At 38.2% G+C, this 288358-nt stretch overlaps 2 protein-coding genes across 3 annotated transcripts in view; both read right to left on the reverse strand.

The window, feature by feature from the left end:
- Positions 1-36613: 36613 nt before the first annotated feature.
- On the reverse strand, positions 36614-209874 carry MFSD4A (major facilitator superfamily domain containing 4A). Of its 2 annotated transcripts, none has more exons than XM_053706614.1 (10): positions 209092-209874; positions 98496-98694; positions 88986-89225; positions 88744-88903; positions 87402-87517; positions 85494-85667; positions 61061-61208; positions 59610-59680; positions 57042-57162; positions 36614-37049 (listed from the first exon to the last, which is right to left on the reverse strand). In XM_053706614.1, exons 1-10 carry the CDS (start codon positions 209319-209321, stop codon positions 36997-36999), a joined length of 1512 nt encoding a protein of 503 aa, XP_053562589.1. In that variant the 5' UTR covers positions 209322-209874; the 3' UTR covers positions 36614-36996. The 2 variants fall into 2 exon arrangements, with proteins under 2 accessions (XP_053562589.1, XP_053562590.1); XM_053706615.1 differs by lacking the exon at positions 209092-209874 and adding an exon at positions 162916-163000.
- A 55912-nt stretch (positions 209875-265786) lies between these two features.
- CDK18 (cyclin dependent kinase 18) overlaps positions 265787-288358 on the reverse strand; it is a 455832-nt gene continuing 433260 nt past the window's right edge. Inside the window, exons 14-16 of the mRNA XM_053706616.1 lie at positions 279578-279668; positions 275980-276057; positions 265787-266524 (exon numbers count right to left, since the gene is read on the reverse strand). Of these exons, the coding sequence (XP_053562591.1) occupies positions 266490-266524; positions 275980-276057; positions 279578-279668 (204 nt within the window). The 3' untranslated portion in view covers positions 265787-266489. The remainder of the gene's footprint in view (positions 266525-275979; positions 276058-279577; positions 279669-288358) is intronic.

Consider the following 288358-nt stretch of genomic DNA (forward strand, 5'->3'; position numbering starts at 1 on the left):
GCCCTTCTGCCATTAAGCTCTGACCCTTCTGTCGCATCTCATAAAAAGGAGTGTTATGGGACCCATTATGTACGGCCGTCTATGCCGCTTAGCCATATAGTCGAGTCCCTGATGCGTTATAGCCGCTATGAGAAATTCCCCTTACCAATTCCGGAGATCTCAAATTGCTTTGTCGGCCAAGCTTATTTATGAGGGTGTCGATGTACTGTCGTCATGTCCTAGTGAGGCTTGCAGCGTTTATGTTCTATTGTATTGCCGCGTCTGCTAATGCAAACCTCCTCGTGGGCTGCTAAGATGGCGCCTCCTCTCAGCCGTCTCGGAGTGATCTCCTCATAAAAGCCTCATTCCTCCTATTTTACCTATCTCTAGGAGCGTTTTCTTTGCATCCCCTTTATGCAGGTTGCATACCGAGGCCAGTTCTAGTTGCTATAGTGGCATTTTACAGGTTTTGAAACCTCTTCATTTAATACCCTGCACAGAGCGGCACAATTATGCGGCCATCTCCGTCTTCCTGGTCATAGTATTTAATCCTTCTTTATAATTATAAAGGGCTGTAATTCAAAAGACATTATGAAATAATAAAAAAGTTCACTAAACATGTTTATAAATAAAATATATTACAATAAAATATTACATTTAAAGAGGTGATACAATTGGGTTGTAGGGTTGTTATATAACATCAATCTGACATGTGTATGGAGGTTCGACTCTAAGTTGAACAGTCTTTAACTTTCCACACTACTGCATGGGGCAGAAAGATATTTTTGGGCCATTTTAGCCAGAGCTGGAAATCTGTTTATTAACTGCCCAGTACTTCAGGGGTTTGTCTGAATGAGGTACAGTGATCTCTCCTACAATAATACAAATAACAGCAATTTGTATTGTTAGAACAGTAGTAAACAATTTTTAGTTTGGTCTCCATTCCAGTTTAAAATGAAATGTTAACATGCAGTTTGAAAAAACGCCACAAGATAGCATATGGGTAGGAAGTAAAGGTATCGGTTTAAGTATCGGTGCATTTGCACGAGTACAAGTACTCATGCAAATACTTGTATCGGTATCGGTGCATCCCTAGTTTCTAGGATATGTGATATCCAAAACTGGTTTCAATATGGATCCTACCAAACTCAACGCCATACTAGAGTGGCCTAGACCTGACTACCTTAAAGCTCTCCAGCGTTTCCTTGGTTTTGCCAGTTACTACAGGAAGTTCATCAAGGGTTTTGCCACAATATCAGCACCCCTTACTTCTCTAACAAAAAAGGGGCAAAACGTCAAAGAGTGGTCTCCAGATGCTATTCAGGCTTTTAACTCCCTAAAGAATGCTTTTGCTTCTGCACCTATTCTTCGTCAACCCTAATCCGGAACATCAATTCATCCTGGAAGTGGATGCTTCCTCTGTGGCTGCAGGAGCAGTCCTTTCTCAACGTATTCCAGAGTCTGGTAAGATTCATCCCATCGGTTTTTTCTCCAAGAAGTTCACCTCCTCAGAATTAAACTATGATGTAGGCAACAAGAAATTGCTGGTCATCAAAATGGCCTTAGATGAATGGAGATATTGGTTAGAGGGCACTATTCATCCCTTCTTAATCCTCACTGATCATAAGAATTTACTTTATCTCCAGACAGCCAGACGTTTGAATTCCAGGCAAGCTCGATGGTCCTTGTATTTCTCTCGGTTCCATTATGTCTTATCCTATATTCCAGGCACAAAGAATGTCAAAGCAGATGCTTTGTCATGGCAATTCCAATCCTATAATGTTCCTGAATCTGGCACTATTCTCCATCCTCATGAGATCATAGCCCTTCTATCGGCCTCTACTTTACAAGAATTACAAGATGCTCAAAAAGAACTTTCCTTCGCCTGCAAACCTCCTGCTGGTCTGTTTTATGTTCCCGGACAGCTCAGCTCTAAGTTGTTATCATGGGCTCATGACAGTCCTCTTTCTGGACACCCGGGTATCAGTAACACTATTTGGAACCTAAAGCAACATATCTGGTGGCCTTCTTTAACTAGGATGCCAATGAATACGCCTCTGCCTGTACCATATGTGCTTCCAACAAGATACCTCGGCAATTACCTTCTGGTTTTCTCCAACCTCTTTCCGTCCCTCATCTACCTTGGACTCATTTATCCATGGATTTCGTTACTGGTCTCCCTCCTTCTGCTGGAAACAATACCATTTGGGTTATAATCGACAGATTCACCAAATCAGCCCATTTTGTGCCATTGTCTGGCTTACCCTCTGCTAAAACCCTTTCCAAATTGTTTATCCAACATGTAGTGAGACTTCATGGTTTTCCTCTTGATATCGTCTCGGACAGGGGAGTTCAATTTGTCTCTCGTTTTTGGAAATCTCTTTGTAAGCAACTTGGTACTTCCATCTCCTTGTCCACATCTCATCATCCTCAGTCAAATGGACAAGCTGAAAGAGTCAATCAGTGCTTGGAAACATATCTCAGGCATTATGTGGATCATCTCCACTCTAACTGGACCCACTACTTGCCTCTAGCTGAGTTGGCTCACAATGCCTGATACAATTCTTCTCTTAAAACTTCTCCCTTTAAAGCAGCTTATGTATTTCAACCCAGAACTTTTCCACTTCATACCTCTCCTTCGGAAATTCCTGCTGTTGATCTCTCAGTCCGCAGACTTTATCGCCATTGGCGAAAGATCTGCCTTCTCCTCGTCACAGCTTCTAATCAATATAAATACTATGCAGATCGTAAACGTAAGAAGGCCCCCAAGTACCATCCTGGAGACAAGGTTTGGGTTTCTACATGTCATCTTCATCTCAAGGAACCCTCTATTAAACTGGGACCACGTTATGTCGGTCCTTTCCGGATCCTGAGTCAGGTTTGCACTACTGCTTATCGTATAGCTCTTCCTAAGACCCTTAAGGCTCATCCAGTTTTTCATGTCTCTCTTCTGAAACCCGCCACCTTTAACAGATACTCCAGACCTAGGACCACTCCTTCTCCTCTTCTGGTTCAAGGACATCCGGAGTTTGAGGTCAGTCACATTATCGATTCCAGATGTTGTGGCAAAATCCTGTACTATCTCATCCACTGGAAAGGCTACCCTGTCACAGAGCGGTCTTGGGAACCAGCTCGTCAAGTTCATGCTCCTACTTTGGTCAAGGCTTTTCATAGGGCTCATCCCTCCAAACCTGGTCCTATCCCCCGGAGGGGTCGTTGAGGAGGGGGTGCTGTCATGATCTGATCCGATCATCGCCGTGTCGCCGTGGCTCCCGGATCTCTCTCTGTTACTGAGCGTCACGTTGCTTAGCAATTTCTCGACCTTGGAACTTGAATCTGGTGCTGAAGGATTTACAGGCTCCTCCATTTGAGCCTTTGCATGAGGTGGATATTAAGGGTCCGATTTATCAAGGGCCGAAAGGCCCCTGATGCCCCTGTTTCCGCGCGAGCCTTCAGGGTCACCAGAAACAGCAGTTATGAAGTAGCGGTCTTAAGACCGCTGCTCCATAACTGGTCTGCTGCCTTTGAGGCCTGTGCGGATCATGTCGGACAGATTGATGATAAATCGGCCACTAAGTTTCTTTCCTGGAAGGTTTTTATTTCCTTTAGCTATCTCCTCTACAAGAAGAGTTTCTGAACTTTCTGCTCTTTCTTGTGATTCTCCTTATTTGATTTTTCCTCAGAATAATGTGTTAAGAACTCAGCTTGATTTTCTTCCTAAGGTTGTGTCTTCGGATAATTTAAAGGGACAGTCTACTTCAATATTTTTATTGTTTAAAAAGATAGATAAAACCTTTACTATCCATTCCCTAGCTTTGCATCTAAAACTCAAAATCTGTTTTTAAGCCCCTGCAGGCCGCCTTTATCTCAATTACTTTTATAAGCTTTTCACATCAAGATAGGGCTAGTTAATGTGTACCATATAGATAACACTGTGCTCACTCCCGTGGAGTTACAAATGAATCTGCACTGTTTGGCTAAAATGCATGTTGTAAACAGCCCTGAGATAAGGGGCATTCTGTAGAGGATTAGATACAAGGTAATCACAGAGGTAAAAAAATGACAGTGTTGGTTATGCAAAACTGAGGAATGGGTAATAAGGGGATCTTTTAAAACAATCACAATTTTGGAGCAGACTGTCTCTTTAAGCATGGAATTTGTTGACCCTTCTCTGAGTCCTAATCCTAAGAATTCTTCAGAGAGACTTCTTTACAATCTGGATGTGGTTAGAGCCTTGAAGTTTTATGTTGATGTTCCTAAAGATTTCAGATAAACTTTAAGTTTGTTTGTTCACTTTTTTGGTTCTAAGCAAAGTCAGAAAGCTTCTGCTGTAAATTTGGCTTTGTGGTTAAATCTTTTTATTCGTGAAGGTTATTAGATGTTTTTGCTTTTTCTGAGGCAGCTTCTGGTAGAAGGCCTTTGTTTCTGTGTAATTTCGCCTGTTGGCTGTTTTTAAGTGCATGATAAAATGAAAAAAATATTTCTTCTTTCTTTTAAAGGGCCATAATACCCAAATGTTTAAACACTTGAAAGTGATGCAATATAGCTGTAAAAAGCTGACTAGAAAATATCACCTGAACATCTCTATGTAAAAAAGAAAGATATTTTACCTCAAAAGTTTCTCAGTAGCCACATCCCATTGTAAAGGACTTCTACGCAACAAATCAGTATGTCTGTCCCGGGACAGCGGAAGGAGCGAGCTTTCGTGCACACTCATCTTATTTCCCTATTCAGTGTAAGGAAGTTTACTATGAAATTTCATGAGAGTTAAGTGAAATCTCATGAGATCAAAGTAAAAGAGTTCATGACCTCAGCACTGTTGATGCTGATTGGTTGCTGTTCATTTCTTCATTTTTTTTAATTTTTTTACCTGCAGGTGAGCAGCAGCTCAGTATAACTTTTTACACAGAACTTACTCTGCTGAGCTGAGGAGATTGTGAGGTAAAATATCTTCCTTTTTTACATAGAGATGCTCAGGTGATATTTTCCTGTCAGCTTTTTACAGTTATACTGCATCAGTTTCAAGTGATTTAGCATATGAGTATTATGTCCCTTTAAGGGTTGTGGATTTAGTTTCCTTATAAAAAAAGATGTTTCTTATCCCACCCTATCTTTTTATTACTTGTGGACTCTTCACAGCTTTGGTATTGGTTCACAGGAGTTGTGTGCTCTTACCACCTTTATGAAAGAAAACAAAATTTATGCTTACCTGATAATTATTATTATTTTTTTGTCATAGGAAAACATGGGACCCCATCCTGTTTTTGGTCGTGTTTTTTTTATGTTTTTCCTGGCTCCTATATTTTTTGCTTTCTATTTCTTTTCCTATCTTTTTTGCCTACCATAGAGGTGTGAGGGTTTATATAGAGCTCTCGGGGTTTAAGAATCTTTGCCTCAAAAAAATCCTTAAAGAGACAGTAAAGTCAAAATTAAACTGATGATTCTAATAGAGCAGGCACATTTTAACCAACTTTCCAACATATTTCTATGATCAAATTTGCTTTGTTTTCCTGCTATCCTCTGCTAATGAGTAAAACTAGGTAGGTTCAGGAGTAGCACTGCTTTACAGTGATCTTGCTGAACACATCAAGGACCTAATAACAAAATGCATATATGAGCAGCTACTAATCATTAATCACTAGCTAGCTCCCAACAGTGCTGGTGTTTAGCCTACCTAGGTATGCTGTTCAATCAAAGGACTCCAAGAAAACAAAGCAAATTAATAAGTAAAATTGCATGCCCATGAATCAAACAATTGTATCTGTTGTTGTTTAAAATTGCAGGCTCTATCTAAATCATAAGAACACATTTGGGTTTCATGTCCCTTTAACAACCTGTTTGCTGCAGTGGTTTTTCCATAGCCAAACACCACCCACCTCTTGCCTTATTTGGAGGAGCCCATTAGGATTTGTTAATATAGTAGACACAACTAACTACTGCCATTTTGTTAGCAAACTCTCCATTGTTTTGCAGTTTTTATCATATCTGCTGAAGCCAATCAGGCATCATTTTATGACAGGGTTAGGCTGGTGAAGTACTCAGTGTGCACTTCAAATTCTCAGTACTGCAAAAGCTACCATATTTAGACTTAAATTACAGGAAACAAATATATTCAAGTTTTTTATTACACATAATTAAACATCTTATATTAAAAAAATGTTTGCTGTTTTTTTTAAGAGGTTAACTATATTGATTAGCTGTTAGCCCTATACTAAAAAAAGAGGGCTAAGAAAATTAGTAAAAAAGTTAAACCAGTTAAAAATGTATGAACTGCTGGTTACTAAAATTCCCTGAAATGCTAAATTAAAGCCAAAATTTAAATCCCCATGGATGCATTTTAGTTTTGGATAGAAGCATTTTTGTAATATACACATATGTGTATTTAAGTATGCACCGTGCACCAGCATTTTAAACACAGCACTTGCTTATAGAGCCAAAGGTACTTGTATCATCTGGTAATGACTCAATTTGTTAATTGCTGACATGATACATGCTGCACTTGTGCTCTGAGCAACTGCAGTATTTAAAATGCTGGTGCACTGGGAATATCTATACCTCACATGCACGTGCAGAGAAAAATGCTAACACTCAAACAGTGATAACTTTTACTAGAATCATTTCTGCCAGTACATGTATATTGCAAATATGTTTCTATTCAAATATGTCATTTATCTATGTGCATTTACATTTTGACTGGAATGTCCCTTTATAACAGTGGAGCAGTTGTGATATGTTTATCCAGTATGATGTGGAAAATGAAGTTATATTTCAGCAGTCTACAGTATAGCAAACAGATCATTATAGCAATGTTGAGGTGAACAGGCTTTCAGGATTAGGATGTTAAAGTTGATGTATTTTTTTTTAACTTTACTTTTTTTTTTCAAAGTTAAGAGGTCATCCTCAGTATTTAATCCAATGTCAATTGTTTCTCAACTGTAAGAATAAAGGTCAACACAATATGGAAAGTACAATAATCTATTTAAAGTATGAAGGTATTGTAAAAGCTCTCTGTCAGTGTCACTAGTGCAGCACTAAGTGTGACAAAAAGCAAATGCCATATTGAATAGCAAGAATTAACTCATTATGAGAAATGAAAAAAAAAAAGATATATGGTGAAATAACGTGATCAAACACTGCAAAGCAATATGGAAAAGTAAGACAAAAAAGATGGAGGCATTCAGTATGCATATGTGCAATATGTAGTATCATTTATTGTTGCAAAAGAGTAGAAGAACTCAAGTACTCTCAGACTAGTGTCCCACCGCGTGTATATGAGTCTCGTGGAGAAACAAAGAGGTACTGGTAATAGCGTCCTAATAGTTATCCTGTAATCCTTACGCGTTTCAAAGGCTATTTGCTCCTTTTTCGTCAGAGGAATTCTTTGTTGCTCAAGGCCGGATTGGCCTACCAGGATACCAGGAAATTTCCCAGTGGGCTGCAGCAGCTGGGGCTGGATAGCTACAATTTAAAGGGGTGTTTAATATAGGTGCCTTTATAACAACAATCTTGTAAAAAAATGTAATGCAAACTAAAATAATATAATTCTGAAAATAAATATTGGGTGAAGGAGTATCCCAGTAATCCCCTTTGAGAAAAATGAGACACATGCATTCTACTGACTCAACATTAAATAGGGCTGGTCTCCAAATTTTCCAGAGCTGCTTTTTATTTCTAGTCTGACCCTGTTGTTGCTCCATGAGACTTGACAAATACCTCTTAACTTATTGAGGTTTTTATATGTGAGCAGGATGTTTATTAAGCTTTTTGTGTGTTAAAAAAAACAGTGTTACACTATTGGTATTTCTCTGCTTTTATTCATGACCGCCATTCACATTGAATGAGAATACTACCATACTCGAGGAAACAGTGAAGTGAAGATTCCCAGGTGCCTTGGACGGGCTCTCTCTACATTGTGTAGAACTTACCTCATAGGATTGAGGTATTTATTACATTGTAAGTAGAAACTCCAGAAGGGTGTTGTTTATTTCTGTATTTGCATTTTTATGTTTATGCCTTTGGTTCTTAAAAGAACACCAGATCCATTTGTAACTAGAACACTATATCAATAGACGTTTGGACTCACTTTTTACTTGGAAATTGTGGAACTGCAATGAAATACTGTATATGTAAACGTTTTATATGTATACAATCACTAATATGTGTTGATTGATTGAATTTCTAATGAATGTGACATCCTATATCTTGTTTTACATAAATATTTATAAAAAAAACAAGTGTGTATATATATATGTGTGTGTGTGTGTGTGTGTGTGTGTGTGTGTGTGTATATGTGCATACATGTGTATTTATGTGTTTATATGTATAAGTATGTACATGCATACATATATACACATATAAACACATATATACATATGTATACACATAAATATACACTTTTGAAACCTTTGCAGTCAAATACCTTTAAATATGCAATATAATTTTTAACCATTTTTTATATGTTTCCTTTATTATTGCAACTCCATCCTCTTTGGTCTTCCTAGCTGCCGTCTTTCTCCTTTACAATCCATAATCAATGCCTTTCCCAGGCTGATCTTCCTTACACGTTGCTCTTCATCTGCTGCACCTCTCTGCCAATCACTTCACTGGCTTCCTCTAACCTCCAGAATAAAACACAAAATCCTGACTTTCAAGGCCCTCAATAACACTGCTTCCCCCTTCCCTATATCTCAGACCATGTCTCCAGATACTCTCCCTCCCTTCCCCATCACTCTGTTCACGATCTCCTTCTTTCCTCCTCTCTCGTTAACTCTTCACATTCCTATCTACATGACTTCTCCAGACTGGCCACAATCTTGTGGAACTCTCTGCTTTGCTCCACAATACTCTCTAGTTTTTAAAATTTAAATCGCTCATTAAAGACTCTTCTGTTCAGGGATGCGTACAATATACACTAACATTTTCTTACCTCTCCTCCTTTTTTCATCCCCTGAAACCCCTTAGCATGTAAGCCTACGAGCCCAACAGTGCTACTCTTGGTAGGGCCTGCTACCTATTTGTCTCCTGTAAATGCTACCTTGGATATCATACCTATGTTTATAGCATTGCAGAACCTGTTGGCGCTCTACAAATAATAATAATTTGATAATAATAATATGTTTTATTGTGTTTTGAATAGTAATACTTTACATTCCAATGTTCTTCACATAGAAGACATTTTTCTTTTTCTTTTAAATATTTATATCTATTTATATCTGTATATACAATATATATCTATATCTGTATATATCCATATAGATATATAGTTTATATATATATATATATATATATATATATATATATATATATATATATATATATATATATATATATATATTAAAATAATCATATATATATATATATATATATATAAATATATAACATAAGAAATTTAAACATAAGAAAAACATTTTCTTCTATGTGAAGAACATAAGAATGTAAACTATTTCTGACTTAAAGGGACATTAAGCCCAAACATTTTCTTTCATGATTCAGGTAGAGAATACAATGTTTAACAACGCTCCCATTTACTTCTATTATCTAATTTGCTTCAGTCTTTAGATATCCTTTGTTGAAGAAATAGCAATGCACATGGGTCAGCCAATCACACAAGGGATCTATGTGCAACCACCAATCAGCAGCTACTGAGCGTATCTAGATATGCTTTTCAGGAAAGAATAGCAATAGATTGAAGCAAATTAGATAAATAGAAGTAAATTAGAAAGTTGTTTAAAATTGCATCCTCTGTCTGAATCATGAAATTTTTTTTTTGGTTTAAGGTCCCTTTAATTCAGGTTTAGTGCTGCTGGTCCAGTGCTGTGTCAGGTGAGCGATAACTGTTAATTATTTTTGTAGCGCACTACATAGAAAAAAAGAAGTTAGCATGGTGGTGATATCCAAAGTTCTGAAGTTAGCACGCCTGATCTTTTGCTCTTGCGCTAACGTTTTACTTTGAACTTGCAATATGCGCGCTAACCCGGCCACATTAAAACTTGAGTGCAGTTCGAGTGCGAGCGAAAAAAATATTTTGTGTGCCATTTATAATCTGGCCCATTGTCTCTTATTTTACATTTGTTTTATTAAACTAAAGGCCTTTACATCATTCTCAAATATACAGTCTAAAACTATTAGAGGAGCACCAGTTGGGTATATTTCAGTTTTTACCAAATAGAAAAAGAACAGCACAACAGATATAAGGGTGCAAATCTATCAGAGACTCTACACAAAGTCCCAAACACAAGAATCAAAGTCCATAAAGACAGCAGCACTCACCACTTCAAAGTTCATAGATTTAGTGAGACACCAAGGTGCACAAGATAGACAACGTTTCAGACCTCTTCTAGCCAACATACTTCATTACAAATACAAATATTATTTTTGGTGTCCACAGAATCTTGCAAAACAATTGTCCACAAAGGTTTACTTACCAACGTTGGAATATTTTTTGTTCTAAACCTTGAAATCATTCTTTGCCTTGTTGAGAAGAAGCCGCTATTAGTCAGATGCTACAGTGCACAGAAACAAATTCTCAACAAGCCAGGACCTATTTTGTAAAATAAAATAACCCTTCAGCCTATTTATGATTCATATCTTCAATAAAGGTTATTTTATATAATAACATAGCTGGTGCAGTGGTGCTAGTAAAAAATATGTTTTGAACTATTAAACAGGTAAAGTGCTGAATCCTATGAATTATATGTTGACATTGTGCTACAGCATACAGATTAAATATGTCTAGGTATAACTTGCCCATTCTCCTATACTTCATATTGAACTGCTTTCAACTTTCTTTCATTGTTTCAGTCCTTAAATTAAAGGGACAGTCTAGGCCAAAATAAACTTTCATGATTCAGATAGAGCATGTAATTTTAAACAATTTTCCAATTTACTTTTATCACCAATTTTGCTTTGTTCTCTTAGTATTCTTAGTTGAAAGCTTAACCTAGGAGGTTCATATGCTAATTTCTTAGACCTTGAAGGCCACCTCTTTTCACAATGCAAACAGTTTTTCACCACTAGAAGGTGTTAGTTCATGTATTTCATATAGATAACACTGTGCTCATGCACGTGAAGTTATCTGGGAGCAGGCACTGATTGGCTAAACTGCAAGTCTGTCAAAAGAACTGAAATAAAGAGGCAGTTTGCAGAGGCTTAGATACAAGATAATCACAGAGGTTAAAAGTATATTAATATAACTGTGTTGGTTATGCAAAACTGGGGAATGGGTAACAAAGGGATTATCTATCTTTTAAAACAATAAAAATTCTGGTGTATACTGTCCCTTTAATCTAACAACTCTCTTTATCATCTATAATGACTACATTCAACGTAACATTGCTAACATGCTAGATTCAAAAGTCTGGCAGCTTGAGAAGGAAATATGAGGCTAAATTCATCAATTTGCGGATGGACAAGATTAACATTTTGTGAACCTGTCCAGATTTAATTCGCAAATTGTGGGGTGCATTTGTTCTACATTTGTTCCACATATTTAGCATTGCACGAGTGTATGTTTGTTAATCACCACGGTCTAATGAGTACAGGGTGATTTTCATCCGTTAACTGGAAGTTGGAGGAAAGGGTTTAGGAAGTAGTGGTTTAAAGTGCTGCTTCATAAATATCAGTTGCAGGCTCAAATGAGCGAGCCTACAACCAATAGGGGCATTTGCCTCATGATAAACTGCATGCATTATAGCAACCAATAGGGGCATTTGCCTTGTGATAAATAAACTACATACACTACAGCAACGAATAGGGGCAATTGCCTTGTGATAAATAAACTACATGCACTACAGCAACCAATAGGGGCAATTGCCTTGTGATAAATAAACTACATGCACTACAACAAACAATAGGGGCAATTGCCTTGTGATAAATAAACTACATGCACTACAGCAACCAATAGGGGCATTTGCCTTGTGATAAATAAATTACATGCACTATAGCAACCAATAGGGGCAATTGCCTTGTGATAAATAAACCCTATGCACTCTATACACTATGCTTGATTTATCAAATGTCGAGCGGACATGATTTGCTATAGCGAATCATGTCCGCTGGATAAAGTTAAATGCAGACAAGACAGCATACACTGTCCGCATTTATCATTGCACAAGCATTTCACCAAATGCCTGCTAGCAGGGGCTGTCACTCATCCCAGTCGTATTGGGATAGTTTCAATCCGCCACCTATTAGAGGTTAAGGAGCAGCGGTCTTACAACTTCTGCTTCTTAACTTTAGTTTCAGGCAAGCCATAATTTAACATATTATTCAGCCACTTGTCAGAGACAATACCAAAGGTGTTTAACCCCTTAATGACCGGACCATTTTTCAATTTTCTTACCCTTAATGACAATGGCTATTTTTACATTTCTGCAGTATTTGCGTTTAGCTGAAATTTTCCTCTTACTCATTTACTGTACCCACACATATTATATACCGTTTTTCTCGCCATTAAATGGACTTTCTAAAGATACTATTATTTTCATCATATCTTATAATTTACTATAAAAAATATATAAAATATGAGGAAAAAATTGAAAAAAACACACTTTTTCTAACTTAGACCCCCAAAATCTGTTACACATCTACAACCACCAAATAACACCCATGCTAAATAGTTTCTAAATTTTGTCCCGAGTTTAGAAATACCCAATGTTTACATGTTCTTTGCTTTTTTTGCAAGTTATAGAGCAAAAAATACAAGTAGCACTTTGCTATTTCCAAACCACTTTTTTTCAAAATGAGCGCTAGTTACATTGCAACCCTGATATCTTTCAGGAATCTCTAAATATCCCTAGACATGTATATATTTTTTTTTAGAAGACATCCCAAAGTATTGATCTAGGCCAATTTTGGTATATTTCATGCCACCATTTCACCGCCAAATACGATCCAATAAAAAAAACTGTTACATTTTTCAAAATTTTAGGTTTCTCACTGAAATTATTTACAAACAGCTTGTGCAATTATGGCACACATGGTTGTAAATGCTTCTCTGGGACCCCCTTTGTTCAGAAATAGCAGACATATATGGCTTTGGCGTTGCTTTTTGGTAATAATAAGGCCGTTAAATGCTGCTGCGCACCACACTTGTAATATGCCTAGCAGTTAAGGGGTTAATTAGGTAGCTTGTAGGGTTAATTTTTAGCTTTAGTGTAGAGATCAGCCTCCCATCTGACACATCCCACCCCCTGATCCCCCCCTGACCCCCCTCAAACAGCTCTCTTCCCTCCCCCACCTCACAATTGTCACCGCCATCTTAAGTACTGGCAGAAAGTCTGCCAGTACTGAAATAAAAATAATTTTTTATTTTTTTTCATATAGTCTGCAGTGATGGATCCCCCCTTACCCCACAACCTCCCTGATCCCCCCTATACATCTCTCTAACCCTCTCCCTCTTCCTATTTGCCGCCATCTTGGGTACTGGCAGCTGTCTGCCAGTACCCAATTTGCCCCCAAAAATAGTTTTTATTAACTTTTTTATATAAAACCTTTGTTTTCTGTAGTGTAGCTGGCCCCCCTAAATAATCTACTTCCCTTCCCCTCCCAGATCCCTTACTAAACAATAGAGCTCCCCCTGCATCTGCCTCTGTATTTTTTATTTTTATTTTACTTGCGGTCATTTTGCGTGCACGCGTATGCGCGTGCACCCGCCGCCTCCACCCCCGCCCCCCCCGGCTGCAAACGGAACCGCGCAACCGTCGACAATGCATTGTTACATTGTGATTGCACCGGTAAGGAAGTTGGAGCATACCCTCCTCCTACAAGCTGCTCCCACCCACCAACGAAAGTGTGAACAACAATCGCTGATGCAGAGAGGGCCACAGAGTGGCCCTTTCTGCATCGGTGGGTAAAATAGGGGATTGCAGTGAAGCCTCAATATTGAGGCATCACTACAATCCCTTGTAAGCAGCTGGAAGCGATCATGATCGCTTCCAGCACTTCTAACAACAGAGGACGTACCAGGTACGTCAATTGTCATTAAGGGGAGTTTTTCCAATGACGTACCTGGTACGTCCTCTGTCATTAAGGGGTTAAACAAATAGTACTCAGACTATAGACCCTCCATAATGCTTTAGGTCTGAACACAAAGACAGCAACACTAACACCATAATGAAGATCAAACAGTGCAATCAGCGTACAAATGATGTGCTATTGAATTTAACATTTGTTTTATTTTTACTTTTTCTTTCTGTTTTGTTTTGCTGATTTATCACTATACCAATTAAAAGAAGGCAAAATAAATGTATTGTTCCCTTTCTACAGTACAATTAAAAGCAGATAACGGTACATTTTTGCCATTCTTTCACACTTACTAAAAGAAATAAAAAAAATAAATCTTCACTGAAAAAGCTGCTCTAACTTAGGTCACCTACCCAAGTTTCTCCATGCTTTATGGTAGATTCAGATTAGAGTGCCAAATGATCTAAATTGGCAGGCTAACCCTTTTTACAACTATTAAAGGGACAGTCTAGTCAATATTAAACTTTCATTATTCAGATAGGGCATGTAATTTTAAACAACTTTCCAACTTACTTTTATTATCAAATTAGTTTATATGGTAATTCCTAAGCCATGGAAGTCTGCCCCTTATCTCAGTGCATTTTGACAGCTTTTCACAAATAGACAGTGCTAGTTTATGTGTGTCATATAGATAACACTGTGGTCACTCCCATGGAGTTATTTATGAGTGAGCAATGATTGGCTAAAATGCAAATCTTTCCAAAGATATAAGATAAGGGGGCAGTCTGCAGAGGCTTAGATACAAGGTAATCACAGAGGTAAAAAGTATATTAATATAACAGTGTTGGTTATGCAAAGCTGGGGAATGGTTAGTAAAGGGATTATCTATATTTTTAAACAAAAATTTTTTTCATGTAGACTGTCCCTTTAATCTCTAAAGTTTATTGTAATCAGATTAGTTTCTCTTTGTCCTCACTCTATCACTCCCAGACCTTTGGTCAAACCAAAAAATAAACCATACTTAAAAGTAGTTTCTTAATTGTTACAGTACCTATCTCCATGATAACTGTTACCAGATAGCGTAAATTACTGCTGTAATACGCATATTTACTTGTCTTTCTTTGTCAGTTATGGATTTCATCCATCTATCTATTTTTTTAAACAATAAACATTCTGGCGTAGACTGTCCCTTTAAAAGGACTACTACTAGGTGCTGCTGCAATAGGATTACTACTGAACAAGTTGTTTTTCCTTTTGACCTTCAGCTCTCTTTAAAAGAATTCTCGTAATTTAATCCCTCACAAGTGCTGGTTAGTGAAGTTCTGTATTTTCACACTGGGCGCTGCCATCCTGGAGCTTGCACCCAGGGCAACCTCACTGATCTGTGAATGCACATAGCTTCTGTCACAGGGTGCAATAATATGAGTGCTTCAAGATGGTGGTGCCCAGTATTAATTAAAATAATAAATATGGCTTTGAAGAACACAAGAGCAAAAACAATAGCATGGTAAGTAGTAACCATTCTGTTTAGATTTACTCAGCAGTTTAACCCCTTAACAACCACGACATACCCTGTACGTTGCTGGTCATTAAGGTTTTTTTTTGGCTATAATAGTACAGGTCCCACCGCCAGTGACAGGACTGCGTTATTAAACCCTCCCTCCCTCCAGCTGGCCACTGGAAATAGTGCTATTAAAAATGAAAGCCCTATAGAACGACCAGCGACTTACAGGGTCTTAAGGGGTTTATGTCCCTAAAATTATGTTTTCCTGTAAACCATAGTAGTGGCACATACCTTTGCCACACTTACTTAACTAATACTCTATAATTACGCTAAGCCTAAACCTTGTTTCTTATCTTTAATGTTTATTATTAATAATAATAATAATAATAATAATTATTATTATTATTATTATTAACATGCATTATTTTGTAATGTGGAAAAAAGTTCAGCAGAGCTATGCAAGGGGTACAATAAAGACTAGCTGGGGAGTAGCTTATGGTAAGTGCTACTTGTAGGCCATGGTTGGGTTCCATTTTGAAGAATTGGTTTTAGATGAGCAATAAACTTGTGGTTTGGTGGTATACTTCTTTGAAGAGGTAGGTCTTGCAGGAGGAATTTAACTTTATTGCTGGTAGGGGTATCTGACAGAATGGGGACAGATAAATAGAATGTGTGCAGCCTTATAGAAGTCCTAAAGACGGGAGTGGAGTGGAGTGGGATGTGATGATCAATGCCTCGGAGGCCTAGTTCAAAAACAGAGCCTTTTTAGGTTAATTTTAGGTTAATTTATGTACATGATTGTATGTTTTGAATTGTTTTATTTACTTCTTATTTTTCTTTATTTAGATGTGTTTATTTCATTTGCTGTTACTTTGTGTTAACATCTATTAGCCTTTTTTTCTAGTTGAGAGATGGAATCTCTGAGGTGGCACATGTCTCTTGGTAAGGATATGGGGATGAGCAAACCTCTTGTGTCTCTCCCATGTAATAAAAACGTACAGTATGTTAATGTATGTTTTGTGTCTCGTTGCATAGGATTCTAAAGACAATTAAAAGGCACTACACTTATAGCAGATCAGAAGCTTACAATACACTTTTCTTTTAGCTTCTACACTTTTAAGTACATTCTTATAATGTCAGGGATTTAAATACTAAGCTCCAGTTAACCCTTTTAAATTATAAGTTTCTAAATGACTACATAAGCTTCCTATTGAAAACTCAATTTAACAAAGCTCTCATACCTATATACCAGGAATCGCTATACTGATTGCATTTAATGCTACATCTCAGACTAAACCTTTCACGATTTCTATCCTTTATTCACAACTTACTACACTGGGTTGAAGTGAGAGTGAAATATAAAAGTTGTAGATATTTAAAGGGACAGGGGATTGTGTGCTTTTCCAATAAATGGAGTTAGCTGTACAACACTCTTTTAAATATAGTTTGATAAGACATAATCTCCTTTAAGTGAGGACAGCTCACAATGCCTTTATTAGGGGGATAATTATTAAAGGGACTGTTCACCCAAACATTTTCTTCCCTTTGATTTGTTCCCAATGATCCATTTTACCTGCTGGAGTGTATTAAAGTAGCTCCTTTACTTTTATTTCTGCATTTGAAATATCTGATTTAGCCTGTGGTATCCCCACCTACACTGAAAGTCTCTTGTCTTAAGTGCAGTCTAGCAGAAGAAAAGAGATAACTAATAAAATGATAATTTTCCATTGTTCTCTCCATTGTATTGGGCTTTTGTTTACAATCAGACACAAGATAAGGAAGCAAGTGTGTGTACACAAAGTGATTACATTTTACCTGCAAACTCAACCCATTTCAATAGGATGTGGTTTCAAAGCACAAAACCATCTAAATCATATACAAAAATAAACCGGAAATGCAATTTCTTATACATTCTATACTCTGCAGCTGGTATAACAAGTAATTGGAAATACATTAAGGGAAAAACAAGTTTACAGTATACTGTCCCTTTAAATTACACTTTAAATATATTAAAGGGATAGTAAACACCACAAATGTTATTGTAAAATAATTTGATAATCCACCTATCAGCACGCTTAACAACCAAGACAAAATGAACCAAGCCATCAAAGATATCCACAAACTAATGTTTAAACAAGACAAATTATGGTGGAATCACCACTTTTTTGAAAAATATATCAAACTCAAGTTAATTCCTAGAGGACTTACAATTATTCCCAGCTTTTGAATTTCACAACCCAGATCACAATACAGAATGGGAAGAGGCCCTCTCTGAGTGCTCAGCAAAATTAATGAAAATTTTAATTAAGCACAAGAAAGCAGAGTATGAAATATTGGAAACTAAAGTCAAGGAACTAAATTTACAACTGAAGGAATTTGAATCCCTCAAAGAATTCAGACAAACTGATAAACAATACCAAAAATAGTTGGATAAATATGAGAGTAAAATCAAACAAACTAAACAAGGGAAGCTCAGTAGGGACAAAACAGATTATGCCAATAAAAGGGTATACAAATGGAAAAAAAGATCCAAACCTAATACTAACAAACCATCTAGGGTTAATATTGTTCAAAGTGACATTTCAGACACTGAAAGGGAAGAATCAGAAGCACAAGAATCTGACAATGAACCGCAAACATCTAATTCTGACAGTCATATGAGAATTACAAGGGGCAAAAGAAAAGATTTTTTAGGAGTTAATGCCTCTTCAAACTCAGACACACCAAAAGAGGCAGGGGGAAAGCCAAAAAGGCAAAACAAAAGTCAGTCACACAACAAAACAAACAAAAAAGGCTGGAAACCCTACCAGAGAGCACCAAATCCCTTCTCTCAAATGAAAATGACTCACTAAGAATAATTAGTCACTCACAAAAATTACTAACTGAAGAGCACAAACAAGTACTATCCAAAGGCATGTCATTTTGCCCTACCCCGGCCCTAGAAAAATTTGAGACAATTAAAGATGTGCAACTGTTTGTCAGAAAAATCTCACTCAAGAGATTCTACAATAATAAACCTAAAGCCACAGAAAGCTCATCACTTCAGAACTTTTCTGTTGATGAAAGAAATACTCTAGAAATTCTAGATTTATTACAAGAAAATGAACCAATAATGGAATTACCCTCTGAACCATGGAGAGAGATGAAATGGAGAGACAAAGTTAAAAATAAGTCTACATTTGTGCCTAAAATCAATAAATGCTCTCAATTACAAGTATTCAACGAAATAGTATGTGACAGAATACTACAATTACCAAATAAAATTACACAAAAAAATCTCACGCTAAAAGAACAAAGAGCATTAAAAGATATGCAAACGTGGCAAGATGTCATCATAAGAAATTCAGACAAAGGGGGCAGCATAGTGATATGATCACTTAACATGTATCATAAAGAAACAGATAAACAACTTAGAGATTGTTTCTGCTATCACAAATTAGGATACAATCCATTACAAGTATTTTTACAAAAATATATGAATGTCATTCAAGCGGCCAAAAATAATAACATCTTACAGCTCAGGAATATCAGTTCTTAAAAGTGATAAATCCAACTGTAGCCACTTTTTATTTAATTCCTAAAATCCATAAAAATAAAACTCACCCTCCTGGACGTCCAATTCTATGTGGCATAAATAGCCTTACTGAAAAGGCAAGCCAGTATGTAGATTACAGACTTAGAAACAATCTCTCCCAAATTTCTTCATATGTGCAAGACACAACAGATGTCTTAATTCAACTAGAGAACATACATCTCACTCCTAATACATGGCTAGTAACAGCAGATGTAGAATCACTTTACACTTGTATAAAACATGATCTGGGAATACAAGCAGTTCAGTGGTTCCTAACTACGGGCTCGGAGGAAGATCATACATGATGATTTTATGATCTTCCTCCGAGTGCCGGTCTCACGCTGTGGCGCCAACTTTATACTCAACCACAACTTCTTCACATTTAACAACTGATTCTACCTGCAAATAAGAGGTACCGCTATGGGTACAGCATGTGCTCTCACCTATGCCAATTTATTCTTGGGATGGTTGGAGCATAAACATGTATTCTCTGATGCCAATTCACATTTTCTAAAGCATATCCCCCTTTGGATATGCTATATTGATGATGTGCTTTTCCTGTAAGAGGGTACCAAATTTGAACTTGATCTCTTCTTGAACAATCTAAACTCAAATGATTTGAATATAAAACTGACTTATGAATGAACCTAAATACATTAAATTTTTTGGATCTTCAAATCAGCAAGACTAACAAAGGCACACTCTTTATGGATGTCCATAGAAAACAGACAGCCACTAATAGTGTTCTTCATAGCACCAACACTATTAAAGCCCTACCTACAGACGAGTTCCTGAGGATGAGAAGAGACTGCTCATCTGATCTCAACTACACACAGAGAGCAAAGGAACTAACAGAAAGACTGATAGCGAGAGGCTACAGCAAAAGGGCAATAAAATAGGCTGAACACCGAGCAAGATCCACAACTAGACAGGAACTATTAAAGAAAAAACATAAATCCAATCAAGAAGAGATAAGGTTTATTACAACCTATAATCCAGCAAGCACACAAATTATAAAAATCCTACAGGACAGTTGGCACATTCTCAAATCAGACCCAATATTATCACAAATTTTTGGAGACAAAGTGCAGTCAGGATACAGAAGAACACACAATTTAAAATATCTGATAAGCGCAAATCACCTAGAGGGTCCTAAAACAGTTAGGGCATTCTCACATGGCTCATTTAAATGTGGAACCTGCAGCACTTGCAATTTCATGCTTAAACGACATGAAATACATGATCGGTTTGACAAATGCCACTGTCACGCCACGCCGCTCTACCCTTTGCTAGCGCTGCAGCGTCTCATTCCTTGATCGTTGCCTAGGGCTGTGTCGGGTCTGGATGCGTGCAGTGCTGATGTCATCGCCGCACGCTCCTCTCCCTCTCTGATGCCGGTCTCACGCTGTGGCGCCAATCCTGCGCCTAGTTAAATGTGTCTAGTGCGATCTATCACTGCCCAAGTATAGGTGTTACTTTGTGTGCTCCTGGGTGTGATAGATCGTACTATATTTGCTAGATTGATTATTGCTGCTGAAACTCTGCCTGTCTGACTACTCTGCCTCTTAACCCCTATAATTGCTGGATTGATTATTGCTGCTGCAACTCTGCCTGTCTGACTACTCTGACTCTTAACGCCTAACTCCTGGATTGATATACTGTTGCTGAACCCTGCCTGTCTGACTACTCTGCCTCTTATCTTAACCCCTAACTCCTGGATTGATATACTGTTGCTGAACCCTGCCTGTCTGACTACTCTGCTTATTAACCCCTGTTATTCTGTATTGCCTCTTTGTTACCGAACCCTGCCTGCCTGACCATTCTAGTGGTGTGCCCTTGGACTGCTTTTCTGTTGCCAACTCCTGCCTGTCTGACCATTCTAGTGGTGTGTCCTTGGACTGCATTTCTGTTGCCAAATCCTGCGTGCCTGACCATTCTACTGGTTTGCCCTTGGGCTGCTCTGTCATTGTCGCTGGGGACTGCCCTGCCTGTGGTGAGTGCCGCCTTCCTCATCTTACTAACTTTCTCTGCTCTGGGATATTCCCTATCTTTCCGGCTCGACGCCGAGATAACAAGACTACTGGCCGAGTCTGATAGAGGAATATCCCACGAGCGTTACAGCCACAAAATAAACGCACACATTAACTGCCAAACAGAGGGTGTTGTCCATGCACTACAGTGCAAATGTGAAAAAAACGTATGTTGGTATAACAACTAGAAAACCAAGAACCAGATTGCAGGAGCATTTGAGGAACATTAAAAATGAATCAAAAGATCTACAAGCAGGAAAACAACTTCCATCTGTAGCTCGCCATTTCTATAACAAGCATAATTCCAAACAATGCGACTTAAAATGTTATGGCATTCAGAAAGTAAAGTTGGGAATAAGAGGTGGTGATTTAGTAAAAGCTTTGCTCAAAGCTGAAAGTAGATGGATTTTCCTACTAAATACAGTACATCCTTTTGGTTTAAATGAACAAAACAACTTTGCTCCTTTCCTTTAAGTCAATTAGGCCTAGATTTGGAGTTCGGCGGTAGCCGTCAAAACCAGCGTTAGAGGCTCCTAACGCTGGTTTTGGCCGCCTGCTGGTATTTGGAGTCAGTGATTAAAGGGTCTAACGCTCACTTTTCAGCCGCGACTTTTCCATACCGCAGATCCCCCTACGCCATTTGCGTATCCTATCTTTTCAATGGGATCTTCCTAACGCTGGTATTTAGAGTCGTTTCTGAAGTGAGCGTTATAGCTCTAACGACAAAATTCCAGCCGCCTGAAAATAGCAGGAGTTAAGAGCTTTCTGGCTAACGCCGGTTCATAAAGCTCTTAACTACTGTACCCTAAAGTACACTAACACCCATAAACTACCTATGTACCCCTAAACCGAGCTCCCCCCACATCGCCGCCACTCGATTAAAATTTTTAACCCCTAATCTGCCGACCGCCACCTACGTTATACTTATTACCCCTAATCTGCTGCCCCTAACCCCGCCGACCCCTGTATTACATTTATTAACCCCTAACCTGCCCCCCACAACGTCGCCGCCAGCTACTTAAAATAATTAACCCCTAATCTTCCGACCGCAAAGCGCTGCCACCTACGTTATCCCTATGTACCCCTAATCTGCTACCCCTAACACCCCTAAATACTTACCTGTAAAATAAATCCTAATATAGCTATAATATAATGATCGGAACAGCCAATAGAATGCGAGCTCAATCTGATTGGCTGATTGGATCAGCCAATCGGATTGAACTTGATTCTGATTGGCTGATTCCATCAGCCAATCAGAAAATTCCTACCTTAATTCCGATTGGCTGATAGAATCCTATCAGCCAATCGGAATTCGAGGGACGCCATCTTGGATGACGTCCCTTAAAGGAACCGTCATTAGTCGGGAGACAACGGAAGAAGAGGATGGATCCGCGTCGCCTGCTTCAAGATGGACCCGCTCCGCACCGGATGGAAGAAGATCGAAGATGCCGCTTGGAGAAGATGTTTGCCGGTCCGGATGTCCTCTTCTTGCCGGATAGGAGGAAGACTTTGGAGCCTCTTCTGGACCTCTTCAGCACCGGATGATGGATCGCCAACCCCCGCTTGGGTTGGATGAAGATGTTGGAGCCAGGACGGATCAGTGAACCTGGTATGGTGAAGACAAGGTAGGAAGATCTTCAGGGGCTTAGTGTTAGGTTTATTTAAGGGGGGTTTGGGTTAGATTAGGGGTATGTGGGTGGTGGGTTGTAATGTTGGGGGGGGGGTATTGTATTTATTCTTTTACAGGCAAAAGAGCTGAAATTCTTGGGGCATGCCCCGCAAAGGGCCCTGTTCAGGGCTGGTAAGGTAAAAGAGCTTGTAACTTTTTTAATTTAGAATAGGGTAGGGAATTTTTTATTTTGGGGGGCTTTGTTATTTTATTAGGGGGCTTAGAGTAGGTGTAATTAGTTTAAAATTGTTGTAATATTTTTCTTATGTTTGTAAATATTTTTTTATTTTTTGTAACTTAGTTCTTTTTTATTTTTTGTACTTTAGCTAGTTTATTTAATTGTATTTATTTGTAGCAATTGTGTTTAATTAATTTATTGATAGTGTAGTGTTAGGTTAATTGTAGGTAATTGTAGGTAGTTTATTTAATTATTTTATTGATAGGGTAGTGTTAGGTTTAATTATATCTTAGGTTAGGATTTATTTTACAGGTAAATTTGTTATTATTTTAACTAGGTAACTATTAAATAGTTCTTAACTATTTAATAGCTATTGTACCTAGTTAAAATAATTACAAAGTTGCCTGTAAAATAAATATTAATCCTAAAATAGCTACAATGTAATTATAATTTATATTGTAGCTATATTAGGATTTATTTTACAGGTAAGTATTTAGCTTTAAATAGGAATCATTTATTTAATAAAAGTTAATTAATTTCGTTAGATGTAAATTATATTTAAGTTAGGGGGGTGTTAGTGTTAGGGTTAGACTTAGCGTTAGGGGTTAATACATTTATTAGAATAGCGGTGAGCTCCGCTCGGAAGATTAGGGGTTAATAATTGAAGGTAGGTGTCGGCGATGTTAGGGAGGGCAGATTAGGGGTTAATACTATTTATGATAGGGTTAGTGAGGCGGATTAGGGGTTAATAACTTTATTATAGTAGCGCTCAGGTCCGCTCGGCAGATTAGGGGTTAATAAGTGTAGGCAGGTGTCGGCGACGTTGAGGGGGGCAGATTAGGGGTTAATAAATATAATATAGGGGTCGGCGATGTTAGGGCAGCAGATTAGGGGTACATAGGGATAACGTAGGTTGCGGCGGTTTACGGAGCGGCAGATTAGGGGTTAAAAAAAATATGCAGGGGTCAGCGATAGCGGGGGCGGCAGATTAGGGGTTAATAAGTGTAAGGCTAGGGGTGTTTAGACTCGGGGTACATGTTAGAGTGTTAGGTGCAGACGTAGGAAGTGTTTCCCCATAGGAAACAATGGGGCTGCGTTAGGAGCTGAACGCTGCTTTTTTGCAGGTGTTAGGTTTTTTTTCAGCTCAAACGGCCCCATTGTTTCCTATGGGGGAATCGTGCACGAGCACGTTTTTGAGGCTGGCCGCGTCCGTAAGCACCGCTGGTATCGAGAGTTGCATTTGCGGTAAAAATGCTCTACGCTCCTTTTTTGGAGCCTAACGCAGCATTTGTTTGAACTCTCGATACCAGAGTTAATTTTATGGTGCGGCCAGAAAAAAGCCCGCGGAGCGTTAACAGCCCTTTTACCGCCAAACTCCAAATCTAGGCCTTAGACTCTTAAGTCATTTTACCACAAGTTTAAACATCATGAATATTTACTAACAATCCTTTGCGTCAAAGGATACTCTTAAGTCATTTGACAAGTATTAGTAGTACATAGGAAACATATTATGAATACTAAACAGCATGCTAAGTATGAATTAAATCCAATGTGCATTTCTTTAATAAAATTATACGCTTGCTTATTGATATTTAAGTTACATCAACTAATACAATCATAAATCTTCCATCCGATCCTGGGTATAAAAGTAATCAACTTGAATCACTTGAATAAAAATTGATAAAATATTGAAAAAAATAAAAAACATAATCACTTCACAAAGTATTATTAAACTTTAGTAATAGAATAAGCACCATTAGTAGACTGACAGCACCTTCTCAGTTACAGGATGTCATTGAAATCTAGTCTTGTATCTAATACCTTAACTAAACGTACTTCCTACTTAGTACATTCGGTCACTAATAATAGTTTACAGTTGACCATATAATATTACTGTCAATCACATTGTCTTTCACATATCACAAATTCATCACAATTTAACATTTTACCAGTTTCTTTATTTATTTGGTAAAAAATTCTGTTAACTTAGTACCACGTTAATAGTTTACTAACACCTGAATTCTACATCAGTCACTTAAACATTTAAAATTTGCACATTGTTTCACGTTCTCTTTTAATATTCCACTGATTATGCCTTGGATCGGAATAAAGCTCCAGCAAGTAAAGATTGGTATAAATATCACAAGTCAATACTTAAGATCGTCATTGGACGTAACCGATATTGAATATTATTTCAAATACATCAAGAAACAATACCTGTCATAATTCCTTATCCATGCTATTAATTGCAATTTGAGTACCATTTGACTCAATCTTGTTATAACATGTTAGGATCGTTACAATTTTTCTATCCGAAATTACCTTACATTAACATTCATGCATCACATATGATCATAACAGTGTAAACAACAGAATGGCAGAGATTCTGATGATGATGTTATGAAAGAGGGTGTGTAACAACACACTCGCTTTGAAAAGCCGACATGTCAGTGGCGCGCTCACCCTTTGAAAAAGCCATTCAGGTGAAACATGTTAGGGACGCTAGGATACTGGTGAGGAGTCCTAGGAGCTCCTGTGTTTTAGTTTGCTTTAGGCTACCGAACTACAATGCAGTATATTTACTAGTTAAGTTACCTTAGTGAGTGACCTTCAATAATTAGCATAACAGGTACCTAGAACCATTACTGCATTGCTTTGTATTATTATTTATTATATGTATTATTATTATTATTTTTAATTGGCTTTAATACTCGCCGCAATAAACAGCAGCTACGATTGATGCTGCACTACTTTAGATTAAGTATTATTGAAATATAATTTGATGAGAATCTGTATTGGTTGAGTATGTGACGCCTGTTGTTAAGTAAGCCACTTTAACAATCTCACAATTTACCATATTCTCCCAAACTATGCTCACATCTTTGCTATGAACCACCGGAGAGTTTAACTCACAGTGATCAATATACACAGAAGGCCTCACTAGCCGACTTTCAGTGAGGTTTATACGCACATATACTGTAGAGGGGTTTATGTGTAGCTGAGCTATTATATATATAAGCTTATGCTTAGTACATACTTTATGCGCCTATCATACTATGTCACTCACTGTGCTTACCAATCTTGCTATTACGACTGCAGGTACCTAAGAGTGGTTTTTAAAGTTCACCTTCCTATTTTAACTGTGTGTGTTTCTAATAAAAGTTAATTTTTAATTGCATTCTAATCCCCCCACACAAATATTGTTGTCAATTTTCCCTTTCTCATAAAAGCTTTGCAGCTGCAAATTGTGTACTGTTTCTTTATTCAGTTCAATGACTGTTACATTTCCATTAACCCCATGAGTGCTATATAATGTAGTCTTTCTAAAGAGTTGGTCCCTCCACCTCTCTTTATATCTCTATAAAGCAAACATGTTATTGTTTAAAAAGATAGATAATCCCTTTATTTACCATTCCCCAGTTTTGCATAACCAACACTGTTATAGAAATATACTTTTTACCTCTGTAATAATCTTGTATGTAAGCTTCTGCTGACTGACAGACTTGCATTTCAGGCAATTAGTGCTGACTCCTAAATAACTTTACGTGTATGAGCACTGTGTTATCTATATGAAACACATGAACTATCACCCTCTAGCTGTGAAAAACTGTCAAATGCAGAGGCGGCCTTCAAGGGCTTAGCATATGAGCCTAACTAGATTTAGCTTACAACTAAGAATAACAAAAGAACAAAGCAAATTTGATGATAAAAGTAAATTAGAAAGTTGTTTAAAATGACAAGCCCTGTCTGAATCATGAAAGTTTTATTTGGACTTTACTATCCTTTTAAAATGGGAAATTACAAACTTAGTTCAAGCTCAAAAATACAAGCATTTTGGAGTTTTAACATCGCTGGTGTTATAAAAAGTAAAGCTGTATTTCAAAGCATAATAGCAAGCAATAATAATTAAAGGAACAGTCTACACCATAGTCATCTTAAGGCTGCATCTAGGCCCTCTGCTGAATAGCATTGACAGTCTGTTAATCCAATTAGTGAGTCTTTTGTAACTAGTGAACGGCTAGATTACGAGTTTTGCGGTATGAGTGAAAAAGCAGCGTTAAGGCTCTTTTTCACTACCGCTGGTATTACGAGTCTTGCACACTTTTTTGGCCATAACGCAACGTAACTACCACAGCTTTCCAAAAGTCCTTTTTCAATGGGACTTTCATGGCGCCGGTATTACGAGTTTGCCTGGGAGGCCAAAAAGTGAGCGGTACAGCCTATACCGTCAAGATCCATACCGTAAACTGAAAGTCAGTAGTTATGGGTTTTATGCTACAACGCTGTAACATAAAACTCATAACTAAAGTGCTAAAAAGTTACACTAACACCCATAAGCTACCTATTAACCCCTAAACCGAGGCCCTCCCGCTTTGCAAACACTAAAATAAAATTATTAACCCCTAATCTGCCGCTCCGGACATAGCCAAAACTATAATAAACATATTAAGCCCTAAACCACCGCACTCCCACATCGTAAACACTAGATAAATATTATTAACCCCTAATCTGCTGTCCCTAACATCGCCGCCACTATACTAAAGTTATTAACCCCTAAACATAACCCTAAGTTTAACCCTAACACCCACTAACTTTAATATAATTAAAATAAATCTTAAGTAAAAATTACTATCATTAACTAATAATTCCTATTTAAAACTAAATACTTACCTGTAAAATAAAACCTAAGTTAGCTACAATATAACTAATAGTTACATTGTATCTAGCTTAGGTTTTATTTTTATTTCACAGGCAAGTTTGTATTTATTTTAACTAGGTAGACTAGTTAGTAAATACTTATGAAGGTTCCTTTAAGGGACGTCATCCAAGCCAATTGGAATTAAAGGGAAAAAAATCGTATTGGCTGATGCAATCAGCCAATAGGATTGAGCTTCAATCCTATTGGCTGATTGCATCAGCCAATAGGATTTTTTACCCTTTAATTTCCAATTGGCTGATAGAATTCTATCAGCCAATCGGAATTCAAGGGACGCCATCTTGGATGATGTCCCTTAAAGGAACCTTCATTCTGGAAGAGATGTCGATTGAAGAGGATGCTCCGCACCGGATGTCTTGAAGATGGAGCCGCTCCATGCCGGATGGATGAAGATAGAAGATGCCGTCTGGATGAAGACTTCTGCCGCTTGGATGAAGACTTCGGCCTGCTTGGATGAAGACTTCTGCCGGCTACGATGAGGACTTCTGCCGCTTCGTTAAGGATGAATGTCAGGTCTTCAAAAACTGTAAATGGATCTTCGGGGATTAGCGTTAGTTTTTTTTAAGGGTTTATTGGGTGGGTTTTAATTTTAGCTTAGGGTTTGGGCGGAAATAGAGCTAAATGCCCTTTTAAGGGCAATGCCCATCCAAATGCCCTTTTCAGGGCAATGGAGAGCTTAGGTTTTTTTAGTTAGGATTTTATTTAGGGGTTTGGTTGTATGGGTGGTGGGTTTTACTGTTGGGGGGTTGTTTGTATTTTTTTTTTACAGGTAAAAGAGCTAATTTCATTGGGGCAATACCCAGCAAAAGGCCCTTTTAAGGGCTATTGGCAGTTTAGTTTAGGCTAGGGTTTTTTTTATTTTGGGGGGCTTTTTTATTTTGATAGGGCTATTAGATTAGGTGTAATTTGTTTAAATATTTGATAATTTCTTTTTTATTTTGTGTAATTTAGTGTTTGTTTTTTTGTAATTTAGTTACTTGTATTTAATTAATGTAATTCATTTTATTGTAGTGTAAGGTTAGGTGTAACTCAGGTTAGGTTTTATTTTACAGGTAAATTTGTATTTATTTTAACTAGATAGTTAGTAAATAGTTAATAAATATTTACTAACTAGTCTACCTAGTTAAAATATATACAAACTTGCCTGTGAAATAAAAATAAAACCTAAGCTAGCTACAATGTAACTATTAGTTATATTGTAGCTAGTTTAGGTTTTATTTTACAGGTAATTTAGTTTTAAATAGGAATTATTTAGTTAATGATAATAATTTTTATTTAGATTTATTTTAATTATATTAAAGTTAGTGGGTGTTAGGGTTAGGGTTAAATTTAGGGTTAGGTTTAGGGGTTTATAACTTTAGTATAGTGGCGGCGATGTTGGGACGGCAGATTAGGGGTTATTAAATTTATGTAGAAGGCGGCGACATTGGGGGCGGCAGATTAGGGGTTAATAAGTATAATGTAGGTGGCGGCGATGTTAGGGGCGGCAGATTAGGTGTTAATAAGTGTAATGTAGGTGGCGGCAGGGGCAGCAGATTAGGGGTTAATAAGTGTAGGTGGGTGGCGGCGACATTGGGGGTGGCAGATTAGGGGTTAATAAGTGTAGGTAGGTGGTGGCGGTGTCGGGGATGGCAGATTAGGGGTTAATAAGTGTAATGTAGGTGTCGGCGATGTCAGGGGCAGCAGATTAGGGGTGTTTAGACTCAGGGTTTATGCTAGGGTGTTAGGTGTAAACATAAATTTTCTTTCCCCGTAGGAATCAATGGGGCTGCGTTGCGAAGCTTTACGCTCCTTTATTGCAGGTGTTAGGCTTTTTTATTAGCCGGCTCTCCCCATTGATGTCTATGGGGAAGTCATGCATGAGCATGTAAAACCAGCTCTCAGCAGCGCTGGTATTGGAGTACGGTATGGAGTTCAATTTTGCTCAACGCTCACTTATTGCCTGCTAACGCCGTGTTTATGAAAACCTGTAATAGCAGCGCTGTAGGGAGGTGAGCGGGGGAAATAACTTGCAAGTTAGCACAGAGCAGCTCTTACTGCAAAACTCGTAATCTAGCCGGAAGTCTTTAATGCAGCCTAGTTTGTGATGTCATTAGTGGGGCGGAGCTTGGCAGCCATTTCAAATTTACCAGAAACAATATTCATTATAAAATAACTTTTTTACTGTTGCATGATATAGAAAGGGTGCAGGAGGATATTTGCAGCTTAATCTAAGGTAAGACTTTAAGATAACTAAGGTGTAGACTGTCCCTTTAATAATATGTTTTCAAAAGCGTTAAAGGGGTATTTCAGATTGCACACTAAAGGAATCCTTTAACACCTTGTAATACAAAAGTTGGGGCACTACTACTACTTTGCACTTGCCATTTAATGTAAAGTGTGTTCCATATATGTAATATGGGTGTTATTATGCTTTGGCAGAACATTTTAACTAATAACTTGTAATTCCAGATAGAGTGTTATTGGCTGCACAGGGCCAAACGTAAAATAATACAGCACAAGTTATCAACTGTTCTTGATTTGTAATCGCACCCTTAGAATCTACAAGCTCATTTATACCAATTAACAACTCAATAACAGGAAAAGAGAGATTGATTGGATATAAATGCTGACTAAACAATCAGATGGCTCACTATGGACTAATCTCTGGACTTGTAAGATTTTCTAAGAAATCTCACCAGTACCATAAAGCAATGTTGCACTATATTTGATTTTTCTTTCTATATTTAATGTTATGCAACTGTTTTCTTTCATGTAATTGGCTAGTGAGCTAATGACATATGGGATATACAATCCTACCAGGAGGGGCATAGTTTACCAATCCTCAAAATGCCTATAAATACACCCCTCACCACACCCACAATTCAGTTTTACAAACGTTGCCTCTTATGGAGGTGGTGAAGTAAGTTTGTGCTAAGATTTCTACGTTGATATGCGCTTCTCAGCATTTTGAAGCCCGGTTCCTCTCAGAGTACAGTGAATGTCAGAGGGTTGTGAAGGGAGTATCACCTATTGAATGCAATGGTTTTCCTCACAGAAGATCTATTTCATAGGTTCTCTGTTATCAGTCGTAGAGATTCATCTCCTACCTCCCTTTTCAGATCGACAATATACTCTCATATTCCATTACCTCTACTGATAACTGTTTTAGTACTGGTTTGGCTATCTGCTATATGTGGATGGGTGTCTTTTGGTAAGTATGTTTTTATTACTTAAGACACTTTCAGCTATGGTTTGGCACTTTATGCATTAATATAAAGTTCTAAATATATGTATTGTACTTATATTTGCCATGAGTCAGGTTTATGTATATTTCCTTTTGCAGACTGTCAGTTTCATATTTGGGGAAAAACATATTTGTGAAAAAAATTTCTTACCTGGGGTTTAGTCTTTTTTCAAATTGACTGCTTTTTTCTTTCGATTTCGCAGGCAAAATTAGGCCTGCAAGGGCACAAAATGCCAAAGTTTATTGCGTCATTCTTGGCGCGAAGGTACGTCCAATGACGCAAATTCGTCATTTCCTGCGTCTTAGTTGACGCACAGTTCCTTGCACAAGGTTGCGTAGTTAATGACGCGAGTATGTAATTTCTGGATGTTGTTAGCGCCAAAACATTTTCAGTTACATTGTGTGTCATACTTGGCGCCAAATAATTTCATTATTTAAGACCCCATTCCTATATGCCTCTTGCCTTTTTTCTATGTCAGAGGGCTATGCTGTTTGCATATTTTTCCCATTCCTGAAACTGCTATGTAAGGAAATTGATAATTTTGCTTTATATGTTGTTTTTTCTCTTACATTTTGCAAGATGTCTCAATCTGATCCTGTCTCAGAAATCACTGTTGGAACCCTGCTGTCTGATAACAGTTCTACCAAAGCTAAGTGCATTTGTTGTAAACTTGTGGAGATTATAGCTCCAGCTGTGGTTTGTAATAGTTGTCATGATAAACTTTTACATACAGATGATGTGTCCATCAGTAATAGTACATTGCCTGTTGCTGTTCCTTCAACATCTAATGTACAAGATATACCTGTGAATCTAAAATATTTTATTGCTGATTCTATTCAGAAGGCTTTGTCTGCCATCCCGCCTTCTAATAAATGTAAAAGGTCTTTTAAAACGTCTCATAAAGTTGATGAAATTTCAAATGACCGACAACATACTGAATTATCCTTCTCTGATGAGGATCTATCTGTTTCAGAAGATCCTTCCTCAGATATTGACACTAACAAATCTACTTATTTATTTAAAATGGAGTGTTGATTACATTGGATATTGAGGAAACTAGTGCTCTTGATACTAAAACTAGTAAACGTTTAAATTCTGTTTATAAACCTCCTGTGGTTACTCCAGAGGTTTTTCCAGTTCCTGATGCTATTTCTGATATGATTTCTATGGAATGGAATAGGCCTGGTACTTCTTTTATTCCTTCTTCAAGGTTTAAAAAAATTGTATCCTTTGCCAGCAGTTACATTGGAGTTTTGGGAAAAGATCCCCAAAGTTGATGGGGCTATCTCTACTCTTGCTAAACGTACTACTATTCCTATGGAAGATAGTACTTCTTTTAAAGATCCATTAGATAGGAAACTTGAATCTTATCTAAGGAAAGCCTATTTACATTTTGGTCATCTTCTCAGGCCTGCAATTTCTTTGGCTGATGTTGCAGCTGCATCAACTTTTTGGTTGGAAAATTTAGCGCAACAAGAATTGGATTGTGATTTGTCTAGCATTGTTCGCTTGATTCAACATGCTAATCATTTTAATTGTGATGCCATTTTTTATATCATCAAAATTGATGTTAAATCTATGTCTTTAGCTATTTTAGCTAGAAGAGCTTTGTGGCTTAAATCTTGGAATGCTGACATGACTTCTAAATCTAGATTGCTATCTCTTTCTTTCCAAGGTAATAAGTTATTTGGTTCTCAGTTGGATTCGATTATTTTAACTGTCACTGGGAGAAGGGAGATTTTTGCCTCAGGATAAAAGACCTAAGGGTAAATCTAAAGCTTCTAACCGTTTTCGTTCATTTCGACAAATTAAGGAACAGAAACCTAATCCTTCCCCCAAGGAATCTGTTTCCAGTTGGAAACCTTCAAATTGGAATAAATCCAAGCCATTTAAGAAACCAAAGCCAGCCCCCAAGTTCACATGAAGGTGCAGCCCTAATTCCAGCTCAGCTGGTAGGGGGCAGATTAAGATTTTTCAAGGATTTTTGGACAAATTCTGTCCAAAATCAATGGATTCTGAGTATTGTCTCTCAGGGGTACCAAATAGGATTCAGAGTAAGACCTCCTGTGAGAAGATATTTTCTCTCACGCATCCCAGCAAATCCAGTAAAAGCACAGGCTTTCCTGAAGTGTGTTTCAGACCTGGAGTTTTCAGGGGTAATCATGCCGTATCCGTTTCAGGAACAGGGTCTGGGTTTTTATTCAAATCTATTCATTGTCCCAAAGAAAGAAAATTCATTCAGACCAGTTCTGGATCTGAAAATTTTGAATCGTTATGTAAGTGTACCAACTTTCAAAATGGTGACTATAAGGACTATTATGCCTTTTGTTCAGCTCGGGCATTATATGTCCACAATAGACTTACAGTATGCATATCTTCATATTCCGATTCATCCAGATCTTTATCAGTTTCTGAGATTCTCTTTTCTAGACAAGCATTACCAATTTGTCGCTCTTCCATTTTTCCTAGCGACAGCTCCAAGAATCTTTTCAAAGGTGCTCGGTGCCCTACTCTCTGTAATCAAAGAGCGGGGTATTGCAGTGTTTCCTTATTTGGACAATATCTTGGTACTTGCTCAGTCTTTACATTCTGCAGAATCTCACACGAATCAACTAGTGTTGTGTCTTCAAAGACATGGTTGGAGGATCAATTTACCAAAAAGTTTTTTGATTCCTCAGACAAGGGTCACCTTTTTAGGTTTCCAGATAGATTCAGTGTCCATGACTATGTCTCTAACAGACAAGAGACATTTAAAATTGGTTTCAGCCTGTCGGAACCTTCAGTCTCAGTCATTCCCTTCAGTAGCTATGTGCATGGAAGTTTTAGGTCTCATGACTGCAGCATCGCACGCAATCCCCTTTTGCTCGTTTTCATATGAGATCTCTCCAGCTTTGTATGCTGAACCACAGGTTCAGGGATTATACACAATTAATATCCTTAAATCCCAATGTTCGACTATCTCTGACTTGGTGGTTAAATCACCATTGTTTAGTTCTAGGGGCCTCTTTTGTTCGTCCAACCTGGACTGTGATCACAACAGATGCGAGTCTTTCAGGTTGGGGAGCTGTTTGGCGATCTCTGACAGCACAAGGGTTTGGAAATCTCATGAGGTGAGATTGCCAATCAACATTTTGGAACTCTGTGCGATTTTCAGGGGTTTTTCAGATTTGGCCTCTGTTGAAGAGAGAACCGTTCATTTGTTTTCAGACAGACAATATCACAACTGTGGCATATGTCAATCATCAGGCTGGGGCTCACAGTCCCCAAGCTATGAAGGAAGTATCCTGGATACTTGCTTGGGCGGAATCCAGCTCCTGTCTAATTTCTGCGGTTCATATCCCAGGTATAGACAATTGGGAAGTGGATTATCTCAGCCGTCAGACTTTACATCCGGGGGAGTGGTCCCTCCATCCAGATGTGTTTTCTCAGGTTGTTCAGATGTGGGGTCTTCCAGAAATAGATCTGATGGCTTCTCATCTAAACAAGAAACTTCCCAGGTACCTGTCCAGGTCCAGGGATCCTCAGGCGGAAGCAGTGGATGCGTTGACACTTCCTTGGTGTTATCAACCTGCTTATATTTTCCCGTCTCTAGTTCTTCATCCAAGAGTGATCTCCAAAATCATCATGGAGCAATCGTTTGTGTTGATGGTGGCTCCAGCATGGCCTCACAGGTTTTGGTATGCGGATCTTGTTCGGATGTCCAGTTGCCAACCTTGCCACTTCCATTTAGGCCGGACCTTCTGTCTCAAGGTCCGTTTTTCCATCAGGATCTCAAATCATTAAATTTGAAGGTATGGAAATTGAATGCCTAGTGCTTAGTCATAGAGGTTTCTCTGACTCAGTGATTAATACTATGTTACAGGCTCGTAAATCTGTTTCTAGAAAGATTTATTATCGAGTTTGGAAGACTTATATTTCATGGTGTTCTTCTTATAAATTCTCCTGGCATTCTTTTAGAATTCCTAGAATTTTACAGTTTCTTCAGGATGGTTTGGATAAGGGTTTGTCTGCAAGTTCCTTTAAGGGACAAATCTCTGCTCTTTCTGTTTTATTTCACAGAACGATTGCTAAGCTTCCTGATATTCACTGTTTTGTACAGGCTTTGTAATCTCTCCTCCTTGGAGTCTTAATTTGGTTTTGAAGGCTTTACAGGCTCCTCCATTTGAGCCTATGCATTCTTTGGTCATTAAACTACTTTCTTGGAAAGTGTTGTTCCTTTTGGCCATCTCTTCTGCTAGAAGAGTTTCTGAATTATCTGCTCTTTCTTGTGAATCTCCTTTTCTGATTTTTCATCAGGATAAGGCGGTTTTGCGGACCTCATTTAAATTCTTACCTGAGGTTGTGAATTCTAACAACATTAATAGAGAAATTGTTGTTCCTTCCTTGTGTCCTAATCCTAAGAATCCTTTGGAGAGATCCTTACATTCTTTGGATGTGGTAAGAGCTTTGAAATATTATGTTGAAGCGACTAAAGATTCCAGGAAGACTTCTAGTCTATTTGTTATCTTTTCTGGTTCTAGGAAAGGTCAGAAGACTTCTGCCGTTTCATTGGCATCGTGGTTAAAGCTTTTGATTCATCAAGCTTATTTGGAGTCGGGTCAAGCCCCACCTCAGAGAATTACAGCTCATTCTACTAGATCAGTCTCCACTTTGTGGGCTTTTAAGAATGAAGCTTCAGTTGATCAGATTTTCAAAGCAGCAACTTGGTCTTCTTTGCATACATTTACTAAATTCTACCGTTTTGATGTATTTGCTTCTTTGGAAGCAGTTTTTGGTAGAAAAGTTCTTCAGGCAGCTGTTTCAGTTTGATTCTTCTGCTTATGTTTTAAGTTTTTCTTTTCATTTATGAGGATAAACTTATATTTTGGGTTGTGGATTCATTTTTTTCAGCGGAAAATGGCTGTTTTTATTTTATCCCTCCCTCTCTAGTGACTCTTGCGTGGAGTTCCACATCTTGGGTATTGCTATCCCATACTTCACTAGCTCATGGACTCTTGCCAATTACATGAAAGAAAATATAATTTATGTAAGAACTTACCTGATAAATTAATTTCTTTCATATTGGCAAGAGTCCATGAGGCTCACTTTTTTATGGTGGTTATGATTTTTTTGCATAAAGCACAATTATTTCCAAATTCCTTTGTTGATGCTTTTTACTTCTTTCTTTATCACCCCACTACTTGGCTATTCGTTAAACTGAATTGTGGGTGTGGTGAGGGGTGTATTTATAGGCATTTTGAGGTTTGGGAAACTTTGCCCCTCCTGGTAGGATTGTATATCCCATACGTCACCAGCTCATGAACTCTTGCCAATATGAAAGAAATTAATTTATCAGGTAAGTTCTTACATTAATTATGTTTTTGTCTTCTTTCTCAGCTAAAAGTGATTTGATTCCCTAATATACTTGCATACCTGTCTATATATATATATATGTGTGTGTGTAAAATATTTGTTAGCGTTCTATCACAATCACTCATTATCAATAGCTATTTATTGCTTTGGCTAGAAAGATTCATTGAGAAATGTTTGGGTAAGAGGTTGCAGCAATGCAATTCTCTGCTTTTTTACGTTCTTTGATTATCTTTATTATCTTTTGGTAATCCTTTAAAAAAGGTTGTGATGTACAGGAAAGAAAAACTTTAGAAAGTTTGTTATGTAGGATATATACCTACTTTAAATGTAGACTGGACACCAATGTTCCTCAAACTTAACAATTTTGCAGCTTATTTTGTTTTTAATTAAAAAAAAAAAAAAACAGACAAAATGGTAGATCTTTATTTAATCTGACCTTTATTTTTGTGTAAGCATTTTTTTTACAGCTTAGAAAGTGCATTAGTGGTGGTGCTCTTTATCTACCCAGAATCCTATGCAGTCAAGTGGAACCACAGACAGGTTTGCTTTGTAATTTCCATTTTGGTATCCAAACATTGGAATGGGTTATTTGCTTTCTGTAGTAATTCCAGGAAAGCTAGTGGGTATTAATAACTGAACATTATACGACACTTACATATGCACATGACACTTTGCATTCTATATTCTCTACTTGATTTTGTTTTCATTCCTGCAGCTAAGGGCAACCCAGGTCTTAGATTAAGATGAGTGGTCCAAAAGTTCAGTCCATATTAGAATTCTTTATTTCACAAGCAATGACCTCCTTTACCTCTGATATGGAATATCTGTACCGAGCTCTGGAGTTTTACCTGAAGAATCTGCAGATAAAAGGAGTCATGATCAGAAAATAACACAAAGTTACTTAGTCACTACACATAATTATTTTGGAATGGATATGTTTACTTATATGTAGGTGTTGTTTACATACATTCAGTATCATATAATAACTCATGGGCAAATTCAGAAATACTTGGGCTAGTAATATTGCTAACATAGCCAAAGCGCATATGATTCAAATATCTGTTAAATTTCATCCATGTGAAATCCAAGGTTAACAGACTCTGATCATTTTTAATCAGTTTAAGAGGATGGAAACCTACCAGAACTTTTACTTATAATATCAATGAGCAAGAGTTACAATAAATAGATTCTGCCATCATGAGAAAATATTAAGATACTGAAAGTATTAGGTTCACTTGTTGACCATATAAACTTAACAATAAGACCTTGTGCTACCCCTGTGAGTCCTACATAAGTGTGGTCATTTTAAGGGCTATGGGGCTGGCCCTTTAAATGGTTTTGAATATTAGGCCCTCACTGAGATTGACTCATCTGTGCTAAGGTATGGAAATCTGAATCTGAGAAGCTACAGACATTTGAGGAGTGGAGTCGAGATACACTGATATAAAGTGTGTCACAGGGAAAGGGCTAAAAGGACTAATTAATTAAAAATAGTTAGCATAAAAAATTGTTTAAACATTTCTGGCAAGTATTTTAAAATAATTTTTAAAAATAAGCAAAATAATTACATTGCTAAGCTGCTTGGAGCAGCCAACCCCACCCCCTCTTATACACAGGCATTGCATTTAAACTGAGTTCACAGCTTCTAGGCATGCTCCAGCAGATAATTCCTATGCATTTTTGCATTCTACCAAAACAACAATAGATATAGATACAGCCATAGAAGGAAATGTGTGGGGGAAGTTAGAGCATTACAATTCAGAAATCAAAAAGAAAGGGTTAATAGCGAGGCACTGCAGTATACATTCGCAGGTAAAGTAATTAAAGTACATATTATTATATTTTGTCTCTATCCCAACTTGTTTTATGTCCCTTTAAGTGTTCTATAGCCAAGTACTTAGAAGCCAGCCCATTTTAAGGTTCAGCACCCAGGATAGCGCTTGCTTATTGGTGGCTACATTCAGCCAACCAATAAGCAAGCGTAACTCAGGTTGGCCGACTCCTAAGCTTTACATTCCTGTTTTTACAATAAAGATAGCAAGAGAACAAAGAAAAATTGATAATAGGAGTAAATTAGAAAGTTGCTTAACATTGCATGCTCTATCTGAATAATGAAAGAAAAAAAATTGGGTTTAGTATCCCTTTAAGTAAAGATTTTAAATCACCTAAAATTCACCTGCAATTCCTTTCTTTGTGAATAGAGCCCTATCTATAACTTCAAAATAATTTAGAACTGACATCCTTTTTTTAATTTAAAATTTGCTGTATGGAAACTTGTATGTGTTTATTTGTAAGGAATCCTTGCTATCCACTCACCAATGTATTAGAACAAAACTTGTTAATATTAAAAACAGATTTTTTACTTTCCAATAAATATTCCCATTCAAGATTCTTGATACTTATATAATTATAAAAGTAACAGACATATCCTTGGAGATATAATGAAGTTGTACATATTTGTCATTTCCAGTTAACCCCATCATGGCAACTCCATAATAGTGAATTAGTAGTGGACCTACTCAACACAGGGCCTTGGTGAAAATCTTTTTTTGAGCAGCCCAAATTTAACTCAATAGTATCACAAGAAATAATATACATGCTGCTCTGTATAATCATTTTGATTATAAATAGATAGGTGGACCTGCAATTTGTGCTAATAAATGGCTCTCTGCATTAGGAGTATACATATTCTGCACATCCCTATGTATAGACTGACTGCTATGGGCCCCCAGCACTTGGGTCCTTGTGCTACTGCCCCTGCTGCACCAATGGTAGTTCTGCCCCTGAGTACTCTATTACACTTCCAAACTTTACAGACATATACATATACATATACCAATTATTTTTTCTTAAAGGGCACACATATACTGTATGTATATATATATATATATATATATATATATATATATATATATATATGTATTTCATTAAAGAATATATATTTTAATAAATGAACATATATATAATTTTATATACTGTTTATATTTATTTATTTATTTTCTCAACTGGAATAAATGAAATCATCACTTCAGTTAGCCCTAACCATGACATGGTCTCACTTCAAAAAACTAAATTCAAGAAGAGAAGAAGGTTGTTGGAGATAAAAAGCAGTCATCTAGATTACGAGTTTTGAGCGCTATAGTTAAAGTAAAGAATGCCACAAAAGTGGCGTTATTTAACCCCCTATAGCGCTGCTATTAAAAGTTTAAAAAAACCCGGCTTGCTCGGGCCATATGGAGATTTTGAGCTCCATACCGCACCCAAATACAAGCAGTGTTTTGATGTGCTTGTGCACACTGTCCCCATAGACATCAATGGGGAGTGCCAGCAAAAAAAAAAAACTAACACCTGCGATCGTTGAAACAAAAGCTCCGTAACGCAGCCGCATTGATGTCTATGGGGAAAAAAAGTTATGTTTAAACCTAACACGTTAACATGAACCCTGAGTCTAAACACCCCTAATCTGCCTCCCCCAACATCGCCGACACCTACATAATGTTATTAATCGCTAATCTGCCGCTCCCAATATCGCTGCCACCTGAATAAAACGATTAACCCCTAATCTGCCGCTCCAGATGTCGCCCCCACTATACTACAGTTATTAACCACTATTCCGCCGCACCCCAACATCGCCACAACTATATTAAAGTTATTAACCCATATTCCACCGCTCCCCAACATCGCCGCAACTAAATAAAATTGTTAACCCCTAAACCTCTGGCCTCCCACATCACTACCACTAAATAAACCTATTAAGCCCTAAACTGCCAGCCCCCCACATCGCAACAACCTAAATTAAACTATATTAACCCCTAAACCCTAACGTAACCCTAACCCTAACACCCCCTAACTTTAACATAATTAAAATATAGCTAAATTAAAATTACAATTATTAACTAAATAAACCTATAAACCCCTAAACCACCAGCCCCCCACATCGCAAACAACCTAAATTAAACTATTAACCCCTACCCCTAACCCTACCCCTAAACATAACTCTAACACCCCCTAACTTTAACATAATTAAAATAGATCTAAATTAAATTTACAATTATTAACTAAATAACTAATAGTTATATTGTAGCTAGCTTAGGTTTTATTTTTATTTCACAGGTAAGTTTGTATTTATTTTAGCTAGGTAGACTAGTTAGTAAATAGCTATTAACTATTTACTAACTACCTAGCTAAAATACATACAAACTTACCTGTGAAATAAAACCTAACCTGCCTTACACTAAACCTAACATTACAAAAAATAAAACAAAACTACCATTACAAAAAAAAACAACAAAATTATCCAAAAAAATAAAAATGATTCCTATTCTAACACCCTAAAATAAAAAGGGCCTTTTGTAGGGCATTGCCCTGAGTTAAACAGCTCTTTTGCTCCAAAAAAAATACAATCACCCCCTAACACTATACAAACCCACATACCCAAAACTACCAAGGGTCCTTAAAAGGGCCTTTTGGGGGTGCCCTTAAAAGGGCCTTTTGTAGGGAATTGCCCTGAGATAAACAGCTCTTTTGCTCCAAAAAAATAAAAAAATTAAAACTAAATATACCTGTGAAATAAAACCTAACCTGCCTTACACTAAACCTAACATTACAAAAAAATAAACTAAACTAAATACATACTTACCTGTGAAATAAAATCTAAGCTAGCTACAATGTAACTAATAGTTATATTGTAGCCAGCTTAGGTTTTATTTTTATTTCACAGGTAAGTTTGTATTTATTTTAACTAGGTAGACTAGTTAGTAAATAGTTATTAACTATTTAATAACTACCTAGCTAAAATAAATACAATCTTACCTGTCAAATAAAACCTAACCTGCCTTACCATTACAAAAAATAAAAAACACTAAAATCACAAAAAATAAAAAAAACTGCCATTACAAAAAAAAATTATCGAAAAAAATAAAGACTATTCTTATTTTAATACTCTTTAAAAAAAACACCACAAAATAAAAAAGACTAATCTAGAATAAACTACAAAGGGCCCTTAAAAGGGCCTTTTGTAGGGCATTGCCCTGAGATAAACAGCTCTTTTGCTCCAAAAAAAATACAAACCCCCCCTAACACTATACTAACCCCCACCCCCCAAACTACCAAGGGCCCTTAAAAGGGCATTTTGTAGGGCATTGCCCTAAAGATATCAGCTCTTTTAGCGAAAAAAAAAAATACAAATACACACTAACATTACAAACACCCACCCCCCCAAACTCACAAAATAAAAAAATAAACTATCTATAAAAAGGGCATTTAGCTCTTTTACAAGCCCAAACCCTAATCTAAAAAAAAAAACACCCAAAAAAACCCTAAAAAACTTAACACTAACCCCCGACGATCCACTTACAGTTTTTTAAGTCCCCCTTGAATGATTTTAACCCTGGAGAAGTTTTAATCCAGACGGCCTCTTCAATTTTCAGTTTTTTTTAGAAATAGGTTTTTTATTTTGGGGGGTTGGTTGGGTGGTGGGTTTTACTGTTGGGGGGGGGGTCTTTGTGTTTTTTTTACTAGTAAAAGCTGATAAAGGCCCTTTTACGGGCCATTGGTAGTTTATTGTAGGCTAGGGTTTTTTTATTTTGGGTGGGCTTTTTTATTTTGATAGGGCTATTAGATTAGGTGTAATTCTTTTTTATTTTTGATAATTTCATTTGTTATTTTCCGTAATTTAGTGTTTGTTATTTTTTGTAACTTAGTATTTTTTTATTTTTTGTAATTACTTTGTAATTTTTATAGTAGTGTTAGGATGTTTTTAATGTGTAGTTTAGTTGTATTTAATTGGTAGTTAGTTTAATTTTAGTTTAATAATTATATTAGTTTAATTGTTAGTTTAAACTTAGTTTTTTTAATTTAAGATAGGGAAATTGTAATATTAATATAAAGTTAGGGGGCGTTAGGTTTAGGGGTTACTAGTTTAAATTAGTTTATTATGATGTGGGGGGCTTTCGGTTTAGGGGTTAATAGTTTAATTTAATATATTTAGTTGATGGGGGCTTTTGGTTTATGGGTTAATAGGTTTATTATAGTGGCAGTGGTGTAGGGCTTAATAACTTTAGTATAGTGGGGGCGATGTGGGCGGACAGCAGATTAGGGGTTAATAATATTTAAATAGTGTTTGTGATGCGGGAGGGTGGCGGTTTAGGGGTTAATAAGTTTATTATAGTGGTGACGATGTCGGGGAGCGGCGGAATAGGGGTTAATAATTTTTTTAAGTGGCGGCGATGTCAGGAGCGGCAGATTAGGGGTTAATAAATTTATTATAGTGTTTGCGATGCGGGAGGGCCTCGGTTTTGGGGTTAATAGGTAGTTTATGGGTGTACTTTTTAACACTTTAGTTATGAGTTTTATGCTACAGCTTTTGTAGTGTAAAACTCATAACTACTGACTTTAGATGGCGGTACAGATCTTGTAATTTTAGGCTGTAACGCTCGCTTTTTAGTAGGGATGGGCGAATGTTTTGCAACATTCGAAAAATGAAACGAATTTTAACACGTTCGTTCGAATCGAATTTCAAATGTTTACATAACATTCTAACATTCAATTTTCGAATGTTCGGTGTCGAATTTTATGATTTGTAATAGTATTTCTAATGCTTTCTTTAAATGTAATATTAGAATTATGCAATATTCTATATAGAAACATTCAAAATGATATATTTGTATCTATTATGTATCAATTTACTAGATTCCCTACCACATGAACTATTGAACTTCTGAATAGTATTTGTTAAATAGAATGTTACATTCGAAATTTCGAATGTGGACATTCGATATAATTATAAACATTCGAATTTGAAAGTGACATTCGAAAACTGTAAATAGCATTCGATTATAGAATTTTCAAGAATATTCGTTCTTAACATTCGGATTTAAAATTTGAATTTCGGTAATAACATTCGTTCTAACATTTGAATTCGGAAATTTACACATTCCCCATCCCTACTTTTTAGCCTCACCGCAAAACTGGTAATACCAGCGCTATGGGATTCCCATTGAAAAACGTCATTTTTAGGAGTGCGGGACTGATGTTGCGTTACAGGCTAAAAGGCTTGCGGTACAGCTATGCCGACAAGACTTGTAATGGCGGCGGTGCCATATTTCCAGCGTTAAAAGACAAACGCACAAACTTGTAATCTAGGTGAGTGTGATTAAAATCCAATGAGATGATTTGCCAGTGTTTTGGAGGCGTCAGCTAGTTGCAGGTTTTTCATATACATCTTATAATCATTATATTGATGTGCAACAGCAGATCAGGACTGAGCAGAATAAAGAAATCCATAACTGACAAAGACAAGTAAGTAGGTGAATCATAGCAGTAATTTACGATATCTGGTAACAGTTATCCTGGAGATAGGTACTGTAACAATCAAAGGGACAGTCTACACCTTAGTCACCTTAAAGTCTCACTTTAGATTAAGCTGCAAACAGCCTCCTGCACCCTTTCTATATCATGCAGCAGTAATAGTAAAAAAGTTATTTTAAAATGACTATTGTTTCTGGTCACTTTGAAATGGCTGCTGAGCTCCACCCACTGATGACATCACAATATGGGCTGCATTAAAGGTTTACAAGTTACAAAAGACTCACTAATTGGATTCAACAGACTGTAAATGCTATTTAGCAGAGAGCGCAGATGCAGCCCAGATCGTGACGTCATCAGTGGGCAAAGCTTGGAAGCCCTTTCAAAGTGACCAGAAACAATAGTCATTTTAAATTACTTTTTTACTGTTACTGCTGCATGATATGGAAATGGTGCAGGAGGTTATTTGCAGCTTAATCTAAAGTAAGACTTTAAGATGACTAAGGTATAGACTGTCCCTTTAAGATACTACTTTTTAAGTATGGTTCTTTTTTTGGTTTGACCAATAGTCTGGGAGTGATAGAATGAGAACAAAGAGAGACTAATATTCTGATTACAACAAATTTTAGAGATTAAAGGGGCAGTCTACATGATTTTTTTTATTGTTTAAAAAGATAGATAATCCTGTCCCTGCATACTGCTAAATTATCTCAGTACTTTTGACAGACATGCATTTTAGCCAATCAGTGCTGACTTATAAATAACTCCACGGGAGTAAGCACAATGTTATCTATATGATACACATGAATTAGCAGTGTCTAGCTATGAAAAACTGTCAAAATGCACTGAGATAAGCCTTTAACAGTTTAGAAATCAGTTTATGAACCTACATAGGTTTAGCTTTCAGCAAAGAATACCAAGGGGACAAAGCCTCTTCTAGCCTGCTCTCCTTCATGCTTGTCTCTCCCATGCCACAGCCACTGCCCTCCCCCCCGCCTACCAGCACATCACAGGTAACTCCCTTTGTTAACTTTCTTCCTACAGTCACTGCCCTGCTCCCCGCCTCCCAGCCCTCCCACCTCCCAGCACCTATTTAATGGAAGTTGCTGCTGCCTTACTCTGAGACTGCAGCCTCTTCTAGCCTGCTCTCCTTCATGCTTGTCTCTCCCATGCCACAGCCACTGCCCTCCCCCCGCCTACCAGCACATCACAGGTAACTCCCTTTGTTAACTTTCTTCCTACAGCCACTGCCCTGCCCCCCGCCTCCCAGCCCTCACACCTCCCAGCACCTATTTAATGGAAGTTGCTGCGCGACCGTGCAGCGGTCAAGCCCGTCTGCGCCCGTCCGCGCCTGGACCGCGTCCAGCACCACTAACCCTGGCTCCCATAACCACTGCCACTACGACGCCAGCACCCTCCTCCATCTCAACACCGGTAGATCATCTGCCTGCCACCACGCATCCCGACAAACACCATAGGACCCTTCACCTGCCGCAACTGCACCTTCTCCTCCCTCCGAACCACTAACCTGCCAGTCACCTCTCACGCCTTCTCCTCCCTCCGAACCACTAACCTGCCAGTCACCTCACGCAAAAACAACCGCAACCACCTCAACTGCATCCTCCTCAACACCCGCTCCGTCCGCAAGCACGCCGTCGAAATCTGGAACCTGCTCAACTCCATCTCCCCGGACGTTGCCTTCCTTACTGAAACCTGGCTGAACCCCACATCAATGCCGGACATCGCCATCGCCATCCCCGATGGATACAAGATCTCCCACAAGGACCGCAGCAACCGACCGGGAGGAGGCATCGCCATCGTCCACAAACACTCCCTCCAGGTCACAACCAGCTCTGACTACCACTCACCAGGCTTGGAACACCTACACTTCAAGATCCAGGTCAGTCCCAACACTACCCTCCGGGGCACCCTCATCTACAGACCTCCCGGACCTCGTCCTGCCTTCTGTGACTCCATCACCGACCTCATCGCACCCCACGCCCTCCCCTCAACAGACTACATCCTCCTCGGTGACCTCAACTTCCACCTAGACAACCCCAATGACCACAACACTGCCAACCTCTTAGAAAACCTTGGAACCATCGGTCTAAAGCAACTCGTCAACTCCCCAACCCACTCAGCCGGACACACACTCGACCCTATCTTCTCTGCAGGCAACCATATCTCAGTTAACCACATCACCGAACTCCATCGGACCGACCACCATTGCATACATTTTTCTTTCAACAAACCCACCGCACACCTCCAGCAGCACCACCCACCCCGCAGAAACTGGAACAACATCACCAAAGACCAACTGCACTCCACCCTGAACAAGTGCCCCCCAGCTACCTCCACAGATGCCAACTCCTCTGCCCGCAACCTCCACCACTGGCTCACCGACTGCACCAACACCCTCGCCCCTCTCAAGAAATCGTCCAACCGCCAACCCACCAACAAGGCTAGTTGGTTCACCCCTGCCCTCCAGGACTCCAAACGCCACTGCAGGCGATTGGAAAGGACCTGGAGATCCAGCAAGAACCCCACAAATAAAACAGCCTACAAAGAAGCCATCACTACCCACCACCACCTCATCAAAACCACCAAGAAGACAGCCATCCAAGATAGAATCAATGCCAATGTCCACAACAGCAAGGAGCTGTTCACAGTCATCAAGGAATTCTCAAATCCCAACAGCAACACCAATGACATCCCGCCCTCCCAGGACCTCTGCGATAACCTCGCAATGTACTTCCACCGCAAGATTGTCGACATCTATGACAGCTTCGCGCCCCAGAACTCACCCACCACCACCTACCCACCTACTCCCACCGTTACCTCACCCAAATACACCACTGCCTACCCCCCACTGACCATCTGGAGCCCCCTCACCACAGAGGACACCATCAGGATCATGAAATCGATCCACTCCGGAGCACCCTCGGACCCATGCCCGCATCACATTTTCAACAAAGCGGGTGACACCATCGCCCCCGAGCTCTGCAGCACCATCAACTGCTCCATCGAAACCAGCACTTTCCGGATGACTGGAAATTAAAACCCCTACTGAAAAAACCCACGGCTGACCCCAAAAATCCGAAGAACTACCGCCCAATCTCTCTGCTCCCCTTTGCGGCCAAAGTCATCGAGAAGTCCATCAACGCGCAACTCGTTGACTACATCGAAGCCAACCACACCCTGGACCCCTCCCAATCCAGTTTCAGGAGCAACCACAGCACCGAGACCGCCCTCGTCGCTGCCACAGACGACATCTTCGCCCTACTCAACCGAGGAGATCCCGCCGCCCTCATTCTCCTAGACCCCTCAGCAGCATTCGACACTGTCTCCCACCTCACCCTCCGCAACCGACTACACGATGCCGGCATACGCGACAAAGTCCTGGAATGGATCACCTCCTTCCTCACCGGCAGAACCCAGAAAGTTAGACTCCCACCCTTCACCTCCAAGCCCACAGAAATCAGCTGCGGTGTACCCCAAGGCTCTTCTCTGAGCCCCACCCTATTCAACATCTACATGGCCCCTCTCTCCGCCATCGCCCGACGACACAACCTCAACATTGTCTCCTACGCCGATGACACCCAGCTAATCATCTCACTCACCAGTGACCCCACCACCGCCAAGAGAAACGTCCACGAAGGGCTGACAGCAGTCGCCACCTGGATGAACTACAACTGCCTAAAGCTGAACGCAGACAAGACCGAAGTCCTCCACCACATCCGCCTGGAATAACTCCTGGTGGCCCACAGCACTCGGACACCCTCCAACCCCCACCGACCATGCAAGAAATCTAGGCGTCATCCTGGACTCATCTCTCTCCATGGACCGGCAAATCAATGCCGTCTCTTCTGCATGCTTCCACACACTTCACCTGCTGCGAAAGATCTTCAAATGGATCCCAACCGAGACCAGGAAGACTGTCACTCATGCCCTCGTCAGCAGCCGACTGGACTATGGTAACACACTCTACGCCGGCACCACCATCAAGCTCCAAAAGAGACTACAGCGCATCCAGAACTCCTCGGCCAGACTAATCCTTGACATCCCTCGTCAATGCCACATCACCAAATACCTGCGGGACCTGCACTGACTCCCCATCAACAAAAGAATAACCTTCAAACTTCTCACCCACACATTCAAGGCCCTCCACAACATCGGTCCCGAATACTTGAACCACTGTGTTACCTTCTACACCCCTGCCAGACAACTTCGATCGGCCGACCAAGCCCTCGCTGTCATCCCCCGCATCAGGAAAACCACAGCGGGAGGCAGATCCTTCTCTCACCTGGCTGCCAAGACTTGGAACACCCTCCCGCTGCACCTTAGACAAGCTACCGCCCTAACTAAGTTCAGAAAGGACCTCAAGACCTGGCTCTTCGACTGAACTGCAACCCTCAGCACCTTGAGACCCTTACGGGTGAATAGCCGTGCTTTACAAGAACCCAATAGATAGATAGATAGAAAGCAAATTTTATAATAAAAGTAAATTGGAAAGTTGTTTAAAATTGCATGCCCTATCATAATCATGAAACTTTAAAAGGACAGTCAAATCTAAAATAAACTTTAATGTTTCAAATAGGGCATGTAATTTTAAACAACTTTCCAATTTACTTTTATCACCAATTTTGCTTTGTTCTCTTGGTATTCTTAGTTGAAAGCTAAACCTAGGAGGTTCATATGCGAATTTCTTAGACCTTGAAGGCCGCCTCTAATCTAAATGCATTTTGATAGTTTTTCACCACTAGAGGGCATTAGTTCACGTGTTTCATATAGATTACATTGAGCTCATGCACGTGAATTTACCATGGAGACAGCTCTGATTGGCTAAACTGCAAGTCTGTAAAAAGAACTGAAATAAGGGGGCAGTCTGCTGAGGCTTAGATACAAGGTAATTACAGAGGTAAAATGTGTATAATTATAACTGTGTTGGTTATACAAAACTGGGGAATTGGTATTTAAGGGATTATCTATCTTTTAAAACAACAAAAATTCTGGTGTTGACTGTCCCTTTAATTTTGATTAGGCTGTCCATTTAACTGTGTGCCTCTGTCATAGATGATATTCAAAACTGTGCCAAAGAGTAACTTCTTTAGTTAATAAGCAACTGACAGATATTGAAGATGTATAATGTTTGACATTTTGAATAAAGCAACAAAAAACAACAAATATAGTAGTATATCTGCTCTGGCCAAGAAATTGTGGATGAGAAAAGTTACTACATCAGTTTTATTATTTTATGTATTATAGAAATTAACCTGGAAAAAAAATAAAAAAATAAACAGGCTTGTCTGAGACTAAAACAGTTTTTAAAATAATGTCCCCCAATTGCCCCCAAAGTTTTGTGAAATAAAAAAAGTAGGGGGGCAGAGCTAGCATCGGAACTGAGTGGTCGCACAACACTACAGCTCTGTACATAATACCAGCCTATTTGAATAATAGACCGCTCAGGAACACATATTGCTAATCAAGTGGGGCTTAACTATTGGAGAGCCGATCCAGCAAGCTAGGTCTCTAGCAGATAATTCAGTTTCTGGCATATCTCTCATGTTAATGGAGAGTTCACTGTAGAAGCCACTGGGAAGCGACCATCTTTACGTGTATATCCACGTGGAGTAGGACAACTCTTACAATCCAAGATCTACTCTTCCTATAATACTAAGAAACTGATCCTTACTAGCCACCATGGAAGAGATCTACCATGTTATCAATGTATTGTTTTTGGACCTAAAGAGAGAGCTCCTTATTCTAGTTACGGACCGTTTATCTCCTCAAGTCTCCTCCAGCAAAGACGGAGAGAGTCTGATGGCAGCACCATCATTTATTATTAAAGATCGAAAGGAAAAGAGGCAGAAGGCCGTGAAACACCCGGACATCCAATTGCCAAGAGACAGGAATCCAGCCCGATTTGAGCCTCGGCAAATTCAAAACACGGTAAGCCGTATTTTTACCTGCAAGACTGCACTGAAAATCACAGATAGGAAGAGCGCTCCTGGAATCTTAAGTGATTACCTTACAAGCTAAGGGGATAGTAGAATCCACGGCAATGCCGACCAAGCGGGTCTTAGGGGCGCAAAACTGGGAAATAATGGCTATGGTTTTTGAGCCCTGGACACGGTCTACACTGGCATGTATGAACGGTATTCGATTTGGCAGTTGCTGGGACACTCTTGAAACACCTAGATCTGCCTTGGACGATGAGGACCTACATATGGTCTGTAGTATTGGCCGGGAGGAGCAATTAACAATTTTCAGCATGTATCCTAAAGACGGAATAGGCTAAACATTAACTGAGTTTGACTTAGAACCACTAGATAGGCTGGCAGACTAACCTACATCATCTTGGGACATGACCTATCTATATAGTCTACGCCATAGGTGCATAGTCTCTTACATTCCTGATGAGACTTTGTTATATTTACACAGTTAACTTCTGTTTGCTAGTTTTACAGTTAATGGGACTTATAAATATATTCATATGTCTGTTAGTGCTGTTCAATATTTACTAATGTATACATACCATATGCTATGCTAAACTTATAGTTTAAAGGTGGAGCTATACTTGTTGATGTTCAGCATATTACCCTGTTTCTATCAATATACCAGGCTATGTTTGTTTCATATCTAGCAGTTTATTGTGTAAATTGACCTAAGTCAGGGCCCCGGTTTTAGTTCAAGGATTAATGGGCCTTTACATTGCGGTCTATGGGAACTGCATGTTCCCAGTGTAAATATATATGTATATGCTTATATACACAAATATGTATGTGTTAAAATGTGTATATACACAAAATAACACACAAATATATATGTATATCAGCATATACATATATATTTATATTTCTTTCATGTAATTAGCAAGAGTCCATGAGCTAGTGACGTATGGGATATACATTCCTACCAGGAGGGGCAAAGTTTCCCAAACCTCAAAATGCCTATAAATACACCCCTCACCACACCCACAAATCAGTTTTACAAACTTTGCCTCCTGTGGAGGTGGTGAAGTAAGTTTGTGCTAGATTCTACGTTGATATGCGCTCCGCAGCAGGTTGGAGCCCGGTTTTCCTCTCAGCGTGCAGTGAATGTCAGAGGGATGTGAAGAGAGTATTGCCTATTTGAATTCAATGATCTCCTTCTACGGGGTCTATTTCATAGGTTCTCTGTTATCGGTCGTAGAGATTCATCTCTTACCTCCCTTTTCAGATCGACGATATACTCTTATATATACCATTACCTCTACTGATTCTCGTTTCAGTACTGGTTTGGCTTTCTACTACATGTAGATGAGTGTCCTGGGGTAAGTAAGTCTTATTTTCTGTGACACTCTAAGCTATGGTTGGGCACTTTTATATAAAGTTCTAAATATATGTGTTTAAACATTTATTTGCCTTGATTCAGGATGTTCAACGTTCCTTATTTTCAGACAGTCAGTTTCATATTTGGGATTATGCATATGGATAATTCAATTTTTTCTTACCTTAAAATTTGACTTTTTTTCCTGTGGGCTGTTAGGCTCGCGGGGGCTGAAAATGCTTCATTTTATTGCGTCATTCTTGGCGCGGACTTTCTTGGCGCAAAAAATTTCTTGTCATTTCCGGCGTCATACGTGTCGCAGGAAGTTGCGTCATTTTTTTGACGTTTTTGCCCCAAAAAATGTCGGCGTTACCGGATGTGGCGCCATTTTTGGCGCCAAAAGCATTTAGGCGCCAAATAATGTGGGCGGCTTTTTTGGCGCTAAAAAAAATTTGAGCGTCATTGTTGTCTCCACAATATTTAAGTCTCATTATTTATTGCTTCTGGTTGCTAGAAGCTTGTTCATTGGCATTTTTTTCCCATTCCTGAAACTGTCATTTAAGGAATTTGATCAATTTTGCTTTATATGTTGTTTTTTCTATTACATATTGCAAGATGTCTCAAATGGACTCTGAATCAGAAGCCACTTTTGGAAAAACGCTTAACTGAGTTTCAGTTCTACCAAAGCTAAGTTCATTTATTTTAAATGTTATAAATGTTTATCTTTAGCTATGGTTTGTAATAAGATATTATGTTATACTTTTACATGCGGAATCCATTAGTATTTATGCTTTATATATTTTCTTTTCTTACAAGAAATATTTAGAAGACTTATAAGAAATATTTTTCTGATTCTATGTTAAAGGCTTTGTCTGACTTCGTGCCTTCTAATAAAATTTTTAGGTCTTTTTCACTTCTTTTTTAATTATTGAAGTTTCAAATGACCAACAACATACTGATTTATCCTTCTCTGATGATGTTTTTTTCAGAAATTTTCTTCATCAGATATTGACACTAACAAATCTACTTTTTTATTATTTTTCAATTATTAAAGTACATTTGTTCTTTGTTGAAAAGGTGTTGATTATTTTGGATATTAAGGTAACTAGTTCTTTAAGACTAGCTGACATTATTTCTGCCTATTTATTTCTTTAGAGGTTTTCTTTCCAATTCCCTATACTAGGGAATGGAATAGGCTGAGAATTTTCTTTTATTCCTTCTTCAAAAAGGTTTTATACTATATTCTTTGCCAGCAGTTAAACTCAATTTGGAGGGTTCTCCAATTTATTGGGGCTATCTCTAATTCTACTAATTATGCTATTGTTTCTATAGCAAAATAGTATTTATTTTCCTTTAGATAGCTGTATCTTATTTATGGAAAATTATTTAGTTTCAGGCTTGGTCCTGTGATTTATTTGGATATTGCAATTGCTTCATTTTCTCTGTTTACTTTAAGATCAAGTATCAGATTATGATTTATTTTAGCATTGTTAAAGGGAAAACATTTACTAGACTAGGTGCTGTTGCATTTGTCTTGTTGTTTTGCATTTATTGATTATGCAAGTCCACTGTATTGGCTGGTCCTTTAAACTGAACTATCATGCTAATAATTTCATTTGTGTCTTCATTTTATTGAATATTTTCGCAGATGAGGGTTAATCTATGTCTTTAGCTTTGTTAGCTAGAAGAATTTTGTGATTTTTAAAAAAAAAATCCATATTTCCTTTGTTCTAAGATAATCAATTATTTGTTTTATAATTGGATTTAATTCTTAACTGTTACTCTGGGCTTCAAGGTTGAGTTCTAAGACTAAAAACTTTAAGCTTATACTAGTTTGGTTGTTCTTATTAAGGAACGAATTCCTGAGTTCTTTCCCAAGTAACATGTCTATAATTGGAGTTCGAAATCAGCTCCCTAATTTTGCGATGTACGTGCCGAATTCCAGCTTGGCTGGTAAGGGGCAGGTTAAGGCTTCTTTGAAATTTATTTTGTCCAAATTTCTTTGATTTTATTCCAGCAAGGCTAACACTTTCTTTAACTGTGTTTCTGTCCTATATATTTTGGGTACTGTTGAAGCATTGCTGGGCACCCATGGGGTTCAAGCGCTGCTCAGACCTGGAATCTTCTGGGGTATTTCTTCCAGTTTCTTTTGAGGAACCGGGTTTTGGAGTTTTATTCAAACTATTTTGCCTTTTTATGGTCTTTTGATAGCATTATTTGTGGTGCAGGGATTATACAAAGATATCTCAATTAATATCTTTAAAACCGATTGTTCGACACTCTCTGACGTGGTGGACAGATCACCATTGTTTAGTTCAGGGGGCTTCTTTTTGTTCCTCCAACCTAGACTGTGATCTCAACAGATGCAAATCTGACAGGTTGGGGAGCTGTATGGGGGTTTCTGACAGCACAAGGGGTTTGGGAATCTCAGGAGGTGAGATTACCAATCAACATTTTTGGAACTCCGTGCAATTTTCAGAACTCTTCAGTCATGGCCTCTTCTAAAGAGAGAATCGTTCATTTGTTTTCAGACAGACAATGTCACAACTGTGGCATACATCAATCATCAAGGAGGGACTCACAGTCCTCTGGCTATGAAAGAAGTATCTTGGATACTGGTATGGGCGGAATCCAGCTCCTGTCTAGTTTCTGCGGTTCATATCCCAGGTATAGACAATTGGGAAGCGGATTATCTCAGTCGCCAAACGTTACATCCAGGCGAATGGTCTCTTCACCCAGAGGTATTTCTTCAGATTGTTCAAATATGGGGACTTCCAGAAATAGATCTGATGGCTTCTCATCTAAACAAGAAACTTCCCAGGTATCTGTCCAGATCCAGGGATCCTCAAGCGGAAGCAGTGGATGCATTGTCACTTCCTTGGAAGTATCATCCTGCCTATATCTTTCCGCCTCTAGTTCTTCTTCCAAGAGTAATCTCCAAGATTCTGAAGGAATGCTCGTTTGTTCTGCTGGTGGCTCCAGCATGGCCTCACAGGTTTTGGTATGCGGATCTTGTCCGGATGGCCTCTTGCCAACCGTGGACTCTTCCGTTAAGACCAGACCTTCTGTCGCAAGGTCCTTTTTTCCTTCAGGATCTCAAATTCTTAAATTTAAAGGTATGGAGATTGAACGCTTGATTCTTAGTCAAAGAGGTTTCTCTGACTCGGTGATTAATACTATGTTACAGGCTCGTAAATCTGTATCTAGGAAGATATATTATAGAGTCTGGAAGACTTACATTTCTTGGTGTCTTTCTCATCATTTTTCCTGGCATTCTTTTAGAATTCCGAGAATTTTACAGTTTCTTCAGGATGGTTTGGATAAAGGTTTGTCTGCAAGTTCCTTGAAAGGACAAATCTCTGCTCTTTTTGTTCTTTTTTACAGAAAGATTGCTAATCTTCCTGATATTCATTGTTTTGTACAAGCTTTGGTTCATATAAAACCTGTCATTAAGTCAATTTCTCCTCCTTGGAGTTTGAATTTGGTTCTGGGGGCTCTTCAAGCTCCTCCGTTTGAACCTATGCATTCATTGGACATTAAATTACTTTCTTGGAAAGTTTTGTTTCTTTTGGCCATCTCTTCTGCTAGAAGAGTTTCTAAAATATCTGCTCTTTCTTGTGAGTCTCCTTTTCTGATTTTTCATCAGGATAAGGCGGTGTTGCGAACTTCTTTTAAATTTTTTACCTAAGGTTGTGAATTCTAACAACATTAGTAGAGAAATTGTGGTTCCTTCATTATGTCCTAATCCTAAGAATTCTAAGGAGAGATCATTGCATTCTTTGGATGTAGTTAGAGCTTTGAAATATTATGTTGAAGCTACTAAGAGTTTCCGAATGACATCTAGTCTATTTGTTATCTTTTCTGGTTCTAGGAAAGGTCAGAAGGCCTCTGCCATTTCTTTGGCATCTTGGTTGAAATCTTTAATTCATCATGCTTATGTCGAGTCGGGTAAAACTCTGCCTCAAAGGATTACAGCTCATTCTACTAGGTCAGTTTCTACTTCCTGGGCGTTTAGGAATGAAGCTTCGGTTGATCAGATTTGCAAAGCAGCAACTTGGTCTTCTTTGCATACTTTTACTAAATTCTACCATTTTGATGTGTTTTCTTCTTCTGAAGCAGTTTTTGGTAGAAAAGTACTTCAGTCAGCTGTTTCAGTTTGATTCTTCTGCTTATAATTTCAGGGTTTTTTTCATCATAAGATTTAAACTTTATTTTGGGTGTGGATTATTTTTCAGCGGAATTGGCTGTCTTTATTTTATCCCTCCCTCTCTAGTGACTCTTGCGTGGAAGATCCACATCTTGGATAGTCATTATCCCATACGTCACTAGCTCATGGACTCTTGCTAATTACATGAAAGAAAACATAATTTATGTAAGAACTTACCTGATAAATTCATTTCTTTCATATTAGCAAGAGTCCATGAGGCCCACCCTTTTTGTGGTGGTTATGATTTTTTTGTATAAAGCACAATTATTCCAATTCCTTATTTTTTATGCTTTCGCACTTTTTTCTTATCACCCCACTTCTTGGCTATACGTTAAACTGATTTGTGGGTGTGGTGAGGGGTGTATTTATAGTCATTTTGAGGTTTGGGAAACTTTGCCCCTCCTGGTAGGAATGTATATCCCATACGTCACTAGCTCATGGACTCTTGCTAATATGAAAGAAATGAATTTATCAGGTAAGTTCTTACATAAATTATGTTTTTCTGCCCATCGCTCCACGACTTACCCCCTTCGCTGTGCTAGTTCTCATGCCATGTCTAACGACATGAGAATGAAGCTCCCAATGGAGCCTATAGAAGCGCGCTCTAGTCAGTTCAATGCTTCCGTGCAATGAGAACGCGAGGTCACGCTGATATTGCACATTTGCATGCAGTGGTATTACAAAGTGGAGTGCAAATATCTCTTTAGCGAAAGCAATATTTTGCGCTCCACTTTTAATCTGGCCCAAAATATATAAATTGCAGTGATTTGTGTAGATGTCAAAAATGGGTACTGTTCCTTCAACTTGCTGATTTCCCCTTTCAATGACTGGTTATATACTACACTTATGGTGGTAACCATAAAGCCATACTGACTATAAATAAATACATTGGTTTATCTCTTTATCTTTAAAGGGACACTGAACCCACATTTCTTCTTTTGTAATTCAGATAGAGCATGCAATTTTAAGCAACTTTCTAATTTACTCCTATTATCAATTTTTCTTCGTTCTCTTGCTATCATTATTTGAAAAAGAAGGCATCTAAGCTTTTTTTTGGTTTGAGCACTCTGGACAGCACTTTTTTATTGATGGATGAATTTATCCACCAATCAGCAAGGACAACCCAGGTTGTTCACCAAAAATGGGCCGGCATCTAAACTTACATTCTTGCATTTCAAATAAAGATACCAAGAGAATGAAGAAAATTTGAAAATAGGAGTAAATTAGAAAGTTGCTTAAAATTTCATGCTCAATCTGAATCACAAAAGAAAAATGTTGGGTACAGTGTCCCTTTAAGAAAGTATTATGATAATATTTGTGATAAAATATAATGTTAAATAACATAATTGCATTATTTTTAAAAAGATTGTGTCTTTGAAATACAGGAGTCAACAAACAACTTCTATACAAATGGACTCTAGTCCCAGGTTAGAATACACTTTAGGTCTCTTGCATTTTTGAAAAAAAGAGTAACATAGGATTTTTCATATAGCACATTTGCTCAGTACTTATCTTTCTCCCTTCATGCACCAGCCAAAGGCACATTGTTTACAGGTATGGAAGTTAAGTCACTGTGACATGTTCTGGGCATTCAAGAGGTCATGTAACTACTGTCAGAGTGTTACACAGTGCAAATTTAACTACTTGTTTGCCCATGTGTGATACAGGTAAGCTATGGTTGTCATTTGTTTATGTATGGTCTGACCTATCAAGGAATTAAACTACAGGTATGAGTGTGTAACAAAGCGTTAAAACACTGGCTGTTTATGACAACCACAGGTTTAAATTACTGCTGGCTATGAGGTGAAATAACTGCTACCAGTTTATCACAAAAAAGTATTATAACGCATTGATTTTGCTTGTGTTTTGTTGGCAACAAAGGGGTTAAATTATTTTTTGGAGCTTGCCATTGCCACTAGATTTTGAACAGATATCTTGAGCCCTGTTCTAATGTGTAGCAATTCTCTTTGTTTCCTGTTATCTGCAATAGATGTCAATGGATAACAATGTATGAATAATTATCTCTTACCTTCTAAGACTCCGGGATGCAAACTGTCAAACACCAGAAGCACAATAAACATTATGAGAGCCAGGGAAGAGAGACTGACACCGCACACCAGGAAGCTGTAACTACCTTGCGTTTGCATCACCTGAATCAGGAAATAATGTTACAAAAAGAGGGGGTGAGGAGTGAACTTGCTTCCCCAAGTCTGATATGCTCCCAATATCAGATGTGTGAAAGTGTGCAAGGTGGGGGTGGGGAGCGCTCAAAAAGAGCTGTGAGTTGGACTGTGATTCTTAACTATTCCTTAAAATCCTTCAAATCTTCTCACAAAAATCCTAAATTAAAGTGTTAATAAATTAATCACTATGCTATGTGGCGGTAGACGTTAGACGTTTCTACAAAAGAGTGTACTCCGTGTTAAAACTTATTTCCCCTAATCGGCAATTTTGTAACAATATATATTGTTTGAAACTTAGTTTAAAGTGCAGTGCGTGTATATATGTGCATTAGTAATATTCCCATCCGCAACAGATACTACTGGTATTTATCCTATTCCTTAACACTTCTATCCGTAATGTGTAAGCACAATGTTGTGAATACAATATTGTAAATATACTTATAAGTGAATGAAAAAATATACAGTGGTTTAGAAAAAAAACATTTACTTAAAACATGTTAAAATACAAATACAAATACTGTTGCTGAAGACAATTCATATGGTGTTCCGTATCTTTGTAATTAAAGCATATATTAGAGCATATCCATATCCTATGAAAAAGTGTAATTGTTTAAAAATAATGTTTTTCAGTGAGTTCAGATATTGTGATTCTTTAGTAATATATCTGATAGGGTATTCTTAAGTTGTGGCCACAACTAGTCCATAGATTAAAAAAGTCCCAAAGGTAAAAACAAATTGGCTCGACTCCCCCTAACCGGACCTCCGATATCCCTTACCTCCGTGATATTTATCGTGGTGCCGTGGGTTCTGGGAAGAGTGCTTCTGTGTACAAGCCGAGTTGTTGTTTCTCCCGTCGGCGTACCGCCGTTTGGGTCGCTTCCGCAACTACTTCCTACCCAGGTGTGTTTGATGTCCGTCTGACGTGGTGCACGGAGGACCTATCGGGTAGCCGGATCGTGGGGGGAGTGTTCCTGTGATCCTTCTGCTGGAGCTAATAGTATCCACACTCGATGTCGTTTTCTACGCGTTTCAGCGCTGTACCTTGCGCCTTTATCAAGACTGTACCACTGTATATTTTTTCATTCACTTATAAGTATATTTACAATATTGTATTCACAACATTGTGCTTACACATTACGGATAGAAGTGTTAAGGAATAGGATAAATACCAGTAGTATCTGTTGCGGATGGGAATATTACTAATGCACATATATACACGCACTGCACTTTAAACTAAGTTTCAAACAATATATATTGTTACAAAATTGCCGATTAGGGGAAATAAGTTTTAACACGGAGTACACTCTTTTGTAGAAACGTCTACCGCCACATAGCATAGTGATTAATTTATTAACACTTTAATTTAGGATTTTTGTGAGAAGATTTGAAGGATTTTAAGGAATAGTTAAGAATCACAGTCCAACTCACAGCTCTTTTTGAGCGCTCCCCACCCCCACCTTGCACAGGAAATAATGTTAAACATATAAGTGGAATAGGAGACAACAGCGTCTGGGCAAGAAAGGGACAGTGGTCCCTATGTCATTTCCATGCTAAGTGTGTAGCATGGCTTTTTGTAGGGTTTACAAAATTCAAACCCATTCCGTTCTATTTTAAAACAGCATGCTAACTAACCCATTTATCCCAAGTTTTTCATACATTTGTAGCACTGCCAGTCCAGAGCTGAACATAGCTGCTGAGCCAATCAGTGGTACCTTATGTGTGTATCCACCAATCACCAGCTTTGTACAGCAAAGGATCTGCAATGCATTGCTAATACAGAGCTGACATTAAAGGAACATGAAAGTCAAAATTTCAACTTGATTCAGATAGAGCATGTAATTTAAAAAAATAATAATTCCATTATCAAATTGTGCAGTGTTTTTATGCAAACACTTTCTGAGGCGCAGCTCCTACTGAACAAATTCACAGTATATATGTATATTAGTCTATGATTGGCTCATGGCTGTCACATGATAGCAGGGACATATAATTCAAGGAAACAAATCTGCTGTTATTAGAAATTCTGTTTGTTTCATTGCATTATCTTTTTATTATGCATGTTTTAAATATGCAAATCTACTGTGTTTAAATACATTGTGCAAGATTATAAGCAACACTCAAATATACAAGAGGTATGGAGTGTTAACATCTCCGGAGCGCAATCCATGCTGCTTGCATTTTTGTTCAGGTATTATAAGTTTATGATCATTATATATTATGCATGCGGTAGTGTACAGTAACGCAAGCTACAATATTCATGTTGGGTAGCGCATTTGTATTCTTTCTCTCAGATAACAGATTTTTATGAGGGCCTGCACTAAAATTCATAACGGATAATGCTCGAGCACTTAACCAATTGTAGATTTATGCCTCTTTCAACTTTTTTTTTTTATTAAGAATAACGGCATACTCACCGTTCCCACTAGAATCTGCAGGACCATCTCCCCCAATGCTGCTCCAGTTACAAGAATAGTTGTGGCACAGCCTAAGGGTATAAATATCACTATCTTAATAGAAATGCGGATATAGATGCAGCATAATAATTACTTAAAAATAAAGATTTAGGAGTAGATTTAACAACAGTCGAGCGGACATAATTTGCTGTAGTGCATGCTGTCGGCATTTAACATTGCACAAGCATTTCTGGTGAAATGCTTGTGCAATGCCGCCCCCTGCTCACTAATGGCCAATCGGCCACTAGCAGGGGCCGTCAATCATCTGGATCGGATCGGGATGATTTCAGTCTGCCACCTAAAAGGTGGTGGACAAGTTAAGGAAGCTTCTTAAAGGGACAATGAACCCAAATTTTTTATTTTGGAATTCAGATAGAGCATGCAATTTTAAGCAACTTTCTAATTTACTCCTATTATCAAATTGTCTTCATTCTCTTGGTATCTTTATTTGAAATGCAAGAATGTAAGTTTAGATGCCGGCCCATTTTTGGTGAACAACCTGGGTTGTTCTTGCTGATTAGTGGATAAATTCATCCACCAATAAACAAGTGCTTTCCATGGTTCTGAACCAAAAAAATAGCTTAGATGCCTTCTTTTTCAAATAAAAAAAGCAAGAGAACGAAGAAAAATTGATAATAGGAGTAAATTAGAAAGTTGCTTAAAATTGCATGCTCTATCTGTATCATGAAAGAAAAAATTTGGGTCCAGTGTCCCTTTAACTTCCGTTTAAGGCGGACCTGAAATGATGGGGCTCCGAAGTAGCATCCGCCGCTTAATAAATGGAGCCCTTAGACTATTACATTTTGCAAATTTGGGACATCTGTTAAACACATTTCGAATTGCTTTTTAAGAGTTTAAAGGACCATTAAATACAGTAGAATCGCATAATCAATGAATACATAATAAAAAGACAATGCAACAGCAGTTATTTGATGTTCAAATGAATACTAGATTTTTTTGCAAATTTCAGAGTTAATTCCATTTTCTCTAACCCTAAATTGGTCTAGTGGCGTGCTACATTTTTTTTTTATCTAGTGCGCTAACTACTCTCAAAATAAAAAAATAATAGCGCTCTTATTACAAGACCAAAGCACGCTAAATTTGTGACTTCAAATATCGCAACTATGCTAATAGCCTCGTAGACTTTTATGGGGCGCACTGAAAAAAACAAACTATTTGTTACCACTCTTGCGCTAACCGAACACTGTGCTAGACCAACTGAGCTAAAGCCGAATGTGCATTAGAAATGCTTGATGCTCTGTACATATAATAAACTCATCTGATGTTTATTAAGCTCTGTACATATGAAATTGAGATACAGTTTTTATTCAGTGCACAGAACATTTGGAAAAGAAAAGTGTATTACAAATTTAAAAAAATAAATAATTGAAATAAGAGGATACAGTTCTCACCCTTATAGCTCAGGATATGTTCTGTATACGCCAACATGCTGGGGAAGACGCTACTGAGAAATAGCCCAAGTAGAGACGTTCCAATAAACAGGCTAACAGTGCTGAACTGTGTCATCAGCAAGAACAGGAATGTTGCTGTCACTCCAGTCTGATGAGGAAATAAGTATCATGTTACAAATGTGCATTAATCATAAAACAGTTGTACCTGTTGTACCCATGGATAGCGCTGCAGAATCTGTTGGCGCTTTATAAATAGAGAATAATAATAATAAAATAATCAGTTATTGCTAGACTCTATGGGGCCTATTTATGATGGTGCGAGCGGACATGATACGATATAGCAGATCATGTCCGCTGCACATCGATAAATGCCTACAGCATACGCTCTCGGTATTTATCATAGCACCAGCAGTACTTGTGAACTGTTGGTGCAATACCGCCCCCCTGCAGATTCGCGGCCAATCGTCAACTAGCAGGGGGTGTCAATCAACCCGATCGTATTCGGGTTGATTTCTGTCGATTTCTGTCCGCCCCCTCTGAGCAGGTCGGACAGGTTATGGAGCAGCAGACTACTGCTTCATAACTTCTGTTTCCGACGAGCCTGAAGGCATCAATCTCCATACAGAGCTTGATAAATATGTCCCTATCTATCTATCTATCTTTTATCATAAAGTCTGATTAAAATGTAATTCTAACCTCCCTGGAATAATAATAATTAGTTCAAGGGAAATTAAACACATTGACGCTGGAATGCAAAATGTTTAAAGGGACATGAAACCCACATTGTTTCTTTCATGATTCAGATAGAGAATACCATTTTAAACAACTTACTAATTTACTTCTATTATCTAATTTGCTTTATTCTCTTGGTATTCTTTCCTGAAAAGCATATCTAGATAGGCTCAGTAGCTTCTGATTGGTGGCTGCACATAAATGCCTCATGTGATTGGCTCACCCATGTGCATTACTATTTCTTTAACAAAGGATATCTAAAGAATTAAACAAATTAGATAATAGACGTAAATTGGAACGTTGTTTAAAATTGTATTCTCTACCTAAATCATGAAAGAAAATCTTTGGGTTTAATGTTCTTTCATAATTAAAATAGAGCGTGACATTTTAAATAACTCTCTAATTTATTTCTATATTTAATTTGTTACTGAAAAGTATACCCAGGTAGGCTCCGAAGCTGATGATAGAGGGCTGCACATATATGCCTCTATCAGCAAGCTCCCAGTAGTGAATTACCGTTCATTCAACAAATTATACCAAGTGAAATGAAGTAAACTGGAAAGTTGCTTAAAATTGTATAATCTATCTGAATCCTGAAAGAAAAAAAAAATGGGTTCCATGTTTCCTTAGTTACGTTTAATAATGAATTGTACAACAGCTTTTCTATAATGTAAGTCTAAAACTTGTGGTAGTTCTAAGAAATCAAAGTGAACATAGCAGTCTTGACAAGTTTAAGCCTGCCACATATCTGTTCCTAATTGGCTTCATTAGAGATGATTAGATAACTGCAAAATAAATTATGTTTTGGTAACAAAGGAGGGCGAATCTAATAATTCCAAAAAAAAATAAATATCAGAAAAATGGGAATAGTTTTTGTTTTTTTTTAACAATTTTTCCAATTCAAACACAGTCGAGACTGATAACTATAAGATTTGATATTCATTTTTTAAACATCGCTATTCGGAACTACCAATAATATACATATGTTGATCACTGAAATCCAAAATTGGGGTTTAATGAAATCTGTGTGTGTGAGTCGCGTGGTATTTCTAATGTGTTAAGCGTTAAACTCTCTTTTAAGGGCATGATGGGTATACTGCGTATGCTTGATCATTGATGTTTTAAAAAAAGTAATTTTTAAAAAACAATCAGCAAGATTACAAGTTGTGCATTAAACCAGTAAATAACGCAAAAATATTAGCGGTATCGTACTCTCCATAGCGCTGCCAATACAAGTTACTGAAAAACCTTCTTTTGTTGTGCTGTTTGGTGTGTTTTTATTTTGGGGTGGCTTTTTTGTTTTTATAGGGCTATTAGATTAGGTTTAATTTTTATTATTTTGGATAATTTTGTTTATTATTTCTTAGATTATATTGATTTTTTCATATTGTTAGTGTTGTTGTTTTTTTTGGGAATGTCAGATTTTTTATTTTTTTTCATAGTGTTAGTTTTTTTTAATCTTGTAATTTAGTTTTTTTTATTTTTCGTTTTATTTTCTTAAAATAGTTAGGTGTATTTATAGTTTAATCTTAGTATTTTTTTTATTTCACAGGTAGTTAGGTTTAGGGGTAATAGTTTAATTTAGTGATTTGCGATGTGGGGGTGATGGGGGTTATTAAGTGTATTATAGTCTTTGCGATGAGGGGGATTGGCGGTTTAGGGGTTAATACTTTATTATACTTTAATACTTTATTTTAGTGTTGGCGATGTGGGAGGCTGGTGGTTTAGGGGTTAATAGGTTTATTATTGTCTTTGCGATGTGGGGGATTGGCGGTTTAGGGGTTAATACTTTATTATACTTTAATACTTTATTTTAGTGTTGGCGATGTGGGAGGCTGGCGGTTTAGGGGTTAATATGTTTATTATTGTCTTTGCGATGTGGGGGGTCGGCAGTTTAGGGGTTAATACTTTATTATACTTTAATACTTTATTTTAGTGTTGGCGATGTGGGAGGCTGGCGGTTTAGGGGTTAATATGTTTATTATTGTCTTTGCGATGTGGGGGGTCGGCAGTTTAGGGGTTAATACTTTATTTTATTGTTGGCGATGTGGGGAGCCTGCGGTTTAGGTGTTAATAGGTGTAATATAGTATTTGCGATATGGGGGCCGGCGGTTTAAGGGTTAATAGGTTTATTTAGTGTTGGCAATGTGGGGGATTGGCGGTTTAGCGGTTAATAGTTTTATTTAGTGTTGGAGATGTGGGGGTTGGTGGTTTAGGGGTCAATAGGTTTATTTAGTGTTGGCGATGTGGGTGGGCGGTGGGTTAGGGTTTAATAGGTGCAATATAATATTTGCGGTGCTGGGGCATGGCGGTTTAGGGGTTAATAGGTAGTTTATGGGTGTTAGTGTACTTTGTAACATTTTAGCTATGAGTTTTGTGAAACATTTTTGTTTTGCAAAATCCATAACTACTGGTCTCAGATAGCGGAATGAATTGCGGTGGTATAGACTATAACGCAAGCATTTTAGCTGGACCGCACAACCTGTAATACGGGCGCTATGAAAATCAAAAGCCATTTTTTTGGTGTGGAATGGAGAGTTGCATAAAGGCTAAAACACTTGCGGTATAGCTGTACCTCAGCGACTTGTAATACGGGAGACCTGCATATTCCGTGCACAAAGGTACATTTTTCAGCGATATAGCCGTAATGCACCATACCGCAAAACTTGTAATCTAGGTCCAAGTAATTTATTTTAAAAAACTTGTTTTCCTTTATTGCTAGATTTCCATCTAAAATCAAGAAGAAAACTGCGGGAAATACATTTCTATAAAAAGAAAGTGGCCACAACTTATCTCATATTCTGTAACAGTATTTTAACAGTTCTCACATTGTAAATTGTGAAACCGCTAAGTAAAGAGCTGGAAAATATTGTAAAAAATTCCAAACCTCGCTGTACAGAATGAGGTTTGTCTTTACCAAAGATCTATTACCGTAAGACGATGGCGGCACAAGGTTCTTTTTCAAAACACAATGTTTTGGACATCAGTTTACTGTAAACCCCATGCCGAAAGAAATCACGTTTAAGAAGATGAAATGACTGTAATTTACCTTCATGAAATGCGTGTATGTACTTTCAACTTGTAATATAATCAGACATTGCTGCTCAACGCCACCCATAGAAAATATGGGGAGCGTAAATTGGCGCAAACAAATTTGCGGTAATTTAAACAATGTGCCACTTGTAATTAGGATTTGAGCGTAAAGAACACAGCGATATCATGATCACGTTTACACTTCTTGCAATAATGATAGCGCTCCACTTGTAATCTTGCCCTAAATACATTTTAGTATTGAGGTTAATCCCCACCTCTCTCTAGGAAGGAATGCCGCCATGTTGACATATGTCATTCACTATATTCCAGTGCCAAGGAGTTTGCCCATGTGCAGCAACCCTCCTTCAGATACCTGCAGTGTAACCTAAGTTCCATAATTGCAGCACCCATGATTAGAGCTAGGTGCATGAAATATATTTAGGGCTAGATTGCAAGTAGAGCGCTTATGTATCGCACGCCCACAAATTAGCAAATTTGCTCGTTTGCGGGCACGCAATAAATAAACAACCATTGCAAGTGGCTGGTTATTACTACCACAAGATTGCTGTAGCTATTAATGCTCAGAAAATTAATCAGAGATCAGATCTCTGGTTAAGTTTCTCAAACTGCCCCAAATGCCCTCAAAATAGAGGATATTATAGTTTTTTTATTAAAAAAATATCTTTTTTTTTCTTAAATAATTTTTTTTTAGCCGTTTTTTGGGGCTAAAGTTGGCGGGTGTGGGGTGCCTTTACATAGTTTTACATAGCGGTCTATGAAAACGGTGTTTTTCCAGTAAATATATATGTATATGCTTATATACATATATATTTATGTGTTAATATGTGTATATACACATATTAACACATAAATATACATGTATATAATCATATACACATATATTTACAAATTGCTGCTATCGCTGTGCTACTTATCCCCTGCACTGCACGAGTTCTCATGCCGTGTCTCACCATTTGAGCCTGCGAGCGCAAGCTCATGTTCGCATGTTATGAACTTGTAATACCAACGGACATTAGCGTGCGCTGGTATTACTCAGTGGAGCGCAAATATTGCTTTCAAGAAAGCAATATTTAGCGCTCCACTTGTTATCTGCCCTTAGTGTTTTATGTCCCTTTAACTTCAAAAGGATAACAATCTTTCGGCTAGATTATGAGTTTTGCGTTATGAGCGGCTCGCTGCTAACTTGCAAGTTATTTCCACCGCTCACCTCCCTATAGCGCTGCTATTACAGGTTTTCAAAAACCCAGTGTTAGCAGGCAATATTGCAGTGTTGAGCTCCATTGAGCTCCATACCGCACCCAAATACCAGCGCTGCTTAGAGCTGGTTTTACGTGCTTGTGCACGATTTCCCCATAGACATCAATGGGGAGAGCCAGCTAAAAAAAGCCTAACACCTGCAATAAAGGAGCGTGAAGCTCCGTAGCGCAGCCCCATTGATTCCTATGGGGAAAGAAAATTTATGTTTACACCTAACACCCTAACATAAACCCCGAGTCAAAACACCCCTAATCTGCTGCCCCTAACATTGCTGACACCTACATTATACTTATTAACCCCTAATCTGCTATCCCCGACATCGCCGCCACCTACCTACACTTATTAACCCCTAATATGCCACCCCTAACATCGCCACCACCTACATTACACTTATTAACCCCTAATCTGCCGCCCCCAACGTCACCGCCACTATACTAAAGTTATTAACCCCTAAACCTAACCCTAAGTCTAACCCTAACACCAACTAACTTTAATATAATTAAAATAAATCTAAATAAAAATTACTATCATTAACTAAATAATTCCTATTTAAACCTAAATACTTACCTGTAAAATAAACTCTAACGGCTAGATTTAGAGTTCTGCGGCCAAAGGGGTGCGTTAGATACGCGTGCTTTTTTCCCCCCGCACCTTTTAAATACAGCTGGTATTTAGAGTTCACAGAATGGCTGCGTTAGGCTCCAAAAAAGGAGCGTAGAGCATATTTACCGCCACTGCAACTCTAAATACCAGCGTTGCTTACGGACGCGGCCAGCTTAAAAAACGTGCTCGTGCACGATTTCCCCATAGAAAACAATGGGGCAGTTTGAGCTGAAAAAAAACACCTGCAAAAAAGCAGCGTTCAGCTCCTAACGCAGCCCCATTGTTTCCTATGGGGAAACACTTCCTAAGTCTGCACCTAACACTTTAACATGTACCCCGAGTCTAAACACCCCTAACCTTACACTTATTAACCCCTAATCTGCTGCCCCCGCTATCGCTGACCCCTGCATATTATTATTAACCCCTAATCTTCCGCTCCGTACACCGTCGCTACCTACATTATCCCTATGTACCCCTAATCTGCTGCCCATAACACCGCCGACCCCTATATTATATTTATTAACCCCCAATCCTCCGCCCCAAACGTCGCCTCCACCTATCTACAATTATTAACCCCTAATCTGCCGACCGGAGCTCACCGCTACTATAATAAAGTTATTAACCCCTAATCCGCCTCACTCCCGCCTCAATAACCCTATAATAAATAGTATTAACCCCTAATCTGCCCTCCCTAATATCGCCAACACCTACCTGCAATTATTAACCCCTAATCTGCCGACCGGATCTCACCGCTACTATAATAAATGTATTAACCCCTAAAACTAAGTCTAACCCTAACCCTAACACCCCCCTAAATTAAATATAATTTAAATCTAACAAAATAAATTAACTATTATTAAATAAATTATTCCTATTTAAAGCTAAATACTTACCTGTAAAATAAACCCTAATATAGCTACAATATAAATTATAATTATATTGTAGCTATTTTAGGATTAATATTTATTTTACAGGCAACTTTGTAATTATATTAACCAGGTACAATAGCTATTAAATAGTTAATAACTATTTAATAGCTATCTAGTTAAAATAATTACAAAATTACCTGTAAAATAAATCCTAACCTAAGTTACAATTAAACCTTACACTACACTATCAATAAATAAATTAAATAAACTACCTACAATTATCTACAATTAAACCTAACACTACACTATCAATAAATTAATTAAACACAATACCTACAATTATCTACAATTAAACCTAACACTACACTATCAATAAATTAATTAAATACAATACCTACAATTAAATACAATGAAATAAACTAACTAAAGTACAAAAAAAAGAACTAAGTTACAAAAAATATTTACAAACATTAGAAAAATATTACAATTTTAAACTAATTACACCTACTCTAATCCCCCTAATAAAATAACAAAGACCCCCAAAATAAAAAAAATGCCCTACCCTATTCTAAATTAAAAAAGTTCAAAGCTCTTTTACCTTACCAGCCCTGAAAAGGGCCCTTTGCGGGGCATGCCCCAAAGAATTCAGCTCTTTTGCCTGTAAAAAAAAACATACAATACCCCCCCAACATTACAACCCACCACCCACATACCCCTAATCTAACCCAAACCCCCCTTAAATAAACCTAACACTAAGCCCCTGAAGATCTTCCTACCTTATCTTCACCACGCCGGGTTCACCGATCGATCCAGAAGAGCTACTCCGATGTCTTGATCCAAGCCCAAGCGGGGGGCTGAAGATGTCCATGATCCGGCTGAAGTCTTCATCCAAGCGGGAGCTGAAGAGGTCCATGATCCGGCTGAAGTCTTCTATCAACGGCATCTTCAATCTTCTTTCTTCCGGATCCATGTTCATCCCGCCGACGCGGAACATCCATCTTCACCGACGACTTCCCAACGAATGACGGTTCCTTTAAGGGACGTCATCCAAGATGGGGTCCCTCGAATTCCGATTGGCTGATAGGATTCTATCAGCCAATCGGAATTAAGGTAGGAAAATTCTGATTGGCTGATGGAATCAGCCAATCAGATTCAAGTTCAATCCGATTGGCTGATCCAATCATCCAATCAGATTGAGCTTGCATTCTATTGGCTGATCGGAACAGCCAATAGAATGCGAGCTCAATCTGATTGGCTGATCGGATCAGCCAATCGGATTGAACTTGATTCTGATTGGCTGATTCCATCAGCCAATCATAATTTTCCTACCTTAATTCCGATTGGCTGATAGAATCCTATCAGCCAATCGGAATTCGAGGGACGCCATCTTGGATGACGTCCCTTAAAGGAACCGTCATTCATCGGGAAGTCGTCGGTGAAGATGGATGTTCCACGTCGGCGGGATGAACATGGATCCGGAAGAAAGAAGATTGAAGATGCCATTGATAGAAGACTTCAGCCGGATCATGGACCTCTTCAGCTCCCGCTTGGATAAAGACTTCAGCCGGATCATGGACATCTTCAGCCCCCCGCTTGGGCTTGGATCAAGACATCGGAGTAGCTCTTCTGGATCGATCGGTGAACCCGGCGTGGTGAAGATAAGGTAGGAAGATCTTCAGGGGCTTAGTGTTAGGTTTATTTAAGGGGGGTTTGGGTTAGATTAGGGGTATGTGGGTGGTGGGTTGTAATGTTGGGGGGGTATTGTATGTTTTTTTTTACAGGCAAAAGAGCTGAATTCTTTGGGACATGCCCCGCAAAGGGCCCTTTTCAGGGCTGGTAAGGTAAAAGAGCTTTGAACTTTTTTAATTTAGAATAGGGTAGGGCATTTTTTTTATTTTGGGGGTCTTTGTTATTTTATTAGGGGGCTTAGAGTAGGTGTAATTAGTTTAAAATTGTTGTAATATTTTTCTAATATTTGTAAATATTTTTTTATTTTTTGTAACTTAGTTCTTTTTTATTTTTTGTACTTTAGTTTATTTCATTGTATTTATTTGTAGGTATTGTATTTAATTAATTTATTGATAGTGTAGTGTTAGGTTTAATTGTAGATAATTGTAGGTATTGTATTTAATTAATTTATTGATAGTGTAGTGTTAGGTTTAATTGTAACTTAGGTTAGGATTTATTTTACAGGTAATTTTGTAATTATTTTAACTAGGTAACTATTAAATAGTTATTAACTATTTAATAGCTATTGTACCTGGTTAATATAATTACAATGTTGCCTGTAAAATAAATATTAATCCTAAAATAGCTACAATATAATTATAATTTATATTGCAGCTATATTAGGGTTTATTTTACAGGTAAGTATTTAGCTTTAAATAGGAATAATTTATTTAATAATAGTTAATTTATTTCGTTAGATTTAAATTATATTTAAGTTAGGGGGGTGTTAGGGTTAGAGTTAGACTTAGCTTTAGGGGTTAATACATTTATTATAGTAGCGGTGAGATCCGGTCGGCAGATTAGGGGTTAATTATTGTAGGTAGGTGGAGGCGACGTTGTGGGGGGCAGATTAGGGGTTAATAAATATAATATAGGGGTCGGCGATGTTAGGGGCAGCAGATTAGGGGTACATAGGTATAATGTAGCTGGCGGCGGTGTACGGAGCGGCAGATTAGGGGTTAATAATAATATGCAGGTGTCAGCGATAGCAGGGGCGGCAGATTAGGGGTTAATAAATATAACATAGTGGTCGGCGATGTTAAGGGCAGCAGATTAGGGGTACGAGCGGCAGATTAGGGGTTAAAAAATTTTAATAGAGTGGCGGCGATGTGGGGGGACCTCGGTTTAGGGGTACATAGGTAGTTTATGGGTGTTAGTGTACTTTAGAGCACAGTAGTTAAGAGCTTTATAAACCGGCGTTAGCCCAGAAAGCTCTTAACTACTGACTTTTTTCTGCGGCTGGAGTTTTGTCGTTAGATTTCTAACGCTCACTTCAGCCACGACTCTAAATACCGGCGTTAGAAAGATCCCATTGAAAAGATAGGATACGCAAATGGCGTAGGGGGATCTGCGGTATGGAAAAGTCGCGGCTGCAAAGTGAGCGTTAGACCCTTTCCTGACTGACTCCAAATACCAGAGGGCGGTAAAAACCAGCGTTAGGAGCCTCTAACGCTGGTTTTGACGGCTACCGCCCAACTCTAAATCTAGGCCTAAGCTAGCTATAATATAACTAATAGTTACAATGTAGCTAGCTTAGGTTTTATTTTTACTTCACAGGCAAGTTTGTATTTATTTTAACTAGGTAGATTAGTTAGTAAATAGTTATTGACTATTAACTAACTACCTAGTTAAAATAAATACAAAGTTACCTGTAAAATAAAACCTAACCTGTCTTACACTAACACCTAACATTACACTACAATTAAATAAATTATATTAATTAAATACAATCAACTAAATTACAAAAACAAACAAACACTAAATTACACAAAAAAAAAAGAAATGATCAAATATTTAAACTAATTACACCTAATCTAATAGCTCTATCAAAATAAAAAAGCCCCCCCCCCCAATAAAAAAGCCCTAGCCTAAACTAAACTGCCAATAGCCCTTAAAAGGGCCTTTTGCTGGGCATTGCCCCAAAGAAATCAGCTCTTTTCCCTGTAAAAAAAAAATACAAACAACCCCCCAACAGTTAAAGGGACAGTCTAGGCCAAAAAAAACTTTCATGATTCAGATAGGGCATGTCATTTTAAACAATTTTCCAATTTACTTTTATCACCAATTTTGCTTTGTTCTCTTGGTATTCTTAGTTGAAAGCTTAACGTAGGAGGTTCATATGCTAATTTCTTAGACCTTGAAGGCCACCTCTTTTCAGAATGCATTTTAACAGTTTTTCACCACTAGAGGGTGTTAGTTCATGTGTTTCATATAGATAACACTGCTCGTGGACGTCAAGTTATCTGGGAGCAGGCACTGATTGGCTAAACTGCAAGTCTGTCAAAAGAACTGAAATAAATGGGCAGTTTGCAGAGTCTTAGATACAAGATAATCATAGAGGTTAAAAGTATATTATTATAACTGTGTTGGTTATGCAAAACTGGGGAATGGGTAATAAAGGGATTATCTATCTTTTAAAACAATAAAAATTCTGGGGTAGACTGTCCCTTTAAACCCACCACCCACACAACCAAACCCCCCAAATAAAATCCTATAAGCCAAATACGATTTTTTTCAACTTTAATTCCGATTGGCTGATAGAATTCTATCAGCCAATCGGAATTCAAGGGATGCCATCTTAGATGACGTCCCTTAAAGGAACCTTCATTCTTCTGTAGACGTCAAAAGAAGAGGGTGCTCCGTGCCGGATGTCTTGAAGATGGAGCCTCTCCGCGTCGGAAGGATGAAGATAGAAGATGCCGTCTGGATGAAGACTTCTGCCCGCCTGGAGGACTACTTCTTGCCTCTTGGATGAAGACTTCTCCCGGCTTCGTTGAAGACTTCTGCCCGCTTGGAGGAAGACTTCTCCCGGCTTCGTTGAGGATGGATGTCCGGTCTTCAAAAACTGTAAGTGGATTTTCCGGGGTTATTGTTAGGTTTTTTTTAAGGGTTTATTGGGTGGGTTTTATTTTTACCTTAGGGTTTGTGCTGAAAAAGAGCTAAATGCCCTTTTAAGGGCAATGCCCATCCAAATGCCCTTTTCAGGGCAATGGGGAGCTTAGGTTTTTTTAGATAGGTTTTTATTTGGGGGGTTTGGTTGTGTGAGTGGTGATTTTTACTGTTGGGGGGTTGTTTGTATTTTTGTTACAGGGAAAAGAGCTGATTTATTTGGGGCAATGCCCCGCAAAAGGCCCTTTTAAGGGCTATTGGCAGTTTAGTTTAGGCTAGGGTTTTTTTATTTTATTTTGATAGGGCTATTAGATTAGGTGTAATTAGTTTAAATATTTGATCATTTCTTTTTTATTTTGTGTGATTTAGTGTTTGTTTTTTTTGTAATTTAGTTAATTGTATTTAATTAAAGTAATTTATTTAATTGTAGTGTAAGGTTAGGTGTTAGTGTAAGGCAGGTTAGGTTTTATTTTACAGGTAAATTTTTATTTATTTTAACTATGTAGCTAGTAAATACTATTTAGTAACTAGTCTACCTAGTTAAAATAAATACAAACTTACCTGTGAAATAAAAATAAAACATAAGCTAGATACAATGTAACTATTATTTATATTGTAGCTAGCTTAGGTTTTATTTTACAGGTAAGTATTTATTTAGGTAGTAATTGTAATTTTTATTTGGAATAACTTAAATTATGTTAAAGTTAGTGGGTGTTATGGTTAGACTTAGGTTTAGGGGTTAATAACTTTAGTATAGTGGCGGAGATTTTGGGGGCAGCAGATTAGGGGTTAATAACAGTAATGTAGGTTGCGACAATGTTAGGGACAGCAGATTAGGGGTTAATAATATTTAACTAGTATTTGCGATGCGGGAGGGCGGCGGTTTAGGGTTAATATGTTTTTTATAGTGGTGGCGATGTCTGGAGCAGCAGATTAGGGGTTAATAATTTTATTTTAGTGTTTGCAATGTGGGAGGGCCTCGGTTTAGGGGTTAATAGGTAGTTTATGGGTGTTAGTGTACTTTGTTACACTTTAGTTATGAGTTTTATGCTACAGCTTTGAAGCGTAAAACTCATAACTACTGACTTTCAGTTTACGGTACGGATCTTGTAGTTATGGGCTGTACCACTCATTTTTTGGCCAGACAGGCAAAACTCATAATACCGGCGCTATGGAAGTCCCATTGAAAATTGACTTTTTGAAAGCTGCGGTAGCTACGTTGCGTTACGGCCAAAAAAGTGTGTGGTACAGATATACCTGCAAGACTCGTAATACCAGCGGTAGTGAGAAAGCAGCTTTATGAGGCTTTTTCACTCATAACGCAAAACTAGCCGTTAATTTGCCCTGCTGGGACTGGAACCCACTATCCTGAGATTTTACAGTTGACTAAATAATCATCTTAGCCAACTCACCAGCTATTCATGTGTGATAACGTAGTGCTATGCTGAATATTAAATGTCTCTCAAATTAATTATATAGACCACTAGTCGCAAATCTACAGCACAGGTGCCCACGGTGACACTCACAACACATTTGCTGGCATTTCACCTCTGGGCTACCACCATATTGCATGATTTTTTTGCTTAACAAGTTATTTTATTTATTAATCCATGCTAAATAACACTAATTAAAGGGATATTGAACATTACAAATGCTGGCTATAGTGTTCTTATCAAGGCAAAGATTAGCCTGAGAATGTAGATGCATTTTTTTTTTTTTTTAAAACGATTTTTATTGAAGTCATAAACAAATACAACATATAGGGTATGCCCCATAACATTTACAGATAAGTGTATACACAGTATAATTAGAAAGGTATTGCAGAAAAAAAACATGTAGAAAAAACATTATTTATCCATATATCTCAAGCGTTATTATAAAATTTGGGCTATCCATAGGGAGACTTCAGTTTTATAATAGAATATCATAAATGTAGTATAAACAAAAATAGTCCTCTCTGTGCCCTATGAAAAGTAAATTAGGGTATCTATTTAGATAAGATTAGGGCCAGGGAGGAGTTAGTTCTATAGTTTTATGGGGAGAGGGAATGCAGCAGGCAAGAGCCGCTCAAAATAGAGTAGGGGGGGGGGGTGGAGGGCGGAGCCAGTTAGCATGTCGAGTTTGTAAATGCAATTGGATCTCAGAGCTTTCAAGTACACTACTAGTGGAGTTATCCTCTATTTACGCCATGAGTAACTTTAAACTAAGGTATGTAAAAGTAAGGGTAGCCTCCTATAAAGGATACGAACAGGGGGAGATATATATATATATATATATATATGGAGAGCAGAGGACTGCTACATGAGCCCCTCTCCTGGGGAGATGCCAGCTATAGGCGATGTGGGTAAAAGGAGTAGGGGTATGACCCGCAGGTAATAAATGCCGGCGGGAAAGGGAGGAGAGGGGTCAGATGGAGGTGATATATGAGTGGGTATAACTGTAAAATAATACCACTAAAGGGGGATTTTCCTGCATGTACTAAGAAGGCAATGTCCTGAAAAAGCTATGTATCCCTCACATACTAGCTTATAAGAAGCTAGCATAAACATAAAATATATAATAGTACTTAGGGTAGATTGTAGTATGTTTTGCCCATATAGAGCTATGGGGCTGTTAGACCCATACTAAATATAAAATGTAGATAGAGGCGCATAGGACATAGACATTAACAGTAAACAGGAGTATGAACTATACAAGAAGGTAAGGAAATTGTCTGAGCCCATATTACCAATACGAGCTAAGAACAAACCTAGGTATGACATGATAGTATATATCTCATATATGCAGTAGTGAAAGCTGACACTATACAACATAACATTTGAGGCCTAATCTGTGCTGGCCAAGCTGTGCGGACTTAGACCGTATATGTGGTATATTCATGAACACTCGTGAGGGAGCAGTAAAATTATATAGTCCATGTGAGATCATACAACTGGTGTGATAAGATAGGGCAGCAATGATCAATGCCTGAAAGGTCCACATAATCTTACAGCCAATTTGCTTAGGAGTTTGCGGGCACTTATGTTAAGACGGCATGGAGATAGGCAAGAGATAATTGTTATAATATGCCGTAGGAGAAAAATTAGAATGTTCAATATCATCTATACCATGTAAAGTATAATTATTACAACATTAAGAAAAAAAGAAAAAAAAACAAGGAGCATTTTCAGCCATATTGCAACAGGACAGTAAGGAAACTATGGAGACATATTTAGAGATATCAAATAAGTGGTATGTATCATAGTCAATGAGAGCATAAGAATTATTGCTAAAAAACAAACAAACAGTTGCAACACACCAACACTTGATGTCATAAAAGCTTTTTTGGGAAATAGGAAGGTCTCTTGCATAGCGTGTGAGCTCAACATTGATCTGGGGAAGTAGGGTATAGGGGAAAAGGTGCCCTTAATCAAAATAAGCGCCCTAGATCACACACTGGGGTTTGTATTTTCGCAATAATAGTATAGTGTAGTAGTCCTACTCACAAAATTAAGAGGCACATAAGATTAGATATAGTATAACAGGTACTTCTATATCCTGGGTAGAATATGTGCCTAAGAGAATGTAAATCCATTGAAACAAAGATGCATATTCTTAAAACTAACTATTAACTATATGGCATGTACAAGCTATGGTAGCTCCTTTATGTGACCTCTATGCAGGAAGATTAAAAGTGAGGCTACAATATATTAGAAGGAAACACTGGCATGTTGAACTCAAACACATAAAGATACTCTTCTGACACCGTCTCAGCCTATAAAGAATGTAGTTTCCTAAAAAAACTCAGCAAGTTCTCCCCTATCTAAAGAAATACTGTCACCAATAGTCAAACCTGAAGTGTGCGCAGTATCTTAGTACAAAACAATATGTTAGTGATTCATTATCTATCACACATAACCAATACTGAACTCATATGAACATATGGAAATAAATAACTTGCAAATACTAACAGGGCAATAACAGTTCACAGACAGTGAGGACAATAACATTGCCAACGGGTAGTCATATGTGACTAACTAGGTCCATGAATGAGTAATAGTCCCTGCAAAAAAGGTATCCACTGTTCTCTCCATATTCACCCAATACCGCTCCTTAGGAGCGGAGCCATACCAGATGCATCATCTGAAGAGGGAAGAATCCACTTATGTATAGCACTTCTCGAACCTGAAACTTGTTCTTGCCAACAAATCAAGGGTTCCGTCCTGTTAGATGACCTTTGAGTCGTGGAGGTCTGCCTTGTCGGTCTTTCAATGCTGTTCCGTTAGCCACTTTGTCCTTTCTGAGAGCCTCTGCTTGCATCTCTAGATGTGATATCTATCTGTGCCATAATCGACTGAGCTTCGCATAGTGGCAGCAGACTGATAGTTAAATCAGATGAAGTTTGGGCTGCATATACTCCAAGCTGGGTTACATTCATGCAGAGCCACACAGATGGTGGATCCGCCATGTGGCATCCTTTCTGCAGGCGCATATCTCGCTCCGGATGATCAGCAGCAACCTCCGGAGAACTCGCTAGTAAAGAGTAGGGATATTTTTTCTGACCGCACGGTTCCGGTAAGTAGACTGAGCTGCAGCTGTTCTCCCTTAGTGGGATAGCCCAACATGTTGAGATGCTCTGTCGTGTGAGTTGGGCCGCTTCCTCGGGCCCCTCTGTGGGACTAGGCACTTCTCGCTTGGCAATATCTCTAATACACAACATCAAGCTATCAAATCCAGCCTGCATAGCCTCCTCGAATCCTTTCAGCAGCTCCAACACTGTAAGATAGGAGATCTCCATTTTGCAGATGCACGTGGCGTTACTGACTATAAGTAAAGTGGCAGTAAGGTGGATTTTTCGACCTCCTCAATGTTCCATGATATAGTTTAGGTTCTTGCAGGCATCTATAGCGATGAATAGCCAATATTTATCAGATAGCCCCCTATATTAGGGTTTAGAACTGGGAGCTCCCCGTGTACACGTCTTGCTGTGTTGGCAGTTGGCTCCGCCCCCCACATTTTTTTTTTTAAAGTTCTTAGCAGCTAACTTGTGGATAAAAAAAAATCTAATGCTGAGAAAGGGAGCACTGAAAGTCACTGGCCTTACCCTAAGGCAATGATCTAGTCCAGTGTTTTTTAACTGAGATACTCTTGCACTTTTGAAATGCATGTGATAAATTGCATTTTCTACATAGACATACTCCATTAAAGGGATGTGATATAAAATGTTTAATTATATGCATTGAACATCTGATATACGCCATACCATGTACAGTCACTATAAACGTCATTGGCAGGACCGCTAACAGGCAAAATGCTGGAAAAGATATCAACAAAACCCCTTGCAAGCCTAATGAGCATCTAGGAATTTAACCCATTGTTGCAAACTTTACAGGCATATAGTGCTCAAGACACGTGCTTGCTTCTGAGCCTACTTCAGTATGCTCTCATGTAAAGTGTTAATAAACTAAACCAAGGGACAGAGGTAAGAAAGAAAGTAAATTGGATTTTTTTTTTTATTGCACTAAATCTAAATCATAAGAAAGTTTAATTTTGAGTTTCATGTAATTTTAACACAGTAGTTTATTTGCACAGAGGGAATAAACCTATTACCCTGGCTGTCATAAACACTTAGTACAGTAAAAGATCCCAGTCTGCTGAGTGTTTCTTGCTATTCCTGTCAAGCAAGTCATTTTTATATTTACTTATCAGCTTACTAAGGAATGAATTCTATGGTATATAGCTATATACGTTTGCACTGACACAACCCTTTAAAGGGACATATGTAAATTTCCATAAAAAGTTTAATTACTCGTAATAGCCATAGCAAAGGAGATAAGGTAAATAATACTCGAACATTTTCAAAGGTTGTTTCCGTGGACTACAAAACAATTCAAATGTTGCTAAAAAAAACTGTGCAAAAGCCAAAGGTGCGTTAAGAAATACATTTGTTCTTCACTTAGAAATTATTATTTTTTATTTTAAAATATAATATATACACATGTTTATACATATATAGACATCTATATACTATTTGGAGCTCTTTCCACTTAAATACCTGAAAACATGAAAAATAATTTTTATTACATTTTAATATTTTATTATTTGTTTTAATGTGTATTTACTGTAAATTGTTTACATTACAATGTTTGTCAAGTAGTAGAAAATGTTCTCAGTCTTTTTAAATATATATTCCTACATATATCTGTATATATCTATATCTGTATATATTCATATAGATACAGTTTATAAGTATATATATATATATATATATATATATAGATACACATTGGTATCTCTTGTCCAGAGATTAAGGAATTTAGGGTAGTCCCTAGGGCCTCATACCGAAAGGGCCACACTATTGGTAGAAAGTTGGTACATGCCATTTCTGACAAGCCTAAGAGTGATACCCAGAGACAGTTTTTTGGAACCCCCTAAGGAGGGCACATTCCCATGCTTAGAGTGTGCCCAATGTAACAACATTATCAAGGGGGGAGTAATTTCCCACCCACATACAGGGAGGAGGGACCAGATCAAAGGGTACTATACGTGTGATTCGGCTTATGTTGTCTATGCGCTTAAGTGCCCATGTGGGCTACTATATGTTGGCGAGACAACACAAAAGATAAGAGACCGCATTTGTCAACACAAGTCGACCATTCATAATAATAAGATGTTACATCTTCCAGTCCCAGCACATTTTGCTGAGATGGGCCATCAGGCAAATCAGTTGAGGTATTTGGTAATAGATAGTGCCCCTAAAAAACTCAGAGGAGGCGATAGGCATAGGGACTTACTAAATCGGGAAGCCAAATGGATTTGGCTTCTCAATACTTTACACCCCAAGCGGTTAAACAGAGAGTTTGATCTTTTGCCCTTGATATGATAAATGTGTATTATATAATAACTACAATATTTATTGATCTGCTGTAGATTATTGTCAGTGTTACTTTGTTTTCCAGCACTAATATATTGTGGTCAGCGACTTGCTGCATTTGTTTTTAATAGGTTGTCCAATTCTTGCCAAGGGGTTAAATTATGTGTTGTTTTCTTTTTCCACAGGATATGTGATGCTGTCAATACCTGTTAAACACACCCCTGTTCTGTAATTGGTTACCTGTTTTATGTTTGACCCTATAAATGGGGTATGTGTGTCAGTTAAAAATTAGCTTGAGAAAGGGGCAGGATCCCCGAAACGTTGCTCTAATAAAAGGTTCAGCATTTGAAACAGTGTGCTAACTTCATTTCATTGAATACACACACACACACATATATATATATATATATATATATATATATAAAATGAAAAATTAAAAGAACATTTAGTCATAACTACCTTCGGCTTTAGCACTATAGGTCTAACACGGTGTTGTTATAGTACGTGATCAATAAGTGTTAGTTTTTTTAACATTGGGTTTTGCTCACTCACAAAATTTTACTTTCAGCTTGTAATACATGCTTAAACCCGCCCACGTTAAAAGTTTACTACCAGCGGTGTTTGTAAATGAGGGAAAGCGCTAAATAGAGAGCTAAATTGTAATCTGTCCCTGTATATTAAATTACCTTTTGACTTCTATATCAGCTCTATATACCTAAAAAGATATTAGCAACCTATTTCAACAAAATTGTATTGTGATGTCTGATCATGGCAGCATCTTTCTCCAAGAATGAAGCAAACATCCAATTCATAGCTCTAGATTCATAGATGCATGTGAGGTTGCTGATGGACAGCTTTGTAAAGGAGAGATTAGGTTCAAAATTATTTTAGCTTTGCTTCCTTGTCTTTCTTAGCGTATAGTTAGAGGGTGTTCCTTTCATTAACATCTATGACTTAAGGGACAAAAAAAACAACACATTTCTTTCATGATTCAGATAGAGTGTAAAATAAAATGAAAAATCCAATTTAGTTCTATTATCAAATTTACTTTCTTCTGTTATCTTTTGTTGAAAAGCAAGTAGGAAGGTGTAGGAGTGTGCACATTACCAGAGCGATATATGACATCAGTTTTATAACAATGTTATAGATTTGCAAGAGCACTAGATGGCAGCAGTGTTATACCTCCACATTTCAAAATTCAAAAGAGGGACACCCCCCCCCCCTGCGCAGCAACATTTTTAAATGTAGTGGGCAGGAGTGGGGGCGGGGCTTAAAAAAATCATAAGACCAAAGTAATATAAATAAAATTCTAAATAAAGTCATATCTTTTAATACTCTTAGGAAGCAAATTAAACGCAAGCTCAAACCACTGGTATAGCTATGTGAGCTCTGTATTTAAGTAACCTTTGCAGAGACAGTGCTAAATATTTTTATCTTAATTGGACATTTAATAATAGATGCTTTAATGCTGCTCTCTGCTTTCCTCATTAAAGGGACAGTAAAGTAAAAAAAATATTTCATGATTTAAATAGGGCATGTCATTTTAAACAACTTTCCAATTTACTTTTATTACCAATTTTGCTTTGTTCTCTTGGTATTCTTAGTTGAAAGCTAAATCTAAGAGGTTCATGTGCTAATTTCTTAGACCTTGAAGACTGCCTCTAATTTGAAAGCATTTTGACAGTTTTTCACCACTAGAGGGCGTTAGTTCATGTGTTTCATATAGATAACATTGAGTTCAGGCACGTGAAGCTCCTAGGAGTCAGCACTGATTGGCTAAAAATGCAAGTCTGTCAAAAGAACTGAAATAAGGGGGGCAGTTTGCAGAGGCATAGATACAAGGTAATAACAGAGGTAAAAAGTATATTATTATAACTGTGTTGGTTATGCAAAATTGGGGAATGGGTAATAAAGGGATTATCTACCTTTTTAAACAACAAAAATTCTGGTGTTTACTGTCCCTTTAATATTCTAGATTCTGGCCTTTAAAGTTAGTAAAAATGCACAGTAACACACTACATAGCATACACATACATGAAGATACACACACACTACATACCATACACTTACACATGCAGATACACACACACTACATAGCATACACTTACACATGCAGATACACACACACTACATAGTATACACTTATACATGCAGATACACACACTTCATAGCTTGCATTTATACATGCAGACACACACACTACATATTAGACTATTATTGAGCGACACAACAACAGTGTTTACTCTAATTTTTCCTGAGTTAAACTACGACTCCATCGTCCGTAACTACACTACAGTTACAAAATAGCAACGGTTATAATCTTAATGGAGTAAGATTGAACCTTAAGGCCTATTACATCCAGTAGTAGCTATCCCTGGGAAGTTGCAGCTCATACTCACATAAAATTATTTGCGTATCTAAATACACTTAAAACTGATCAGTACTCAATCTGTGAGTACACATAATCCCTTGTTGATTATATCTATATTATACGGCCTCCTACGAGGAGACCAATATATAGAGATCCTTGCTTTGGTCTCATTAGCCTATTATACTGATTTGTACTATTTAATCTAGCACCTATTTTGGTTAGTGTTTTTAATCTTTATTGTTTTCCGCAAATTTTAGCACTGTGTAATTAATAAACGTTAAGTTTTAATTTAGTTAGGTTTAGTATATTTGGAGACTAGTGATGTCACTCTTTCTATTGTACCACATTGAGCCTTGTGATAGATCTAACCACATCAAATTAAGCTCCTGAGTGCTACAAGTGTACTCTTTTTTGGTGGTTATCTCTTTAACCACATCTAGTCTTTAAAACACACACTACATAGCATACACTTATACATGCAGATAAACACACACTACATAGCATACACTTATACATGCAGATACACACACACTACATATCATACACTTATACATGCAGATACACACACTACATATCATACACTTATACATGCAGATACACACACTTCATAGCTTACATTTATACATGCAGATACACACACTACATATCATACACTTATACATGCAGATACACACACACTACATATCATACACTTATACATGCAGATACACACACTTCATAGCTTACATTTATACATGCAGATAAACACTACATATCATACACTTATACATGCAGAAACACACACTATATAGCATACACTTATACATGCAGATAAACACTACATATCTTGCACTTATACATGCAGATACACACACACACTACATAGCATACACTTATACATGCAGATATACACACACACTACATAGCATACACTTATACATGCAGATACACACACACACACACTACATATCATACACTTACACATGCAGATACACACACACTACATAGCATACACTTATACATGCAGATACACACACACACACTACATAGCATACACTTATACATGCAGATAAACACACACTACATAGCATACACTTATACATGCAGATACACACACACTACATATCATACACTTATACATGCAGATACACACACTACATATCATACACTTATACATGCAGATACACACACTTCATAGCTTACATTTATACATGCAGATACACACACTACATATCATACACTTATACATGCAGATACACACACACTACATATCATACACTTATACATGCAGATACACACACTTCATAGCTTACATTTATACATGCAGATAAACACTACATATCATACACTTATACATGCAGAAACACACACTATATAGCATACACTTATACATGCAGATAAACACTACATATCTTACACTTATACATGCAGATACACACACACACTACATAGCATACACTTATACATGCAGATATACACACACACTACATAGCATACACTTATACATGCAGATACACACACACACACACTACATATCATACACTTACACATGCAGATACACACACACACACTACATAGCATACACTTATACATGCAGATACACTAATAGATACAGATAGACACACACACTACATCATATATGGGTATCTGTAACTCATTGTATGGGGACGGGGTCCTGGGGTTGGCAAGAACATTAGCTGGCAGTCTGAGGCTGCCACTGTCCGTTACCCTGGTATTAGCACTGCTCATCATATAAAACTGAAGGCATGCTAGTATTATCACCAGGGGTTAGACATCATCACTACCAGAGGTTAGAGGTCATCATTACCTGAGGTCAGAGGGTATGCAGCCTTCCTACTCCTGCTTAACCCACACACCATTATTTTTCCACAAGGAATCTAACAGGTATATAACCCTGGGAGAGAAAAGCCAGCTGCTTCTGGGTATGTGCTCAATAGAATTAAAAAAAAAATGTTTAATGCATGGGGCGTTGCGGGACAGATGGCTAGCAACCCCAGACAGCGGAACAGAACCATAAAATTGGGACTGTCCCATGAAAATCGGGACAGTTGGGGGGTATGCAGTGTTTCCTGTCATGTAAATTTGATAATAGAAGTAAAGTGGAAACATTTTTTTTTAATTGTATCCTCTGTCTGAATCACAAATGAAAAAAAATGTAGGTTGCATGTCCCTTTAAGTGCCCAAAGCATGACATTTTGCATTTGACACAAGAAATATAAATGTCTGTAAGGGCAAAATATTTGCCTGTCTGTTTCATCTTGCTGAATAGAAGAAAGGCCAAAACTTTGTAGAGAGAACAAGGGGCTGACCATGGGCGTTCAGGGCTAGGGATCAGGTTTTTTTATCTAAACCTACGCCCAGCATGTGAAATGAATAAAGACTGTATTGCTCCTGTTAAATACCTCGTTTAGCGGTCGCTGTAACAAAGCTGATGAGGTTGATGTGGCTTTATTGGTTACGGAGCTGAACTTTCAACTCACGGTTGTTATGGTGATTGGGTACAAATATCTTTAAATTGATCAATTTTCAAGTTGCGATGTTGAGGTGCAAATTTTTCCACAAAATATTATTATCACAAACAGCCCATTAGAGCATGTGATTTTAAGTCTATCGACCCTGTACCCCTATGTGTTTAACCTCTTCAAAGGGGTTAAACACAGAGTAGAAGTACTGCTTTGGAACTGCAGAGCACTGCTGGTCCCAAGCAAAAACTGCTGCTTATCCAATCAGCAGCACTAGTTACAAAGAAAGGTTGTGCAACTAGTGCTTCTAATTAGCTCTCCAAGCCGTACTTCTACTATGTGTTTGGGTGTGCAGGGTCTCTAGTCTTAAAATGAGATCTTCTAACGAACTAGAGCATATCATTTTTCAGCTGTAATGGTCCTTTAAATCTGAACCACAGCGTAAAATTATAAACATGCGAACTACTCGGTTTTCGTTCCGCTGTAAGGTAAATATCTTTGCATGGAAGAAGAATTGTGCATTGAGAACAGAAAAATGGAAATGTAAACAATATATATGCTTCCAGTTTTGTGTCTTGCATAACCTGACACACCTATTTTCTTTTTAGGTATTGCAGAACAATTATTGCACGATAGAGATCACTGATCTCTAAACAATAACTTTCCATGGTAATCAGTCTTAGGAAACACGCACGCTATCATCCACAAAGAAAAATAAAGATACTTTTTTCCCAAGTCTATTGTCCAGACACGTATCTTAGGGAAATATTTGCTAATAATATTGTCATTTCTTGTTTAAAATTGTTCAGTCACCGGATTTTATAAAAACTTGTTTTAATTACTTCTGTATTTAATCTTCTTAGCAGATACACAAAATGCATAAAATGCATCAGACTAAAGATGGCGAACAAATATTTTTGTAGATACATATATTTAATACTGTGTATGGTTGTGTATCTGTTGTAACCACTTGTGTTTCTAATAAGCCACTACAGTATATTTGCTTGTTTTTCAGATTTTTATATATTCAAGCACTGAATACACACAAATAGTGTATGTGTGTGTATATATACACACACTTCTCTGTGTTGGATGTGTCTTGTGCTTGTATTTCAGAGTCCAAAAAGACTAAACATATTGGTTTAGTGTGTGTTTAAAAATATCACTACAGTTTAACAGTCCGAGTAAAGGTTACTAGTAATGGGGGGAATAGGAAAAATAATAATTACTTGTTCATCTGCTTTTTTTGTTAACTAGCCAATGCCATTCATTATAACTTGTGGAATTGTCCAACCTATATTCAGAGCAGTGCTATCACGATTTCCTTTTTTCCTACCCCATGTTATTGCAATCTTCTTTAATCCCAGTCCTCAGGATGGACCCACACCCAGATTTTCAGGATTACCGTAGGTAACTGGTTGTCCAACTACTTCAGCTGTGCTCTAGTTCAGATAGCCTTAAAATATGATATTTTATTGGCTCCTAAGGACTGGATTTGAAGAACCCTATTTTTACTGTATACATTTTTTTTTATTATTATTATTTTATTTTTTACAAATATTTTGTGCACTTGGTTAGCTTAATTAATAGTCCCTCTTACATTTGCCTTACTTACCAGGTTGATGAAAATCATGGTCCGGGGAGCTACTTTATAGGATACTGGAATGGAGATTAGGCGCCCCAGAGTGATGAAGCCCCAGAAGAGGCTAGGTAGGTATCCTGCTGTCTTATGGGCCAGATACAGCGGCTGATCCACAGCATAGCTGTAAACAAAACCAGAAAATTCCCCCTGCAATACAAACATCCATGTATCAACATTTCTGTTATTTCAATACAGTCTGCTGCAACTACTCTATAAACAACTTCTACACAGTGATTGCTGGAAAAAAAACGGACAGCTATAACTCTTATTGCATCTCTATACACAGCTATCTACCACTGCTTCTTTATACACAGATGTCTTCCACTGCTCCTCTCTACACTGTTGTCACTAATAATCCATAGACAACTTCCACTACACCATTATTCACAGCTATCTGTTACTTGTCCTCTATGTGCTGCTACTTGTCACTGCTCCTCCATAAGAAACTATGTATCGCTGTTCCTCTGTTACTGCCCTTCTAATCACAGTTATGTTTCTTTGTCCCGCCCCCGCAGAGCTCATATGTCATGACTGCTCCATATAAACTCAAGCAGCAAATATCAAAAACAGCATAAATAGACGCTGACTCCTAAAACAAACATCTCAAACCACCATCTCTCATTTGGTTACATTGTACGAGGGACCTGGCGCATCCTTCAAAATGATTTTATAATTTTATAGGGTTATAGGGATTTTATATAAGGATATAAAACATGCCCTGGCGACAATTGACCACAACACAAATGACTAACTGCTGTAAGCAGACAACATCTAAATTTCTCACAATTAATTTTCCAAAAAGTGAAGTTCCCCTGATGAAACATGGTACAAATAGTTTTGGAATAAGTATTTTTGTAAAAGTCAGAATGTATATAAAAAATGATTCATATATAAACAAACTTCCTTTGTGTAGTATATGTGTACAGTATATAGTATTATGTAGTATTTCTATTTGCAGTTAAAGGGACACTGTACCCAAAATTTTTCTTTTGTGATTCAGATTGAGCATGAAATTTTAAACAATTTTCTAATTTACTCCTATTATCAAATTTTCTTCATTCTCTTGGTATCTTTATTTGAAATGCAAGAATGTAAGTTTAGATGCCGGCCCATTTGTGGTGAACAACCTGGGTTGTCCTTGCTGATTAGTGGATAAATTCATCCACCAATAAAAAAGTGCTGTCCAGAGTACTGAAACCAAAAAAAAGCTTAGATGCCTTCTTTTTCAAATAATGATAGCAAGAGAACGAAGAAAAATTGATAATAGGAGTAAATTAAGAAAGTTGCTTAAAATTGCATGCTCTTTCTGAATTACAAAAGAAAAAAATTGGGTTCAGTGTCCCTTTAATGTAAGACAAAACATTTTTGCACAAAGTTCTACACACTTTTTTGTTTTCAGTTAAAAGTTCCTGTGATCATACATAATATTGCAATTTAAACATTTAAATATATATATATATCATACTGTACAAATGTTGTGCAAAGGAACATTGTATATATTTTTTCATAATTCTGCTAACATATACTAAAATAAAAATATCCTTTAAAAATGAAATTGTTAAAAGTTGGTATCTACGGAGCTTGATAAATGGGCCTCAATATCTGTTTAAGCAAAACTTAAAACATTTGCATCACAAAATCAAATATTTTCATGCACGTCATGTGCTCTCACAGTAAAACCCAGATATCTGTTATGCTGTAATCTTATCTGTTGCTTTTACAGTTGAAACATACACAAACCTATCTCCTATCGGTCTGATAGCCATATCTCTCCATCACATATCAGAGCTGTGCCTCTTGTATATCTCTTTCCTCTCTCTTTTCTTCTTTCATTTCATTTCCATTATGTCATATTTTAAATGCAAAGCTAATAATACTGACCGCTAGCCCATCAGTCATGAAGAGGATTACAGCAGCGCAGGTGTGTATCGCAAAAAAGGTAAAGGTAGCGTCACGCAAATTCTTACTCTGGCAGCAAAGCAGGGAAACACCATGGCCTAAAATTAAGATAAAGAAAAGAAACATAGAAGAAAAACATAAAATGAAAAGCATTTGTAAAAATAGGTAAACTAGTATTTACTCATACTGGAGATTATCTGTACTTTATACACAGAAAATGGCTCCAGAAAAAATAATATTGTGCATAGATTCACAATAAACCTAAAGGAAATATTCAATACTAAATAAATTATGTATCTATATATATATATATATATATATATATACTGTATATATATATATAACATTAACACCTGAGGCATCTGCATAAAGAGGCCAAAAAGTAATGTTTAACCAAGATGCTGTATATTACCTAAACCAGCTATCTGATTTGCAGCATTTGTGGATTACAGAATTTTCTCTTTCGCCTCGTTTGAGACCTTTCCAGTTACACACCTTGTCATATACCATATCTCTTTTAAACCCTTTTTTTATATATTTATTTAAAAAATAAACTTATATTTTACATGGCATATGTGGATACTGTATATTTGAGTGTAATACTTTATTTAATAGGTTTTACATGTGTTTTGTTATATTTTTATTCTAGCCCTAACCCTTTAATTCAGGCCCCAAGTCATGCTAATTTTGTAAAGGTGTTTTCTATTGCGCTGACTTAATAAGCAATATAGATGTTGCACCCTGTGCTATCAATAGCGCTCCACTTGTAATCTAGGCCTATATGGGGAGTTCAATTTTGAAATAAATGTCCACTTATTCATTTCTTAGTAAACCCTTCCAAGACTGCAAGCTACTAGTTTACAGACTTAGGATGTTTGATTCAGGGTACATTTAAGAACTGAGTATACTGAGGGGGAGAATTGCCTGTTTGAAAACACTGTGTATTCAGGACGTCATCTGTGTCTTTGTAGAGTGAGAACATTGTGTACTCAGGGTGTGAATCTGTTTTGTCAGGGTGTGAATTGTGTAAATTTCAGAGATCTTTATAAATTCAGTTTTGACAAATGTACAAGATCAGAGTAAGACATGTTTTTATCCAGGAAGGTATTTTTTGTATACACTGTGGCTATTGGTCACTATTGCATTAATAAGGCATAGAACTGGGATAAGTGCTGGATGCATTCAGAGTGAGTGACATATTCTGTGTAAGTACTATTGTTTCTCCGTGGGCTGGATACTCATTGTACACAGTGAGTACCAAATGTTACCTAATATAGAATTGAACTAGTAATGGTTGTTTAGGTTTGGTCCTACTCCTTCTTACCTTGCACATCCAATGTATCTGTGTCCTGGGTATCACCTGTCTCTTTCTGAGTCTCCATGGCTAACTCATCTGAAGACAGCAAAGACTTTCTCCGAGTGGTACATTTGGGCACCATTCCTTTCTTATACATTAGAAGAAATACAGCAAAGGGCACAGGGAGCTACAAAAAGACAAGATAAATGTCCATTGTGTGTACCCTCTCCACTCTCTACTTAACTATTAAACAAGGACACCATACTTACATTGATTGCAGCCATGATCCAAAACGCGTAGGATACTTGAGTCACAGATGGCCCATGGAGAGGAAGTACATAATGAGAATGGTTCATTGGGAGATGGGGGACCAAAGAGTTTCTGATGTGCTCCAAGTTTTGGCTACCATTTTGAGTAAGGTTGGACTGAATACAGTTACTCTCAGAGAGAAACGGGTCTGCAATCAAGGGGCTCAGGAGGGCACCAAACCCAACAAAAAAATGTAGCACCTATAGAAAAATAAAGATACTTATATATAGGATTTCCACCCCTGTGCTAAACTGTTTTGGAGTTTTTAGGAGCTGCTCACACTGTAGGTCATTTTTCATCTATATAACTCTACAACAAAATGTAAGATTTTTTTATTTTTTATTAAAATGTTAATACATAAGATTGCAAACAATTGTGTGTGTGTGTTTTTCTAAACTCTATAGTCAAAAGAAAGAAGGGATTATCCTCATAGAAATTATGGCTTTAGGGTATAAGTATATAAATATGATGTGCACTTAGGGGCTCCCATGAGCCTCTTCTCAAATAAATTCACATTTGTTCATGCCAAGCGATCATTTTTACTACAGTGATCACCTGGTGATTAAAACCTTTATAGGGGCTTTATTTTAAAGAGGGGCTTCTGGGCTTTAAAACAAGGGGTCTTTGGTCTTTTTGATGGCCTATTATGGGTGCGTATAGGAATAATTATATTTTGTTAACATTTTAATAAACAAGGTTAAATTAAAATGTGTGCTTTTTTTCTAAACTCTATAGTGAACATAAGGGTTAATCCTCATATAAATTAGGGCTTTTTGGTATATGTATATAACTTTTATTTGTACGTAGGGGCTCCCATGAGCCTCTGTTCTAATAAATGCAAGATTTTTTCATGCCAGGTTATCGCTATTACCAAACGTGGCAACATCACTTAGATCCTTGGAATCCCCAACTGAGGCCTAACCCAGCACCAACTGTATGCTCATCCATGTTTTCCTGGACACTTATGAGTTACACATGCTGCAGGGTGTGCAGGGAGGAACATGAATACTGCTCTCCAGGATCACTATTCGTGTGCAGTTGAGATGCACAAGTCATGTTCCCCTCTGCACACCCTGCAGCATGTGTAACTCATAAGTGTCCAGGAAAACATCACTGAGGTGGCAACCTTAATCCCAACTGTTGTGAAAAAAACTTATCTTTTAATCTTCACAGCAGCTCCAGCTTCCTCCACCCGTTGCAAAGCCTCTTCCTGGGTCTAAAATGAGGAATTCCACTTCCTCCAATCACGGCGTTGAATCAGACACTGATTCCCCCAGGGGGGAAGCTGTGATTGGAGGATGACGTATCCATCATTTCTGACATCAGAAATGACTTGCGACGACCGGAGGAAGCTGGAACTGCTGTGAAGATTAAAAGGTAAGTTTTTTTTCACAATAAGGGTGAAATGTAAATTTTGATGAATTAAAGTGCCCCTGTTTTTAATCAAATTTTTAAAAACCGTGCACTTAAGCATCAAAATTTACATTCACTTTAAGGGTATTAAAGAAAACAGTTTTGTATAAAAATTATGATTGTCTCATCCTCCCTAGGAAGTCCAAAAAGTATAGGTTTTCTTATCAGCTATATGATTTACCTTAGCAGCCCTAATGGACCAAAATTAAGGGGGATAAGATAAAGATAATAGTTTTAAAAGTAGTTTTGCAAATTATCAATAAACTGGCAGGTTTAAATGTTTTTAAAATATTTACATGTGTTTGGCAAAGTATGTAGTACTTAAAATTGTATTACACCCTGTAAGACTGTGACTTTATCAGCTGATGAATAATTGTTCCTAACTGGCCTAAGCAGACATATAAGATTAGGAAAACAGACTTTTAAACCTAGGATAACTTAAAAAGACGTAAAACAGTAAATAAATTATAGATACAATAAAGTATTCAAAGTAAAGATTAGCCAGCAGATGTATTTTTAATCTAAGACAACAGCTTTACCTAGAGCAGGAACTCGCTACATGTAGTTGAATGGAGTGAGTGGCATATTGAGTATTATAAATTGCTCAATTTTCAGAGCTAAATTACATGAGAGGGAAAAACAATAATGAAAATGTATTGCAAAGTAGTTTTATTATGCATGAGTAAACATTGCATATAAAAATCTTAAGGTGTCTTTTGTCCCTTTAATAGACACTCAGTGGAATTGAGAAAACAAACAATTTTCCAAGTAAAATTATAGGAAAAGGGGACAAAAAACACAAAAATAAGTTACAACATGGTGGCACCATTACTTTATAAAAATGAAAACAATATTTAATAATACAATATTTAGGCAACTAATATAATTTTAAAAACACATCTGTATATTGTTCTGAAGCTAATTTTTGTTTTAAATACATCATTATCTAACATGTATTTATTATTTAATGTCCCTTTAAGTGCTGATATTTAAAAAAATGTATATATATATATATATATATATATGTATATATATATATATATATATATATATATATATATATAAAATTAAAGGGACACTGAACCCAATTTTTGTCTTTTGTGATTCAGATAGAGCATGACATTTTAGGCAACTTTCTAATTTACTCCTATTATCAAATTTTCTTCATTCGCTTGGTATCTTTATTTGAAATGCAAGAATATAAGTTTAGATGCCGGCCCATTTTTGGTGAACAACCTGGGTTGTTCTTGCTGATTGGTGGAAAAATTCATCCACCAATAAAAAAGTGCTGTCCAGAGGACTGAACCAAAAAAAAAACAGCTTAGATGCCTTCTTTTTCAAACATAGATAACAAGAGAACGAAGAAAAATTGATAATAGGTGTAAATTACAAAGTTGCGTAAAATTGCATGCTCTATCTGAATCACGAAAGAAAAAATGTGGGTTCAGTGTCCCTTTAAGGACCATGTAGGTACGAAACGTCGCTTTTATGGTTCTGTATCTAAATAAAATAATTTTTCACCTTTAAAAACTTCTGTGGTGCTGTCACATTACATATATGGACTATATATATATATATATATACAGTATATACACACACACACACACACACACATATATATATATATTACTGTGAAAAGTTTGTCTGTGAAAAGTGTGAAAAATGCTATAAAACTAGCAATGCTTTTCTAAATACAAATGTTAATAGTTTAATTTTATTAATTAACAAAATGCAAGTTGAGTGAACTGAAGTAAAATCTAAATCAACATTTGGTGTCACCACCCTTTGCCTTTAAAACAGCATCAAGTCTTCTAGGTACACTCGCACACAATATTTTAAGGAACTTGGCTGGTAGGTTGTTCCAAACATCTTGGAGAACTAATCCCAGTTCTTCTGTGGATTTAAGCAGCCTCAGTTGCTTCGGTATCTTCATGTAGTCCCAGACAGACTCAATGATGTTGAGATCAGGGGTCATATTTAAAGCAGCAGATGCTGCAATCTACCCCTGAAGTTTCAGGTCCACCTGAAACTTAAGTTAAGAAGCAACAGTCTTCAGACCACTGCTCCTTAACACATCCGCTACCTCTGGGGTGGCGGACAGCAATCATCCCGATCGGAATATGCTCAGGAGGATTGACACCCCTGAATGTGCAGGGGGCGGCAGTGCACAAGCATTTCACCAGAAATGCTTGTGCAATTTCATATTCTGTCAGCATTTAGCGATGTTGGGAGGACATAATCCGCTACAGCGGATCATGTCCATCCAACATTTGATAAATCTACCCCCAGGGCTCTGTAGTAGCCATTCCATCACTTCCAGGGCTCCTTGTTCTTTACCTGAAGATAGTTCTAAATGACTTTCGCTGTATGTTTGAGGTTGTTTGAGGTTGTTGTCATGCTGCAGAAAACATTTGGGGCCAATCAGATGCCTCCATGATGGTATTGCATGATGAATACGAATCTACCTATACTTCTCAGCATTGAGGAGACCCTTAAATGAAACATTTTCTTTTTTGGTCCAGACACAGCAAACAATATTTAAAAAGATTCCCATTTACTTCTATTATCATGTTTGCTTTGTTCCCATTGTAATTCTTTGTTGAAGAGATACCTAGGTAGGTGTCTGGAGCAATGCATGACAAGAAATAGTGCTGCCATCTATTTATTGCAATACTGCTGCCATTTAGTGCTCTAGACACATGCATGCTCCAGAGCTTTCTTTCCTGCTTTTCAACAAAAAATACCAAGAGTACAAAGAAAATTTGATAATAGATAATTAGAAAATTGTTTGCAATTGTAAGCTCTATCTGAATCATAAAATATTTTATTGTGGATTTTATGTCTCTTTAATTCTGACCAACTCTCCAACTCAGTTTGCAGAAATGAAGCCCTAAACTTGTAAGGTACCTCCACCATGCTTCGCTGTTTAATGTTGCCTGCAGACACTCATTCTTGTACTGTTCTCCAGCCCATCAGCAAACAAACTGCCTTCTGCTACAGACACATTTTGACTCACCAGCCTAGATCACCTGTTGCCATTTTTCTACACACTTGTGTATTTGTGCTTAACTGAGTCGCCATAAGGACCACTTCTGACTTCTCTGGACAATAGATGGGTGTACCAGGGTCCCAATAGTTTTTGCCAATTTTGAGCTGATTGCACTCATGGACATCTGATTGAAAAGGGAAGAAACAATGGTGTGTTGTTCATCTGCTGCACTAAGTTTCCTTGGCTGACCACTGCATCTACGTTCCTCATTGTTGCCCGTTTCTTTGTGCTTCTTCAGAAGAGCATGTACAGCACATCTGGAAATCCCTGTTTGTCTTGATATTTCCACCTGGGAGAGACCTTGCTGATGCAGTACAACAACTACCTTGTGCCTTGTTGCTATGCTCAGTCTTGCCATGGTGTATGACTTTGACATTAAACTGTCTTCAGCAATCTCACTGTTAGGATCTGTGATAGATTACCTGCTACCCCGACTGGGTAGCTCCACCAAGGATTCTCCCAGTACCTGGAACCAGTCGCTATGTAGCGGAGAAAGTGATTTTAGCAGAAGCCCACCCAAATAACTAGACAAACTAGCATTCAGGTTAAAACACAAAGTTTTCTTTATTAGGAAACACACAACATTTATAAACAAACTGATCTTGATAATAGTCTTATCAGTCCCTCAAATCTCCCGCCATTCCTGCTTCTCCAGACATGCTGGCGCCACCATAGTGTCCATTGTTCCCCAGTGTCCAGCGGTACGGGGATGGTGCATTCGGGGTGATTTTGGAGGAGCAGCAGCACTTCCAGGGTGTCGTTGGAAAGCCCTTGGTCCCCAGCCGATACAGACCAAAAACTGCCCTGATACATGGTTGGGGGCTGGAGCTATGGACGTCCAACCATACACCGGAAGGCCGCTGGAGACTATGTGATTAAGGGGAGTCCGAAACCCCCGGTTCCCATGGGATCTCCCACCTCTGGTCCTCTTCAAGAGGTATTAATTCCCAGAAGGACCTATCAAGATGCTGCCCACTGCCTGTATGCAGTGGATCCTGCCAACTATGCTGAATGGGCAGATGAAGAATTTGGCGTTCTGCATGAAGTCAGCCTTGTGACCAAAGACACTACAGAGTTTTCACTATATATAATTTTAATATTATGTATTGTTTTTAATATGTATATATTTGATCAGTGGGAGAGTATAGGCATAATTACCATTTGGTTTAACATCAACCATATACTAAATTCTGATTGGTTGTGAATGCCAACTACTCGCTGACAAATAGTCTTGTCTGCTAAGTATTAATCAGCTCTGATGAAACGCCGTTTAGGCGTGAAACGCATCAGCTGTGGATGCTGAGTACTGTGTGTGCTGTGCCTGTGTTCAACTTTTTAACCATGAGGATTCAATAAAAGTGACTTTTTACTTTTCAAAGTTTGGCCGTTATACTCCGTTTTGTCTACCGCATATGCTGTCTCTTGAGGAGTTGTAATTTGTCTATGAGGGCATGAGGGAGAGCCCTGACAGCTAAGGTGGAAGCCGCAAACCTTTTGGATGATACCGGTAAGGAGGTGGAAGACGCACGCAGAAATGTCTACACTCTATAGGTCTGCATATAGTGTTACGGAAGGTTACTCACGAAGCTGGTGATTCCTGAGAGGCGGTGAGTGTTCCTGACTGTGTGGAGACATAAGCGGTAAGTCGTCACCTCTGCAACATATTGTGCAATGTTTATTGGATACATACAAAAATACAAAGTGACTGAGGGTTTTGACTTATGTTACAAGGAGCATCCGAATGGTTAAATATGCTCATGTTGTTGAGTATAAGCTCATGATTTCACCCCAGCATGTAAACTTACCTGCAGCACTGAGATCATTGTCTGTTTGTCAAACCTTTTTCTGGCCAGGGTTTACAGCAGATATTAGAGACTACTGTAAGTCTTGTGATGTGTGCCAGAAAGCAGGGAAGACTAAAGCCCCCCTGCACCCCCTCCCCATTATTGATGAACCCTTTAGCAGGGTTGCCGTAGACATAATGGATCTGTTAGCTCGACCCAGCCCCTCAGGGAAAAGGTACTTACTTACGATACTGGGAGGCAATCCCTTTGGCTAATATCCAGGTGGAGACAGTAGCTGATGCAATGCCCTGGATATTAACCAGGGTAGGCTTCCTCCGGGAAGTAATCTCATACCAGGGAACACAGTTCACTGCGGAAATCACTCGGCAGTTATGGAGATTGTGCGGAATCAAACCCCTGCACAGTGCCCCATACCATACCCAGATGAATGGGCTATGTGAGCGGTTCAACAGGACCCCAAAGCAGCTGCTTAGGACATTCTCAGCCGCTCACAAGGACTGGGAAAGATTCCTGCCACACCTCCTCTTTGCATACCAAGAGGTGACCTAGGAATTCACAGGCTTCTCCCCTTTGAGTTAGTGTATGACCGGAAGATAAGGGGACCGCTTGACTTAGTGAGAGCCCACTGGGAAGGGACTACAGGAGGGGAAGAACACTGTGGAGTACGTTCTCCAACTCAATGACTGACTGAGGAATCTCGCCGACTGGGTGCGAGAGAACCTTCAGGTTGCCCAACGTAAACAGAAACGATGGTACGACCAAAATGCTTGTACCCGGACCCTAGCAGTAGGGCAGAGCTTAGGGACACAGGACCGCTGGAGTGACCTGGGTTAAAGAGGGCCGGGGATCCGAGCTGCTGAATAGAGCTCGGAAACCCTGGTTCCCAATGGAGCTCACCTCCGGCAACTGGCCCACCTCTTGCCCTTCCCAAGGTGTACCAATCCCCAAGAGAGCGGAGCTCTGGGACAAGGGGCCTCTGAAGCAGCTGGAGGTAAAGTTTCCCGGAGGGTGCTGGATGTGGTGGCCGGCCGGTAGTTCCAGGAGCCCGGCCGGCTGGAGAGGGATAGGTCGGTCAGAGACCAGCTCTTTCAAGATCAGGTTCAATATACATTTCTCACAAAAGGGAAGGGTTTGGAGATTGTGGTTGCTCTGAGGAGCCCAAAACTGCAAAGAAATGAGAGGGGGGTGAGGTAGTAGGGGGTAGGGGTTTAACCCTTGCAGCCCGGTATCCGTGACAGGATCCTTCAGATATTTAGCTATCAAACCAATCCTGGCCGGTAGTCTTGTTATCCCGGCTTCAAGTGGAGTGATAATGAAAAATCTTAGGAATAGTAGCGTTAGGACCCAGGAAGGGATATGCTGAGCACCAGGAGGAAAGCCAGAAGCGATTAACCAGGAAATGACCGGAAAGGTCAAGGCAGAGTCGACAGGCCAGAGGTCAAACCAAACGGTTACAGGAAACAGAATAAGAGTCCAAAAGCTTAGTCAGGGAAATGCAAGGTCAAAATCAATCAGGCAACAAACAGAGTGAAATCAGCAGGCAGAAGAATGGAAGAGTGAAACCAGAGTGTGGTGTCAAGTATGACGCAAGACGTACAGCGTCATAACTGACACGACTAGGTAACCTGGAGTCATAGTAAACGGGGGTCATAGAAACCCGGCGTCAAGGAAACCTGGCATCATAACACTCACCGTGTTAGTAGAGTTTTGCTGTTCCTCAGCCAGTTTTATTCCTCCTACACAGCTGTTTCTGTTTCAGTTAATGATTGTGTTTCAACCTACATATTAAATTGATGACCATTATTACCTGTTAGGGATAATTGTTTAATCATGTTCCTGACTATATACCTACACAATCCCTGAGTTTGTGCAACTGTACCCAGAAGAATTGATGCTCTTTTGAAGGGACAAGTGGTCACGCCAAATATTGATTTGATTTAGATTTTTCTTTTGTTTACTTTACATTTTGTTATTTATTTAATTTTTAATATTTAAAGGGACCTTAAACTCATAGACACAACTACTATAGTATGATTACTACTAACTGTGCTATTGTTTTTTTCTGCAACTCTCTTCAAAGCCCTTCTCTTTTTTAACCCCTTACACTTGGTAAAGCTCTGCATCTTTATACTGGGCATTTTGGAGCTTAGATATTCTCACACCCAACAAGTATTGCAGATTCACAGATCAGGGATGTTTATGGTTTTTTGACAGTATGCACTTTGGATTAATATGCATGAAACAGAGTAGGGCTTTATATATTTTGGATTTTTTTTACACAGTTTAAAAATTACATAAGATATATAAAAAGTTTCAGCAAAATGTAAGCTCTTATTTTGTATTATGCAGCACGCCAGCACAAACAGTATAGATCAGTTGATAAAGTCCCTGACCTGTGATTGTGCATCACTTACTAATATGGGGATGTCTATTATGAAGATGCAGAGCTTCACCAACCGTCACCTGTAAGGGGTAAAAATAAGAAAACGTCTTTGAAGAGAGCTACAGGCACAGGATGAAATACAACACATGGTGAGTCGTAATCATTCACCAGAAGCTGTATCCAGCAGTTTTAAGTCCCTTTAAAGTTCTCAATCATTCTGCAATCTGATATAGGAACTTTGTCCTGCAGTCCCTTTTTGGATTATTAATGACCCAGTTCCACATAATGAGCCTACAAACTAGTGTGTGACATTTTGAATAAATTGCTGCACCATATTATGGACACACTAGTGTGTTATAGTTACTGTATATACAAGGGAGTATTTATAAGCACTGCCAGTATACTCTATAACTTGTGTACTTGTAACCCACAATCAAACCAGTATCCATCTAAAGATAATGAGTAAAAATGAAACCGAGTGGAACCCAAAGTCTCTCCTGCCCTGATGCATTTTCATAGCACGCAGAGACCTCCTCCCACTTTTTAGCGGAATTTAATTAAACATTTGTATGATGCTGTATGCACTGAATTTATCATTAGTCAAATCAGGATACTGCCTAGGGGCTCCCTGCTGGCGAAGTGATCAGATTTTGTATTATACCCGTATGTTCTGTACAACTGGCTACCCAGTGCAGTCGATCAATAACTGAGCTTGTAAATGTTGCTTTTTTTAAGTAAAATTTTAGATACTGGTGCTAATCCCCTCTCTATACTTTGGTGCTTTTCTCCAACTCTTTCTCTAGCCAAGGAAATTTCTCACCTGTAGAAAGACAGCTGAATCCTGCTGATAAATCTTTACTAGCTGCATGTTGGATATGGTGTCTATGCAGCCCATTGCCAGTCCAGCTATTGCCATCACTATTGCCAGGATCCCAACTTGGCTGCAAAATGGGATGATGACGAACACCATGGAGATAACCAGAGAAGAAAGCAAAAGGGCTAACAGAGACTGTTTGATCCTGCAGAGAGTGAGAGAGTTACAAATAAAGCTCACAACTGACAACACAAAATAACTTATAAATTACAAAATAAACCGTAGTGATGATAGTGTATTAAGCACAGTGACAGCAATGTATAAATGCATACTTTAAGGGACAGCAGACTGAAAATTAATCTTTAGTGATTTAGATAAAGCATGCAGTTTTAAACAACTTTCCAATTTAGTTCTATTATCAAATGTGCTTTGTTCTATTGGTATCTTTTGTTGAAAATTAACCCCAGGTATGCTGATAGGAGCTTAGGAGTGTGCACGTTTCTTTATGGCAGTAGGGTTTCAAACTATGTATAACATTGTTATAAACACTCCCCTGGCTCTTAAGCTTACATTCCTGCTTTTCAAATAAAGATACCAAAAGAACAAAGAAGAATTGATAATAGGAGTAAATTAGAAAGTTGCTTAAAATTGCATGCTCTATATTGCATGCGCTATCTGAATCAAGGTCAGCACTGCAAACATATACACCTAGATTACGAGTTTTGAGCGCTATAGGGAAATTAACGAACGCAACAAAGGTGGCGTTATTTAATTCCCTATAGCGCTGCCATTACAAGTTTTGAAAAACACGGCTTGCACGTGCAATATGGAGATTTTAAGCTCCATACCGCACCCAAAACAAGAGCTGTGTTTGACGTGCTCGTGCATGCTTTACCATAGACATCAATGGGGAGAGCTGGCAAAAAAAAGTCTAACACCTGCGATCGCGGAAACAAAAGCTCTGTAACGCAGCCCCATTGATGTCTATGGTGAAAATAAAAATACCATTTAAAGCTAACACCCTAACATAAACCACGAGTCTAAACAACACTAATCTGCTGCCCCTGACATCGCCAACACCTGCCTACTGTTATTAACCCCTAATCCCGATATCGCCGCCACCTAAATAAAATTGTTAACCCCTAATCTGCCGCTCCCGATATCACTGCCACTATATTAAAGTTATTAACCTCTATTCCGCCGCACTCCAACATCGTCGCAACTATATTAAAGTTATTAATCCCTATTCCGCCACTCCCGATATCGCTGCCACCTAAATAAAGCTATTAACCCCTAAACCTCTGGCCTCCCACATCACTACCACTAAATAAACCTATTAACCCCTAAACCGCCAGCCCCCCACATCGCAACAACCTAAATTAAACTATATAAACACCTAACCCTAACACCCCCTAATTTTAAAATAATTAAAATTTACAATTATTAACTAAATAATACCTAGTTAAAACTAAATACTTACCTGTGAAATAAAACCTAAGCTAGCTACAATATAGCTAATAGTTATATTGTAGCTAGCTTAGGTTTTATTTTTATTTCACAGGTAAATTTGTATTTATTTTAACTAGGTAGACTAGTTAGTAAATAGTTAACTATTTACTAACTACCTAGTTAAAATAAATACAAAATTAGCTGTGAAATAAAACCTAAGCTACCTTACACTAAAACCTACCATTACAAAAAAATAAAAAAACCTACCATTACAAAATATAAAAAAACTACCATTACAAAAAATAAAAAACCTACCATTACAAAAAAAAACAAAATTATCCAAAAAAATAAAGATTATTCCTATTCTAATACCCTTAAAAAAACAAACAAACAAAAAAACACCCCAAAATAAAAAAGCCTAATCTAGAATAAACTACCAGGGGCCCTTAAATGCGGACTGCACAATCCCTGGCATGACCAAGATACTATGTTGCATACATGTCCTGGCCTCTGGAAGCTTTCAATTCAGAGGGGTAAATGCATGGGTTGTCCCAGGGTACCTTCTCTGTGGTTTTTGAAAGGTTTCTGAACGCCATGGTACGAGTTTATAAGGGCCTTTTTTAGGGCATTGCCCTGAGTTAAACAGCTCTTTTGCTAAAAAAAACAAACACCCCCTAACACTATACAAACTCCCACCCCCCAAACTACTAAGGGCCCTTAAAAGGGCCTCTCGGGGGCCCTTAAAAGGGCCTTTTGTAGGGCATTGCCCTAAGTTAAACAGCTCTTTTGCTACAAAAAACACCTCCTAAAAAAATACATTACACAAAAATAACAAATTATCAAAAATAAAAAAAATATTCATACTCTAATACCTATAAAAAAAAAAACACTCCAAAATAAAAAACCTAATCTAGAATAAACTACCAATGGCCCTTAAAAGGGCCTTTTGTAGGGCATTGCCCTAAAGATTGCAGCTCTTTTAGTGACATTTTTTTACAAAGACCCACTAACATTACAACCCCCCCCCCCAACACACAAAAAAAACTACAGTATCTAAAAAACCTAAGATATACAAATTGTCAGGGCAATGGGTAGCTTAGGTTTATTTAGATGTAGTTTTTTTTTTGGGGGGGGGTTGGTTGGGTGGTGGGTTTTACTGTTGGGGGGGTCTTTGTATTTTATTTTACAGGTAAAACAGCTGATATATTTGGGGCAATGCCCCACAAAAGGCCCTTTTAAGGGCCATTGGTAGTTTATTGTAGGCTAGGTTTTTTTTATTTAGGGGGGGCTTTTTTATTTTGATAGGGCTATTAGATTAGGTGTAATTCTTTTTTATTTTGGATCATTTTGTTTGCTATTTTCCGTAATTTGGTGTTTGTTATTTTTTGTAATTTAGTATTTTATTTTTTTTGTAATTAGATAGTTTGTAATTTTTAGAGTAGTATTAAGATTTTTTTTATGTGTAGTTTAGTTTATTTTAATTGGTAGTTAGTTTAATATTAGTTTAATAATTATATTAGTTTAATTGTTAGTTTCAACTTAGTTTCTTTAATTTGACAGGTAAGTTTTAATTTAATTTAAGATAGGGAAATTATAATTTTAATATAAAGTTAGGGGGGCATTAGGTTTAGGGGTTACTAGTTTAAATTAGTTTATTGCGATATGTAGTGCTTTCGACTTAGGGGCTAATAGTTTTATTTAGTATATTTCGTTGTGGGGTGGCTTTCGGTTTAGGGGTTAATAGGTTTATTATAGTGGCTTGCGGTTTAGGGCTTATTAACTTTAGTATAGCGGGGGTGATGTGGGCAGATGGCAGATTAGGGGTTAATAATATTTAAATAGTATTTTGGGAGAAGTTTTGAACCTTTATTCTTTGAAGCTTAAAGGATTATCTGCCTAAGTGTTTTGTCTCTTAACTTTGATTTTTTACTTGAAGTAATTCAATTTAAGATTTATACCTGAACACTTAAGGAGCAGTGCGTAAGCATATGAAAAACTTTATTTACAAAGATGAACTGTACCTGCTGTATAAGCTTATACAGCAGGTACAGTTCATCTTTGTAAATAATATTTAAATAGTGTTTGCGATGCAGGAGGGCGGCGGTTTAGGGGTTAATAACTAGAAATAGGGGCTAATAAAATTTTTTAGTGGCGGCGATGTCGGGAGCGGCAGATTATGGGTTAATAAATGTATTATAGTGTTTGCGATGCGGGAGGGCCTCGGTTTAGTGGTCAATAGGTAGTTTATGGGTGTTTAGTGTACTTTTTAACACTTTAGTTATGAGTTTTATGTTACAGCTTTGTAGCGTAACACTCATAGCTACTAACTTTAGATGACGTTAAAGATCTTATCGTTTTAGGCTGTAACGCCGGCTTTTTAGCCAGAACGCAAAACTTGTAATACCAGCGCTATGGGAATCCCATTTAAAAAATGTCATTTTTAAGAGTGCGGTGCTGACGTTGCGTTACAGGCTAAAAGGTTTGCGGTACACCTATACCAACAATACTAATGGCTGCGTTAGGGAAAATTATGCGTTATGGGCCACAACGCTGCTATTTGACACATAACGCCAAACTCGTAATCTAGCTGATAGACAGACAAAAAGACAGATAAACATTTGCAACACATAATGGACCTGTGTTTGTTATCTCATGTGCCACTTGTTGGCAACAATAGGTAAATAATTAAATAAAAGCAAACAAGGAACTAATTACTAGTATGTTTACGCATTTATGGAAGTATCAGTGGAACACAGGCTTCTTCTATGGCAGAGATTCACAAAAGATGGCATAATATTTATATGATATTTATATTATAAATCTACATCCTAAAATTAGAAACATATTGAACGCAGGTAGCTTTGTAATATTCTTGTCCTATTGAGTACAACTTGTCCCAACTTTGTAATTACTCAGAAAAAAACAGGATCTAGAAACCCTGAGATCAACATTATACATTTCTTTGGAGCCCCTTGCGACCATCCTTCGCCAAAATTTAAACAAAATCCAAATCGAAGGACAGAAATTTGTGTTATAACTATACGCAGATGACCTATTACTATTTCTAACTTTTAGCTGATATCAATCTCTTCGGGGCAATCTCAGAACTATTATCGTTACATAAACCAGGACATAGTAACATTAATCACCCATTTAGAGAGACTACACAGATTAATTATTTGGGCATAGTACTGAGTACAAACCCGCAGGACAGGTATGAGATAAATTTTCCTACATTTTTTACGGATTGTAAAAAAAAAGCTAAATTACTTGTTTAATTTACCTATCTCCCTTTCTGCTTGAGTCATGCTAATAAAAAATATATTATTACCTAAACTACTATATTATTACAAAATATCCCTGTGTTGTTATATAAAGCGGATATCCAAATGTTTAATAATCTCTATTCTAGGTTTATTTGGAAAGGAGCCAAAACACGGATAGCGTTATTTTGTTTCATGTTTCAATTGTGTTTATAGCCCGAAATTTTATAATTAGAACCTGGAGAACTCACTCGCCATCTAACTTCCCAGAATTAAAAAAAGCCCTGCTCACTCAAAGCACGATAGAGCAATTTAATTTACAAAATCCAAGGGATGCTCAAATGGCAGCGTATTTTAAAAAATGGATAGGGGCTATCAATACTCTCCCAGAGATGGCACAAATCCAACTAGTTAAACCACTGATAAACTCAACTTATGTCCAACAAAATATATATGCTGGCCACCTTCTCAATCTGTGGTTGGGACAATAGACTATATTGCTCACCTCCCTTTAGACATTCTGTGCTCTGTGAACCTTGCTGGAGAGCTGAGTTTCCCCTTCCCTTGTGCTCTATCCCCTCCCCCCCCCTCTTTTTTTTCCCCCTGTTCTGTGTTATTCGATGTAATTCATCATATGATTGTGTCAATATTTACCAATACTGTTTTTTAGTTGACATAGTACATCGGTATTGTATATAGGAATGACTTAATATGACTTGAATCCTATATATACTATGAATTCTAACATTGTCATCCATTTTGATTTCTTATGATAATAACTTTGCAATCTTTTGCACCGGAATGTATAATAAAATTTATATTTAAAAAAAACAAAAACTATAAAATAAATTATGTGTTTTCTGACAAACACAACAATCATTCTTTACATGAAGCTGGAATTCCTTTCTTTGAAATAAGGGGTCTTATGATATATTTCTCTGCGTAAGTGGTGATATGGACTTCTTTAGTGTCAACGACCCAACAAAACATCATAAAAGCTTTGAGGTATTTCCTGTTGCTAGGACAGTCGCCTGGCAGCTGGTGAGGGGCACAAAGATTTCAAATGATGGGTCTCATCTCATATTATATTACTGAGGGCAAGAAAGAGGCTACTTCACCGCCATGATTTTGTGTAATGCGATTATAATTCAAGCTGATTGCAGTTGCCCAGGTGCCTCAATACCACTAACTTAGTCTAATGAAGGGGTCGGATCCCCGAAATGTCATGGGTTTGTTTTGTGCAAAATAAAGCACTTGGAAAATCCAGAGAGTGTCAGCTGTTTACAGGTCTGCTAGATTGCGCCCAGGAGGGACTATATATATATATATATATATATATATATATATATATATATATATATATATATTTTTTTTTTTATATATATATATACAGGAAGAAAACCCTTTATCGAAACTGCTTGTTGGATTTTGGATTATTTGCATCTGTAAATGTGTTAACCACAATATCATGTCATTTAGGCAATATTTACATGTTATAATACAGCTTATACATGCAACCTAGATATAGTTTTATATCATTGTTAATACTTTTGTAAACATATTACCCTCAGATAGATAATACAGTACTGTAATCAGAATATTTGTTGTTTTAATATTTAATATTTATTGTTTTTATCATTTGCATTTTAGAACACAAAAAACAAACCAAAGACGCAGGAAGAGACGATTTTGACTTATAGGTGGGGAGAAAAGACACACCCACATACATACACATATTTGACCCCTTCTCTGTCCCCCTTCTTGTCATATACCAAATCACTTTAATTCTGCCACAAAACCTGTTCCTCATTAATAAACCTTTGTTTCATAAATAGTAAGTCTAAATGTAACTTAAAACATTTAATCCCATAGCATTTTCATGTATTTTATTATACAAAGTAACAAACAATAATGGTTTACTTCAGGACTCAAATAGCGCTAAATTTTACCACTGTATATTGGATTACTCTCAAATATAATCTCTTGTAATACAAGCACACTAATAAAGCTCCCTGTGTTATCCTTTCAAAGTATAGGGCATGAGATGTTGTTTGTCTGTTGCTTGGAAGTAGCATGTCAGATATAGCAAATGCATATAACAATACCTGATGTACAAAATGGGTATTGTATTTAATACCATGGATATGCATTGTACAATGATCACCTTCTTTTCAGTAAAGTTTAGAAATAAAAAAAAGTATAGGGCACCCTTTATCCCTTTAACGGGCAGAAGCTGGAGAGGCTAGCTTTGTAGAAACTGAACTGTCACACATGTGAGCAGTAAACAATATAATTACACAATACAATTGCAAAGAGGTGTAATAAATAATGTTTAATTGACTTTTTGTTCTAGATAATAATAAGTTAAACTGCTGTCATTTTTTAGCTCATGGTACATAACCATATGCACATCCCCACTCAACAACTGTACTTGTAACAAAACTGAATATGCAGGAGAAGCAGCAAAGTATAAATACCATTGCCTTCTGCCTCCACTCCTCCATTAGAACTTGATTGGTCCACTGCACAGTGATCTGTTCCTATACAAGCCACATAGAAATCTGCAAAGTTAGCCAGACCACCAGGAGCTCAGCTAATCGTGATCACGGCAGTAAATGCATTCAGGGGTAATATATTATATATTATCTGAAATACACTTGGAGCTACAACTCTACTAATGCCCCTGAATTGATTCCTTGTGACATATATGTGATAAGCATATATTTCCAGTCACCAAAACATACAATGGGGAGGGACTACTGATTCTTCCTCAGTCTTCAATATTCCAGTAGATCAGTGTTTCTCAACCACAGTCTTCAATTACCCCTAACAGGTCAGATTTGCATGATATCTTAGCTAGAGATTAAAAACTCATGTAAAACTAGATCTAGGTTGCATCTAAAATAATTAGATGATGGATGAGAGCAGGTTAGTAACCATAGTAACTGATCAGCTGATTTCAGCCGTGCTCTAGTTCAGATAAAATCTGGCCTGTTAATATGGTCTAGTCCCATCCCTAGGTAAATTGTCCAATAAAAATATAGTGAGTCTAGATAGCAAAGTATGTTATTAGCAACTAATCCTTAACAAACAATGAGATTTTTTTTTTTTTAAAGTGTTGTTTGTGTCTTCACTACACTAATAAGATATTTATAAACTTCTTCAGAGAGTTAAATCTGGACAAAATTCCATTCTAAACACAAATATAAAATGACACAACTGCCAGTTTTTAAAGGGATCTTAAAGGGACAGTCCGGTCAAAATTGAAATGCACATTGATAAATTACATCTTTGAATAGAATCATATTTGCAATATACATATATTGGCAAAACTGCTTCTAGTAAAACTTATCACTGTTTTAGTGCTAGCATTTTTCTCTGCACATGCACATGAAGCATAGCTAGATATTCTCAGTGCACCAGCATTTTACATATGAAAGCTGCTCAGAGCACCAGTGGGACCTGTATCATGTCAGCAATTAACAAATATTGTCATTACCAGATGGTACAAGCACCTTAGGCTCTCTGAGCAAGTGCTGTGTTTAAAATGCTGGTGCATGGGGCATACTTAAATACAGCTACAGCTTTTATTGGAAGCATTTTTTGCAAATACATGTATACTATAAAAATGCTTCTATTCAAAACTTAAATGCATACATGTGGATTCTAATTTTGGCTAGAATGACACTTTAAACACAAATAAATCCCATAATGCATATGAGATAGCAGTAAATATCAGTACACATGTAAAAAATACTTGTTGCCTGACAAACATAAAAGGTTAAAGGGACAGTCTTGTCCAAAATAATCTTTCATGATTTAGATAGGGCATGTAATTTTTTTTTTATTCTTAATTTTTATTAGTTTTTTCGAAAACATCAGGGTACAAACAAAACCAACCGTAAACCACAATCTGGTGTACATACGATATATAATTCAATACAAATTAAATATTCCACGCTAATACCATCTACTGGATATGCTGGGCGAGTCTAATCTAGGGCAACTAGATTAGTTTGCACATAATACATTTTTGTTAAATATTCCAGTGTGTTAGGTGCTTGGAAAGTTCCCGGCACCTTTACTTTCCAGTAATCCAGTATAAGGATCAGACCACCACAAAAAAAAAAAAAAAAAAAAAAAAAAAAGGAAGAAGAAGAAGAGCTATTAGTTACCTTTTTCTCTCCCTCCCTCCCTCTCTCCCCCTCCACACCAGGCCCATGCTACCAAATACCCAAGAGAACTATTTCCGAGTTTTGAAATGGGCTTATCATAATCTCTATTTCGTTTGGCGAGAAACTTTTAATAAATTTGGACCATTTATTAAAGAATGCGAGAATCTCGCCCTCTGCATTTAAATCTGTAGCCAGTTGTTCTATTCTATATTGCTTTTTGAGATAGTTTTTTACTTCATTTACTGTGGGTATAAATCTTGATTTCCATTTTTTGAAAATCAAATTTCTTGCTGCAAGAAGTACAAGATTTAATAACTTGGCATCTCTAAAGTCCTCCTTGTTGTTAGTCAAAAAAATAATGTTTACCGAGGAGAGTTTAAGAGGTTTGATTTTTATCACTTTCACTAGCCAAAACTCTAGTTTATACCAGAATTGTTCTATTTTTGGGCAGGACCATATCATATGCAGTAAATCAGCCGCCAATAGACTACATTTTGGACATTTCTTAAAATCAGCATTGTTCCACCTAAATGCTTTGTCTGGTGTATAGTAAATCTGATATATGAGTTTTGTATGGGACTCTCTCCATGTTTCAGATATCGTAGAGTTATGTAATAGCGAAAAGGATTTCGCAATATGTGTGTCCTTATCTATACTCATAGATAGATAGTCCGACCATTTTTGAGCTAATTTTTCAACGTTACTAATACCCTTCTGTGAGTTCAGAAGGGCATACCATGGGGAGATGGAGACACGGCCCGCCTTAATCAGGGCCGGCCATGACTCCAACTTTCCCCATGACCACTTCCACTCAAACTGAGCAAGCAGCTGACATGTGTAGTGCCTGGCTTGAAGATAGGCAAAGAAATCTTTGTTGTTGAGATTAAATTCTTCTTTCAGTTCTTGAAAAGATTTAATAATTCCTGACTCTGTATGGTGAAGCTGTGCAACCTGACTAAGTCCTTGCTCTTGCCACTTTTTCAGGTGCAGGTCCTGGGACCCCTCTTGAAATTCTATGTTTCCTATAAAGGTTTGATACCTAGGGATACTGGTATTTATTCCCAACAGTGTGCCTATTTTCTTCCAAGCCTGAATTATTACATGAATAGTTTTGAAATTCCTCACTGATTTAGGTATTAAATGGGGTGGTGTATGTAAGAGAGATACTGTCTTTAAAGGAAATATTAGGCTATTTTCTAATGCGTTATCCGTAAAATAATCCGCTTCTGCCACCCAGTCTGCCGCAGTGCGACCCAGAAAAACCAGGTTATAAAAATAGAGGTTTGGAAGAGCTAACCCCGCAAATTGCTTTGCCAGATATAATCTTTGCAGAGCAACTCTAGGTTTCCTTGACTGCCATATGAATTTCCTAAGTGCAGCATTAAATTTCTTGCTATCTTGCGTTTTTATAAGGATCGGGAGGTTCTGCAGAATGTATAATACTTTTGGCAAAATTATCATTTTGTATAGGGCAACACGCCCCGAAAGAGATAGAGGTAAATTCTGCCAATCTCTCATAAGTGAAATTGCACGTGTAAAGATTGGGGTAAGATTTAGGGAATACCATTCCCGAGGATCTGCAGAGATGTTAATCCCCAAATATCGAAATGATTTCAGAACCGTCTTAAATGGATGATTTAAAAATGACGTACCAGTCTTCCTTAACCACAGCAGTTCAGTTTTTTGTTTGTTAATTTTATAACCTGCGAATTGGCCAAATTGTTCAATTATATTAAGAATTCTTGGGATATTCCTGGGAGTATTAGAGACATAGACAAGCAGATCATCCGCATAGAGAGATACTTTCAGTTCCTGATTATTAATCTTAATGCCTTCAATGTAGTTTCTAATCTTTATAGCCAAAGGTTCAATTGCCAAATCGAATAACAAAGGAGAGAGCGGGCAGCCCTGTCTTGTACCCTGTTCTAAGCATGCCCGTGTATAAGTAATTTGGATGTTGCCTGCCTACATAGATTATTTACCAGATTTAGAAATTTATCTTGGAATCCAAATTGTTTTAGTGACGTTAAAATATGGTCATGGCTGACTCGATCAAACGCCTTCTCGGCGTCGATCGCTATAATCGCCGCGTCGGATATACTTTCTGCTAACTTTGTTTCACTGTTCTTAAAGTAGTCAATGGATAAGAGGAGTTGTCTAATTTTGGATGAGGAACTTCTTTTTACGAGAAACCCCACCTGGTCTTTATGGATTATTTCCCCCAAGCCTCTTTGCATTCTCTTTGCCATGATTGAAGCGAATATTTTGTAATCCGTGTTCAAAAGTGCGATGGGTCTGTAGGACTCTCTGCATTGTGGATCTTTATCAGCTTTAGGTATTAAAATGGTATGAGATGCCAAGAAGCTGGGGGGTATTAGGTTATTCTGTTGGAAAAGATAATTAAAAAGAATCGTCAACTGCGGAGTGATTGCTTTACTTAAAGTTTTATAGAATTCATTTGGCAACGAATCAGGACCCGGCGCTTTGTCTTTTTTCAGACTTTGAATTACTTGACTTACTTCCAGCTCTGTTATTGGAGCATTCAGCCCCAGATTAAATTCAGCGGACACTTTCGTAGGAGAAATGTCTTTCCAAAAGCTCTCTTTTATAACCATGTTAACTGGGTTCGCCGCATAAATTGCCTTATAATATAGGAAAAAAGATTCAGAAATTTCTTCCGCTGAGGTAAGTAATGTATCATTAATTCGTATGGTATCCACTGTTTTAGAAGATCTTGAATTTTTTACCAGTTTAGCCAATAGTTTGCCTGATTTGTTGCCAAATTTGTAAAAGTTAGATTGATATCTAAGGTCTGCTTGAGTTGCGTTGAGAAGTAAGAGGGTATCTCTTTCTTCTTTGGCTTTAATATAGTTTCTCCAGTTCTCATTGGACGATATATTTATATATCTGTTATAAGCATTGATTACTGTATTAATAACTTGTCTTTCCCTCAGCCTGGTTTTCCTTTTAATATTTGCCATATAGGCGATTATGTCCCCCCTCAATACCGCTTTCGCTGTTTCCCACAGTATCAGAGGACTCACCACTGAGTCTTTGTTGTTTCGGATATATTCCTCCCATCTTTCTCTTAACCATTCTCTATATTTTGCATTCTTATCCAGATACTTAGGATAAAAAAACACCTGTCTTTTTATGCCGAGCTTTGAGGCTGAAATGTTTAATGTAATAGGAGCATGATCGGATAATAGAATTTCGGGTATATGTGCTCTGGCCCCCATGTGGTAGAGGCTATCATTGATTAACATCAGATCAATTCTTGATAAAGATTTGGTTGTTTTAGAACAGCATGTATATTTTCTAGAGTCAGGATTTTGAACCCTCCAAATATCTCTAACTGCTAGGTTTCGCGTAATAGATTTGAATATTTTATTTTCCAATTTGTCTTTTTTGTTTATCTTTTGTTTTACACCATGTCTCAATCTATCTATTGGGGCTTGTGGGGTCATATTGAAGTCCCCTGCTATAACTAAGTGACCTTCCGCTATTTGCAGAATTTTAGCCTGGAGAGAGTCCCAGAACCCATACTCAATTATGTTTGGTGCATACAAGTTGCATATAGTAAAAATTGAGTTGACAATTTTTAATTTTAAAATTATAAACCTGCTGTCTGGGTCTATCAGGGTGTCTAGTTTTTCATAAGTTAATTTCTTACCTATCAGGATTGCCACCCCCTTACTCCTGTTAGCTGAAGGGGCAAAAATGCATTCCACCACCCAGGAAGATTTCAATTTTAACGACTCCTCTGCGTTCAAGTGTGTTTCCTGGAGTAGCGCTATTAGGGACTTGGTTTTCTGCAAGTGTGTCAAGATTGTTTTTCGTTTGATGGGAGATGTAATCCCTCCAATATTCCATGACGTGATTTTAATATCTTTATTCCTCAGATTATTCATGTATATTTATCAAGGTGGGGTGAATATACACAGGTAACCCTTATACTTACTAGCGCCCGAGCCGGAGGGGAGGGAGGGGGGTAGAGAAAGCCAGGGGACAGAGAAGAGAAGGGGAAAAAAAGGGAAAAAAAAAAAAAAAAAAAAGAATAAATAAATAAAAGTTAAACCCTTTATCATCCTTAGTATATTTGACACAATCCTTTTTTTTGCAATAAATTTAACAAGTAGCCCCATGTTCCACTATCTTTTTCTCAGCGTCAACTGCTGAGTCAAAAAAAAACGTTTGACCATCGTGTATAAGTCTAAGTTTGGCTGGATATATAACCGTAGCTTGCCAGCCCATCTTCAACATCCTACCACAGACCAGGGAGAGCTCCTTCCTCTTTGTGGAGGTTTCTATAGCGAAATCTTGAAATAACAAAATTTTGTTCCCATTGTAGAAGATGGGTTGATGTTTTCGGTAAGATTGAAGAAACAATACTTTATCCTGATAATTCAGGAATTTTGCGATAATTGGTCTGGGTCTGGTGAGATTGGTTGAAGAATCAGGAGCCCTCCCCAGCCTGTGCACTCTTTCAATAGCGATGCTCGTTTGTGCTGGGGGAATTTTTAACAGTTGTGGTAAGGTGTGTGTCATCACCTGCATGAGCTCATCCTGCCTAACTGATTCTGGGAGACCAATAATTCTGAGGTTGTTCCTCCTTGATCTATTTTCTAAATCTTCTACCTTAGCTTTTAATTTCAGGATCTCAGATTGGTGATCTTCAAGCTTAGAAAAATAACCATTTGACATATCCTCTAGATCTGAGATTCTCTGTTCTGCCTCTTGGATTCTTTTTGAAAATTGTCTGACCTCTACGGTCAGTAGGGAGATATCTTGTCTGATTTCATTTTTCAATAAGTCAAATTTCGGAGTGATAGCTTCTAATATACTTGCAACAAGATTTGTTTAGTTTAGAGTCGTTAGATTTTGGGGGTTCAAAGGTGTAGGTTCTAAAGGTGTCTCTGCCGGCGTCCCCGGTAAGATTTTATTCTTACGGTCCTTGTTCCTGGCGGCCATACCCGGAGTATTTTTCCCCGTGAGTGAAGGTGAGGTGATATATTTATCCATACACAACCAAGGAGGTGTACTAAAAAAAATTACGTGCAATAAGCGCCGAGTAGGTTAAGTGATTTAGGGAGCATGCCCTACTGTGAGGAGAGTGTTTTGGTGAGGGGAAGAGAAAAAAAAAAAAAAAAAAAAAGATAAAAAAAGGGGGGGGGGAAAGTGTTAGAGAGTGAAGTGCCGAGGGCACGTGCCAATCAGAAGGGGTGCCAGAAAAAGTGATAAATAGGAGAAGGAAGCCAAAAACCAACTGGCCTCTTCAAAAATACAGTGCAAGTGAAATAGGGTGGGATAGTGTCCACTAATAACCTTAATTTTTAAGACCGGGAGAACCAGTGAACAAATTACAATCTGGTGCCACAAGACAAGGACCGGAATTGCCACCACTAATAACCTAAATCTAAGCTAAATGATTTCCTATGTTGCACTTACTGTTAAGCTAACAGAAGCAATTGAGTTCAAAAAAGACTAATCATTAGTAATCAGCAGGAAAATTACTGTAAGAAGCAGTATAGATAGGGTTGATCTTGGATGCCTTGAACTTATTCTGAGTCACTTCAGTACTTTTACTAAGCACTAACCCTCAGCCTTAGAATAGGATAATTCAGTTTTGTGCCAGCTAATGCTGGATTAATAACTGCTTGATGCTATTTCGTCTCACACAGCTCAGTTAGGACAAAATGACCCACCGATAATAATGCTTAATACATTCAGGAAATAGCTTTAGAAAATTGAAGTTGACTTAATTTTAACTTGCCTCTAAGAATAATGAATTATTTCTGTACCTGTGCAGGATCATTTGCTTTTGGTTCTATATCTACCTTTCCACAGTTGTACAATTCAGAAAAAAAAAAAAAAAAAAAGAAAAAGAGAAAAAAAGAGGAAGGAAAAAGGAGTTCAGGAGAAAAAGACCAACAAATTCTTTCCTCCTTTTTCCTACATCATTCAGGCAGAAACAAGCAATTTAAACTTTACAGATGCCCAACAATATTGTTACCAACTTAAAAAGAAAAAAGAAAAAAAACAATGTTACTTCTTGATACCAGCAATTATTAAACGGTGGTGAAAACAAGATCAATTCCCATGTGTCTCACTGGAAGCAATTTCTACCCAGACAACTGAGCTGAGTCTTAAATCTCAGCTCTTGTATAAGCTACAACTGCTGTATGCAGCAAAACAATAACCGGCTTCAAAGCCAACTTCCGTTCAGATTGCCAGCTCGCTCCTAAGCCCCCAATCCCGCTGGCGATAGTTAGTCTCTTTAGTGTCCAGAGGGCAGGGAGGAGAAAGAAGAAAGGGGAAAACAAAAGTCAGAATAGGTGTTCATGGGTTAAATGAAATCCGCTATTTAACAAAAATTTGTTGAAAAGCTGCTAAAACAAAGTTAAATCAGTTGTGCCTCAGCAGGATAAAGCAGATTCAAAAAGTTCAGCAGTTCAAACTTTAGTTTTTTATTTTAATTGTCTCTTTCCCCAGATCTTCCCCTTTCAGGGGTTAATCAGCCAGGTGTTAAGCCAAAGTTCCTGTACCCAATATTGAGTTCCAGCCCTTAGATTTAGCTAAAGGCTTATCCCCAGCTTCCCTTCTCGGCAGTAAGCGTGTGAAAACACAGGGGCCGCCAACCCACACTCACCCGTCTTCACCATGCAGCTCTGTGACTATGGCTGGACCTGTTAAGCAACCGGTTTGCTTCCTGTTATTTCCCTTTTCTCTTCTGCTTGATGCTACAAACCGTTTCCAGGCTAGGATTGATCAGCTCGGTTTTTGAGGGTAATGCCGGTCTATTTCCCCCTAGTTATCGGCTTATCCTGCAGCAGCTACCTCGCAACATCGGTGGGGTAGATCCGTCGCTGCTTGTAGGGGTAAGATCCCTTTTGAAGGTGCCTCTCGCGGGAGCCAGGGTTAACCAGGACTTGCGTTGTTCAATCCCCACTCGCAGCATCGGTGGGTGGGGAGAACAGCTGATCTTGCAGAGCCTCGTTTCAGGTGCCGGCACCGCTCCAGCCGGATGCTTTCAGTTCTTCCGAGCCTCGTTAACCTTTCCAGTTCGGTGGCAAGACTGGGTGAGTTGCGGGTGGCCGCCACTGTGATGGGGCTGTAAATATGCACAAAGTCTCTGGGCTGCTTACCCCACTCCGGTGGCAGCCTTAAGAGTGGGAAGCCCGCCTTCTGATTTTCCTGTTTCCTCCACCAGGAATGGAGCTTACATAGATAGACTGCCAAGCAAAGTAAGCTCTTGGTGGGTCAGATCTTTTTTAGCGCAGTTGGAAGCTTGCGCTGCTGGGGTAGCACAGTTGGAGTATTCTTTTTTTTTCTTGTGCTGTAGCAAGGCTTTTCCCAGGTCTAGGGGAAAGCCAGGCGCGCAAAGAGAAAAGCCGCCTAGGATCAAGCTACAGGGTGTGGTAGCCTGGAGCACACTCTCTTACTCCAAACTCCTCCTCTTCCCCCAAGTCATCTCAGGGCATGTAATTTTGAACAACTTTCCAATTTACTTTTATCACCAATTTTGCTTTGTTCTTTTGATATTCTTAGTTGAAAGCTAAACCTAGGAGGTTCATATGCTAATTTCTTAGACATTGAAGGCCGCCTCTTATCTGAATGCATTTTGACAGTTTTCACCACTAGAGGGTGTTAGTTCATGTGTGCCATATAGATAACACTGTGCTCACGCACGTGGAGTTACCTAGGAGTCAGTACTGATTGGCTAAAATGCAAGTCTGTCAAAAGAACTGAAATAAGGGGGCAGTTTGCAGAGGCTTAGATGCAAGGTAATCACAGAGGTAAAAAGCGAATTAAAGGGACATTAAACCCCAAAAAATTATTTCATGATTCAGACAGAGAATACAATTCTAAACAACATTCTAATGTACTTCTATTATCTAATTTGCTTCATTCTTTAGATATCCTTAGTTAAAGAAATAGCAATGCACACGGGTGAGCCAATCACATGAGGCATCTATGTGCAGCCACCAATCAGAAGCTACTGAGCCTATCTAGATATGCTTCTCAGGAAAGAATATCAAGAGAATGAAGCAAATTAAATAATAAAAGTAAATTAGAAAGTTGTTTAAAATGGTATTCTCTATCTGAATCATGAAAGAAGAAAAAAATGGCTTTATTGTCCCTTTAATATAACTGTGTTGGATATGCAAAACCAGAGAATGGATAATAAAGAGATTATCTATCTTTTAAAACAATACAAATTCTGGTGTAGACTGTCCCTTTAATTACACTTCAAAATGTTCTATTATGCATATAAGAAGAGAATTATCAAATATTTGCTGCTTGTTATTTGCAATTGTAATTGGAAGAGCCAATCTGGACTTGTTATTGAAGTAGACAAGGCTTGCATAGTGTTAGCAAATTTGCATTGTTTTGCCCTATCTTATCACCTCTGCTGAGACCAATGATAAGGTTTGTATAAAAGCACAACTCCCAAACCTCATTTTTGGTTCAGCACCTGGGTAGCGCTTGCTGATTGGTGGCTAAATGTAGCCACCAATCAGCAAGCACCACCCAGGGTGCTGAACCAAAAATAGGCTGGCTCCTAAGCTTAGATTCCTGTTTTTTAAATGAAGATAGCAACAGAACAAAGACAAATTGATAAATGTAGTAAATTAGAAAGTTGCTTAAAGTTACATGCTCTATCTGAATCATGAAAGAAAAAAAATTTGGGTTTAGTATCCCTTTAAGAACCCAAACAACATCCAAGTTGATTATGAAACGCTCCTTTAAATTCTTAGGAGCTGGACACAAGGAGAACATACAGTCTCCTGAATGACATTATCTGTGGAAACCACCTTTGGAAGTAATAGTTGGTTCTGAAAACAGCCTAAGTTTTGCTTTTCTTGAAGAGTTGTAAAAACTAGTGCCAAGGGCAACAACTAGCCCTCGGGCCACTAGTTGGCCATACCTGCTCTAAGGTAATAGTAACCGGCCTGACTGTGAGGGTGAGGGAGGTGTCTGGAACCCAGTATGCAGGAATAGAAAACCAAAACAAAGAAAGTCTTTTATTGAACAAACTTTACTGAAGAAAAATAATGCAGAAACAGGTCAATCAAATTGAGGTCAATATTGAACCAGAATAAAGAACAAATAAAGTCTTTACAATGAAAACTTTAAGCACAAGTCTCTCAGCAAGCACAGAACCCAGCAGGCACTGTTGGTGAGATATTTTGTAAAATGTCCAGGAACAAGAGAGTATACATAGGTATCACAGCAGAGGCCTTTTGATTTGAGCAGTAAAGATAAGCATACCCAAGTATCCCAGCAGAGTTCTTTGGTCTCAGCAGTAGGATAAGCATACACAAGTATCACAGCAGAGGTCTTTGGTCTCAGTGGTGGGCTAAGCATACACAAGTATCACAGCAGAGGTCTTTGGTCTCAACAGTAGGATAAACATACACAAGTAGAGACCTTCAGATAAGGAGCAGGAACAAGATAATAAGGACCTTGTACAGAGTGGTGTACTGAGCAGTCTATATAGGGACTCCCACACCTGTGCCTTCCAGGTGGGAGTCCTAACAATCAAAGGCTGGCCCTTTAAATCTAGGCAGCGTGCAGCTATTGATCAGACTGGTCTTGAGTCTCTGCACGTAGGACGCAGAGATGGACACCTGGGGGCCCCGCATTCACTGCGGCAAGCGGCCAGGGTAAAGACCCTGACACTGGCTAACATGGAGATTGCCTCATCCACCTTAGGGACTTCCAGACCTCCAGGTTAGAGGCTGGCAAAGGAAACATAGTCTTGAACTTTGCAGAAGTAAAATAGGGCATCTGACATGTTCTATTCGTTAGACACCAATTCAGACAATGATTCAGGTATAGGGAAGGTAGTAGTATTTAGAGAAATGCTTAAACAATCTATCCAGCACCTTAGTAGTAGCTTTAGGAAGGTCACTGGGTTCATCTACCTCCTCACCCACTGTCTCAGATAATGACTCCTCAGCAGAGGAACAGTCAGAGTCCAACATTTCCATCTAATATTTGGGGGAACTAGACCACTCAATATACATATGTGACCCAGGGGAGAATAGCTCAAGACAATAGGTAACCTCAACAGTAGGCACATGTCTCTGCTTGTCTGGGAAGACAAAGCAGTCATTAGTTCACACATAGCAGCATGGATGTATTCTTTGAATTTAGGGGAGAGCTCAGTAAAGCCTCCTGATAGTTCAGGCTTGGGTTAGGAACCCCGAGGCCACCCTGTGCAACATGTGTAGATGCCCCCTGTCCCTAGATTTGTAATATGCTCAGCACATAAATCATACAGTCAAGATAAGAAACAAACAGGCACAGTTTTGCATATTAAGCATACATAAGCAGGATTGACTTGATTAGTAGATCTGCTCTCATCCCTGATGATGGTCTAGAGACCTGAGTTACACTGGATTGCTCCATAATATTGCAGATAAAAGGGGAGAAAGCAATTATGGCACTATATGCACAAATGAGTATGATTAAACTCAGACTGTAGCACTTACTGTTTTTAATTAGGTTCTCAGATTATAAACAGCACACCCAAATATAGAATTAAGCACAAAACTGCTAGTAAATGCTCTGAAATGCAAGAGATGTTCTTACCACCTTAACACAGCCCCAGTGGGATGTAGAAGGTCAATTTTTTGCTCACCTGTAGTACCTCGCTCTACCTTGCATCATGGCAGCCACAGCCTGCACTTAGTAATGGCCCATCCGAGAAAGTGAAAACACACTTCCAAGGATCTATAAAGAAGCAGCTCACTGCTGACCAGGTGATTGGCAGATGTCTGCATTTCACATGGAGTCATGACAACACACTGGGAGAAGTTTTCTTACTGCACAGCTGATTTAATTTGTCGACCCTTCTATCCAGCAGGCACTTTTGAGGGGGAACATTTGGACAAAGATCAGTTATAGAACGCCTATCAATTCACAGGCAAACACAGTACTTCTTTCTAGACATGTTCATAGGAAAAAAAATAGTTTTGTCTGAAATGTTCTTTTTGTTAAATTTAAATTATTCGTTTTAGTTAGTTTATGTTCATGGTTGCATTTGTTTCAAAGGAAATTGGTTTGAAATGTTTGTTTTCAACTAAAATATTCATATTGAGCTACAGTGCAGATTCAAATGACAAATGGACCCCTATAGCTAAACCCAAAATATCACACAGATCTCTCAACGTGTGATTTAAGTGACAAAAAAGAAATGGATATGGGACAAGTGCTCCAACAAGAGGAGCTGTCTGTATATGTGTCACAAATATATATATATATATAACAAGGATTAACTACTAGTGTTAAAAATACAGTTTTAATCATATACCAATGGACTAATTGCCCTGGCATAACAAAGTCAGTGAGTCTCCAAAAAAGTCTTAGTATAGTATCAGGGTAACCTTGTCCCAAAAAGACATGTGCAGGGATAATACCCTCTTAATAACAGATGGCTAGATTACGAGTTTTGCGTTATGAGCGGTGCTGTGCAAACCTGCAAGTTATTGTCACCGCTCACTTATATACAGCGCTGGTATTACAGGTTTACAAAAACCCGGCGTTATCAGGCAATATTGCAGCGTAAAGCAAAATTGAGCTCCATACCGCACTCCAATACCAGCTCTGCGGTGAGCTGGTTTTACGTGCTCGTGCACGATTTCCCCATAGACATCAATGGGGAGAGACGGCTGAAAAAAAAGTCTTACACCTGCTCCGTAAAGCTCCGTAACGCAGCCCCATTGATTCCTATGGGGAAACTAAAGTTATGTTTACACCTAACACCCTAACATAAACCCCGAGTCTAAACACCCCTAATCTGCTGCCCCCGACATCGCCGACACCTACATTACACTTATTAACCCCTAATCTGCCGCCCCCGACATCCCCGACACCTACATTACAATTATTAACCCCTAATCTTCCACCCCCAATGTCGCCGCCACCTACCTACACTTATTAACCCCTAATCTGCCGCCCCAATGTCACCGTCACCTACCTACACTTATTAACCCCTAATCTGCCACCCCCAATGTCGCCGCCACTATACTAAAGTTATTAACCCCTAACCCTAACACCCCCTAACTTTAATGTAATTAAAATAAATCTAAATAAAACCTACTATTAATAACTAAATAATTCCTATTTAAAACTAAATACTTACCTATAAAATAAACCCTAAGCTAGCTACAATATAACTAATAGTTACATTGTAGCTATCTTAGGTTTTATTTTTATTTCACAGGCAAGTTTGTATTTATTTTAACTAGGTAGAATAGTTACTAAATAATTATTAACTATTTACTAACTACCTAGCTAAAATAAATACAAATTTACCTGTAAAATAAAACCTTACCTGAGTTACACCTAACCTTACACTACAATTAAATAAATTACATAAAATAAATACAATTAACTAAATTACAAAAACAAACAAACACTAAATTACACAAAATAAAAAAGAAATTATCAGATATTAAAACTAATTATACCTAATCTAATAGCCCTATCAAAATAAAAAAGCCCCCCCAAAATAAAAAAAACCCTAGCCTAAACTAAACTGCCAATGGCCCATAAAAGGGCCTTTTGCGGGCATTGCCCCAAAGAAATCAGCTCTTTTACCTGTAAAAAAAAATACAAACAACCCCCCAACAGTAAAACCCACCACCCATACAACCAACCCCCCAAATAAAATACTAACTAAAAAAACCTAAGCTCCCCGTTGCCCTGAAAAGGGCATTTGGATGGGCATTGCCCTTAAAAGGGCATTTAGCTCTTTTTCTGCCCAAACCCTAAGCTAAAAATAAAACCCACCCAATAAACCCTTAAAAAAACTAACACTAACCCCCGAAGATCCACTTACAGTTTTTGAAGACCTGACATCCTTTCTCAACGAAGCGGCAGAAGTCCTCATCAAAGCTGGCAGAAGTCTTCATCCAAGCGGCCGAAGTCTTTATCCAAGCCGGCAGAAGTCTTCATCCAGACAGCATCTTCTATCTTCATCCATCCGGCGCGGAGCGGCTCCATCTTCAAGACATCCGGCGCGAAGCATCCTCTTCAATCGATGTCTTCTTGCAGAATGAAGGTTCCTTTAAATGATGTCATCCAAGATGGCGTTCCTTGAATTCCGATTGGCTGATAGAATTTTATCAGCCAATCGGAATTAAAGGTGAAAAAATCCTATTGGCTGATGCAATCAGCCAATAGGATTGAGCTTCAATCCTATTGGCTGATCCAATCAGCCAATAGGATTGAGCTTGCATTCTATTGGCTGATTGGAACAGCCAATAGAATGCAAGCTCAATCCTATTGGCTTGGATGAAGACTTCGGCCACTTGGATGAAGACTTCTGCCAGCTTCGTTGAGGACTTCTTGCCGAAGTGGATCTTTGGGGGTTAGTGTTAGTTTTTTAGGGTTTATTGGGTGGGTTTTATTTTTAGATTAGGGTTTGGGCGGAAAAAGAGCTAAATGCCCTTTTAAGGGCAATGCCCATACAAATGCCCTTTTCAGGGCAGTGGGGAGCTTAGGTTTTTTTAGTTAGGTTTTTACTTGGGGGTTTGGTTGTGTGGGTGGGGGGTTTTACTGTTGGGGGTTATTTGTATTTTTTTTTTACAAGTAAAAGAGCTGATTTCTTTGGGGCAATGCCCTGCAAAAGGCCCTTTTAAGGGCTATTGGTAGTTTAGTTTAGGCTAGGGTTTTTTTTTATTTTGGGGGGGCTTTTTTATTTTGATAGGGCAATTAGATTAGGTGTATTTAGTTTAAATATCTGATAATTTATTTTTTATTTTGTGTAATTTAGTGTTTTTTGTTGTAATTTAGTTAATTGTATTTAATTAATGTAATTTATTTAATTGTAGTGTAAGGTTAGGTTTTAGTGTAAAACAGGTTAGGTTTTATTTTACAGGTAAATTTGTATTTATTTTAGCTAGGTAGTTAGTAAATAGTTAATAACTATTTACTAACTATTCTACCTAGTTAAAATAAATACAAACTTGCCTGTGAAATAAAAATAAAACTTAAGATAGCTACAATGTAACTATTTATTATTTAGTTAATGATAGGAATTTTTAATTAGATTTATTTTAATTATATTAAAGTTAGTGGGTGTTAGGGTTAGACTTAGGGTTAGGTTTAGGGGTTAATAACTTTAGTATAGTGGCGGCGATGTTGGGGACGGCAGATTAGGAGTTAATAACTGTAATGTAGGTTGCAGAGACATTGGGGGCGGCAGATTAGGGGTTAATAAGTGTAGGTAGGTGGTGGCGATGTTGGGGACAGCAGATTAGGGGTTAATAACTGTAATGTAGGTGGCGGTGACATTGGGGGCGGCAGATTAGGGGTTAATAAGTGTAGGTAGGTGGCGGCGACATTGGGGGCGGCAGATTAGGGGTTAATAACTGTAATGTAGGTGGTGGAGATGTTAGGGACAGCAGATTAGGGGTTAATAATATTTAACTAGTGTTTGCGATGCGGGACTGCGGCGGTTTAGGGGTTAATATGTTTATTATAGTGGCAGCGATGTCCGGAGCGGCAGATTAGGGGTTAATAATTTCATTTTAGTGTTTGTGATGCGGGAGGTCCTTGGTTTAGGGGTTAATAGGTAGTTTATGGGTGTTAGTGTACTTTTAGCACTTTAGTTATGAGTTTTATGTTACGGCGTTGTAGCATAAAACCCATAACTACTGACTTTCAGTTTACGGTATGGATCTTGATGGTATAGGATGTACCACTCACTTTTTGGCCTCCCAGGCAGACTCGTAATACCGGCGTAAAGGAAGTCCCATTGAAAAAGGACTTTTTGAAAGCTGTGGTACTTACGTTACGTTACGGCCAAAAAAGTGTGCGGTACACCTAAACCTGCAAAACTCGTAATACCAGCGGTAGTGAAAAAGAGCCTTAACACTGCTTTTTCACTCATACGGCAAAACTCGTAATCTAGCCAAGAATCCCTAATCAGTGTGGGATTATAGAAACAGACTATATCATCAAAAGGAAACACTGGATGAATTGGTGTTGTTACAGAGTAACACTGTCCCAGACAGCCGTAATGAAGGAGATACCTTATGATAGATTTAGAGCGTCTCAGGCTGTGATTAGGCTTCCATTCGTCATTCGGTCTTTGAAGCCAGATAGAAACAATCCTCCTGTTTTTTGTTCCAAATGTTCTGGCTAACTTTTTGTCAACGATCCTCGTGATACAAAGTTGGGACTTCTGGATTTTAGCATATATCATGCAGCAAAGTAGAGCCGGGAATTTGTAAATGCCACAACGGTATTAGTGTAAAGGTTGCTCGTTTTAGAGACACAAAATGACTTGTTAACACCTGTTCTGTTTACTTTTACCTCTCAGCATGTGGTTAGTACAGGTAATATGAACAAAACCTCTTCCGGATTTTCGCATAAAGCCGGTAATATGTAAACACCACAATGGTATTTAGGTAAAGCTCGCTTGTTTTAGAGACACAAAGTGACCTATTAAAACACGTTCTGCTTACTTTTACCTCTCCACATGTAGTTCAGTACCAGTGGAGGCTCTTCCATATGCGCACAGCCACACGCGAACCCCCAGCCAAAAGAAGAGAAGAAAAAAATGTTTTGGCTGAATAAATATAATTTTTCCAATAGCCCCTTATTGCAAATTTATATTTATACAGCCAAAAATGTTCAGGTCCAGTTATGTTGCAAAAAAAAAAATTTTTGTTGCCTTTTTTACTTCTATCACACACCGCACGTGCAATAGATAGAAGTATAGGGCTTCAAGCCCTTTGCACTTATTTCAAAGTGCCTGCAGCACCTCCCACAACCCAGCTTTATACCTTCTTAATCGCACATCTTTTGATGTGCGAGTGAGAGCATGTGATGACGACGTGCAGGAGGAGGAGCGTAGTTGGTGCAAATCTGAGTTGGAGCTAGAGAGCTGAGAGGGAGCCGCCGGGAGCAGACTGTGCTTCCCTTGAAGTTGTAAGAGGCCGGCCACTCTGATTTCAAGCTGGGGCCCGCCTCACTGTTAGTTACTTACACCCGCTCAGACAAAAACTTGTGCACTGGATCAAGGTAGGGGCAGCATTTCTGTATTAGACTAATAGAATTCTAAATCAGATGGGGTTGCATAATGAATATTGTGCAACAGTGCTGTAACAGAAGATTTGTTCATTCAATCGTTGTAAATAAAGTGCCAAGTGTATGTTTACAATAACATAAGGAACAATAACATATAAGAATTGTAACCAGCATTGCATACTAATAAATGCATAATGATACTCCGTAGTGTGGGAAGTGGGATCTTTATTGTCGTTTTCCCCCTACTTGCGAACTTAATTTCTACCACCACTAAACCAAATACACTACAATTCGGACAAACCATCACGCACAGGAGGGGTACTTACACTTGTGGACTATACCATTTTACTGTGGGGGTAGTGTAACAAAGTCACTGAAACAGAAATTTATTTTTTATTGTATTGTCTCAGTGATATTTACACATGTGTAAACCCTATCTAACACACAAGCCCATAGTCAATAAATTTATTTATTAGTGGAATTAGGTAGTATTTAGCCCCAGTTAATGTAATGTGAACCCCCATTTGATTAACCCACGAGCCGCCACTGGTTAGTACAGGTGATATGAACAAAACTTAAGTTACCAGCCCTTATCAACATGTTCACCTGTGATAATAGGTATAAATAGCTTACATTGGGCTAGTACTTGTGTGATTGACAATTAATTTCACCAATGGTGATTTACAAGGTTAGCTCCCTAATTACTATCTGGGCTTCAAAAAATACTTCAAAACAGTGAATTAAGATTGAACTCCATATTCAGACCATTGGGGTGGAGGATTTTTAAATTGAATATTAATTCAGCTCCTCTCCTTAATAATTGACTGTCGATATTTCCCCCTCTTTTATCTTTTTGTACTTTTTTGTATACCCCAGTATCTGAAGCTGTTTAAATACCCTGGATGTATTTCTTTAAAATGTTTATACAGGACAGTGTTGTTTTTTTCATGTTCAATATTCCACGGGTGCTCTCTTAATCTATCTCATAAACAACGACTGGTTTGACCAATATAGATCAAATTACATAAGCATATTATGTTTGTATCTGCGCATCTTAGAATGTCCTTAATCTTATGACTCCTTTTTCCATCTGTGGAAAAAAAACACTTTTTTTTTTTTGCTGTATTTGCAGTCATGGCACGGGAAAAAAAACTTTAAAGGGACACTCAAGTCAAAATTAAGCTTTCATAATTCAGATAGAGCAGGCAATTTTAAACAACTTTCGAATTTACTTCCATTAACAAAATGTGCACAGACTTTTTATATTTAAACTTTCTGAGCCCCCAGCTCCTACTGAGCATGTGCAAGAATTCACAGAACAAGCGTGTATGCATTTGTGATTAGCTGATGTCTGTCACATGGTACGTGTATGCATTTGTGACTGGCTGATGGCTGTCATGTGGTACAGGGGGAGTGGAAACAGACATAACTTTTAAAATTGTCAGAAAAAAATCTACTGCTCATTTGAAGTTCAGACTAAGTGCTATTGCATTGTCTTGTTGTCTTGCATTTGTTGATTATGCAAATCTACTGTGTTGACTGGTCCTTTAATCTGTTCTCCCAACAGGTCCCTTTCTGTGGGACCATTACTTCTATTCTTCACTAGGGGCTACATCTTTTTTTTTTTTTTTCTAAAAATTATATCATTGTCTATTTTTACCTTATCTCCTAATAATGGATGTTTCCTAATAAATTGCCAATGCTTTTTCAGAATTTTCTTTATTTTGTGATGCTGGGAACTGTACCCTGTGATAAATGGGACTTCAATAGAATCACATTCATGTCCATCCTTAAATTTAAAATTATTTTTCTTTTCTTTCTTTTTTTTGTCGGTCTAGTAACATTTTTCTATCTATGTGCTTAACTGATTCTTTGGTTTCTAGGACTTTATCCATGTCATAACCTTTTTCGCTAAATTGTTCGATAAGGATATTTGATTGTGGATTATATGATTCTAGATATGTACAATTTTTTCTTATTCTCAAGAACTGGCTTTTCGGAATATTGGATTTCCAGCAATCCAGATGGCAGCTCTTATAATAGATATAATTGTTGGAATTATTTTTTTTTTTCTAAATGTTCTGGTCTTAATCTGTTTTTCTACTATTTCTACCTCAATATCCAAGAAGTCGATTAAAGTACTGCTGAGCTCATGTAAAAAACTTAAACCCAAATTATTGGAATTCAAATCATCTAGAAAAAATTCAAGTAATTCTTTGTCTTCTTTCCAAGAAGTAATTCCCATTTTGTTATTTGTTATTGGTGATTGTCTACAAGGGTTTTGTGATATCTGTCTATTGGAGGACATATTCATATTCCAATGATGGATCATGCTCTTATTTTTATTTTGCTTTCTATTTTTATTGCTTCTGTTTATATGTTGGTCCTCACTAGTTCTCATCTTACTTTTACTAAATACAGACAGTTTCTTTTTATTCTTCTTTATTATTGAATCTGTGTTAGTGTGATTTATTTTGGATTCTTAAACATTTTAGAATCTCAGTTTTTTTAGTTTTTCGATTGTATCATAGTCTTCAATATCCCTATTAAATGCCTTAACTTTCCCTTCTATCATCCATCCTCCCTTTGAGTTCAGTGATGTTTTTCATCTTATTTTGTTTATTTTTATACTCTATATCATTTTTAAAATGTACTAGTGTTTCTTTGAACTTATCTATCTTTCCCCTCAGTTGGGATAATGTGAGATTCCGTGCCTTTATAATAACATTTAGTAAATTAATAGAGGCTGTTTCTAAAATATCATACCATTCATTAGTTAATTCTTCATTTAATTAAAATGTACAATCTTTTCTTAGTCTAAGTCCTCTTGGGACAATTTTGGCATCAATATCAACTCAACAAATATGAAACATTATTAAATATCAACCAATTTGTACATAAACATACACTAAAAAGATATTTAAAAAAAAAAATCCCATAAATAGAGTAGAGAATCAATCCAATGTGTACATGCACTCAGGACTAAAGTCTACCTTTTACCCAACACAAGAAAAAAGTGAATACATTAAACTAATCAAAAAAATGGTTAAAGAGGAGCTAGAAAAACTTGATGAATATAAAACCTTTCACCAAAACCTAAGATCTAATGAAAGACTAGTTTTAAAACAATTACAATGCAATAGAGACATCACGATAAAACCTGCTGATAAGGGTGGTGGCATTGTGATCATGGACACTGACTTCTATTTAGAGGAGTCTAAGAGGCTACTAAATTATAAAACTACTTATGTCAATTTAAAGAATATTCCCATTAAAGATCAAGGAGAAATGTGTAATAAATTACTACAAAATGCCAAATGTATAGGCATTTTAAATGACTCAGAGCTTAATTTTCTAAAAATGGAACATCCTAAGACCCCCACTTTCTATTTTCTACCCAAAATCAATAAAAATCTCACGGCCGCTCCTGTACGTCCAATTATTTCAGGGATTGAATCGCTGACATTTAATCTCTCTCAGTATGTAGACCATTTTCTTCAAACATACGTGATCCAGCTTCCGGCATATCTAAAGGACTCCACTCACTTTATTAATACATTAAGTGAAATAACATGGGAAGAGAATCACATTATGGTGACCTGCGATGTCAACTTCCTGTACACTAATAACATTCACAATCTAGGATTGAAGGCAATATCTCATATTCTTGATAAAGATCAAACCCTTAGGAAAGAACAAAAAGAGTTCCTATTAGATAGTATTGAGTTTATACTTAATAACAATAGTTTTCTCTTTGACAATGAGATTTTTCTCCAGATTAAGGGCACAGCCATGAGCACAAGGTTTGCTCCCAGTTATGCTAATCTATTCATGGGCTATTTTGAGGAGATGTTCTTTGAGAATGGCTCATGGGGAGCGAACCTTGTGCTCTATAAATGTTACATAGATGACGTGTTCCTCATCTGGAAAGGTGACAAAGAATTACTTGAACTTTTTCTAGATGATTTCATTCCAATAATTTGGGTTTAAGTTTTTTACATGAGCTCAGCAGTACTTTAATCAACTTCTTGGATATTGAGGTAGAAATAGTAGAAAAACAAATTAAGACCAGAACATTTAAAAAAAAAATGATTCCAACAATTATATCTTTTATAAGAGCTGCCATCTGGATCGCTGGAAATCCAATATTCCGAAAAGCCAGTTCTTGAGAATAAGAAAAAATTGTACAGATCTAGAATCATATAATGCACAATCAAATATCCTTATTGAAAGTTTTAAAGAAAAAGGTTATGACATTGATAAAGTCCTAGAAACCAAATAATCAGTTAAGCACATAGATAGAAAAATGTTACTAGATGGACAAAAAAAGAAAGAAAAGAAAAACTATTTTAAATTTAAGGACGGACATGAATATGATTCTATTGAAGTCCTATTTATCGCAGGGTACAGTTCCCAGCATCACAAAATAGAGAAAATTCTGAAAAAAGCATTGGCACATTATTAGGAAAGGTAAAAAATAGACCTGATATAATTTTTAGAAAAAGCAAAAAAATTAAAAAATTATCTAGCCCCTAGTGAATATAAGAATAGGAGTAATGGTCCCACAGAAAGGAACCTGTTGGGAGAACAGATTAAAGTTTTTTTTTTCTGTGCCATGACTGCAAATCATGCAAATACAGCAAAAAAACAATGAGTTTTTTTCCACAGATGGAAAAAGGAGTCATATGATTAAGGACATTCTAAGATGCACAGATAAAAACATAATATACATGATTAAATGCTCATGTAATTTGATCATCTATATTGGTCAAACCAGTCGTTGTTTATGAGATAGAATAAGAGAGCACCTGTGGAATATTGAACATAAAAAAACCAACACTATCCTGTATAAACATTTTAAAGAAATACATTCAGGGGATTTTAATAGCTTCAGATAGTGGGGTATACAAAAAATACAAAAAGATAAAAGAGGGGGAAATATGGAAAGTAAATTATTAAGGAGAGGAGCTGAATTTATATTCAATTTAAAAACCCTCCACCCCCATGGTGTGAATATGGAGTTTGATCTTAATTCGCTGTTTTTAAGTATTTTTGAAGCCCAGATTATATTTAAACCACATGATGCAAACGTGCACTTAAAGGGACAGTATACACCAATTTTCATTTAACTGCATGTAATAGACAATACTATAAAGAATAATATGCACAGACACTGATCTAAAAATCCAGTATAAAACCGCTTAAAAACTTACTTAGATGCTCCCAGATTAGCACTGTTAAAAATGTTAGCTGGAAAACCCACTAAAAGTAGTTCTATAGCAAAAAAAAAGCAGACACTCCCCCCTCCCCCTTCCTCTGCATATGAAAAGACTCTTTAAACAAACAGGAGCAAGCTGAAGTAGGAATACATCAGTATTCTCCTAAAACTTTGGGGCTTGGTTAGGAGTCTGAAAATCAGCACAATATTATTTAAAAATAAGCAAAACTATAAAAATATAAAAAAAAAAAAATATGGGCTATATAAATGGATCATCTACAAAACATTTATGCAAAGAAAAATCTAGTGTATATTGTCCTTTTAACTATTTTCATCTCAATAAATGAATATAAACACTATCGTTTGCTTTTTGTATACATTATTTAATTATAATCACCTTATGTCTTCATTTTTATTTCTTAATAACTGTCAAATAGGCAGACTTTTTATATTTTCAATCTATTTAAAGGTTAGAAATTATGTCCAAACTTAAGTATATCTGACAAATGTATATAAAATTATTAACCTATACGGCTTTGTTTTTCTAAAAAATACTATCAGGTATGTTTGATGTATGTCTCGCATATCTTATGTTTATTTAAGACACATGTGTTTAGAAAACTAGGCTTACTTCCCCGGTGGGTAAAGTTTAATTTTTTCGGAGCGCAAGTACATGCAGCGTGCAACACTGTGTAAATGGTAATTGGTGAGCTAACCTTGTGAATCACCATTGGTGAAATTAATTGTCAATCACACAAGTACTAGCCCAATGTAAGCTATTTATAGAGACCTATTATAACAGGTGAACATCTTGATAAAGGCTGGTAACGGATGTTTTGTTCATATCACCTGTACTAACTACATGTAGGGATGGAAAAGTAAGCAGAACGTGTGTTAATAGGTCATATTGTGTCTCTAAAAGAGCGACCTTTACATAAATCCTATTGTGGCTTTACATATTACCGGCTCTACTTTGCTATATGGTTTATGCAAAAATCCGGAAGAGGTTTTGTTCATATTACCTGTACTAACCACATGCTGAGAGGGAAAAGTAAACAGAACAGGTGTTAACAGGTCATTTTGTGTCTCTAAAACGAGCGACCTTTACACTAATACCGTTGTGGCGTTTACAAATTACCGGCTCTACTTTGCTGCAATATGCTAAAATCCAGAAGGCCCAACTTTGTATCACGAGGATCATTGACAAAAGTTAGCCAGAACGTTTGGAGCAAAAAACAGGAGGATTGTTTCTATCTGGCTTCAAAGACCGCATGACGAATGGAAGCCTAATCACAGCCTGAGATGCTCTTAATCTATCATAAGGTATCTCCTTCATTACGGTTGTCTGGGACAGTGTTACTCTGTAACAACACCAATTCATACGGTGTTTCCTTTTGATGATATAGTCTGTTTCTATAACCCCACACTGATTAGGGATTCTGTTAATCAGAGGGTATTATCCCTGCACATGTCTTTTTGGGACAAGGTTACCCTGATACTATACTAGGACTTTTTTGGAGACTCACTGACTTTGTTATTCCAGGGCAATTAGCCCATTGGTATATGATCACATTGTTTTAGATATCTGCCTTTATTATGTGCATTTTTAGGTGCCGCACACATATGTAGGTTAGGATTTTATCTTTGTGTTTATAAAAACTGTATTTTTAACACTCACTAGTAGTTAATCCTTGTTATATATATTTGTGATACATATACAGACAGCTCCTCTTGTTGGAGCACTTTTCCCATATCCATTTCTTTATCCGAAGCTGTAATCAGCTATATTAGCTTTCATTTTGCCATTCTATGTAATTGTTAAAGGGACAGAAAACCCCCAAAAATGTAATTCATGATTCGTATTGAACATACAATTTTAAAAAAGTTTCACATTTATTTTTTTATCACATGTGCTTCATTCTCGTATTATCCTTTACTGAAGGAACAGCATTGCACTACTGGCAGCAAGCTGAACACCACTTTTTCTAAAGGGTTCCCTTTTCTATTTTTTATTTTTTATTTCTATTTTTGAATCCAATCTGATATTAACTTTTAAAACTTTTCTTTTTGATATTTTTATTGAGTGTTATTATCGAAACCAAATGCAACAATTTAGGTATGTATCTCTAGATTGATAGCCCTTGGAAGGAATGACTAAATGGTTAATCTATGTAATAGGTATACTTATTTCGATTGGCTAAGGTTACGGTTTTTCCTTGATTTAACAGCTGTTTGTAACACTCAATCCTGTGCTCTGATGAACTGCCCGTGAGGCAGGAAACGCGTCAGCCGAAGTCTGTCAGTTTGCTGTGCCTATGTTATCGTTTTAATGCAAGTATGAATAAACGTATTTACTTTTAACTTGGAATCTCTCCCTGCCTATCCTTACAACGGAACTGTGACTTTATGCTTGATTTTCTGAACACCTCTATGGCCAGATTACAAGTGGCGCATTAACAGTTACGTGCAAGCGAAAAGGGGTTTATCGTGGGTGTTTGCGTGTCTGGTTTTTAGCTCATATTACTTATATTACTTATAAGTTGAAAGTAAACGCAATCATTTGAGCGCAATCTCGATTTACGCTTGAATTATTACCGCGTCCTCAGAGCTCTGGTTAACTGTTTCATGAAAGAAAAAAGTGTAACAAAACACATAAAAAATACATTACAAAGTACAGTTACACTCATTATAACACCATCTAAAAAAAAAAATATTTAAAAAAATATTGCACACAAAAATGATAAAGGCTCAAAGATATGAGGTCTCAAGTGTTAGAAGAAAAAAAAAGCAGGCAAAGGGTTTTAACATTGAGATACATACATACTGTATACATGTTGTATATGTATGTATCTCAATGTTAAAGCCCTTTGTCTGCTTTTTTTTTTCCTTCTAACGCCTGAGACCTCATATCTTTGAGCCTTTATAATTTTTGAGTGCAAAAAAAAATGAGTTAAATACATAGTTATTTGCAAGAAATGGTGCAGTAAATATTAAAATGCTAATTAGAAAATGTTCTATATACGCTTTCATGTGTCTTTAACTGCTAAGAGACAACTCAATTTCCCAGTCTCGCTTGAATCTTAAAGGTTATTGTATTAATAATGTTATCAATATATGAACTTTTGATATATCCCTAATTTGTCTTCCAATATAGCGTACCTTTAATTAATCCTCTATATAGTTAAACTCACATTAGAAAATTGGTTTAGACCAGAGACCCCTACAAAGACTAAGTGGATAGAACGAATGTCAGAGTTTTTAAACCTAGAGGAATATGGATACCTCAGACGCAATAAATTAACATTCTTCTTAAACGCCAAATTCATTTGGGAGAACTCACTCCATTCAGCATCCACCACAAATACCATCAACACAGACATAACAATGTCATAGCAACACCAACACCTTTACCAGGAGTGAGGAGGACTCCAGTCTCGGTACAAGAGAACATCGTCCCTCCCTATACAATTCCAACCTTCTTCACCCATCTGATAAATATTATTGATCTGTTTTCTGTATGATTTTTTTTCCATTCTCTTTCAGCAGCACATTAACTAAAAGGTTACTTTACTGTCCTTAGATTGGATAACTCTCCTTAGAATATTTTTTAGAAAGGAAATAATTTACAGATGAAGAGCTTCGGTAAACAACTCTTGCACTTTTGCAAGTGGAATCATCAGAAAAGGACCATGGACAGACTAGAAGTCTAATTATTGGCATAAGTATTGAGCAATAAGTTTGTTAAAAGTTTAATTGTTTTCTATTATTATTAAAACCCAATTAGTTAATTGTAATGACCTTCTCATACTGATATTTTTCTTTTTGCCTGATGTATAATGCAAAATGAGAAAAAGAAAAGAAAAGAAAATAAAAGAAAATTGGTTTAGCATGCAATCCCAGTGAAGGGGAGGCAGAAGGCTAGAAACAAGGCAACAGAGGGTAGCACTGAGGCCTAACTGTAAATAATATAACTACATTTATCATGTCAGGGTTATGTGGTATTTAGCACAGCAGCAGGATATTTAAATAAAAGGGAAAGGCTTTGACCTTCCTTTTCTGTCTGCTGTTGGTCACAAGGTCACCTAATACTTATCTGTTAGAAACATTGGTAATAGCCACGTGAGCTTAATAGGAGCCATAAAATTAACAAGATAGTGTAACATAATTAATTGCCAATCTGGTTTCTCCTGGAACATGGTAATTAACTATGTTAGTGCCTCAGAGCTAAACATTCCAATATATCCACTGCTGTATTCCATAACACTGCTCCAATTGGTCTCTGTTCCATCTAAAAGAGAATATTTAAAAATGCAACAAACCAACTTGTTTCAGTTGGATTTGTCTCAGCCAGTAAGAGATACATAGATATCAGTTGTACACACGTACAGTCTTCCTTTTAGTTTCACGTTAAAATCAAACAGCTTTCACTTATTTTTTGTGCAAAACATTAGTGCTGGTACAATAATGTTGTCACTATTAATAAAAATGAAATCAGGCAATCATCAATACAATCATGCAATTTCAAGACTGGGATCAGATCATGGCATGCCCCCTAGGCCAATCCTTGCCTACGTCAAACGGGAAAGCTGAAGGACGCTGTATATGGTAGGACATTCCATGCCGTCCTAATGGCATTAAAGCACACGGCTGTTAGTACGGCATGGAGTGTCCTAATGGCATGAAGGGGTTAATATGTTTAATGGGACAATGTACTCTCTAACACCACCACCACTGAGAGGTTAATTTCTGTTGCTGCATCTTCTTTACATAGCTTTGTTATGGCTAATACTGCAGTATTTAAATTTTTAGTATGTGACAGTTTCAACAAGCCAAAGTAGGTATTTCAAATGACAAAGTAAAGGTAACATTGATCATTGGGAACACAAAGGGGAGAATATTTCACAGTATATTCCAAACTTTTCACTGGTCATAATTTGTCCCCCCACCCCCCCCCCCCCCAGGACATGACCTTGTTGTCCTTCCCACAATGCACACAATGTGCCTTTAACATGTTTTCTTCACGTATCTTTCACCTTTCTCTACCTTTCACTTTACCATTATATTGTTATCTGATATGTAAGTGAAAAACAACTTTATATCAGTAGTATGAGGGTAGGAGATGCCAAGTCAAACATTCTCTTTACACGAATGAAGGTCACCGCTAAATTCAAAATTCCGTGGACCAAGTTCCTCTTTTCTACATCAGTTTGACAGGGTTGACAAAGATAAATAAATAGACAACTACGTTATGGTTCTCCATATTTTGTTAAATATGCTAATTAAAGCTCTTCAGGATTTGAATCCCTTAATGGGACATTAAACTTAAAATTAAATTCTTATAATATCTTTAATTATGTATAGTAAAAAAAATTGCATTGTAGTTTCATTAATTAATTTGACCACTCATCCTCTTTTTTTCCACCAACTTCTCCCCGAGAAACTGAAGTGCATCCTGTAGCACCATCACTATACAACATAAGGGATTAAAGGCCTATTGGGTCATTACCAGCAGAAGAGATAACACCCATTACTCACCAAAACCCCTAAAATAGTACACAGACAACTTATTTGGAAGAATAACATGACCATCAAGAGACACCTTTATCAAATATAACAAATCAAATATGTAAAACCGACAGGACTAAAATGGGATGGCGGCAATTAAGATGCTAAGCTACCCAGGACTACCAGAGGTCAGCAGCCCAACCAAAGATTGGAGATGAAATGATACTAAGGGGTTTCTGAGATCATCTGGTCTACCTACACAGGTCGAGGGGTGCCTCATCGGCCCCTCCCATCAGCCTGGCCATCACTCCCACCGTTCTCCCTCTCTGTGCCCCCAAGGCCACAACCTTCTGCAGCGTGGATGCAACAGACACTCCACCCATAAGGCTCTGAGACCACCAGGCCCCGCAAACCGGCTAGTCACGGAAGAAGGTCAATAAATTAAAGAACTCCATGGTCTTACATAGACTGGATTGAGTCAGCCATCAGCACCCATGGAATTAATTATCTTCTGCCGACATCCAGAACCACAGAGGGAGGGTGGGCAAACTTGTCAGCTTCAGCTTCCAGGTGAAGAAGAGGAACAGAAACCTATATAAAGATAAGGCCTTCCCCTAAGGCTGCAACATTGTTTCCCCTACTCTTCTTCTATCTCACTCCACTACAGCCTTAATCCCTAAATGCTCCACACCCATTGCAGGGCCTTCCACTTACTTTCTATACAGTTATTGCTTGATCAGTGCAAAAGCTCTTTTGTACTTCCCTAATTGGCCTAATGAGATGAAATAAGAGGCTTTTCAAAGGGTATGTCTCTGGTCCGCAAAACAATGCAAACTTTGCAATCAAAATGACAATTTTAAAGGACCTGTAAATACTGTAGAATTGCTTTAATCAACAAATGCACAATAAAAATACAATGCAATATGCAAATGAGTAGCATATTTTTCTGACAAATTCACGATTCTTAATTCATGGTCACTATAGCATGTGACAGCCACCAGCCAATCACAAAATACAGAAAGAGCTGTGTATATAAAAAGATTTTGCACATTTTGATAATAGAAGTAAATTGGATTTAAAAAAAAAAAAAAGTAAACTTGCATGCTGTACCTGAATTTTGAAAGTTTAATTTTGATTTTAGTGTCCCTATAAATGTTTCACATAATTTATTTTGCATGCAGATCTTTTGGAATATTTATCTTAATTACTGATAAATATCTTTGGCGAAATTAAAAAACAAACAAAATTGATAATTTATGCTTCTGTGTGTTACATGGCTTAGTGTAAAATAAATAGAAAGTTTAATTAAATTAAGAAGAGAATGAGTGTAGTCCACTTTAAATTTTGGTGCAGCACTTGTTAGTATAAAATGCATAACCATTTAAAGTAGTTAAACATTAGCAATAGAATTAAACCTAGATAATTGGAATTTTTTAGTGAGTCTTACACAGAGGGGGAACCTTGACAAAGTTCACTTTACTTGTTAATAAATAAAATAAACATAAACACTATTTTTAATAAACTAAACATAAATATACCCATATGACAGGCTATCAAAAAGACCTAGATACCCTCAAGACCCCTTGTTTTAAAGTCCCTAAGCCTCTCTTGAAAATAAAGCCCCTAAATAAATGTTAATACCCAGATGATCACTGTGGTAATAATAATAATAATCATTGGAGCCCCTGATTTGCAGATGAAAGTTACATAACTATACTGAAGGCCTTCATTTATAGGAGGATAATCCCTTCTATATATTATAGAATTTAGGGGGGAAACTACACACATTATAGTTAATAATCTTATTTATTAAAATTTTAAATTTAAAAAATGCAATTTTTTCACACTTTTTGATGCAAGCTTCTTACACATTATATATATAAAATAATGGTATAGTTTGAATCTGCTAATCTTGATCTTCTAAAAAAATATATATTATTTGTGTGTTTTCTCACTGAAAAATGGCCTACAGTAGGGCCTAAATGTGGGCAGCAACTAAAAACTGCAAAACAGCTCAGCACAGGGGTGGAAATAACTAGCAGTTAAAAGGTTAAAGGTTCACTGAACCCAAATTTTTTCTTTTGTGATTCAGATAGAACATGCAATTTTAAGCAACTTTCTAATTTACTCCTATTATCAATTTTTCTCCGTTCTCTTGCTATCTTTATTTGAAAAAGAAGACATCAAAGCTAATGAGCCAGTCAATTTTTGGTTCAGACCTCTGGACATCACTTGTTTATTGGTGGGTGCATTTATCCACCAATCTGCAAGAACAACCCAGGTTGTTCACCAAAAATGGTCCGGCATTTAAACTTACATTCTTGCTTTTCAAATAAAGATACCAAGAGAATGAAGGAAATTTGATAATAGGAGTAAATTAGAAAGTTGCTTAAAATTGCATGCTCTATCTGAATCAATGCTCTATCTGAATCACAAAAGAAAAAAATTGGGTTCAGTGTCCCTTTAAAGCAACATCAAGTCAAAATGATACTTTCATGGTTCAGATAGAGCATACGACTCTAAGAGACTTTTCATTTTATTTTAGTTAGCAAATTTACTTTGTTGTCTTGCTAGCCTTTTTTGAAAAGCATATCTAGGTAGATTAAAAAGCAGCAATGCACTGCTAGGAGTTAGCTACTGCTTGGCAACTTAACATACATACCATTTGTCATTGGCTCACCAGATGTTCAGCTAGGTCCAGTAGTGCATTGCTACTCTGAACATAAAACGTTATGTGTTTAACCCCTTTGCATTTGATAAAATGTATTTTTCTGTTCTGAATAAACCAACATTTTATTGTCAGGTGTGTTTATCCCCACCAACAGAGGTGTGGGAATCGTCCTTATCCTTCAGTAAACGGACGTATACAACTCTGATGAGGGGCAGTTACAAAACAGTTTGAATCTTGCCATTTTTGAGCAGCAATGTTGCGGCATACAGAGCCTTAGCGTGGACACAATTTTTTTTTTATAAATGGTGCGTACGATTTACAGCCACAAAGGGGCTCCATTTGTAAGAAATAGAAGCAAGAAGTGGAAACTGTTAAGAAGAAGAGGATGAGCACAGAGTCCAAAGACGTTTCTTAAAAACATTTGGATGACATGTGACCTGTAGGTGTAAATTTCAAGGCCACCCTTGTACTTAAAGGGACAGTTTACTCAAAAATATTCTCCCCTTTAATTTGTTCCCAATGATCCACTTTACCTGCTGGAGTGTATTAAATTGTTTACAAGTAGCTCCTTTAGCCTTATATTGGCATTTGAAATAGTTGATTTAGCATGTGGTATCCCCACCTATTCTGAAAGTTTGTGGCCGCGCGTACCAGCTATAGATAAGCTTTGTAAACACAGCCAGCAGAAGAAATTACACTCCCAGTGTGATAAAGCAGAGATAAGGAAATAAAAGGTTGATTTTCCATTGTTCTCTCAAAGTATTGGTGATTGTTTTAAGGACAGATATAAGATAAAGAAGCAGGTATATGTACACAATGTGATACAGTAATGAGATCTGATTATACCTACAAGCTCAACCCATTTTATTAGGCTGTGGCTTCAAAACACAAAATCAGAGCTTTAATATACAGAAATAAACCTTAAAAAGCTAATTTTCATACATTTTTTACTCTGCAGTTGGTAAAAAAAGCAATTGTAAACACATTAAGGGAAAAACTATTTTACAGTATACTGTCCCTTTAACAGTTTCTGCTTCTATTTTATTACACCTCCTCGTCTTCTCATAATAAATATTTACCATCTCCTGTTGCAGTAGTAAGCATCAGAGTTTTGTCTGCATCTGGTAGCTGGGACTTGTGACCCTAAATCCTGCACATGGTTTAGTAAATTTTCCTCACATTTTAGTAAACCATGTGCACAATTAATAAAAAAAATGTTGTGTGGCCACTCTGGGACTCATTAGCAGTGAGTTTTTTTTCAACGAGATCTTAGTTTCACAAATGAGTCTTTTTGAAATCTAGGGCAGTGTCTCTTAAAGGTGTATAAATTACACATTGAAAAATATAATACCTAACCTTTAAATATATTATTATTAATATATTAATATTGTGTATTTTCAGGTGCTATAAAAATGAAATAAATGTGTCTGTTTAGTTATGCACAGGATACTGGTGACACTATGACAAGACACTTAAGCAAAACAATATTAAACATAAAAAGAGAATGCTGGGAAAAAATCAGTGGTAGACAACACCTCCCAACTGTCCCAGATACTGCAGGATTGCCACTGGTCGAGAGATCTGCCACGACGGTTTCTCAAACAGCCTCCTGTTAAGACAAATATCCTGGTTTCCAAAGACTTCCCACACTCTGCCCATGTCACTCCCACACATTCTGTCCACAACACATACAGGCCTGTGACCAGTATTCAAACACTACACCTTATCTGAGGGTCAGCAGTGGCTTGTATGACACAAATGATGTCTTTGCAGACACAATACACACCACCACCAGCTCTCTGTGCTTGAATACTGCTGCACAGGCCCTTGCAGCATATGTGCGTATGCCTCAAAAACAGTAATAACCGTTACTAGAAGCCTTTTTTGCTAATGGAAGTAGATTGCAAAAATGCTTCTAACTAATTTTAAAATACACTCATGCACATTTCAATTTTTGGCCTTTATATCTTTTTAATTGATTGAGCAGGTAGCTTTCGTATATGTTTGGTTACTGCTTACTAATGTAATTGAAAATGTTGTTGGGTTAATATGTGTTTTGCTGATGTGAGAAATCAATGTTACATTCTCAGACCCTTTTGTGTTACTAATTGGAAACACAATTGAAAATGGCTTTAATAATATGTTGTTAAATTGATGGTAAATTCTAGTGTTTGTGAAACGCTATGATTTACCAGTGGTACAAATAAAGGGGACCTTCAGTCATGAAGTATAAAAAAGTATGTTTGACTGAAGCATTTGCCGCACTAAGGGCCTCAGGCAGCCCACGGCAGAACGCTATTTTGCTGAGATGTGACGTTTCCACCTCTTAGCCAATAGCGTGCTAGCTATCCGGCTTGGCACCAGCTGGCCCGCACAGCTATTGGCTAAGAGGTGGAAACGTTACCTCACATCAAAATAGCGTTCTGTCGTGGGCTGCCTGAGAAGCTCAGTGCGGCAAATGCTTAAAACACATTAAGAAACTTTAAGCATGAAGTATGTTATACTTCATGAATGAAAGTCCCCTTTATTTGTGCCACTGGTAGATCCTAGTGTTTCACAAATGCTAGGATTTACCATCACTTTAATTAATGTAAATTTGGATTGTGATCAGACAAACAGAACTGGCACATAGGGACATCTTTTCCCAAAAATAAAAAAGTGCATCCAAAAACAATGAAAACAGGTAATTGCATCAGCATAGAAAAGTGCTCATCGGCAGCCATTAAAGAGACAGTTTACTCAACATTTTTCTCTCCTTTAATTTGTTCCCAATGATCCACTTTACCTTCTGGAGGGTATTAAATTGTTTACAAGTATTTCCATTACACTTATATTGGCATTTGAAATACTTGATTTAGCCTGAGGTATCCCCACCCATCTTGAAAGTTGTTGGCCTCAAGACCAAGCTGTGTTAACACAGCCTGTAGAAGAAATTACACTCCCAGTGGATTATAGAAGAGATAAGGTAATAAAATGTTAATTTTTCATTGTTCTCTCCAAGTATTGGTGATTGGTTTATGGACAGATATAAGATAAAGAAGCCTTTATATGTACACAATGTGATACATTAATGAGATCTGATTATACCTACAAGTTCAACCCATTTTATTAGGTTGTGGCTTCAAAACACAAAATCAGCGAATTCATATACACAAATAAGCCTTATAAAGCAAATCACATACATTTTAGCTGGTAAAAAAAAAAGTAATTGGAAACACATTAAGGGAAAAACAATTTTATAGTATACTGTCCCTTTAACTTGCAGATAACTGTCAACTGATAAATTGTGAGCAACCCCATAGTCAGCTGGGGTAAATAAGAACGTCATTATTGCTTTAAAATGTCATTTTAACTGTCATCAGATATTAATGGATCATTTTTATTGGTGTATATTAAGTTATCTAGTTCTAATAATCTACACATTGTGGTACAAGATGTGAAAAAAAAACACACACAAAGAAAAGGGTATAAAATAACAAAAATATACAAAAGAAAGACCTGTCCAAAGCAAATTTTGTGGTGTGTCCGGCAAAAAACTGGACTTGTTAAAGCAGTCAACCCACACTGGGAAAATTAAGAATAGAACATTTGAAAGGAAATGGCATTTAGTTTCCCTGTGCTCATGTCATGGCAAACATCCCTTTGGCAAAGCGTGACACATACAAATCATTGTGTGCTGCCCGGTGTACTTGGGATCTGCATTGTTACAAGACAGGGAGCAGCTGAGATTAACCTTCTGCGGGCACATAATATCCAAGTCACTTTGTATTATTGTTATAAGTGTTTTGGGACTTACACTATGATGCTTATAGAGCAAATACCATCAGGCACAAAATGAATTGTTTGTTTATGGGGAAGCTGAATCCACACAGGAAGAACTTTTCCAGAATGCGACCTCTAATTTCTCCTCTAATTTGTGAACCATCCAAATCACTGTCAACATTTAAGTTAAGCATCATTCATTTGAGTCAGACTGTTTTAAGGCAGAATTGTGAGATACAGTAAAGTAAAGGGAGGTTATGTCAAAATAGCTTTTAAAATAACAAATTTAAAGGGCCATTATAGAAAAATTTTTTACATGCTCTAATCCATTTTTTTTTTAAAGTTTTATTTATTGATTGAAAAGAGGAATAGGTTATACAAGTTAGTCTATCAAATAATACAATGAAAGGCGTACATACTTCATGATTAGTGTTATATACAGCTACTTATAACAAAAAGACAATACAGAGTGCTTTTATCGAGTTCGACAACCTTATCCAATAATGCTTCTTGGAATTGTGGATACAATTAAGAAACCTATGCCTCGAAACATTTTCTCCTTTTTGAACAAACAAAAACCCAGAACAGATATAGAATACAGAAAAGAAAAAACTGGGAGAAAGAAAGGAAAAGGGCGGGCTGGGAAAAGAAAGAAAAAAGGGAAGAAGCGAGAAAAAGAAAGAAAAAAAAAAAAGGGGAGAATTAAATTGAATTCACCCACCCCCCCTCCCCAAGAGGTCGGGACCATCAAAAAATTAAGTAATTACACCACTACTGATTTCCCCTCTCAATACAGCATTCTGAATCCATTCAGAGTGCTTGAAGGGAGCAATGAGACTTCTTTGATCTTCCAGTGTATTGGAGAGAATATATTCTCCCCATTTCCTGAAAAATTTGGCAATTTCTTTTTCAGAGGATATCTGCGTCTCATATTGTTCATATATTAATTTGGAGTCTAACATATTCAGAAAGGAGGTGAACATAGGGCTTCTATTGGATTTCCAGGAGGAGAAAATAATGTTTCTAGCGGTTAAGATTACAAAATTAACAAATTTTATGTTTCCCACCCTTTCATCGTATTGCCTTAAAAATATGCTTTCCTCCATCTTCAAAGAGATTTTATGCTTTAGAATTTTTGAGAGCCAAAATGAGACTTTTGCCCAAAACTGTTTTACTTTGGGACATGCCCAGATGCAATGGATCAAATTGGCATTTAGATAGTGACAGCGTGTACATTCATATCTTTGCGTATTATTCCACTTCCCTAGCTTCTCTGGGGTGATAGAAGTCCTATTAATTAATCTAAGGTGAGATTCGTGCCAAGATAACAGAGGCGTCGCTGACCAAGCCCTATCAATACTTTCTTGAATTGTCTTAAGCTCCAATTGCGGGATGTCTAATGACCATTTCTCATGGAGCCGTTCCATGCCATATACACCATCTTTAAACAGTAACAGACTGTACCAGTGAGATATGGAAGCTCTGCCAAGCTGACGGCGTGACAGAGCTTTAGTTAAAATTTCCCAGTTTTTGTAGAAATCTGCAAGTACTGTATTATTGAGAAAATGCCTAATTTGAAAATAACCAAACAAATCGCGGTTAGGGAGATTATATTTTTCTTTTAGGGAGCCGAATGAATGAATAACTTGTCTATCTTCATCAATACATTGTGCAAAGTAGGCGAGGCCCCCTACCTTCCACCTCTTGAAAATTTCGGTATCAGAACCTGCGGGGAACAGTGGGTTATTCTGAATAGGTAGATATCTAGAACACTGGAAATTGGCACCCACCACCGTGCATAATTTTTGCCAGGCTATGATAGGGTTTCTAAGAGTGTGCATTGCTTTAAGTAAAGGAGGCCAATCTTTTTGCCTCAAGTGTATTAGGGCTTTTAAGCTGTGCGGTTTAAGAAGACCGACTTCAACATCCTGAGGCGCTAGCTGACTCATATCTAATAACCAATCTGGTACTATCTTCATCAAGCAGGCCAAATTATAATTATAGATTGAGGGAAGGGCAAAGCCTGCGTTTTCCTTGGGTTGGGATAGTCTTTTTAGCGACATTTTGTGCTTTGTTTTTCCCCATAGAAATCTCCTAAATGCCAAATTTAACCTATTTATATCTCCTTTGCGTAAGAACAGTGGGATATTCTGCATTATATACAGAAGTTTGGGGAGTGCGATCATTTTTATGAGATTTATTTTGGCAGCTAGTGTTAATGTAAATGATGTCCATCTAGAGATATCCTCTAGAATTTTCTTAATTACGCCATCGATATTAGCTCGATACCACTCTTCCGGGCAGTTTGTGACATTAATCCCTAGATATTTAACCATTTTAACCTCCTTAAAGGGCAGTGCCCCCAGAGAATCTCTGGTCTTGTTTAACCACATAACCTCTGATTTACTATCATTTATTGTATAACCTGAAAATGAGCCATATCGTTTCAATAGACTCAGTAATGTAGAAACATTCTCCTTAGTGTTGGAAAGGAATACAAGCAAATCATCTCCATAAAGGGAGATTTGAATGTCTGTCTCCCCAAGTCTAATCCCCTTAATGGTATTGCGTAGTACTATAGCCAGTGGTTCAATGCAGAGATTGAAAAGTAGTGGAGAGAGTGGGCACCCTTGTCGAGTGCCCCGCGCCAATTGAAACCATTCTGTGGTCCTGCCATTCACAATTAGAGCAGATCTTGGATTCTGATATAGAGCTTGTATAAAGGGCAGGAAGGCACCTCTTATGCCAAACTGTTCCACTGTGGTAAATAAGTGATCCCACCCAATGGAATCAAAAGCCTTTTCGGCGTTGAGAGCAATGATAACCTTATCCTCCCTATCAGCCTCATTTGATTTCTTCCTAATGTTATGATATTCTGTTGTTAATAGTAGTTTCCTTAGATTTGAAAAGAGAGATCTGCCCTTTAAGAAGCCCGTTTGGTCTGGGTGGATGAGTTTGTCCATAATTTTTTGTAATCTAGCTGCCAAGATACTTGTTAATAATTTATAATCGGCATTGAGCAGGGATATAGGGCGATATGAATCTAGTTTTTCTGCATCCTTGCCCTTCTTTAAAATTAACACTATTAGGGAGGCACTGAAATTAGACGAGATGGGATGTCCTTGCAGGTAATATGCATTAAATAGATCACATAGAGGTTCCGTTATTTGCTGTATGAGTATTTTATAGAACTCTGCCGGAAAAGTGTCCGGACCTGAGGCCTTATTCAACTTACTACCTTTTATTGCCTGAGTGACTTCATCTTTATTAATTGGTTCGCACAATGATTTGCCTGCTTCCTCATCCAATGTCGGAAGCCTACATATATCCCAGAAAGCTTTTTTATTATCCACATTGATATCCTTAGGTGAAAAGATTTGGGTACAATATTCTAAAAAGTTTTTGCTTATGTCCTTAGACTGTGTTAAGCGACTACCATTAACTGATATTGCAGATATGAAGTTAGAGCCCCGATTTTGTTTGACTAAGTTAGCTAAATTTTTACCAATCTTTCCTCCAAACTTATATAACCTTGCATTGGACCTGGCCACCGTATAGGCAGCTTTTTGTTGGAGGAATATATCTCTTTCTTTTTTTGCTTTAGCATAATTCTGCCAGTTAGATGGCGAAGCTGTATGTAGATATGTGTTATATGCATTTGATAACTGATTTGTTAACTGTCCCTCCCGGAGCTGAGTTTTTTTCCATAGCTTATGTAAATATGCCTTTATTTCACTGCGTAGTACCGCCTTCGAGGCTTCCCAGTATGTCTCAAGACTTTTAACTGAATTCTTATTCAAGCTTTCATACTTTTTCCAGGCCTCTATTAACCAATTCGGAAATTTAAGATTTGAATATAAGTGTTTTGGGAAAGGGTATGTGGGGCTATTTTTACTAGCAGAACCTATTGACAAAGATAGAGATATTGGAGCATGGTCTGAAATAATGATTGAATTTATATCTGCCTCAGCAACGCCAACAAGCCTTTCATTTATTAATATATAATCTATCCGTGATAGTGATTTATATGTGTTGGATTTACATGTATAAGCTTTTGACTCTGGATTCTGAATCCTCCACACATCCTTTAGGTTTAACGTGTTTCTAAGTTTTCGAAAACGAGTGATATTGCATTTCTCTCGACCTAGATCTCTCACTTTAATCGGCCATCTGTCTAATGGGAGTTGAGCGACTAGGTTGAAATCTCCTGCCACTATCAGATTGCTTTCTATATATGGTGTCAGTTTAGTTTTTATTTTTTCCCAAAAATCTGGGCTTTGATTGTTAGGTCCGTATATATTGCACAGTATATACACTTGATCCTTTATCTTTATCTGCATTATAATGAACCGTCCCTCTGCATCTATTTCTATCTGGGCAATCTTATAGTTTAGATTTTTATGTAGCAAAATAGCCACCCCACACTTTCTGGTAGTTCCAACTGAAGCGATAACTTCACCCACCCAATCTATTTTCAGTTTATTTACTTCTTTTTGGGTTACATACGTTTCCTGTAGAAATGCAATATTGCATTTAAGTTTTTTAAGATTTTTTATAACCATTTTTCTTTTGATAGGGTTTGTTATGCCTCTGATATTCCAGGATACTAGATTGATGTTTACCATCTCTGTCATTCTATTGATTTAAAAACTTTAAGTCTCTTTTAACTTTATGCTCCATAATATAATAGCTGTCCCATAAACCTATTGCGACTTCACTGTTGGAAGATGGGGGAGGCAGGGGAAAAACATACCAGGGAGGCAAGAGGGGAGAGGCGACAGGCGAGGAGAGAGAAAGAAAAAAAAGAGAAAAAAAAAAAAAAAAAAAGAACAGAAAAAAGGGGAAGAGGGGGGGGAAGGAAGAGAAAAGTCCCCCCCCCCCAACACTTAAACTTAAAAACATCATCAATTATATACATCATCACTGTTATAGGAATTGATTCTTTCATCTTCTTAAAGAACTAACACAAATTCTTAAGCATTCTCCTCTAAAAACATATTAACTTCTTGATATGTATTTAGCATAACCCAGGTGTTATTTTTACGGACCTTTATCCTGGCTGGATATAATAAAAATGCTTCAAAACCTTTTTTAATAATACGTGTACATAGAGGGGCCATGACCTTCCGCCTATTTGTTGTTTCAACTGAATAGTCCTGAAACATTAATAGTTTAGCACCTTCTAACAAAACTTCCTTCTTTTTGCGATAGGCATTCAACAGATCTACTTTATCTTGGTAATTTAACAGTTTCATTATCACTTGTCTGGGTATCTGCACACCATCAGCTTTAGTTCTTAACTGCCCTATTCTGTGCACTCTCTCAATCACTATCTGACGTGTGGGATCTGGAAAATCTAGCAGTAGGGGTAATTTCTCAACGATAAATTTTTTTAAGTCAATGTATTCTGATGTTTCTGGGACCCCAACCAATCTCAGGTTATTCCTTCTGGCTCTATCCTCGAGGTCATCTACCTTGTCCTGCAATTTTTCTAGTGATGTTTTATGCTGGCTTGTGTCTTGTTCAACTATATTCAATCTATCCTCGATATCTGAAATGCGCAATTCAGCAGCTTCTATTCTACTATTGAATTCATGTATTTCATTTGTGAGTGTAAGTACGTCTTGGCGCAGTTGGTCAAATTGTGGGGACAATGCTACGCATATAGCTTTTATTAATGCCTGTGAGTCTGTGTCCATTTTAAGACCGCTGCCCTCTTCCAATATACTATCCTGCAAAACACTGGCTTTGCTTTTTTTGTCTTTTTTAGGAGCCATTACTGGCGATTTAGTTTTCACTGTGTGTACAAATTTCTCCATATGTGTACCATGAAGGTGTAACTACTTTAACTACAGAAAATATAAAAACGTGACTATGTTCTAAACTGTGCAACATACCATAATATACCCCTCAGATCTTTGTGTCCTAGGGTAGGCAATATTCGCCTGGGCTCTAAGTGTCCTAAGTTAGCCGAAATAAATTTTGACTTTGTGCAATTCAAAAACCATACAAAATACAATAGAACAGAAAAAAAAAGAAAGAGAAAAAATAGAAAAGTTATATATGAGTGAGTTTCACTCTGCCTTATGTGCAATTAGTGCATGTGCCAGCAAAAAGAAATCTGAGACAATTTTATGTATATTAGATGAGCAGCCCTTATCATCAATCACCACACCAGCTTTCCATACAACAATGAACTGTTTAAGCATATCATCAACTAGGTAGACAGATCTGCCTTATATTTACTATGACCATATATATCAACGTTCTAGTCCTTGTAAGCAAGAGTCCATCATCTATGAAGACCAGTGAGGTATAAGGTCTGTGAGGGACTTGCTGATTTTCAAATACAAACTCACTAGGTCTACAAAGACTCAGAATTTATAATATAACGTTGTGCCGCAGATATACAGGCCAGAACACAGTTCCCTTGATTTTACTTTGTCCTTCAACAAACGACCAGAGATTTTTTAATGCTGAGGGCCAGATAATGAGTTTTTTTTTCACCCTCCCAACAGACCAGGACACTTCTCTTAGCTTCAACTACCCCAGATCTATGCGGGGTGGGTTACCATTTTGCCCAGGGCTACTTCACTGGGGATAGGGTGAGGGACTTAGACCAAAGATATATCACCAGAGGGGAGGCATTGCGTGCAGCATACTCTTTTCCATATATCCCCCTTTAAATGTGTCTCTCTTCACCCCCGCCTATACCTCCAGACTGACGGCTGGCCCTGCACCTCCTCAGCGTGTTACCAATATGAGCAAAAATAATTGACACATAGCCGGCAAAGACAGGTAGCTTCACTGGCAGCTTCTAAGAGGGACTTACTCTGTAAATTAATGGCATACCTAGCAGCTTATTAGCCTCCGTCAGTCTATAGCACTTTGCTACTTTGCTACTTATGCCCCGTTGAACTCTCTTCACCCTCCCAGGTCTGCCAGACTTAAAATACCTATGACTATAAGTGCATATGCCGGAGAGCTATGCCAGACTGTTTGGTCAAGAGAAGACCCCACTTATACTCCTTAAATGCGATGCGTATATTAACTGATGTGTCTGTGGCCAATAGACATTGTTAGGCCTATGTTAGGTTTTACCGGACCAAGCTATGATGTTGCCTAGCTTGTGCGACCTCCCTTCCGAATTGCTCCGGCTGTATCTCGGACTGGATACTCCTGCCAAGAGATCTTGAGGCCGTGGACCAGGGTAGGTGTGCGTGTTTCAGCCAGTCCCAGGCTGCTTCCTCCTTGCCTCCGAGTTTGCTGTTTATGCTGGCCGTAAGGAGCCCGAGGCGTAGTGGCGGACGGCTGTTAGAATTGCTGCTTGGGGCTTTTACCGCTCTCCTCTCCGCTTGTAGCTGGCGTGCTCAATCGCACACTACCGCCTCTGCTCTGCCATGCGCACCTACGTCACAGCGTGATCAGACGCCGTTGCCGGAAAACCCCACAATTCTTTTATTGGTGTATATTAAGTTATCTAGTTCTAATAATCTACACATTGTGGTACAAGATGTGAAAAAAAACACACACAAAGAAAAGGGTATAAAATAACAAAAATATACAAAAGAAAGACCTGTCCAAAGCAAATTTTGTGGTGTGTCTGGCAAAAAACTGGACTTGTTAAAGCAGTCAACCCACACTGGGAAAATTAAGAATAGAACATTTGAAAGGAAATGGCATTTAGTTTCCCTGTGCTCATTTCATGACAAACATCCCTTTGGCAAAGCGTGACACATACAAATCATTGTGTGCTGCCCGGTGTACTTGGGATCTGCATTGTTACAAGACAGGGAGCAGCTGAGATTAACCTTCTGCGGACACATAATATCCAAGTCACTTTGTATTATTGTTATAAGTGTTTTGGGACTTACACTATGATGCTTATAGAGCAAATACCATCAGGCACAAAATGAATTGTTTGTTTATGGGGAAGCTGAATCCACACAGGAAGAACTTTTCCAGAATGCGACCTCTAATTTCTCCTCTAATTTGTGAACCATCCAAATCACTGTCAACATTTAAGTTAAGCATCATTCATTTGAGTCAGACTGTTTTAAGGCAGAATTGTGAGATACAGTAAAGTAAAGGCAGGTTATGTCAAAATAGCTTTTAAAATAACAAATTTAAAGGGCCATTATAGAATTTTTTTTTACATGCTCTAATCCATTAGCGCATGTAACGTTTCGACTATTGACCCAGCTCTGCTCTGTATATAACTCTCGCAAAGGAGTTACACATAATAGAAGTCCGCTTGAGACCCGCGGTGCACTGCTGGTCCTGAGCAGAACCTGTCGCCGATCAAATCAGCAGCACTAGTTACACATCTGAGCCATACGACTAGCGGGTCAGTGGCAGGTTCTGCTCAGAAGCAGCCAGTCACTGCAGGTCCCGAGCAAACCTTCTACTGTGTGTTTAACCCCTTGCAGGAAGAGCAGGGTCAATAGTCAGAAAATGACCCTTTAAAGGGACAGTCTACTTGAAATGTTTTATTGTTTGAAAAAGATAGATAACACTTTTACTACCCATTCCCTAGCTTTGCACAACCAACATTGTTATATTAATATACTTTATAATATCTAAACCTCTAAACTTTTGCCTGTTTCTAAGTCCCTACAGGTTGCCTCTTATCTAAGTGGATTTTATTAGCTTTTCACAGTTAGACAGTGCTAGTTCATGTGTGCCATATATAACCAGCACTAATTGGGTAAAATACAAGTTTGGATAAAACTAAAAGCTAAGGGGACAGTCTGCAGAGGCTTAGATACAAGGTAATCACAGAGGTAAAAACTATATTAATATAGCAGTAGTTGGTTATGCAAAACTGGGCAATGGGTAATAGAGAGATTATCTATTTTTTAAACAATAAAGCATTTCAAGTAGCCTTTACCTTTATAGCTCTAAATATATAATAATTTTCATTTAATCTTTGCAGAGCTTACCACTTTCCCACCTTTTGCAGGATTGTTACAGTTTTGGAGCTCAGCTCACTACCTCTTTTCCACCACGTTCAGCTAATTTGTGAAATCAGAACATAGTAACCACAAATAGAAATTCCTAGACTCCTGCCTAAACTATACCAGATAACACCCATGGGGACCACCCCAACACCAAACTCCTTGGGTTTACCAGACAAACCTCAGACTAATTTGACTCATCCCATGGACCACCCTGACTAAGCCCCTACCTTCCAGTCATGATTTTTTTCAGTTAGAATGTCAGTAGGTAATAGTATGCCCTTACTTTTCATATCTACAAATTAGCTTTGGTCCCAAAATAGTTACTTAAACATTTAGGGGTAATGCTCTGTGCTAATTTCACTGTTTTATGTTTTCTATGTTTATTCAAATGTGAAAGGCATTTTATTAGCTTTTCACAGCAATACAGTGCTAGTTAATATGTGTCATATAGATAACACTGTGCTCACTCCTGTGGATTTACAAATGAGACAGCACTGATTGGCTGAAATGCAAGTCTGTAAATAGCACTGAGATAAGGGGGGGGGGTTGCAGAGGCATAAATACAAGGTAATCACTGAGGTAAAAAGCGTATTAATATAACTGTGTTGGTTATGCAAAACTGGGGAATGGGTAATAAACGGGCAATCTATCTGTTTAAACAAAACAAAAAATGATGGAGTAGACTGTCCCTTTAAAGTGTTTCTAATTACTTGTTGCAGAGTATAAAATATATGACAAATTACTTCTTTATGATTACTTTTGTATATGAAATATCTGGCATTAAAATGGATTGAGCTTGCAGGGAAATCAGATCTCCTTATTTTACCACTTTCTGTACATACACATGCTTCTTTATATTATCTTTGTCTGTATACCAAAACCCAATACTTAAGTAATAAAATGTTAATTTTCAATTGTTCTATCTCTCTTACCCCATCTGGGACTGTAATGTATTCTGCTGGCTATGTTTACACAGCTTTTTTATAGCCAATACTTAAAGGGACAGTCAAGTCCAAAAAAAACTTTCATGTTTCAAATATGGCATGTAATTTTAAACAACTTTCCAATTTACTTTTATCAACAATTTTGCTTTGTTCTCTTGGTATTCTAGTTGAAAGCAAACCTAGGGAGGCTCATATGATAATTTCTAAGCCCTTGAAGGCCGCCTCTATTTTATTTACTTTTCACAGCAGGGGTGAGCAAGCTCATGTAGGCCATATAGATAGCATTGTGATCACGCCCGTGGCTAGTGGCAGACACTGCACTAATTGGCTAAAATGCAACTATATGCAAAATAACTAAAAGTCATGTGATTAGGGGCGGTCAGAAGATGCTTAGATACAAGTTAGTCACAGAAGTAAAAAGTGTATTAATATAACAGTGTTGGTTTTGCAAAAAACTGGTGAATGGGTAATAAAGGGATTATCTATCTTTTTAAACAACAAAAATTCTGGTGTTAACTGTCCCTTTAAGCATAGAAACTTTCAGTATAGGTAAGGATACCCCAGACAAAATCAAATTTCAAATCTGATATAAAGTTAAAGGACCTATTTGTAAACAATTTACTACACTCCAGCAGGTAAAATTAATTATTGGGAACAAATTAAAGAGTAGAAAAATGTAGGGTACACTGTCCCTTTAACCGCTCACCAATTTCCTTAGTTTCAGTTACTTATGCAACTGATTCACTAAATCTAACACCTCTCTTTATTCTTTAGTGATGAAATGCTGAGAGTAACCTAGGATCTGGTGAACCTGGAGAGATCAGAGGTGCTTGAACAAGCTTTTAGTGAACTTTCCCTCTAATGCAGTACTGGAATGCACATAGTATATAAGGTAATACCATACAGCAGTGTGTGTCACTCAAAGCAGAGTGCTGCATAATACTGTAGAGCAAACAGGGTGTTGCTAATCATACCACAGCAGTCCAGGGATTAACCTTTATTTGCTGTATTGTTTGCAGTCAGGGAGGCTCCAGGATGTCATTAAAGTATTAAGCAAAGTGTCTTCCCATATACGTCTTCATAAAGGGCAATATAATCATTACTGGCATTCTCTCCATTAACCCCTTCCCTCAGTCGCAAAAATGAAAGCAGTAGTCCATGAGTGGAAACTCACAGGGCCAGATTACAAATGGAGCGCTAAATATTGCTTTGATGTAGGGTGACCATATTGCCGCTTTAAAAAGGGACACATATGAAAAATACATATGTCAGGGCTGTTTTCAGGGCTGTTTAAATAAATGTTTTGTATAAGAACCCTAACTTATGTATTTTTCATATGTGTCCCTTTTTAAAGCGGCAATATCGTCACCCTACTTTGTACTCCACTGTGTAATACCAGAGCATGATAATGTGCACTGGTATTACAAGTTTTCAGCAATGTAAACACGAAATTGCGAGAGCTCGCTTCCATAAGCTCCTATGGGAGCCTCGTTCTGATGATGTCAGAGACGGTATCAGAACTTCAGCGCCAGTGAAGGGGGTAAGTAGCGCAGCAATGGCAGCAAATATAAACATATATGTATATGCTGATATACATATATATTTACTGGGAGCACTCAGTTCCCATAGACCTCAATGTAAAGGTACTTTTCAGTGAGTTTTTTTTTTTCTAACACCCCACTCCCGCCAACTTTACCCGCAAAATACTGCCTAGTGCAGTAAATTTATTAACAAGGATACTGCCATCTTTATTTTTTAATAAACTACACTAGACAGTATTTTGGAGCAGATTTATAAAATTAACCAGAGATCTGTTCTCTGGTTAATTTTATAAGCGCTAATTGCTACTGCGAGCTTGTGGTAGCAATAACCACCCACTTGTAATGGCTGGTTAATTATCGCATGCCTGCAAACAGGCAAATTTGTCCGTTTTCGGGAGCACGATAATTTAGCGCTCCACTTGTAATCTAGCCTACAGAGTGTAAAGTGGTCGAAGAACAGAACAAATAACACGAAAAAGCTTCTTCTGTAGTGATATTTATGCTGAATCACTCAGCTTCTCCTGATGTACTGGTAATTTCCATCATAAAATATTCAGCCAAACCTACTAAACTGAGGTTTGACACAAAAGTAAACCTTAACATAATTGAAATGAATGATGTTGAGAATATAAAAAATTGTAAACTAACATCTGATTAAACAATTTACTTTACAAGGAGCTCTACTAATAGTGATGCAGACACAAAAGAAAAAACACATTGTAAGCTTCTAAAGGAGAACAATGAAGCGTTTTTGTATTGGAGGAACTGAGTTGTCAGACACTTTATGTATTTATTGCTCTTTTGTCTGTGCTACAGGATATGTTAAAGGGACATGCAATACATTTTTTTCTTTCATGATTCAGACAGAGCATACCATTTTCAACAACTTTCTCATTTACTTCTGTGATCAATTTTGCTTCATTTTCCTGATATCCTTTATTGAAGGAGCAGCAATGCACTACTGGGAGCTAGTAAACCAATGACAGGAGGCATATATGTACAGCTACCAATCAGCAGCTAGCTCTCAACTTCTGAGCCTACCTATGATTTTCACAAAGGATACCAAGAAAATGAAGCAAATTAAATATTAAAAGTAAATTGGAAAGTTGTTCAAAATTACATTCTCTATTTGAATAATGGGAAACAATTGGTTTCATATCCCTTTAAAGGGACCATACCCTAAACATTTAAAAGGCTATTAAACACCTCTTGCTTTTGTGTAAAAAATGTGCTTGTGCCACACTCACTGGAAAAGCCAAAAAGCACAATCTGTAACCTGCAAATGTTGCAAATCAAATAGCTGCTTTAGGTAGTTTGCAGTATTTGAAAAACCTGTTTACAGAATGTGCTCAAGGGAGTGTTGAGTTTCTATTATAAAATCTGCTTGTTTCCCTTTTGCTGAAGAAGCCTCATTACACTACTGAGAGCTAGCTGAGCACATCTAGTGAGCCAATCATAAAAGATTAATGTGTGCAGGCATTAATCACCATCGAAGATCCCACATTTATGGTGGTTAAACATGTTCCACAATTAGAGCACATACCATTTGCACTACAACTAAACTAAATACCTTATGATCCCTAACAGACGGCCAGATTACGAGTTTTGCGTTATGAGTGGCTCGGTAATAACTTGCTGCTATTACAGGTTTTCCAAAAACCTGCGTTTGCGGGCAATATAGCAGCGTTGAGCTCCATACCGCACACAAATACCAGCACTGCTTTGAGCTGGTTTTATGTGCTCGTGCACGATTTCCCCATAGACATCAATGGGGAGAGCCGGCTAAAAAAAAGCCTAACACCTGCAATAACGGAGCGTAAATAAAGCTCTGTAACAAAGCCCCATTGATTCCTATGGGGAAAGAAAATTTCCTAACACCCTAACATAAACCGCGAGTCTAAACACCCATAATCTGGCGCCCTCGACATCGCCGACACCTACATTACACTTATTAACCCCTAATCTGCCAACCCCAATGTCGCCGACACCTACCTACACTTATTAATCCCTAATCTGCCGCCCCCAACGCTGCCACCACTATACTAAAGTTATTAACCCCTAAACCTCTGGCCTCCCACATCACTAAGACTAAATAAATATATTAACCCCTAAACCTAACCCTAAGTCTAACCCCTAAGTCTAACACCCCTAACCTAACCCTAAGTCTAACCCTAAGTCTAACACCCCTACCTTTAATATAATTAAAATAAATCTAAATAAAAATTACTATTATTACCTAAATAATACCTTTTTAAGACTAAATACTTACCTGTAAAATAAACCCTAACGGCTAGATTTAGAGTTTTGTCGGTAACGACCCGAAAAGCTAACGCCGGCTTTTTTCTGGCCGCACCATAAAAATAACTCTGGTATTGAGAGTCCACATAAAGGCTGCGTTAGGCTCCAAAAAAGGAGCGTAGAGCATATTTAACGCAGCTTCAACTCTCGATACCAGAGTTGCTTACGGACGCGGCCAGCCTCAAAAACGTTCTCGTGCACGATTCCCCCATAGGAAACAATGGTGCTGTTTGAGCTGAAAAAAAAACACCTGCAAAAAAGCCGCGTTCAGCTCCTAACGCAGCCCCATTGTTTGCTATGCGGAAACACTTCCTACGTCTGCACCTAACACTCTAACATGTACCCCGAGTCTAAACACCCCTAACCTTACACTTATTAACCCCTAATCTGCCGCCCCCGCTATCGCTGACCCCTGCATATTATTATTAACCCCTAATCTGCCGCTCCGTAAACCGCCGCTACTTACATTATCCCTATGTACCCCTAATCTGCTGCCCTAACATCGCCGACCCCCCACAACGTCGCAGCCAGCTACCTACAATAATTAACCCCTAATCTGCCGACCGCAAAGCGCCGCCACCTACGTTATACTTATGTACCCCTAATCTGCTGCCCCTAACACCGCCGACCCCTATATTATATTTATTAACCCCTAATCTGCCCCCCACAACGTCGCCTCCACCTGCCTACACTTATTACCCGTAATCTGCCGACCGGACCTGAGCGCTACTATAATAAAGTTATTAACCCCTAATCCGCCTCACTAACCCTATAATCAATAGTATTAACCCCTAATCTGCCCTCCCTAACATCGCCGACACCTAACTTCAATTATTAACCCCTAATCTGCCGACTGGAGCTCACCACTATTCTAATAAATGTATTAACCCCTAAAGCTAAGTCTAACCCTAACACTAACACCCCCCTAAATTAAATATAATTTTAATCTAACGAAATTAATTAACTCTTATTAAATAAATTATTCCTATTTAAAGCTAAATACTTACCTGTAAAATAAATCCTAATATAGCTACAATATAAATTATAATTATATTATAGCTATTTTAGGATTAATATTTATTTTACAGGTAACTTTGTATTTATTTTAACCAGGTACAATAGCTATTAAATAGTTAAGAACTATTTAATAGCTAAAATAGTTAAAATAATTACAAAATTACCTGTAAAATAAATCCTAACCTAAGTTACAATTAAACCTAACACTACACTATCAATAAATTAATTAAATAAAATACCTATAATTATCTACAATTAAACCTAACACTACACTATCAATAAATAAATTAAATACAATACCTACAAATAACTACAATGAAATAAACTATCTAAAGTACAAAAAATAAAAAAGAACTAAGTTACAAAAAATAAAAAAATATTTACAAACATAAGAAAAATATTACAACAATTTTAAACTAATTACACCTACTCTAAGCCCCCTAATAAAATAACAAAGCCCCCAAAATAAAAAAAAATGCTCTACCCTATTCTAAATTACTAAAGTTCAAAGCTCTTTTACCTTACCAGCCCTGAACAGGGCCCTTTGCGGGGCATGCCCCAAGAAGTTCAGCTCTTTTGCCTGTAAAAAAAAACATACAATACCCCCCCCCAACATTACAACCCACCACCCACATACCCCTAATCTAACCCAAACCCCCCTTAAATAAACCTAACACTAAGCCCCTGAAGATCTTCCTACCTTATCTTCACCATACCAGGTTCACCGATCGATCCAGAAGAGCTCCTCCGATGTCCTGATCCAAGCCCAAGCGGGGGGCTGAAGAGGTCCATGATCCGGCTGAAGTCTTCATCCAAGCGGGGCAGAAGAGGTCTTCCATCCGATTGAAGTCTTTATCCAAGCGGGATCTTCTATGGTCATCCATCCGGAGCGGAGCGGCAGGATCCTGAAGACCTCCGACGCGGAACATCCATCCTGGCCGACGGCTGAACGACGAATGACGGTTCCTTTAAATGACGTCATCCAAGATGGCGTCCCTCGAATTCCGATTGGCTGATAGGATTCTATCAGCCAATTGGAATTAAGGTAAGAATATTCTGATTGGCTGATTCCATCAGCCAATCAGAATCAAGTTCAATCCGATTGGCTGATCCAATCAGCCAATTGGATTGAACTTGATTCTGATTGGCTGATTCCATCAGCCAATCAGAATATTCCTACCTTAATTCCGATTGGCTGATAGAATCCTATCAGCCAATCGGAATTCGAGGGACGCCATCTTGGATGACGTCATTTAAAGGAACCGTCATTCGTCGTTCAGTCGTCGGCCAGGATGGATGTAGTGTTAGGTTTAATTGTAACTTAGGTTAGGATTTATTTTACAGGTAATTTTGTAATTATTTTAACTATTTTAGCTATTAAATAGTTCTTAACTATTTAATAGCTATTGTACCTGGTTAAAATAAATACAAAGTTACCTGTAAAATAAATATTAATCCTAAAATAGCTATAATATAATTATAATTTATATTGTAGCTATATTAGGATTTATTTTACAGGTAAGTATTTAGCTTTAAATAGGAATAATTTATTTAATAAGAGTTAATTAATTTCGTTAGATTAAAATTATATTTAACTTAGGGGGGTGTTAGTGTTAGGGTTAGACTTAGCTTTAGGGGTTAATACATTTATTAGAATAGCGGTGAGCTCCAGTCGGCAGATTAGGGGTTAATAATTGAAGTTAGGTGTCGGCGATGTTAGGGAGGGCAGATTAGGGGTTAATACTATTTATTATAGGGTTAGTGAGGCGGATTAGGGGTTAATAACTTTATAATAATAGCGGTGCGGTCCGCTCGGCAGATTAGGGGTTAATAAGTGTAGGCAGGTGGAGGCGACGTTGAGGGGGGCAGATTAGGGGTTAATAAATATAATATAGGGGTCGGCGGTGTTAGGGGCAGCAGATTAGGGGTACATAAGTATAACGTAGGTGGCGGTCGGCAGATTAGGGGTTAAAAAAATTTAATCGAGTGGCGGCGATGTGGGGGGACGTCGGTTTAGGGGTACATAGGTAGTTTATGGGTGTTAGTGTACTTTAGAGTACAGTAGTTAAGAGCTTTATGAACCGGCGTTAGCCCAGAAAGCTCTTAACTACTGACTTTTTTCCTGCGGCTTGAGTTTTGTCGTTAGATGTCTAACGCTCACTTCAGACACGACTCTAAATACCGGAGTTAGAAAAATCCCATTGAAAAGATAGGATACGCAATTTACGTAAGGGGATCTGCGGTTTGGAAAAGTCGCGGCTGAAAAGTGAGCGTTAGACCCTTTTTTTAATGACTCCAAATACCGGAGGTAGCCTAAAACCAGCGTTAGGAGCCTCTAACGCTGGTTTTCACGACTACCGCCCAACTCTAAATCTAGGCCTAAGCTAGCTACAATATAACTAATAGTTACATTGTAGCTATCTTAGGTTTTATTTTTATTACACAGCTAAGTTTGTATTTATTTTAACTAGGTAGACTAGTTAGTAAATAGTTATTAACTATTTATTAACTACCTAGTTAAAATAAATACAAAGTTACCTGTAAAATAAAACCTAACCTAAGTTACACTAAAACCTAACATTACACTAAAATTAAATAAATTACATTAAATACAATTTACTAAATTACATAAACAAACAAACACTAAATGACACAAAATAAAAAAGAAATGATCAAATATTTAAACTAATTACACCTAATCTAATAGCCCTATCAAAATCAAAAAGCCCCCCCCCAAAAAAAAAACCCTAGCCTACACTAAACTGTCAATAGCCCTTAAAATGGCCTTTTGCGGGGCATTGCCCCAAAGAAATCAGCTCTTTTACCTGTAAAAAAAAATACAAACAACCCCCCAACAGTAAAACCCACCACCCACACAACCAAACCCCCCAAATAAAATCCTATCTAAAAAAAACCTAAGCTCCCCATTGCCCTGCAAAGGGCATTTGGGTGGGCATTGCCCTTAAAAGGTTATTTAGCTCTTTTTCGTTGCCAAAATCCCTAAGCTAAAAATAAAATCCACCCAATAAACCCTTAATAAAACACTAACCCCCGAAGATCCACTTACAGTTTTTGAAGACCGGACATCCATCCTCATCCAGCCTGGAGAAGTCTTCATCCATGCGGCAAGAAGTCCTCAATGAAGCCGGGAGAAGTCTTCATCCAAGCGGCAAGAAGTAATCCTCCAGGCGGCAAGAAGTCATCCTCCAGGCGGGCAGAAGTCTTCATCCAGACGGCATCTTCTATCTTCATTCTTCCGACACGGAGGGGCTCCATCTTCAAGACATCTGGGGCGGAGCATCCTCTTCTTTCAATGGCTCTTGAAGAATGAAGTTTTCTTTAAATGACGTCATCCAAGATGGCGTCTTTTGAATTCCGATTAGCTGATAGAATTCTATCAGCCAATTGGAATTAAAGGGTAAAAAAATCATATTTGCTGATGCAATCAGCCAATAGTATTGAGCTTCAATCCTATTTGCTGATGCAATCAGCCAATAGGATTGAGCTTCAATCCTATTGGCTGATCCAATCAGCCAATAGGATTGAGCTCGAATTCTATTGGCTGTTTGGAACAGCCAATAGAATGCAAGCTCAATCCTATTGGCTGATTGCATCCGCCAATAGGATTTTTTACCCTTTAATTCCGATTGGCTGATAGAATTCTATCAGCCAATCGGAATTCAAGGGACGCCATCTTTGATGACGTCATTTAAAGGAAACGTCATTCTTCAAGAGCCATTGAAAGAAGAGGATGCTCCGCACCGGATGTCTTGAAGATGGAGCTGCTCCGCGTTGGAAGGATGAAGACTTCTGCCGCCTGGAGGATGACTTCTTGCCGCTTGGATGAAGACTTCTCCCGGGTGGATGAGGATGGATGTCCGGTATTCAAAAACTGTAAGTGGATCTTCGGGGGTTAGTGTTAGGTTTTATTAAGGGTTTATTGGGTGGGTTTTATTTTTAGCTTAGGGGTTTGGGCAACAAAAAAGAGTTTTTTAGATAGGGTTTTTTAGATAGGGTTTTATTTGGGGGGTTTGTTTGTGTGGGTGGTGGGTTTTACTGTTGGGGGGTTGTTTGTATTTTTTTTTTACAGGCAAAAGAGCTGATTTCTTTGAGGCAATGCCCCGCAAAAGGCCCTTTTAAGGGCTATTGGCAGTTTAATGTAGGCTAGGGTTTTTTTATTTTGGGGGGCTTTTTATTTTGATAGGGCTATTAGATTAGGTGTAATTAGTTTAAATATTTGATAATTTCTTTTTTATTTTGTGTAATTTAGTGTTTATTTTTTTTGTAATTTAGTTAATTGTATTAACTGTATGCAGATTAAGGGTTAATAATATTTAACTAGTGTTTGCGATGCGGGAGTGCGGCGGTTTAGGGGTTAATATGTTTATTATAGTGGCAGTGATGTCCGGAGCAGCAGATTAGGGGTTAATATTTTTATTATAGTGTTTGTGATGCGGGAGGGCCTCGGTTTAGGGGTTAATAGGTAGTTTATGGGTGTTAGTGTACTTTGTAACACTTTAGTTATGAGTTTTATGCTACAGCTTTGTAGCGCAAAACCCATAACTACTGACTTTAGATTGCGTTACGAATCATGTCGGTATAGGCTGTACCGCTCACTTTTTGGCCTCCCAGGCAAAACTCATAATACCGGCGCTATGGAAGTCCCATTGAAAATTTTTTTGAAAGGTGTGGTAGTTACGTTGCGTTACAGCCAAAAAGGTGTGCGGTATAGCTATACCTACAAGACTCGTAATAGCAGCGGTAGTGAAAAAGCAGTGTTATGAGGCTTTTTCACTCATAACACAAAACTCGTAATCTAGCCGAGAGTAATTATTTCTTACTATGATAATATATTACAAATTTTTATATATACAGGGCACACTTAATGCTCCACTGTTGGTATCTTAAAGGGCCATGATACCCAAATGCAACATAGCTGTAAAAAGCTGACTAGAAAATATCACCTGAACATCTCTATGTAAAAAAGAAATATATTTTACCTCAAAAGTTTCTCAGTAGCCACATCCCATTGTAAAGGACTTCTAAGCAGCAAATCAGTATGTTTGTCCCGGGACAGCTAAGGGATTGAGCCTTGTGCACTCTCATCTTATTCCCCATTGGTCGCGAGTCTGCAGGGGGCGGCGTTGCACCAGCAGCTCTTGTGAGCTGCTGGTGCAATGCTGAACACGGAGAGCGTATTGCTCTCCGCATTCAGCAAGGTCTGCAAGACCTTTGATACATAGGCCCCATTATTTCAATGTCTCCTTTGATTCCGTCTGTGTTTCCTATAAATTATTGGTTGACTAAGATCCGCACACAATTATTTTTGAGCACAGCAAAATGTTCTTTCATTTGATAGCAGGAAATTCTGTATGTGCGCAGTGGGTCATAGGAACAGATTGTCTACCCACCATGACAAAAAAAGGTGGTCTCAAAATTGCAGCTCCCATTTTGAAAAATACACACGTACATGTTAAAATATCTTACTGTGGCTGCTACAAAGTAATTACAAATATGATTTTAAAGACCCTTCAATAACATTAAATAAGAATCATGCTTAATTATACCCCTTTCAAGTGAAATACCCAAATACCTATTTACTCCCTGGCTATCTTCTGTCTTGATTATTATGAACCTCTTCTGGACAACATTTATTGAACCTTATTATTCCCATAAAAATCCAAACAAGGTCAAGTGTGCATTTTAATTTATTAGTTTTAGTGCAAATCTGTCTTCTCTTATAAAGATAGGAACTGTTTAAGGAGTATTTTTTGTTATTTTTAAAAAAAACATATGCTTTCCAGTTACTAATAAAAGTGGAAGTGAAAAAAAAGTGAAAGTGCAGAATCCAGACTTAACACTTGTATATTTTACACAGTCGTAGAATTAGATAAAAGAAGTAAATAGGAAAGCTGTTTAAAATGATATACTCTATCTGAATCATGTAAGTAAAATGTTGCGTTTCATGTCCCTTTAACTTTTGCCTCTTTTCTTTCTGTTCTTTTCACTATTCTTTATCCTCTCTCTTCACTATCCTTTCCTTAATCTCCAATCGCCCTCACCTCTTGCTCCCTACTTTCTTTACCCCCTCTCTATACCCTCCATTTTCTCTATTTCTACCTTTTTGCTCTACTCTTTGGGGCCGAATGATCAAGCTCCGAATGAAGCTTGATGGCCCTGTTTACGCGCAAACCTTCAGGCTCACCGGAAACAGCAGTTATGAAGCAGCGGTCTTAAGACCGCTGCTCCATAACTGGTCCGCCGCCTCTGAGGCTGCGGTCTGCAATCTGCCTGATCCTATGCGAGCGGTCTGTTTGACACCCCCTGCATGAATCTGCAGGGAGCGGCATTGCGCAAGCAGTTCTGGTGAACTGCTTGTGCAGTGTTAAATGCCGACAGCGTATCATGTCGAACAGACATTGATAAATTGGCCCCTTAGTCTCCTCATTTACTTAACTCTCTTCTATTTTTTTTTTCCTTTTTCCTTTTTTTTCTCTTTAATTGCTCTATTTTCTCTCTCTCCAATGTTCCCTTCTATATCATTCTCTTTTTATTCTCTGTTTTATATTCTCTGTTTATTTTCTCGATTCATTCCTTTCTCTTATGTTCACTCTTTGGGGTCGAATCATCAATGTGCTGTCGGCATTTATCATTGCACAAGCATTTCACTAGGTGGCAGACGAGTTAAAGGGACAGTCAAGTCTAAAAAAAAACAACTTTCCAATTTACGTTTATCGCCAATTTTGCTTTGTTCTCTTCATATTCTTAGTTGAAAGCTAATTCTAGGAGGTTCATATGCTAATTTCTTAGACCTAGAAGACTGCCTCTAATCTGAATGCATTTTGACTACTAGAGGGCATTAGTTCATGTGTTTCATATAGATAACATTGAGCTCATGCACGTGAAGTTACCCTGGAATGAGCACTGATTGGCTAAAATACAAGTCTGTCAAAAGAACTGAAATAAGGGGGCAGTTTGCAGAGGCTTAGATACAGGGTAATCACAGAGGTAAAAAGTGTATTTCTATAACAGTGTTGGTTTTGCAAAACTGGGGAATAGGTAATAAAGGGATTATCTTTCTTTTTATATTAAATATTTTTTTTATTGATTTTACATCATTTTTACAGAAAAAAAGGAACAATAACATGGAATTATATTGCAAAATAGCTTCGGGCAACATCATTGTCCTGGATTATCTAACAACAACGATACATTGTATAAACCAAAATGGTCCTTAATAACTTTTTGCATCTGTCTATTGACCAATCATGGCTTCATACTATAGCAACAATGATACATTTCTTATCCTATTGAGTTGAAGATACTAATAGAAGGTAGTGAAAAAGAGAAAGAGAGAAAAGTTAAATTAGGAAAGGGAAGGGTGCAGGGGGAAAGAAGGGCCAGATTGCTTTGGGCGTAAACCATCCAATCCGCCCCGACTAAGTGAGCAGACACCGTTATCTTTCTTTTTAAACAACAAAAATTCTGGTGTTGACTGTCCCTTTAAGGAGCAGCGGTCTTAAGACCGCTGCTTCTTAACTCCTGTTTCCAGTGAGCCTGATAAATCGGCCCTTACCTCTCCACTCTCTCCTTTCTCTTTTCTCCCTCCAGGGTTGGAATTTCAGGGTTTCATTTGAGGTCTATTTTGGGTATGTAGCTGACTTGGGTGTTTTAGGGCCAGGGGCCAAACTTTATGTAGTCATAATAGCTATTATCTTCTGTGTCAGGGGTCCTTCTGATCTGAGCTCTGATATAAAGAAAAGAAAAAAAAAACACTCATGATATGTCAACATCATAGTATTATTCTGGCATAGTTCTACGGGCCTATTTATGATTGTGCGAGCGGACATGATCTGATATTGTGGATCATGTCCGCTGCACATCGATAAATGCCGACAGCATACGCGGTCTGCATTTATCATTGCACCAGCAGTTCTGGTGAACTGCTGGTGCAATGCCGCCCCCTGCAGATTTGCGGCCAATCGGCCGCTAGCAGGGGTTGTCAATCAACCCAATCGTATTCGATCGGGTTGATTTCTTTCCGCTGCCTCAGAGCAGGCGGGCAAGTTATGGAGCAGCGGTCTTTAGGCCGCTGCTTCATAACTTCTGCTTCCGGGGAGCCTGATAAATATGCCCCCTAAAGTCTTCCCCTTCAGAGCAGTATTTTCTTACTCTGAGAAATTGACCCTGAGCTATAGCTTATTTAAAGGGTTTTAATTGACCACTTCATAAATGCCTTACAGTTCTGTTTTCTTTTGCTTCAATATCCAAGTACAGAACAACTGATTTCATTTGTAAGCTCATTTGTCTATCTAACTATTAGTTATTGTAATGACATCAGTGTAGAAAAAAGCATCAGAAGGGGTAAATGAGGATTTAAAAAATAAAATAAAAGTAGGTAGAAGTAGTAGAAGATGAAGTCCTCTCCCTATACCCCCTACAACCTTGATATTTAGAGTTTTGGCCAAATTGTTGCACGCACAAATTGTATGGTATAGTGGAGACACTAATACTGATAATAGACTTGTAATTTAATGTATTATTTTGGGAGCAACTTTGGGAATTGGGAATTTATTCAAATTGAATATTTGCCAAAACCCATAGGAAGGGATTGGTGAACTTTAATGCACATGGGGGCAGATTAAAGCGAAATTCAGAGCAATTCATATTCATATTTATTTGGTTATGGTTTGCATTTTGCTTTGTGTTAATGGGCATCATATTTGAGCTTTTCTAAGGCCTCACTAACTCAAGAGCCGCCTCTGTGTATGTGTGTATATACTGTATATATATATATATGTGTGTGTGTGTGTGTGTATATACTGTATATATATATATGTGTGTGTGTATGTGTGTGTATATACTGTATATATATATATGTGTGTGTGTATGTGTGTATATACTGTATATATACAGGGAGTGCAGAATTATTAGGCAAATGAGTATTTTGACCACATCATCCTCTTTATGCATGTTGTCTTACTCCAAGCTGTATAGGCTCGAAAGCCTACTAGCAATTAAGCATATTAGGTGATGTGCATCTCTGTAATGAGAAGGGGTGTGGTCTAATGACATCAACACCCTATATCAGGTGTGCATAATTATTAAGCAACTTCCTTTCCTTTGCAAAATGGGTCAAAAGAAGGACTTGACAGGCTCAGAAAAGTCAAAAATAGTGAGATATCTTGCAGAGGGATGCAGCACTCTTAAAATTGCAAAGCTTCTGAAGCGTGATCATCGAACAATCAAGCGTTTCATTCAAAATAGTCAACAGGGTCGCAAGAAGCGTGTGGAAAAACCAAGGCGCAAAATAACTGCCCATGAACTGAGAAAAGTCAAGCGTGCAGCTGCCAAGATGCCACTTGCCACCAGTTTGGCCATATTTCAGAGCTGCAACATCACTGGAGTGCCCAAAAGCACACGGTGTGCAATACTCAGAGACATGGCCAAGGTAAGAAAGGCTGAAAGACGACCACCACTGAACAAGACACACAAGCTGAAACGTCAAGACTGGGCCAAGAAATATCTCAAGACTGATTTTTCTAAGGTTTTATGGACTGATGAAATGTGAGTGAGTCTTGATGGGCCAGATGGATGGGCCCGTGGCTGGATTGGTAAAGGGCAGAGAGCTCCAGTCCGACTCAGACGCCAGCAAGGTGGAGGTGGAGTACTGGTTTGGGCTGGTATCATCAAAGATGAGCTTGTGGGGCCTTTTCGGGTTGAGGATGGAGTCATGCATGATTTTCATGCAGGACAATACTCCATCACATGCGTCCAAGTACTCCACAGCGTGGCTGGCAAGAAAGGGTATAAAAGAAGAAAATCTAATGACATGGCCTCCTTGTTCACCTGATCTGAACCCCATTGAGAACCTGTGGTCCATCATCAAATGTGAGATTTACAAGGAGGGAAAACAGTACACCTCTCTGAACAGTGTTTGGGAGGCTGTGGTTGCTGCTGCACGCAATGTTGATGGTGAACAGATCAAAACACTGACAGAATCCATGGATGGCAGGCTTTTGAGTGTCCTTGCAAAGAAAGGTGGCTATATTGGTCACTGATTTGTTTTTGTTTTGTTTTTGAATGTCAGAAATGTATATTTGTGAATGTTGAGATGTTATATTGGTTTCACTGGTAAAAATAAATAATTGAAATGGGTATATATTTGTTTTTTGTTAAGTTGCCTAATAATTATGCACAGTAATAGTCACCTGCACACACAGATATCCCCCTAAAATAGCTATAACTAAAAACAAACTAAAAACTACTTCCAAAACAATTCAGCTTTGATATTAATGAGTTTTTTGGGTTCATTGAGAACATGGTTGTTGTTCAATAATAAAATTAATCCTCAAAAATACAACTTGCCTAATAATTCTGCACTCCCTGTATATATATATGTGTGTGTGTGTGTGTGCAGATTTTAAGGCTTTGAGGAGCAGGCTTGCATGAGCGAGCCCACAGCCACAAATTTAAGAAGCAGAAGCTGTATCTGTTGCTTCTCCGCCACCTCATAAGTGGTGAGATAAATCACAGGGTGCAAGAATAGGGGACAACTGCATGAGAGAGCTCTTGTGCAAGGCTAAATCTTGCCACGTGATGCTGCAAGCGGACAGGTTCTCTACTTAAAGAATTCCAAAACTTTTTGTTTTTTAGTATAACCGGACTACAAATTTCACATAACAATCAATATTATACCAGTCACCTACTTTTACACTCCAACGAAACGACTCTATATTTTAAAATTTCATTTTTATTTTCGCTGATTACCTCACTCAGTCCAACCCTCAAATATGGGCTGTACAAGAGGAAAAGCAATCTCCAATCAGATGCCGATTTTATGCATATCATTATGTAACAATTTCTTCCCACTGCGTATGCGTATCCAGCCTCTGATGTCGCGATTACCCACATAATGTCAATGGAATCTCGCAAGTGATGTAAAGGATGACGCTTCAGAAGCTAGTGAATGCGCATTGCGGCAATTTTTCGCCATTTTCAGAACCTGGGTTATCAGTGGGGATTGGACTAGGGAAACGCATACCCGGGGGTGGGTTTGGAAATCGGACATATTTTAAAAAGATGATTACTACAAATAGTACAAATTTGAAACAGAATGTAAAAACTGCTATAAAATATATTCATTTTGCGATTACTGATAACTTTTTTGGGGGTTTAGTGTCCCTTTAAGAACCTTTTTGCCTACAATGATGATACATTTTGCCCATAGTGTTCAACACACATAGATACTCCTGAGTCTACTTAGGTATGCACTTTAAGGATACTAAGAGAATAAAGATACCAAAAGAAAGAAGAAAAATTGATAATAGGAGTAAATTAGAAAGTTGCTTAAAATTGCATGCTCTATCTGAATCATGAAAGAAAAAATGTAGGTTCCATGTCCCTTTAATGCTACATTATAAGATAAAGGATGTCATGTTTACAATATTATGAATCTGTCTGCTATATGGAGTCGGAAGTGTTTGATACACAGCCTTTTCACATCAGCATTGGCACACAATAGCATAATCAGAAATGGATTATAAGGAAACACACCCACTTATATCGCTTGTCACTTCTTTACAGTGTTTGTATATCCATGTGCTTTTGGTGAAACACTGTGTGACAAGTCACAATTCCTTTTACAGGCAGAAAACCCTTTATCCAAACTGCCTGAGACAAGAAAAAGTTTGGATTTCGGAATAGTTGAAATTTTGGAATATTTCTTTACATTTGTAAAATGGGATAACTCAGAGAGGGGATGGAACCAAGTGTAAACAACATCTTATGTCATTTAGACAATATTTACATGTCATAAAACAGATAGGGCATGCGATTTTAAACATCTTTCCAATTCTCTTTTATCATCAAATTTGCTTTGTTCTCTTGGTAGTCTTTGTTGAAGGCTAAACTTAGGTAGGCTCATATGCTAATTTCTAACCCTTGAAGGCCGCTTCTTATCTCATTGCATTTTATTAGCTTTTCACAGCTAGACAGCGCTAGTTTATGTGTGCCATATATAAACATTGTGCTAACTCCTGTGGAGTTATGCATGAGTCAGCACTAATTGGTTGAATTGCAAGCTTGTAAAAAGCATTGAGATAAAGGGGCAGTCTGCAGAGACATATCCACAAGGTAATCACAGAGGTAAAAAGTATATTAATATAACCGTGTTGATTATGCAAAACTGGGGAATGGTTAATAAAGGGATTATCTATCTTTTTAAACAATATAATTTTCCATATACTGTAGACTATCCCTTTAACTGTAACTTAGGTTTCCCTTTACACATCTCTTCTCCTGAGGACAATTAGGGGGCAATAATAATAATGCAATTAAAAAAAAGACATAATAATAAGACAGGCAATAAATATATTATTATTAAGAATATGCAGAGATATCAAACCCTGCTAGATAGTTACTTTTTTTTTTTTTTTTTAATTAATTTTTATTGAGGTTTAAATGATACATACAAAGAGAAAATAAAGACATGATACATTTCCATGCGTACAAAAATAAGTAGTATCTCAGTATAACATGCCTAAAATTAAACAGAATCACAGAGTGGGTTTGTGTAGCAGCATAAAATTTGTACAATGGAAAAACCTCAGTTTTGAATATTAACATAAGAAATACCCCTTTATATGGGAAGTCATAATGATAGGTAATTTATTCTGAGTCAAGTATAAGTAAGGAGTGTATAAAGCATTGTAAGTAAAGGGACCACTTACGGGCCAATTTTCAAAAATGAACAAACATAACAACAATAATGGAGCCAAGAGTAGTGGCATTTCAGAGGGACCATATGAGCTAAGAGTAAACTACAGTTTCTTGGCAGGCCATAAAATTAAGGCGAATTGTTATCTATAAACCTTCAGATCTAGCGTATAAAGTTATACAGACAATTATAGAGGGGGTGGGGTAGTATAGTATAAGGTATATTTTAACAGATGAGCCTTTGCACACTAATACTTATGTGGGTGATCTTTAATAAGGTGTGCCATCTCGGCCACAGACAGCACCCCAACATAATTGAGTATACCAAGGTGACCACCCAACCTGATATAAAGCCCCAAAATCAATGTATGGTAAACTAATACCTGGGCTATAGTATGGCATCATAGAAGGCATGAACATAAGTAAAGTATAAGTATAAGTCTCAGCAAACTCATATATCCATATAGAGTTAAGGTGCCATAACCTGAACTAATGGATTCAACTTTATACTGGTGCAGTTATATAGTTTAGGGAGATAATGAGCTATTCCTAAAAACTATCAGAATTATGACACTAGGGCAAGAGCAATATCCTTATTATATTTGGCTATAAATAGACTCACTCATGTTAAAATAGTTAATGAGTTGAAGGAGGACGGTAACATCAGATGTAAAAACACACTTAACAGTCAACGGTGATAGCAAACATTCTAAATTATCCAGTTAGGCATGTAAGCTACAATCTTTAAGGTTATCACGAGATAGTATAGCTTAATAAATCTACAGCTCATAACAGGTTTAAAGTAGGTTGGATAGCTTTGATATATGTTGTTAGTGTCTAATGAGCCACCTGGTTGTTAAACATAAGGGTATCACAAAACACTGCATGCATTTATATAAATAAAGAGAACGTATGGAAACAAAATGCAATAATGGGTATATGAAAGCAACCTTTAACAATTATTAAAGTCGCATACAGTCCTCTAAAACATGGAAGGTTATAGGTCTCTTAGGGCACATACCTAGAAGGTTGTCGCTAAGCTTTGGACTCCAACTGACCTAACACTAACTCTTGGTGATTGTTGGCCATATATGAGTTGTGGGAACGCAACCTGGCAGGTATTACAAGTTATCGAGTGAAATGGATTATGTAACGGAGCTGCAGCCATCAGTCTTGTGGAATCTAAAGGTTTCCATATAGTTATGGCTACAGTCTGATATAAGTAGAGTCCCTTCAGTGTTCGTCAGGTCTTCGCGCTGGATCAAAACTGTAGTCTCGTCGTCATAATCGCTTGTGCAGGGTCTGAGCAGGCATCATGATCCTCCATCAGCTTTTCCTCAGACACAAACGCAGCTCCATCCCTGATGGCCTCCCAATCACAGTGACATCTGTCTCTGTATCGGCAGTCACGTCGCGGGTCAGAATTTCTCCACCAGCCAGCGCACTCTACATCCAGGCAGGCCTCCTCTCTGCTGCCTCCGGAACTCCGGTCCACCAGACAAGTTGGATGTAAGTGTCCAAATTGTGTTCAATGCCACAGCGCTCTCTTTGTTATCCCCAGCACGCGCCCAGCTAGGTGGCAGGCTAGATGCGGTATGGGGGCGAGTCTGATAGCCTCCAGGGTCAAAAGGCTGGCAAAAGCAGAGCGCGCCCGTACAATCTATGGGCTGATAAGAGGCTCCCTGAAATGCGGCCCCCACTGATGTCCTGTAGCTCGGTCTCTCTCTTTCCATAGGGAGGTAATGATACACCGCAAGGATTTTCACTGCTGCGGCAAGAGTCACTTGTATAGAACCCCATTGAGTGTTAAAAGAGTCATCTCTCGGAAGGTGCGGGCAGACCGCTGCACATGGTTGCGGGCCTGTCTCGGCGGTCTGAGTGGGTTTAGTCACTGTTTCTGGACATGGCCGTGGGTTCACTATTTCTAGACCATCTGCAGTCTCAGGCAATGACTCAGCTCCAGTCAAGACATAGCATTCGGTAGAAATATGGCAGGCCGGGTCTTCACACACTCTCTCCAGGAAGAGTGGTAGTTTATGGGCCCTCAATGAGTTCCAGGAGCTGTACGTTACCCTCATGGGCTCCTCTAACTGTGCAGCGGAAGCCTCTGATTCCGGGTCCCTATCACAAGGGTCGCGTGGAGAAGGGCAGCCTGCAAAACACTGCGCAATTATGCTCCTCAGTCCAGCGAAGTGCACATTAAGCATCTCATATATAGTGTCTGCTGATGCTTTCATATCGATATCCATGTCTGATTCTAGTTGTGTAGTAATTAGTACTACTCGTAACCCCAGTGTCCCAGGGGGGGGAATATGCGTAAACCCCGGCTCCAGAAACCACCAAACACTTAATAAATGTGGCGGCCTTGAGGCCTAGCTGCAGATTTTAGACAGAACCGTCAATCCAGAAAGTTTTCCCCTCCGGACTGTCAATTTCTTGAGTCCTGTAGTGTCCCTCTGGCCCCCATCCACAGGGTTGGAGATTTTTATATAGGAAAACAATAAAAAAAATGCATAAAACACTGTAGTGGAACCAGGAGCTCCCACAAAACACGTCCTGTCTCTGCAACTGTAGGCTCCGCCCCCTAGATAGTTACTTTTATTGCCTGTTTTATATCTGTCTCTAAGTTATCATTATATCTAGCATGTATTTACTGTTTAATATCTCTATAAAGAGACATTAAAGTAATGTTTTTACCTTCTTCTACAAGGACATTACAAATATTGTTATATTGCTGATATATATATATGTATATATATATATATATATATATATATATATATATATATATACTGTCCCAGGACATACTTGAAAACGAGAGAAATCTCAATGTATCCTTCCTGGTAAAATATTTTATAAATAAATAAATATATATGTATATATAAATATGATGTTTTCATATCATCCAATGAGGTTCTATCACTTCCTTTTAGTCAAAATAAACAGCTTTAAATTAAAGGGACAGTAAACACCAGAATTTTTGTTGTTTAAAAGGGTAGATAATCCCTTTATTACCCATTCTCCAATTTTGCATAACCAACACAGTTATAATAATATACCTCTGTGATTACCTTGTATCTATGGCTCTGCAAACTGCGCCCTTATTTCAGTTCTTTTGACAGACTTGCATTTTTAGCCAATCAGTGCTTTCTCCTAGGAGCTTCACGTGCCTGAGCTCAATGTTATCTATATGAAACACATGAACTAGAGGGCTAGTGGTGAAAAAGTGTCAACATGCTTTCAGATTAGAGGTGGCCTTCAAGGTCTAAGAAATTAGTTTATGAACCTCCTAGATTTAGCTTTCAACTAAGAATATCAAGAGAACAAAGCAAAATTGGTAATAAAAGTAAATTAGAAAGTTGTTTAAAATTACATGCCCTATTTAAATCATGATTTTTTTTTACTTGACTGTCCCTTTAAAACTCTGCTCAAGGAAAACTATATAAAAGGTGTTTAAATAATATGCTTTTAAGTGAATGATTTTTAATGTTTGTTCCTTTAGCGCCCACACAACGGTAATACACACAAAGGGCAATTAGATATTTCTTGGCAAACTGCAAGCATCTGTAAATAGGTTAGTATGTGCAGGGCTTAAGATTTTCCAAATCAGAGCTTCCAGCTCCAAGGTATAAAAATAACAGCCAAAGTGGTGTAAACAGCTTATTGTCAAGTAGTGTAAAGTCATTCCTATCTATGTTAAGTGCATATCCACCAACATCTTATTACATTTTAAATACTTTTAAATGGACATTGTAGTGGAAAAATTACATGCATGCAATCTTCGCACCTGTGGCGTTTCTGGAAATTAATTGTGGGCAGGACTGTAGCTGTAGGGTGGGATCAGAATGTGGGTGTGTTTGGGCATGTTGTGAGTGGGGTTGGTGGAGCTGGAACAGGAAAGCATGGGTTGACCACAATAAGGGGGGCAAATGGGGGAATCCATTACTCTGGGAAGGGCTAGTGCCCCACTTGGAAACACCACTACTTTGCACTTCTCACACTTGTACTACTCACACTGTTTAACTAGGCTTACCATCATTTTTAGATGTGAAACTGGGACCATCTGGCGTGGTGCCAGTGGGGGTGTGGTTAGGCTTGCCACCCGTCCCTTAATATACAGAACACTTATAAGTTACACATGCTGCAGGGTGTGCAGAGAGGAATATGAATAGTGCTGTTTAGAAACACAATACATGTTGCTCCCTGCACACCTTGCAGCATGTGTAACTCATAAGTGTCCAGGAAAACAAGGCTGAGGTGGCAACCCCAGGTGTGGTCAAGGGAGCGTGGTGATTGTCGACCGGAACTGATTTTCCAGAGAGGGTTGCTATACAGCGACAGATATGGTAAATAGCCCTATATTTAGTAATTAACCTTTGTGATCACTGCCTATCACAGATGGCAGCTTTTGCTAAGCAGTTCCCCAGAATGAGTTCTATCTGCACAAGCTCATTATTACACAGCATTGCACCATATAATATGCCAGGGGGGAAATGTCCCCATTACAGAGCAGCACCCGATGCACATATTACAGAGGTAATGTGTAACTTACAACAGGGACTTACCTAGTACACAGACTCCATACACATGTGAACACTTAACCCAGAAGTCATCTGCTAAGGCAAAGGTCATATAACAAGATGGTGGTGCTCTGTCACTGTTGCAATGGAAATGACTAAGTAAACAGTGGAAATGTTGTCTAATGTTCACATAGCTTTATTGTACACATAACACACCCATGCACTGTACACACAGGATAAATAACGTTACATATATAACCATTTACATAGTGTCTGCTACTGAGCACATGTAGCTGCTGCTATAGCACTGTCTGCTCAGTGACCAGCAGTAGCCCTTGGCTTGCAGCCTGATGCTCATTATGTGACCGCAAAGCCATGTGTGACAGGAAAATACCCTCTGCTGGGGTTAATGTTTCACCCAGGATGGACTGTTAGCATCTTGCTACCATGGCAACTGCATGTCCCATAGTGCTGTGTACCTCACATGCTGCCTACCCTCACTCTTGCCGCACATCATGTAACTGACGTCACTCCCTTCTGCGCTATTCAGCGCTGCGCTACTTAGATTCACAGTGCCACTGACTGTAAACAAAGATTGTCAGGCAGTCAGTAAGGCGCATGGACAGAATGGACCCAAAACTGTCCGTTTTTAAAAAAAGTATTTTACCGGGCAACAAACAGAAATACCAGACTGTCCGGTCAAATACCGGACACCTGGCAAACTGGGACAGAATGAACAATTGGGTGGGACACTGGGACAGCGCCTCAAAACAGGAACAATCCCAGTCAAACTGGGACTTCTGGTAAGCCTATTAGAGAGGCCAGAAAGCAAAATGCTGCAAATTGCCCCATCCGTTTATAGCATGTTATATTCCTTGAGGGCTTCCTGGGGGAGGTGGGGGGGGGGTGATGGCCCTTATTTTATTTTTTTTCCCACAATTGAAGGAGCTGTTAAATGGCTGTTTAAATGCACGATATGAGAAAAGAAAAAATAAATCCCATTATAAATTGCAAGAGATTATTATCTTTGCAAGGTACTTGATTGTGTCATGATTTATTTTGACTTTTTTCCTGGAATTTAACCACCTCGGATATGTAGTGCAATATCAGAAACTGGTTTTAAAGAAGGACATTATAGAACTGGAAGTGCAGAGAATGGTGACAAAACTGATAAGGGGAATGGAAGATTTGCTTTATGAAGAAGGGCTGAAAAGGTTGCAATTATTTACACTGGGAAAGAGGTGTCTGAGAAGGGATATGATTACATAACACAATATAAACAGGGCTTATATAAGTGATTCTCAGCTGACCTGTTTATCAGTATGATTGTACAAAGGACAATAGGTCGCCCATTGAGACTTGACAAACATTTCAGCAACAACAGCATAAAACAATACAGTAAAACAATAAGGATATGGAATTCTCTGCCTAATGAGGTTGCTTTAGTCAAGAAGGATTTTGTCCCATGTTTCGAACTGCCCTCCCCTTTCTTTTAGATCAGCAGAAGTAAATTGAATGCATGAACAGTTAAAGGGCCACTGTAAGTAAATATTTTCTATGCCTGTTACTAACTAACTACCCCAAATACACTTTTTATCAATAGCATTTCATTAACATATCTCTACCGTATATCAGAAATCTTGTCTGCAAATTTAATTGTTTTCCAAGCCCACTCCGTGGGTATCCTTTGCTCTGTACCAATCCGTTTACAATACCTAGGTTTCAAAATGGCGCTTTAAACACAAAGTTATTGGTTTAAGTATTTTGAACATGCAGTGCTGAAAATAGTGGGCAGGCTAACGTGACATCATCTGCGAATAAAATATATAACTTTTAGAACGTTATGAAACTTCGTTTTAGAGAAAATATAGGTCAGTAGGTTTTAATTAATGTTTATTAACTTTAATATGTTAGTTGTTTAGCTTAAAAATTATAACAGAAAGTAATCCTTTAAATATGATGGACTTGAGTCTTTTTCAACCTATGGGGTCAATTATAAACCTTTTGAAAAATGTATCTAATGCTTTTTTAACAGAAAATCACCATTACATTGTATAGGGATTTTTTTAAACTGTATGGGGATTATTTGTATATAAATTATTTGATAAGTTTTTCTACAGGATTGTGATTGCCCCTATATCAGTGTTTCTCAACCTCGGTCCTCAAGTTCCCACAACAGGCCAGTTTTCATTATAGCTGAACTAGAGCACAAGTGAAATAATCAGCTGATGAGTGAGAGCAGGTTAGTAACCATGGTTACTGACCAGCGGATTATTTCACATGTGCTTTCAGCTAGTTCAACCTCGCCTGTTGGGGGTACTTAAGAACCGTGGTTGAGAAACACTGCCCTAGATCACAATGTAACTAGCAATGCATTACTGGGAGCTATCTGCTGATTGGTTGCTGCACATATATACCTCTTGATATTGGCTCACCAGAGTGTTCAGCTAGCTTCCAGCAGTGCATTGATGCTACTGAGCCTACTTAGATTTAAATTAAATTAGGATACCAAGAGAATGAATCATATTCAACAACATAAGTACATTAGGAAAGTTGCTTAAAATTGTTTAATTTTGATTTAATTTGTTCCTTTAAAGAGACAATAGATATTAAAAATAGGCATACAAAATGTGTATGAGAATGCACTATATTACATGTGTTTATGTGCATTAAAAAAGGAAAGTTACGTAAATGTAAGCTATTTATTTTTAAATCAGCTAGCGCTACCAAGGGTTCTGAACCAAAAATGGGCCAGCTCCTAAGCTTACATTCCTGCTTTCAAATAAAGATACCAAGAGAACGAAAAAAATTGATAATAGGAATAAATTAGAAAGTTGCATAAAATTGCATGCTTTATCCGAATCATGGGTTTCATATCCCTTTAACTACAAGGCAATAATCATCATCAATACTGATGCAATCAGCCACCATGTTTAGCTTTGGTCATATTATCTTTGGCTTTTGTGTAAGGACACAGAAACGAACACAAATATCAAGAAAAAAGACTGTTTCAAGTGTTTATTTAATCCAAGAGTAAGCAAACCTAACCAAAGAGTAAGCAAACTAACTTTTTTTGTAATGGAGTAGAAAAGGGAGCCAAAAATCACCATGGAATATAAGTTTTTACGCCAATTTAGAATAGATTGTAATAGGGGGCAGTGAAGAGAAGATATATAGGGATATAACTGATACTTTGTTGGAAACAACTAAATATACAAATGTTTTGTTTGTTTTATGTTTCAATAATTACTGTTGTATATGACGCTGGGTCAGTCACAGTTATGTGAATGTTTACACAATTAAATAGGAGCCATTTTTTAACTGGGACATCAGCTCATATAGCAGGAAGCTGGTGCTCATATACAGCTAGATTACGAGTTTTGCGTTATGAGTGAAAAAGCATCTTTATGCTTCATAACAATGCTTTTTCCCTAACGCCGCTATTACAAGTCTTGTCAGAATAGGTGTACCGCACACCTTTTTGGCCATCACGACAACAACAGTACTGCATTTTTAATATTTTTCAATGGGACCCCATAGCGCGCCGGTATTACGAGTTTTGCTGTGAGGTCAAAAAGTGAGCGGTACAGCCTAAAATGACAAGATCTGTACCGCCATCTAAAGTCAGCAGTTATGAGTTTTACGCTACAAAGCTGTACCATAAAACTCATAACTAAACTGTCACAAAGTACACTAACACCCATAAACTACCTATTAACCCCTAAACCGAGGCCCTCCCACATCGCAAATACTAAAATAAAAATATTAACCCCTAATCTGCCGCTCCGGACATCGCCGCCGCTTACAAAAATGTATTAACACCTATTCCGCCGTTCCCCAACATTGTTGCCACTATAATAAACCTATTAACCCCTAAACTGCTGCCCTCCCGCATCATAAACACTATTCAAATATTATTAACCCCTAATTTGCCGTCTGCCAACACCGCTGCTATAATAAACCTATTAACCACTAAACCGCAAGCCCCCCACAACGAAATATACTAAAATGAACTATTAACTCCTAAACCTCTGGCCTCCCACATCACTACATGAATATATTAACCCCTAAGCCTAACCCTAACGTAAGCCTAAATCTAACCCAAACCCTAACACCTCCTAACTTAAATATAATTAAAATAAATCTAAATAAAACTTACAATTATTACCTAAATAATTCCTACTTAAAACTAAATACAAACTTATCTGTAAAAAAAAAACCTAAGCTAGCTACAATATAACTAATAGTTATATTGTAGCTATCTTAGTTTTTATTTTTATTTCACAGGTAAGTTTGTATTTATTTTAACTAGGTAGACTAGTTAGTAAATAGTTATTAACTATTTACTAGCTACCTAATTAAAATAAATACAAAGTTACCTGTAAAATAAAACCTAACCTGCCTTACACTAAAACCTAACATTACAATAAAATAAATTAAAATATTAAAATACAATGATCTAAATTACAAAAAAAAATAAACACTAAATTACACAAAATAAAAAACGAAATGATCAAAAATAAAAACAAATTACTCCTAATCTAATAGCCCTATCAAAATAAAAAAGCCCCCCAAAATAAAAAAAAACCCTAGCCTACACTAAACTGCACTAAACATTGGGGGCGGCAGATTAGGGGTTAATAACTGTAATGTAGGTAGCGGCGATGTTAAGGGTGGCAGATTAGGGGTTAATAAGTGTATTTAGGTGGCGGCAATGTTAGGGGCTGCAGATTAGGGGTTAATAACTGTATGTAGGTGGTGGCGATATCGGGAGCCGCAGATTAGGAATTAATAGTTTTATTTAGGTGGCGGCGATGTTAATGGCGGCAGATTAGGGGTTAATAACATTACGTAGGTTGCGGCGTTGTCTGGGGCGGCAGATTAGGGGTGTTTAGACGTGGTTGTTATGTTAGGGTGTTAAAACATACAGGTAACTTTTTTTTTCCCCATAGACATCAATGGGGCTGCGATATGGAGCTTTTGTTTCCGCGATCGCAGGTGTTTGGCTTTTTTTTTTGCCGGCTCTCCCCATTGATGTCTATGGGGAAATCATGCACGAGCACGTCAAAGCAGCGCTTGTATTTGGGTGAGGTATGGAGCGCAAAGCCACCATATTGCCCGCACAAGCCTGCTTTTTCAAAACCTGTAATAGCAGCGCTATAGGGAGGTAAAATACCGCCGCTTATGTGGCGGTCGTTAATTTCCCCATAACGCTCAAAACTCGTAATCTAGCTGATAGTACTATATTGAGGATAATATTTTTATTTAAAAGGGTAGCTTGGTTTTGTTTATTAATTTAATGTAGTTAAAGGGACACTGAAGTCAATTTTTTTTCTTTCGTGATTCAGAAAGAACATGCAATTTTAAACAACTTTCTAATTTACTCCTATAATCAATTTTTCTTTGTTCTCTTGCTTTCTTTATTTGAAAAATAAGGCATCTAAGCTATTTTTTTGGTTCAGAACCATGGCAAGCACTTGTTTATTGGTAGGTGAATTTACCCACCAATCAGCAAGAACAACACAGTGTGTTCACCAAAAATGGGCCGGCATCTAAACTTACATTCTTGCATTTCAAATAAAGATACCAAGAGAATGAAAAGAATTTGATAATAGGAGTAAATTAGAAAGTTGCTTAAAATTGCATGCTCTATCTGAATCACGATAGAAAAAAATTGGGTTCAGTTTCCCTTTAACAAACCTACTTTATATTTGTTGGTAATTATAAAAAAAAAAATAATAGAAAAAGGAGTGGGAAAGGGATGTTTTACAGTATGAAAATTATGAAATGTTTGTGAAAAACATTTTTCTGGAATTTAAGTAACTATGAATTAGTACTTATATTTTATATTCATGCCTTATTAATTAATCATGCCTCATGATTCAGATAGAGTGTAAAATCGTTAAAAACGTATTAATTTAATTATATCATCAAATGGACTTTGTTCTTTTGCTATCCTCTATTAAAAAGCAGGTAGGAAGGTGTAGGAGCATGCATGTGACTGGAACAATATGGCAGCAGTTTTATAACGATGTTATACATTTGCTAGAACAGTAGGTGACAGCAGTGTTTTTTTGTCATGGGCACACTACCTATAAAGATCTCTCTTCAACAAAGAATTTAATGAGAGAAAAGTAATTTTGACAATATAAGTGCATTGCAGACTTTTTTTTAAAATGTAAGCTCTCTCTGAATCACAAAGAAAAGATATGGGTTTGATGTCCTTTAAAGGAATATTTTTGAAACTCCAAAGTTTCACTTAACAAATCTATCTGCTCTATGTGTCACATATTTGTTTTTTGTCTTAATGATCCATGATCCATGAACTGGATCACTGGAACCTTAGGAGGTGGCCTAGTGTGAGATTCGGTACCCCCGTAAACCAAGTATTGCAGTTTGATTAAGACAGCCATTTTTGAGCTCCAGGATTATTGGACAAACTGAGAAAGCTTCTAAAAGGACTAGAGAACTGCATTTACACTGAAACTACAAGCCACGCTTAACCTTCATGCCCTTGACTCCACCATTAAAGTCCTATATCGGTGTTATTTCTCTGCCTTCAGGAGGTGGCGACGCTCAGGGGCCCCTGCAGTCATTGCCTCTCCAGGATAGAGATGTGCTTGATCTAAAACCCGAAGGGCTGACACAGATGGAGCACCTCCATAGCATTTAACCATGATCGGTTTACTAAACTACTACATTTTTACAACAGCCAAGGTCATATTGAGTCAATGTTGGCTACTGTTTTCTGGAACCTCTTGGAAATTGTTCTTCATTTTTGTCTCATTAAAGCCAACATTAGCTGAGTCCCTTGGATCCTAGAGAACTGTCTATAATAACCTGGATCTGTCATTTTATTTGTTCACTTGCTAGTTCTCTTCTGTTACCTACACTCACAGTTGTTTAATGATGGCTGCACTGCCTGATCCTTAAAGATTGCTCTCATTTAAGTATCATTGTGATAATCTCTTGTATTATAGAGAACTGAAAATAATAACTATGGACTGTTATTTAATTATAAGTCCAGTTTTGGGGGTAGATTTATCAAATGTCGGGTGGACATGATCCGCTGTAGAATACGCTGTCGGCATTTATCATTGTACAAGCATTTCTGGTGAAATGTTTGTGCAATGCCGCCTCCTGCACATTCGACCGCTAGCAGGGGGCATCAATCATCCTGATCATATTTGATTGGGATGATTGCAGTCCGCCACCTCAGAGATGGCGGATAAGGCTGCTTCTTAACTTAAGTTTCAGGCGAACCTGAAAATTTGGGGGTAGATTGCAGCATCCGCTGCTTGATAAATTTAACCCATGGAGGTCAATTTATTAATGTGCGAGCGGACGTGATACGATGTAGCATATCATGTCCGCTGCACATCGATAAATGCAGACAGCATACACTGTTGGCATTTATCATTGCACCAGCAGTTCTTGTTAACTGCTGGTGCAATGCCGCCCCCTGCAGATTTGCGGCCAATCGGCTGCTAGCAGGATGTGTCAATCAACCCGATCGTATTCGATCGGGTTGATTTCTGTCCGCTGCCTCAGAGCAGGTGGACAAATTATGAAGCAGCGGTCTGTACGGAGCTTGATAAATTGACCCCATGGTCTTTATTACTCCTTAAATTTTGTTGCTATCCACAACATTTATTTCTGGTTAATGATGACTACTCTGCCTAATCCTTAATGATTGATGTGCATACTTAGTTTTTGCTGTTTTACTATATGTCTGTTTTGTAATCCCACATTTTAATACTGGATGTAATTCTATAGATTTAAAGGGCCATAATACCCAAATGTTTAAACACTTGAAAGTGATGCAGCATAGCTGTAAAAAGCTGACTAGAAAATATCACCTGAACATCTCTGTCATGAGATGCAGGACATATGCAGGACACAGCAATGATGGTACAACTCTATTTTATTACAGAGCATAGCAATACACATCCAGACAGGTTGATTGTACTAAACTAACTGCGACACAGACACCGGACCTAAGCCCCGCCCACATGCTAGTGCCATCACATCCTGTTCTCATCACATCTTCCCCTTTTTCAAAGGCAAAGCATACATTCGCATATATTAAATAACAAGGTACACCAACAGGGTATACAACAACATTTTGTTTTAGAACATTATAAAAACAGATAGATTAGAAAACATGAACAAATAAATTACATCCTGACTTGGACATCGGGGTAGACTACCCTAGTCCACAGTGACCATGGGATTATTCTGCCCATACTTCCGGTCACTGTTCTAGCTAAAGTCAGTCCCTGTATCGGGCCGGAAGCCTCACCACTCTTCCGCTTGATGTAACTTTGCATGAACTGTCCTCTGATACAGAAGATGGTGAACAAGAGTCTGCTGGAGGCAAAGATATATCCCCGCTATGATCTTGCTGAGGGGAAGGCACCTCTCTTAGAACAGGGGATCCCACCGGCGGTGGTACTGAGGTATCCGGTTCCAGACTCTCAGGTACAGGCTGAAGATGTCTTCGGTTACGGCGTGTAACCGTCCCTCCCTCTGTAAGGACTGTGTAAGACCTTGGTTCTGGAGAGCGGCCCACTACCGTAGCAGGCGTCTTCCATTTCTTCTCATCATCCAGTTTAATTCTGACACTTTGGCCCGCTTTCAGTTCCTGTAAAAGCCTGACAGAATGTCTCCTGTCGTAGAAGAAACGATAACCCTTTTTGGCCTCTTCATCCCTCCTAAGGACTTCGTCCCGAGGAACAGGGCCAGGCGGCTTGAAGACACCCACTGAGGGTAAAGTGGTGCGAATCTGGCGTCCTAGCATCAGCTGTGCCGGGCTAAACCCGGTGGCTTGAATGGGCGTCGCCCTGTATGACAAGAGGGCTAGGTACGGTTCAGATTGCTTTAGAATGAATTTTGTTGTTTGAACTGCCCTTTCAGCCATTCCGTTGGCCTGCGGATAATGTGGACTTGATGTGGAATGTACAAAATCATATTCCCTGCTGAAAGCACTGAACTCTGTAGAAGCGAACTGCATGCCATTATCACTCACCAGCTCCATTGGAATGCCCCAGCGGGCGAACAGGCTCTTCAGGCGCATGATAACGGCCTGACTTGTGATATCATTCAGGGGTGCTATTTCCAAATACCTGGAATAGTAGTCGATAACAACAAGAAACTTTTTCCCGTGCAGTTCGCACAAATCAGCAGCTATTTTCTGCCGCAGGCAGCGGAGTAGACATTAAGGGCTCCCTTCTCTGAGTAGGCCGGCGTTCCCGGCAAAAGGCACATTTAGACACGTGATTTGCAATGTCGGAGCTGATCCCAGGCCACCACACAGCTGTAGCTGCTCTTTCTCTGCACTTTGTAATGCCTAAGTGGCCATCGTGAATCCTGTTTAACATCTCCTTCCTCATGCTGACAGGAATTACAATACGGTCTTGGAACAGCACCAACCCCTCCAGCTCCGTGAGCTGCGACCTCTCTGGCTGGTAAGCATTTAAAGACATCCAGGCTGCCCGGCTCTCGGGCCAGCCATCTCTTATGTACCTTATAACTTCTTGCAGATCTGTGTCCAAATATGTCTCTTTCTTTATCTCTTCCAGTTTCCTTGAAGAAATGGACTTAGAGGCCAGAACTGAATCAACATACACTTTTACATCCGACTCTGTGGAGGATTCTTCAGCAGCAGCCAGCGGGAGCCTGGACAGTGTATCTGCCACAACCAGCTGCTTCCCCGGCACATGCACTGCCTGAACATTGAACCTGAGTAGTCTCATTAAAAGTCTCTGGCATCTCAAGGGTGTTTTGTCGATGTCATAAGAATTGATAAGAGGGACTAGCGGTTTGTGGTCAGTTTCCAGACTAAATTTCTCCAAACCCACTAGATAACGCTGAAAGCGCTCACAGGCCCAAACTGCAGCCAGGCACTCTTTCTCAATTTGAGCGTATTTTGACTCCGCAGCCGTCAGTGTGCGGGAACAGTAGGCGATGGGCTGTAGTTTGTTGTCATTCAGCTGCAGGAGTGCAGCCCCCAACCCATAACTGCTTGCATCAGCACTAACCACAGTCTTTTTTGAAGGGTCGTAGAACCCCAGCACTGGGGCAGACCCCAGCAGGGACTTAGCATGCAGGAACGCTTTTTCTTGTGAGGGTCCCCAGACCCAGGCAACATCTTTCTTAAGCAACTCTGTGATAGGGTGCAAAACTGTAGATAAATCTGGAAGAAACTTGCCCACGTAATTTACAAGGCCCAATATCTGTCTCAGCTCATGTACATCAGAAGGGCTTTTCATCTGTTCGATAGCCTGAATTTTCTCGGGGTCCGGCTTGATGCCATCCCCGTTGATGACATGCCCAAAGTAGCATAATTCAGTTTTCCTAAAATGACATTTTTCTTTATTCAGCTTCAGCCCAGACTCTTTGATAGCCTGCAGCACACAACTCAAACGCTGATCATGCTCCTCCACTGTAGACCCATACACTAGAATGTCGTCCATGACGACTGCTGTGCCCACGTGGCAACTCAGGAGAGAACTCATTTCCCTTTGAAAGATCTCAGGAGCGGAGGATATCCCAAAGGGAAGTCTGCAGAAGCAGAACCGACCTACCGGAGTGATAAAGGTAGTCAGTTTGCGGCACTTTGGATCCAGGGGGATCTGCCAAAAGCCGCTAGAAGCGTCTAATGTGGAAAAGAACTTCGCCCCAGCCAACTTCGGGGCTATATCTTCCAATGTCGGCAGCACAAATCTCTCCCTCTTCACTGCCTCATTCAACCTTTTCAGGTCCACACAGATGCGCACCTTTCCGTTTTTCTTTGCAACTGGAACAATGGGGGCACACCAATCAGTTGCTTCAACAACCTCTTCAATAACCCCCATAGACTTCATGCGCATGATCCACTTGAGGCATGAGCGGGAACGGAATTCTACGAGGAGTAGAAATACTGTACGGGACTGCGTCACTTTTAAGTGCTATACGGACAGGTTTGCAGCTCAGTAGGCCCAACTCGCCAAACATATCTTCAGAGATCTCATTCACTCTGGCCACGAGGCCCAAGTCACAGGCTGCTTTTCTGCTCAATAAACTGTTAACACACTGACCTCGGATCACATGCACCCACATGGTGAACTTCCTTTGTTTGTACTCACAGCTGGCAAGAAATTTCCCCACACAATCAATGCGGCCACCAGGACTATGAACATTTGTAGTAACCTTCGCCAGCTGGGGCTGTCGAGGCAGTTTCATAAATTCAGCAAAAGACATTACAGTGATATCTGCTCCTGTGTCAATCTTAAAATCAACTTTGGCTCCCATTACAGTAAAAGTAACTTTCCAATCTTCCTCTGAGCTTGTCCGTTCCACAACAGACCCCACAAAAGACACTTCCTGACCCTCCTGGTCACTGTCCACCTGCATCTCCTTAATGTATTCAGTTTTACACACCACTTCAAAATGGCCTATTCTGTTACATTTTCTGCATCTTTTATCTCTGGCCGGGCATATAGCACTCTGATCATGAGCCCGGTAGCACCGTGTGCATCGGCCATGTTGCGCCCATCCACTTCTAGGCCTTTCCAGTACTTTAGATCTACCGCTCACACTGTGCCTTTCACTAGTAATTTTCCTAGACTGTTGCACTTCATCCACAATACTCTCAGACCTCAGATCAGCACTTTGCTTTTTCACCAGTTCACTCTGGCGGGCCATCCTAATAGCCCCGTCTAACGTTAAATCAGGCTCTAACTGCAGCTTCAGGGAGACTTCAGCATCTGCAATTCCAATAACTATTCTGTCTCTGATTTGCTCTTCTTTAGCAACACAAAACTCACAGAATTCAGCTAATTCATACAGGCTGCGCACAAATGACTCCACAGATTCTCCCACACGCTGATTACGTTTGTGAAAACAAGCTCTCTCATGAATCACATTTCTTTTGGGCACAAAGTGGGCACTGAGTTTATCCATAACTATATCAAAGTTAACTTCGTCCCCTTCTTGGAAAGTAAAAGCATTGAACACTGGCTCTACATCTTTCCCCATAGAATATAAAAGAGAATTAACTTGTACTTCACCACTCTCCTTGTTCAGTTTGGATGCAATCCTGAAGCGCTGAAACCGCTGACGCCATGTGGGCCAAGCTGCAGGCTGAGAAAAGTCAAAAGGCTCAGGTGGGGTAAACTTTGACATCGTCATCATCAGAAACAGAAGCGTAGTCCAGAACTTCTGACACCATGTCATGAGATGCAGGACATATGCAGGACACAGCAATGATGGTACAACTCTATTTTATTACAGAGCATAGCAATACACATCCAGACAGGTTGATTGTACTAAACTAACTGCGACACAGACACCGGACCTAAGCCCCGCCCACATGCTAGTGCCATCACATCCTGTTCTCATCACAATCTCTATGTAAAAAAGAAAGATATTTTACCTCAAAAGCTTCTCAGTAGCCACATCCCATTGTAAAGGATTTCTAAGCAGCATATTAGTATGCCTGTCCTGGGACATCTGAAGGGACTAGCATCGTGCACTCTCATATTATTTCACCAATCAGGTAAAGGAAGCTTACTATGAAATCTCATGAGAGTTATGTCAAATCTCATGAGATCACAGTAAGAGTTCATGACCTCAGCACTGCTGATGCTGATTGGCTGCTGTTCATTTCTTCATTTTTTTTTAAATTTTTTTACCTGCAGCTGGGAGCAGGTGAAGTATAACTTTTTACACAGAACTTACTCTGCTGAGCTGAGGAGATTGTGAGGTAAAATATCTTCTTTTTTTACATAGAGATGCTCAGGTGATATTTTCCTGTCAGCTTTTTACAGTTATACTGCATCAGTTTCAAGTGATTTAGCATATGAGTATTTTGTCCCTTTAAGATGTATACAGTACCCATTGTGAACTTACACTAGCGTGTTGTATTTCATTTCTTTGTCTTGTTGTGTGTAATTGGCTAACTGTTAACTTCTACTATTAATTATTCTTTGTTTATGCTCAGGAGCGTGCACGTCTGGAGCACTATATGGCAGCAGTTTTGCAAGAATGTTATCCATTTGCAAGAGCACTATATGGCAGCCCTATTTCCTGCCATGCAGTGCTTCAGACTAGATATCGCTTCAATACAGAATATTATGAGAACGTAGCAAATTTGATAATAGAAGTAAATTGGAAACATTTTAAAATGGTGTGCTCTGTCTGAATCACAAAAGAACATTTATGGGTTTAATGTCCCTTTACAGGAAAAACAAAATTCCAGCGATTTGCTAAATAAAATGTAGCTTTTATTGTCTCAGTTAAAAAGAAAATAAAGGACATATAGTGACAGGCATTTCAAGACAAAGATAAGCCGCATCCCTTTAAGCAAGTCTATTAGCCATCAAGGGCCAATAAGTGACCCCCATTTCTGACCCAACTCCTCCCCTATTTTAGGCTTAGCCATTTACCACTGGTCCAAGACTGACCTTGATAATAGCATTTTACATTTTTTCTCCACCTCATTCTCTTTTTTTTTTTTTTAAAAGCCCTCACGGTTTCTGAGCTATCCATATTGAGTGTGCATCATATTGCTCCCTGTATTTCCTTTTCCAAGAAACCTTTGGCACCTTATATATTTAAAAATTATAGGTAGCACAGATAATGCACAGATTAGTTATGTTTTATTTGACTACTATTAACAACCCAATCTCTGCTGATATATGTACCATATGTTACATATATACATATGTACATATGCTACATATACGCTGCACTAACCCTGTAGGCTTTGCAAGCAGGATCTGGCTGTTAGTAGTGATTCTGCATAGACACAAAGACCTAACACAAAGCTGCAAGTCAGGACAGAATCCTAAAATATGTGACTGATCTGCCAAATGTAGCAGCATTGCAGCGAACAGACAATGGAGCAAAGATCGGAGGAGCAACCTGTAAGAGAAATACTTACTGTTATTTTACCTGGGAACCTTCTTCATCTAGTATTATTTTTTTGCTGGTAACCTCACTCTTTCTTTCAACTATAAGGCTCCCCAAATTGCTAAAGGAACACTGACAGGTGACAATTTCAATATTTTTATGTGATGAATGTAAAATTATCCCTCTATCAGTATCTTTTTTTTTTTTTTTTTTTTTTTTTGAAATAAGTTTTATTGATATTTTGTATCAAATACAGAAAAAGGAAGAGAAAAAAAAAACATTAAGTTGTTTCAGCACAACAAATCCAGCAAAATGTTATACATATTTATCTGCATGCGTATTACACTAGTTTCATCAGTTCAGATAACATTTTTGTCTTAATATAATGTCGAGTTTTACCTTCCAAGCTATGTTACTAATCTCATCACTCCTTTCCATTTTTAATTAACAATACATAAGAAGCGAGAGCAACAACACAAAAGAAGAAAATATTCAAACTCACTTTCGGTCACATGAGTACATAATTACTCTTATCAACATTTCAATATGGCGTATATAGTTTTTAACTTAACTCTTATTCAGTCAGGTATATTTCCCCCACACCCAAAAAGAAGAGAAAAAAAAAAAAAAAAAAAAAAAAAAAGGAAATTAATATACCCCTCCCATCTCCCCCCCTCTCCCCATAGGCCGGCCATCTTTATTCAAATAACCATTCTCCTCTAAGTCTACAGTTTTCTATGTATACTGTATTATCAAACTTTTTAATTATTCGCTTCTGTTCTTCTAAGTCTTGGGTTTTAACCCACCTTCCCCATTTATCAAAAAAACGGGCGATATTAGTTTCTATATGGAACAAAGTATCTTGAAGTTCTATCAAGAATTGGTGGTGAGTATTTTCCTTAATCGCTATTAGGGTTGGAGTTTTATCTTTCTTCCACCCTTTTAATATGAGATTCCTTGTTATTAAAATCACTAATGTTATAAATTTTCTACACATTAAATGTTCTTTCTTATAGTGGAAAAAAATGACCTGATCTGCTTGTAGCCTGATTTGGGTCTCATATATGTTACCTAGCCAATAGTTTATTTCCCCCCATAATTTTTGTATTCTTGGGCATGACCAGAAACTATGTAGCAAGTTTGTACTTGGTTGCCTACATTTTATACATAATGCTCCCTCTCCGGTGCCTCCCCACTTGGCGATTTTCTCAGGAGTAATATATACCATCCACATTATCTTAGTATGTTGCTCCCTCATAGGGATAGCTAGCGATGCCTCTTCTACCCTCGCTACACTTTTCACCATTATCTGTGTACTGAGATTCTTGAAAAATACATCTCTCCATTTTGCGACCCCTAATTCAATATATTGTTTGTGATTTCTATTATTTATTATGTTATAGAGAAGTGAGATAGAGTATTTACCCTGTTTGATTAAATTGATAACCGGGATTAGTGCTGTAAGCTCCCAGTTATTCCCCTGCAGTTGAATTAGTTTCAAACAGTAATGTCTGACTTGCAGGAATGAGAAGAAGTGTCTATCTGCCAAACTATATCTATTCTTAATTACTTCAAATTCTTCAACCGTCATTGCCTCTTGATTAATTTTAACTAATTGTATAGGTTTAGATAATCCCTTTTCTCTCCAGCGTGTGAAGATTCCCGAAGGAAGACCCTGTTTAAACCCTGGATTTCCCTCTATAGACAAAAATTTAGTTGCGAAGGGCTTTAGGCCTAGAAATTTACATGTCCTATGCCAAGCCACTATTGTATCTTTGAAGAAATCTATTTTTTTAACATAGTCTGGAAGATTTTTAATTTCTGAGTGAAGAACGTTTTTTAAACAGAACGGTTTTATTAAGCCATTTTCTATGTCTGAGAGGGAAAAATGATTACTCTCCAAGAGCCAGTCTAAGGCAATCTTCGTAACTGCCACTAAGTTATACATTTCAATATTAGGGAGTCCTAAGCCTAGATATTCTTTTTTAAGGACTAGTTTTTGATAACTAATCCTGGGTTTCTTACCCATCCATATGTAATCTTTGATCGCAGAATTAATTATCTTAATCTCCTGTTTTTTAATTAAGAAGGGTATATTCTGAAACAAATATAGCAGCCTTGGAAGTGCAATCATCTTTAACAGGTTTATTTTGCCGGAGATCGAGAGTGGGAGAGATTTCCATCTTTTAAGGGTTTCAGAAAATTGTCTTGCACCATTACAAATATTTAAAGAATACCATTCCATAGGGTTATTGGAGATCTTAATCCCCAGATAGGTAATATGTTTACTTACTTCCCTGAAGATCTTATCTTCTGATGTCTGGTTTTTTTGTAACCACAGAACTTCAGATTTGTTTCTATTAATATTATACCCTGAAAAGGAACCAAAGTTTTCTATGATTTGACAAATTTGATTGAAGCTCTGGCAAGACTTTCTAGAAAATACCAAAAGATCATCAGCATATACAGCTAATTGCACATTTTTACCTCCTACCTCTATCCCCTGAATCTTATCCCTCAGGGCGATCAGTAAAGGTTCTAGGGCTAGATTGAAAATTAAGGGGGACAGGGGGCATCCCTGTCTTGTCCCTCTTAGAAGAGGGAAATAAGATGTTTTATTGTTATTTATAACAATTGCTGCCCTGGACTCCCTATACAGCATCTCAATTGTGTTAAGGCATTCCCCTTCGTACCCAAATTTTTTAAGAGCAGTGACAAGATGGTCCCATGTAACTGAATCGAAGGCTTTGCTTGCATCCAGTGATATTATTGCAATATCTTCTTTATTTAGTTTCTTGTTATATTTATTATTATACCAGTGGTCTATAATTGTTAAGAAGACCTTCCTCAAATTAGTGTTTGAGGATCTTCCCTTCATAAATCCTGTTTGATCAGAGTGTATTATAGTATCAAGTGACCCTTGTATCCTTTTAGCTAATATACTGGTTAATATCTTATAGTCCATGTTCAAAAGTGAGATGGGCCTATAAGAATCAATCAACTGTGGGTCCTTTCCTGGTTTAGGTATTACAATTATTGTAGACTCATTGAAGTCTGCTAATGGTTTTAACTGACCATTCCAAAATTTATTCATTAGGATAGTTAGCGTTGGGGTTATTTCATCGTTCAAAATTTTATAAAATTCAGATGGCATGCCATCTGGGCCTGCTGCTTTATTATTCGCCATTGCTTTAATTATCTGACTTATTTCTATTTCTGTAATGGGTTTATTAATATCATTTAGCTGACTGCTCTCCAAACGAGGATTTGTTAGTGAAGCCCAGAATTTTTCCTTTTTATCTAGATTTATGGGTTGTGTTGAGTATAATTCTGAAAAATACTCAAGGAAAGCTTTTTGTATGTCTTCGGTGTTTGTCCATATTTGGTCTTTATGTTTAATTTTAGTTATAAAGTTTTTAGTCTTATGATATTTATCTATACGGGCTAAGAAGCTGCCTACCTTATTCCCATATCTGTAAAACTGTGTACAAGTTTTTATATTCTCTTTGATTTCATTTTGTAATAGATAGTCATCTCTATTTTTTTTAGCCTGTAAATATTTCTGCCAGTTGGCTATATTTTTTTCCTGTATATAGTTAGAATATTTGTTGATTAAACAGTTAGTTACCTGTTGTCTTTGTAAATTCATTTTTTTCCTTAATCGTATTAGGTATGTTGTAATCTCCCCTCTAAGCACTGCTTTAGCCGCATTCCAGAATATATGAGTTTTGTCTAAAAAGCCTTCATTAAATCGTTTATAATCAGACCACTTCTCTTTTAAAAAATTTACAAATCTAGTGTTTTTTATCAAGTATTTCGGAAAAAAGAATTGGTTACTTTTCCTATCCTTCTTCTTAAGATTCATCACAATTACAATAGGGGCATGATCTGAGATTGTAATCATATCTATATATATTTCTTGTATTGCGTCAAGTGATTTCTCTGAGACCAAAAAATAATCTATCCTAGATAAGGTTTTTTTAGATTTTGAACAACATGTATACTCTCTGTCTTCTGGATGTATAACTCTAAAGCCGTCTAAAATTTTTAGGTCTTGCTGAAATTTCTTTATTATGTTAGATTCTCTCTTTCTCTTAGCTATTGTTGTTTTGTCCAGTGTCTTCTCCCCTGTTTGCGTTGTACTATTTCTGCATCTATCTAGTATACTATTTGGGGCAATATTAAAATCTCCTCCTATGATTAATGTGTTGCCAGAATATTTAAGTAGTTTGTCCCTCAGTATCTGCCAGAATCTTATATCTTCCTCGTTTGGGCCATATACGTTACATATAACAAATTTTTTTTCCTCTACTACCACTTCCATTATAATGTATCTGCCTTCCTCATCTCGGATTAAATTATCTATTTTGTATTCTAAGTTTTTACTAAATAATATAGCTACTCCTTTCTTCCTTTGGTATCCTGAGGTGAATATGACCTCCTTAACCCATCCTCCTTTTAATTTAGCCGCCTCTTCTCCCTTCAAATGAGTCTCCTGTAAGAGTAGTATTTGAGTTCCCAGCTTTTTTGCATACCTCAGGATGGCTTTACGTTTGATGGGTGATGTAATTCCATCTACGTTCCATGAAACGATTTTCAAACTCATATTTCCATTTTACTTAAGGTAAGGAAAAAAAGCTGGGAACTAAGGAGAGGGGAAGAAGTCCGCATAGCAGGGAGAGGGAGAGAGAGTGGGAGGGGGAGAAAGGAAAGGGGAAAAAAAAAAAAAAACCCACATAAATCCCATATTTTAATTCTTATACATTTGAGTTTCCTTAAAATAACTTTAACTATAACCCCCCAGTAAAAACACACCCTCAGGCTATTTGAATTTATAGCCATTATTTCACTATGAAAACCTATTAGACCTACAATAATCTTCCTATTTCTCCAGACTGTCTTTATTATTTTCTAAGAATTTATTAACTTCCTCACTGTCAGTAAAAATTTTGTTTCCTTGCCTAGTTTGAATGCTAAGTCTAGCTGGGTACAGGAGTCTAGCTCTATATCCCTCCTGGATCAATTTCGTACAAATCGGAGCTAGTATGCGCCTTTTATTTTATGTTTCATATGAAAAATCATTAAATAGTAGAATTTTCTTTCCTTTATAATTAATTTCGCCATTTGCCTTTCTATAAGCATTCATAATTTGGATCTTTCCTTGGAAATTTAATAATTTCATAATAATCGGTCTGTTCCCTTTATTTCTCCCTTCCTCATTCCTCTCTGGGCCTATTCTGTGAATTCGTTCAATCACTATATCGTGATCTTCTGCTCTAATCTTTAATAGTCCCATTAGTTCTACTTCAACAAATTTTTTAAGATCTTTTTCTTGTATTTCTTCCGTTAAGCCAATGAGGCGTAAGTTGTTTCTCCTGGCTCTATTTTCTATGTCCTCTATTTTATTTTTCAAATTTTCAATTTGAGTGGACATAGTATGAAAAGCCTGTTCCCTCTGTATAGCCCCATCTTCAATGTCTGAGATTCTTTGCTCTACATTGTTTAGTCTATTTGCAAACTGTTTGATCTCTAATGTTAGTGTAGAAATATTATTTTGTATCATCTCAAATTTAGGCGTAAATAATGCGTCCAACTGTTTTATTAACTCTTCATTATTCGAATTCTGGCTAAGGCTTGTTTCAATTGCTCCCCCATGGGGTTCTAATGAAATTCTACTCCCCTTTCTTTCCTGATTTTTGTTTCTAGAGGACATATTTGGTGAGGTAGTTTTACTTTTATTTAAATATTTTTCCATATATACTTCTAAAATTGAGTAACAAAATTATAGTGATTATATTTACTAGTGACTCGCAAAATTTTAACTATTCTCTTCTCTCTCCCTTTCCCCTAGTTCTTCCTTTTCCTCTCTTTTTAAGAGACAAGAAAAAGAAAGAAGTGCACTTTCCTATCTCACAGTGACATCCTCACCTTGAGTGCTTTAATTATTCACAGACCCTCTTGGTCAAAAAGAAAAAAAAAAAAAAAAAAAAACAAAAAACAAAAAAAAAAACGACAAGTTTAATTTAACCCGTGTGTACACTATTTCTAGTGTTAGTGTAGTCTAACTCTACTTTCCTCATGTGTGTTTAAAGTGTATAAGGTTACTCTTTCTTAAAACCTCAATACAGGAATAATACTCACAGTATGTATCTATCAGGTCTTTTTGATATTATATCCTTTAACCTCTCCGTTATTTTACTACGGATTCCCCTTGTAGTCTTATTTCCAACTGAGCAGTAAATTTAAACCTTCCCGCACTCCATGTATACTCTGCTCACCCTCCCGCGGTGCAGGATTTAATATAAATCACCTTATATAATATTGACCACTCCTATGTCTGGGGATCCACATGTATTCTTACAGATGCAAAGCCTTTTTGCTATAGTAAATTCACATATATTTTCGAGGTTTTATCTCACGTTTATCCACCTAGCTTAGTAGTAGGTTCTACTTTAGTATCTTATCATTAGTCTCCCTATCAATATCACTATTGATCAACAACCATGTCATATGTGAACTATACACAGTACTTCAGTTATTCTCTAAGTCATGCCATCATTATCAGTAATACTCATCAGCACTGCCACAGATAGAATATATGCATTACTACAGTTAATCAGTGAGTCCTCAGTATCTATATTGCAGAGTTCTCTTAAAGTCCTTAAAATTTTAAGGTTCTTTTAAAGTCCTTAGGTGTATCTTTAAGCCTTTTGCCCGGTTCTTCTCTGGCAATTCTTTACTTATGTAGTGTTTTTAATGCTTATCCCAGCAGCAGTCTCTGCTTTGCTTAATCCCTGGTTTCTTAAGGATATTGTATAAAGTCTTTCACTATGGGTAGCAAAGGGTCAGGGGGGGGGGGAAGACAGCAATTGCCAGGTCCTACTCTCGCAGGAACCCCTTAATGCTTTAACTGTGGGTATACACCTGGCCCTCCCCCCCCTCTCTCTGCCCAAGTTTCCAAGCCGACCCAAGAAACACAGCAGCAGGATCCAAAAGCAAATTAACAGTTAATAGGTTTTCACTTATCTTAGTCGTGGAGTGGTTTCAGCCTCTGTCGCTCTCAGGAGCCGCAAGCTCTCATCTCCTTAGTTTCCCTTTTATAATAGGGACTTGACGGTAGGCACAGTGAATATTTACACTCCGGTTCCCGTGGGACCTTCTGTGCCGGTGACTCGGTTGTCTTGTCACCTTGCTGTTTTTCCCCAGGGGCGGGATCCTGATGCCTGGGCGCTCTCACCGCTACTGCCGCTCACCACTCCCTTCGTGGGTCCCCGCGGCTGCCGTGTACCTCCCGGTGATCAGACAGCTGCCTCCTCAGCGAGTTCTCTCAGCCTGGATCAGGCCAGCTGCCGGTAGCCTCCGATCTCCGTTTTGGCCTTTGCGAATCCTGGACGGGATTAGTTTCACCCGCCTATAGGCACTCAGCTTCTCGATATTGCCTCAGGCCTCCAGGCACAGACAGCGTTCTCCACACGCGACTGTGCGCCTAGCCCCTCCTACCGGAAGTCTAGTCCACCCCTCTATCAGTATCTGTGTGCATATGTGTATCAGCTCAATACTGAGCATGCAGGTTTGACAGAGCTGTCACATTACACTATTACACAATGTAACACACTATTTGGAGTCTGTACTCCAAATTACATTCAAAGTGAAACAAAGGTCATCAATTCATTGATACAGTGCTCCTCGCCTCCTCCTCCTATGCCATCGCATACCTCAGACAACAAGATCATATTTAAAGGGACATGATATCCAAGCACTTGAAAGTAATGCAACATAGCTGTAAAAATCTGACTAGAAAATATCACCTGAACATCTCTAAGCAAATTTTGAGGTAAATATCTTTTACAAAGTATTCACACCCCATTGTAAAGGGACTTTAAGCAGCCAATCAGGATGCTAGTCCCAGGACTTGCAATGAAGCATGCATCTGACATGCGCAGGCACAGTCATGTTATTTCCCTATTCAGTTGAAGGAAGTTTACTAAGGAATATCACGAGATTTCAGGTGAAATGGGCAGCAAAAGAGATGAATGCCCTTTTAAGAATGCCCTTTTCAGGGAAATGGGTAGATTAGGTTTAACTTTATTTTTATTTTGTGGGTTTGGGGGGTGGGGTTTGTATACTGTTAGGTGGGGGGTTGTTTTTCTTTTGTAGCAAAAGAGCTGTTAACTTTAGGGCAATGCCGTACAAAAGGCCCTTTTAAGGGCCCTTGGTAGTTTATTATAGATTAGGGTTTTTTTTTTTTTTTTTTTTAAGAATAGGAATCATTTTTATTGTTTTGGATAATTTCGTTTGTTATTTTTTGTAATGTTAGTTTTTAGTGTAAGGCAGCTTAGGTTTTATTTCACAGGTAAATTTGTATTTATTTTAACTAGGTAGTTGGTAAATAGTTAATAACTATTTACTAATTATTCTACCTAGTTAAAATAAATACAACCTTACCGGTGAAATAAAGACCTAAGCTAGCTGCAATATAACTATTAGCTTAGGTTTTATTTTTATTTCACTGGTAAGTTTGTATTATTTAGTTAATAATTGTAACTTTAATTTAGGTCTACTTTTATTATGTTAGTTAGGTGGTGTTAGGTTTAGGGTTAGGTTTAGGGATTAATATAGTTTAGTTTAGGTTGTTGCAATGTGGGGGGCTGGGGGTTTAGAGGGTTAATAGGTTTATTTAGTGGTAGTGATGTGGGAGGCCAGAGGTTTAGGGGTTAATAGCTTTATTTAGTGGTAGCGATGTTTGGGGACAGCAGATTAGTGGCTAATAAATTCATGTAGGTGTCAGCGATGTCGGGGACGGCAGATTAGTGGTTAATACGTTTATTTAGGTGTCGGCGATGTCAGGGGCAGCAGATTAGGGGTGTTTAGACGTGGGGTTTAATTTTAGGGTGTTAGTTTTTCCCCATAGACATCAATGGGGTTGCGTTACGGAGCTTTTCATTCCGCAATCACAGGATTTTTTCTAACACTCTCTTCCCATTGATGTCTATGGGGAAAGCGTGCACAAGCACGTCAAAGCACCGCTTATATTTTGTGCGGTATGGAGCTCATCGCAACCATATCGCACGCATAAGTCAGCTTTTTAAAAACTCGCAATGGCAGCACTATGAAGGGTGAAATAACGCAACTTTTGTTGCGTTCGTTCCGCACCCTCTATAGCACAAAACTTGTAATCTAGGTGACTGATAGTAAAGTACTGTAATCAGAAAGGTAATATTTGTTGTTTTAAATAAATATAGACTATTATTTGCGGAGAAGACTGTGATTTACAGGCAGGAAAAAAGGAATTTGTGAGCATTTTATTTAAAAAAAAATAAAAAAAATTAAAAAGTTTGGATTTCCGAATAAGTTTGGATTTTGGAATTTCCTAATTTTTTTACCTGTACTACAAAATGAACTGGCTTAGATTTAGGCTTAAAGGAACACTGAACCCAATTTTTTTCTTTTGTGATTCAGGTAGAGAATGCCATTTTAAGCAACTTTCTAATTTACTCCTATTATCAAATTTTCTTCATTCTCTTTAGATGCCGGCTCATTTTTCGTGAGCAACCTGGGTTGTTCTTGCTGATTGGTGGATAAATTCATCCACCAATAAAAAAGTTCTGTCCAGAGTTCTGAACCACAAAAAAAAGCTTAGATGCCTTCTTTTTCAAATAAAGATAGCAAGAGAACGAAGAAATATAGATAATAGGAGTAAATTAGAAAGTTGCTTAAAATTGCACGCTCTATCTGAATCACGAAAGAAAACATTTGGGTTCAGTGTCCCTTCAAATATGTATCTGCACCCTGAACAGCTCTCAGTTTGGTAATCCCTAATTAGTGACAGATAACCACCATTATCTCTCAAAATGTAGCATATGTGGTGGCTTCATGTTATTAGATGGACAGTATGACAATTTACCTCTTATGCTGTTCTTACAGGTATTTAAATGGACACAGTGCAAAAAAGAAAAAGCTCTAATGTCTGCTTAGAAGATTTTCATAACATACTATTGCTTATATATAGCTATGTGTTTAAACTGTACAAAGGGCTTAAACACATTGTTGAAGTCAGTTCTGGAGCAGCAATGCACTACTGGTACAGAGCTGAACATAGTTGGTGTGCCCATGAAATTAGTCATATGTGTATAGCCACCAATCACCAACCATATTCGGCCCTGTGCATTGCTACTTTGAAGCAGACTTTAAAGGGACACTGAACCCATTTTTTTTCTTTCGTGATTCAGATAGAGCATGACATTTTAAGCAACTTTCTAATTTACTCCTTTTATCAATTTTTCTTCGTTCACTTGTTATCCTTATTTGAAAAATAAGACATCTAAGCTTATTTTTTGGTTCAGTACTCTGGACAGCACCTTTTTTATTGGTGGATTAATTTACCCACCAATCACCAAGAATAACCTAGGTTATTCACCAAAAATGGTCCGGCATCTAAACTTACATTCTTACATTTCAAATAAAGATACAAAGAGAATAATGAAAATTTGATAATAGGAGTAAATTAAAAAGTTGCTTAAAATTGCATGTTATATCTGAATCACGAAAGAAAAAATTTGGGTTTAGTGTCCCTTTAACTTTGCAGGCTTTAAACACATGGAGCATTTTTGTATGCACTGTTGTAGGCATGAAACGCGTCAGAGCATTTTCTTATTGCACTTTTATGTCCCTTTAAAGGTATATTCCAGTCCCGAGTTCAACATAGCTGATAGCTGGTGACTATGCACATATGCTGCTCCTGCATCTATGTTCAGTCTTGCACAATTGCAGGTCTGGAGATGCCTTTAATGGGTCATTCTGATGCGAAAATGTCATGTAATTCATTAGAGTATATAATTTTAGCCTTATTGATCCTAGTTAACTGTGTTCAACCATCGCAAAGGGGTTAAATACATAAGTCCCACTTGACAGTCCAATGCTTAGCATTAGAATGTCCCTTTATGTAGTTAATCCGTTTGTATTTATTTGTAGAATTTACAGAATACTGAAGTTTAAACAGAGAAAACACTGTAATACCTAAAGCAAATCAATACAGTTACAATTACAAGCGGACAGTGTTAAAATAATGTTTTTGTTATGCAGATTTTCATATATATACAGAACGAAATTGTATTACATTTGACAAATTTATGTTATATTTTACAGATAAGAATGTGTAAAAGTACAGTAAAATTATGTTAATAGGAAGGGTTTCAAAATCCAGTAGTGTCTGTTTAGAATTGAGCAGGCCTAACAATATATTAGTAAACTATAGTGAAACTATTTTAGAAGTAGGTCACTTTAAAAAAAAAAAAAAAACATTACATTTGAACTATTTAAAAAATGTAGTTTTTTTTTTTTTATAAATGCAGCCTAAAGGTAGTGACAGAGCAGGAAGTACAATCAGCTTCATGTAGGTCTCAGAGTTGTTCATAGCTCTTCAGCCCCTGCTCTTTTGCATAACCTAATAACTGTAAGCAGCAGATTACTTTCTAAAACTGTCCTACATTCTATTAACATTGTTTATCCTGTATTCTATTTACATTGATTATCCTGCATTCTATTTACATTGATTATCCTGCATTCCTGCCTTTTTTTCTTATGTCAGACTAATGCAGCATAAAGTTGCTGCACCATACTGCACATGTGCTTATTGTAATTCCATGCTCTTCTTTTAGTATTTACAGTTTCTATCACAGCAATAAATTCAGTATTTTCAAAGACAAAACCACTATTTCTGTCTGCCTTGTTTATAGCTGTATAGTTCCACAGTTACTGGAGTGAGGACATATTTTGTAGTCATAATAATAATGCTGACTGACTGAGGGTTAATGAATTAGTCTGGTAGGTTTCATGCTTACTGCTTAACTTGTTCAGCATTTGTGGAGCAGTGGACTTTGCGATCATCCAGGTAAGGTAAAACTTATAAAACAAGCAATGTTGTTAGTTTGCTAAAATTAATTACCTTTTCTTTTTCCCAGCAAAACACTTGAGATGTGCTGCATGGTTCATAGGACGGCTGGGCGATATGGGGGGGAAATCGTGATTTTTTAAATAAAAAAACGCAATTGCGATTTAATCCATTTTAAACGTTAGAACAAGTTAATATTTTCTCTCAGATGTGAAGACGTGAGGCTCACATGACCTGTAGTGACAATACAGGAAGTATCATGATCCCACAGCACCGCCTGTAATGAAAAAGACGGTGTCGTGTTGGTGCTAAATTCCGATGGGCCGCTGTCATGCTACAGTAACACTAGTCCACCAATCACCTGCTAGAGACACCTCCTTCCCAGTCTATGTCCCGCCCCTCCTCCCCGGGACCATCCCAGAAATGCTTACTGCCCAGAGGGAGAAACACGTCACGTGTGCGCTCAGGATCTTCTCTTCAGTCACCGCAAAGCCTATTTACATGGGGTGAGTGATGTCACTTGTGGGTGGGGCTAAAAATCGCGTATTCTTGCGGTTTTTAACTAGCGGCGATTGATCGCAGTTTAAAACCGCAACCGCAATTAATCGTGCAGCCCTAGTTCATAGAAATGAACTTCATTGCTTTTTCAAAAGTGTTAGTGCTGGCTGCAAGCGGACATTATTGTACGTATTCAGATTTTAAAGCTCATTTCTATTGCGTTCACAATGTGCATGAACCCTCTGTTACTGCTAGAGATTTTAAATGCGTAATTTCGCGGTGTCATTGCCAATTTCATACATTTCCTACATTGGTCTTTTTTCATTTTCTCTTGTATTTTTCTTCCTTTCTCTATTTTCTGTCCATTTGGACACAGATTCATGTTGCACAATGTTGTTGTTTTTACTGTAATGTATGTTTCGATACAATTTTTTTCATTTTTTTTTAGGTCGATCCTGCTATTCTTTAAGATGGTTTATGTTGTGTGTATCGAAACATTATACTCAACAACATGACGTGTCCACCCCTGGGAATTCCCCCGATTGGCCAGAGAGCCGCTGATCTTGGTGTGATTAGCAGAACAATGAGTATACTGGATGAAGTGTGGAGGATGTCGTCTGCATGGAACGGGGAAACCTGCCGACATTCCCCACATTTCTTCTGCAGCAAAAGGGTTAATAATATTTAATTATTAATTTTAACTATTATTTAAATAACACTTCAAATATTTAAGTAATAATAGCTTGAAAAAATGTTTTAGTATTGATGTGAAGTTTTTTGTTGTTGTTAATGAAGCTATTTTATTATTAATACAGTCACCTGTTTTTCTTCTATTTCCCAAGGTGTTTTTTTTTTCATTAACCCAGAGAAGGGCACAAAAGTAGAGAAGACAAACAAATCCCGTCATCCTGTGAACCCTACAGTTTTTATCTTGATTCAGGAACTTCAGATCATGAGTGGTGTGATGTCTGACTATGAACTTAAAGGGAGAGTATACTGTAAAATAGTTTTTCCCTTAATGTGTTTACAATTGTTTTTTTTACCAACTGCAGAGTAAAACAATTATGAAAATTAGCTTTTTAAGGTTTATTTGTGTATATTAAAGCTCTGATTTTAAGTTTTGAATGGGTTGAGCTTGTAGGTATAATCAGATCTCATTACTGTACCACATTGTGTACATATACTGTACCTGCTTCTTTATCTTAAAACAATCACCAGTACTTGGAGAGAACAATGGAAAAACATAATTTATGCTTACCTGATAAATTTATTTCTCTTGTAGTGTATCCAGTCCACGGATCATCCATTACTTATGGAATATATTCTCCTTCCCAACAGGAAGCTGCAAGAGTCCACCCACAGCAAAGCTGCTATATAGCTCCTCCCCTAACTGCCATATTCAGTCATTCGACCGAAAACATGCAGAGAAAGGAAAAACCATAGGGTGCAGTGGTGACTGTAGTTCAAATGAAAAAATTACCTGCCTTAAAGTGACAGGGCGGGCCGTGGACTGGATACACTACAAGAGAAATAAATTTATCAGGTAAGCATAAATTATGTTTTCTCTTGTTAAGTGTATCCAGTCCACGGATCATCCATTACTTATGGAATACCAATACCAAAGCTAAAGTACACGGATGATGGGAGGGACAAGGCAGGTACACGGAAGTTACCACTACCTGTAAAAAACCCTTTCTCCCAAAAATAGCCTCCGAAGAAGCAAGGTATCAAATTTGTTAAATTTGAAAAGTATGAAGCGCAGACCAAGACTCCGTCTTGTAAATCTGTTCAACAGAAGCCACATTTAAAAAAAGGCCCAAGTGAAAACCACAGCTCTAGTAGAATGAGCTGTAATCCCTTCAGGAGGCTGCTGTCCAGCAGTCTCATAAGCTAAATGAATTATGCTTTTTAACCAAAAAGACAGAGAGGCTGCTGAAGTCTTTTGACCTCTCCTCTGTCCAGAATAGACAACAAACAAGGTGAACGTTTGATGAAAACTGTAGTAGCTTGTAAGTAAAACTTTAAAGCACAAACCACGTCCAATATTGTGTAATAGACGTTCCTTCTTTGAGGAAGGATTAGGATACAAGCATGGAACAACTATCTCTTGAGTGATGTACTTGTTAGATACCACCTTAGGAAAAAAACCCAGGTTGGTACGCAGGACTACCTTATCCGTACGAAGGACCAGATAAGGAGAATCACATTGTAACACAGATAACTTGGAGACTACGAGTCGAGGAATTAGCTACCCAAAAGGAACTTTCCAAGATAAAGATTGATATCTATGGAACAAAAAAGGTTCAAACGGAACTTCTTGAAGAACCTTAAGAATCAGGTTTAAGCTCCATGGCGGAGCAACAGTTTTAAACACAGGCTTGGATCTAACCAAAGCCTGACCAAATGCCTGAACGTCTAGAATACCTGCCAGACGCTTGTGCAAAAAAATAGACAGAGTAAAAATCTGTCCCCTTTTAAGGAATTAGCTGACAACCCTTTTCTCAAAAACATCTTGGAGAAAAGATAATATCCTGGGAATCCAGACTTTACTCCATGAGTAACCCTTGGATTCATAACAATCAGATATTTACACCATATCTATGTTCAATTTTCCTAGAGACAGGCTTTCATGTCTGTATTAAGGTATCAATGACTGACTCGGAGAAGCCATGCTTTGATAACATCAAGCGTTCAGTCTCCAGGCAGTCCATCTCAGATTGATTCTATTTAGATGGTTTAAAGGACCCTGGGGTAGAGGGACCTGTCTCAGAAGCAGAGACCGTGATGGAAAGGATGACATGTCCACCAGATCTGCATACCAGGTCCTGCGTGGCTACGCAGGCGTTGTCAAAAACACCAAAGCCCTCTCCTGCTTGGTCTTGACCTCCGGAGGAAATCCCACTCCCCCGGAAGAAAAGACTGACGACTTAGAAAATCCACCTCCCAGTTCTCAACACCTGGGATATGGATAGCTGATAGACAAGAGTGAGTCTCTGTCCAGTGAATTATTGTAAGACTTCTAACATCGCTAGGGAACTTCTGTTCCCCCTTGATGGCTGATGTAAGCCACAGTCGTTTATATTGTCAGACTGAGTATTATGTACCTCAGAGTTGCTAACTGAGGCCAAGTCTGAAGAGCATGGAATATCACTCCCAGTTCCAGAATATTTATTAGAAGGAGGGTCTCCTCCTAAGTCCACTATCCCTGAGCCTTCAGGGAGTTCCAGACTGCATCCCAACCTAAAAGGCTGGCATCTATTGTAACAATTGTCCCATCTGACCTGCGGAAGGTCATACCCTTGGACAGATGGACCCGACATAGTCACCAGAGAAGAGAATCTCTGGTCTCTTGGTCCAGGTTTAACAGGGGGACAAATCTGTGTAATCCCCGTTCCTCTGACTGAGCATGCATAGTTGCAGCGGTCTGAAATGTAGACGTGCAAACGGTACTATGTCCCTTGCCGCTACCATTAAGCCGATTTCATTCATGTACTGAGCCACCGAAGGGCGCGGATGGGATGAAAAAAACACGGCAGAAATTTAGAAACTTTGACAACCTGGACTCCGTCAGGTAAATTTTCATTTCTACAGAATCTATCAGAGTCCCTAGGAGGGAAACCCTTGAGATTGGGGATAGAGAACTCTTTCCTTGTTCACTTTCCACCCATGTGATCTCAGAAATGCCAGTACTACCTTCGTATGAGACTGGGCAATTTGGATGTTTGACGCCTGTATCAGGATGTCGTCTAAATAAGGGGCCACTTCTATGCCCCACGGTCTAAGGACCGCCAAAGCGACCCCAGAACCTCCATAAAGATTCTTGGGGCTGTAGATATCCCAAAGGAAAGAGCTACAAACTGGTAATGCCTGTCTAGAAAGGCAAACCTGAAAAACGATGGTGATCTTTATGCATCACAATGTGAGGATAAGCATCCTTCAAATCCATTGTAGTCCTCTATTGACTCTCCTGGATCATAGTTAAGATGGTACGAATAGTTTCCATCTTAAATGACGGAATTCTGAGGAATTTGTTTAAGATCTTTAGATCCAAAATAGGTCTGAAGGTTCCCTCTCCTTGGGAACCACAAACAGATTTGAGTAAAAACTCTGTCCCTGTTCCTCTCTTGGAACTGGATGGATCTCGTACACAATGTAAGAATGCCTCCTTCTTTATCTGGTTTGCAGATAATTGTGAAAGGCGAAATCTCCCCTTTTTTGGGGGGGGAATCTTTGAAATCCAGAAGATATCTCTGGGATATAAATTCCAATGCCTAGGGATCCTGGGCATCTCTTGCCCACGCCTGGGCGAAGAATGAAAGTCTGCCCCCTATAGGATCCGTTACCGGATAGGGGTCGTTCCTTCATGCTGCCTTAGAGGCAGCAGCAGGCTCCTTGGCCTGCTTATCTTTGTTCCAGGTCCGATTGTCTCCAGACCGCCTTGGACTGAGCAAAAATTCCCTCTTGTTTTGCCTTAGAGGAAGAGGATGCCACACCTGCCCTGAAGTTTTTAAAAGGTACGAAAATTAGACTTTTTTTTTTTTTTTTTTTGCCCTTGATTTAGACCTATCCTGAGGAAGGGCATGACCTTTTCCTCCAGTGATATAAGCAATAATCTCCTTCAAACCAGGCCCGAATAGGGTCTGCCCCTTGAAGGGAAGTTAAGTAGCTTATTTATTAAAGTCACGACAGCTGACCATGATATAAGCCATAGCGCTCTGCGCGCCAGTATAGTTAAAAAACAGAATTCTTAGCCGTTAGTCTAGTCAAATGAACAAGGCATCAGAAAACAAAGGAATTGGCTAGCATAAGCTTGTCAAATATATTCATCCAATGGAGTCGCTTAACTGTAAAGCCTCATCAAGAGACTCAACCCAGAACGCCGCAGCAGCAGTGACAGAAGCAATGTATGCAAGGGGCTGCAGGATAAAACCCTGTTGAATAAACATTTTTTATCCATTGGATCTAAAAAGCACAACTGTCCTCGTCAGAGGTAGTGGTACGCTTAGCTAGAGTAGAAACTCTTCTCTCCACCTTAGGAACTGTCTGCCAGAAGTCCCGTGTGGAGGTAACTATTAGAAAACATTCTTCTAAAAAATAGGAGGGGAAGAGAATGGCACACCTGGTCTATCCCATTCCTTATTAAAAAAAATTTAGTAAACCTCTTTAGGTATTGGAAAAACATCAGTACACACCGGCACTGCATATTATTTATCCAGTCTACACAATTTCTCTGGCCCTGCGATTGTACACATTCATTCAGAGCAGCCAAAGCCTCCCTGAGCAACAAGTGGAGGTTCTCAAGCATAAATTTTAAATGTAGAAATATCAGAATCAGGTTAAATCATCTTCCCTGAGTCAAAAAAAAAATCACCCACAGACTAAGCATATTGTGAGGTAGTATCATACATGGTTCTTAAAGCGTCTGTATGCTCTGTATCTACCCCCAGAGCTAACCGCTTTCCTTTAATTTCAGGTAGTCTGACTAATACTGCTGCCAGAATATTATTCACCACCTTTGCCATGTCTTGTAAAATAAACGCTATGGGCGCCCTTGATGTACTTGGCGCCATTTGAGCGTGAGTCCCTGAAGCGGGAGTCGAAGGGTCTGACACGTGGGGAGAGTTAGTCGGCATAACTTTCCCCTCGACAGAATCCCCTGGTAAAAGAAACGCTATGGGTGCCCTTGATGTACTTGGCGCCATTTGAGCGTGAGTCCCTAAAGCGGGAGTCAAAAGGTCTGACACGTGGGGAGAGTTAGTCGGCATAACTACCCCCACGACAGAATCCTCTGGTGATAATGTTTTTAAAGACAAAAAATGATCTTTATTGTTTAACATGAAATCAGTACATCTGGTACACATTCTAAGATGGGGTTCCACCATGGCTTTAAAACATAATGAACACAGAGCTTCCTCTATGTCAGACATGTTAGAACAGACTAATAATGAGACTAGTAAGCTTGGAAAACACTTTAAATCAAGTTAACAAGCAAATATATATAACGTTACTGTGCCTTTAAGAGAAACAAATTTTGTCAAAATTTGAAAAACAGTGAAAAAAAGGCAGTAAAACAAACGAAATTTTTACAGTACATGTAATAAGGTAACAGAGCATTGCACTCACTTGCAAATGGATGATTAACCCCTTAATGCAAAAAACAGATCAAAAAAAAAAAACGACATAGACGTTTTTAAAAACAGACACAACAAACTGCCACAGCCAACAGTGGGAAGCTTCAGTTAACTGTTTCTATGCAAAATTTAAGCCAGCCATGTGGAAAAAACTTAGGCCCCAATAAGTTTTATCACCAAACATATGTTAAAAAACGATTAAACATGCCAGCAAACGTTTTAAAACACATTTTTACAAGAGTATGTATCTCTATTAATAAGCCTGATACCAGTCGCTTTTACTGCATTTAAGGCTATACCAACATTACAGTGTTATCACCAATGTACGTTAAAAAACGATTAAACATGCCAGCAAACGTTTTAAAATACACTTTTATAAGAGTATGTATCTCTATTAATAAGCCTGATACCAGTCGCTATCGCTGCATTTAAGGCTTTACTTACATTACTTCGGTATCAGCAGTATTTTCTTAGTCAATTCCATTCCTAGAAAAATATTTTACTGCACATACCTTATCTGCAGGAAAACCTGCACGCCATTCCCCCTCTGAAGTACCTCACTCCTCAGAATGTGTGAGAACAGCAAATGGATCTTAGTTACGTCTGCTAAGATCATAGAAAAACGCAGGCAGATTCTTCTTCCAAATACTGCCTGAGATAAACAGCACACTCCGGTGCCATTTAAAAATAACAAACTTTTGATTGAAGAATAAACTAAGTAGAAAGCACCACAGACTCTCACGACCTCCTATCTATGTTGAGGCTTGCAAGAGAATGACTGAATATGGCAGTTAGGGGAGGAGCTATATAGCAGCTTTGCTGTGGGTGGACTCTTGCAGCTTCCTGTTGGGAAGGAGAATATATTCCATAAGTAATGGATGATCCGTGGACTGGATACACTTAACAAGAGAAATAAACATTTTATTACCTTATCTCTGCTATATCCCACTGGGAGTGTAATTTCTTCTGCTGGCTGTGTTTACAAAGCTTATCTATAGCTTGGACCTGCGGCCACAAACTTTCAGAATAGGTGGGGATACCACATGCTAAATCAACTATTTCAAATGCCAATATAAGGGTAAAGGAGCTACTTGTAAACAATTTTATACACTCCAGCACCAGCAGGTAAAGTGGATCATTGGAAACAAATTAAAGGGGAGCAAAATTTTGAGTAAACTGTCCCTTTAATAGCCAAATAGAATGATCCAGGTACTCTATGAAGGTAAGATAGGTAGATTTATTTTGACAAACACACAGCAATGTTTTGACTCTCAATGGAGTCTTTTTCCATTGGGAGTCGAAATGTTGCTCCGTGTTTGTCCAAATAAATTTGCCTATATTACCTACATCTTTCTATTTTACTATTGATATTTAGGGACCCTTGGATGCACCTTGGAGGGTAGTGGAAGAGTGCGGTTCCTCCCTTGCTTTACTGTGAATATGGACTTAAGTCAGTAAGATTTGACATGTGCCACACTTATAGTTTGAAGATTTGTTTCAGCTCATTAGTTGTCTACTTCTTCAAGCAGAAGAACCAATAAAAGTTTTAGGCAAAATCATCAGTTTTATTGCTCTTATATTTCATGATTTGCATTACTGTACGTCAATTTGAAGAGCTTGTTTGAAGATACATTTGTTCAATGTATTCTAATAAGGAAATGCAGTGTTAAAAATTCTAACTTTTAGTCATAAAAATATAACCTGTTAATTGTTCTCTGACAACTTTTTGGAGAAAAGTATTTTCCTCTTTCTTGCCCTTTCTTTCTCCATTTTACTTTAAAGGGACATGCATCACTTAAAAACACCTATTGAGACAACTGTCTCATTCAGTAGTTTAATAACTGAATAAAACATCTGATGATTAAAACAAAAAAATAAATAATAAAAAAATAATAATAAAATAAAACAATTTTTAAGCATATACTTACCTGCCACCGGTTCCTCCCCCTGCTTCTCAGTCGCATTCCAGGAATGCATGCATGTGCACCTCCCTGAAACGCAAGCACCATCAGAAGATTCCCCTCTGATGGAGCTTGAGTGCACGTGCAGTGTGCACTTTCTGCATTACGCGTATTGCGACTGAGATGCAGGGGGAGGGAATGGCGTCAGGTAAGTATAGGCTATAAAAATTATTTTATTTATTTAATTTTAAAAATGAGACAGCTGTCTCATTCAGTTATTAAACTACTGAATGAGTCAGTGGTCTCAAAAAGGGATGCATGTCCCTTTAACTGTTACTCTTTCTTTCTCTCGACTTTGTTTCTGTCTATCTCCTTTCTCTTTCAGATCCAATAAGATGATCACTAATCTGTCTGCTCTCTATTCTAATGTTTGTAAAGTACATATTACAAATTTGTATGTTGAGAAATGAGATGTTGAGATGTTTTTGTTTACTACTTTGAAGTTAAAGGGATAGTCTAGTAAAAATGTACCTTTTATAAATCAGAAAGAGCAGTATTTCCCAAACCCAGTCCTCAGGCCAGATATTCATTGTAGCTTAGCTAGAGCACAGGTGAAATAATCAGCTGATGGGTGAGCTGATTGTTTCACCTGTGCTCTAGTAAGATTTAATGAATATCTGACCTGAGTAAGGGTCCTGAGGACTGGGTTTGGGAAACACTGAGATAGAGCAGGCAATTTTAAGCAACTTTCTAATTAACTCCTATTATTCATTTTTCTTTGTTCTCTTGGTGTCTTTATTTGAAAAATCAAAAATGTAAGCTTAGGAGCCGGACTATTTTTGGTTAAACACCCTGTATAGCGCTTGCTGATTGGTGGATACATTTAGACACCAACAAGCAAGCTCTATCCAGGGTGTTAAACCTAAAATGGGTCGGGTCCTAAACTTATATTCCTGCATTTTCAAATAAAGATACCAAGAGAACAAAGAAAAATTGATAATAGGAATAAAAAGAAAGTTGCTTAAAATTACATGCTCTTTCTGAATCATGAAAGGTTAATTTTGACTAGACTATCCCTTTAATAAATTCTTTGAAAAACAAGTTATTGTTGGATTTTTTTTAAGTCTTTCAGTACAGTAACGCATATCTAGCTTTGCTTTTGAATGTTTAAATACTTAGTCTACACTGGGCTACATTTTTTAGATTTCTGGTAAAAGTCACACGTCTATAAGAAAGCAGTGCAATTTAAATGAAATTGTCTAAGATAGAAGTGTTCAATATGTCCATAATGTATAGGAACAGCTGAGCAATAATCCTAACTGGCAATGTAAAATATTTTTAGATAAATTTAAAGTTTATATTTGAGATTGGTATTAGATATGGAATCATAGAGCAGGATTTTATACTTTTAAAGGGACATTCCAGTCAAAATATAAATGCACATAGATTAATTACATCTTTGAATAGAAACATATTTGCAATATACAGTACATGTATTAGCAAAAATGCTTCTAGTTACATGCATGTGCATTTTTCTCTGCACATGCATGTAAAACATAGCTAGATGCATGTAAATCATGCTGCTTAGAAACCTGTATCTCAGGCATCTAAGCAGCTACAGACCCCCATGATCTTGGGGATCTGAAATGAATTAAAAAAAAGTTACAAAAAAATATTTTTAAAAATATAAAATAAAAAAACCCTTTAAAAAAAACCTTAGCACCCAGGTGGGAAAATGCTTAGCACTCAAAGGGTTAAAATTATTATTTTTTTGTAAATTACAACAGTTCTAAACAGTAAAATATACAGTTTAAAACTGTAAAGTTGTTTACATTTTTAATGTATTTTTTATAGAATTATTCTGTCAATCAGGGCAGCCATTTTTTTGTAGAAACAAAAGAAAAAAAAGATATTGGATTTACCAGATTAAGATGTATTTTTTTTGTAAATTACATTAGTTTTAAAATAAGAAATGTACAGTTTAAAAATGTTAACTACTTTACAGTTTTAAACTGTACAGAATTATTCTGGCAACCACAGCTGCCAGTTTTTTTTTTTCTGTAAAAACAACAGGATTTGTTTTACAGTGTATAGCAATGGAACAGGTGTATGGTGGGTAACTTTTTATGTAGCATGCAAGAGTCTTGTATGACAATACATTGTTTCAAATGTCTAAAACTGGTTTAGGCATTTCATACTTACGTTCTTTTGAAAATTCCTCCCAACGTGCTTCCTAGAAGAAGACAGAATTGCTGAGAGAAAAATACCCAGGTAATGTCCCTTAGGCTGCTGTGTGTCTGACATCTCAGGTCAAGCAAGGTGGGTCCCAAAAAGGCAATGCACAGGCCAAAACTAAAGAACACGCTCCAGTAGGTTAAGGTGGGATGTAGGTTCCTCTTGAAGAGGTAGAACAGTCTTTCATCCCACCACATCTTGAACGACTTAACAAGGAGACACAAGTATGGCAGAGGGTGGTAAGGATCTAGACCTCACTTGGGCACAGAGTGCCAGTGCATTGTGTCTCCATCTGCAGATACAGGTTGCACTACAGATTGCCAAATACAAACATCACTTGTCCTCTAGTGTACACTATAGGAAACACACCTGGCACTTTCTTCCCTAACTACTTTCAGTATTGTAATCTCCAATCTCTCTTCCTCTCTTAAATGTCCTTCAGCTTTAAAAGCTCTTGACTGCAGTTTCTCACTGCTGGTATCTTTTTACTTTACTGTGTAACTTTTTATTTAAATGTATTTTTCTCCAGTTCGTACTTCATTGCTGGGCTCCTTCCTCCATACTTTACTAATCTCTGTATCCCTGTATACTAAATCTGACTTAATCTCCATCTACAGTACTATGATCTATCATTCATTCTTTAACATATGTATCAATCGCCTGTTTCTGACTTTCCTACAGTCTCTCCGTTACTTGCTAAATGATTCATTTCTTCTATAGAGAGGTGTAGTCACTTACAGGAGTGTGAGAGGAAGGGGAACGCCCAAGGACTGTCAGAGGAGGAGGCACAAGTAAACCTAAATACACATAAATTAGTTCACACGCTGAGTGGTATCAGAAAGCACAGTCTGACAAGAGAGTAGATTGCAGATAACTGTCATTTGATAGTGCAGTGTTTGTGTCTCCAGGAACAAAAAAGGGGGGAGGGCATATCTTGGGGTGTAAAATCCTTGTTTTCTCAATAGACTTTCCCCAGCCAGCACTTACACGTGTGCTCTACTCACCTACATGGAGACATTGCATGAAACCCCTACATATTTGTATACATTTCTGCAGGTTTCTATAAATGTGTAACTGTATACTGTACACAGAGACCTAAAGCAGCTCTGTCAATACCAAGTGTACAAACTGCTGAGAAAATAATCTTCACCCAGCACATGCTTAAAGATACGATTCACTGAATGCTCACACAGTCTTAAAGGGCTACTCACTATACGCTCACACAGTCTTAAAGGGACAGGCACACAACCTACAGAGCTTTTAAAAGGACAGCTCACATCACACTCACAGTCTTAAAAAGAGACAGATTTCAGTATCTGCATACACACAAACTTGCACATTCTTAAATTCTTAAAGGAACAGGTACACCCATAACGCACATAGGGGCCGATTTATCATTGTGTGGGCAGATATCGTTAAATACGCATACGCTGTCGGCATCTATCATTGCACAAGCATTTCTCATGAAATGCTTGTGCAATGCCACCCCTGCACATTCGTGGCCAATCAGAGGGTGTCAATCATCCAGATCGTATATGATAGGGATGATTGCTGTCCGCCACCTCAGTGCAGCGGTCTTAAGATCGTTGCTTCTTAACTTCAGTTTCAGGGGAACCTGAATCTATGGGGGTAGATTGCAGCATCCGCTGCTTGATAAATCTACCCCATAGCCTTAAAGAAATGCTCAGTTTTAAAGGGGCAGACAGCCACATACAAAATGCACATACAACTCAACGCACGCTAACAGTCTTAAAGAGATGGAACCCCCCTGCACCTTTAAAGGGAAAACGCACAGTCTTAAAGGGACAGGTCACAGTATGTGCACACACACAAGTTTGCACACTCAAAATCTTAAAGGAACAGACACACACACACACCTCATACAGCCTTTAAAGGAACAATTCACATGGCATGCAATCTTAAAGAGACAAATCACAGTATGCACACACACAACCTTGCACATTCTCGAAGTCTTAAAGGAACAGGCACATACAATGCATACAGTCTTAAAGAGATGTCCAGTCTTAAAGGGACAGGTACACACCACACAGTTTTTAAAGGGACAACTCACACCTGACACACAGTTTTAAAGTGACAGGTCATAGTATGTGCACACACACAACCTTGTACACTCCCAAAGTCTTAATGCACATCCTTAAAGGGAAGGATCACAGTATGCACATACACAACCTTGTTCAGAATCTTAAAGGAACAGGCACATACATCGCACACTTCCTTAAAGGGAAGCTCAGTCTTAAAAGGACAGGCACACAGACTTAAAGGCATACAGTCCTAAAGGGACAGGTGTGTGCACACACAGACACACTACCAAGTTTTTAAAGGGATAACCTACACCATTCTCACAGTCTTAACGGTCCCAATCACAGTATATGCACACACTCAAAATGCAGACACTCAGGGGCCGACTTAAGAAGCTCCGTATCGGCCCCAATGCCTCTGTTTCTGCACGAGTCTTCAGGCTCGCTAGAAACAGGAGTTAAGAAGCAGCGGCCTTAAGACTGCTGCTCCTTAACTCGTATGCCACCTCTGAGGCGGCGTACAGCAATCAGCCCGATCACATAAGATCGGGTTGATTGACACCCCTGCTAGCGAATCTGCAGGGGGCGGCATTACACAGGCAGTTCACAAGAATTGCTTGTGCAATGATAAATGCAGACAGCGTATGCTACCTGCAAATCATGTCCGTCCGCACAATGGGAAGGCTACCTCTCAGTTTTAAATGGACAGAGAATCAAATCAGCCAATAGGAATTCAAGGGACGCCATCTTTAATCGCGTACCTTGAATTCACTATTCAGTGTACGACGGCAATCTTACGAAGAGGATCCTCTATGCTCCATGGCTCCGAAGTCGCCGGTCTACAGTTCCAGGGTCACCGGTCTTCAGTTCCAGGGTCGCCGGTCTTCAGCTCCGCAGTCATCGGTCTTCAGCTCCGCTCTCCTCTCCGCACTGGATTGTTACTAGAAGAAGAAAGAAGAGGTCGCCGCTTGGAAGAAAATGTCACCGCATGGGACAGGACCTTCTCGCCGGACTTCAGGAACGGTGAGTATCAACCTGGCGGTTAGACTTATTTTCTTTAATTTTAGCTTTATTATTTTCTGTAATTTTAGATTAATTTATACTTAGTTTTTTTAATTTTTAAAGTAATGCTAGTTTTTTTTAATTGTAATTTAGTTTTAGTTTAATTTATTTAATGGGGTTAGTTTAAGGGGTGTTAGGTTAGGGGGCTTAGCGTTTAACTATTTGCATTGTGGGCTTTGGCGGTTTAGGGGTTGATAGATATATTAGCATTGCGTTGTGTAGGCTTTGGCGGTTTAGGGGTTCATATTTTAATAGGTTTATTGCGTTGTGGGTTAATGGCGGATTAGGAGTTAATAGTTTTATTAGGTAGTTGCAATGTTGGGGTTGGTGGATTTAGGGGTTAATAATTAAATTATTACTTGCGGTGTGGGTTTGATGGCGGATATATCTCATGCGATTAGTTGTGCAAGAGAAGGGGTGAGCTTTACACACTTACTTGAATGTGTAATGATACATGTGTGCAGCGGATGCACAATATCCACTGCCCAAATGCCAAGAAGGGGAGTGGACAACTTCTCAATTTGAGAAGCTTCTCCGCTCACCTTTTAATACATGGAGCCCTTTATTCACAGTATACAGTTACATACGTTTTGAAAACTGCAGAAATGTATAGAAATGTGTAGTCTGAGGGTTTCATACAATGGCCTTTAGTTATCAACGTGTCTACTTACCTGCCATCGCCGGCCCCAATACGCCCGCCTAAGCTCGCCTCACATCGCCGCTGCGGACCTGAATACGTTTGCCAAAGTTATCAAAAAAGCTGTCAAAAAGCCGCGCACCAAGTACGGGGCGATGAGCAGCGGACTGTGATAGTTATCACTCATCTGATCTCGCTGCTCTTCGGCTTTTTCCCAGCTTTATTGATAAGCTGTCACTAAGCACCCACACTAAACTACACTGTTCTACCCCCTATACCGGCGCCCCCGGAGCCCCCCGCAACTAAATAAAGTTATTAACCCCTAAACCGCCGCTCCTAGACCCCGCCGCAACTATAATAAATGTATTAACCCCTAAACCGCCACTCCCGGAGCCCACTGCCACTCTAATAAACTGATTAACCCCTAAACCGCTGCTCCCGGACCCCGCCGCCACCTACATAATACCTATTAACCCCTATCCTGCCCCCCCTATACCGCCGCCACCTATAATAAATTTATTAACCCCTATCCTGCGGATCCCGGACCCCTCCGCAACTAAATAAATTGTTTAACCCCTAAACCGCCACTCCCGGACCCCGCCGCCACCTATATTAAACTTATTAACCCCTAATCTGCCCCCCCTACACCGTTGCTACCTATAATAAATTTATTAACCCCTATCCTGCCCCCCCTATACTGCCGCAACCTATAATAAAATTATTAACCCCTAAACCTAAGTCTAACCCTAACCCTAACACCCCCTAATTTAAATGTTAATTAAATAAATCTAAATAAATATTACTCTTATTAACTAAATTAATCCTATTTAAAACTAAATACTTACCTATAAAATAAACCCTAATATAGCTACAATATTACTAATAATTATATTGTAGCTATTTTAGGATTTATTTTTATTTTACAGGCAAATTTCAATTTATTTTAACTAGGCACAATAGCTATTAAATAGTTATTAACTATTTAATAGCTACCTAGTTAAAATAAAGACAAATTTACCTGTAAAATAAAAACTAACCTAAGTTACAATTACACCTAACACTACACTATCATTAACTAAATTATTCCTATTTAAAAATAAATACTTACCTGTAAAATAAACCCTACAATTACATTGTAGCTATTTTAGGATTTATATTTATTTTACAGGTAACTTTGTATTTATTTTAACTAGGTAGAATAGTTATTAAATAGTTATTAACTATTTAATAACCACCTAGCTAAAAGAAATACAAAATTACCTGTAAAATAAATCCTAACCTAAGTTACAATCAAACCTAACACTACACTATCATTAAATTAATTATCTACAAATACCTACAATTAAATACAATTAAATAAACTAACTAAAGTACAAAAAATAAAAAAAACTAAGTTACAAAAAATAAAAAAAATTACAAGATTTTTAAGCTAATTACACCTAATCTAAGCCCCCTAATAAAATAACAAAGCCCCCCAAAATAAAAAAATGCCCTACCCTATTCTAAATTACGAAAGTTAACAGCTCTATTACCTTGCCAGCCCTTAAAAGGGCCTTTTGCGGGGCATGCCCCAAAGTATTCAGCTCTTTTGCATGTTAAAAAAATACAACCCCCCCAACATTAAAACCCACCACCCACATACCCCTACTCTAACCCACCCAATCCCCCCTTAAAAAAACCTAACACTACCCCCCTGAAGATCATCCTACCTTTAGCCGTCTTCAGCCAGCCGACCACCGATGGAACAGAAGAGGACATCTGCAGCGGCCGAAGTCTTCATCCAAGGGGCACTGAAGAGGTCTTCCATCCGATAGAAGTCTTCATCCAGGCGGCGTCTTCAATCTTTATCCATCCGGAGCGGAGCGGAGCCATCTTCAAAGCAGCCGACGCGGAGCCATCTTCTTCCACCGACGCCTACTCGCCGAATGAATATTCCTTTAAGTGACATCATCTAAGATGGCGTCCCTCGAATTCCGATTGGCTGATAGGATTCTATCAGCCAATCGAAATTAAGGTAGGAAAAATCTGATTGGCTGATCCAATCAGCCAATCAGATTGAGCTTGCATTCTATTGGCTGATTGGAACATCCAATAGAATGCGAGCTCAATCTGATTGGCTGATTGGATCAGCCAATCGGATTGAACTTGAATCTGATTGGCTGATTGGATCAGCCAATCAGATTTTTCCTACCTTAATTTCGATTGGCTGATATAATCCTATCAGCCAATCGGAATTCGAGGGACGCCATCTTGGAATATTCATTCGGAGAGTAGGCGTCGGTGGAAGAAGATGGCTCCGCATCGGCTGCTTTGAAGATGGCTCCGCTCCGGATGGATGAAGATTGAAGACGCCGCCTGGATGAAGACTTCTATCGGAATGGAAGACCTCTTCAGCGCCCCTTGGATGAAGACTTCTATCGGATGGAAGACCTCTTCAGCGCCCCTTGGATGATGACTTTGGCCGCTGCGGATGTCCTCTTCTGTTCCATCGGTGGTCGGCTGGCTGAAGACGGCTAAAGGTAGGATGATCTTCAGGGGGGTAGTGTTAAGTTTATTTAAGGGGGGTTTGGGTTAGAGTAGGGGTATGTGGGTGGTGGGTTTTAATGTTGGGGGGTTGTATTTTTTTTAACATGCAAAAGAGCTGAATACTTTGGGGCATGCCCCGCAAAAGGCCGTTTTAAGGGCTGGTAAGGTAATAGAGCTGTTAACTTTCGTAATTTAGAATAGGGTAGGCCATTTTTTTTTATTTTGGGGGGCTTTGTTATTTTATTAGGGGGCTTAGATTAGGTGTAATTAGCTTAAAAATCTTGTAATTTTTTTTATTTTTTTTTATTTTTTGTAACTTAGTTTTTTTTTTTGTACTTTAGTTACTTTACTTAATTGTATTTAATTGTAGGTATTTGTAGTTAATTAATTTAATTTATTTAATGATAGTGTAGTGTTAGGTTTAATTGTAACTTAGGTTAGGATTTATTTTACAGGTAATTTTGTATTTCTTTTAGCTAGGTAGCTATTAAATAGTTAAAGGACCAGTCAATACAGTAGATTTGCATAACCAACAACCGCATGATGAGAAGACAATGCAATAACACTTAGTCTGAACTTCAAATGAGTAGTATATTTTTTTTAATAAATTGCAAAGTTATGTCTATTTCCACTCCCCCTGTATCATGTGACAGCCGTCAGCAAATCACAAATGCATATACGTATATGCTGTGAATTCTTGCACATGCTCAGTAGGAGCTGGTGACTCAAAAAGTGTAAATATAAAAAGACTGTGCACATTTTGTTAATGGAAGTAAATTGGAAAGTTGTTTACAATTGCATGCTCTATCTGAATCAGGAAGTTTAATTTTGACTTGAGTGTCCCTTTAATAACTATTTAATAACTAAAGTACCTAGTTAAAATAAATTCAAAGTTACCTGTAAAATAAATATAAATCCTAAGATAGATAAAATGTAATTATTAATTACATAGTAGCTATCTTAGGGTTTATTTTACAGGTAAGTATTTAGTTTTAAAGGACCAGTCAACACAGTAGATTTGCATGATCAACAAATGCAAGATAACAAGACAATGCAATAGCACTTAGTCTGAACTTCAAATGAGTAGTAGATTTTTTATAACAAATTTCAAAGTAATGTCTATTTCCACTCCCCTTGTACCATGTGATAGCAATCAGCCAATCACAAATGCATATACATATAGCCTGTGAATTCTTGCACATGCTCAATAGGATCTGGTGACTCAAAAATTGTAAATATAAAAGACTGTGCACATTTATTTTAATGGAAGTAAATTGGAAAGTTGTTTAAAATGACATGCTGTATCTGAATCATGAAAATTGAATTTAACCTGAGTGTCCCTTTAAATAGGAATTATTTATTTAATGATAGTGTAGTGTTAGGTGTAATTGTAACTTAGGTTAGTTTTTATTTTACAGGTAAATTTGTCTTTATTTTAACTAGGTAGCTATTAAATAGTTAATAACAATTTAATAGCTATTGTGCCTAGTTAAAATAAATTGAAATTTGCCTGTAAAATAAAAAAAAAATCCTAAAATAGCTACAATATAATTATTAGTTATTTTGTAGCTATATTAGGGTTTATTTTATAGGTAAGTATTTAGTTTTAAATAGGATTAATTTAGTTAATAATAGTAATTTTATTTAGATTTATTAAAATAATATTTAAGTTAGGGGGGTGTTAGGGTTAGGGTTAGACTTAGGTTTAGGGGTTAATTAGTTTAATATAGATGGCGGCGGTATAGGGGGGGCAGGATAGGGGTTAATAAATGTATTATAGGTGGCGACGGTGTAGGGGGGGCAGATTAGAGGTTAATAAGTTTAATATAGGTTGCGGCGGGGTCCGGGAGCGGCGGTTTAGGGGTTAAACAATTTATTTAGTTGTGGCGGGGTACGGGATCGGCAGGATAGGGGTTAATAAATTTATTATAGGTGGCGGCGGTATAGGGGGGGCAGGATAGGGGTTAATAGGTATTATGTAGGTGGCAGCGGGGTCTGGGAGCAGCGGTTTAGGGGTTAATCAGTTTATTAGAGTGGCGGTGGGCTCCGGGAGTGGTGGTTTAGGGGTTACCATGTTTAATATAGGTGGTGGCGGTGTAGGGGGGCAGATTAGGGGTGTTTAGACTCGGGGTACATGTTAGGGTGTTAGGTGCAAATCAAGCACCCCCCTAGTGCAACACTTTGCACTAAGACATGAAAAAAGTGCAGAAAGCTTTCGTTGGATGGCTATTGAATATGTTCCTGCACCCCTGAGAGGGGGTGACAGGGTTAAAACCTTGGGCAGACAGGAGGTGTTCTGGATCTTCAAGTTGAAGACTAGAACACCTTCAGGATTAAACTCTGCCTTTGATCTAATTAACTATTGGCATTAATTCTCTATAGGAGTGGTCAGAACTAAAATAAATCAGAGTGGTCAGAACTAAAATTAAACTAAGGATAAGGACATTATACACCATATTCAAATTGAAAATGATACATCAATTTCAGGGTCCCTCCACATATAAGAATTAGCTGTAATGTAGGTGTGGTTAAAGCTTTGATAATAGGCATAAAATAGATTACAAATGCATTATTATTTAAACCCCCCTTTTGTTCACCAATGTAAATATTAGCAATACAACACTTATCTAGGGACACCAGATTGAGTATTCAAAGTAAGCAGAGTTAGAACAACCGGAACACATATTATATTTTATATATATAAAGGCAGTGGAATTCAATGTAAATAAATTTGTATAAACAGAATGTAAAACCCATGTACGAAATAAGGGATCAATAATGAATATATGTGTTTACGATTGTCACTGATCATTCGTTGAAAAAGGCAAATAACTGTGTATTAATTTGATATACAAACATACTTTAGAATTGCCAGATATGTATGGTGGAAAGTGCAATCAGCTTGTAACTAATTATGAGCAGGGATTGGCTTCACTGATTGTCCAATGAGAGAGGGAATTGAAAAAGGGTGCTTGTTTTTACTTATTTTACCAGCTAAGACTACGGCTGAATAGCCGAAACGCGTCAGCTGTTTTTCTTCCCTCACCCATTACAAGGACAATCAGCTGCTGCCAGAGTCAACCTAAGCACTGTTTAAGGAAACTTTAACTTCATGATTTATGAATTATGGATTTTTGCTTTATTATTTGAGCGTTATTTCTAATAAACGCTGCATTCTTCATCCACCGGTGCTCCTGTCCTTCCTTTTTTCATTAGGTGCAGACATCTCCCATAGGAATCAATGGGATGTCGGGCAGCAGCGAACATGAACGTTTGCTGCTGTCAGACTCCCATTGATTCCTATGGGATCCGCCGCCTCCAGGGCGGCGGATTGAAAACCAGGTACGCTGGGCCAGAAAAGTGCCGAGCGTACCTACTAGTCATTTGATAACTCCCAAAAGTAGTCAGATTGTACCGAACTTGCATTCGGAACATCTGTTGTGACGTAACCATCGATCTGTGTCAGACTGAGTCCGGCGGATCGAAGCTTACGTCACTATATTCTACTTTTTCCGGGCAGCAGGGCTTGATAACTTAGGCAAATCAGCCTTGCCACAAATACGCTGCGGAATTCCAGCGTATTTGAGGTTGACGGCTTGATAACTAGAGGCCTATGTCTCCATGTAGGCGAGCAAAGATATGTAAGTGCTGGCTGGGGAAAGTTTATGAAGAAAACAAGGATTTTACACCCCAAAATATGCCCCCCCCCCTTTTTGTTCCTGGAGACACAAACACTACACTTGTTTGTATATGCTTTAATTCTTATGTGCATTCATTTTTGCTTTACAGATCATGACTTATGACATTGATCACAATCTATCATTTGATAATTATCTGCTTGTTACCAGCTGCAGAGGAGCTTTTTTTGATATCACAATCAGACATTTGGCGCTAGTTTCCATTGACATGCTAAAGTGTGGAATCTGGCCATTTCAGAGTAAAAACAGTAATGCAGCCATCTGTCGGTATAGCTATACCGCAAGTATTTTAGCCTGTAATGCAACGTCAATCCCGCACTCAAAAAAATGAAGTTTTTGCATGGGATTTCCATAGCGCCAGTATTACAAGTTGTGCGGTGAGGCTAAAATTCTTGCGTTACAGCCTATACTGACACGATCCATTCCGCTATCTGAAAGCAGTAGTTATGAGTTTTGCGCAACAAAAATGGTTCACAAAACTTATAACTAAAATGTTACAAAGTACACTAACACCCATAAACTACCTATTAGCCCCTATTCCGCCACGCTCCTGCATCGCAAACACTATTTAAAACTTATTAACCCCTAATATACCGCTCACGACATCACCACCACTATAATAAAGTTATTAACCCCTATACCCCCACACCCCAACATTGCTGACACTATAATAAAGCTATTAACCCCTATTCCGCCACTCCCCGACATCGCCGTCACTAAATAAAGTTATTAACACCTAAACCTCTGGCTATTAAATTAAAATTACAATATCCCTATCTTAAAATAAATAAAAACTTATCTGTGAAATTAAAAAACCTAAGTTTAAACTAACAATTAACCTAATATAACTATTATACTAAAATTAAAATAACTACCAATTAAATAAACTAAATTACACATTAAAAAAACCTAACACTACTAAAAAAATGTAAGTATAAAATTACAAAAAATAAAAAATACAAAATTACAAAAAATAACAAACACTAAATTACGAAAAATAACAAACGAAATTATCCAAAATTAAAACAATTACACCTAATCTAATAGCCCTATAAAAATAAAAAAGCCCCCCAAAATTTAAAAACCCTAGCCTACAATAAATTACCAGTAGCCCTTAAAAGGGCATTTTGTTGGGGAATTGCCCTAAAGAAATCAACTCTTTTACCTGTAAAAAAATACAAAGACCCCCCAACAGTAAAACCCACCACCCAACCAACCCCCCAAAATAAAAAACCTAACTTTAACAAAAACCTAAGCTACCCATTGCCCTGAAAAGGGTATTTGTATGGGCATTGCCCTTAAAAGGGCATTCAGCTATTTTACATTGCCCTTAAAAGGGCATTCAGCTCTCTTAAAAAAGCCCAAACCCTAATCTAAAAAAAAACAAACACCCAAAAAAAGTAAAAAAAACCTAACACTAACCCCTGACGATCCACTTACAGTTTCTGAAGTCCGGACATACAGGCGGCGAGAAGTCGTCAACCAGGCGGTAAGGTCTTCGTCCATTCAGGCAGCGTCTTCTATCTTCATCCAGATTGCATCTTCTATCTTCATTCCGGGGGCTCGGAGCAGGTCCATCATTGAAGACATCCGGCACAGAGCGTCCTCTTCATAGTTCACCGCCGTACATTGAATCTTCAATGCAAGGGAGCCTTTTCAAATAAGCCAATAGAATTTCAGTAGCTCTCATCCTGTTGGCTGATTTGAACAGCCAATAGGATTTCAGAAGCTCTCATCCTATTAGCTGATTTGAATTTCACATATAAGATCGGGTTGTTTGACACCTCCTGCTAGCGAATCTGCAGGGGGCGGCATTACACAGGCAGTTCACAAGAATTGCTTGTGCAATGATAAATGCCGACAGCATATGCTACCTGCGGATCATGTCCGTCCACACAATGGGAAGGCTACCTCTCAGTTTTAAATGGACAGCGAATCAAATCAGCCAATAGGAATTCAAGGGACGCCATTTTTGAAAAGGCTCCCTTGCATTAAAGATTCAGTGTACGTCGGTGACCGTATGAAGAGGACGCTCCGCGCCGGATGTCTTCAGGCATGGACCCGCTCTGTGCCACCAGGATGAAGATAGAAGACGCCGCAGGGATGAAGATAGAAGATGCTGTCTGGATGAATGAAGACCTCACCGCCTGGATGAAGACTTCTCGCCGCCTGGATGTCCGGACTTCAGAAACTGTAAGTGAATCTTCTGGGGTTAGTGTAATTTATTTTTTTTTAGATTAGGGTTTGGGCTTTTTTTAAAAGAGCTAAATGCCTTTTTAAGGGCAATGTAAAAGAGCTGAATGCCCTTTTAAGGAGAATGCCCATACAAATGCCTTTTTGTTAGTTAGGTTTTTTATTTTGGGGGGTTGATTGGATGGTGAGTTTTACTGTTGGGGGGGGGGCTTTGTTTTTTGTTTTTTACAGGTAAAAGAGCTAATTTCTTTAGGGCAATGCCCTACAAAAGGCCCTTTTTTATTTGGGGGAGGGCTTTTTTATTTTTATAGGGCTATTAGATTAGGTGTAATTGTTTTTAATTTGGATAATTTTGTTTGTTATATTTGTTACTTTTTGTAATTTAGTGTTTGTTATTTTTTGTAATTTAGTATTCTTTATTTGTAATTTTAGACTTACCTTTAAATTAAATTTAGTTTATTTAATTGGTAGTTATTTTATTATTATTATTTTTTTTTTAATATGTTTTTTTATTGAGGTAATTAGATACATGAACAGTTAAATAAACAAAACACAGTCACAGGATATAAGCAGCAAGTTTACAAGTCACTGGTGTCGTAGGTGGTAAATCCTATAAACAGAAATGCTGAAATATCTAACGGCATATTAACTTTCCTAGGATATAAAGAAAATTGGAAAATCAAGACATGCTTCAAGTGAATAGCAAAATTCCTGGACAAGGGGTATGGTTCCAGTGACTGAAGTGTTGAACCTCATTTTCTAAGTGGGATTTGTATTTCTCATAGGTACTAGTTAAGTAATAAGTGCATATAGTATGATAAATCAAGGGATGGGAAGGTTATAGACTTGCAGCTTGCAGGGTGAACACAATTAGAATATAAAGAAGGGTTGTTATTCCCTACGAGCCGCAAGCTATGTAGATTGTGCACTTGATTACGCTCAATGAGAGGGAGTAAGAAGTAGCATAATAACCAGTGTACATATGAGATCATATGAGCAGTAGTTATTAAGTGTTCTAACAAGGGTGATCAGCGGACAAAAGCCGCTCTAAATAGGGTGGGGTGGGGGGCGTGGTCTTCTAGGTCCAGTATAAATATCCTCTTAAAAGTAGGGTGATCATTGTTGGGCCTAAATATATAAATATCTTAGGTATTAGCGAAATTAGTAATTATATATCTACGTGTGTTAACGGCATTATTTATGGCACAATATCTGAGACCTTAGGGTAATGACCATACTGAAATGTAGGGGGGAGGGTGACCAGTTAATGTAGATGTATATGCTGAGGAGAAGTGCACTGAGGAGACTTAAAGCTAAGAGGGATACTAAATGGGAATTTAACGATATGGGTATTTATAGGTAAATGTATCATAGATCTATGTTATGCATTAAACCAAGACTGGGAATGTGCAATAATGTTAAAACTGAGTACATGAAGTGACTGTATCACAAATTGCTCTAGAAACTGAATAGTATTCGGTGACCTCTGAGATGAATAGCTGCTAGGCTATTAGCGACTACCACTTAATCAGATCGTAGATAGCTGTCAGGGTTTTTTCCCTGTTGTGTCTGCCATGTGCTGCTGGCAGCCATTTTACTCACCTCTCTTCCTGACTATTGTGCATTGTGGGGGATGCTGCTCACTTCCTGCACTTCCTTTTATGGCCAGACTGGTGTGCATCATCCATGTGAGACAGGATTCAGTCTCAGAATTGTGATGTCATCACTTATTATTTAAAGGGCCTCTGTTCAGTATGCTTTGCCTTTGCGTTGTCTCAGACCTGTTTGTGAGAGTTCCTGTGTATTACCTGGCTGCCTGACATCCTTCCTGGTTCCTGATCCCTGGCTTGTTCCTGACTCTGCTGTTTTCCTTGTTCCTGATTCCGGCTCGTCTGACTATTCGCTTTGGCTCCTGACTCGGCTCGTCTGACTACCAGCTCTGGTTTTGACTCCTGGCTTGTTATTTGACTTGTGGACTTTTTATTATTTTTTGCTATTATTAAAGGTGTGATCATTTTTGCACTTCTCGTCTCAGTCTGATTCCTGGCACCCTGACATTACGCAAAGGCCATGAATCCTGATGGTGCTAATAATCCACCTTTACCTGCCATCATTTCCAGGATGGATGAACAGGATCACCACTTGGATCAATTTGCACTAGCCCTGCAAACCCTGCTGACTCGCACTGCACATTTGGACCATAGTGTTCCGCAAGTTATGGCTGCTCCTGTTTCCGCTGCTGCACCTATGCCTACCAGGAGCATGTCCGGTTCTGCACCTCTACCTCAGCGATATGGAGGCGATCCTATTCAGTGCAGAGGGTTTTTGAACCAGGTGGGCATTTACTTTGAGATGTTACCTCAGGCGTTTCCCTCTGACAGAGCTATGGTGGGATTTCTCATCTCGTTACTCTCTGACACAGCTCTTGCCTAAGCTAATCCCTTGTGGGAGACTAATAAACCTGTGATTTCCAATTACCCTGAATTTGTGGCCTCCTTTCGAAGGGTATTTGATGTTCTGGCTCGCTCCTCCTCTGCTGCTAAACGACTCATGTCCATTCAGCAAGGTACAAGATCTGTTGCTCAGTATACTATTGAGTTCCGTACGCTTGCCTCAGAGGTAGGTTGAAACAATGAAGCCCTTTTTGCCGCCTTCTTTCATGGGCTCTCTGATGCGATTAAAGACAAAGTTGCTGCCAGAGATTTACCAGAGGATCTCGAGGCATTGGTGTCTTTTTTTATCCTAATTGACATCAGACTCAGAGAGAGGCCCTCTTTCAAGGACCGCTTGCGGAAGCCTCCTGTTCCGTTGTCTCCTACGTGTTCGTTCCCACCCATGCCTCCCTCTCCTCCCATGCCTCCTGGTCCCGAGTCACCAGGTACTGCTGAACCAATGGCGGAGAGGGCCTTTAGGAGGAGGGAGTGGCTCTGCCTCTATTGTGGGTTACAGGGTCACCTTTTGAAGTCTTGTCCTACACGGCCGGGAAACGCTCACACCTAATGTCCTGTCGGGGGCAGACCTTGGGTGGTTTATCCTCGTCCCCGGAACCGCTTAAGGAGAAACCTTTGGTCACAGTTGTCCTTTCCTGGGTGGACTCCTCCATAGTCGCTCAGGCTCTTGTTGACTTGTTGGTGCTGCGGGCTATTTCATTGACAGTGCTTTTGTATCAAAGCACTCCATTCCTGTTTTGCCTCGGTCCGTACCGCTTGCTATTGAGGCCATTGATGGCAGGTCCCTTCAGCCCGCACTCGTTACTCACGAAACTGCTCTATTGTCCATAGCTGTTGGGGCTCTCCATTTTGAAACCCTCCAGTTCCAGGTGATAAACTCTCCGCATTTTCCAGTTGTTCTGGGTTATCCCTGGCTCCAAAAGCACAATCCCAGACTTGACTGGCGCAGGTCCGAAATTTTGTCGTGGTGCCCGCAATGTATTTTCACTTGTCTTCGGAAACCAGTTAAAGTCTTGTGCACTTCTTCGGTATCTCAATTGCCAGAGGAGTACCGAGAATTCCTAGACGTGTTTGACAAGGTGCGTGCCGGTATGTTGCCTCCTCACCGGTCTTACGATTGTGCCGTAGACCTGCAACCCGGAGCCATTCCTTCTCGGGCCGGGTTTACCCTCTGTATGTTGCAGAGAATTGTGCTATGGAGGAGTATGTTGCCGATGCTCTGTCGCGGGGGATCATCCGCAAATCCTGCTCTCCTGCAGGGGCTGGCTTCTTCTTTGTAAAGAAAAAGGGTGGCGAGTTAAGACCATGTATCGATTATAGGGGTCTTAATCGTCTTACCATTAAGGATGCTTACCCTATTCCGCTTATTACTGAACTCTTTGACCGCCTCAAGCGAGCTATGGTCTTTACTAAAGTTGATTTGAGAGGAGCGTACAATCTCGTTAGGATTAAGGAGGGCCACGAATGGAAAACAACATTTAACACCGGGAGCGGGCATTATGAGTATCTTGTAATGCCCTTTGGCCTATGTAATGCTCCTGCTGTTTTTCAGGAATTTATTAATGATGTCCTACGAGATATGTTGCAACAGTGTGTTGTGGTGTACTTAGACGACATCCTCATACACTCACCCACACTTGAGGCTCATCGTTCTGATGTTACACGGGTTCTTCAGAGACTACGTGAGAACAGCCTGTTTTGTAAGCTCGAGAAATGTGAGTTCCACCAGACTCAAGTAACCTTCCTAGGTTATGTTATCTCTGTTGCAGGGTTCTCCATGTGTCCTGACAAGTTATCTGCAGTTCTGCAGTGGCCTCGCCCAGTTGGTCTTCGGTCTATTCAATGTTTTTTGGGGTTCGCCAATTACTATAGAAAATTTATTAAAACGTTTCTTCCTTGGTCAAACCTATCACAGACATGACCCGTAAAGAGAATGATCCACTCCATTGGTCACCTACTGCCATTAAGGCCTTTGATAGTCTTAAGACTGCCTTTGCTGCCGCTCCAGTTGTGGCTCATCCTAACCCTGTCCTGCCTTTCGTTCTTGAGGTCAATGCGTCTGAGACTGGAGTAGGTGCCCTCTTGTCTCAACGTTCCACGCCTGACGGTTCCTTGCATCCGTGTGGTTTCTTCTCTAAGAAATTGTCTCTAGCGGAGTGCAATTATGAAATTGGCGACAGGGAATTACTGACCATAATTTTGACACTTTAGGAATGGAGGCATCTTCTCGAGGGTACTAGCGTGCCAGTGCTCATTCTTACTGACCACAAGAATTTAACTTATCTAACTGAAGCAAAACGTTTGTCGCCCGACAGGCCAGATGGGCGCTATTTTTGTCTCGGTTTAATTATGTGGTCTCCTACTTGCCTGGTAGTAAGAATGTTAGGGCTGATGCCCTCTCTCGACAATTTTCGCCTCTGTCCAAGGAGGAGTCTGTACCTACTCCTGTTATACCTCCTGACCATATTTTGGCTACCATACGTACTAATTTGACTTCTCCCTTGGGGGAGGAGATCCTAGCTGCACAAATCAATGCACCTCCTGAGAAACCTAGTGGTAAGTGGTTTGTTCCTGAGAATATTCAAACTAAACTTTTGCACACTTACCACTATCCTAAAGCCGCAGGTCACCCAGGCAAGAACCAAATGATTTGGTCTGTCACTCGACAGGTCTTCGTTCTGATGTTGCTGCGTATGTTGCCTCCTGCTCAGTTTGTGCACAGAATAAAACTCCTGGACGTCTTCCTGTGGGTCTTCTGCAACCTATTACTAATGGTGAGCGTCCTTAGACACATCTTTCCATGGACTTCATTGTCGAGCTCCCTGTTTCCAATGCCAATACTGTTATCCTTATGGTGGTTGACTGTTTTTCTAAAATGTCACATTGCATTGCCTTGATGAAGCTGCCTACCACTCAGGAGCTTGCTTCAATTTTTGCCTGGGAGGTCTTCCGTTTACATGGGTTACCCAAGGAGATAGTGTCAGACCGGGGTAGCCAGTTTGGGGCTCTCCATTTTGAAACCCTCCAGTTCCAGGTGATAAACTCTCCGCATTTTCCAGTTGTTCTGGGTTATCCCTGGCTCCAAAAGCACAATCCCAGTCTCGACTGGCGCAGGTCCGAAATTTTGTCGTGGTGCCCGCAATGTATTTTCACTTGTCTTCGGAAACCAGTTAAAGTCTTGTGCACTTCTTCGGTATCTCAAATGCCAGAGGAGTACCGAGAATTCCTAGACGTGTTTGAGAAGGTGCGTGCCGGTACGTTGCCTCCTCACCGGTCTTACGATTGTGCCATAGACCTGCAACCCGGAGCCATTCCTCCTCGGGGCCGGGTGTACCCTCTGTATGTTGCAGAGAATTGTGCTATGGAGGAGTATGTTGCCGATGCTCTTTCGCGGGGGATCATCCGCAAACCCTGCTCTCCTGCAGGGGCTGGCTTCTTCTTTGTGAAGAAAAAGGGTGGCGAGTTAAGACCATGTATCGATTATAGGGATCTTAATCGTCTTACCATTAAGGATGCTTACCCTATTCCGCTTATTACTGAACTCTTTGACCGCGTCAAGCGATCTACGGTCTTTACTAAACTTGATTTGAGAGGAGCGTACAATCTCGTTAGGATTAAGGAGGGCCACGAATGGAAAACAGCATTTAACACCGGGAGCGGGCATTATGAGTATCTTGTAATGCCCTTTGGCCTATGTAATGCTCCTGCTGTTTTTCAGGAATTTATTAATGATGTCCTACGAGATATGTTGCAACAGTGTGTTGTGGTGTACTTAGACGACATCCTCATACACTCACCCACACTTGAGGCTCATCGTTCTGATGTTACACAGGTTCTTCAGAGACTACGTGAGAACGGCCTGTTTTGTAAGCTCGAGAAATGTGAGTTCCACCAGACTCAAGTAACCTTCCTAGGTTATGTTATCTCCATTGCAGGGTTCTCCATGTGTCCTGACAAGTTATCTGCAGTTCTGCAGTGGCCTCGCCCAGTTGGTCTTCAGTCTATTCAACGTTATTTGGGGTTCGCCAATTACTATAGAAAGTTTATTAAAAACTTTTCTTCCTTGGTCAAACTTATCACAGACATGACCCGTAAAGAGAATGATCCACTCCATTGGTCACCTACTGCCATTAAGGCCTTTGATAGTCTTAAGACTGCCTTTGCTGCCGCTCCAGTTGTAGCTCATCCTAACCCTGTCCTGCCTTTCGTTCTTGAGGTCGATGCGTCTGAGACTGGAGTAGGTGCCCTCTTGTCTCAACGTTCCACGCCTGACGGGTCCTTGCATCCGTGTGGTTTCTTCTCTAAGAAATTGTCTTTAGCGAGTGCAATTATGAAATTGGTGACAGGGAATTACTGGCCATAATTTTGACACTTTAGGAATGGAGGCATCTTCTCGAGGATACTAGCGTGCCAGTGCTCATTCTTACTGACCACAAGAATTTAACTTATGTATCTGAAGCAAAACATTTGTCGCCCGACAGGCCAGATGGGCGCTATTTTTGTCTCGGTTTAATTATGTGGTCTCCTACTTGCCTGGTAGTAAGAATGTTAGGGCTGATGCCCTCTCTCGACAATTTTCGCCTCTGTCCAAGGAGGAGTCTGTACCTACTCCTGTTATACCTCCTGACCATATTTTGGCTACCATACGTACTAATTTGACTTCTCCCTTGGGGGAGGAGATCCTAGCTGCACAAATCAATGCACCTCCTGAGAAACCTAGTGGTAAGTGGTTTGTTCCTGAGAATATTCAAACTAAACTTTTGCACACTTACCACTATCCTAAAGCCGCAGGTCACCCAGGCAAGAACCAAATGATTTGGTCTGTCACTCGACAGGTCTTCGTTCTGATGTTGCTGCGTATGTTGCCTCCTGCTCAGTTTGTGCACAGAATAAAACTCCTGGACGTCTTCCTGTGGGTCTTCTGCAACCTATTACTAATGGTGAGCGTCCTTAGACACATCTTTCCATGGACTTCATTGTCGAGCTCCCTGTTTCCAATGCCAATACTGTTATCCTTATGGTGGTTGACTGTTTTTCTAAAATGTCACATTGCATTGCCTTGATGAAGCTGCCTACCACTCAGGAGCTTGCTTCAATTTTTGCCTGGGAGGTCTTCCGTTTACATGGGTTACCCAAGGAGATAGTGTCGGACCGGGGTAGCCAGTTTGGGGCTCTCCATTTTGAAACCCTCCAGTTCCAGGTGATAAACTCTCCGCATTTTCCAGTTGTTCTGGGTTATCCCTGGCTCCAAAAGCACAATCCCAGTCTCGACTGGCGCAGGTCCGAAATTTTGTCGTGGTGCCCGCAATGTATTTTCACTTGTCTTCGGAAACCAGTTAAAGTCTTGTGCACTTCTTCGGTATCTCAATTGCCAGAGGAGTACCGAGAATTCCTAGACGTGTTTGACAAGGTGCGTGCCGGTACGTTGCCTCCTCACCGGTCTTACGATTGTGCCATAGACCTGCAACCCGGAGCCATTCCTCCTCGGGGCCGGGTGTACCCTCTGTATGTTGCAGAGAATTGTGCTATGGAGGAGTATGTTGCCGATGCTCTTTCGCGGGGGATCATCCGCAAACCCTGCTCTCCTGCAGGGGCTGGCTTCTTCTTTGTGAAGAAAAAGGGTGGCGAGTTAAGACCATGTATCGATTATAGGGATCTTAATCGTCTTACCATTAAGGATGCTTACCCTATTCCGCTTATTACTGAACTCTTTGACCGCGTCAAGCGATCTACGGTCTTTACTAAACTTGATTTGAGAGGAGCGTACAATCTCGTTAGGATTAAGGAGGGCCACGAATGGAAAACAGCATTTAACACCGGGAGCGGGCATTATGAGTATCTTGTAATGCCCTTTGGCCTATGTAATGCTCCTGCTGTTTTTCAGGAATTTATTAATGATGTCCTACGAGATATGTTGCAACAGTGTGTTGTGGTGTACTTAGACGACATCCTCATACACTCACCCACACTTGAGGCTCATCGTTCTGATGTTACACAGGTTCTTCAGAGACTACGTGAGAACGGCCTGTTTTGTAAGCTCGAGAAATGTGAGTTCCACCAGACTCAAGTAACCTTCCTAGGTTATGTTATCTCCATTGCAGGGTTCTCCATGTGTCCTGACAAGTTATCTGCAGTTCTGCAGTGGCCTCGCCCAGTTGGTCTTCAGTCTATTCAACGTTATTTGGGGTTCGCCAATTACTATAGAAAGTTTATTAAAAACTTTTCTTCCTTGGTCAAACTTATCACAGACATGACCCGTAAAGAGAATGATCCACTCCATTGGTCACCTACTGCCATTAAGGCCTTTGATAGTCTTAAGACTGCCTTTGCTGCCGCTCCAGTTGTAGCTCATCCTAACCCTGTCCTGCCTTTCGTTCTTGAGGTCGATGCGTCTGAGACTGGAGTAGGTGCCCTCTTGTCTCAACGTTCCACGCCTGACGGGTCCTTGCATCCGTGTGGTTTCTTCTCTAAGAAATTGTCTTTAGCGAGTGCAATTATGAAATTGGTGACAGGGAATTACTGGCCATAATTTTGACACTTTAGGAATGGAGGCATCTTCTCGAGGGTACTAGCGTGCCAGTGCTCATTCTTACTGACCACAAGAATTTAACTTATCTATCTGAAGCAAAACGTTTGTCGCCCGACAGGCCAGGTGGGCGCTATTTTTGTCTCGGTTTAATTATGTGGTCTCCTACTTGCCTGGTAGTAAGAATGTTAGGGCTGATGCCCTCTCTCGACAATTTTCGCCTCTGTCCAAGTAGGAGTCTGTACCTACTCCTGTTATACCTCCTGACCATATTTTGGCTACCATACGTACTAATTTGACTTCTCCCTTGGGGGAGGAGATCCTGGCTGCACAAACCAATGCACCTCCTGAGAAACCTAGTGGTAAGTGTTTTGTTCCTGAGAATATTCAAACTAAACTTTTGCACACTTACCACTATCCTAAAGCCGCAGGTCACCCAGGCAAGAACCAAATGATTTGGTCTGTCACTCGACAATTCTGGTGGCCAGGTCTTCGTTCTGATGTTGCTGCGTATGTTGCCTCCTGCTCAGTTTGTGCACAGAATAAAACTCCTGGACGTCTTCCTGTGGGTCTTCTGCAACCTATTACTAATGGTGAGCGTCCTTGGACACATCTTTCCATGGACTTCATTGTCAAGCTCCCTGTTTCCAATGGCAATACTGTTATCCTTATGGTGGGTGACTGTTTTTCTAAAATGTCACATTGCATTGCCTTGAAGAAGCTGCATACCGCTCAGGAGCTTGCTTCAATTTTTGCCCGGGAGGTCTTCCGTATATATGGGTTACCCAAGGAGATAGTGTCGGACCGGGGTAGCCAGTTTGTCTCCAGATTTTGGCATTTCTTTTGTGCTTAAATGGGGATCCAGCTTTCCTTCTCCTTGGCATATCACCCTCAATGGGGCTGCGGAACGATCTAATCAAGCTCTGGAACAGTTCCTCCATTGCTATGTCTCAGATCACCACAATAATTGGTCTGAACTGTTACCTTGGGCAGAGTTTGCTCGTAATAGTGCTATTAATGCTTCCTCCAAGTTATCCCCGTACATGGCGAATTATGGGTTTCAACCATCCTTGTTGCCCGATTCATTCATGTCTCAGGGTATTCCGGCTTTGGAGGAGCATCTCCGGCAACTCCATTCCACGTGGGTGCAGATTCAGGATTGCCTTCATCGTTCTATGCAGCGCCAAAAGTTCCAGGCTGATCGCAGGCGTCTGCCCGCACCTTCCTACCAAGTTAGTGAGAGAGTTTGGCTGTCCTCCCGCAACATGAACCTTCGTGTGCCTTCCAAAAAATTGGCTCCCCGTTATGTTGGTCCTTTTTGAATACTCCGACTGGTTAATCCTGTGGCCTACGCTCTTGACCTTCCTCCTGCTATGCGCATCTCCAATGTTTTTCATGTCTCCCTCTTGAAACCATTGGTTTGTAATCATTTTACTACTGTGTTGCCTTGTCCCCGTCCTATCTTTGTTGACAACCATGAGGAATATGAGGTCAGCAGCATTATTGACTCTTGTATGTCCAGGGGCCGTGTACAGTATTTGGTTCACTGGAGGGGCTACGGTCCAGAGGAGCGTTCTTGGGTTCCCTCCTCTGATGTTCATGCTGCCGCCCTCCTCCGTGCTTTCCATGCCCGTTTCCCCAATAAGCCTTTTGTCCTCCCACGGGGGAGGGGTCGTTGAGGGGAGGGTACTGTCAGGGTTTTTTTCCCTGTTGTGTTTGCCATGTGCTGCTGGCAGCCATTTTACTCACCTCTCTTCCTGACTATGGTGCATTGTGGGGGATGCTGCTCACTTCCTGCACTTCCTTTTATGGCCAGACTGATGTGCATCATCCATGTGAGACAGGATTCAGTCTCAGAATTGTGATGTCATCACATATTATTTAAAGGGCATCTGTTCAGTATGCTTTGCCTTTGCGTTGTCTCAGACCTGTTTGTGAGAGTTCCTGTGTATTACCTGGCTGCCTGACGTCCTTCCTGGTTCCTGATCCCTGGCTTGTTCCTGACTCTGCTGTTTTCCTTGTTCCTGATTCCGGCTCGTCTGACTATTCGCTTTGGCTCCTGACTTGGCTCGTCTGACTACCAGCTCTGGTTTTGACTCCTGGCTTGTTATTTGACTTGTGGACTTTTTATTATTTTTTGCTATTAATAAAGGTGTGATTATTTTTGCACTTCTCGTCTCAGTCAGATTACTGGCACCCTGACAATAGCCCTCATCTTAATGTAGTCAGTTCTGTGATCAGCTGTAACTCAATGATTTGAGGGGGGGGGCATTATAAGCTGAATATAATTACACTCATGAGATGTAGAATTCAATAATTTAAAGAGAGTTACCTAGGGAGTGTGTGACCTTAAAATGATCTCCTGTCATAACCTGATAGTGGTGGCTCTCTATCTTCTCAGTAATAAACAGTTAATGTCCAATAATATGTAGGATGTGGTGGCTTACTGACCTCTTGACTCATATAGTAAAAGGTCTATCTGTTTCCCATTCTATAATAGTAAATATATAGGATATAAGGATGGTAATGTAAACTTCATAAGGAGTCATTAAACATACTTGCTAGCGCTGTTATTGAAGATTGCTGGGGATGCAGCTAAGGGTGTTCTCAGAGACCGGGAAGCTGTTGCATGTGTAGGTGTTGGATTAACTCACTCTGGGAAGCAGACCTGAACAAGGGAAAGCTTTTATCAGGTGGGGATGAGTAGATAGGGGATTAGGAATCAGGGGTCCTATGTAGTTGTATGTGTTGTATATAGTGAAATGGCTCCTTAGCTTAGATAATATGGTAATAACTGCTAGTGTAAATACTAGGGCTTTTGAACCAGCAATGTAACAATAACAGCTATTATAGGAACTCTAAAAAAAAAGCTGTCTCCATATGATAAGTATTATTTTCCATCCTTTCAAATAGTGAATTATACGAGCACATCTTATAGTATTGGACAAAAGATACCTATGTGCAAGATAGGGTTATACCTGAGGAGTAAAAGAGGAAAACATAAATACCTGTGAGACCAGGGATGCATAATGGAAACATCTATTTTAAAAGTACTATATTAGGAGGGTATAAAAAAAATCACAGTACTATAATATATACATTTTCCTGTCATTAATATATAGAGGCCTCATAAACAATAATTAGCCTGTATCAACGGGTTACTAGGCCAGAGGTAAAGTGAATTATACAAAGAAATCTAACAGCACCTTACAAGTTAAATAGACGGTTACATTTTCCTGGATACATACAATAGGATAGTAGGTGCCTATCTCACTGCTATAAGGATACAATTTCTTAGACTACAGCTTTGGCGTTTGAGTATACATCACCATTTATATATATGTTTACTGCTGTGCATGTAATAGCTACGAGTAGGAACCTAGAATTAATTCTCATCCATGCAAAGTTCTAAAGGATAAATGCTCAGGAGAAGAGAGGAACCCTGTATAGGTCAGCAGATATTATACTCATGAGAGCTAGTCATAAACATAGGAGTAGCATATATTAGGTTTCAAACACATATGGACTCATGTTATGGAATAATAAATGTATATAGCCCTTCAACGTGGTTACGCTTCATGTAAGCACCGCTAGGGTTGCTAAATAATTACATGTAAAGGGGCACTTCAATTTATGCTATTTAATGTTGAGAGGGAGACCTCCTGATGTAAATATGGACTTCTGTGACCTAACTAAGCCTACTCATTTTATAGCATATCCACCTAATGCAGGATCATGTTAATATGACCTAGTATGATAACAATGTGATTCTTTCTCTATTGTGTCTCTATTAATGGCAGTTTCTTATAGTGTTTGGAAAAAACTAGGTAGAGTGTATTTGGAAGGAGATATGGTAAGGGATTGCTGAAGTGATTGAAAAGTAAGTGACAGACTCAATATTGTTAGTTTATGACCCAATCTGACATATTCAAACTCAAAAGATGTGGAATTATCTAAGTATCTATTGCCTTCTCCCTCAGCAACTTGTTATAAGTAACATACACATAAAGTAGGGAACAAAAAACAATATAGTGAGAACATCTGATAACTGCTATGAGACATATAATACCCTTTTAGAGTTTAGTAGTGAATAATATTAAAATGAAAGCAATACAGTTCTTGTGTATGAACTTTAGCTAAACATTGTCTTTTGAATATGGTTCTTGAGGGTTCTTTACTGTCAGTGCTAGAGAGGGTGAGTAGAACTGGATCGGTCCTCAAAACATAGATTAACAGACCCATGACAACTCACACCACCCTCACCTAAATTGTACTGTCGCATTAGCACCTTCTACCCCACTTCAGACCTTATGTTTATATGGCGGCCATGGAAACAACTTACTCTACATTTTTGTAGTTGGGCCAGACCAGGAGCAGGATCCATAAAAATCCAAGTGAATTTGAAGAATTTGTTGATTTTAGGTTACAAATAAGAGCTTCAATTAACTCAGCAAGAGATCCTGCGTGTATGTCTAAGGCTTAATTCTTTGGATGCATGAGTTATTCATAGATATCAGAAGGATTGTCTGTAGCATTAGTAGAGCTTCAAGGTTTTACTGCCTGCCATGTTGGATGGTTGGCCATGCCCCCAATTGGTAGTTATTTTAATTTTAGTATAATAGTTATGTTAGGTTAATTGTTAGTTTAAACTTAGGTTTTTTAATTTCACAGGTAAGTTTTTATTTATTTTAAGATAGGGATATTGTACTTTAATTTAAAGTTAGGGGGTTGTTAGGTTTAGGGGTTAAAAGTTTAATTTAGTTTTTTTGCGATGTGGAGGGCTGGCAGTTTAGGGGTTAATAGGTTTATTTAGTGGAGGTGATGTGGGAGGCCAGAGATTTAAGGGTTAAAAACTTTATTTAGTGGCGGAGATGTCGGGGAGCGGCAGAATAGGGGTTAATAGCTTTATTATAGTGTTGGTGATGTTAAGGTGCGGGGGAATAGGGGTTAATAACTTTATTATAGCGGCATCGATGTCGAGAAGTGGCGGAATAGGGTTTAATAACTTTCGGCTAGATTACAAGTTTTGCATTATGAGCGGCTTGGTACTAACTTGCAAGTTATTTCCACCGCTCACCTCCCTTTAGCGCTGCTATTACAGGTTTGCAAAAACCCAGCGTTAGCAGGCAATATGGCAGCGTTGAGCAAAATTGAGCTCCATACCGCACTCAAATACCAGCGCTGCTTTGAGATGGTTTTACGTGCTTGTGCACGATTTCCCCATAGACATTAATGGGGAGAGCCGGCTAAAAAAAAGCCTAACACTTGCAATAAAGTGATGTCATTGACTTCTATGGGGAACGAAAAGTTATCTTTACACTTAACACCCTAACATAAACCCCGAGTCTAAACACCCCTAATCTGCCGCCCCCGACATCGCCGACACCTACATTACACTTATTAACCCCTAATATTCCGCCCCCGACACTGCCGCCACCTACCTACACTTATTAACCCCAATCTGCCACCCCCAATGTCACCGCCACCTACATTACACTTATTAACCCCTAATCTGCCGCCCCCGACAACGCTGCCACCTACCTACACTTATTAACCCCTATTTGCATACAAAGAGAGAAGCGCTCTACCAGGAACGAACAACAGCTCAGTGGCTTGTTCTATGGCGATTTACCACCCGGAAGCAGCCTCTTTTAGACCAGTGTGCTTTTCACAGAAGAAAACTTTCCTGAAGTATATCAGTCTGATCCCGCCAAGTAAGGTCAGTCCAGCCCCGAAATACCCGGCAATTCTCCTCTGAACAAGGAACATGACAACCCCAGACGATCGTTTCAGCCTCCTATGGGGTTTCAGCGTCTGGGGTTGTCATGTTCCTTGTTCAGAGGAGAATTGCCTGGTATTTCGGGGCTGGACTGACCTTACTTGGCAGGATCAGACTGATATACTTCAGGAAAGTTTTCTTCTGTGAAAAGCACACTGGTCTAAAAGAGGCTGCTTCCGGGTGGTAAATCGCCATAGAACAAGCCACTGAGCTGTTGTTCGTTCCTGGTAGAGCGCTTCTCTCTTTGTATGCAACTTATTAACCCCTAATCTGCCGCCCCCAACGTCGCCACCACTATACTAAAGTTATTAACCCCGAATCCTAACCCTAACGTAACCCTAACCCTAACACCCCCTAACTTTAACATAATTAAAATAAATCTAAATAAAAATTACAATTAATACCTAAATAATTTCTATTTAAAACTAAATACTTACCTATAAAATAAACCCTAAGCTAGCTACAATATAACTAATAGTTACATTGTAGCTATCTTAGGTTTTATTTTTATTTCACAGCTAAGTTTGTATTTATTTTAACTAGGTAGACTAGTTAGTAAATAATTATTAACTATTTACTAGCTACCTAGTTAAAATAAATACAAATTTACCTGTAAAATGAAACCTAACCTGCCTCACACTAACACCTAACATTACACTAAAATTAAATACAATTAACTAAATTACAAAAAAACAAACACTAAATTACATAAAATAAAAAAGAAATTATCAAATATTTAAACTAATTACACCTAATCTAATAGCCCTATCAAAGTAAAAAAGCCCCCCCCCCCAAAAAAAGGGCCTTTTGCGGGGCATTGCCCCAAAGAAATCAGCTATTTTACCTGTAAAAAAAATACAAACAACCCCCCAACAGTAAAACCCACCACCCACACAACCAAACCCCCCCAAATAAAATCCTATCTAAAAAAAACTAAGCTCCACATTGCCCTGAAATGGGCATTTGGATGAGCATAGGATTATTTTGGGGGGTTTGGTTGTGTGGGTGGTGGATTTTACTGTTGGGGGGGTTGTTTGTATTTTTTTTACAGGTAAAAGAGCTGATTTCTTTGGGGCAATGCCCCGCAAAAGGCCCTTATAAGGGCTATTGGCAGTTTAGTTTAGGCTAGGGTTTTTTTTATTTTGGGGGGGCTTTTTGATTTTGATAGGGCTATTAGATTAGGTGTAATTAGTTTAAATATTTGATAATTTCTTTTTTATTTTGTGTAATTTAGTGTTTATTTTTTTTTGTAATTTAGTTAATTGTATTTAATTAATGTAATTTATTTAATTTTAGTGTAAGGTTAAGTTTTAGTGTAACTCAGGTTAGGTTTTATCTTACAGGTAACTTTGTATTTATTTTAACTAGGTAGCTAGTAAATAGTTAATAACTATTTACTAACTAGTCTACCTAGTTAAAATAACCATTAGTTATATTGTAGCTAGCTTAGCTTACTTTTACAGGTAAGTATTTAGTTTTAAATAGGAATTATTTAGGCATTAATTGTAATTTTTATTTAGATTTATTTTAATTATGTTAAAGTTAGTGGGTGTTAGGGTTAGGGTTAGACTTAGGGTTAGGTTTAGGGGTTAATAACTTTAGTATAGTGGCGGCGATTTTGGGGGCAGCAGATTAGGGGTTAATAACAGTAATGTAGGTTGCGGCAATGTTAGGGACAGCAGATTAGGGGTTAATAATATCTAACTAGTGTTTGCGATGTGGGAGTGTTGCGGTTTAGGGGTTAATATGTTTATTATAGTGGTGGCGATGTCGGGAGCGGCAGATTAGGGGTCAATAATTTTATTTTAGTGTTTGCGATGCGGGAGGGCCTCGGTTTAGGGGTTAATAGGTAGTTTATGGGTGTTAAAAGAGATGAAAAACAGAGGGGCGCCTCATGTGTAGTATCGTAAATGAACACACAATAAAAACTGATTTAGCCAAATGGGTACTCACACACTCCAGGAGCACACTTATGTGCTAGTAGGGGCCGGCTGCAGATTTATGGGGGTGTGGCAGCTCACCCGTACGATGGTGTTTTCAGTTCTGTGGTGCTGGGAATGTAATAGGACAGGTTGCAAAATAGGTCTGGTGCATTATGGGATCACTTTCACAGTGGAATTGCAGTGAAGGAACTTAGACAAAAATATGTTACAGAAGATACAGGGAAAGGGAGAAAGGTCTTGCAAAAAAGGAATACAGTATTTGCCTCAAGCACCTAACTGGGTGAGCTGCTACACCTGCCTAAATCTGCAGCCTGCTTCCACAAGCACATTGGTGTGCTCTGAGAATATGTGTATGAGAATATGTGTATGAGTACCCACCTACATAACTGAACAAATATTGCTGGTTGTACCCTTAACAGTCTGCACATGTAGTGTTTTTCATATTACATTCCCAGCACCACAGAACTGAAAACACCATCGTACAGGTGAGCTGCCACACCCCCATAAATCTGCAGCCGGCCCCTACTAGCACATAAGTGTGCTCCTGGAGTGTGTGAGTACCCATTTGGCTAAATCAGTTTTTATTGTGTGTTCATTTACGATACTACACATGAGGCGCCCCTCTGTTTTTCATCTCTTTTAGTTTCGCTTGGATCAGCCAGTGAGGAGGAGGCGGCCAATACTGGACAAAAACCTATATCACTTTAAGGACATCTCTTACATCATTTTTCACGGACTCATTGCCATTTTAATTCCTACTAATCTTTTTTACATATTTTTATATATATTTTAGTACTTATTGTATTTTTGTGTATTTTGCTCATTTAGCGCCCCCCTTCTTTTGTGACTAGGTCACATTTGCTATAGTTTATGGGTGCTAGTGTACTTTTTAGCACTTTAGTTATGAGTTTTATGTTACGGTTTTGTAGCGTAAAACCCATAACTACTGACTTTCAGTTTACGGTACGGATCTTGACGGTATAGGCTGAACCGCTCACTTTTTGGCTGGACAGGCAAACTCATAATACCGGCGCTATGGAAATCCCATTGAAAAAGGACTTTTTGAAAGCTGTGGTAGTTACATTGCGTTACGGCCAAAAAAGTGTGCGGTACAGCTATACCTGCAAAACTCGTAATACCAGCTATAGTGAAAAAGCAGCGCAAAACTCGTAATCTAGCCGTTTACAATTTAAAACCTCAATGGAATCTAGGCCTTGTTACATTATTGGATTGGTGAAAAATAATCTATACTTAAAGGGACAGTAACCTCCTTGTAATTATAAGACATTTCTGTGTTGCTATAGAATAACATATCAGCCACGTTTTAACATATTTAAAACAAATTAACATGTTACTGCACTTATTTTTCAGTAGCTAAACTCCATTCACCTTTAGCCTTATTTAGAGGAGCTAATATGGGCTTTAGTCCTCAGACATCAAGTCTAGCCACTGTCATAAAGTAAATCTATAATGCAGTATTTTTCTGTTTTTATATTATAAAGCCACTTACAGGGACAGATATGTAACAGGGTGAGTAATAGAAATTGCTCAATTTGCTCAGAGCTGAATTACATGAATAGGGGGCAAAATAAATAATGAATATATTGCAAAGTTGTTTCATTACGCATACATAAGGTGTTTACTGTCTCTTTAAAATATGCCAGTCCTGTTTTACTGATCAAAATCCCAATTCACTTACTGTATCAAATTCTGCATCTAAAATGAAATACCAGACAAAACTTTTCTACTTATAACTGAGTACCCCTAATAATTTGCAGTTGTAACATTGGTTTAGTGCATGCACCTTCTCCATATTGGAGAACATTAGGAAGCAATGTCACCAAGCTAAAACAAATTCTACCTGCTCTATCAATTCAAGTTAAAACAGGCCTGGGCTTTGGTCAGGGTGGGTGGGGCACTAACGCGAGGCCCTGCACTTTGGTGGGCCCTGTGCAGTCAGACCAGCACCTGCAAATCCGCATTTTGAAGTAGAGCGTGAAATAGCTAGCATCAGACTCCACCAGCCAAGGGGATGCTGAGATAGTAGTGCAACTCCAGCTCAGCACGGAAGAGAAGTTGCAAGAGCTAAATGACTGCTTTGCCATCTTCATAGAAAAAGTGTGGTAACCTGGAGCAGCAGAATGCGGTTCTGGTCAGAGAGATCAACCAGGTCAGATCCAAGGAGCCCACCCGGGTGGCGTACATGTGTCATCAGGAGCTAAGGGAGTTGCTCCGGCAGCTTGAAGTGCTGGGCAAGGAAAGGGATTGCATCCAGTTGGAAAGGGAAAACCTAACCAAAGATCTCAACTTCCTCCAGCAGTAGTTAGTAAAGAGGGCTATGGATATACAAATATAATGAGGTGATGGTCCAATCTCAAACTATTGTGATCAATTTATTGGAAAAATCTTCTGTATTGTCTTTAAAATGAGTTTTCACACTTTATGTCACAGTGTCTGTGTTATTTTTAGTTATTTTTAGGGGACAGCAAATTTACACTGTTATACAGGCTGTTTACTCACTACTTTACATTGTAGCAAAGTGTAATTTCTTCATTGTTGTCATATGAAAATATATAATAAAATATTTACAAAAATGTGAGGGGTGTACTTACTTTTGTGGGATACTGTACTTCCATAAAGTAGACAAATACCATGCCAGTTTAGAGAGCTGGCGGTGGAGTGTCTTGTTTTTGAAGACATCATTTGTGTCATAAAAGCCACTGCTGACTCTCTGAACATGCATGGTATTTGAATACTGGTGTATAGCAATAGAGGGAATCAAGGATGCACTGGTAGCTGATAGATGTTGCAAAAACTTTATTGAAGAAAACAATTAAAAGTTCATCGCTGAACAAATTTCATTCCATAGACATGTGAGAGGTGTATGTTCCACCCCAGGGACTGCTTGTGCACAGGCCATCACAGGATATACAAGCATTTTTTGAAAGATATTGCAAAAATGCTTCTATTTCAAATTGAAATGCATCCATACACATTTATATTTATTTATTTATTTCTATCACTTTAAGGGACTGACAAAAAAAGACATCTTAGATTGTAACTTTATCATTTTGGGGGGTTAGGGGGAAAATGTTTAGGTGGACTAGCCAGTGGCGTAGCGTGGGTTGTCAGTGCCCAGGGCAAGGCAAGTATTGCGCCCCCCCCAACCCCATTTTAGATATGCTGCTTCTTCTTACATTTGGGTCAAACCAAGCAAAGACCCAAGCCTGGTAGATCACATAAAGCAAGGGACACTGTCTCCTCTCCCACAAAATGCCCCCTTAACCATCTTTACTGGATAACTAACAGTTATTGCTGATGATACCCATATCCCCAAAATATGTCCCTTGTCATAAGCAGCTGCTAATCAGTAGCGCCTTACAAACAAAGCCATGAAAATAATATATTGGCAATACAAGAGGCAGTGGGGGAAGCCTGCAAGCATTATGTGCTATCCCCCTGTGATCAAACCCTGTCTGCAGCTCTCCAGAGCTGGGCAAATATATACAATATTAAATTTTAAGATTTATTCTCATTTTACACATGGGGGGAAAGCCCCCCTTAACCCCCATCTGGTGGTGACATGTCCTGATCTGTAAAACTTCATGGTACAAATACTGCAGACCACAGGGTGCACCCACTCCCACATTGCAGCAACCCATATTGTATATGTGGTGCAATAGGTTTTTGGTAAGTCGTTAAAAAGAGGAAAAGGGGACACACAGGTTGGCAGCTGTTACATAAGGTTGTCCCTGCTGGGCAGACTGTCTTTTGGGTGCCAATGACATATAAAAGTGGGGTATATATTCTACCTTAATAAATATAACAATTGTAAGTAATCAATATAAAAGGGGCATGGGACAGACAACCCAGCATTACAAACATATATGGGGGGAGGGTGTATGGTATTTAGGGGGGTGCTGTTAAATTTATTTACTAACACAAATTATAGTTATTTTTTTTTACTTTAAATGCAGTAAGGGTGGGTTTAATGTAAATAAAAAAGGCAATGAGCACCCAAACCCTAAAAATCGGTAAAATTCCACACCTCAGGAGTCCAGCAAGAAATAGATTCAAGATGGTGAATTCATAGGACTTCTTTGATAGGAGACAAACACAGTGAAATGCCTGATGAGCAGCACAATCCTGGTGCCAGACAGCACACAAATCCCTAAATCTACTTCTGCCCTAGGAAGATCATGGAGGGGAAAAATCAAATACAGGAAACAAGGTCTCATTTTGTCAACTGTCACAAATATACTTTTTTTGTGCAAGGACAAGATGGCGTAAGTTGTAATCAGAATCCAGTCAAACATGAAAGTATGGTCTCTGATCACCCCACCATCCCACTAACTAGGTAACTGGGGTTAACAGAAAGGCAGAGCCCTGCCATGCTGCCACCAGTGCCACGGGTTTGAAAGAGATTTATTGCACTTTTTAAGGATTTCTCCCCCCCACCTCTGCTTAGAGATCCTTAAAAAGTGCCCCAGGCAATGCATGGCATTCTGGCTCTGGGTCCTTTGTTGGAAGGGAACTTACTTGTTGGGTAATAATAGAACTGTAATTAAGCTGCATTTTGCGTGTTGCTAGTATCAGGCAAAAACAGGGCTATAAGTAAGTCTGGTCCTGACACCTTACCTTAGTCGCGGCATCACCACATTCCTGACGGGTCGCAAGAACAGAGCTGGGGGCCTGTCAGAATTTTTAGCCTCCCTTCTTCCCTTTGCTAAGTTGAGGCTGGAAGCGCCCCTCAGAATTATGCGCCCGGGGCAACCGCCCCTGTTGCCCCCCCCCCCACACTACGCCACTGGGACTAGCTGATAGGTAGGTACCACTAGGGGAAAATCACATATGAAGGACTTAGACTATATGGATATTTCTAGTAAGTCTAGTAAAGGGTTGTGTAGTTTTGTTTTTGAGGTAGGGTTATAATTAGTGATAGTAGCAATAAGATTTTATTAATGTAGAGGTTAGGTCATGGTTAAAGGTTGTACAGTTCCAGCATACTACTGTAAACCAAAAAAGGCTGCATTAGAGTGTGCTGGTGCGCCTATGTTTGAACAGAGATCAGTGCCACACAGGCTTGGTTTTACAAAAGGCTAAGTCTTTTTTAACACTGCTTTGTAGTAGCTGCTCCACAGATAACTAGTGGAGGGATGCCAAAAGAGAAAAGTAGGCTTTGATTATTATGTGACAGCTAACGGAAGGTAATTTGTTAATCCGGTACTATACCCGTACTTCTCATATGCACTATATTATGTAACAGGATTCGATTTAATATACAAACAACTGCTACACACTTTATATAAATATTTTGTTATAAGCATCTGCAGTCTACATACCCTGTCCCTCCTTTGACTCTCCAACGGGATACTATCCCCCTGGATAAAAGAAGGCTTGTATTACCCCTATAAGCAGATCATTTTAATTGGCTAACTATTCTATCCTGCGTTAACGGGGAAACTAGGCGGACCTTGACAACAGATTTGATAGTATGGTAGCTACTGTTGTTTGGTATGATCCAATGATAACACAACTAACCCCAGGAATTTAGTTACCATTATCTCCTGAATATCTTCCGTACGTATGCACAGTACCAGATATTTTATGTACATGTATCACACTGATCAATCGATCAATAGTAGTGTGTAATACGAATATTCATTACTTCAATATTGTCGCATATCATATCACTGAAAACAGAAGAACGACTCAAGGTAAAAGGTATAATGTCTTTACTTTGAGCATATAATAAGTTGCACTTACAAGAAAGTGTAAATAAAAACGCCTTTAGACAGCACACAATCAGTTGATTCCGGTATCTGGGTAGCTGTTCTCGCTTCCAACACTGTAATCCTTTGTTGCCGTGTGTAAAGTCTGTAAGCGGAAGTATTGAGGTAATTCTCTTTTTCCTGAAGTGGCAGTAATGTCTGTAGACCGTCCTTGTCTACGCGTTTTGTCTGAATTCTGCCGGACTTTGTCAAGACACTGGATGCTGATTTCCTCTACTAGCGGGTTTCCTCTCTTAAGTACAGTTTGGCCCCACCTTTATGCCATGACCTGCACCAATCTACTTCCAGGATCCTCACACCCTCATATCAGCAGTGATCTAATGGTATAATTGTCTGTATCACTTATATGGTTATAAATTGATTATAACAATCAAATCACGATTTTACACTTTAACAGCAAACTAATCAGGCATGTTTATCCATTAGATTCCATATTGGGAATACCCGGCTACTACTACCCAACAGGGAGATATATATGTTAATAAGCAATAAAGCTACCTTAAGCTGGAACCTAGTTATCATACGATTGCAAGTCATCGATTGATTGTTTTCACCAATCACACTGATACATTTACTCCAATTTGTAACTAGCAGCAATACATTTACCTACTTTAATGGTCCACAACTCTGCATTATTATTCAACCCTCTCTAGTCATTTATTTTAACCGCTCATCCCAGTATTTTAAATTCTTTCCAATAAAAGTTTTTCCAATAAAAGTTATATTTTAAACTGAACATTAGCGACTCATCTTCTTGACCCCACTGAATCCATATAAAATCATGATTTGAACATGTGGCTGCAGTGAGTGCTTTATGTGTATTCTCAAATGGTCTCTTACATTTCTATATTCAACTAGTGGAAGGAGTTTGTGTTTAGGTTTTTCAGTTTGAAAGATAATTTACTTTTTATTATTAATACTGTATTTGTGCCAGTGTCTCCTCTAGACACCACATAAAGGGGGGCACATACATATCTCCCAACAGCTCTTGGTGGCCCAATGTTGTATTGTGGGCAGAGCTGCAACAGGAGGGACGGACCGGTGTGTCATAGGTTGAGTCGAGGTGTGCAATGGACAGGAATGGGCGTGCCATGGATGGGTTTGGGGCATGTCGTTGGCAGGCTCAGGTGTAGTATGGGAATGGCCTGACCTTGAGAAAACTGTACTGTGAGGGATAATCACGGTTCGGGGCGCATGGTTGGCCATTATGCTAAAGTGGCTAATGCCTCTTTTAGTGACAGCACTGTTTGGGGCTGCCTATAGGTTGTTGTAAGGAGTTTACCATCACTTCTTTCATTGTTGAAAATTTGCTTGTGCCACATAATTCATCAGATTATGTCCCTAAAGCAGATACCATAGAAGTAATAACTGTTACTAGTACATGGGAGCTGTTGCACCACATTCACCCCCTATTCACTCTATTAGAGGCTTGCTTAATGGCATGCCTGATGCTCATATCAATTTGTGGTCAGGATCCGGACTTATAGTAGTCAAGAGATTTATACCACACTGGACCTTTACTCCAGTATTATACAGCACTTAAGCAGTTCTCTCCTCCATAGAGGCTCCAGTATTTTATTCTGTTACATTCTTTGTAGTTTCCAGAGTCATAGATTAGACACCTAACTTCCTGGGGTCTAGAAGTGTTCAGGATCACAGTTATCTAAACCACTTTCAGTACATTATAATTATCATCTACTTAACTGTCCTGGTTTTAGTAAGACATGCTATGTGTTGATATGGGAAAAAGATTTGACTGCAGTGATTGTCTAACTGGTTTGGCAAAAGACGGTCAAACACAACATTAATTCAATTCTTTCTGTCACATTATATAAACTCTGTTTCAAGTTATTAGGAGGCATATGGTACCACAAAAATTACACAGGATCTTCCCTGATCGTTCAGCCCTGTGTTAGCACCAATATGGACAGCTTGGCACGGCCTTGCACATATGGTGGGAGTGTCCGATAACAATGCAGAAATATATTTTAGTTGTGTGCTTATCTTTGTGGCAAATTAAAAGTGGAATTGATCATTTCATCATCATTTAGGAACCCTAGTTTAGGGTACTATACATTTTGGTGCTGCTGGCAAGTAAACACACAGTTGATAGAAATTGTCTGAGCGCTAAGCCCCCAGGATATTCCCTAATAATAGATATCATCCAAAACATTAAAACAATTAAAGAGATTGCTCCCTTAAAGATCTCCCTTAAAGGACCAGTCAGCACAGTAGATTTGCATAATCAACAAATGCATGATTACAAGACAATGCAATAGCACTTAGTCTGAACCTCAAATGAGTAGTAGTTTTTTTCTGACAATTTTAAAAGTTATGGCTATTTCCACTTCCCCTGTGACAGCCATTAGCCAGTCACCAATGCATACACGTACCATGTGAAAGCCATCAGCCAATCACAAATGCATACACTTTATTCTGTGAATTCTTGCACATGCTCAGTAGGAGCTGGTGACTCAAAAAGTTCAAATATAAAAAGACTGTGCACATTTCGTTAATGGAAGTGAATTGGAAAGTTGTTTAACATTGCATGCTCTATCTAAATAATGAAAGTTTAAGTTTGACTTGAGTGTCCCTTTAATGTAAGATCGATTTCTGCACCTTATTTTGGGTCCCCTGGAATGACTGACCTGGAGAGTTAGAAAGAGACTCATAGTCATCTATCCTACAACTGTTTTGAATTTCCTCCCATACGTTATGGTGGCAGTTTATTAGCACATGCCTTGTCTTCTTTGTTCCGTATAGTAGCAGAATATTGACTTTATTTGCATTCTAATATATGTGTAATATGTTACATTCCCTTGATCAACCTGGGATCTTACTGTATTATTAAATTTTAAGCTGTTATATTTATTTATATTAAATTAAAATTTATTGTTAAAAAAGTGTATGTTGTATCTAAAAGAGACTATTCCAAAATATATTAGACTTGTTTATATTTTTTCTTTGAGAGTTACCCCTCTCAACCATTGAGCAGTAGATTCTCAGGACTTGAACATAATCATGCACTTCCTCTTTGTTTCACTGTAAATTTAAACAGCTTTGACTTTTTGTTCAGGTTTTTTTACACAACATTTTTAACTACTTCTCTTTAATATAAACTTTTTAGGAAAAAAATAGTTATTTGTTCATTTAACAGTTCTAGAGATGTTACTATGCTGCCATTTTGATACTATCAGTACTGGTAAGTATAGGATCTGGCCCCTAGTATGACTAAAAATCAACAGAGTACAGAGCACAAATCAAATGTAGATATAAACAAATCCTAGTAAGAGTCCACATAACATGTAAACAGTAGATTTCCTCCTTGAGTCTGCTAGAGTTACACACCCAAAAGGGGGATCCCTCAGTCTGCCAGTGGAGTAGATTAGCTAATAGCCAACTAATCCTGTTACACTTTGGAACCCATTTACTAAGGAGTGAAGTAGAAGATACGAGTAGTTAAAAGTGGGAAAACAGTTAGCAATTATCTCTGTGTCACACATAAGCACACACACACTCATATATACACACACAGACATATAAATACCCACGCACATAAACACACATACATAGACACAAAGAAGCACACTATACATACACAGTCCCACAGACATACACACCCACACATAAATACACACATACACACACAAGCACACACACATACCAAGTACACACATGCACAGACATATACACACCCACACACATAAATACATATATATATATATATATATACACAAACAAGCACACACACCCACATATAAATACACACATGTACACACATACACACACACACATGTATGTAAACAGACATATATAAGACACATACATACACACATATGTATGCACACAGACATACACACACACACACATATATACACATACAAGAACGCACACACACACACACACACACACAAAATCTCCTTGAGAGTAAGACACATGAGACTCCCTAAACACATTTTTTGCAGTAGATTTTATTGTTCATATTGTAACATCCACAGTTTACAAATCATTTGTCTGAAGGTCACTAACAGAACGTCAAATACAAAAAAAATAAATCTAAACATCAGTATAAAACATTCATAGAGTAGGTTTCAGGAATACAATCTTTTGCCGTTTCAATAAAAGCATTTTCCGTAAAGTCATCATATTCACTTTGTAATTTTAAAGCAGTAATTTTAAATTAATATTTATTTAATAATAAAACTTTAAATATATATATATATATTTATATATATGTCTTTTTACATCTTTATAAATTATAGATTCCTGTAGTACAGACAATTGTTTTTAAATTACTTGCATTACACACACAATATGTGTGCATACATTTTTAATTATTTATTAAAAACACTCACAAAAATCACAACTGTACCTCGCTGCTTAATAAGGATAGATTTAAAATATTACAGGCAGCATTGCTTGTGTCAGGTACAAAACTGTATTCATGCGGAGTTTCTATCTTTCATCACATTTAACTATATCTCTATGGAACAAAGAACTCAACTCTCAATAGACGTACTGAAAGAGATCTACGCCATTGAGTAAAATTTATATGATATATATTTTAATGCCACTGTTAAAAAGGAGCTAAATCCCACTCTAGTTCATTATTACACTTAAAGGGACATGTTTTTCTTCATTATATCAAAAAGAGACCATTTCCAATTAACTTTAAATAATCTTTTTCATCCAAAATCTTTTTTATTTTTAATGATTGTTCTTACATAGTTTTTTTATGCCCCTTTAAGTTTCAAGGAATGAGATTTTAGTAATGAAGTGTATAACTTTTCAACGTGAAAACAAAAACTTTATTTGTAGTGCCACTGAAAAAAATTCAGCATGAGGATGAGTGTTAATGTGTCAGAAATGCATCTTAATAAATTGCATGTTTGCCAGGTTAAAAAAATGCTACAGTAGGCTGTATGGTACTATTGTAAGAGGATAAGACTAATGAAAATGATGTGATTGCTGGGTAACAAGATATAGGAGAATATGAAGTATACTAATTAGAAAATAAAAAAGGCTACAAAGACAAAAACAAAAATGCTCATAAAATTTCTTCAACCATCATTTTAGTGACAAACAAATAAGCTAGAGTTGATATATGCATAACGTTTTTCAACAAGGCAACAAGGTGCACAGAGGAAGCATATTTTATAGAGAAAAAAAGTTCTAGGACAAAAATTGACACCCTGATGAAAAGGTATATTTAATTGGAAAAAAATAGCTTTCTAGAACAAGAAACTATAACAATCAAAACGAACAATACCATATATTAGTAATAGGTTACTATAGTAATTGGTCCCCTCTTTATGTGTCAATAAAGTTTTTTTTAATCATGCCATACACTGGATTGATTCCCTGATAAAAACACGCACTACAGACTCATACTATAGGCACCTTAAAGTCTCACACTAAGCTCAGGGGCTTTGGTAGATTGATTTCACTACATAATTATATTTACTGCATATTATAGAATTTTTCTTTTAATTCATAAAATGTCATAAAAATATATATATATATAATATCTATAGTAGTTATATTAAGCATGAGCTAAATCACATGTTTTCATATATAAAGTTATTTTTATATAGGCTCAATACTCTTTAGAGCTAGACTAACTACTTAGCCCCATAAAACCAGCCATATACTCGTCAAGTTAGAGCACTCATCAGCCTGATCCTACCTCACAAAAATCCCCTCCCTTTTTTTGGTTTTTACAACCTTGATTAACATTTTAACATTTAGATTAAATGCTCCAAAGCAAGTATTGGCTTGATGTTTTCTATTTTGTCTTCATTGTTATGTGTTGTTTGTGCACCTTGTATAGCTATACATACAATTTGGTGCTTCATTAATAATAATACAATGTTATCCCTTACCTTTATACTTATTAAACTGACTTGAGGTATTTTTTGCAAGGTACATTAGTACCACCTCAGCCATGTTTTCCTGGACACTTATGAATTATACATGCTGCAGGGTGTGCAGGTAGGAACATGAATTTCAGCCCTGGAAAACACACAAATAGTGACACTGAACAGCACTATTCATGTTCCACTCTTCACACACTGTAGCATGTTTAATTCATAAGTGTCAAGAAAAAAAATGGCCGAAGTGGCAACCCTACTTAGAGTACTTTACACACGTGAATCTAAATCTCACTGGGTAGCAGGAGTTCCACCCTCATTTCTACAGCACCCTTTCCAAAGTTACACTAACTTCTAACAGATTATGTTGCACCACCAAAAAATGTTATATAATTTTACAGCATACATGAATAATAACAGATACTATATTGCACATTTTTTTATTTTTTTTATTTAGGGTTGGATGGATGGACCCTGTCTCTAATTAGAGCCATTTAGTTACCTAAATAACTCAAGGATTAATGTCAATATGATCCAATGGTTATATTTTATATATTTTTTGTACTGTGATCTATGTTGATTTTATAAAAAATAAAATAAAAAACACTTCTTTGTTCCTTTAAATTAGTTCACCTCTCACTATGGGCTATCAGTGGTGGTGAATCTATGGCACGTGCCTAGGCACTCTGCCTATTGGTTACCAGCATACTGCTTAGTTTAATTTGTACTTAATACATTTTTTAACCCAAGCTATGTATCATAAATTAAGCTTTAATTGTTGATATATTTTGAATTTATAAGAAAATGTAACCTTCAATTTGTAAAAAAGGTACGATGGAAACTTGATCATGTTTGAGAAGATTATACTTAATTCATTTGTAAACTTGTAGTAAAAAAGGCTATCAAGATTGTATTTTTGGAAAACAAAGGGTAAGGAAGAATCTCCACACTGGAGACAGATCTAAGAGTAGACGTTTAAAATATCACAAATGGATTTAATAAAAAATGCATAAAATACACTCACAAAATAAACCTCGCTTAGTGCAGAGGTTCACTGCAGTCGCACATAAATAGTAAATTCTCAATTGCCAGTTGCGCTGGATTCCTTCCAAATAAGTAGTTATTTATCCAAATTGGGATGTCTTGCAATTACCTCCTGAGTCCAGTGAAGTAGAAATGATACCCCTGTGGGTCTGATGTACCGTCCGGTGGGTCTGGAACTATATTTATTGATAACTCCCACTGCCAATGTAAACTCACTGGAAGAAGGAGGGTCTCAAAAGGCAATAAGCTTTTTGAGACCCTCCTTCTTCTGGGACCCAGATGTAAGGAATAGTTAACCGTGGGGACTACAATACCACCAGCACCCATATTTTTACTATAATTTGTTAAAGGTACATTAAACGAAAAATTAAATTCTCCTAAAAAAAATAAAATGAGGCATAGTAAGCATTTTTCAATGATCTTACATTCTTTATTGCCTGAATTTCCTGTAATTTACATCGTAAAATTGTGCAAGTTCTACTGTCCCCAAGAGGCTTGAGTACATAAACTCATTTATGGTGCGGTTTCGCAGACATTGCTACATACTACATAATTAAAGCTGGTGTAAAGACTTTACTAGTGGCTGTAACTGTTCAATTGATAAACAGAAGAAATTAAAAAACTAAATTTACGCTTACCTGATAAATTATTTTCTTTCCTTGGCATGGAGAGTCCATGAATCCATTCTAATTACTAATTCCACTCCTGGCCACCAGGTGGAGGCAAAGAACACCCCAGCAGAGCTTAACGGGGGGAATGAGAGTTAAGAGTCACTCCCATTACCCAGAATCCCCAGTCATTCGACCAAAGGAAAATGGAAAAAGAAGATGACACAAGGGTATAGAGGTGCCTGAGGTTTATACAAAATAAGCCGTCTTAACTCAAATTAAGGGCGGGTCGTGGACTCTCCATGCCAAGGAAAGACAATAATTGATCAGATAAGCATACATTTTGTTTTCTTTCCCATTGGCATGGAGAGTCCACGAATCCATTCTAATTACTAGTGGGAACCAATACCCAAGCTAGAGGACACAAAATGGAAGGGAGGGAGAACAAGACAGGCGGACCTAAACAGAAGGCACCACTGCTTGAAGAACCTTTCTCCCAAAGGAAGCCTTAGCCAAGGCAAAAGTATCAAATTTGTAGAATTTGGAAAAGGTATACAATGAGGACCAAGTGGCCGCCTTGCAAAATTGCTCCACAGAAGCTACCCTTTTGAAAGCCCAGGAAGAAGAGACAGCCCTAGTGGAAAGAGACGGAATTATCTCAGGAGGCTGTTGTCCAGTTGTCTCATAAGCTAACCGGGTAACACCTCTCAACCAGAGAGAAAGATTAGAAGAAGAAGAGGCCTTCTGACCCTTACGCTTACCAGATAAAACAACGAAAAGAGCAGAAGACTGCCAAAAATCCATAGTTGCCTGAAGATAAAACTTCAGAGCACGCACAACATCCATGTTATGCAACAGACATTCTTTCGGAGAAGAAAGACTAGGTTAAAAGAGAAAAAACAATTTCCTGCTTAATGTTGCGAACCGACCCAACCTTAGGAGGAAAACCTAACTTAAAAAGGAGGACTGTCTTATCCACATGAAAATAAGGTAAGGGAAATTACACTGCACAGCCGAAAAGCTTAGAAACTGTGAGCAGAAAAAATTGAGAGTAAAAATACAACTTTCCATGATAACAACTTAATATCAATAGAGTACATAGGTTCACACGGAGCCTGCTGCAGAACTTTAAGAACAAGATTGAGGCTCCATGGAGGAGCAACAGGTTTAAACACAGGCTTGATTCTGACCAAGGCCTGCAATCTCCAAAAAAAGATTAATTATCTAATAATGTTAATGGATTAATGTATCCAATGTATAAAGGTAAACTGAGGTATATAAAATGTATCAATGAATGGTTCCAATATAACAATTTATTTGAAATACTGTATCAAGAATTATAACAAACTAGATGATAACAAATTCTAAAACAATGCAGCGTTAAAATAAAGGGACGTCTCCCTTAAACAGTAGCAGCTTCAAATAAACCCATAAAATAAAAATAAAAACAGTCAGTACTTGCGCTTGTAGAAAATGTTTCAATCCCAAAACAATAAGGAGAGTCTTTTGCTTGCCGATAGCAAGTCAGGAGAAACAAATAAGCTAATTTATTGGGAGGCTGTGATTGCCAAATGTGTATAGCTTGGGGTTACCGACTTGTAGTGAATGCGCCTTTTTGTACGGCTCTTAGGTGACCCCTCTGACGTCACGTTTTGCGGTGACGTGTGATGTTCTCGTAACAACCCCTATTCCTTAGTATGGAAGGAAGTCCTGGGGGATATTGAAAGAATCTTTGCGGTTTCTTTGTTTTGGGATTGAAAGATTTTCTACAAGCGCAAGTACTGACTGTTTTTATTTTTATTTTATGGGTTTATTTGAAGCTGCTACTGTTTAAGGGAGACGTCCCTTTATTTTAACGCTGCATTGTTTTAGAATTTGCTATCATCTAGTTTGTTATAATTCTTGATACAGTATTTTAAATAAATTGTTATATTGGAACCATCCATTGATACATTTTATATACCTCAGTTTACCTTTATACATTGGATACATTAATCCATTAACATTATTAGATAATTAATCTTTTTTTGGAGATTGCATTCACGATATTCACTTTAATAATTTTAGTGTTGGCCACAATACACTATATATCTTTATACACTTATACCCTTGCTTTTAGCGCTTAACGTATTTTCAATATATTGCTGTTGCTATATTTGTTTTCTTGGAGGGGAATTCACTAGTTAAACTGGGTTCACACATCCTCTAGTGCTTATAATTTCCTTTTTTCTGACCAAGACCTGAACAAGGATTGAACATTTGCCAGATCCGCCAGACGCTATGCAAAAGAATTGACAGCGTAGAAATCTGACCTTTCGTGACCAACCCTTCTCCAGAACCTCCTGGAGAAAGACAGAATAAGGGGAACCTTCCTAACACCAAGGAAACCCAGAGAAGTCGCATTAGTAAAAAAAAATGTGCCAAATCCTATGGAATATCATGTGAGGTTAGATCAGGGAGACAATCCCAATCAGAAAGACCTCGTCTTGCTAAAACGAAGCAATCAACCTCCCTGCAGGTGGTATCAGAGAATCTAGATACGAAAAGAGAAAAAGACCCTGAAGTAGAGGGTCTTCCTCAGCAGAACTTCCCCGGAGAAGAAATCAACGTCTCCACCAGGTCCACTAACTAAATTATGCGAGGTCAAGGAGTCTAGGAAGCCTGGAGATTAGACGAGAAGCCATAACGACCAATTCAGAAAGTCTGCCTGCTCAGAAAATCCACTTCCCAGAAGTATACCTTGGGAAGAGAAGGCAGAAAAGAGGCCAAAGGGAGACTTTATTTATCGAAGAATCTGAGACACCCCTGTCATCACCAAGGATCTACCCCAGATGGGAGATATAAACCACTGAAGGAAGAAGACAGATTGAAATCTTATAAATTCACCTAGAAACTACCCAGTAAACTAGGCTCGTCTGGGATTTGAACCTGGGACCTTTCGCACAGTAAGCGAGAATCCTATCCCTGGACTAATGAGCCTTTGAACTCTGATGGAGACAAGCTATCAAAACCATGGAGAGTGCTCACCCCTCCAAGATATATATAAGAAGTGCAGGCTCATAAATCCAGTTACTCTGACCTCTTAAGGAAGGACAACTACTCCCCAGTCAGAAAAGCTGGCGTCTATAGACACAACCCCCCATGATGATCTCACAAAGTATGTGCTTTGGGACTAATGGACCTGAGATAGACCCGAGACAGATGATCTCCGCTCCATTATCTGAGCTTGTATTAGACAACAGATCTCAGAAGAGATCGACTACGACCACACTTTAAAGTATCAGAAGCTGTAGCTGGTTTCAAACTACAAAATTTCCTCTTGCTAGGCAGCTAAGCAAATCATCAATTTACTACCGCAGGCTGACAAGTGCGGTAAAATGAACAAAAAATATCCACCAGGGAGATTTAAATAAATACCCCAGGAAAAAACAAAGATCCCAAGAGGGATAATGAAAAAAAACAGGGCAAAGCAGTAAAGAGATTAATCTACTATATACTTTAGTCTAAAAATTCACCTATATAAAAAGTATTCTCCCAAAGGGAATACATACAGTAATAGATCATAAAAGATAATTCCCTCATAAGGATCAGATTATCGTCTAAACGAATATGCAAGAATAAACATGCATCAAAGAAAAAAATTATTTAAAAAAAAATACAAGCTGTAACAACGCAAAAAATCTCCTTTCCAGAAGAAAAAAATAAATTGCATTGATGCTGGGATTAGTCACAGCTGGTGCTGACCTGGTTATAAGACACAGATTACTGTGTTATATTGAAAATACATGAGAACAACAAAGTAGCTTTGCTGTACTCCTAAATATTCTTTTCCCCTACCAGTATAGGGAAACAAACCAGTAACTCTCAGTTACTAAACTGCTAACGTAACCACTATGCTATTCACGCAGCACTTAAGCATGAAAACAAATAGATGCTAAGAATGGCACCTGCATGAAAAAGTGCTGAAAATTCCTCTCTAAAAGGAAGAATCAGCCATATAGTGTCCCTTTAAGACATAAGGAGAAAAAGAATCATATTAGTGACCAAAGATACGCTAAGATAAAAATGACTATATCATAATACAAAATATGCTGCTTTAGCCAGAGCTGAATATCTACTCACTAAGAGATAGATATAATTTCCTGAATAAAAGGGAAATATTCCTAAATATGTAATTAAACATATTAATGAGCTAAGAAACATTAATAAAAGATACAGTAACAATCAGAGAGTAAACTCCTCACTATACGAAAAAAAAACGGGATAGGATTAATCATATGAAAATCCTAAAGCCCCTCCTAATAAAAAAAATAGATGCAGCAAGCAAAGCTATAAATCTCCATTAAGAGAGAGTATGACCTAAAACATATTAATTGTCATAATTAGAAATATGTGTCTTGCACAAGACATATATAGGCTGAAAAAGACAGAGCCGAAAATCTCACTAAGAGGGCGGTTGAATATCATACCCATAGACATCAAAAATGAGAATTAAATGTTATCATCACTAAGATGATAAATTACTAAAAAAAAAATTTTTTCATGATTCAGATACAGCATGTAATTTTAAACAGCTTTCCAATTTACTTCCATTAAAAAAAAATGTGCAGAGTCTTTTATATTTACAATTTTTGAGTCACCAGATCCTACTGAGCATGTGCAAGACTTCACAGACTATACGTATATGCATTTGTGATTGGCTGATTGCCATCACATGGTACAAGGGGAGTGGAAATATACATAACTTTGAAATTTGTTATAAAAAAATCTACTACTCATTTGAAGTTCAGACTAAGTGCTATTGCATTGTCTTGTTATCTTGCATTTGTTTATTATGCAAATCTAATGTGTTGACTGGTCCTTTAAATATTTGTTGTCAAAATAGGAATATTCCAAAGTGTGATAAAATGAATTGCCACAGGATGGCAGCAAACACCAGGGAATTTCAGAGAGAACTCATCTTTCGATCTGAATACAAAATTAAATAAATTAAAAGTGGCATAAATGTGTAAAAATCTGTAGCTTGAAATACCTAACAAGCACTGAAAACAGCTCTGTCCTCAATGAACATATTAAAGTGATGAGGACAGTACAAAAATAGTCAGCAACGCCCCTCCGGTAAACATATGTACAATACAGTCAAAGGGAGAAGATTACCACAGACTGAGATAAAGTAGATTTACACTCATACTAGGGAGCTCACCATTCTTTTATTCAAGCGCACCCTCAAAGAATGCTAGTCCTTGAGTCGGCAGTGCCCATATATCCTACTGAAAAGATATATCTAATTATCACTGATGCTGTAGCACTACACGGTCCCCATGTATCCGCTCCCCTTCAGTGTCATGGGAGATTTTAATGGTGGATCTCGCGCCAAAAAAAACAAACAGCCTGCGGCGGGAAAATTAACCCCCATTGTACCAGATGAAAAATAATCATAAATAAAAGGAGGAGACAGACTAACGCCGCTGTTCTTTCACACCATTTAAGTTCACTCTCAATAAGTAGAGAGAAGGAGGAGTGCCCTGACCTTGCGGCAATGCTGCGCTTCAATCTCTCAATAGAGAGAAATAAGAAGTCTTACTCCATAATAATGTAGCCAGTAATGCACCCGCCTAATAAATAGGTCATGGAATAATATCCAACTCTTTAAAGCAGAAGAAAAATGCTGGGTTCTCCAAACCAGAGCTGAACCCACGCTAAGGCGCTGCAGCAAACAGACATGATCTGCAAATATCTCTCCATTGAACGGAGGAAAAAAGCTGCATCATAACCTAGTGTAAAAAATCCTGACAGACTGAGGAGGTCCCGGTAGACAAGCCGCCTATATGTTCTGCGGAAAACAAACACGAGGGAATCCCTTATTACTATTCCCCATTAGTTAGTATCTATTGATAAAAAAGAACCGTGCAGGCATAAAAAGCGTGAGGCAGGTAATATCAATCTAAATGTTACACGGTCCCCACACACCTAAAGCCTGGGTCATAACAATAATGGTGGTGAGTCACAGTTGGTGCTATCTTTGAGCCTTAGACCCTTCAGAGGCAGTAAAAGGGGCATAATCCCTGACACTGGCTGAAAAAAACAGTTAACTGCTCAGCAGCAACATCTCTCAACCTGAAGAGACATATTAAATATATTAACCCTTCATGAGGGAAACAGGTCCCACCCGTTCCCTGAAAATTCCAGTCCTCTTTCCATGATATATTCTTTCCTAAGAAAAATACATATTAAAGGATTTACCCTCCAGGGTCTTCTGCTGTGGAACAGTCACAGCAGTTCCAGCTGTGTTAGCCTCTCTGATCGCTGACAGGGACCTGAAGAAACAAGAAAAACAGAGTAACCAACCCTGGTTTTCTATATAGGGGTAGCATAGATGTTGGAAGGTAAGCAAGGACTACCTCACGTCTTCCAACTGATTAAAGCCACCATTACTCTTACTAAAGAGGATTACATGGACACAGCATAGCCCCAATACTTGCTTGCAGGGAAACTACCCATAAAAGGATTAAATATCTTCAGACACCATCTTCGCATATCCACCCGATGTACAAGGCAAAGAATGACTGGGGATTATGGGTAATGGGACACTGGTAGCCAGGAGTTGAAGTCCCACTAGTAATTAGAATGGATTTGTGGACTCTCCATTCCAATGTGAAAGAAAAAGACATTTACTTATAAAATGATAAACAGAAGAAGTGAAAAAGACAATTACATATATATATATATGTATGAATATATATATATATATATATATATATATATATATATATACAGTATATATATATATATATATATATATATATATATATATATATATATATATATATATATATACATAAATATATAGACACACATAGATGAATTTATATGCATGTTAATATTATTGTAATAGTTAAATATAGTTTAAAGTGATTTTTATAATTTTGTATTTACTGATTATTGAGGCCATTACTCATAGATTATTAGAGCTTTTATTTTGCTACAAATCAGCTCTCTCCTCTATCATGTTTTTCACAGCATTTCAATAGGTAATGGCATCTTTTAGTGACTCAATAGGTGTTGTCATGGCAAGACTGCCATCTTTAATGCATAGTAGCGCCACCTAATGGAAACTTCTGTCATTCAGTGTCCTGTTAGTAAACTCTGACTGTTAGTATATGTTGATTAAGAGGGAGTTACATTAAAAAAAATGTGGTGGTGAAGTTTGTTAATGCCAGCTTTTTTGGGTGTGATTGGGTAGTTCAGGATGTACCAATTCCATGGAATATTCATGGAAAAAAGGAGGTATATACTGTAAGAAAATAAATTATTTGCAAAATATCTTACATAATATTGCTACATTATATCTCTATAAATTATGAAAATATGTAATATTCTGTGATATAAATTATTCTTATATATGATGGCATTTATTTCTGGAGTTCTATGGAAAACCAACATCATCAAATGCAACAATATGTTACACTATTTTCTGAACTTAGGGTACAGGAGTCACTGGCAAGCAGTATTCCCAGTATTTTACAAAAATATTTGACTTGATGTAATGATAATTAGTATATTACAGGTAAAGAAATGTGTTTGGGAATTTGTTTCAGGGAATAAAAAATAACTGACACAGTTAAAAGTGCCAGTTAATATTTGCCACTGCAAAATGCCAGTGTGAAATGTAACAGGTAAAGTGCCATAGTGACATTCTATACAGAGAATGACAAAATGAAACATGCCCGGTACTGTATAACTCAGCTGATAAAAGGACATACTAGTCAAAATTAAACTCATGAATAAAATATCCTTATTGATGAGCATACTTAGGAGTGTTTAAAGGTCCATAATAGTCCAAAATTTACATGTTCTAATTCATTAGCGTATGTAATTTTAAAACTAGTGACCCTACACCACTATGTGTTTAACACCCACAAAAGAGTTAAGTGCACAGTTGAAGTACCACTTGGGACCTGCTGAACACTGCTGGTCCCGAGTGGAAACCATCTCTGATCCAACCAGCAGCACTAGTTAGACAGCTGAGTCATGTGACTGACACTGCCGATTGGCTCAGCAACAGTTTCCGCTCAGATCCAGGAGTACTCTGCGGGTTCCGAGTGGTACTACTGTGTGGGGGTTAAACACACAGTAGTGCAGGGTCGCTAGTTTTAAAATGACATACTCTAAAGAATTAGAGCATGTAAGTTTTTACTATTATGGCTATATAAGGTCTATATGTCAGCAGTGTATGTAATACTGTTATGTTACATTGTTACAAACACTGTCTACTGCCAGATAATTCTCAAGATGTGCACACTCCTTATCCTATCTAGGTATTGTTTTCTACAAAGGATATCAAAATAATAAAGTCACTTTGACAATACAATAAATGGCTAGATGTTTTTTAATGTCATGCTCTATCTGAATGATGAAAGTTGATTTCTGCCATTCCTATCCCTTTAAAACTAAAGTGTGTCAAACAAATCAGCAGATTTACCATAAAAGAGGCAACTAAATTCTACCACATAAAACCAAATAAACTCTAATAAAATGAACACAAATGAACTATATGAGAAGGTGGAGAGAGAATTCCCCTTCATTGTGTGTTGTAAAGTAAGAATTATTTATTGCTTTTTTTCTAACATGCACATGTTTAAATCAGTGTGTAAGTACAGTGTACGTGCTCTGTAAATTCTCATTATTCTGTGCGTAACATTTCAAAATATTTGCTGTATCAACAATTGTTTATGGTGAATGTTTAAATAAATCACTGAAAACATATCTATCATCTATCTATCTATCTATCTATCATCTATCTATCTATCTATCTATCTATATATCAAGGTTACTTTTGTAAGCATACAGAAGTTTTTAAATCAATAATGTTGTGGTTGGGGGTTCTTAAATGGACCGTTAAGTAAATAAAAAAAATGTTTTTCTTGTTTCAGATAGAGCATACAATTTTAAACAACTTTCTAATTTACTTCTACTATTTAAATTGCTTCCTCATCTTAGTATCTTTTGTTGAAAAGCATACCTAGGTAGGCTCAGGAGCAGTAGTGCGCTACTGGGAGCACACTGCTGATTGGTGGATTCACATATATGCCCGCTGTCATTGGCTCACCCAATGTGCTCAGCAAGGTTCCAGTTGCTCCTTCAATAAAGGATACCAAGAGATTAAAGCAAATTTGATAATAGAAGTAAATGGAAAGCTGTTTAAGAGTACATGAAAGAAAAATGTTGGGTTTCTTGACCCTTTAAAGGTATATTAAACACAAAATGACTCCCTAAATGTCTGTGTACGCCTAGTAAAATAACTTTGCAATATGTTTTCAGTATTTATTTTGCCTTATTTTCTAGAAATTAAACTATGAAAAAAATATGTTTTCACTTTGCCCCCAGAGCCTTAAGTGGATCCTGCAGGATCCTGACCCTGCAATATGCTTCCCCATGATTGTTTTCCATCTTTTATTTATGTTGTTGTATATTGCAATACTTAGAAGCAGGGTTATCAAAGAACGCTAACAAAAATCCTCACATAAATATATTCCCAAGGGAGAATTAATATAGGTCCATAAACAAGATCATCTAAAAAGCTCACCTACTCTTTAGTTTAGCAGAAAGGGGGTTTCATCTGCATAAAGCTTTAATAAACCCTCAGAGGAATATATGAGTGGTGAGTCTAGATTGTCCTGAAGGAAATATTCCTCAGAGGTACTAAGAAAATAGGCTACACATCTTCATGGGGAATATTGGCCCCAGGGTTTTGGAAGAACAACTACTTGTCACATTACATTTAAAAATACTACCAGCACATCCTATAAAACAAATCAGAAAAGAAAAAACATATATACTGTACATATGTATGTTGAATGCTCACAGTATACTCTCTCAGTGAACTGTGTACTAGGGTATTTACACACACATATAGGGGCCTATTTAACAAATGTCTGTCGCTGAATGCGGAGAGCAATACGCTCTCCGCATTCAGCATTGCACCAGCAGCTTTTGTAAACTGCTGGTGCATCGCCGCCCCCTGCAGATTCGCGGCCAATCAGCCGCCAGTAGGGGGTATCAATCAACCCGATTGTATTCGATCAGGTTGATACCAAGCAATCTCTGTCCGCCTCCTCAGATCAGGCGGACAGGTTATGGAGCAGCGGTCTTTAGACCACTGCTTCATAACTGGTGTTGCTGGCGAGCCAGAAACACGTCCCTTCAAGCTCCATACGGTGCTTGATAAATGGGCCTCATAGAGAGAGAGGACTGTTCTGCAGGGGCAGACGTTTCTGGCTGCTGTTTATTTATTTTCAGGAAGCTACAGTCTAATATGTAGATATTTCAAGGTAATGTTCAGAAGTATTAAAAATAGCATTTAATTGTGCTGATTGAAAGCGTTAATGGACTTTTTATTCAAATACTTTCTATAAAATGTTTAAAGGAGCAGCATTTAAACACTGGAAATGTGTTTGCCTGAAAAACTGTGAGGTAACGGCTGTTTTATTTTAAATTGAAACTAAAACAGTAGTCAGTGGAGTGTTCAGGATTTTTGCTAAAGCACCATCAGTGTCAGGAACTTGCTGGAGGCCCATCAGTGTTTCTGTTGGTAGGGTCATGACAGGGGCAGTGTATGGGAGGGATCAAGTCTAGTGGGCAGAGTCAGGGCGTTCTGTGGGCAGGGTCAGGCTAAGCAGCTGTGGTAACCTGGGCAAAGTGGTGGTGGGAAAATGAGGGCTGATTGCCACTGACAGGAATAGGTGTTGTGTAATTCCTCACCCATGCTCTTATAATGATAGGTTCTGCTCATTGGCTGTTAGTTAATAACCATTAGTAGCAATTGTCAATAAGCATTAGTATCAAGAGATTTTTAGCCAATTAGGATTTATCACAAAGTAAATAACAGAAAGAGAGCTTTGGTAGGAAGTACACAACTGTGCTAGTTTCAGTTTAAATTTAACCAGGTTTTACGTCAGTTTTTGCGTACAGTGTCCCTTTAAGGAAATAAAATTGTTTGGCATAAGAATGATATTACACTGCCTGCTACATGCAGCAAAATGACCCTACTCAGAGTGTTTTTAGTCACACTGTGGGTTGGATTTACTAATGGCCTCACCAGTCGTTGTGATCTAACCATTCATTTGCTCATTTTGTCACTATTTAGTGAATCTAGTATATGCCCTTCATGAAGTAATTTAGGGTCCGAGTCTCTAAAAATTTGCTGGAGTACAATTATCACAACAGACTTCACTCAATTCTTTAAAAAAGGGGATAAACCCGGAAGCTGGCTCCATAGAAAGTAATGAAGTTTACTCATGTGAAGAGCGAAAGTGAGAAGGAGTAACTGGCAACATAAAATTATGTTATTAGTGCACTTTGCCGTGCGTTTGCTTCGTGCTTTACACCATGTCTTTTTCTATCTGTACAATCAGTGCATTTCATTCATTTTTTAACCAAACTCGCAGGCTTACATTCCATGAGAAAAAACAGCAAGGAATTTTGTACTCTATGGAACAATTTTAACTTTGTATTTTGAAAAAACATAGTATATTAAATATGAGTTAATTATACATTGTACACAGAGCCGGCTCAACCATGGAACCAAGTGGGTCCAACGGACCCAGGCAACACTTGACAAGGGGCAGCACTTCGGTGACTAAATCAGTCACTGTCAGACCCAGACCACTCCTGTCCTCTGTCTCCACGGGGGAGGTCACATGCTCCCAGCGGCATAAACGTATCCTGCACAAAGACACAGAACCGGTCAGGGGTGACATTCATGGTGCATCTCTGCCCTAACTTCCATCCAACTTATTGCGTTATTGTGCATAAGCATTGGTTAGAAGCAGGTAGGCAGGCTTAGTAGGGTCAGCGCCAGGCTAGTAGGTTGATATGCTAATCAGTAATGTTACTGCTGGGGGTGGGGGGAGGCGTCATTGCATTTTCTGACCCAGGCAATGCAATATCTTGAAACAGCTGTGAGTGTACATTAAATACAATTTTTATTGTATAATGTAAATTTGCATTTTGCTGCAACATTTTAAGATTAAGTTAAATGTGCATTATTAATATGATTTTAATGCATTTTTAAATACATTTTTACATTGTTCTCAAAATTATTTTAAACTGTTCATGTTATTGATTACTTTACTGTATGTGTTTCTCCTTCGCATACAGAATTGTAAGGTTACACCCTTAAAGGGACACTGAACCCAAATTTTTTCTTTCATGATTCAGATAGAGCATGCAATTTTAAGCAACTTTCTAATTTACTCCTATTATCAATTTTTATTCATTCTCTTGCTAACTTTATTTGAAAAGAAGGCATATAAGCTTCTTTTTTTGGTTCAGACCTCTGGAAAGCACTTTTTTATTGGTGGATTAATTTATCCACCAATCAGCAAGGACAACCCAGGCTGTTCACCAAAAATGGGCCGGCATCTAAACTTACATTCTTGCATTTCAAATAAAGATACCAAGAGAACGAAGACAATTTGATAATAGGAGTAAATTAGAAAGTTGCTTAAAATGTCATGCTCTATCTGAATCATGAAAGAAAAAAATTGGGTTCAGTGTCCCTTTAAGCAAGATCTGCATCTGTCAAGGTAAAAGTTACCTTAATAGAATCCTGTGAAGACCCTGAAATCGATAATATATCTTTTTAGAGAATTTTGCCTGAGCTGATAGCTATAGAGAATAGGGTCCATAGTTATTGGTGAGACTAGAAGGACTGTTAGTGAATCTTGCCCACTAAGGACTTACAGTTAAACACCTAAAGTACAGCACCGTTCTCTTGAGCCGCATTGCAATGGAATCAATAACAAAGCAAATCACATTCAGGTTGCCCTTATTAGTCCAACTGGCCTTAATTCCAGCCATGTAAGGTGAGTAGTAATATTCTAGATCAGGCATATTACACATAACGTTGCCTTTTCAAATGTCAGTTGACCTATTTAGGGCCAGATTACAAGTGACGTGCTAACAGTTATGCAAAAGCAATATCAGGTTTATACATTACAAAGTACACTCACAATAACACTGTCTAATAAAAATTATAAAAAAATTATTGCACAAAAAAAGTTATAAGGGCTCAAAAATATGAGGTCTCAGGTGTTAGAGAAAAAAAGAAAGGCTGCAAAGGGCTTTAACATAGAGATACATACATATACCTGTGTAAATATGTATATGTATGTATAGATATATGTGTGTGTAAAGATGTATTTATATGTGTATATATAGACATTTGTAAAAGTGCATTGGAGCCCTTTGCAGTTAAGTAGATGAAAATATGTAAAAACCTAATTATGTGATACTGTACTTATATTTAATAAAGTTTTATGTTGTGTTTGTACTGTAAATGTTTCACATCTCAGAGTTGTTCACATTTGGGAATATGTTCTATGTATGTTTAAATATTTATTTTTATATATATATATATATATATATATATATATATATATATATATATATAAATATATATATATATATATATATATATATATATCCAAAAAACATAATATATACAGTATATATATATATAAATATATATATATATATATATATATATATATAGATATAGGTATTGATATATATCTTACCAAAAAACATAATATATATACAGTATATATATATATATATATAAAAATAAATATATATATATATAGGTATAGATATATATCTTACCAAAAAAACATTATATATATATATATATATATATATATATATATATATATATATATATATATATATAAATATTATGAATAAATAGAACATATTCTGCTAGGTGAAGAACATTTGAATGTGAAATATTCATATTTTCATGTCGGGTTAGAGCACTTGAGAAAATGCAATCAAACTTGGAGCGAGTAGGGTAAATTTTTCACACTCCATTGTAGCCTTCTAGGGAATATGTTAACACGGTTGCGATATTCGAAGTTCGGCTTTTTGCGAGCATCGGTAAGCACAGGAGCGAAAAACTTTTTACTTTCAACTTGTAATACGAACACTACCTGACACATGCAAAAAGCTTACTTCTAGCTGAGTTAATGCATGAGCGGGAGCGATAAATAGCGCTCTACTCGTAATCTAGCCCTTAATGGGCACACCACCCGGCTGATTTTACTGTCTAAATTTTTTCATTTTTCAATATTTATTGAACAAATTATCATTAAATCAGTTTATGTTGAATTATGCAATTAATTTGTGCATTGGATATTTCAATATCTTAAGTAACAGAAAATTCTATAATATTACAAAATATTACACTGCCCCCACCTGGCTACTTCATAATGCACACCCAGCTGGAAAAAGTTTCTGTGGAGAACACTGTATTTATCCCTTTAAGGACACAGCTTTCAGTTTGCTCAATTGTTTTATGACGGAAAAAATCTGTCATATGTCCTTAAGAGGTTATACATATGCACATAGCACAAAATATTTATATATATATATATACGTATATATATATATATATATATATATATATATGTGTGTGTGTGTGTGTGTGTGTTATGGGTACAGTCAGATATTGTTTAATCCAATGATTACACCGCATCAAACATATATACGATGCACTGTAATCCCCCCATTTTCACTAGCTTTTTTGCTTCCTCCTGGGGGTTCAAGGTTCACTTGGGGTGGATGGCAGAGGATTGGCGGGGTGCCCCCCTTCAACCCCACTCCCAGATGGAGGCAAAAAAATAGTGTAGATGGGGGGATTACAGTACATCAGGCTTTACCCACAGCCGCTTGGGTAATGTCCATTTTACCCGGGTAATCCTAGGATTACCCTGATATCTTACTTTACCCGTGACACACACACACACAGACTTGCACAATTAATGTAATAAAGAGTGGCAGACTTAGGTGCAAACAACATACTCGGGCTGCAAAATGATTAACTTATTTGTGTGTAGAGTTAAAAGGAAAATAGAGAGCACTTAGTTTCCACCCAACAACTTATGCTACTTAAGAATACTCTTAACCTCCATTGTGCCTTGGAGGTGATATAAGGCATTAGTGATGTCATCTTTTTTATGTTCCCTGGTCCCTGAACCTATCCCCTGATGTCCATATAACAGTACATTTGGCACAAGACTCACTGCAGTGCAACAAGATGAAGTTAATACTCAATGCTTTATATTACTGCAGAGTCTTTCTGGTAGAGAAGATGGGGAAACCCTAAAAAAGGAGTGTTTGCTTCATCCACGGACATCCTTAAAATATACTTTGTCTTCTGGTTTTCCCACGTGCTGTGGAAAGATGATAAAAAATAGATTGATTAACAACATTAAAATTATATATATATATATATATATATATATATACACACACACATAATATAGCATTTTATAATTCGGGAAATTAGGCCTCAATATATAATTAACCATGAATGTCCAACATTTTCAGAAGAATAACCACACATTTTTGGAAGGCCAGTGAATACATTTTAAAAATAATATTAATTGAAATAAACAATATAGGTATATATGCAAACTTTAAAAACATAATTTTATGGTGGTGAGAGCCCATGATCCATTACTCCTGGGAACTAATTTTCCCTACTACTAGGAGGAGGCAAAGATTCCCAAACACCAAGAGCTCTATAAAACCCCATCCCACCTTACAGGTACATTGGTCTAATGAATAGCCAAGCAAAATGAGGTAGAATCATTGTATACAAGGCCAGATTTCCATATTATACCCCATTTTAACACTACTGATAGAGACAATGGGGTCGATTTATCAAGCTGCAGTGGACAGGGGCACACACTGGAATTCAGCATAGCACATTAGCGCTATTTTGTGCTCACGTGCAATCCCACCCACTGCCCGCGCACAGCCAATCACGCGCGGACAGGAGCTGTCAATCTCCCCGGTAGGACTAGACCGGAGAGATTGAAATTCACCATCTAAGAGGTGGCAAAGAGGTTAGGGAAGTAGCGGTCTGATGAGTGCCCTTGTTAAATACGGTATTCAGATTCTCTTGTGAGATCCTGCAGTTGTAGGGGGTCAAAGGGTAGCAAAAGACTTTGATAAATCAACCCCAATATGTCATGATCCAGCCTAGTCTTGAACCTGGGACCTGTTTCTACATCTGCTACAATTGTTTCCCAGGCTGTTGACTTACCTCTTCACCACTTCTGCAACTTTGACTCTCTGGCTCCACCTACCTACCAGCTGAATTCAATCATCTAATCATCAGCCGACTAGTTCTGGGCTTTAACATTGAGTATTGGACTCTGACCGAGCCTCTGTTCCAGATTCCTGTTTGTATGCAGCTTTGTTGGATTTCCTGGTGCCTGACTACTGCTTCGTTTTGAGACTACTTTTCTGGACTTTCCTTGGCACTGTGTTTTGTTTCTGGAAAGATTCCCTGGCATCTAACCTTGGCTGGTTCACTGAAATTTCCTAAGGACTGCTCCAGGTACTTTTGCTTGCTTGTTACCTGTTACTACAGAGTTACCAGTCTACAGCCTATGCACACATCCTGCCTGATGTTACAGAATTACTTGTCTACAGCATATCTGCATTCCCTGCTCGCGACTGCAGACCTTCCTGTGTACAGCATATCTGTGTATTCCTACCTGTTACTATAGTTACCAGTCTACAGCTTATCTACACATCCTGCCTGCTGTTACAGAATTACTTGTTTACAGTATACCTGCATTCCCTGCCTGCAGCTGCAGACTCTTCTGTCTACAGCATATCTGCATATTCCTGACTGTTATTAGAGAGTTACCAGGCTACAGCATATCTACATATTCCTGCCTGTTACTACAGAGTATCCTGTCAACAGCATATCTACGTATCCTGCCTATTATTACAAAGTTACCTGGTATACTTGTTTGCACAGAGACTTGGTCTTTCATCTAGTTTGCATTTATCTGCATTACTAATTAATCTGATCAATAAAATCTTTTACCTTTCTTCCTAAAATTCTTGTAGCAGTTTCATTATGCCAAAAAGGAAAGACTCACGCAGACAAAACACAACTTAACCCCAGAACCTGACACCTCTGCACAGCAGCTCCCATCACCTCAACCTGATACTATGAGGAGTATGACACAATAAAACATCACTTATGCTAAAATGGGAGCAGGAATTAGGAAACACATTGTCAGTAAAAACATGGGTTACAAATTTATTCCAAGGCCTATCTTTCTCACATAATGCTGCACTTAGAGGGACATACTACTCATATGCTAAATCACTTGAAACTGATACAGTATAACTGTAAAAAGCTGACAGGAAAATATCACCTTAGCATCTCTATGTAAAAAGGAAAATATTTTTACCTCACAATTTCCTCAGCTCAGCAGAGTAAGTTCTGTGTAAAAAGTTATACTCAGCTGCTGCTCAGCTGCAGGTAAAATAAATAAATAAATAAATGAAGAAATGAACAGCAGCCAATCAGCATCAACAGTGCTGAGGTCATGAACTCTTTTACTGTGATATCATGAGATTTCGAGATTTCATAGTAAATTTCCTTACACTGAATAGGGAAATAAGATGAGAGTGCATGTAAGCTCGCTCCTTCCGCTGTCCCAGGACAGACATACTGATTTGTTGCTTAGAAGTCCTTTACAATGGGATGTGGCTACTGAGAAACTTTTGAGGTAAAATATCTTTCTTTTTTACATAGAGATGTGCAGGTGATATTTTCTAGTCAGCCTTTTACAGCTATGCTGCAGCACTTTCAAGTGTTTAAACATTTGGGTATTATGGCCCTTTAAGGAACTTTTCTTGGAAGGACCTTTCAAATAGTACTTCTATCCAACAAGCGGCATCTCAGCTACAGAGGATGTTGGGAGAAAGGGACATACTTGCATATGGGGTTGCAGTGTGAAAGGATCAGAGACATATGGGACCAGACATCTAATCTTTTAAAGGGACATTCCAGACAAAATTGCAATCCACATGGACGCATTTCATTTTTGAATAGAAGCTTTTTTGTAATATACATGTATTAGCAAAAATGCTTCTTATAAAAGCTGTAGCTGTATTTAAGTATGCACCGTGGACCAGCAATTTAAACACAGCACTTGTTCAGAGGGCTTAAGGTGCTTTTACCATCTGGTAATGGCTCAATTTGTTAATTGCTGACTTAGTACAAGCCCCGCTAGGCGTTCTGAGCAGCTGCGGTATTTAAAATGTGGGTGCATTGAGAATATCTAGCTAGATATGCTTCACATGCACGTGCAGAGAAAAATGTTAACACTAAAACAATGATAACTATTGTTTTGTTTTTTGTTTATAAATATATTTATTGTTTTATACATTAAACATACAAGGGTCACTGTAATAATTCAACATCAAAGAATACATGTATATTTATGGGTACATGAAAAATATTAATACGCATCGACTAGATAGACCCTGACTAACCAACATAAAGACACGGATCAGAAAAAAGGAAAAAAAGAAAGAAAAGAAAGGAGGGGGGAAGGGAAAAAAAAAAAAGGAGGGAGAGCCCCTGCATATGCCTCCCCAGCCAAGAATTGCGGATATTATACCAATAACTCACTTCTAATTTCTCCCCTTAATACTGCATTTTGAATCCATTCAGAGTTTTTAAAAGGGCCGATAAGTCTTATTTGTAACTCTATGGGATTTGAGAATATATAATCGCTCCATTTTCTAAAAAAGGAGTCTATTTCGCTTTCGGAATTTATTGAGGTTTCATATTGTTCCAGAATTAATTTAGCATCAAGCTTATTAAGAAGAATGGAAAGGGAAGGTTTTTTGTTAGACTTCCATGAGGAAAATATAATGTTTCTTGCACAGAGTATTATGAAATTGATAAAAATACTATTCTCTTCCTATCCTTATGTTTTTTCAAAAAAACAATCTCCACTTTATTCAAGACCACATCATATTTTAAAATTTTGGACAACCAATAGGATACTTTTCCCCAGAATTGATTTACTTTGGGGCAATCCCATATACAATGGATCAGATTGGCATTAGGCCGTCTACAACGTGCACATTCATAAATTTGTGCTCTATTCCATCTTCCTAGATCCTCGGGAGTAATATAAACTCTGTTAATTAACTTAATATGGGATTCACGCCAGGATAGTTGTGGAGTCGCTGCCCATGCCCTAGCAATACTCTTTTCAATTGTCTTAAACTCTGTGGCAGGGATATCCACAGACCATTTTTCTCGCAGACGTTCCATGGCCAGGAGCCCGTCTTTAACCAATAAAAGATTGTACCATTGAGATATAGAAACGTTGCCCTTTTGAAACATATTTAGGCCCATATAGACTCTTGCCCAATTTCTATTGAAGTCTTTCAATTGATGTGTGTTGAGAAAGTGTCTAACTTGAAAATATCCAAATAAGTCGCGATTAGGAAGATTATACTTTTCTTTCAAAACACTAAATGTATATATAACACTTTTATATGATAACTATTGTTAGTAGCATTTTTGCCAAACATGTATATTGCAAATATGTTTCTATTCAAAGATGTAATTCATCTATGTGCATTTAAAGTTTGACTGGAATGTCCCTTTAAGTTCCATATTTAAAAAGAAAATCACACTAACATCAGAGCAAGCACTGCTCCATTTTCCAGTACATAATATACTGAAGAAACATAATAAATTAATGATAACAATCTGTACTGTACTATAAGTACAGTTTAGCTAAATATTGGAAGACAACACCGCCAAGTTTTGGTTATATAAAGGAAAAAAATAGACTATCATTATAACATGTCCACAGTACTGCTGCTAATTTTTGAACACTAAAGAGCTAATAGGAGACTAGAAATAACAAGAGTTGGAAACCATACATAAGGAAAAGGATATTTATTATTTTTTCTTTTTTTTCTCTCATATTCATACCGAAGTACTGGAAACACCCAATAGGCTTGTTTATTTGTAACAGGACACTCTTGTATTGGATACATTCTACATAAAGTTGGAATGAAAAAGAGAAGTTAAAAGAAGACACAGAGACTTTTACGTTAAAGGGAAAGTCTACCATAGAATTGTTATTGTTTTAAAAGATAGATAATCCCTTTATTACCCATTCCCCAGTTTTGCACAAACAACACAGTTATAATAATATACTTTTTACCTCTGTGATTACCTTGTATGTAGGAACCTTCTTCCAGCCCCCTGATCACATGACTGTGACTGTTTATTATCTATTGTCTTAAATTTAGCATTGCTTTGTGCTAGATCTTAAATAACTTTCTGTGCCTGAACACAGTGTTATCTATATGGCCCACGTGTACTTTCTGTCTCTTTGTGTTGAAAAGAGATTTAAAAAGCCTGTGATAAGAGGCAGCCCTCAAAGGCTTAGAAATTAGCATATGAGCCTACCTAGGTTTAGTTTAAACTAAGAATACCAAGAGAAAAAAGCAAATTTGATGATAAAAGTAAATTGGAAAGTTGATTAAAATTAAAAGTCCTATCTGAATAATGAAAGTTTAATTAATACTAGACTGTCCCTTTAATTATACAAGTCAATTATTTTTATTGTATTTGCACTACAATCATTCAAACTTGTGATTGTAATTATGCTAAGATCTCTCTGAAGCATCCTTGGGATTAGGACACCAACAAGGGACAACAATTTCCCGACTGATATTGTCTGAGAACACAACTTTAGGCAAGAAATCAAATTTAGTCCTTAAAGTGAAGGTCAATTTTCATGTGAAAGTGCCCGTTTTTTAAAAAAACTATTAAAAACAGGGGCACTTTCATTCATGAAAATTGACATAGCACGGTATTTTAAAAATACTAACCTTGTTCTTCTGAAACGCCGGATCGCCGTTCTGAAACGATGCCCCACCTGCTTCTTGCTGGTTTACTTACCCAGCAATGATGAAATCGTCTTCCTCCAATCATGGCGTTACCCCAGGGGGGAAGCCGTGATTGGAGGATGCCGGAATCGTCATTGCAGACGTATGAAGAGGCTTGCGACGGGCTGGTGAAGCACTGGAGCGGCTTCAAGAAGAAAAGGTAAGTATATTTTAAAAAATGGCTGAAATGTCAATTTTCATGAATGAAAGTGCCCTTGTTTTTACGTTTTTTTAAAAAACAGGCACTTTCACATGAAAATTGACCTTCACTTTAACACTGCCTTATCCTGATGAAAGATAAGATAGGGAGGATCAATGAGCAGACAATTCAGAGACTCTTCTAGCAGAAGAGGCAGCCAAAAGAAACAAAACCTTCCAAGGCAGAAGCTTAATATCCAATTTATGCATAGCCTCAAAGAGAGGAGCCTGAAAAACCCTTAAAACCAAGTTTTCAGGGAGGAGAAATTGGCTTGATCACAGGCTTAATCTGTGCCAAAGCCTGAACAAAACCATGAATGTCAGGAACATTAGCAATCTTCCTATGAAACAAAACTGGAAGAGCAGAAATTTGCCCTTTTAAAGAACTGGCAGATAGACCCTTATCCAAACAATACTATAAGAACTGCAAAATTCTAGGAATTCTAAAAGAATGCTAGGAAAAGCCATGATATATATACCAAGAAATAAAAGACTTCCAGACCTTATGATAAATCTTCCTTGTTCCAGGTTTACGAGTCTGTATGTAAGTTTCAATCACAGAATCTGAGACACTTCTATGCTTAAGAACTAACCGTTCAATCTCCATGCTATCAAGCTTAGAGATTTGAGATTAGGATGGAAAACAGACCTTGAAATAGAAGAGGCCAAAGAGGGCAACTGGACATCTAAACCAGATCTGCATTCCAAATCCTGCGAGGCCAAGCTGGGGAAATCGGGATTACTTACGGTTTCTCTAGATTTATCTTGGAAATCACACTTGGAAGAAGAACCAGAGGAGGAAACAGATAACCAAGATGAAATGACCAACAAGCTACTTGAGCATCCACAAAATCCGCCTGAGGGTCCCTGGACCTCGCAAAACACCTGGGACGTCTTTTGTTTAAATGAGAAGCCATTAGATCTATTTCTGACCCACAATCTGAGGCAGAGACTGACGAATGAGAAAATCTGCTTCTCAGTTGTTCACTCCTGGAATATGAAATGCAGAAATGAGACCAGAATTGGATTCTGCCCATGAGAGAATTCAAGACACTTCCCTCATGGCTAGGGATCTGCAAATTGCCCTCTGATAATTGATATAGGCCACTGCTGTGACATTGTTTGATTGAAAATGGAGATGAGACTTCCTTTTCAACAGAGGCCAAGTCTGAAGAGCCCTGAAAATAGCACAGAATTCTAGCATATTTATTGGCAACCTTGCTTCTCAACAAGCCCAAACCCCTTATGCTCTCAAAGACCCCAAACAGCTCCTCACCCTAAAAGAATTCTTATCTGTAGTGATAACAGTCCAAGTATGATGAGCAAAAGAAAGGCCCTGAATGAAGATAAACATCCTTTAAACCTATTGTGGACATAAACTGACCTTGCTGAACAAAAGGCAGAATAGTCCGAATAGTTTCCATTTTGAAAGTAGGAATTCTGACAACACTTGTTCAAAGCTTTCAGATCCAGAACTAGTCTGAAAGTTCCTTCCTTCTTTGGAACAATGAAGAGATTTAGAAAAAAATCCCATCCCTTGCTTCTGCAGTGGAACTGGAGCAATCACTCCCATAGTTTCTATATCTGAAACTGACTGAAAAAAGGCTTGGGCCTTTAAGGGATTCCTTGGAACACTGGGCAGAAAAAATCCTCCTCTGCAAGGCCTTGTTACGAAATCTGATAACCCCGATCTGATAACCCTGTGAAACTATATTCAGACCGAGACCAAGCATCCTGAAAAAGGCATAACCTGCCCCCTAGTAGAGCCTCTGGTTTGGAGGCTGCACTTTTATGCAGACTTGGAATAGAGGTAGATTTTTTGGCTTGCTTAGGTCTGTTCCATATAGCACTAGGCATCCAGACTGGGCAAGAGGTGCTTTGCTTCTGAGAAGAGGAATCAACTTTCTGTTCCTTGTTCTGAGGAAAGTAACGCAAACAATTGTAGGCTTTAGATATCCCCTTTGACTTCTTGTTGAGGAAGAAAAACCCCTTTACCTCCAGTAACAGTAGAAATGATAGAATCAAAATCAGAACCAAACAATTTATTTCCTTGAAAGGAAAGAGATAATATTATGAATTTAGACACCATATCATAAGACCAGGACTTATGCCATAAGGTTCTTCTAGAAAGAACTGCCAAGGACATGTTTTTAACATTAATCTTAATAATGTCAAATACAGCATCACAAGTAAAGGAATTAGCTCTTTAGAGTAATACCAGGAGGTTTAAGAAAATCTTCACTTGCAGAATCATTAGAAAACTGCTCTGAAAGACTAGTTATGTAGTAAGAAGAAGCAGCAGCTACATCAGGTACATGATATAACGTCTTAAACCTTGCAGAAGGATTAAAAAAATTACCTGGCTTAGACCAGGGACAGCATCTGGAATAGAAAAAGCCTCAGGGGTTTTAGCAACAGTTTTAAAGACTGAATCTAAACGGCTTATCTTCAGAAGCCTTAGAGTATTTAACCCCTAAAGTAAGCAAAACCTCTTTTAAAACAAATATGTTCAACTTTAACTAAAAAAGAGGATGAATCAGGTTCAACATCAGAAGAAGATTCCTCATCATCAGAGGAAACATCTCCTTCTGAAGACACAAAAGGATTATCAACATGAATCCTAGTCTCAGAAGGCAAGCACTAGTATAAGGTAAATTCTGAACAAACTTTTTATGCTTACTTGAAGACGAGAGAGCTGCCAACATTTAAGAAACAGTAGATTTGATTAAATCTTTCACACCTGGAGCAAAAGCTAAAAACCCTCCTAAGCAGCATTAGGATGGGCTGAATGCATTAACATATTTAAAAATGAGTCACATAAATAAACTGCAGGAGCTTTTTTACAATACACACACATAACATTGGTAGGAAAGTGTTCAGAGGACCCAGCTTGTAAGGTAGATTTAGGGACAGAAGGCTCCATCATAGCATTGAACTACAATAGCATAAAGTATATCCTCTTAAAAAAAGCTCTTGAAAAATGGAAAACTTACCCTCTCCTAAAAAAGCTTAATAAAACTTACAGGTTCAAGGTGCACTAAGCATAAGAAAAAACACAAACGCCCCTGAGCACGTGAAAACCCAGACAAGCACAATTCTGAGGGTTTATGTGCGCAGACCTGAAGGATGGCGCGCAGTAAATAAATATATGGTGCCAAGCCGGATTTCCCGCACGGCAATTGGCTAAGAGGTGGAAACGTCACCTCCCAGCCAAATAGCATTCTGCCGTTGGCTGCCTTAGCAGCTCAGTGCAGCGAAGCTACAAACAAATAAAGGAGCTTTCAGAATGAAGTATTTTAAACTTCATCAAATAAATTCCTCTTTATTTGTTCCAAACGCTAGGATTTACCATCACTTTAAGCTTATACAGTATATAAGAACAGTGTATGTGTATGTGTGTGTGTGTATATGTATGTATATATATATATATATATATATATATAGAGAGAGAGAGAGAGAGAGAGAGAGAGAGAGAGTTTTCCTTCAATAATTGACCTAATGACTAATAATAAAATCAAGAGTGGTCCTTTAGTTGAAAAGGTTGTACACGCCAAATCTATACTGATAATGAGCATGCTGTGTTATACATGGACATACAACAATCAACTGGAATATCAGCTGTTGGTGAACAAGCAGCACTGTATAGTGATCATGAGTTTCTATACAACTTATTATAGTTTAGTGGTATTACCAGTCTGGTGAAAGATGGAGGCACGATGACCAGTGTCCTTTTGAAGTTGTATTTCTTTTACAGTGAAGATTGAAGTATCTATAAAATATGAACAATAGCTGTGTTTAATTAATAAATATGGGTGCAGTGTTACACATAGCTACATGCAGTATCCCACAAAAGTGTGTACACCTCTCACATTTTTGTAAATATTTTATTATATCTTTTCATGTGACAACACTGAAGAAATTACTATTTGCTACAATGCAAAGTAGTGACTGTACAGCCTGTATAACAGTGTAAATTTGCTGTCCCCTCAAAATAACTCAACACACAGCCATTAATGTCTAAACCGTTGTCAACAAAATAGAGTACACCCCTAAGTAGAAATGTCCAAATTGAGCCCAAAGTGTCAATATTTTGTATGGCCATCATTATTTCCCAGCACTGCCTTAACCATCTTGGGCATGGAGTTCACCAGAGCTTCACAGGTTGCCACTGGAGTCCTCTTCTACTCCTCCATGACAACATCACAGAGCTGGTGGATATTAGAGACCTTGCGCTCCCCCACCTTCCATTTGAGGATGCCCCACAGATGCTTAATAGGGTTTAGGTCTGGAGACATGCTTGGTCAGTCCATCACCTTCACCCTTAGCTTCTTTAGCAAGGCAGTGGTCATCTTGGAGGTGTGTTTGGGGTCGTTATCATGTTGGAATATTGCCCTGCGCTCCAGTCTCTGAAGGGAGGGGATCATCCTCTGCTTCAGTATGTCACAGTATATGTTGGCATCCATGGTTCCCTCAAAGAACTGTAGCTCCCCAGTACCGGCAGCACTCATACAGGCCCAGACAATGACACTCCCACCACCATGCTTGACTGTAGGCAAGACACACTTTTCTTTGTACTCCTTACCTGGTTGCCACCACACACGCTTGACACCATCTGAACCAAATAAGTTTATCTTGGTCTCATCAGACCACAGGACATGGTTCCAGTTATCTATGTCCCTAGTCTGCTTGTCTTCATCAAACTGTTTGTGGGCTTTCTTGTGCATTATCTTTAGAAGAGGCTTCCTTCTGGGACGACAGCCATGCAGACCAATTTGATGCAGTGTGTGGCGTATGGTCTGAGCACTGGCAGGCTGACTCCCCACCCCTTCAACCTCTGCAGCAATGCTGGTAGCACTCATACGTCTATTTCCCAAAGACAACCTCTGGATATGACGCAGAGTACGTGCACTCAACTTCTTCGGTTGGCCATGGCGAGGCCTGTTCTGAGTGGAACCTGTCCTGTGAAATCGCTGTACGGTCTTGCCCACCATGCTACAGCTCAGTTTCAGGGTCTTGGCAATCTTCTTATAGCCTAGGCCATCTTTATGTAGAATAACAATTCTTTTTTTCACATCCTCAGAGAGTTCTTTGCCATGAGGTGCCATGTTGAACTTCCAGTGACCAGTATGAAAGAGTGTGAGAGCGATGACACCAAATTCAACACACCTGCTCCCAATTCACACCTGAAACCTTGTAACACTAACGAGTCACATGACACCGGGGAGGAAAATTATGTACTCACTTTTGTTGCCAACGGTTTAGACATTAATGGCTGTGTGTAGAGTTATTTTGAGGGGACAGCAAATTTACACTATTAAACAGGCTGTACACTCACTACTTTACATTGTAGCAAAGTGTAATTTCTTCAGTGTTGTCACATGAAAATATATAATAAAATATTTACAAAAATGTGAGGGGAGTACTCACTTTTGTGGGATACTGTATGTTATATCAAGAGAAAATAGCTGTGTACATTATATAGACTGAGGAACAGTGTGTCAGCTGTGTATATTGTATACGGAAAGTGAGAAGCAGTGTGTCAACTGTGTATGCTGTATATAGAGTGTGAGGAGCAGTGTGTTAACTGTGAATGCAATATTCAGAGAGAGGGGAGCAGTGTCAACTGTTTATGCTGTATACACAGAGAGAGGAACAGTGTGTCAACTGTTTATGCTGTGTACAGAGAGAAGGAGGAGCAATTTGTCAACTGTGTATGCTGTATAAAGATAGTGAGGACCAGTGTGTCAAATGAGTATGCTGTATACAGAGATAAATAAGCAGTGTTCAACTCTGTATGCTATACTGAGAGTGAGGAGTAGTGTGTCAACTGTGTATGTTGTATACAGAGAGAGAGGAGAAGTGTGTCAACTGTTTATGCAGTATATAGAGAGAGGAGCAGTGTGTTAACTAATTATGCAGTATACCAAGAGAGAGGAGCTGTGTGTCAACTGTTAATGCTGTGTACAGAGAGAAGGAGGAGCAGGTTGTCAACTGTATATGCAGTATACAAAAAGAGAGAAGTGTTTCAATTGTTAATGCTTTATACAGAGAGAGAGGAGTAGTGTGTCAGCTGCGTATGCTGTATACAGAGAGAGAGGAGAAGTGTATCAGCTGTATACATAGACAGAGGAGCAGTGATTCAACTGTGACTGTAAATACCTATGTATTTACATTAGGAAATGTATCACTGTCTACATTAACCCTGTAAAGACCAGCGATGTACCCTGTACGTCACTGGTCTTTATATGAGGATTGTGCAATTGATAGCACAGTCTCGCCGCTATTTCCAATGACAAGAAGGGAGGATGGAGGGTGTAATAGCACTATAATAAAAAAGAAAACCCTTAACAACCGGCGATGTACATGGTAAGTAGCGTAGTTAAGCGGTTAAAGGGAATGAGACCCAAAAAAACATTTATTTATTGATTCAGATAGTGTTTGTTAACTTCAGTCTTTAAGCATCCCTAACATGTCAGATATTTTCATGATATCTGAACTAGAGCACAGGTGAAATAATCAGCAGATGGGTGCTAGCAGGTTAGTAACCATGGTTACTGATCAGCTTATTATTTCACCTGTGCTCTAGTTCAGATATCATGAAAATCTGGCCTGTTAGGGTTACATGAGGACTGGAGTTGAGAAACATTGAGATAGAGTATGTAACTTAAAACATCTTGCCAATTCACTAATATTATGACAATTTCTTGGTATTCTTTGTTGAGGAGCAGAAATGCCCAGTAGGAGCTTGCCAATGACAGTATGGAGAGCCAATGAGAACAGGTATATATGTGCAGCCATCCAAACAAAAGAAATTAGATAATAGAAGTAAATTGGAAAGTTGTTTTATAATTGCCAGTTTGGTGGCTTTATTACTGTCCCTTTAAATCAGGTGCAGTTTGACATATAGCTATGTAAACTAAATAAAGATGTATATGTAAGTAATAAATTGAGGTGCAAGGTGAGCAGATGTCTTGAGCCAATAAGAGACTGCCGTGGATTATTAAAATATTAGACTTTTTCTCTTTTTTACATTGAATGGAGTAGTACATGTTTAATCTCTGACCATGGGAATAAGAAGAGAGTGGATCTGTAAATAGATCTGTATGCTGTATATGGAGAAGAAGAAATAATCATGTATATTTATAGGGAGTTGTCAGTTAGCTGTGTATGTTAAACACATAAATGAGCTTTGATGGATTTATCTGAGTATAGCAGGAAGATCTCTGTTAGTTTAGTACCCATCACAGAGAGGCACATATAATAGTAGACACAATGCAGGAAGAACTTACTGTCTGACAAGGTGAGGACTCTCTCACCCAGAGCCTTGAAATAGGGGTGTTGTAGAGCTGTGTCAGATGAGATACGCTTTTTATCTTCATACTGAAACAAAAAGAACAGGATGTATAATAAAACAGACTGTTTGTCCTTTTCATCAAATAGTGATATCTCTCAGAAACTGCAGCAGATCTCAACCTTCAGTAAACATGTCATACCTAGAAACTGAAGATTATCCCTAAGGCATGATGACGTTATATCCCACTTAGCCACTCAAAATACTGAAGAAGAGCAAAGTGTGTACTTTGTTAGGAGACAACAAATGATATTACATGGAGAATATATAAAAAAAGTCTAAAAAGTTAACAGTTACAACTAAAATTATAGGAGCCACAGATCATTGTCACTCAGGATCTGTCAAGCCGATCCTATTTATCTGTGTTGGAAAAATGTTCGGATTGGATCTGAGCAGAGAAAGAGAGGCAAAATCCCCTCTACAATGCATAGACAGCAATGGCTTCACAATCCTCCTGGCCACATGATTTGCACTTTATTTCAACAACAAAATGGACACATTGAATTCAATAAACAAAAAGGTGTTGATAATGCAAAACTGCTCTTTTGTTAACATGTTTGCCACTATTCCAAGGAGATTTGGAATACTTATATTATCTTCCGTATGTGGAATACATTCTGAAATGGCCACAGGTGTCATATCAATATATGGTCTAGATTCATGAAAGCTATATTCAGTGCTATTGTATAGTCCCTTGTTAGTGGGTGGGACATACATTTACATATGTTTTTAATAGACTGTATGTGATATCACGTATAGCTAACAAGATACTGCGCCGAAACTGAAATCATGACTGCAACATCTAGAAATGTTGTTTAGCGATTTTATTCTTAAAATGTTTGTTTATAATCACATTTTATTTTTCGGATTTTAAGTTACAGTAATTTCATCTTCTCAAATGGGATTTCTATCATCAATTACATATTTGTGTTTGCCCTTCCGTCTTGACCAAGACCTTTTGCACAGGTTTTTTATGGAAATTCAGCAAAGGCAAGCCTTGTTCAGTACAGTAAAGTTTTGAACTTTTGCATCTATTTTCAAACTTGTCACTTAGTGGACTCACAATTTACAGTATGAGAACTAGTAAATTCATGTTTTACAAGGTGAGTTAAGGATGGGTGAATGCGTTTATATTCAAATTAGAATGTTAGAACAAATGTTATTGTTGAAATTCGATTTACATAATTGAATGTAGATAGGAACTAATATTCTTAAAAATTCTATAATCGAATGCTATTTACAATTTTCAAATGGCACTTTTGAATTAGAATGTTTATAGATCGAATGTCCACATTCAAAATTTCGAATGTAACATTCGATTTAACAAATACTATTCAGAAGGTCAATAGTTTATGTGGTATGGAATTTAGTAAATTGATTCATAATGGATTCAAATGTCGCGCCGCGCTACTCTAGCCGTTGCTAGGAACGAGGCGCCTGCTGTTATGCTCGTTCCCTAGGGGGGAGTCGGCTCCTCTCTGCGTGCGGCAGTGATGTCATCGCTGCACGCTTTCCCTGTTCTGAAGCCGGTTGGATCTCCTGTGACATGAACCCTGCACCTATGTAAGTAACTCACTTGCTACCTATCACAGCCCAAGTATAGGTGTTACTTACTGTTCTCCTGGGTGTTATTGATTCATATGTTGGATTGTTATTTTGTTGCTGACCCCTGCTTTTCTGACCACTCTGCCTCTTTAACCCTTAACTGCTTGATTGATACTGCTGCTGAACTCTGCTTATCTGACCACTCTGCCTCTTTAACCCTTAAAGGGACAGTAAACACCAGAATTTTTGTTGTTTAAAAATGTAGATAATCCCTTTATTACCCATTCCCCAATTTTGCATCCCATCACAGTTATAATAATATACTTTTTACCTCTGTGATTACCTTGTATCTATGCCTCTGCAAACTGCCCCCTTATTTCAGTTCTTTTGACAGACATGCATGTTTAGCCAATCAGTGCTTGCTCTTAGGAGCTTCACATGCCGGAGCTCAATGTTATCTATATGAAACACATGAACTAACGCCCTCTAGTGGTGAAAAACTGTCAAAATGCTTTCCGATTAGAGGCAGTCTTCAAGGTCTAAGAAATTAGCACATGAACCTCCTAGATTTAGCTTTCAACTAAGAATACCAAGAGAACAAAGCAAAATTGGTAATAAAAGTAAATTGGAAAGTTGTTTAACCCCTTAACGACTGAGGACGTGCAGGGTACGTCCTCAGAAAAAAGGCAGTTAATGCCTGAGAACGTACCCTGCACGTCCTCAGTGTGGAAAGCAGCTGGAAGCGATCCTGCTCGCTTCCAGCTGCTTTCCGGTTATTGCAGTGATGCCTCGATATGGAGGCATCCTGCAATAACCTTTTTAAGTAATCCGGTGCAGAGAGAGCCACTCTGTGGCCCTCTCTGCACCGGAGATCGGTGGCTACCTGCGTTGGTGGGTGGGAGCCGGACCGGGAGGCGGGTGGCGGCCATCGATGGCCCTGTGGAAGTGAAGGGGGGCGGGATCGTGGGCGGGGGTGGCTGGGGGCGTGCACGGGCGCGCGCGCGTGCACGGGAGGGTGGGGGCGGGCGCGTGCACGGGGAGGGAGCGGGTGGGAACCGCTACACTGCAGAAAATGTGCAAATAAAAAAGATTAAAAAATCGAAAAATAAAATAATCAGCAAAGTGGTGGGGGTTTGTCTGTGGGTGGGGGGGGGGGAAGCTACACTACAGAAAAAAAAAAAACAAAGAGAAAAAAAAACACTTTTTATTGTAAACTGGGTACTGGCAGACAGCTGCCAGTACCCAAGATGGCCCCCAATAAGGCAGAGGGGAGGGTTAGAGAGCGGTTTTGGGGGGGATCAGGGAGGTTGGGGGCTAAGGGGGGGATCCTACACAGTAGCATATGTAAATATGCTAAAAAAAAATTTCATTTTTTTTTTTAAAACCCTTTTATTTTAGTACTGGCAGACTTTCTGCCAGTACTTAAGATGGCGGGGACAATTGTGGGGTGGGGGAGGGAAGGGAGCTGTTTGGGAGGGATCAGGGGGTGGGATGTGTCAGATGGGAGGCTGATCTCTACACTAAAGCTAAAATTAACCCTGCAAGCTCACTACAAACTCCCTAATTAACCCTTTCACTGCTAGCCATAATACACGTGTGAGGCGCAACAGGATTTAGTGGCCTTCTAATTACCAGAAAGCAACGCCAAAGTCATATATGTCTGCTATTTCTGAACAAAGGGGATCCCAGACAAGCATTTACAACCATTTGTGCCATAATTGCACAAGCTGTTTGTAAATGATTTCAGTGAGAAACCTAAAATTGTGAAAAATTTTACGTTTTTTTTAATTTGATCGCATTTGGCGGTGAAATGGTGGCATGAAATATACCAAAATGTGCCTAGATCAATACTTGGGGTTGTCTACTACACTACACTAAAGCTAAAATTAACCCTACAAGCTCCCTAAAAGCTCCCTAATTAACCCCTTAACTGCTGGGCATGATACACTTGTGGTGCGCAGTGGCATTTAGCGGCCTTCTAATTACCAAAAAGCAACGCCAAAGCCATATATGTGTGCTATTTCTGAACAAAGGGGATCCCAGAGAAGAATTTACAACCATTTATGCCATAATTGCACAAGTTGTTTGTAAATAATTTCAGTGAGAAACCTAAAGTTTGTGAAAAAATTTGTGAAAAAGTGAACAATTTTTTGTATTTGATCGCATTTGGCGGTGAAATGGTGGCATGAAATATACCAAAATTGGCCTAGATCAATACTTTGGGATGTCTACTAAAAAAAAATATATAAATGTCAAGGGATATTCAGGTATTCCTGAAAGATATCAGTGTTCTAATGTAACTAGCGCTAATTTTGGAAAAAAATGGTTTGGAAATAGCAAAGTGCTACTTGTATTTATGGCCCTATAACTTGCAAAAAAAGCAAAGAACATGTAAACATTGGGTATTTCTAAACTCAGGACAAAATTTAGAAACTATTTAGCATGGGTGTTTTTTGGTGGTTTTAGATATGTAACAGATTTTGGGGGTCAAAGTTAGAAAAAGTGTGTTTTTTTCCATTTTTCCTCATATTTTATCATTTTTTTTATAGTAAATTATAAGATATGATGAAAATAATGGTATCTTTAGAAAGTCCATTTAATGGCGAGAAAAACGGTATATAATATGTGTGGGTACAGTAAATGAGTAAGAAGAAAATTACAGCTAAACACAAACACCGCAAAAATGTAAAAATAGCCTTGGTCCCAAACGGACAGAAAATGGAAAAGTGCTCTGGTCACTAAGGGGTTAAAATTACATGCCCTAATTAAATCATGAAATATTTATTTTGACTTTACTGTCCCTTTAACTGCTGGATTAATACTGCTGCTGAACTCTGCTTGTCTGACCACTCTGCCTCTCTAACCCTTAACTGCTGGATTGATATTGTTGCTGAACTCTGCCTGTCTGAACACTCTACCTGTTAACCCCTATCTGCCCTGGATTGCCTTACTGTTGCCAAACCCTGCCTGCCTGACCATCCTAGTGGTTTACCCCTGGACTGCCTTACTATTGCCAAACCCTGCCTGCCTGACCATCCTAGTGGTTTACCCCTGGACTGCCTTACTGTTGCCAAACCTTGCCTGCCTGCCTGACCACCCTACTGGTTTGTCTCTGGTTTCCTGCCTGTTGCTGCCAAGGACTGTCCTGCCTGTGGTGAGTGCCATTTATCTCATCTTGCAAACCTACTCTGCTCTGGGATATTCCCTATCATTCTGGCTCGACGCCGGGATAACAAGACTACTGGCCGAGTTCTGTCTGATTGTTATATCATCTGTGGGCAGTTGTCTACATCAGAAGAATTATTTTATCAAATTATAAAAATAATTAATTTGATACAGGAAAAATATGGTATTTCATATTACAGGAACAACATATTTAAAATCATCTTGAATCTAGTATTTTAAATTAAACAAACTCAAGTGTTTTAAAAGTAGCATTTGGCTAACATTCACCACACCTCCATGACTCATAAGATAACAATGTAAATTATCTTGGAGCATTTGTCCAAAAGAAGGTAACAAGACTTTTGCCAGGAAGAACCTTTGCTGTTTGTAAACACAAAAGAGAAACACAAGTGGAGTCCCATTGTCTAGGAACTTTGGTGGATGGAATTGCCTGCTGGTCTAAGTGACCAACTCAGACACTCCCTAACATAAACAAAGTACAACAATGTTTGTTAGGAAAATAAATACAATTTTTGAAAAGTAAGAAGTTAAAAGTCTGAATTGTATATAAAAAAAATGTTACATCAAATTGTATTCCAATGCTGCACAAATAATTAACTGATAACCAGTGTGTATGACCACATGTTTGAATGTATAGATAAGTTAAATATGGAATTAAGTATATGCAATAACCAATATGATATGTGTATATATATATATATATATATATATATATATATATATGCCTATATATCAAAGATATACATATAATGAGAAACTATTCTAAAATACTATATAATTCATTATGCCTTATCTGTAACATACACTTATACATGAGGTGCCCACATAGGGAGATCTATATATGTATATGCCTTATGTATAAATAAGTATCTATCTAAATCATGCGGATTTAATTTTAAACTGGTACATTTTCGTTAAACAAAAATATCAAATGAAATATATGGAGATTGATGTATATATAAATTATCTCCCTCCGTTAAAACCCATATGCGCAACTTTAAAGGACAATGCCCAAATGATAAGCCATGAACACATAAATACTTATTTAAATATATTTGGTAAATTTATGAAGTCTAGCTCACAGATTAGATAAATAAATATGTGTATGAATGTATATATATATATATATATATATATATATATATATATTCTAAGAAAGATAAATGTAAGAATTAGTTCACTTTTATAGCACAACTCATCATCGCAATCTTGTGGTGAATTAGTAAAAGTACAACCAGCTATACTTAACATTGGGTGAATTATTCCAAAAAGTTAATTAGTATTCATCCAATCACAGTATTGCAGATCCTCACACATCTGTGAATGGCTGTTAGAAAGTAGGGCGGAGTTATAGTTCAGGATATATTGGGTTACAGGACATACACAAGGGAGGCTGGGTTGCATAAAAGTGAGAGTGAAGCGCTGTCCAATTTTCTCCTGAAATAGAATTTTGAATCCTGGTGGCACCTATTTTATATTTTTTATATCCTTGGGAACTTTTTGCCTGTTTTTCCTGTGGATTAAGAGATTCTGGGAGACCGGATGCAGAGTAAAACACAATTTGACTAGTGATAACCCAGGGCTTGGAGAAGCAACATTTGTGGGGAAGTATAAAAATGATTTAATTATAATTTAGCAGTTATTGTATTTAAAGTCCTTATTAAGATTTGTATTAGATAATAATAGGCCCAATTTTTATATGTACTTACCCCTATATTCTGGTTTATATTGTCTAGGAATCTAATTCACCTAACAATACAAGAAATCTTGTTATAGATAGTGTTCATTTAATTCAGCTTATTGTAAGGAAATCTCTGGGTATTATATTTAAATATATTTAATTTAGCTATATTATATTCATTAAGGCTGAGACCTGTTGAGGCATCAGAAAGGGTTTTAATTGTTTACTGGTTAGACATACCTTCTGATTAATCTGATTAATTGCTATAAATTGCTAAATATCCGGATATAATTTTGATGGTAATATTTGGCTAAGATTGTATTAAATAACTGTTGCTACTAACACATATTTAACACATATTTCATAATTGGTTCATGCTGATTTACTTTAGCTTGTTATAGACTTCACTGTTAGATTTGTACCCATAGGATCAAAACAAAGTGTGGTAGCATATTTTATTTCATAGTGTATCAGAGAGTTTGTTTTGTGTATAATTAAATGGTATATCGCTTGTTAGTATTTTGTTTAATGTTGAATAAATCTATATATATTTTTCCAAACTGAATCCTCTTTACTCCACAAATATAATTCGCCGTGTTTAAAAAGATATAACCTGATTAGAACTACAGAAAAATAATACAAAGATATGGAAGGTTACTGATTATAGTCATAAATTAAATTGTAACTTAGAATATACTAACACGTTGGAGGTTACTGCTGAGACAATAGTAAATCATATCTGTAACCTAGTATATATATATATATATATATATATATATATATATAACATGATAGAGGAGTATCCCACGAGCATTACAACAAATATATCAATTCAAATGTTTCAATTTAGAATATAGCATAATATATAATATATATAATTTTAAATTTGAAGAAAGCATTAGAAATACTATTACAAATATATACATTCTGATTTTTCAAATTCAAATACTGCATAATTTGAATATTACATTTAAAGAAAGCATTAGAAATACTATTACAAATATCCATTAAAAATAAGGATAAAACATGCAAAGAAACAGAAGAAATCATAAAAAATTTTGAGGAACAATATCAAAGATTTATAGCTCTCATAATTTAGATTATGGTAATAAACACAATTTCTGGGCTTTAAACCTGCCCAAAGTTGAGGCTGGTTTAATGGAAGAACTTAAAACACCAATATCAGAGGCTAAAATTAAAAAGGCCATTAAAAAGGTTGATGAACAATAAATCACCAGGCCCAGATTTGATCCCGAATGAATATTATTAATTAATGAGCAAACAGGTTATCTAAAGTTGAAAGTATTTAATTCATATTTTGTAGAGGAGGAAAAATGTCATCCAATTTTACTTCTTCCTGGACAACATTAATACCCAAACCTTATAAGGACCCTGAAAATTTGGATTCTTATCCCCTTAAGGACAAGGCCATTTTTCGATTTCTTTCCCTGAAGGACCAGGGCTATTTTTACATTTCTGCAGTGTTTCTGTTTAGCTGTAATTTTCCTCTTACTCATTTACTGTACCCACACATATTATATACCCTTTTTCTCGCCATTAAATGGACTTTCTAAAGATACCATTATTTTCATCATATCTTATCATTTACTATAAAAGAAAATATAAAATATGAGGAAAAAATGGAAAAAAACACACTTTTTCTAACTTTGACCCCCCAAATCTGTTACATATCTACAATCACCAAAAAACACCCATGCTAAATAGTTTCTAAATTTTGTCCTGAGTTTTGAAATACCCAATGTTTACATGTTCTTTTTTTTCTGCAAGTTATAGGGCAATAAATACAAGTAGCACTTTGCTATTTCCAAACCACTTTTTTTCAAAATTAGCGCTAGTTACATTGGAACACTGATATCTTTCAGGAATCCCTGAATATCCATTGACATGTATATATTTTTTTTTAGAAGACATCCCAAAGTATTGATGTAGGCCCATTTTGGTAAATTTCATGCCACCATTTCACCGCCAAATGCGTTCAAATTGTTCACTTTTTCCCAAATATTTTCACAAACTTTAGGTTTCTCACTGAAATTATTTACAAACAACTGGTGCAATTATGGCATAAATGGTTGTAAATGCTTCTCTGGGATCCCCTTTGTTCAGAAATAGCAGACATATATGACTTTGGCGTTGCTTTTTGGTAATTAGAAGGCCGCTAAATGCCACTGCGCATCACACGTGTATTATGCCCAGCAGTGAAGGGGTTAATTAGGGAGCATGTAGGGAGCGTCTAGGGTTAATTTTAGCTTTAGTGTAGTGTAGTAGACAACCCCAAGTATTGATCTA

Source organism: Bombina bombina, chromosome 3 (assembly GCF_027579735.1).
Source record: "Bombina bombina isolate aBomBom1 chromosome 3, aBomBom1.pri, whole genome shotgun sequence".
NCBI classification, from domain to species: domain Eukaryota; kingdom Metazoa; phylum Chordata; class Amphibia; order Anura; family Bombinatoridae; genus Bombina; species Bombina bombina.

Coding starts and splice junctions, on each gene's coding strand:
- MFSD4A (XM_053706614.1), bottom strand. CDS start 209,321: ATGTGGTGGGATGAAAGACTGTTCTACCTCTTCAAGAGGAACCTACAT. Junction 85,668..87,401: donor TCATGACTGATGGGCTAGCG/GTCAGTATTATT, acceptor TTTGTATTGCAG/GGGGAATTTTCTGGTTTTGT. Junction 57,163..59,609: donor TGCAGATTCTAGTGGGAACG/GTGAGTATGCCG, acceptor TTCCTGATTCAG/GTGATGCAAACGCAAGGTAG.